The sequence below is a fragment of the Ctenopharyngodon idella genome, chromosome 18 (genome assembly GCF_019924925.1).
Source record: "Ctenopharyngodon idella isolate HZGC_01 chromosome 18, HZGC01, whole genome shotgun sequence".
NCBI classification, from domain to species: Eukaryota; Metazoa; Chordata; class Actinopteri; order Cypriniformes; family Xenocyprididae; genus Ctenopharyngodon; species Ctenopharyngodon idella.
In genome coordinates, this window is record NC_067237.1 from 24,583,413 (window position 1) to 24,871,770 (window position 288,358).

The 288,358-nt window shown below is 37.2% G+C and overlaps 5 protein-coding genes across 9 annotated transcripts in view; 2 read left to right on the forward strand and 3 right to left on the reverse strand.

The window, feature by feature from the left end:
* Nucleotides 1-54,577: 54,577 nt before the first annotated feature.
* mgat4c (mgat4 family member C) lies at nt 54,578-178,531 on the forward strand. Of its 4 annotated transcripts, none has more exons than XM_051871158.1 (6): nt 54,578-55,040; nt 105,333-105,422; nt 145,233-145,280; nt 171,843-171,994; nt 172,808-172,955; nt 175,151-178,531. In XM_051871158.1, exons 4-6 carry the CDS (start codon nt 171,866-171,868, stop codon nt 176,305-176,307), a joined length of 1,434 nt encoding a protein of 477 aa, XP_051727118.1. In that variant the 5' UTR covers nt 54,578-55,040; nt 105,333-105,422; nt 145,233-145,280; nt 171,843-171,865; the 3' UTR covers nt 176,308-178,531. The 4 variants fall into 4 exon arrangements, with proteins under 4 accessions (XP_051727118.1, XP_051727117.1, XP_051727120.1 ...); XM_051871160.1 differs by lacking the exon at nt 54,578-55,040 and adding an exon at nt 59,498-59,845; XM_051871157.1 differs by lacking the exon at nt 145,233-145,280 and having other exon boundaries at nt 54,579-55,040.
* Nucleotides 178,532-194,418: 15,887 nt separating this feature from the next.
* Nucleotides 194,419-199,010, reverse strand: nts (neurotensin). Its single transcript, XM_051871333.1, has 4 exons — nt 198,619-199,010; nt 197,981-198,042; nt 196,451-196,669; nt 194,419-194,825 (listed from the first exon to the last, which is right to left on the reverse strand). The coding sequence occupies exons 1-4, from the start codon at nt 198,707-198,709 to the stop codon at nt 194,682-194,684; spliced, it is 516 nt and encodes a 171-aa protein (XP_051727293.1). The 5' UTR covers nt 198,710-199,010; the 3' UTR covers nt 194,419-194,681.
* Nucleotides 199,011-200,351: 1,341 nt separating this feature from the next.
* rassf9 (Ras association domain family member 9) lies at nt 200,352-208,443 on the forward strand. Its single transcript, XM_051871135.1, has 2 exons — nt 200,352-200,546; nt 204,733-208,443. The coding sequence occupies exons 1-2, from the start codon at nt 200,500-200,502 to the stop codon at nt 206,003-206,005; spliced, it is 1,320 nt and encodes a 439-aa protein (XP_051727095.1). The 5' UTR covers nt 200,352-200,499; the 3' UTR covers nt 206,006-208,443.
* Nucleotides 208,444-255,101: 46,658 nt separating this feature from the next.
* On the reverse strand, nt 255,102-262,182 carry alx1 (ALX homeobox 1). The gene is made up of 4 exons (XM_051870978.1): nt 259,673-262,182; nt 258,248-258,540; nt 257,196-257,324; nt 255,102-255,893 (listed from the first exon to the last, which is right to left on the reverse strand). Exons 1-4 carry the CDS (start codon nt 259,875-259,877, stop codon nt 255,555-255,557), a joined length of 966 nt encoding a protein of 321 aa, XP_051726938.1. The 5' UTR covers nt 259,878-262,182; the 3' UTR covers nt 255,102-255,554.
* A 2,225-nt stretch (nt 262,183-264,407) lies between these two features.
* lrriq1 (leucine-rich repeats and IQ motif containing 1) overlaps nt 264,408-288,358 on the reverse strand; it is a 30,031-nt gene continuing 6,080 nt past the window's right edge. The window contains exons 7-26 of one of the 2 annotated variants that reach the window (XM_051870975.1): nt 288,070-288,358; nt 287,825-287,977; nt 287,139-287,289; nt 286,530-286,723; nt 285,907-286,034; nt 285,560-285,633; nt 284,803-284,896; nt 281,871-282,041; nt 277,604-277,930; nt 277,142-277,310; nt 276,458-276,577; nt 275,732-275,821; nt 275,186-275,313; nt 275,024-275,080; nt 274,800-274,888; nt 273,516-273,614; nt 269,491-269,590; nt 269,289-269,349; nt 268,912-269,029; nt 264,408-264,956 (exon numbers count right to left, since the gene is read on the reverse strand). The exon at nt 288,070-288,358 is cut by the window's right edge and continues 1,037 nt beyond it. In XM_051870975.1, coding sequence (XP_051726935.1) covers nt 264,823-264,956; nt 268,912-269,029; nt 269,289-269,349; nt 269,491-269,590; nt 273,516-273,614; nt 274,800-274,888; nt 275,024-275,080; nt 275,186-275,313; nt 275,732-275,821; nt 276,458-276,577; nt 277,142-277,310; nt 277,604-277,930; nt 281,871-282,041; nt 284,803-284,896; nt 285,560-285,633; nt 285,907-286,034; nt 286,530-286,723; nt 287,139-287,289; nt 287,825-287,977; nt 288,070-288,358 — 2,746 coding nt within the window. In that variant the 3' untranslated portion in view covers nt 264,408-264,822. The remainder of the gene's footprint in view (nt 264,957-268,911; nt 269,030-269,288; nt 269,350-269,490; nt 269,591-273,515; nt 273,615-274,799; nt 274,889-275,023; nt 275,081-275,185; nt 275,314-275,731; nt 275,822-276,457; nt 276,578-277,141; nt 277,311-277,603; nt 277,931-281,870; nt 282,042-284,802; nt 284,897-285,559; nt 285,634-285,906; nt 286,035-286,529; nt 286,724-287,138; nt 287,290-287,824; nt 287,978-288,069) is intronic. The other variant, XM_051870976.1, reaches the window with a different exon arrangement.

The window sequence follows — 288,358 nt, forward strand, 5'->3', positions numbered from 1 at the left end:
CAGCTGATGGAAAGCAATCTGGGACTCAGACAGAAATCGTGTTTGTGGATGAGCTAATGTATTAAAGTTTTATGTGAGTGGCAACAATGATCAACACTTCAAAAACATGTTGTAAATAGACATCTTTGACGCTCTTCACCGAGCGCTTACTCAGATACACATGGGAGTGTTTGAAAGCAGGCATCTATCAGCGGATCCGTCTTAGGGTCTATTTACAACATGTTTTTGAAGCGTTGATCATTGTAGCCAATCACAGACATATTTGTTGAGCGCATGAACACACTGGCCAATCAGAGGTGTTTAAGAATCCAGTCAACAGCACTCAAAATGCTAGGGTGAAATGCTGGTATAGTCACATTTTTAAAATTTCAGTACTGACTTGGTACCGAAGTCGGTACTTTTGACAACACTATTACTCACGATAAATCAAGAAAACAAGAGATTCAAACAATAAGACCAACCGTGTTGACTTACACTATATTGCCAAAAGTTTTGGGACACCTGCCTTTACGTGCACATGAACTTTAATGACATCCCATTCTTAATCCGTAGGGTTTAATATGGAGTTGGCCCACCCTTTGCAGCTATAACAGCCTCAACTCTTCTGGGAAGGCTTTCCACAAGGTTTAGGAGTGTGTTTATGGGACTTTTTGACCATTCTGTGCATTTGTGAGGTCAGGCACTGATGTTAGATGAGAAGGCCTGGCTCGCAGTCTCCGCTCTAATTCATCCCAAATTTGTTCTGTCGGGTTGAGGTCAGGAATCTGTGCAGGCCAGTCAAGTTCCTCCACACAAAACTCGCTCATCCATGTCTTTATGGACCTTGCTTTGTGCACTGGTGCGCAGTCATGTTGGAACAGGAAGGGGCCATCCCCAAACTGTTCCCACAAAGTTGGGAGCATGAAATTGTCCAAAATGTCTTGGTATGCTGAAGCATTAAGAGTTCCTTTCACTGGAACTAAGGGGCCAAGCCCAACCCCTGAAAAACAACCCCACACCATAATCCCCCCTCCACCAAACTATACACTTGGCACAATGCAGTCAGGGGCCATTACAATGGTTAAAATAACTAATTTCTCTGGATTTAAACTTTTGGGATAATGTAATAACAAAAGTCAACAAAATATATAACATTGTTAAGGTTTTTTGGATATTTTAACTCAAAAATCTTACATATTGTGCCCTTAAATGATGTACAATGTAAACAAAATACCAGGCATTTATGGTTTTGTTGTTACTATTGATTCTTACAATATTGAGTTGATTTATATGTAATACTTTGAACATTCCCCTGAAGCATTTTAAGGGCAAGTTAATGCCATTCCATAAAGCAGGTTTTTCTAAAGGCTGAACAACAAGCTGAACATCATGTCTGTTGTTCTGTCTGATGTACATTTCCAATTCTCAGCAGCCCTCCAGCAATCGCAAAACAGACCTGAAAGTGTGCAGGAAAATTATATTAGAGCATAGAGAATATATCATATCATCTTATCTTTGTGATGACCCTGACTGACAATCACTCATAAAAACTCATAAAAACCTGTGACTTTTGAATTTCAATATTTACACAATATTGTTTGCCATTATTTCCAATTGTGAAAACTGAAACAGGCAAATTGCATAATCTCATATTCTGATAAATCATCCTCTGCAACGTCTCAATCATTACAGTGTTATTCTCTGAAGATTGTGCATTGTTATTCATTGTTGTATTAAAATAAAGTCATCTGCTTGATAGAGCTTGGAGGGCATTATCAAAAGGAATGATGGGTTTGTAAATGAGTATGTATATATGCGAAGAGAGAGCCCTGAGGGATCCCGCGAAAGCCTCCAGCCTGGCAGTTCATAGAATCCAAAAGAAGGCCAACCGCTCTTCTCTCTGCACAGAGGAGACAGTGAGAAAAGAGAGACATTTACAGGCAATATCCAGATGCGCTGCAAAGATATATCTCTTTGTCATTACAGAAAACTTCAGTGTATCGGGCAATATTCCAAACACACCCTTGACATTTCATATCTACTGTGAGGATCTCAGAACAGACGTATGCGGGAGAAAATATCATGACATCGTACTCTGCTATATTATCCACCATGCATGGTTGATTCGTGTTAACCGAAGACAATTGGGCTGATATAAAATATGCATGTGGGAAAAGGTCAGAGGTTTGATAGTTAGACATTTGCTTCAAGGGTCACTTCCGCAAAGTTCTTTCTGTGATTGGCTCCATCCCACACACTTGGTATCCGAATCAATAAGGACAGTTACAACTGATAAAGGAGCTTGACACACTCTGAGGCCATATCACATGACCCCAATCAATAGTCTGGAATGCGTAATTCACCACTGAACCACCCACCATGTTTTTCAGTGATGTGAGAGATACTAGAGACTGAGATGTATTTAGCCAAGTGGAAACAGAGGAAAGGAGAAAATGAATCATGTTAATAATTAACCATTATTAAATGGTACAAATTACTGCAATTATTGAAGAATGAATGCACAAGACAAACAAGCTCACCAGCAGGAGCCCCAGTTTTACAGAGGTACACACTGAATCCCAAAGACAGAGCCCTGTGAATTCAGGCTAAAATTTGCATTTCAACAAGGCCCTTGATAAACCTGAAGAATAAAACTGATTTATTTATTTTGATGATTTTTCAGGTTGTATTCATAAACTGTTTGTTCACTGCATAGTGAAACACTTTCAGTGTTATGCATTATGCATGTATACATTCTCACTGCAAGCTTGTGCTTGTATGTTTTCCTTAACAGTGAACAATCAAGAAAAAAATCTTATTATTACTACATTCTCTAAACTCCTTTGTAATAGGTATATTGTTCTTTTTTCTCTTATTAAAATAAACAAAGTACCCATTAATCTTAGTTCATGTTCATTAGTTAGTGCTGTCAAGGGCCATTTATAAAACAAAAAAATTGTGGTTACAGTAATGCACTTACTACAAAATCATATTGGCAAAACTTATTTGAAATTTCAGCTTATAAGGTCTGTTGTCTGTTATCAATAAAAAATTAGGTTTTGTTAGTCCATTACCACTAGTATAAAGATTGGATGTTTAGCTTTAACGCACCCTCTGATATAGAAATGGCACCCTGCAATAAACCCCTCCGCTCATTCAACTAACAGTGCTTTGTTTCCGTTGTATTGTGACTTGTTTCTTTTGTGTTGTGGTTTGTTTCCATTGTATTGTGACTTATTTCTGTTGTGTTGTGACTTGTTTCTTTTGTGTTGTGGTTTGTTTCCGTTGTGTTGTGGCTTGATTCTGCTGTTTTGTTAACTTATATTTGCTGTTTAAATATAGTTGTGCTGTGCACTATTAGGCCACCAGCCAGGAAGTCCAATCAATTGTGCGTCTGCTGTTTCTACCTGACATCAGGTGCGTAACATCACATCTTCGTTGATACTGGCAACAGCCACTGATATTACATTCATTACAAAAAATTAGAAGTTAATCCAAATAAAACAGTAGTGCAACCACAAAAAGTCAAATAATGTACTTTTTCCAGAATTTTGGGAATTATACAAGTTCTTTATCTTCCATCTTAAGTGCTTTATGTTACCCAGATTTTTGCTGTGTGAAGTCAAAAAAAAAATCTTTGTGTAATAAACATTATGCAAAATGCTGTCTGTAATCTTATTGACCCAGAACATTTAATATAGCAGGGGCAGTCACAGGTGTATAGTGATGTATTCATGGATTACATGTATGGTAATTTTACAGTGACTTTAAAGTTTAGTCAAATCAGAGATTATAGTGGGAAATAGCGATTAAAATGAGGTTTTAAATTGGATAATGTTAGATCTAGTTTTCAGTGCCAGTTTTGTTCCATTACGAGATTTCAATGACTGTCTGTTTTTGTTTCTTTGTTCTTTTACGAGATTTCAAAGACAGCCGGTTTTGTTTCGTTACGAGACTTCAATTATGGTCGGTTTTGTTACGTTAGGAGATCTCAATGACTGTCTCACTTAAACATGCATGCAAAAATAAAGCCTGAAAAATCATAATAAACATTTCACACATGCTCATGAATTATGCTTTAGAGTAAATAAAAAGTTTTTACCCCAAAGGGTGAACAACACTTCAAAAAAAGAAGTGTTATGAATTATATATAAGTGTCAAGAAGTGTACTTAGCCCTAAAGTCTGGAAAAGAAGCAAACAGACTTGTGTACATGTCAATGAGTCTAACATCTGGAATGAAAGCAGTGATGGCCTCACCCTAGGACTAGTAAAAAAAAAAAAAATGGTGTTTTTGTTGCTTTGAATTATTTATGAGTTTTATGGCAATCTTGTCTTTTGAATGTAATCAAAGCAGGCTGCAATTATCTCCTGGAGAGGACCTTTCAACATAGATTCAGGGCTCTTACTGGGAATTTGCATTTATAATACTTTTCCCCATGCTTTAGTTGTCCTGAAGAGTAGTGATTGGGTCTTACCTGCCAGATATCCTGGAGCGCAAGGATACAGAAAAATCTAATCAACTCATCATCAAATCATCTAGCCAATATATTTACTGGACGTCTGCTGTGAACAACTTAACAGTGAGCAAAATCAGATATTGTGCTACAACTTTCATTTAGAAAATGACTTATATTGCATTTTCAATTGTTTTTAGATATTTATGTATAGGACAATAGGGATATGCAGGAAAATAGGTGATAGATCATCTCAATCAAGACATGACCCAGGCCAGACTCAGACCTTGGTCCCAGTGAGTCTTATTTGAGTCTAACAAGTGCACTACTTTTAGTTGCATCTTTTGTTTCACGCAGTGTATTTAGATTTGAATATATGAAGATTCTATAATCCATACGTGTATGAACAATTTCCATTGGTGTTAATGCATTGTTGAAACCAGGAAGGTAATTTTCATTTCCCAGCATGCTTTAGATGTGTAAATATTGAAAATAAGTGCTATTTTTGATTAAGATGGGAAAAGGATTAGAAGAGTGTCCGTTATTTTGGAGGTTTGGGTTTTACCCTTTTGGTGAAGAGTAGAGCTTGCTGTGCTTAGATTGAGAATAGGTGTATGTTATAATCAAAAAGCAATTACTGTTGAATTGTCATTGTGGCCAGTCTCTTCTTCCTTGTGCTTCTTGTTAATGCTACACTTTGCGTTTGTTAAAATATTATTGCTTGCAAATAATAAACTACAAGAGATTCCGTTGGGTTACTTTGACGTGTCTAATTGTAAGTATTTGAGTAGACTTTATGTGCAATGTAGTTTGCGGGATTCCAAAGTTTGTCCACATCTGGATTAGGTTTTAAAGGGGACCTATTATGTCCCATTTTACAAGATGTAAAATAAGTCTCTGATGTCCCCTGAGTTTGTATGTGAAGTTTTAGCTCAAAACACTGGCAACAACAAAACAGGACAATCTCACGCACTGAAAATGTCAGAAACTGTCAGTAACAGTGTTTAGCTTTATATGTTTGAAACAGATTTGTTGAAAAGACCCACATTTGAAAAGCAGTCCAGTGCAAAATGATTGGCACCAATGTATAAGACTTTACAGATTTTCTTTGGGACATTTCCTTCGAAAATGAAATTTAATCATGATGTCCTTAGTGACTCAGATGGCGGGAGTCTAAGGAGACTCTTATGTGCATTGGTACACCCTAAAACACACCATTTGTAATGCCTCTTTGGCGCAGACATTGTACAATTCAAGCTGCTACAGTGAGGATACAAAAATGGCGGACTCTGTGGTTCTCACTCAGGGCTGTCTATGCTAATAGGGCAGATCGTCACTGTCTGTGGGCGGGGCTTCTCCCTACAATGACGTCATTGTAGGGGGGAATCTGAATCAGCCCGTTTGAAGAGACTGCTTTTGATTTATGGGAATTATAAAAAACGAGTGAGTGGATTTTTACCATTTTAGGCTGGTTGTTCTCACACACTGCCGACACACATTAGTGTTCAAACACCTTATAAAAGTGATCTTTACATAATAGGTCCCCTTTAAGTTTATTAAATTTAAGTATAATAAATCAACATATGTAAGTACTTGTTTAAGCTGTACATTAGGGAAAAAAACAAAAACGTACTGAAAAAAGGAATGGTCACACTTGACAGTACTTTTTAATACTGGAATATGAAACTTTGTTGTGCTTGGGGAGTAATTCAGAAACTTCTCAGACAGATAAATATTTTTCATAAGCGGCGGAGCCATTTCTAATGCCTTTTTCTCCCCATGAGGGCAGTCAGTCTGTCTAAGAGTGTTAAACAGAGTTTGCACCTCGCTGGTGCTAAACAATGAAACATAATGGGAAATCACACTGTCTCTGAGAGATTTCTCAAGCCTCTGAGATAAGCCTCCTCCATAACAACAGATGCCGTCCAATTGTCCTTAAGTTATTACACAGAGCCTTGGAGCTCATCATTAAAACATAAATTGTCTGTGCCAAATGTCATTATGTATGGCATTATAGCCTATTGAAATAGACAATTCTCGCTTGTTTTCAGTCAAGCTTTTGTCAGTAGTGAAATCATGGCTTCTTTAATTACATGTAGTATTTCTTCTTCCAAAGACAGTTGCTTATTGAGTACCTCAGAGATGACGTGTTTTTGTATACAAAACCCGGAAGCGAGTTAGCATTTTAGGACTTCCGGTTCCATCGCCCTAAAGTCTATGGGTTTTTTTGAATGGGTTTTGGCTAAATCGCCTGAAATAAGGTCTGTGGTTAACAAAGCCTCTAAATATTTTCACGTTTTGATCTATGACATAAAACACACCAGTTATAACCCGCTTGTGATTTTTTAAACCTTTATTGTGTCTTAAAACGACGGTTGCTAACAAGTTGCTAAAAGGGACTACTTCCTTTGGTGGGGACTTTAGACGCCATCATGACAAACAGGAAATTTGGACAGAATTTCTCATGAAAAAGTGGATAAGTATTCATACACAGCGCAGATCATAATCAGCGAGCATGTTTTTTAAATAAAGTTGTTTTTTAATAAAGTTTGAGGAAGCTTGGTGGTGGTGACGTTGATCCGCGACCATGGTGTGCTGCAGTCCATTTATAGCTTACTGTTAGCTTTTTATATCTGACGACTTTATTTAGGCTTCAAAATGTATAAATTTTGTGTTCACTTGTAAAGATTATCTTGATAGACAAAACGTGTAAGTGTCATAACCCTTTGTTAAACACAGAGCTTATTTTTTGCAATTTTCCAAAAGTCTATGGGACAAACGCATAGGCTTTCGATCGAGGGAACCCGTGCGCCGCTAACTACCGGGTTGGCCTACAAAAGCACGTCATCTCTGAGGTACTCTATATGTTGGTACACTTCTGAAATCTGTCAAAATATCATGCAAAAATTCTCTTGGTATGTCAACATCAGCAGCTTGTGCTGTAATTTAGACTATATTTGAATTAGTTCCAGTAGATAAAAACATCTAATTGGATTATCATTACCTAAACTTCTCACTTTAACAAGGTTATCCATCAAATGCAGTTTAATTACCTCAAAAGCAAACACTAAGAGGGCTGACTTGCAGCAACGTGATCAGAATGGTTGGGGTGGCTAGCCGGTGTGTAACAGCAGAGACGTGAATGACACAGCTGACTTCAATGTTTTATGGATGAGTTCCTCGGGGCTCCTTGGGAATATCTGTCTAAGCACAGCTCCTCAAGGATTGAATTAGTCTTTTGATCTACTAATTGATTTGGAAAGCTAAGAAAAAGAAACACTGGAGTTTTCAACTAGCAAGCATGTAAGAAATAAATCACTTGTGGCTGCTGGCCGTAAGAAGCTTTGGGGAAAATGTGATTCTTTTCACCTGTTTTTCAAACTGGTGTACGGATACTTCACAGCCTTATTCATTATGATGAATATTCAGAGTTTGTCATGATGATGTATGAATGTAATTTCCAGCGTTCACTTTGGAAAAGTTGTATATTTGATTTATGTACTGTTTGATTACAATGTTTGGAATAACAGAACCCAAACTGACCTTACTCTTACGATACTGCTATCTCCATATTTATTTACTCTCCATATGCACAGGTCCATATTAAGTAATATTAATCATTTTACAGGGCAGACTTTAGAAATTTGCATGCAAGTGACGGCATATTGAAATGTGGATGGATGGAGCAGGTGAGTGTGTAATGATGACACAAAGCCCTAAGAGAACCAGAAGTGATTAATGAGGACTGAACGCAACCCGCACCAACCTTACACACCACATAGACCTGCAAACTGGGTCAGACTCAAATGTTCACATAATACTGGTTAGGAACAGAAGTTGAGTAGAATCCTTAAAGAGACATTTCACCCAAAAATGATAATTCTGTCATCATTTACTCACCCTCATGTCATTCAAACCTAGGCATTAATTCTGCTTAGCATGCCTGTAAGTTGTGTATATAGTTTTGTGAAACTGCTCCATTTATGCATTTTCTCTATAAAGCTGCTTTGGTTTTCTCTGTAAAGCTGCTTTGATTTCTTAGTAAACCTGCTTTGGCATATTGTGAAAAGCACTATACAATTAACCAAATTGAATATTTTACCCTATGTACATCTTTTTGCAAAATTTGGTTATAGAACGAAAGATGCTTATGCATCTAAAATCATTTAAACTTCACTCCCTGGAAGGACATCCTGGTAGGAAACATGCAGTGCTATCAGGAGTAGAATGACCTAGTCGACGCAAAGCTGCATATTTTATGCATTAAGCCCAAATTGCTAATTTTGGATGTCACAGCTCAGTGAGTTCATGGTTTTGAAACTGTATTTAAATTCTGATCACATCAGGGATGCAATTAATCATTGCATGGTTTTAGGGTCAAACTGATGAATATTTAGTTATCTATATAAAATTGCCTTGACCTCTCTTGCCATAACTTTCATTTAATTATTCTAACCAGAGCAGAGGCTTACCTGATATCCCAGGCCACCACCTTAAAAGGCATCTCCCTCTCCACAGATTCATAAATTAGATACATTGCGCATAAAACTTTATCAGAGTTCGGCCAAATTGCTTGATATGAATTCATCTTAATCTTATTTATAGTTAAAGGGTTTTTTTCTTCTCCTAGTCTAAACATTTAAAAGGATGATCTTTCTATTTTTGGGGAATTGATTCTGTTGTAATTTGAACCTACTTCCAAGATTTTGTTAATATAGAATGAAAAAAAAGAGAAAAATCTTTGCCTGGACAAAACTCACTTCTTTACCCGAGAGACAAAACAGTGCTGTAGCGCTGCTTCTATTTTACAAGTCTCAGTAGGACTTGTCTACACATAGTCTCCTTGCAACTATGCTAATAATCTACACTGCGTTGTGTTTAGAACTCTGAAATGGCAACCAACTGTGTGCATATATTCTTTTTATTCTTAAGATATGTCAACCAAACAAATTTTATAATGCAATTCATGCTGAGGTGCTAAAAAACATTGTTAATGCCATTAGACTAGCTTATCTGTAGAAATTCTCAATGACTTACATCCATGATAAGGCCAGATGCCACCTACATTACTACTGTGGAAATATTATAATTAATATGGCATATTTTGAAAAGAGATTAAGATCCAAAATATGTCTATAAATTATACAACAGCAATGTATATAATTGATGAACCAGGTCCAAAAACCCGTTCACACCAAGAACAATAGCTGTAAAGATAACAATAATGCTAACTATATTAGCATCCACACCAATGGACAATAAAGTTGGGTTTATTATGAGTGTGTGCTGCCGTTATGTTGTCTGTCGCTTTAATTGCTGGAGCACTTTAAAGCTGAGTTTATTCTGATTGGCTCTCAAATTTTTTTATCGTTCATCAGCTGTAAAAAATTGTTCTGAAAGTGATTCCAATACATCGTTCCTCTGTCGTTAATGTTATAGAATAGATTGATTATTAAAACTTTATAGTTATCGTCCTTGGTGTGAATGGGCTTTAAGTGGCAGCTTTGAATGAACATTTTATGTTTTATCATTTTTTGATAGCCTGACATTTTCTGTTTCAAAATTGAGCTTTCTGTGCTTCTTATCTTTCACTTTTTCATAGCTGAAATGGATCTTTTCCCTTGGCACTTTGGTAAACCCATTTTTGCTGCAGCTTCATTGTTCTGAAATGATGTATTTTTAAAGAGGCTGTCTTTAAAAACCTTTTCTTACTATCAGTTTCTGAATAATAGTAAACCACATGATGGCCCCAACATAGCGTCACTAGACCCTTTAAATGAAAATATGCATAGTAAGAGAGATTCAGCTCATATAGGCTATGTTAGATGGTTATTGATCGGCGATTGGCAATATAGAGCAATTACTCGCCACTGGACAAGCTGAAGCTTGATCTATAGCTCTGGTTTAACTGTGCCCGATCAATGCCTGTGCACAGCAGACACATACATCATAATATTCTGACATTCAAAAGTCACAGGGCAAGAATGGAGTGCCAGTCTCTGAGACTGATGATAAAGCAAATATTCACAAGCAAATATGTTGTGACAGCAGTTTGACAAACACTTTTCAAAAATTGATCCTGCATGTCTGCCTATTTCTCCAGGGTATATATATGCAGAGGAGGCAAAAAAGGAGACCTGGGAATATAATATTTATGCAGTTGCAATGTTGTTTAATAGAGAATGAATATATAAGCATGCTGCTACTGAATGTATGACTATATATCTCTTATTTCTTCTTAAAGAGGCTCAAGGATGTAAATTGACCCAGTAATGCTATTCAAAGTAAGGTTCAGAGTAGTCAAATAGGAAATTTCATGCAGTGGCAATCATTTAGATGACTAGACATTTGATGTCCACTGCATGAAATTTCCTATTTGACTACTTTGAACCTTTGTGACCTGATTAGATGGTCCTAAAAGCCCCAGCAGCTTTGTATTTAGATGCTCAAACGCTACCAACCCAATGATATGGAACAGGCATCTCAGTAAGACATTGATCGCAAGCAACAGCTATCGGAAGCATCCTGTGTTCCCTCCCCCTCTATTGTTCTTATCTTCTCTTAATTGCCAACAGGCTTCCCAAATCATTATTCAGCCTACTATTAAAAGAGCAGAGCAGACATGGATCAGATATGGTATCCTACGCACTCTGCCAGCCGCCATTCTATGTCATCACTTCCTGTGTATGCCCTGCTCTCATTAGAGCTCAATCCTGCTATTGTCTCCTGCTGCTGATCCACCACTTGCCCATCAACTGCACACAGCAAAATCAATACACTTCCTGGAAAAGCTTGAAGGGTCCATTCTATATCTAACCCTTATTAGTGCAGCTACTGCCCATGACATTTACCATATAAGACCTGTGTCCATGTCAACGACCCTCATCCTCGTCTCAACCCTCTGAAAACAGCCCACTTCTCACAGTATCGCTCCAAAAGTGTCAGTGTTGCTATGGCAATGCCTGTTTCAAGATAATTGTTGTGTTGTGGAAACCAAAAGCACCCAAATAGTCTACATGGGAAATGATACTAACACCTTTAGCAGCTGTAAATTTTGAAGTGATTTCATTGAAGTGTTTTTTTACCACTAAAATTACATATATTATTATGGATCTAACAAAAATGATAGTTTCAACAAACTATTGGCTTGGAAAACCTTTAAAAAATTACTGTCTTTGACAACCTCCTCATGAGTAGCTTGAATCTCAGTTGGCATTATAGAGAGCTGTTAAAGTAATCATTGTTAAAAATTACTCTTTTGAAGACTCTCCCTTGCATCTTCCAATTCCCAATGCAATATTTTTAAATTTTAAATTCACATGAAAAGATCTCAAAACAGAGATCAGCCCAAATGTAGAGAGATGTGAAAAGCAAAATCGATCAAGGAAGCACAAAAAATACAAACAAGAGAGATGTGCCTTAATAGTTGCTCAGCTTAGTCAAATCGAGTTCTTTTTAAGATCACACACTATAGTTAGTTTCATACATTGGAAAAAGAAACTTATTTTTAGAGCCCTGGCTGGTGTCTGATTATCTGAAAGTTATAGAATATAGCACCCTCATGGTTTTGACCTTTCCAGCCTTTGATTGCTATAATACTTTTGACTTTGAGAGCCCTATTTTAACGTTCTAAGCACATGGTCTAAAGCGCACAGTGCAAGTGTGCTTAGGGCATGTCCGAATCCACTTTTGCTAGTTTAAGGACGGAAAAATGGTCGGCGCACCCGGCACTGGGTCTAAAAGGGTTGTCCCTATTCTCTTAATGAGTAATGGGTGTGTTTTGGGAGTAACATGCAATAATCCAATCAGAGTCTCATCCCCCATTCCCTTCAAAAGCCAGGTGCGCTCACCATAGCGAATCCATGGCGGATTCGCTATTTACATGACGGAATTTGCAAGCGGAAAAACTGAACTCTTCTCTAGTGAGGAAACGGATCTGCTCGTGCGCGAGGTTAAAGCGTGCAAGCAGACCATGTATGGGAAAAGCCGGATTCCACCGAAGCATTTTTATCTTTATGTATCTTTCTCTTTAAATAACAAAACAAATATTGCGCCATTGACCAACTGAAACCTGGTCTAAAGTCAATGGCGCAATATTTGTTTTAGTCTATTTCAGTTGCCTCAAAATAATAACGCGCCAACAATGCGCCTGAACACACCTCGTTTTCAGACCAGCACGCCCATGGGTGCACAAATGGGCGCAAATGCATTTGCTATTTAAACAATGTGGCACAGGACGTGAAAATGATAACTGCGTCGAAACACTTGATAACAATGATAACAATGAAACACTTGCGTCGCGCCCGGCGCTGCATTGCACCAGATGTGTGATAGGGCCCTGAGTCTTTATATCTGCTATTTTCTGATAGCATATTGGTCATTTGAATTCTGCACATTGTCACTGTTCACTTCTGAGCTCTGTGAGCAGATACTAATGATTTCCAACAATCAGAGTGGCAAGAACATTTATATTTTTCTGAGATAAAGCTTGAATTGACCTGTTTGATTGTTTGAGAATCTGCCTGCATGCTTTCTCTGATAGGGATCCTAAAAGGGCAGAACGCTGCTGATTTGATCACCAGTCCCTATGTGAGTTTTTAAATAGATGTTCCGCTATTTTTTTAAACTCACTGTGATTATTTTCAAACCTAATATGGTAGCTATTTGGATGCCCCTGTAGGGTCTTGAAATTGGTTGCAACAAACCCCTTAAAGGGATAGTTCACCCCAAAATGAAAATTCTGTCATCAATTACTCATGTAGTTCCAAACGTATAAGACTTTTGTTCATCATTCATCATAAAGTGTTTGTATCTGTTCACAAGACTTGGATTAAAACATTTATAATCCGCCTTCTCCATTGCCCTGTACATAAGTCTCTGAGCCTTTTATTCCACCTAGATCTCCATCATGAATGAATCTGTATGCAGCTCATATATTGTCTCCCATGTAGTCGAACTTTCCCCAACACTGATACCTACTACGGCATACCTCGGGCACACCTGCGCGTCTCCTTCAGACAATGAAGGTGATGAGGTCTAATGCAGGAGCCATTTTAAGCACGGGCGCTCCATGTGACATCATAGTATTGCCATCTGCAAATGAAAATTGCCATGTTTTTACACATGCTTCAGACACCGGTCACGCCTGGACGCGTTCCCATAGTGTCAACACCATGACGCAGCGTCTCGTTCCCTTCTCAGGGAACCAGGGTTACATACGTAATCCCAAGATGGGTGAATAGACTTTCCATGCAGGGACTAAAATCTCTCAGATTTCATTAAAAATATCTTCGTTTGTGTTCCGAAGATGAACAAAAGTCTTATGGGTTTGGAACGACATGAAGGTAAGTAACATTTTTTTTTTTACTTAAGGGATTTCTTGCAACCAGGTACTGGTTTTCATTATATATTTATTTTAAATAGGTTCATCCCTTAATGAAGTCTTTTAATATTTGACAGAAAGCTGGAAGCAGTTTCAGATGAATGTAGGTTTCAGTTCAAGAATTTCTGCGGCCTAGGTGGACATTTTCTAACACTCAGGGCAAGGGGGATTGCAGTCATATTCTATTGAATACAGCCTCAGCATAACGCCATATTCAGCCTGCAGTTTGAGAAATTTGTAGTTTCTGGGTTACGCGGTATCCAGTTACACACAAATACATGTACAAATGCATTTCTATTAGACATTGTTAAACAATTAGCATGTTTGATCATGTTACATTAATGATAATTGTACCATCAACAATTAAATGTTACAATTTGCATGACACAGTGAAGTATTAACCTGTTTTGTGTAGTGTGTCTGCAAAAAATGAGACTTTGTATTGCCTCGGATAATGTGATAGTGGACACTAAATTAGTTTAAATCTTTGTGTGACACAGCAAATGCTGGCACATTTTCCCCAAAAGGATTCATAATCTCACTGTGTGCTCTCTGGACAGAGTTTTTTTGTGCTCTGTGAAAGTGAAAACTGAAGTGGTAAGAAAATAAAAGAGATGTAAACGGCTAGTTGTTCATTGCTGTCAGTTTCATGGCTTTCTCATCTTGTGCACTGTTTGTGAGCAATTCCCATTGAGCAGAATTCATAAAACAACAGTTTTATGTTGACTGTTTTTTTTTTTTTTCAAGGTTCCCCTGTAGTTGATCGATCTGTTCAAGCACATTGCAGTTATTATGCTTAAATTGCATTTTATTTGAGTCGGCTCTGAACAAGTCCCCTGTCGGTGAATAAATAGTGACTTTTCTTTAAAAAAAAAACACATTTAACTTAACAGGTAGGCCTATGGATGTTGAGATTTCTGTGGCTCAGTGAATTTACATCAAACCATATTTTAGATAGGTTTATTCCCTCCATTCATGCAACATAAAAAGTATTTGTTAAATAAATGCATGCAGACAGTATTAAGATCAGCCCTTATAAGACACCTTTTCTGAACCTCTTAAATGTTTTTTTTTTTTTTTAATTATAGTGTAGTAGTGTACAGATTAATTGCAACAGAAGTCATCAAAAATATGAAATTTACAATAGAACAAAATTTTAAGCCCACAGTGAGACCAATGAACAGTCTTGTTTGTAACCTCTGTCCTACATATTTGCCCTTCTTTGAAAACTTTAAAGTGTCCCTCAGAAAGCTGTCCTTTGAAGGCTGTTTAGAGGAAGAACATTGATTGACTGGGAACTTTCAGAGTCTGTGAAGTAGAGCATGCAATGAGGCCTCAGATAATGTTTAGTTCATATATTCAGGCATACTTTAAAGCCAGTTTTGCAATCTTCGGACAGCTCTTGTTGAGTGGCTATCAGCTCACTGCAGGCGGATGGATGCAAGCATTTTTACATAATATATCGAAATCCATCAATGCAAATATAGATAGGACTATAAATGTTCCAAATAACCGGGTAACCATTATCAAAAGATAAATGTAAGCATATGTTGCACTCAATTTTAGCTTTCTTTTATTTGTGTCTTTCTGTGCGAATGTTCTGATATTGCATTGCAGCACTTCTTATGCTGTCTCAATTAGGACGAATTGCTTGTGTTGTAGCGTTCCATATTTGTCAGTCTGAATAAAAGCATCTGTTAAATTATTAACTGTAAATGTTGTTACTTTTTATAGCACTTTTTACATCTTGTATCTCTCTTTTTCCGAAAATATGTGTTATTATAATTATGATTTATTGATTCAAGTGTAGGTATGAGGTTCCCTCACCATAATTGCTCAATTTTCTCTATTGATCACTCCTTGTGGTGCAAGAAAAAGACTGAAAATACTTTTTTTCTCAGAAAGATTTGTTCTTTGTTTGTAGTTTTTGTTTGTCATTTACAATCAAATAAAATATTATAAATGTGTATAAATATGTAATTTGTATGTTATATAAATGTAAATTAAAAATAAGATAAAATGATTACTATTATTTTTATTATACAAATATCTTTATGTGATATGTGACATTGAATTATCACATTATTAATGAAGTTTTTGATCTTTTGAGTTGACTGGATAATTCAGATCAGCTGTTTCCCTGCATTTTTTTGTATTTCTCAGATGCGGTTCCACCTCTAAAGAGCTGCACTTTAAAATGATTATAAACAAGATTATAATTTAATACAGTACTTTTATATTAGCCAGTTGTATGGATTCATTATTTACATGTGTCCTTAACATAAATTAAATGCAAACAGTGTAGTACTTGATGGGCACCACATCACTTGTCATTCTTAAAGGACAATACGATTTTCTGTGCTCCTCTGAGCCCTTTTCTGTTCCTATGGTACCTATGTTCACAAGAAACCTATAGCATATGCCAATCTACTTTTGTAGGCACACCAGAAACACTAATCGATTCTAACTTACACTGAGATAGAAATTCTCTTGGGTACTTGAAAATATATAAGAGGTTTGAATAGAGATGTATTTACCTAGAAGAGATCTCATACGGCCTAAAATATTAATATCAGCTACTATATCCTGTAGGTAATTTCCATTTGCTTTAAAGAGGCATCTGCTGTCATCAGTCATATAGCCTAGGGATCTTCAGTCATATAGCCTACTGTAGGGCTCTTTCTTCTGTACTATATGTCTGATCTAGTGCAACAGGGAACCTTGGAACAAGGAATTAGACAAATATTAAAAATGCACTTAGTATTTTTTTTTTTTTACATGCCCACTAAGTTTTCGTTTGAAAGTATTGCTAATTTCAAGTTTTTCCAAAACTTGTAATGGTAACACTTAATACCATTAATAATAATATTTTATACATTAATGACCCATTTTAATAGATTAGGAAATTGAGTGTGCCTTTAATATTATTTGCACGATTGTTTTTTTTTATTGAATTAGTGTTGAAAAATAACAAATAATAAGAATAATGACTTGAAATGCATTAAAACGCACATTATTCTGTTCATTACAAACATCTGTACCTATTGTCAGATAGCTACAATTTATGAGCTGAATTGTGAAGAAAGCTGTAAACACACATACACACCCTCGAGCCTGTTTGCTTGGGAAAAATGAAATACGAGGCACCTCTGTGAGTCATGGTAGTTTGGTTGGCGTGAGCTGAAGCTGTGAGGTATTTACAGGGGGGTCCACTGCAGTGATACAGAAAGCTATGACCTTTCCTTTAAGAACAGCCACTAAATCATTGTCTCTGTTGCAGAGTTTCTTAGCTGGCTAAGACAGAGTGGATGGCTATATCAAGGGATCTGCCTCGGTGCCTTTTGAAATCTTTTCGATTAATTGCAGGGGTGGTGGATGAAAGGCCAGTCACCTCTGTCTAAATAATCCTGGATAATGAAAATTCCCTGACAAAAGCAGTAGGAAGGGATGATGATCCAGTGCCCTAGACTCCATGTACAGAGGTAAAAATACATATAAGCACAGTAAATTTGTATTACTTTGATATTTATATTTTATTTATTTTTTTCTCACCCAGTGTTAAAAAAAAATTCTGTCATGACAACTCTCGGAGTGTTTGGCATGGTAATGGGTATCTCAGTATTGTTTGGTCTTGGTGGAATAGATCTGCTACGCTGCTGCTGTTATTGCTGCTGCAGAGCAAGTACGGGACTTGTTACAGCCAATACATACACGACACGCTGCTGTGAGCAAGTACGACATGCTGCTGCTGTACAATATCGCATAAATGAATTACCCGTAGCAGATCTATACAGGTGGAGCTGGGAAGGTGGAGGGTTTCTGAAGCGCGCTGCACTGCTAAGCCAAAAGCTACCCAAGTATTTTGAAGGTTTAGCATGCAAGCTTATTGGCTACTGATTGGCTACAGCAGGAATCAATCAGCTGTGCCCTATATAGATAACGATGTGATTACGAGCGGGTTGAGTTAAAGGGCCTGTTAGCCTGCGCCATCTAGAGTTTCATGACAGAACTTTGTATTTCTTCCATCCCTGCCTAATGTGACATTGACTAAATAAATTGCATGCATTTGAGCTAGGACTTTTGGTTTATCCCAATAACATAAGGGAGGGGTAAAGTGTTTGAGAAACCCATTTGGAAAAAGAAATCTTTTTTGTGATGTTCATTTGATGATGCTAATGACACAGAATATACACACCTTTAAAAAGAATGGCAATAGTTGAACTGACAGTTTCAGTGTAGCACTATAAAAAAATCCTGTTAAATTTACTATTAAAAATTGGCACCTGTGGTTGAAATTTACTGTAAAAAAAACGGTGACCATGTTTCAGGTGTTGTGGGATGGCATATTGGTTCCTACATATTTTACAACTTATTACCACATATTTAATTAAGTGATTTTTGTCAACCAAAATCTGCTTTTTACCCTTAAAACACGCTGAACTACACCATCAGAGTAACACACGGCACTAAAAAACACAATCAGAGTAACACACAACACTAAAGTAATCTAATAAACATTAACTAAATAACATAAAATGTAACACAAAAACACCCTAATGTACATTACAAATAACAAAAATGAGAAGAAACAAAATTATTTCAATAAAACAAAAATGATGTGTCAAGCAGGGACTTATGGGAATTTATTTTTACTGTAATGCATAGGGTATTTTACAGTGAATCAATTAACAGGTTTTAACTGTAGTTCTTTTACAGTCTTTTTCTGATAAATGATAAAAATGATAAAACATGCTTTACAGTGTGGGAATATAACATGTCATTAATTTTCTTGTAAATCATTCTAAAGTCTATGTGCACCAAAAACGATAACTATATAGATAATTAAGAGTCCACTCCGCACTAATGCACAATAACGTTCAGTTTTCTCTGTAATCAGTGACCCTTATTAAATATGTGCTGCTTTATCATTAGCTGCATTTGCTTGAAAGCAGGTGAAGTCAACTGGCGAGCACTTCTCATCAGAGCTGGATTCTCGGCTCACAGGGCTGTGGGGAGGTCTCTGACACACACCTTCCCCAGTCATGCCCTGTTAGTTCTACCGTGAGGCGAAATAGAGGGAGACACATTGCATCGTCCAGGGGCCCCATATCCTCTCTGGCAGCAGGCGATTTTTTTCTTTTGGAACTGTCAGGTTGGTTGAGCTGGGCAGCAGCAGTACCTGTCTCCCGCTCAGTTTCGTCCCTCTCCACCCTCATTGAGAATTCTGGTGCTCACCTGACAGGGCCTCAGCAGGGGCCTCCTGCCATCTGGCCTCATCTGCATGCTGGTACACCGGCAGCCAATGAGATGCTCTGGAAGAGCTGGGCTTTAATGTTGGTGTCTCCAGCGACTGACTCCAGTTATATCTCAGACAGCGGGGCTATAAGAGCTAAAGCGCTAAATTGCTGTCTGGAGATCCTCGACAGTTTTAAAAGGGAAAACCGCTAAGACGCTCTGCAGAGACCTGCCATCTTGGTAAAAATTAATTCCTGTCTAATCAAGCCAGCCAATAAAGCATATAAGCAGCTTAGCCAAGCCCTTTTCATTTTTTGGCTCTTAATGTAGCGTAGATATTATGTACATAAATATTTCTAGTTTTTGTTCAGGGAGCGGGCAAGTATATGACTGCTTTGTTCTTTTCAGCTGTTTCAAAAAGTTTCTAGAAGTTTGAAAAGTGCAAGATATGTATATGTAGCAAGTTGTGCTTGTATCTAGGATGTATTTTAAGACATTTGACATTTTAAGATGTTTTGTCAGAGTTTCCCGACACCTTCACCGTTTGGCAGAGACCCTAGTAATGAGTTGGTAGTGTTGTAAATGGATAAAATTCCATGACAATTCCAGAAAAGAAAAAAAGTAGGTGTGCTTTTTTGAGTGAAGTTTAAGCAAGCAAAGTTTTCAGTTTCGAAAGTTAGGCTACAGTATGTTTTTTTAGACATGGTTCTATGGTAATACCATGTTTTAGACATAGCACCATGGTATATTCTTTGAAGAAACTTGGAGTACCATGTAAATACCATGGTACATGAATATGGTAGTCATTCAGTTCTATGACATATAAATAGTACTATAGTACCATGGTATTAATCATCTGATAACATCACCATGGCAACACCAAAACATTTTTGTAAATTCGGTTTAACACGATGTTATGGAAGCCTTTTTACATCCTTAAAGTAAAAAATGAGATGGGTAAATGTGAAATAAGTCATATTATGAGAAATACAGTTGTAAATGTGAAAAATAAAGCCGCAATTGTAACAAGGCCCATTCACATCAAGAACGATAACTATAAAGATATCTAGTTCTAAAAATCGTTTTAATAAAAGAATAGCACTGTCCACACCACAGCTATAACGATAACGATATAGAGAAACAATACCGTTGGGATCACTACAAATCAAAAATACATAAGTATTTTTTTTTTTCCAGCTGTTGAAGATAAAACACTGACAGCCAATCAGAATCCATTCTAATTGAAAGGCTCGCGCATTTAAAGTCCCCGTGAACCGGAAGTTGCAAACGACTTTTCTCCAGTGTTGTGACGTATTTCCAAGTGAAACGGAATATTGAATAGAGGGCAGGGTTTTATTTTAGCGCTCCTCCTCTCCATCTCTTCCTCATAGCAGACTAACGGTCGGAGGGGAGTGGTTTAAGCGTTTCCAACCCAAGCCATCAAACTGATGTCATTAGAGAAGGGGCACCGTTGCAGAGGGGAGGAGCATTTTCAGATTTTGATTAAATATTACGAAGCCAAACAATTTTTTTGTGTGGATTGACTTGCACGGATGAATTGTTCACCACAAAACTAGCAATTTGAGCTAACAAAATAAATAAGGTAAATTTTGATTTCATGTGTACTTTAAAATGGCAGACAACATTGCGGAAAAGGTCCACGAAAAAGACTAGCTGTGTTCAAAATCGCTCCCTATACCCTCATTCACTATTCCCTACATTACTCCACTAATATAGTCCACTTGAAGGAGTGAATGAAACGAGTGAATTCGGACACTGAGTGCGCCCGAAGGGCTGCCGATTTCGCATAGTTTGTGCTTGCTGTTTAATAATCATTTGAAATGTAGCAAACTGGCAGCTCCAGAATATTTATCTTAAACTCTGCCATGAAAACTAGCATGTACAAACCTAAATTAAACGATTTAATGATCAATTAAAAAGGAAATTATACCTGTATGATATTATACTGGACCAGCGCGGTTTGGAAAATGAATGGATGATTGATTCAGCTGCGGGCGCCATCTCCTGGCGAGACGCGGGAATTCATTCAGCACAGTGCATTATGGGTAGGCTATTCTCTAGCCGTTGAGCATGCATCGGTTGCACACTCGTTATTGCAGTGCATTGTGGGATTGAATGAGTGCACTCAACATCGTCCACTATGGTTTCGGACACAACTACAAATGGCTGTCCCCTCAAATTGTGCCCTATTTAAGGGTATAAGGGGCGATTTCGAACACAGCATCAGACTTCGTCAGCTAAAGCTATTCACTCGAAACAGCACACCGAGGACATCTGCTGGTTAAAGCCGTGTAAATGCAACAAGAACAGCAAAACCATGTACACACTTTGAAACCGCAGCGCGTGGGCTTAGAATAAACAGACCGGTAAATTATCAAATCAGCATAGAATAAGTTCTGAATGATAATGTGGGACTAAAGCCTGGAGTATTGATGCTGACAATTATTACATTTTAAAGTAAATTAAAACAGGACACATTTATTTTAAATTGTAATGATATGTCACAGTATTACAGTTTTTACTGTATTTTTGTTCAAACAAATTCAGCCTTGGGTGATCATAAGAGACTTCTTTCAAAAACATTAAAATAATCTTTAGTGCAGTTAGCTTATTTTTTTTAATTGACAAAAATGTTGTTTTCAGTGTCGTTTTTTCACATTGTTTTTACTCTCGCCTGCACAGTTTCCTCCTTTTGATCTTCCATCTTTCTTCTCTATTTTTTTTTTCTTCATTTTTGCACTCAGTAGACATCGATTGATGCCATTATCGTCGTTCACTTGTGGAACGTGTAGACCGCAGAAGTCTCATCTCTGCTGCTTGACTGAGCGTTAACCTGTGAGTTGACCCAGTTTTCTGGCCTGTGCGCGTAAGGTTGGCGTGAGTTGCGTTCAGTCCTCATTAATCACTTCTGTTCCTCGCAGGGCTTTGTGTCATCATTACACACTCACCTGCTCCATCTACGAGTGCTCTGGCACATTTGAATATTCCATTACCTATATGCAAATGCTCTGACTCTGCCCTAGGTTATGATTTATATGGGCTTGCAACAGACCTCCACACACATATTTCTACTTGTGAACAAATCCTCCAGGCTGAGCGAGATCACCTGCCACATTAAGGTCTCCTGAAGTTATAGATTATTCATCTTACAGCTTGTGTTACGAGCATATTGTGTGGCAGCGCAGATCAAAAGCACGGATGTACCATAAGTGTGCAGAAGCAAATTAATGTTCTCACTGACACCCAATTGCCCACAACCAACTTGACTGATTTTCTTTGAGTATAAAAATAGAATTCTGCTACTTATTCTTCACTTTCAAAAATGATTAAGAGATCAAAAAGACTAATTCAATCTTCAAGGAGCTGTTTTTTCATATTACACTGGAGGAGCATACAGCTCACAAGTCTGTTGTTGTATTTACGACCTATTATAGAAAGGTAATGCTGACTGTTCAAATCATGTTATAAACCTGAATGGCCAGATTAGAGCTTTAGAAAATTTAACGTGCCCCTATTATGCTATTTTAAAGGCCCCTAATATTGTTTTGGAGGTCTCCTACAATAGGTTTACATGCATCCAAGGTCAAAAATATACATTGCAGCATCACCTTTTTTTCACAGTGTCTGAAACGGTTCGATAAAGGATTCAGTCTCTCTAAAACCCTCCCTTTCAAGGGTCTGCTCTGATTTGTCAGTTAGAAACGAAATGGCCATTACCATATCTGAATTTCAGCTCCGGAGGCTTCCTCAGCACTTGTATACACAGTGATATGAACAGTAATGAGAGAGTCGATTTTACCATATCAGTTCGAGTCTTCATCCTTGTGGAACTGCTTTCACAGCTCAAAAAAAACCCCAGCATCTTCTCGACATGTCAACAACATGAACCAAACACTTCCAGGCCTCAGCAACTACAAGTGTTTGAGGGCGAGTCAAAGTATAGATGTTGTTCATGGGCAGCCAATGAAGACCATAGGCTGGCATTATGCCAATTTGTTACAAACCTACGCAGGTTTGCGCATGCAGACAGTAGGGGCCCGTTTACATGACACCGTTTTCAACTAAAAACTTTTTATGCGTTTTGGCCTTTCATTTACATGACAATGGCATTTTGAGGGCAACACAAACATTTGAAAACGGGTTTCAAAGTGCAAGTTTTTGAAACCGATACCATTATTGTCTCTGTGTAAATTCCAAAAAAACCCTGAATTTGTTAAAAAATGGTGACGTCATACGTATTTGCGTAGTGTTTGTTTAGAAAGTGACATCGCCATCTACTGGCCTGTTGTGCATCCATATGAACGGGGATGGTTTTGACAACATTGTCATCTGTATGCGGAAAAAAAAAAGCTCAAAGGAAAAACTTTTCCATTTTTTGTACTGGTTTTAATGACGAATAATTCCAGGCAGTTCAAAATCGGTTCTTTCTTTAGGGAGACAATACCTTCTTAGACTTTTACATTCCCATGAAGCTATATTACACACTACATGAAAGTTAATATCTGAAAAAGCATAATGGGAGCAATTTAAATTGTGTGTAACTTGGATGGGATGACATATTGGGTATAGCATGGCACCATTTAGACCACAGTGTTTAATCCAGTTAAGCGATTTGAAGTAAAGGAAGTTACTGAGAGGTGAACAGAACTCGCTTTTGAACACAGTGAAACACTGCTCTCATTATGTATTCTGGCCTTTTATCTCTTTAACAGAGAAAGCGGAGAAATCAATATGGAATTAGAAGAGAGCAGAGTCCTGAATTATTGAGAATTTTAAGCTCTGGATGCTTTGAATAATATTGTTCATTATTGTAAATTAACATTCATTTGTCTCTTTCTTTCACTCATGTTTTGTCGCCTTTTAATAATTTCAGTGAACATTTTCTCAAAGAATTGCAATATTCTATCCCCTCCCCCACATGCTCCCACATAAACACACTCTCAGACATGAACTTGCTTGCAATGTTTATTTGAAACATTGTAATTAGTACAGTACTACAATTGCTCAACTTCAATGGGCTTCTCTCTGTGTTCATGATGTGAAGTCTTTAAGTGGCATCTTAACTTGTTCTGCTTTGAGGCATGGAACACACTGTGGTCTCTTTTCATTACCCACCGTTGTACTGATGAATCCATGGGCGATATACTGTATGTCTCGTCATATTTTCTTGTCTACACCGGATGCCACGGCCACACCGCAACAGTGAATGTTGCAAATATATTAATTTTTTTGTGTCAGAAGTTGCGTGAGCTCAAACAGGGCATCAGTCTATACTGTCAGGGATTTGTCGTGTCGTGTCGCGCCACATCCAGTGTAGACAGCATCACCCATTTTATAATGGGTTGTATTTGCTTTTGTCGCATCCCTTGTGTCTGTTGTAGACATTGTTTTGTATTCATTGTTTGCTTTACGTTTACTTGGCTCTGGCAATCCTTTCACAAACTTGTCCATTATTAGTGTAGAACCATTCTTCATTCATATATATATATAAATATGAAGACGTTGATAAGCTTATTCAGGTGAGCTAAACTCTACAAGACAGTGGGTGCTTCTCAATCAGCTCCCTAGTTCAGTACCAGGGCACTGATCAGGGAGTCGGCCATTTTAAGGGATGTCTCAATCACAAAATCCTTCCAGTGCACTGAAATATTTGCCGTCTTACCGTCCTTACCAGTGCCCAAATTCGTGTATACGATATATGGATTCATGACCTAGGGATCCCTCTAGGTCTGACGTTGCCCATCCTTGCTGTACACTATTCATTAGCTTTGCCATACCCCCCTTTTTTTTAATAACTTTGGGCCTCCCCCCAGTTTGGGAGCCACTGAATGTAGGAACCAATGCTTCTACAAGGTGATTCATTTTGTAAAGTAAATGCATTATGTGATAAATTAAACAGTGAGAAGTAGACAGAATCCTATGTGTTTTTTCAAGGCCAATATGCTGTTGAGTTTAACTGATTGTAGCTGCAAGTATTTATAGTTTTACCAAGCAGGTGGTGCCTTTGTTTTTCTTGTCATAGTAAACTGAAAACAGATCCTGCAAACGAAGTCAGAACAATTAGAAAAATTCAATTTTCTTATGAGAATAAAAAGAGAAAGATACTAACAATGACAAATGCAAATGACCAGTCTAATACATTTGATTAAAATTTTTCAAACTATTCTCTTAGAGATAATGACAGGCTGCTTTGAAACCATTAAATTGAGAATATAAAAAAATCTAAATAATTAATGTAAACAAAAGCAGGAAACTGTGGAAGAGAGATCTTGCTTGCAGTTGATGTTTTAACTTAGAGATAAATTGTACAAAAAGAGAGCTTTCAGTTAATCTGCAGTTTTTATTTGACCTTTTTAATCTTTAATTAGATTTCATCTAATGCATACACATCTGCAGTTTTAAAACAGATGTTTGTTAACATCTTATTCCAAGGTTACAGTCAAACAAGGCCTTAATCATAAAACTTGAGACAAACAAATTTCTGTGTAAATCATTGATAAGTTGCAAATTTAATGGGAAACTTTACACTGTATTTACGAACCATTTACAGAAAATCATTGTGCTTGTGTTTGGTGAATAACACCCTTTGACTTTGATATTTGCAATGTGACTGAATTCATCATTGACTTTTTAAAAGGAAGATCTGTTTTCTGTCTGCTCAGACTGAACCAACAATTATGATGCCATTTTTTTTCTCAATGTTTTGTGTTTTTCAGATGTGGTGTTCTTTAGTTCTTAAAATGCATGTCTTCAGTTGGCTATTAATGCTTTCAACAACACAAAAGGGTAAGAAACAAGCATTCATTTCTGAGACATCAGGCTAACCTCCCAGATAATAAAAGATTTTTGAAGAGAACACAATGTATGGTTTTAAGTGTAGCATTTGATTTGTTTTGTGTCATCGCTTTTGCAGGTAAAAGTGATTTATACACAACAGAAGTCAAAAGGCAATTTTTCCATTGCTAAAGTAAAGGTAACAGGTTTGGTGATTAAAAGAAGCTTCTGTTTTTCCATGTATTACATGAGTTGTTGTTGTCTTTTCTGTCAATATCATCCATCATCATTTACATTTACATTAGTTGTAATTAAACCCAGATCATTTAATATACATGTAATGTTTTACAGTTTTTGTTCATGTTTTGAAGATTTTAATGACAATTAATGCCATTTTGGTGCAAAAATGGCTGAAATTTCAGTGCATTCCTAGTTACTTCATATGCTTATGGTTATTTCATTCTCTGTTACTGTTGATAATATGAAATAGTGAATTTCTTTTTTTGCCCTCAAGGGAATCCATTACGGCTGCATATAAAGAGATGCTTTCAGCTATCAGTAAGGCATAGTCTCAAAGAGACAGAAAGAGAGATGCTTTTAATGCATTTACTTTTGTAGGCCACTACAAAAGATGCCTCAATGGTTGACAACAAAGTAGAGAGATTAATGTAGACGATTTAGTGACCCACCAGAGCGGTGTGTCAGTCTGGTGGAATCCGCCTGACCTTTTGCATTATCATGGGGATTCAGATAATGATTCTCAGCGGGGAGTCTGAAGTGTGCATTATGTGTGCCTCTCACTTTGTTAAAGAATATAATCAGTCCTTAGCACTAGGACACAAGATGAAAAACAGATGGATGAGGGAGCGAACTGTGAAGGGCAGAGGTAAATGTCTTTGACACACATTAACTGACAGAAGGTGCTCTCATCCATGCACTCAGACATAACCACTAGGGCTGGCCAGCATGGCCGCGTATAACATGCGGTCAATGTGTCATGAAATGTGTAAAGATTCTGCTGTATGGCTTCAAAAGCTGCTCATCTAGTCATATTTATAATGTGTTACTGTTTTAAGGCTTGTTTTAAACCTTTAGAGTCACATAATGTCAAGTCATTTTTGTAGCTTTGCTTGACTGATTCATTTGTTTTCATTTTTGGGTTGACTTTCTTACAAAAATAACTATATCATGATATAAAACTGTGATACTAATGGTCAAAATTTTGAATAATTATTTTTTAATGTTTTTGAAAGAAATATCTTATGCTCCAAAGCTGCTTTTATTTGATGAAAAATACAGTAAAAATAGTAATATTATGAAATTACAATTTTATATATATATTTTAAAATGTAATTTATTCCTATAATGGCAAGGCTTACTTTTCAGCAGCCATTACTCCAGTCTTGAGTGTCACATGATTCTTCATCAATTATTATTGGTGCTGAATTGTTAGGAATGGTGAGCATAAGAGACTTCATTAAAAAACATCTATATTTTTCCAAACTTTTGACTGATGGTGTATGAGATTTTAGTCAAACCGCCCATCCCTAACCACACTCCCTCACACACATCACTTGCATTAAGATATGCAGTTAAAAGTCTCTTACTGCCGTTTTTGGAAGGGGCACTCCCACTAATTGTGAAGTATTAGTTTCATGGCTGGATGCCTGTGCCCTTTGGTGAGGCTGATCACACCCACTCATAATGATGAGATGTAGAACACCCGGCAGTTGACCTGGAGCAATGCGTAATGTGGCGTGCTGTTGTTGTTCTCTTTGCTCTGAGCTTGAGGCAGTGGCACTGCGTCAGAAAACCAGCTTTCTCAGAATTTCAACACATCAACTTTCGTTGACATTGCTTTTGGCTACATAAAACAACCAGAACAAAAGCAATTTTTCCATTTGCTACCTTGCCATTCTTATTAGAATCTCATTTGCATTTTTCTTTTCCTTTTTGTGGAGTTGCACACACACTTTACTGCAGAGCAAAGTCTCAGTCACCTCTGAAGTACGCATGAGTGTAACATTCTGTAACAGCTTATTTTGATGTACAAGCCCCATTTTCCACAGTTCAGTAGCCAATGTCCATACTCTCCATTCTAAAGTATATCAGTGACCCTGAACTGGTAATTTCTAGACCAAATGGTCTGCTTTGGCATTTGGTATTGGGACACGCCCCATATTCTGGCTCTATATAAGAGATATTCTAAATCTGAAAAATTGATGAAATTTGTTATTCGCTGATAATATTCCCTATATATGTGACCCTGGACCACAAAACCAGTCAAAAGTCGTACGGGTATATTTGTAGCAATAGCCAGCAATACATTGTAGGCCTATAGGTCAAAATTATCGATTTTTCTTTTATGCCAAAAATCATTAGGATATTAAGTAAAGATCATGTTCCATGAAGATATTTTGTAAATTTCCTGCCATAAATATATCAAATTTATTTTTGTAAATTAATTTTGTAAGTAATATGCGTTGCTAAGGACTTCATTTGGAAAACTTTAAAGGCGATTTCTCAATATTTTGATTTTTTTTGCACCCTCAGATTCCAGATTTTCAAATAGTTGTATCTCTGCCTAATATTGTATCATCATAACAAACCATAGAAAGCTTATTTATACAGCTCAGGTTCAAAAAAATTGACCCTTATGACTAGTTTTGTGGTCCAGGGTCACATATCTTAATTGTTGGCACCGGATCATTGAGTCAGTAGCTATGTTTCCATCCAAAGTTGTGAATTTATGCACGAAATTGGAATGTAGTATAAACCAGTTGCAAATAAAGCACCGTTTCCACTCCAGGTGTTCAAGAGAACAAAATCGTTACTTTCTGGGAAATTGGTGCAAAATGGAAGTTGCTGCAATTGAGGAAGCCACTGTGGCTTTTATGATGTGTTTTTCCTACATCATAAATGACCCTAACGCAATAAATGCTCTCCTTTTATCTTGCATTCGGATGCCTGCATGGTGTTTGGGAATTCAATCATGTGAGATGCTTCTGGGAGGGAATTAAACCATATAATTTTAATGACATACATTGGCTCATGCATTTTAGACTGATCAAACCAACATTTTGAGATGCTGTGCCATGCAATTGGTCTGCTAGTTAGTCCAGTTATCCAATCACATCCTCTGTTGAGACAAAGTCACGTGTTTTCTGTTGCACATTGAGGGATTTATTCTGTAAATGTGTTTCCATCGTAGCTTATGCACATCCCTTCTTAACAGATTAAAAATGTATCCACCTCAATTGAGCGCATATGTTTTTTATGCATATTTTTTGAATTTATGCGCATCTTGGCGTTTCCATCTAGCGTATTTTTATGCAATATCCCAAAATGCACTTAAAAATGGGTGGAATGAAACCGTTGAACTTGAGAAAAAAACAGTCTGATTCATGAATCATTTGAGCATTTTAGCTGATTTTGTGAACCAAATCAACAGATTCATTGAAAAAATCCCACTAAATCCCACTTAAAATATGAGTCAGATATAGTGTTTTTTTTTTTTAAAGAAAAAAGTTCATTCCTTTTCTCACTCAGCTGTCATGGCTTCAGAAGACATATAGCAAAAGAGCTAAATGGACCACTTTGAAGATACTTTCATGAAGCTTTTATGTCCTTTTTCAAGCTTTAAAGCTTCAGCCTGTTCATTGTGATTGTAAGAAAAGAGTCTTTTTACAGTCAATATGTTTCCTTTTGCATTCTGAAGTGGAAAGAAAGACATACAGGTTTACACACTTGAAACTTGAAAATGTGATTCATGTGATGTGTAACATCAAAAATAACTGACTCTATTCAAGTCAAGATATATATTACTGAATTACAGATAAATTACAGATAAATATTACTGAATCAACCTAACTTCATTAGGTGACAGCAACAAAAGTCATTTTTATGGGCCACATCAGGTGAAAATATCCCTCTGGGTAACAACAGCATGTTTCACTTTGTACAGAGCGTGAAAACTGTTTTGAATTAAGATGCCTTACTTTACCTTATATAAAAATCTGTTTGTTTTAAATGTAGTCATGATTGGTAAGGTAGGTGCAATATCTTGAAGTATGGTTTTATCATTTAACTACAGTATAGCCGCAATACAAGTTTCAGTATGTTCTGGTTGACTTTACATTGTGCAGCTAATGTTAGCTCATTTACCCCTATTAAAGACACCAATAGGCATGGTAATGCAAGTTGCATTAGTACCCTTTGCCTGCAAATAATATTTTATTGAGACATGTCAAATTACATTTGCACTAATTACAGTAACTGTTCATTAATATGTGCAGGAAATCAGAAAGGCTACAACCTGACAGACTGCCAAGGTTTCTTTCAGCGAATATTCATCCAATCTATCTATCATCTCATAATGTAATGCCATCCAATAGTGCACAGTATTGAGTAGAGAATCATGTAGTGATTTGCATTCAACCATTTAACTACACACCAACATTCATCCTCCTTTAAATTGCTTTTCCTCATTATCATAGGAAGGAGAGAGATAATGTAAACACCTTGGCTCCTTTAATTAAATGCCAGTTTAATTAAGATGCTGATTCACAGATAATACTTTTTGAGTCCAAATCAGAGTACAGGGCAAAGCAAATGAACCATCAGGAGGTCTAGACCTCGACACACTTCAAGTTGGGAAACATGCGCAGCATAACAATGATGAAACCTGGTCATTTTTATGTTTAACATGAGTAAAAATAAGAATGACTTAGCTGTAGTATATAATTATACAAGAAAGTCTAATAGAGAACCATCACATAAATACAAAGTATTATTATAGGGCTCTCTGAAATATTTATTCAGATTTTTTATAAATAATGGATAAATTGTTTATTTAACCACTGTCCTCGGCAAACAATCTCTTTTTTTGTGTTTGTCTGTAAATATTTGTTCAAAATACAGTCAAAAACAGTAATATCATGGAATTATTACAATTTGATATAACTGTTTTCCATTTTAATATACACTGCTCAAAAAAATTAAAGAAACACTTTGAAAACACATCAGATCTCAATGGGGAAAATATCATGCTGGATATCTATACTGATATGGACTGGGTAATGTGTTAGGAATGAAATGATGCCACATTGTTTGATGGAAAGGAAAATGATCAACTTACAGAGGACTGAATTCAAAGACACCCCGAAAATCAAAGTGAAAAAATTATGCAGCAGGCTAGTCCATTTTGCTGGACTTTCATTGCAGCAACTCAAAATGGTACTCAGTAGTTTGTATGGCCCCCATGTGCTTGTATGCATGCCTGACAACATCGGGGTGTGCTCCTAATGAGACGACAGATGGTTTCCTGGGGTATTTTCTCCCAGACCTGGATCAGGGCATCACTGAGCTCCTGGACAGTCTGAGGTGCAACCTGGTGGCGTCGGATGGACCGAAACATAATGTCCCAGAGGTGTTCTATTGGATTTAGGTCAGGCGAGCGTGGGGGCCATGGTATCAATTCCTTCATCCTCCAGAAACTGCCTGCATACTCTCGCCACATGAGGCCGGTCATTGTCGTGCGCCAGGAGGAACCCAGGACCCACTGCACCACCGTAGGGTCTGACAGTGGGTCCAAGGATTTCATCCCGATACCTAATGGTAGTCAGGGTGCCATTGTCTAGCCTGTAGAGGTCTGTGCATCCATCCATGGATATGCCTCCCCAGACCATCACTGACCCACCACCAAACCGGTCATGCTGAACGATGTTACAGGCAGCATAACGTTCTCCACAACTTCTCCAGACCCTTTCACGTCTGTCACATGCTCAGGGTGAACCTGCTCTCATCTGTGAAAAGCACAGGGCGCCAGTGGTGGACCTGCCAATTCTGGTGTTCAATGGCAAATGCCAATCGAGCTCCACGGTGCCAGGCAGTGAGCACGGGCCCACTAGAGGACGTCGGGCCCTCAGGCCACCCTCATGAAGTCTGTTTCATTCACACCAGTGGCCTGCTGGAGGTGATTTTGTAGGGCTCTGGCAGTGCTCATCCTGTTCCTCCTTGCACAAAGGATCAGATACCGGTCCTGCTGATGGGTTAAGGACATTCTATGTCCCTGTCCAGCTCTCCTAGAGTAACTGCCTGTCTCCTGGAAGCTCCTCCATGCTCTTGAGACTGTGTTGGGAGACACAGCAAACCTTCTGTCAATGGCACGCATTGATGTGCCCTCCTGGAGTAGTTGGACTGCCTGTGCAACCTCTGTAGGGTCCAGGTATCACCTCATGCTACCAGTAGTGACACTGACCCTAGCCAAATGCAAAACTAGTAAAAAACAGTTAGAAAAATATGAGTAGGGAAAAAAATGTCAATGGCCTCCACTTGTAAAACCATTCCTGTTTTGGGGGTTGTTTCATTGTTGCCCATCTAGTGCACCTGTTGTTAATTTCATTAACAACAAAGCAGCTGAAACTGATTAACAACCCCCTCTGCTACTTAACTAACCAGATCAATATCCCAGGAGTTTAACTGACTTGATGCTATTCTCTGATTAAAAAGTGTTCCTTTAATTTTTTGGGCAGTGTATTTTAAAATGTAATTTATTCCTGAATTTTCAGCTAATATGCTGATTTGGTGTTCAAGAAACATTTCTTGTTATCATAGTTGAAAATGGTTGTGCTGCTTAATATTATTGATACAATGTCTTTTTTCAGGATTCTCTGAGGAACAAAAAGTACATTTATTTGAAATCTAAATCATTTGTAATGTTATAAGTGTCTTTAAAGAGTTAGTTCACCCAAAAATTAAAAACTTGTCATCATTTACTCACCCTCATGTCGTTCCAAACCCGTAAGACTTTTGTTCATCTTCGAAAACTCAAATGAAGATATTTTAAATGAAATCTAAAAGATTTCTGTTCCTCCATTGACAGCTACGCAACTACCACTTTATCGCTCTCAAAAAGTTCATAAAGAGATTGTGGTCACACTTTAGAATAATGTTCTGGGAACCAAAAACTAACATTCTGGGAATGTTAGATTAATGTTAGAATAACGTTCTAGGAATGTTAGATTAAAATTACAATAACATTATACAAACCAAAAACTAAAGTTCTGGGAACATTAGATTAATGTTAGAATAATGTTATACAAACCAAAAACTAACGTTCTGGGAACGTTAGATTAACATTAGAATAATGTTCTGGGAACCAAAAACTAACATTCTGGGAATGTTAGATTAACGTTATAATAATGTTCTGGGAATGTTAGATTAATGTTAGAATAATGTTATACAAACCAAAAACTAACGTTCTGGGAACGTGAGATTAACGTTAGAATAACATTCTGGGAACGTTAGATTAACATTCTGGAAAACGTTAGATTAACGTTATGAGAATGTTAGATTAACATTAGAATAACGTTATTCAAACCAAAAACTAACGATCTGGAAAGCTAAATTAACGTTAGAATAACGTTAGATTAACGTTATGAGAATGTTAGATTAACATTAGAATAACGTTATTCAAACCAAAAACTAACGATCTGGGAACGCTAGATTAACGTTAGAATAACGTTCTGGGAACGTTAGATAAATGTTAGAATAACGTTATACAAACCAAAAACTAACGTTTTGGGAACGTTAGATTAACGTTAGAATAACGTTAGAATAACGTTATGAGAATGTTAGATTAACGTTATGAGAATGTTAGATTAACTTTAGAATTACGTTATACAAACCAAAAACTAACGTTTTGGGAATGTTAAATTAACGTTAGAGTAATGTTCTGGGAATCAAAAACTAACGTTCTGGGAACATTAGATTAACGTTAGAATAATGTTCTGGGAACGTTAGATTAATGTTAGAATAACATTATACAAACCAAAAACTAACGTTCTGGGAACGTTAGATTAACGTTAGAATAAAGTTATACAAACAAAAAAACTAACGTTCTGGGAATGTTAGATTAACGTTAGAATAATGTTCTGGGAATCAAAAACTAACGTTCTGGGAATGTTAGATTAATGTTAGAATAATGTTCTGGGAACGTTAGATTAATGTTAGAATAATGTTATACAAACCAAAAACTAACGTTCTGGGAATGTTAGATTAACGTTAAAATAATGTTCTGGGAATGTTAGATTAACATTAGAATAACGTTATACAAACCAAACACTGATGTTCTAGGAATGTTAGATTAACGTTATGAGAACGATAGATTAACTTTAGAATAACGTTATGCAAACCAAAGACTAACGTTTTGGGACCGTTAGATTAACGTTAGAATAACGCTCTGGGAACGTTAGATTAATGTTAGAATAATGTTAGACAAACCAAAAACTAACATTCTGGGAACGTTAGATTAACGTTAGAATAATGTTCTGGGAACCAAAAACTAACGTTCTGAGAATGTTAGATTAACGTTAGAATAATGTTCTGGGAACGTTAGATTAATGTTAGAATAATGTTATACAAACCAAAAACTAACGTTCTGGGAATGTGAGATTAACGTTAGAATAACATTCTGTGAACGTTAGATTAACATTCTGGGAACTTTAGATTAACGTTATGAGAATGTTAGATTAACATTAGAATAACGTTATTGAAACCAAAAACTAACGATCTGGGAATGCTAGATTAACATTAGAATAACGTTCTGTGAATGTTAGATTAATGTTAGAATAACGTTATACAAACCAAAAACTAACGTTCTGGGAACGTTAGATTAACGTTAGATTAATGTTAGAATAACGTTAGAATAATGTTAGAATAACGTTATGAGAATGTTAGATAAACTTTAGAATTATGTTATACAAACCAAAAACTAACGTTTTGGGAACGTTAGATTAACGTTAGAATAATAATCTGGGAATCAAAAACTAACGTTCTGGGAACGTTAGATTAACGTTAGAATAATGTTCTGGGAACCAAAAAGTAACGTTCCTGGAACGTTAGATTAACTAGAATAACGCTCTGGGAACGTTAGAATAACGTTCTGGGAATGTTAGATTAACTTTAGAATAACGTTATACAAACCAAACACTAACGTTCTGGGAACGTTAGATTAACATTAGAATAACGTTATGAGAATGTTAGATTAACTTTAGAATAACGTTATACAAACCAAAAACTAACATTTTGGTAACGTTGGATTAACATTAGAATAACGTTCTGTGAGCCAAAAACTAACGTTCTGGGAACATTAAAGCTGCAGTCCGTAACTTTTTTTTGGTTAAAAATGATCCAAAATCAATTTTAGAGCGAGTACATAACCAGCCAGTGATCAAAACTCCTTACCTTAAATCTTACCTTTAAATCTCCTTACCTTAGCCCGATTCACAACAGTAAGCTTGTAATAATGTTTTAAAATAAAATCGGTACTGGTGGGTTTCATTCGAGCATGCAGCCATTCGTCTTTGCGCCATTACGTCACATCTATAAACAGAAAGGAAGGAGTCCCAGCTACTAGACTATGCATATAGGATGCTGCTGGTAGCGGATCATTTATAGCCTTTTCTCACAGCAGTTGAAATAATTAAACTTATCATTTTGATGGCGGATTGTAATCCAGAAAGGTCCAAATGACAATCATCAGTGACAACTGGAGATTCACCCGTAGACAAAAGCAAAAGACTTCAGACTGCGGAGTATCTACAGAAATTGGAATCTACGGGTAACGCTAATGCACACTAAATACACAGTCACGCAATGCTTATGTTGTTACATTAACAATTTGAGAACAAAGTATAACAACAATAATAATTTGCACAGTTTGATGTGATATGAGCTAAGCGATCGTTATATTTAATTACCATTGGCAGCGCGATTATTGTAGGCTAATGCTTTTTTCCTCAGTTGGTCAGAACAAAAGTGGCAGACATGTTACTTACTTGTTCAGACACTTTCCAGTGAAAATTTTTATTTTGATCATACTTCCAAGACGTTGAATCTGTGATTCCAAAGTACAGTATCCACTGATGTGTTGACTGACAGCAAACATTAGATTCCTCCGCGCTGAGGAGCCGTGCTGAAGCACAACCCACGTAAGGATGATAATTCCGCATATAACTGCAATTGCAGGTTTCAAACACAGATGGCGACAAAGAGGCAAAACTGACGGACAGAAAACTTTCCTGGCTAACGAAAAAACAAACCATAAATTAAAGCTGTAAGCAGCGATGAAAGGGCCCTTGCACCCGGGCTTACTGCCACCTGGTGGCCTTAGGAAAACTGAACAGTGGGCGATATTCATTTAAGCAGATAAATAGAGGAGAAATATGGCAAAGTCATTTTGATGCACCACAGTTCCTGTTGCCAGCAGGTGGCGCTTTGACTATTACTGAATATTGCCAAGTAGATGTCTCCAGGCCAGGACTATTATCAAACATGTGAAGTTTGGAGCAGATCGAACATTGTATGCCTGAGTTACAACAACTTCCTGTTTCGTGGCGTTAATCGCATACATTAGCACTTAGCCAAGTTTTGCATGATTTAACGTGTTTCTAGTATGTTTGGTACTTCATGGCATATACAAATGTGTTTCTGGGAATGAATTACAGTGCAAAGCAGGTCATTTCCTGTTGCCAGCAGGTAGCGCTATGACGAACTAAATATTGGCATATAGATGTCTTTAGGCCAGGGCTCTTATCACACATGTGAAGTTTGGGGCAGATCGGACACTGTATGCCTGAGTTACAACAGCTTCCTCTTTCATGGTGAAACACTGAACTTTGTCAGGCCACCACGGACACGCCCTTCAATGAAAACTCAAGACCTTCGCAATTTAACATTGCTAAGACCTTAAGATTAGACTGACCAAATATGATTTTTATATGGTTAAATCTCTATAAGGAGTTAATCACAGTGTAAAACATGACATTTCCTCTTGCCAGCAGGTGGTGCTATGACTGTAACTGAATATTGGCATGTAGATGTCTTCAGGTCAGGACTCTAATAAAACATGTGAAGTTTGGGGCAGATTGGACACTGCATGCCTGAGTTACAATAACTTCCTGTTTCATGGCAAAACATAGAAATTTGTCAGGCCACCACAGACACGCCCTTCAGCAAAAACTCAAGATCTTCGCAACTTAACGTACCAAAGGCCTTTAGATTAGACTGACCAAATATGACGTTTTTCTGATTAAAGCTCTAGGAGGAGTTCGTTAAATAACAACGTCTGGAAATGGCAAAAACTGCAAAAATTTTACAGAGAAAATTCAAAATATCTCACTTCCTGTTTGGTTTTCAGATTTTGTACCCAGGGACTTTTTTGTAGGTATTCGGCTGTTACATCTGTCTACCGAATTTCATACCTGTACATATGTAATGTGAAATGTATTTATTTGAAATTTTGTAGGTGGAGCTATCGAGCCATTTTGCCACACCTAATTCTGAAACCCATATCTGACGTAAATTTTCAACACTTCTGACGCGTGTGCAAAGTTTCATGAGTTTTCAAGCATGTTTAGGCCCTCAAAAATGCGATTCATTTCGGAGAAGAAGAATAATTGACTGAGCAATTACAATAGGGTCCTCACACCACCGGTGCTCGGGCCCTCATGAACCAAGCAGTTTAGTCCAAATTTTCTGAAGAGACACAATCGCTTTATATGATGAACATATTGAATTTAGCCATTTATTCACATATAAACAGTCACCTGTAGTCTTTGTGGTGTGTTCTAGCACAGCTTTTTGGCCGAGACGCAGCTGACATGAGGCGACAAGATAGTCAGCTTTTTTCACTACTAGGCTTGGTGTGACACAGCCTTAAGAATTAAAACTTTTTTATGGTCATGTTTGGTGTAATTTTATAATTTAATGCTTATCTTCTAATGATATTTCTACATTACTTCAACCACTTAGTACAGGGGTAATTATTTATCTTACTCTTTTTGCACTGGTGTCACTAATCACTGATGTTTCTAAAGCCGTTAGCAAGAGTTTCATTGCCTCTTTATGCGATACGTAGGATCTTCTACAAAATCTAAACTTTCTACAAGGTAGTTAAACAAAGAACATTTCCCCTCTCTCCATATGATTACTGGTAATAGTAGTAATTGTAACTTCAATATGGAGTCAAATTATCAGTTAAAACGTAGTGAACTGCGTTTCATGCTTAAGTAATAGTTTGAAAGTGCAAGAAGTCATTAAAAGCCTGCCATTACAATTAGACAAGGTATGTTCTGATTCAAGAGAGCCATTACATTACTGGGCTACCATGACAACTTATCTCCTTTTCTCTGTTATTGGCACCCATATGGCCTCCACCTTCTTTGATTAGGCTCATCTAGGCCCGGTGGTAGGGTGCAGTACTGCTGATTCGGAGAAAAGTCCAGTAAATGATAGATGATGGGTGCAATGGTGCCAGTGCCGGAAGTCAGCACGTACAGAGACGTGATCGGCCGTGTCAGGGTTGGAACAGCTCCCTGCTGAGAGACGTGTTAACTGATGTGTCAGGTATTTGCGTCCTGTCTACGAGCTCACATTAGTTCAGCCCCGTCACCCCCCAGAGCCATCCTAAGTCCAACAAGACAACCCCCTCTGCAGTGCTTTTATGACATTAGCGATTGTGCCAGCATGCTGTCGGGTCTTTGCGGGCTGCTGCTAGCATTTTGTGAGGAGACTTTAATAAAAATAAAAATGAAAACTGCGACAGAATGCCGCCAGGAGCAAACAAATAATGAGAGAGATTTTTTTTCTGGGGTGGTGGTGAAGTGTATGTTTACTGGAAGATTAGACTGTCCGCTGTGATCTTGTATATCTCCGCATCTCGCATCAGTGCTGGGAATGCACTCTGAATTCAAGCAGTTGTAGCATGCTAAAAAAAATACTAAGCTTTAAATACTATTATTATTCCTAGAATAGAAGTTGTATTCATAGAAGTCTATTCAGCCAGAACTCTGATGGTTAAAAATGTTCATAAAAAGATAAATCCAAGTCTTCTGAATAGACACGATCACCTTATGTGATGAATATAGATTTAAAGGGTTAGTTCACCCAAAAATGAAAATTCTGTCATTAATTACTCACCCTCATGTCGTTACACACCCGTAAGACCTTAATTCATCTTCGGAACACAAATTAAGATATTTTTCATAAAATCCGATGACTCAGTGAGGCCTCTATTGCCAGCAAGACAATTAACATTTCCAATGCCCAGAAAGCTACTAAAGACGTATTTAAAACAGTTCATGTGACTACAGTGGTTCAAACTTAATGTTATGAAGCAACGAGAATACTTTTTGCGTGCCAAAAAAACAAAATAACGACTTTATTCAACAATATGATGGCCGATTTCAACACACTGCTTCATTAAGCTTCGAAGCTTTACGAATCTTTTTTTTCGAATCAGAGCACGTATCAAACTGCCAAAGTCATGCCCCCTAGTGGTGAACCACTGAAATTTCAAAACACTTATGATGTAACGAAGCCTCGTTTACTGAAATCACATGACTTTGGCAGTTTGATACGCGCTCCGAACCACTGATTCGAAACAAAGGATTCGTAAAGCTTCGAAACTTCATGAAGCAGTGTTTTGAAATTGCCCATCACTAGATATTGTTGAATAAAGTCATTATTTTGTTTTTTGGCGCAGAAAAAGTATTCTCGTAGCTTCATAACATTAAGGTTGAACAACTGTAGTCACATGAACTGTTTTAAATACATCTTTAGTAGCTTTCTGGGCTTTTAAAGTGTTAATTATCTTGCTGTCAATGGAGGCCTCACTGAGCCATTGGATTTTATGAAAAATATCTTAATTTGTGTTCCGAAGATGAACAAAGGTCTTATGTGTTTGGAACGACACTAGGGTGAGTAATAAATGACAGAATTTTCATTTTTGGGTGAACTAACCCTTTAATTTAGGCTTTTATTTACATATAAACATTGATCAGCGAATGAACATAGAGCACTCAAATATTGTAAATGGAAGCTCAACCGCAATTGCTTATTACATGAGAACAAACACGAGAGAATGAACCTCACTGGTTCTTGTGCATAAAGCAAGCCATTACCAAATTTAGATGCGGTTAACATTGTTTGCTGATCAATGTTTATATGTGAATAAAAGCCTATAATCTATTCATCATATAAAGTGATCTTGTCTCTTCAGAGGACTTGGATTAAACTGCTTGATTCATATGGATTTATATCTCTTTATGAACATTTTGAACCATCAGAGTTTTGGGTGAATAGACTTTTAATGAAGGGGACAGAAATCTCTCAGATTTCATTAAAAATATGTTCAGTTCTGAATATGAACAAAAGTCTTATAGGTTTGGAATGACATGAGGGTGAGTAAATGATGACAGAATTTTCATTTTTGTGTGAATTAGCCCTTTAATTTTTGCATAAAATTTCACTGAGAAAATATATTAAGACATTTCTTGGTATTACCCATTGATTTTCCTTGAAATGCCTTTGTTCTTTCAGTCAATTTACCACTTAAGTGTAGTTTTCCATTGATGGAGACATACTGTTAAATGAATCTGGAGGAAATTGTCCTAAACCTTATCGCAATGAGGAGAGAGAAGTAATTACTGAGCAAAGCCAGAATAAAATCGCTATCTTACACCATGCGCAAACACATTCTTATTCACAAAAAGACACAGTTCGTACTGTAGCTGCCGTGAAAGACTTACTTCCTGTGATTTTATGACAACAACACTAAATGCTGCCATATGCAGGTATAGGCTCCCACTGTCTGGAATGTCAGGCCTTGAGTAGGTCTGGGTATTAATATTGATTTTTCAATTAATTGCGATCTTCATTTGATCGATCCCATACCATTTTGTAAAATTACAAGGCTGATCTTTTACTCTATGCTTTTTTTAGTGGCTTTGTGTCACTGCGTTCTGTTGAATTAACTTATGCAACAGCATAGTTTAGGCCCTGTTTTTTATGTACCATGTTAAAAGTTTCCCTGTATTTCCTGAGTTTGCAGTTTGCATTGAGTGTGATGTAATAAAATCCCATCAAAACAATTTTACACCAAAAGTGTTTTCATATTGCCAATCATCATGGCACTGAAAGTCAACTTAAAACTTCAATTCAAAAAGGTCACAGGGTTTGATTAAACACTCTACATCTATGTTTGTTGACATTTAGGCAAGCCTCCTTTAGAAAAGCCTATAATCTGATGTGAATTGATGCACTATGGTGACTGAATATCTAACTAACTCATGTATTGCTTTTTTTCTAGGATTTGAAGTTTAGCTGAAAACCAATATCTGTTATACCACCACATCATGACCACACTGTACAGTAGCAAATAAGTTTGTTGTTGTTTATGGTACTTTTTCATCATATCACACAAGGGCAGTTGAGCTAAGAGACTTGAACAGCAGTGGCATTAAAAGGAATTCCAATGGCAAAGTAATATGCAAATCAGGCCTCAAAGATCAGGGGAAATTACAGTAGCCAATGACACAAATAGAACAAAAGCCTACCAATGCCATTGTTTTGAACCGCAATCTATGCAAGCAGTGAAGTAAGTAAATGTTTTTTTACATTCTTCAAGCAAAACCCCAAGGCAAGAATTATTTAAAGCAGAGCTCATAAGATAGCCAGCAAAGACGATGAGACAGCTTCAAGGACATCTACTAACACTGAATATTGCTAACACCATCGTTGCTAACGCTGATTTTCCGACTACAGATGTCTTCTCTCCGACAAACTCGAATCTGTTCACAGCTCCTCCCTGTTCAGAAAATGTGTCTGAGTAAAGCTAAATTGAGGTTTGGAGAAGATAAGTCCACCCTCAAGTAAAACAGCTCCCTTTCCTTTGTAACCTCATCACAGCAGTGACAGAAAAAATGCACACTGGATGGGTAAGTGAACATCATGATTGTTCCTATAGAGTGTTTCACATGGCTGCCTACCAAAGCTAATGCTTACTTGACCACCACAGGCATAGCACAGTGCAATATCGCATTCATCATGTGGATATTTAATGCCAAGTTATGCTATAAATTAGAGATGCACCGATGTATCGGCCAACAATCGGCATCGGCCGATAAAAGCTATTATTATCACTATCAGCCATCGGCCGATTGTTTAAAAACTGCCGATGATCAGGGCCGATTATATCCTGTCAATCAAAAGGATGCGGAAACGTGTTCAGACTGCAACTCATACATACTGTGTGTGAAATCACTCTTGTGTTGAATTTTAACGCATTAACAGTTTAAAAATAGTGACGTTAAAGCAGGCTCTTTTTGACCCTATGAATCACCCGTAGTTCAAGCCAGGGTTGCCAGGTCTCCGTTTTTTTTCCCTACATCAAATATTATTTGTATCGCCTCCCATCCAATAATCGCAAAAAGCTTTGTGCTTTATTACTTCTGATAAGAATAAAAGTTTCAGTTTTCAAATTCTGTCGATTTTATAATGAAATTCAAACAATAAATGGCGTTTTGGCGCTCTTAAACGTGACGTGTCAGATCGCTGTAATGCCTCAGTTCAGGCGGCAGCGCGGAGCACAAGTCTTTCCTTCCTCTTCAATACAAGTTATATCTCGAAAAACATGAATGAACATCAAAGGCATGTAGAAAGATACCGTACAACTTACCAGAATGCATCACGTCTCATGTAATCACTTTATTTGTGTTTCAACCGCGGAAAGACGTCAATAAAACAGCTTGTGAACAAAATGTCACATCATGTCACTTTTACCTCAGGAATGTTTTCTAATGTTCGCAGTTCCTTAGCTATCTAACGTTATATATAAAAAACACTAGAGAGGAGCTTATTTACTGTTAATTATATGTTTGTGTAAATTTGCCATGAAGACAACAAGTGCTTATGAAAACTACCTTATGTGATACTAAGTTTTATACATTTCAGTTTTTATTTGAGTGTAATCATTATATCTGAAAATAAACAGCAGCTGAATATAATACCTCTGTTGTTAATTGTAACCCCTAATATTGTAGTGTACCAAATGAGAGGGTTCCCTGTATAGTTTGCAACATTATTTGGAAGAGAACCAAACTATCGGTATCGGCATCGGCCGATATCATTGTGAATAATCGGCTATCGGTATCGGCAGAGAAATTTAGTATCAGTGCATCTGTACTATAAATTACTAGATATGCTTAATCTATTCGTATATAATAATTTAACAATGCCGGTTAATGAAACCAGAACAGAAAACCAGGGAACAGAATGAACAGCACTGAACGTACTACATCCATGTAGGACAAGACTCGACCAGAAACACAAGAAACACAGGGGTTTAAAAGGACAGTTGGGAGAATTAAGGCCAATTTTCCATTTTGGACTATAAAAAAAAAAATTCAGCAAATGTTTCTTTTTTTTATTAACTTTAAATAATATATTGGATAGTCCTAAATCATTTTTAAATATGCAGTTTAGCAGTAAATGCACTGTACTTGAAGGGGCATCTCCCCCACCTTACCCTACATATTAAAATGGGACCAATTTTACAGTCAATTGCAGTAATAATGTCAAATTATACTCCCTAATTTCTGTGAAAGAGAGAATATTTTGTCAGTCTTCATTAAAAATACAAAAATTTGACACAAATATTCAATCAGGCTTTGAACACTATACACAGTCTTTGTGTGTGTCATGTCTCACAAAGCTCTCAAAGCTGTTCATAGCTGATAGAGGGATTTTAATTGCTTTCCGTGTGTTTAATTAGGTCTGTTTGTTTGGATTCAGCTTTGAGAAGACGAAACAAAAGATAGTGCTGGAATTCATCAGAAAGAAATGCCATTTCTCATGTTTGGGGGGGAAATGGGTACTGGATTTGGAATAATATGAAGGAAATTTCTATCAGACTTTCTGTCTATCGCTATCAACCTTTCAAGGGCAAAACTCCCATCGTCAGAGCTGCTGTGTTGTCTTGCTTTCCAACTCTGCATGGAAGAAAACAATAGAGTTCAAAGTCAGCTATCATCCTGGGTGAGTCCCATCCATCATGCAAGAGCACATGTGACGTCCACTTTACTCCATTTCCTCATGACTGAGCCCTGTCTGTCTACCGGTTTATATTATTGCTAGAGATGTGGTTCTCAACTGGTTTTGTTTACATCAAGTGGCGACCAAACATACTACATTTATTTAGCATACATAAGAACATAAAGTCTTATTAAAATCAAACACTAAAATTTATTTCCATGAACACATAGGCCCAATAATATGCAAAATTACTACCATTTTGGCCATTATTAATGCATAAACAACAGCAGAAGTGTGATTTTTACCAGCCTAGCACATAGAACAAACACTGCATTAGTATTAGCCATATTACCAAGTGACAGATGAATTTGACGTCAACAACAAAAGATACTGGAAGTTGATAAGCCTATAAATGTTGGTAGTTTCACTATGGACATTTATATGGTTACTTGCATTTTGTTATTTGCATTTAGCATTGTTTTTCCCACCACTACCAGAAGAGAATCACAGCAGTCCATATATATACATAGGCTATATCAAAGGAGATTTTAAAATATCCTATAACAAAGCACAGAATAATCTTGAAAGGGACCTGAAAAATCAGCTTAATAATATCCCATTCTGTTGGATATGACAGAAGGACATAAATGTGAATCACAGAAAAATATACCCAGCTTCCCATGTCTGTTTGTCTCCTCACTATCCCTTTAGCAGGCCACATACACAGCAGGCAGAGCTAACACTGTCTCTTCCTTTTAACTTCAAAACACCTTACTTCAAAAAGAGAAAGTGAAAAGAAAAAAATGGCATTTCAGGTTATTTCTTTAAAGATGCTGATACGCATCTCTTTTCTGAGTCTCAGTGAGTCTGTCATGTGAAAAATAGAGAGAAGCAGGGGAAGTTTTGCTTTGATATCTGTAATATTCTTTGAAATTTGAGGAAGATAGCAAAAGAGCTTGAGATGGTGCATAATGTTATGTAAATAATGGCCAATCCTTAGAACAGCCACACTAATGTTGTGTACATTTAACTTCATCACAAGTGAGAAAAAACAAGAACATGCTAAAAATTATTAAGGACTCAAAACAGCACGATTGTGAGTATGACATTGCTTATAGCAGCAGTTGAAGATCTAAGACATTTTTTGATACAACATTGCAGTTACTTTATCTGTTTTTGCTTCGTCAAAGCAAAAAGTTCTTAACAAAAAAGCAGCAGATCCTTCATGCTTCACCAAGCAACACAACGTACAGTATACTGTTTCATTCCTGACAGAATCAGTGTTTCTGATTCAATGATTCACACACTTGATTAGTTCGGTCTTTTTAAATGAATTGGTTGAAGGAGTGATGCAATGACTCATTTATTGGTTTCCTTGTACTGTTTTTGACTGAAACAGTTGAATGACTTATTCACTAGCTGCGTCCCAATTCAGAGGCAGCATCCTTCAAAGGATGCAGACTTCAAAGGCCATGCCTTTGAAGGCCACAAAGGTCGGAAAGAGCGTTGGTAAGTGGGATGGTCTAGCCTACAGAGAATTGTTCTTGTCACCTAGCAACTGTGACAGATGCCTTGATGAGTAACGTTTGTACTGCTCTGTTGTCCTGTCATCACCGGTGCGCAATGAATTCTGGGTTAGGCAAGGCCGTAAAGGATCCATCTGTTGTATCCTTCATTTCATGGGAAACAAATTAAGATATTTTTGATGAAATCCGAGAGGTATATGACTCGTCCATAGACAGCAATATAACCACCGCTTTCAAGGTCCAGAAAGGTAAAGACATTGTTAAAACAGTCAACGTGACTGCAGTGGTTCAACCTTAATTTTATGAAGCGGTAAAAATACTTTTTGTGCGCAAAAACAAACAAAATAACGGCTTTATTCAACAATATCTTCTCTACTGTGTCATTCTCATACGTTGTTTACATCCAGCAGTTATACGTCAGAACGCCGACTCATTATTGGCCGGCTCCTGCGTCAGCATCACGCGCATGCGTCGAGCTGCTCACGTGATCAGCTTTGGCCGATACTGAGCCAGCATTCTGATGTATAACCAAGCGCTGGACGTAAACACGGAAGCCTTCACTGTGCTTACTGCATTACCTGCGTAAGGATAATGACAAGAAGACGAGATTGCTGAATAAAGTCGTTATTTTTTATTTGTTTTTGCGCACAAAAAGTATTCTTGTCGCTTCATAAAATTAAGGTTGAACCACTGCAGTCACGTTGACTGTTTTAATGATGTTGTCTTTAGTATCTTTCTGGACCTTGAAAGTGGTGGTTATATTTCCATCAAAAATATCTTAATTTGTGTTCCGAAGATGAACGAAGTTCTTATGGGTGTGGAATGACATGCATGAGGATGAGTAATTAATAACAGAATTTTCAATTTTGGGTGAACTAACCCTTTAATGAATCTGTCAAATTACACACTCATAATGTAATTTGTATGTAACTTGCAGAAAGAATAAAAATGTAACTGTAAAACTGTAGAAGTTCTCACAAAACACACAATTAGGGATGCACCGACACCATGTTTTAAAGACAGAGTACGAGTACCGATACTTTTTTTCTAGTACTCGCCGATACCGATACCTATACATTTATTAATTTCTCTCTCTCTCTCTCTCTTTTTTTTTTTTTTTTTGGTGATGTTGCAGTTTTCCAAGCAAAACACAGTGAGACTAATAAATGTAGGACAGCTTCTTTATTATTACTCTAATGAAAAAAAGTAATAATTTTTATGTGCTTGTCACAAACTTTAAAGAACAAAAATTTCACAGTGTCCAATAACCTTCAAAGGGCATAATTACCAATTGTTGTTATATAAAAAAGAAATTTACAAACAAATTACAAACAATACAACAAATACTATAGAGATACAAATGAAATAAACTTGTTTTTCAGATACAGTAGATTTATTTACCATGTATACATTTATTTAACATATTTTGTTGTTAATGACAAATATAAGCTACGGTCCCTTTAAGACCGAATCCATGGATACTGACACATATCCTATTTTCACCCAAATGTTTATGTCCACTTAAGCCATAACCGACTGTATTTACGTGAGATACTCCACACGATGGACATTTTGACAACTATGTGTGCATTTGACCATTCAGGCGCAAGGAGAACTGATCGCGCGCTGTCTGAGAGAACTGGAATCGCGCGCGCAAGAGAGAGAGAGCGCGTGCGAGAGAGAGCGCTTCTGGTCTGTGTCATTCAGCGCGATTCCGCCTATCCCGCCTTCACTAATCAATAAAGAATTGTGATTGAAAGCATGCAGTTCGCAATGTGTGAGTTGTCATCAATAATTCTGAAGTATTTCCACACCCCTGAGGCTGTCATTGTTTCTGCTGCTGCCGTCGGTGTCTCTGTGCACGGAAAATTGTCAGTTACGTCACGTGAGGTATCGGTCTTTGGTATCGGGGGTATTTTTATGAGTACGAGTACAAGTACATGAGCTTGGTATCGGTATCGGTGCATCTCTACACAGAATTATATAATATACTGACATTCTGTGTTAAACTATAAAAATAGTGATGTGTGAGAAAAATTCAGAATGCTGAATTCAGCACGCCAATCAGTTAGGCAGATAAAATTGCAAAGGGTTTAACCAAGAGAGTAGAAACTTAATGACAACAGAGATTTCTGGCAATTAAGGCAATTAGTTCTTTTGATTTACATTGCTGCACAGTGTGGATTACTGCAGAGCACAGATGGGCATGCTGAATTGGCTTGGGCAACATGGAGTTGAGTCAAGGAACTCTGACAAACAAATATCTGGCATGAAATCGTCCCTGTTGGCAGGAGAGATAAAGTGAGACAAAATAATTTTGATAGTTAGCTTGTTGTTCTAAGTGAGAATGTTATGTGAGTTCACTTCAAAATGAAAAAAAGCAGCAGTCTATCCCATTAGAGACAAATGTGCAACCAGCAAGATAAGCGTTTGGCTTATTTGTTAGGTTCTGTTGTCATTAAACTGTATTTACAGATGTTTCACCTTCATCATTCTCACCATATAGAATCTCTTAAATCTGAACTTCTCATTGCAAACACATCTACGGATTTTCCCACATTGCATCCCTATTTAATTAATGCTAGAGAATAAAACTCTAAGCATGCATACTTGGCACTTAGCACGCGTTTGAACTCGGGTTGGGACTGATCCATATAATGACAAGCAAATGATGGTTCCAAGTCTCTCCACCACGATTCAATGCAAATGCATTCAGAGAGCATATCAACCTCAAAGGACAAGCGTAAACACTTTAAGAGCGTATCGATCTCCCTGTGTCACTGGATTTAATAGGCTTTGTGTTTCTGACCAAATCCTGAAAATTTCTACCTTCGTCTTCAAGCCCACCGAGAACAGGGTTAGATAAACCCGAATCGATGTGACCTAGCACGCTTTGATTTTTTAGACCTAAATAACGATGATGGTTCTGCAAAGTCTGTGGTGTAATACCAAGCAGAAGTGATCAGCAGTAAAAACTATAACCTCTTTAAAGCAGTTAAGTGCCTATAAATGTACTGCGGTTGTTCACAAGCTAAAACATCCAATAAGGCTGTGTTACAACTCCACCAATTAAATCCAGCATGAGATCTGTTTCACACTCTGTGACATTTTTAGAGAACACACACTGACAGACAATAACATCAGTGAGGTGTCTTGATTGCTGTATAACTATGATTAGAAAACAAGATTTTGCTTGTAAAGTTGGTGAAAACACTCTCTCTCACTCCCTAAAAAGTGTGTTTTGTGTGCATGACTAATTTAAAGCCTCACAGCTTCCCTTGACTGGGTGAAAATGAAGATCCGTATCACTTATCTGCTTGTCAAATGAACAACCCCACTTGTCAGAAAATAATGTGTTATTTTGCATGTCTCTGTGTTACAATTTACATGTTTTTAAAGTAATTATATTGCACATTGTAACATGATTCTTCCTCTATCCAGCTGTACTTCTGTGCAAAGCGATGGCTGTGAAGAATCAATACGAGCTGCATAGCTCAAATAAAATTGCCCTCTAGTGGGATACACGCTCACCACTGTAGATTTTACGTTCGTAGAGATTTATAATGTATTCATTAGCTTTCTAAATATGCTGGGAAATCCTGCCCAGACAGGCGTATATACACACACATACCCTTGGGAACATGAGCTCATTGGGTTTGTTGTCAGGGAATGTTGTGGACTACAGAGCATCAATGACAATCTTAAAGATGAACTACAGTAGAATGCTAAAACCTCTTGGATTCTACTATTATAGCACATATTCACACTCCTTTCAATGGCTTCCCTCTGGGATCAATTCTTTCTGGTTCCTTTACTCTGTCAAGGTTGTGGGTGATGTGTTGAAAGGGCTTTTCAACCTCTGCATCTTGTTAATTTTAGTAACAGTTTGTATTTTCTTTTTGAGCTGCCGACATATCTGTACCTGAAATTTATAGCTACTGTCTCAGAACATTCTGGAGTATAAACTGAATCTTGTTCTATTTAACAATACATAAACTATCAGCTGATGAGAAAATAAAGCAGTGTCGTTCTTCAGGGAGTGTACATATTTCTAAGCTGTATTAGAGGACAAAAGGACTAAATTGAATTAATTTCACACTGACATTGTACTAGAGTGTTTTGCTATTGAGAGATGTGCTTTTGAAGCCACACATTATGTTAGACAGATAATGTAAACTTCCCATTTAATATGTAAATATGAGTTGTCATGATTATGATGTACAGCTGTACTCACTATTGTTTAGTTAACCTGTGACCAAGTGAACAATTAGGAGACACCAAATCAACATATTAGATTTCTGAAGGATCGTGTAACATTGAAGACTATAGTAATGACTGCTGAAAATTCAGCTTTGCCATCATGCTCTGAAGTCCCGTCCCCTCCTACACTATAAACAGACGCTGAAGCTGCGCCTGAAATCGGTCATTTGTTCACACATGTACTAGTTTCTATATGTTGAATGGCACACTATAGAGGATAGGGAACGATTCAGACAGTGTAAATATGCTTTCCATTGATGTGAATGAAGTCCGTTTCCACGTTAGTGTCACATGAACCGCTGCAGCATGAGCACAGTCTGCTCCGGTCCAGAGACACGAGAGCACAGAGCGGATCATACGTGCAAGTCCGCACAGACTACAAAATGTTCGGACACATTTGAATTCTACAAACATGCTGTATTTTAAAGCATTGTGGATGAGAAACGGTTAGAGATTATGGGGAAAATTGGGTTTTAGTAGCTCAACTAGAGCTGTGATCTAGGTGAAACGCTAGTGGCTATTTTGTAAAAAGGGGAGGAACTTCTAGATATATCCCGCTCTGTCTGCCTGTTTCATTGGAAATTATGTCAACACATGTTCCAGTGCACTTCAGTAGGCCTTTAACATTGAAGACCATGATCATGAACCATGAACTGAGGGCTTAATTACAGACGGAATGATCAACGGAACAAGAAACAGGTGCGTTACTCAATTAGAAACCATGGTAACCAACTATGATCAAGAACTCAGGCAAATGGTGACATGGAAAATGATTCAAACTAAACTAAAATTACAATGAATCAGTTAACTAAAGACATGAATGTGACAGTTACACAAACTATATAGTATATAAATAGTGCTGCTTTTATATATATATATATATATATATATATACATACATACAACAGTTAGTTCCTGTCCTTGATTCTAATTGGTCAATAGCTGTGTTTTATTCACGGTAAAACACGGCTATGACCGCTTCACCCAACAGTTCTGTGTATCACTACACAACACCCTTAACAACCACTCTTAGCAACGTAAACTGTTTGTTCTCAATTTATATTGTTCATTGAAGCTTACTGTATTATGTAGAAGAGTATTGTAAGAAAGAGATCGAGTGAGTGAGTTTATTACCTGCATTCAGATTTAGCATTTTCCTTTAGGTCCTATGTTCATAATAAAAAAATCTGTTTAAATGTGTCCAATGTATTATCTTGTCCTTTTAACAGTTGACTGACAGCGCTAGTCAAAGCATTTGTCAGTTGCGTCTTGTTCCGTGTTCACAACAATTCAGTCTTTTCAATGTAAAAGTCTTCGCTATTGACTGACACATAATATAATGTGTGTATATATATATATATATGTTTTCCGTATAGCAAATTGGTCTTAAGGTACATTTCCAAAGCAGTTTTGCACGGGTTGAGTTTGTTTTGACAGCAGCATGGTTATCGGATGCCAAAGGGTTTGTCCTTTGCCTTCCCCTACTCTGTAATTTGTAGGCATTGCACAAATAGGCCAATTATCTTCATACCCATGATTCCAGCACAACCTTCGACCCCATCCTTCCCAACACCTATTCCCTGCTGTGGGTGACGCACACAAGGACACGGGGTGGCAAGGGAGCAGTATGACCTGCTAGCTCTGTGGTAACAGTCATTAAAAATGTTGTCTTCATCAACATTAGACTAATTTGAAGTGCATGGAGTAATTGAAGGATACAATCTGCACAAGCAGATGATGGATGTGCTTTTCCAAATTAAACTTCAGTTCTTGCAAAAGTTTGAGTCCTTGGTTTACATAATTGGAAAGCAAATTGCAAATTCAGTAGAATGGCAATGGAAAAGACAATATCCAGACAGTGGTTACAGATCATTAAATATTTAGATTGAAATCGCAAAACTGAACAAAACATAGGCTTACCTGTGTAAAAAAAAAAAAAGAGGCCGTGATCAAAACATCCCTACTAATAGCACATTGTTTTCAAGTAGATAAAGAAAATGTTTCAAAAATAAATCGGCAATCTTCTTTTCTAGTTAAAACCCCACTGGGATTAATATGAATTGGGTTTATATACTCATGGGACAAAGATACTTTGAACATGGCCTCATGGGAGAATACATGCCATTTTTACTTCCCTGATTGTTCTGAAGCAAGTTGAGGTTCAAACAGATTATTTCCATAGCTTTCTGGACAAATATAAACCAAATCAAGACAACATCAAACAAACAAACAGCAACGTTTTGCTGAAAAACTCTTAGAAAGGGAACATGGTGTTGGAAAGTGGCTTTGAAGCTGATAAAAGATTGTCATAAAAAGATTTATTTATGAACTGATAAAAGGTAACTCAAATCATTTACTGCAAAGCATACTTGCCATATTAAAATGACCAAAAGTGCCCTACGTTCAGATTATGTACTTGAACTTTCATTGTTGTAGTACATTCTTTAGGCGTAGTATTTGCTCTGGTTTTGTTAAATAAGTACAATTTAGCCACAAGGCACAACTTGTATGTTACCTAAAGTGCTTAGACTTGAAAAGAGCTGCTCGGTTTACAGTTCTCTGGCTTTTTTTATTATTTATTTTAGAATCTGACAGCTTCTCTGCACCTGTGGCCTTATGGGATAGCAAACTGTCCAGTGGTTGCACACTTCAGAATCTCAAAAGATGTTGTATGTCTCGTCAACCAGGTATTGTTTGTCTGTTTCATGAATACTGCATATACTATATTTTTTCCATGTTATAAGAAGGAAATAAGTCTTTTGAACAAAATTAACCTATGACCCCTGTATGTTTAAGAGGGCAAGCTATTTTGGGTCGATAGCACTTTAAACTCATTAGATCTATGGAGGTTGAATCACGCACACATACAGTACATTCTTCATGTAGTCGACTGTCCTTGATGTGCCCAGACTGTTGAGACATTCACTTCAGTTGAACTATTGTGTCTTAGGTTTGAGGGAGCATGATTAAAGTTCCTCATTTAAAGAGGTCTCTGATTCACACTGATGACAATGTGATAGCCTGTGGAAATGAATAGTTCTGGCCAAGAATAAAACTGATCTGTTGATTAGATATTTTGGTGGATGCATTCCAAATGAGGCTGTAGGGGGAAAAAGGACAGGACTTTGCAAGGGTGGCCAATACATTTCGTGATTCACCTGTTGAGAAACAATGGTCCAGAAGGAGAGGATGAGACAGAGAGTACATCAAACCTCAGTCTTTGCAAACAATTTTGAGTTTTTAGTCTCTTTAAAAAAATGTCTGTGATTTCAGAGCATAATGTTTGTTATATATAATAGAAGATTATTAAGCACTGAGAACGTACTACATTATCACAATGAGGTTATTATGCAAATACATTGTCAAACTGTACTGTAATATTTTAAAATGAGCTATAAGTTGACAAAAACCCAGTCTGAAGCTTATTCTGACCAAAAACTGCACACTTAGGAAAAGTGGTTTGAATTGATGTTACATGTTATTTCAAGACAGGACTCTTGGTAGCCATTTCAACTGCTAACTCATCCTAGGCCTATTATGTAAAAAACATAGCAAGAATTAGGTGCTTTGTATTCAAACAAGACTGAGAAAAATGTACACAATCATAACCAGCAGGGTGGACTACTGCAACGGACTCCTTACCTGCTTTCCCAAAAAGACCATTAGACATCTGCAGTTCACAAAATGCTGCTGGCAGCCAGGATTCTGACCGGAAGTTTTTTTTTTAATACTATTTTTATATAACTATATATAACTATAATAAACTATTATAGTTTATTCACTATAGTTAAAAAAAATGGTAATAAAATATGACAAGATCTCAGAGTTAAACTGTGTCAGAAAAAAATTATCTTAATTATGTCAGATAACACTTAAGCAAAACATGGTCAGGTCAAAGTGTCTGAATAACTTTTGATCCCAAATTTTTATAAATTTTACTGGTAGTCCACTGTATGAAGAATTTTTGGGTATAATATGTCACAGTTTACTTTATTTTGCTATCCTCACGTCACTTACATAAATGAACTATAGTGTCCTTCACCCACTAGTAAAAATATATTAAAAATATCAAAAATAAAATGTCTGAATAATTTTTGGTTTGACTGTATATATATATATATATATATATATATATATATACACACACACACACACACACACACATGCAAGGCTGTACATTAATCTTTTTTTTTTTTTTTTGTACATAACACTGCTGCTATGATTTAGGCTTACACCCAAGGTTAGGTTATCCTAATCCATATGAATTGAGCAGTTTAGTCCAAATTTTCTGAAGAGACACGATCACTTTATATAATGAACAGATTTAATTTAGACTTTTATATATAAACGGTTATCAACGCACACATAAGTTATGGTAAAAAAAAAAATATGATGTGTGATGTGCGAGACGCGAGAGAACCAAGGTTCATTCTCATGTTACGCACGGCTATGGTTTGAGCTTCCGGTTTGCCCTCACACGTCAAGCAAGTACGGTTGAGCTTCTGTTTATGTTCGCTGATCAGTGTTTATATGTGAATCAGAAAATTAAAAAAAAAAAAAACTGGACTAAACCGCCAGATTATGGATTAGTTTTACGATATATTTACGAACTTTTTGAAGTGTTAAAGTGGTAGTTGCGTAGGCTGTCGATAGAAAGACAAAAATCTCTCAGATCTCATTAAAAATATCGTAATTTGTGTTCCGAAGATGAACGACATGAGGGTAAGCAAACAATGACATAATTTTCATTTTTTGTTTTATATATATATATATATATATATATATATACGCAACTACAACTTTAACACTTCAAAAAGTTCGTAAATATATGTAGCCTATATATAGCCTATATATATAACGTTTTATATATAAAATGATTTATTATCTTACTAAGTATTTTCTGTTTTTATTCCTTTAAATGATTTCTCTAAATTATTAAAAATCTTTTACGTTTAATTTTTTTTCTTACTCCTTATGTGTAAATCACTTTGAGTAAATGTGCTCGCCGTTGCCTCACCTTTGTAATTAACAACAAGCATGCTGTCATGTCAATGGGTGAAACGATCTAACAGCCTGTTGTTTTCATTATTTCGCTCTCTTTCTAGTAGGCTCATCACATTGGGTGACTGCTCTAAGCTGCCTCGGGTCGCACCACGATCGAGCATCTCGGCGGCTGCGCTCACATCCTCAGTCGGCATGAGAGGAAGGACACGGCGGCTGCAGAGAACCGACTGCGCCGCGATAATTACAACCCGCACCAGATTTCTACCAATGTAGGCAACAGCACCGGGATCCGAGTTTTTTGTTTCAATTAACACGGGGCAGGCAACGTGGCTGGAAAGGGAGTCTGCAAGACGTCAGACTATCTAGTGAGCTGCCTACCTAGACAGCTTTTTTAGGCACCATACCGCGTTCGTGCGCGCTCCGGGCAGCATTCATTCACTGTCGCTGTCCACACACACATGTACAGTATGTGTGAACGTGCGGAGAAGTTGAAGATGCCACTCTGAATCATCTGTTCGCTTGGGTCGACGGTAAGAACACGTATTTATTATGATATAATTCAAATACTGTTACCAACTTGATTTTCATATAGGTAGGCTACTCATACCTGTGTATGTAACCTCTTCCTATCAAAACAATCTACCACATTCTCCGTCGTTTGCACAAGTCTGTGTTGTGTTTCATGCCTAAAGCCTCAAAGTTGTCAGATGTCTTTTCCTCTGCACGCTGTTGACTTCTGGGATATTTTAAGAGAAATAATAGGCGACTCAACTGGCATAAAGTAAGGACAGATATAACCTACATGTGTCATATTGCCCTTAAGGCACTGGAAGCTTGATATGGCTATAATGGGTGAGATTTATTTAGAGAATGTGAACTTTATGGAACGTTGTGGTGGCTCTGTATACTGTTTATTTGTATCTAATTCTACGTATTTTCTTCAGTTTCTTTGTGAAAACTCAATGTAGTGTCAGAGAAGTGCTTGCTTAATGGATGTTTTAGAAGATTTCAGACAAACATCTGTCTGGGAATGATGTGAATGTGACTTAAAAGGGGCTTAACTTTAATGTTGTTAGTTTAAGATTTCACTAAATAGATCAGAAGTTAAAATAACTGTAGTTTGGGTAGTTCATTTGTCACACTGCAGGACCATTTAAATGAACAAATGAAAGCAAGACACTGATTTTAAATGTAAACAGGGAATATATACTTTCTCTTATACTTATGTATATTTTATCCTAAAATATTGATTTTGAATAAAAATAAATTCATGGAGATGTTTTATGTGAGCAACCCAATTACAGTCTTAAATGTAGTTTATAATAAACCCGGCTTTCACAGTATCTTATATGTAGGTAATGCCCTGTCATAACCTCAGATCAGCGTCTGTAATACTTTGAGCCTTTTGGACCTACTAGTTCCTCCCCTAGTGGGGTAAATCATTCATTGCAACAGATACAACCATACTGTGAAGGCTTTCTATATTTGATCAAATTCAACAGATCTCGTATCAGGTGTCAGGTATTCTTTTTATTAAAAGTTCAGTCTTTTTCAATAGTCTACATTCAATACTTTTATATTCGATTACGCTACAAGATGTAAGGTAAGCTGCTATTGCCAAATGAATGGTTACATTTTGACCTTTACATCTTATCATAACAAGCGTGATTAAGATATTATGATTTGTTAGTGAACAGCAGCACTGTGATAAATTATATCATTAAGGGAACAGATGGGGTTCGCAAGACATGTCTTCTGCGGACTCCCTATTCTGTCCTCAGTACTTTTGACCTGTGGGCAGTATTACCAATTCAGACATAAAGAAGCACTCCGTGCACTTTAGATTGGGAACTGGTGCCCATGTTTAATGCATTTCTACCCTCCTCGACTGTTGAATGTGGAGAAGTGGCTCAGAGAGAACATTTCTAATGAGAATAGTATTTTAGATGCAGTAAAGCCCTTTTGTGAGAGGAAAAGTCTCAGAGAGACTGAGATTAAATAAAAGAAGGGTTTACAGAGGGAGCGAATCCCTCCGTATATTTTACTTTCATTTCAGACAGAAATATAGCTCACTTTTGGGCTATCAAAGCTACAAAGCCTTCATTAATAGTATACAGTGATGTTCAGTCATGAATTTTATTTTCTTTTTTTTTCAGATTTGTAACATTTTGAAGGATGACATTATTAGCAAATGATTTTTAGATGTGTAACTGTTATGATGTTCAGTATGTGGCATACTAGAAGTGTGTGGCTGGAACTTATAGGTTATTAATGCCACTGTAACATCCAAAGCCTTTTGAGGAAAAATAGACCATGTATATTTCAGATGCACTTCTGTGTTAAACTCAGGGCCTGTGCTGTGTTTTTTGGATTTAAACCTTTAATCATAGCGAATCAGCACATTAAGCTTTACCATTATGCTCTTATATATGACAGATTTTCTTTTGCTAAGAGGAAAAGTTGTTTTACGAAAGTCTAGAAAACAAATATGATTACCTTATTGCAAAGTTCAACACTAATTGTACCGGTGGGAGTCCTGAGGGAGTTTTAATAAACTGCTTTTCACACGGTATGGGAGACCCACACCAGCACTTGGCATTAGTGTTTCTCGAAAGGCTTAAGCTGCAGCATCCCGCTTATCAACTCATGAGTGTCTTTTCATGAGTGAGCGAGCCAAGTCAGATATAAAGAGCGTGGGTCGGCATTATTCAACAGACAATTACACGCATTACGAAAGCTAGAATCCCAACATCCAGCCATGATCCTGCTGAGGTAAATGGTAATTAGCTGTCCTATTTTAATCCACTATAGATGTGCTCTGACATGAGGATGCCAGGCTTTGACTGCGGTAGAGGATTAAGGTGCCTGTGAATAAGTGTAGCAGGTGGAAAAGGTGTGTCAGTGTTTTCTCACCCTGCTCTTGTGTGTATCCACGGTTTTCATTGCTGTTCTAGTACTGACCTCTGATTGGGCACTTCAGTGCTAAGAATGCTCACCTCAAGCAGCTGTTGTCCTGCGACTAAAGGTGCGGTGACTGCGGTCACACTGTGCTTTAGGCATGCAAATTTATTTGGATCTGAATATCGGCAACATGATATGATGTCAAATTATAGGGCTTCTGTTTAAAATAAATTGCAAATCACAAATAAATTATATAATTATTAATGCTACTACTAATAATTAGTCATAATTTGAATTAATTATAATTATCAGCAACAGACTATGATGTCATGCTAGGGCTTTAAAAGAATAATAAATCACATAATAATAATCATAATTTCTAATTTAAGTTAATGATAATTAAAAACGGAAAAATATAGCATCTGCTTTCCTGCAACAATTATTAGCAGAACTTGATTTTAGGACTTCTGTTTTAAATAAATAATAAATCACAAATAATTATATAACTGTCTATTATTATTAGTAGTATATATTTTAGATTAATAATAAATTAATATTAATAATATTTAATAGTAATACATTTTAAAAAATACTAGTAATGTTAAATTATTATTATTAATTTATATTACTACTAACAGTTCATATATTAGTAGTAATACTACTACTAATAGTTCATAATAATATAAATTCACAATTTAGATTATTGATACTTAAAAATGGTAAAATACAGCATCTGTGACTTTAAGTCATTAAGCTTTTTTTTGTCATATTTTTTATGTCTTCATTAGATACTATAAATAGTATAGTATAGTGTAGTGTTGTCAAAAGTACTGACCGCGATACCAAGTCGGTACTGAAATTTTAATAATGTGATTTGAGCACTGTTGAGCAGATTTGTAAACACCTCTGATTGGCAATTGTGTTCACGCGCTCATCAGATAAGTCTGTGATCGGCTACAATGATCAGCGCCTTAAAAACATGTTGTAAACAGACATCAATGACGCTTTTCACAGAGTGCTTACACAGATACACACAGGAGAGTTTGAAAGTAGGCGTCTATCAGCGGACCGGTCCCCTGATAGACGCCTGCTTTCAAACGTTCCCTCTCCCACTTTCAAATTCAAACACTTCCGTGTGCTTTCAAACGCTCCATGCGTTGATCATTGTAGCCAATCACAGACATCTCTGATGAGCGCGTGAACACAAAGGCCAATCAGAGTTGTTTACAAATCTGCTCAACAGCGCTCAAAGCGTCACATTTTTAAAATTTCAGTACCGACTTCGTATTACGGTCAGTACTTTTGACAACACTAGTATAGTGTATATGAGACAGGAAGCAATGAGGAGGAGAGAAAGGTGAATAAGACAGGTAAATTACCTCAAGCCGTGATTCGAACTGGGGTCAGCGCTGCCCACAAGGCTATTGCTCAGACACTTTATTTTTTATAATCTTTGTACTGAGCCAAGAGGTCATTGTGTGACGTTTCCATCCTCTCGTGGTCAAATTCATATCATAGTTCACCAAACACAGCAAAATACTAGACTTCTTCGCATGAGCTTGTGTTTCCATTCTCCAGCATTTGCATGCAGATAAATGAGTCCAGTTTGACCTCAGCTTTACTTTTACAGATCACAAATGCTGGTTATTACTCAATGAGGCCTTTCTTAAACCTGGATTTGAACTGTTTTCTGTTTAAGAGTGTGATTTAACAAGGTTAAGGTGTTGCTTGGGTGCACTGAGTTCAGTTGAAAGACTACTGATGTGATGCATGTGCAGGCGTTAATTGTGTCTGTCTTCCACTCTGTGAAAGGTGAAATTACTCTCAGGACAGGTGAATTTAATTTTCCTCGCACGGGGAGGAAGCAGCAAGGTTTTGGCTCGGTGGTTTTGATAAATGCAGACTGAGAGAGCGTGAGGAAGAAGCAGAGTCACTGTATAGTCATAAGAGGAGGAAAGTGGGAGGAATCTGGGCCATCTGTTAGACTTAGCAAGTAATATTTTGTGGGCAATGATGACGTCGTTCAAGCGCTCAAACAGGCTTTGTTGTGAAACTTGAAGCCAAAGCCTGATTTGTTAGTGTCAGAGAGGTGCTCTGGCTTCACAATCTGTCTCCGCTTTTTAAGACAAAGTTCATATTTAATCCAAGTAACCTGCTCTCTCTGTTTGATTTGCAAACATACTGATGATGATATTGAAATTCTGGCTTATAAGATAATAGGCCTAAATTCAATCTGTTCATAATAAAAAGCGATCGAGTCCTTCAGAAAATTTGGACTAAACCGCTCAATTCATATGGATTAGTTTTGCAATCTCTTTATGAACTTTTTGAAGTGTCAAAATGTCAGTTGCGTAGCTGTCAATGGAGGGACAGTAAGCTCTCATATTTCATCAAAAAGATCTTCATTTGTGTTCCAAAGATGATCGACATGAGGGTGAGTAATTAATGACAAAATTTTCATTTTTGTATGTAACATGAATAAAACAGAAACCGTGAATCACAATTATTTGTATGACAATTAATCGTCAGCACACAATTCATGATCATGACAGGCCTACATACAGGATTTGATAATGTAAACATTTATTCTGGTTTACATTTAATGAGTGATGAATGATGATACGAATCTAAACTGTCCACTTTCTCCTCCTAAATAAATGTCAGTTTTACCAGTTTGTTCAGTATTTATTTCGTGCCCCTGATTCATTTTAGATACAGCTCCTGAATATTTATTATTTACATATTTAACTGCATCAATATTTATCAGACTTTGCAACACTACTTTTGTTTGCAGATTTGAAGGCTGCTTATTGGATAAATAAAGGTAAACATCATATTATGTGACTACATGTTACTATTCTTAAAGCTTATGACCTACTAACTAGGCCTTGCTGTAGGAACAAATGGTGCTAACAAACTGGGTATAAGGTTAACTGCAAATTAGCTAGCTGCTTCTGCTTCTTTATGTCGGAATTTAAGCAAGACTTTGAATAGCTGGTTAGTTACGCTGTCCTTGATAACTCTGGTTAGAGAGTTAAAAACAATGGATCTTAATGATAAGTTGGGTATTATACAAAAATGTACTATGAACATTTGTAGCATTGAGAAAAGCACATAAACTAATTTTAACACATGGGCTGAAAGGCAAGAGAGAGGATAGGTTAAATCATCCACAGTTAAATATTTCAGGCGATGAAATATGCAGTACAGTAGTAGTTATGTTGTCTTAACCAGTGCAGTTCTTCAGTTTTTTTGGTATAGTCTGAAAAAACTGTGCTTTGTGATGTTTTACATTGTTATTGCTTCTTGAGCATGGGTAATAATTAAGACCTTGATTATTTTGTTAATCATGATTATCTTGTTTTCAGTGTTGAATGCCAACACGAGGGGCAATTATTAAGTGATGATAATGTTTATTTTATTAGCGTAAGGGAATTAATCGTTTTGCACATTAAGGGCTCTTGATTAGATGAAATTAGATCTGAGTTAGATTAGAAGTCAGATACTCTTGGCTGTCCTAAAGTTAGACAATGGAGAATTGAGGTGGGTGGTAGAATTTTAACCTGGTTTCTGAGAGCTCATGCTCACTGACACAAATCATGGTAATAAATTATAATATTTTACACAAGGCTCAGTGCCTTGTGTAAAGAAAATGGTGCCAGAAAATGGACAGAAATGTGTTTTATTAAAGGTACACTATGTAACTCTAGCGGTCAAGAAACAAAATTGCATGCATCTTGCGAAAGAACATTGTAGCTGGAGCTACTTCTCTCTGTTTATGTTTATGACGACGAATCACACAGGTACTGGGATAACACAGCGGTTGTCATCCCGCCTGGTCTAAAATAGTCTGACTACAAACACTTATTATAGGTGTACTGTAGTGATCAGGATAAGACAAAAACACGGTTTGAAAGATGGATTCATGATGTACTCGCTCATTATATAAATTTGTAAATTTTGAACAAAAAAAAGTTACATAATGTACCTATAAACAATGGAACCATTTTATTTTTCAGTGGCTCTTTCATATGTGGTTTGTAGTAAGTGCTGCAAAAGGAAAAAGACAGCCAGTTGTTTTGGTCAAACACTGTAGTGTCCTGCTTTAGGTGACTCATTGTATCTGACTCATCAGTGTGACTTATTTCTGCTGCTCATTTGAGTGACAAGACATGACATCCCTCTGTTATTGGCTCGTTTGCTACAGCAGCATAATATCAAATCAACAATCCTTGGTTAGCTGGTTGTATTCCTACGCATGCAACTATTTGGTGGCAAATATTTTTTTTTTTATTTACTAGCGTATGGGTCAGGGGATAAATAAGCAATTTTGGTAACACTTTACAATATGGTTACATTTATTAGCATTAGTTAAAGGGATAGTTCACCCAAAAATGAAAATTCTGTCATCATTTACTCCCCTTCAAGTTTTTTCCAAACCTGTATAAATTTTGTTATTCTGCTGAACACAAAGGAAGATATTTGGAAGAATGTTTGTAACCATGCAGATCTCGCCCCCAATTGACTACTATAGTAGGGGGTTAAATAGTATGGTAGTCAATGGGGGCGAGATCTGCTTGGTTACAAACATTCTTCCAATTATCTTCCTTTGTGTTGAGGGGGAGGAAATGATGACAGAATTTTCATTTTTGGGTGAACTATCCCTTTAACTACATTGGTTAATATTGGTTAACTAACAATGAGCAATGCATCTACAGCTAATATTAGTTTCTTCATTTACTACTACATTTTACAAAAGTTGTATCTGGCATTAGTTAACATGAACAAACAATAAAACATTGTACTTTTACTAACTAACATGAACAAAGGTTGTGCTGTTAAAATATATTGCTCATAACTAATGAGACCTTATTGTAAAGTGTTACTGTAATTTTTAAAAATTTGGTTAGAGTAATGTCTTAATCAGATTCATCTTGAATATTTACTCAATTGTTTCATTGAAATGACAAAAAAACATTTTGTTTATAGTGTCATATGGCACATGAACTTGTAACTCTTAAAAATGTAAGGCAAAATTTTTACTTTAAAATTTCATCTATAGACCTCTTGTTTTCATCTCAAACATATCCAAAACTTACAATAATCCTCTCATTTTGTGTTGCTCATTTATACTGCATGCTAATGTACAGTATGTTTATGTAGTTCCATTTTCAAAATGATTTTGCTTTTAATACAGTCTGCATCATGTGAAAGGCTTTTATTTGCATGATCAGGAAAAATGTATTCAGACTACAAAAGGTAGCCCATTACGGAGCACATTAATTCCATGCATTACTCTATCCAGCCTTCAGGGGTTTTGGGTATTGGCACTTACATGAAAGGAAGAGGTGAGCATGCTCAGAAGAGCTGTCTTGTTTCCAACCCTCCTGCATCCCAACATGTGTGCCTTTAGGTAACAGTCAGCAGAAGAGACACAACATATCCCCAAGATGTGCTTGCTTTTTCAGTAAAACTCCTCATCTTGTCAGTACTAAATCAGTAGCCACATTATTTAGGCTAATGTAATGAAAAACGCTAGTATCTCATTTGTCGCACAGAGACATTTCATTACTATTTCATTGCTATTTCATTACCTTCACAAAAACAAGTTAATGCATGCCTATTTGGAGCAGAGAGATGTTCCGAGCGATGGGGACAGTGGAGATTGTAATGTCTGGTAATAGGCAGCCTGTCAGCTCGGAGCTGTCTTCTCAACTCAAAGGAAGCACGTAAAAGTTCTCCATGAAATATGCATCAATCGAAGTGAAAGAAAGAACAAAGGCAAAACTGTGTGTTTGTTGTGGGGGGGTGGGATATTGGAAACGGTTATTTATTGAAGAGCCAACTCTCCGGCAACAGCTGTTTAGATTGCAGCACCGTAGACACCGATTCGGAAATAAACGCATCATCATCGACAGATGAGAGGCAGGATGTAAGTTACCTGAAATGGCGGAGATCCATGTGTCTCCTTCAAGACAGATTTTGTTTGTTTGTTCATTTGTTCTAAAAAATGTACAGAATATAGAGTTTATATACACACTACCGTTCAAAATCAGTAAGATTTTTTTTTAAAGAAATTAATACTTTTATTCAGCAGTGATGAGTTATATTGATCAAAAGTGACAGTAAAGACATTTAAAATGTTACAAAAGTGACAGTAAAGACATTTAAAATGTTACAAAAAGATTTCGGTTTCAAATAAATGCAGAACTCTCTTTTCATCAAAAAAAATTCTGAAAGATCTATCAAAAAATATTAAGCAGCACAACATTGATAATAATAAGAAATGTTTCTTGAGCACCAAATCAACATATTAGAATGATTTCTAAAGGATCATGTGACACTGAGGACTGGAGTAATATTAAATATACAGTATGTGACCTGTGCTGGCAAAATGAGTCACAATGAGCACATTTTCAAAAATGAGTGATTGTTATTCTTGCATTCTCTAATAATAATAAAAAAAAACTTCAAAATGATGTATGATTTCGACAAAAAATGACTGAGCTGCACCTGTTTGAAGTCGATAGAGTCAGCAAAGTAAATTTTGAGAAAAATCGAGTTAAAGTTTTCTGAAGGTTCCAAAACAAAATCATCTAGCAACCATACCTTAAAATCCATGGTAATACCACCATATTTGGCAAAAAACCAAGCCAAAACCCATATCTATAGGAAAAATATATATATTCAACTTTTTTCCATGATTCCACAATTGTTTCACTTAAGACATAACAGATAATGTTTGCGTGAATACTTACCAAGACAGATTTTTTTAAATAATGCAATTGTGTATGTGTATATCCGGATCGTGTGCTGTCTGAGGCATCTTTATGCGCGTGCTTCGGATCTGTCAGTCAGTGTGAGTAAGATCGTTTTCTTTACATCAGCATGAGTTTGAAAATCACATTTCAGTAGTTCAGACTCACGCCATCGAGAATTCGCTATGAATATTCACAAAGTTGGAATGCTGCGCTTTAAAACGATACCAAACTTGAGCTGAGGGGAAGTGCCAGTTGTCGAAAAGCGAGTAGAGAAAAACGGCATATTTCATGGACAAAAGAAAGGTACTCCTCTCAGAAAACGTACAAATAAAGATACTTTTAAGGTACGTTTACATGACAACGATGTACTAAAAACAGAAATGTTTTTTCTTTGTACAGATGACAACATTATCAAAACTATTCCCGTTCACATGGATTCGCGAAAATGACTAAAACGCTGTATTACGCATGCCAGACAAGTAGTTGGCAATGTCATTTGTTAAAGAAAGATTACGCGCCTGCGCATACGCATTCTTTTACGGAGAACTCGTGCCAAACGCGCATGCCTATCCACCTTATTTTCAGTTTACTGCACTTCGATATTCTTCTTGTTATTTCCCTATAGTGGCTAATAAATTGGAAGTCTCGAACATTCACAGAAAACACATTACCTTCATGTTGAAAAATAAGGTGGATAGACTAAACGACACCATTTTCACAGATGGTATTGTTTTCATAAACTTGCATTTTGAAACCCGTTTTCAGAATGCAAAATGTTTACTTGCTATCTGGAGCATTGGGATTGCTAGATGAGGGCTTAATAAACTAATTTTTGTGAAAATCAAAACAATTTTCGATCAAAATTGACATTTTTCACTTGTTTTGCCTGTAGCTCGAAATTAGCCTGTGCACATTCCAACTCATTTTGCCAGCACGGGTCACATATATATCAACTAAATTTTAAGATGCTACTACTATATCAGCTATATTTTACCAATTTAACCATTTCATTTGGCTTTAGCAAAATGACAATATGAAAAGACTATTCTTTTTTATCATCACTCTTAACATTTTTCTCACTCTGTATAAATGGCTCTTTTATACTTAAAAATATGAAGCTTTCTTTCTGTTTGAGGGTCCTTGGCATTAAAATCAACCACAATCAAAAGACAACCGCAGTTCTAAATCAGGAGTCAGCAACCTTTAGATATGCGTCCCACCAAGAGAGATTTATTGATTGATTGATTGTAGTTTACATGCCTAACTATCTTAGAATAGAAACATTCAGTGGAAAAATAAACTTTGCACAAGTAAATCGCTTATCTACTTGATGTAGTTTAATGGTTAAAAGCTGCAATATTTCTTGTTCAAATTGGCCCTTCATCTCAAAAAGGTTGCTGACCCCAGTTATAGACACTCATTTGTCAGTGCTTAAATGAATCCTGTGAATTATTGATACCAATTAAGCACATAGTGTTCAGAGTCCCATCAGGGTTAATTCTAAAATCCGCAGGGGCCAGATGAGCACTGTGTCTTTAAGACCACATGAAGTGCTATAGGAGGAAAGCCAGTGAAGAGCAGAGTTTACACACATGTCAGAGAGACAGAAAGAGTGCATATTAGAGAGAAAGTCGGGAGAGAGAGAGACCGAGAGAAGAGTGTCTGCTCGCTTCAGCAGGCCATTGCCATTATGATGAATGTTTGCTGCACTTTTTTGTGAGCCAATTATCTGCTCCTGTGTGAGTCATGGAGATCATTTAGGCAGGTGGGGAGCTACACACACACACACACACACACACACACACACATACATACAGAAGAGAATATAGACTATAAGCATTCCTGTTCTTGCATTCTGACCATTTCTCACATATTACCCCCACTCTTTTACTCCATCACTCTTTTTGATACACAAACCACAGTTCTTGGAATCACTTCTCTCTCTCTTGTTCTGTGTGATGGAATAAATGTTATGGGTTTCCTGTGTGTTCACAGTTTAGGCTGTGATGCTGTTAAGCTCTGAATGGAAATCTCCCCCTCTCACTCACACCCCTTTCACAGACTTTCTTCAGCTTTCTTTTTCTGTACTGTTTGCTTAAAGGAACAGTTCAGCCCAAAATTGTTCTAAAATTGTTTAAATTTACTCTCCATGATGTCATTTCTGATTTATTATTTTTCTGTTGGACACAAAAGGACCTTTTTGAAGAATCAACATGCAGTTCTTTTTCATATAACAACATTGTGACAACATCTGTCAAGCACCAAAAAGGACAAACCCACCATAAAAGTAGAACATATGACTTAAATCAAAGTCCCTTTAAGACAAGTCATTTCACTCGGCGGCCATCTTTGAAACGCCTCTCGGGCATCCAAGTGCAGGTCCTATCTCTTTGAATGGGGAAACATCAAATTCTCTAAAGCTGTTTTCCAAGCTTTCGATTAAATTTCACATTTGAAATCACCAATGAAATCTGACAACAACTGTCTCATAAGTTTTGTTTCTAAACGCTCGAATCATGACAAAAAAAACAGTATTTTTCAGGCTGGATCAACCTAATGTGCATGCGCAGTCCTAAATGCGTGTCTCTTGTGCCTCATTTCGGAGGCACACGTCTGACTGTTTCTATAGAAACCGGAGCTTCTAACGGCCGCTGCAGTGACGCGATGACTTTACCAATCGACGATTGGCTCTTATTTAGAAGGCGGGACTTATTCCGCCATATTGCGCGTTGCACTTTCTCCCATTCATAATAATACGAGTGACGCGTCTTGTGTTATTCTATAGTCTTTGCTTAAATGCACTATATTCTGAGTCTTCAGAAGATATTCGGTGAATAACTGAAAATTTGACCCCTTTTCACATGTAAAGAGTGAATGCATATGAGTATTCATGTACGTTTTAACTATACATTTAGATGTGCGGTGTAACACATGGAATAGTCCTTATTTTGATCATTATCTTTGCCAAGTTTGAGCTTTACTCACTGATAGGCACTGTTAGGTAGCTTTAGGTTGGATGTTTTTAGGTGTGTGGTGGTCCGATGCTGGATCAGGGTGTTGCTGATGGCTGTTATCGGAAATCTGGAGAGATTGATGACACCCAGGGCAAAGCGCTGTCTGCGGGGCAGGCCACCGCCATAAATCAGTGAGAAGTGGGTTACGCCAGGTCAGCTTTTCTCCACCTGCCACAATTTTCACACATCTCTATTTTACACACAATCCTTTAACATACTGTATGCAGTGAATGCTTAAGAGTGGGGCTGGACGATAAAGCTAAAACCTGTGAATTTTATTTCAGTGTTTTGATAATGTTCAGTATCTAAATGTAGCAAAATGTAAAAACTGCTTTAAATATAATCAAGGCATGTTTTCCTATGAAGACTTTTTTTCACTAGATGAACACAAAGAAGTATAATATTTGTATAACACTAAACGGCAAAGCATTTTTTTTTCTAAAATAGAATAAAGCATTGCTTTTTTCAAATATTAAACTATTCATTAAATGGGTCATTTAAACTAATACATGAAAATATATTTGGTTTAAACCAAACCAAAAATACAATAAAATCATCTCAATATTCAAAATGTTTCATATCACTAGGAAAAATTGTAAAATTCTTGTGAATATTTAAAATATTGCCACCCTTTATCACTTTTGAAATGGGTTTTATACATCATTTTTTGGCCATAGGTATTTATATTCTTGAACATCTCTATACACATTAACTATAAGTTGCCGTTTTTCCCCATACAAAGACATATATTTGCAGAAGGGAGTGCAGGGAGTCTTGTTTTCTCCTAATTGGACAGCTGGCAGAATGTCTTTGCTAGATATGTGAGGAATAGTGCTGATCCCCAGGGTTTGTGAGGTCTAGTGCAGCCTATAGTTTGCTTTCTCTAGTGCTGCTAGTTAAGCAATAAAGGACTTCACATTCATTATATATTAAAGGCACAGGAAATTTTGCTAACATGCTCTTAAGTAGCTGTCCTGATAGTGGTCCTGGGAATCCTAAATTTGGTACAAAACTTCATCTCTTAAAATATGCAGTATGCCACGATGTACTCTGCCACTCTGTACTAATGTGGATTATAATTACAGTAACTTGTCTGTTATTGAACTTCATAGATTTAGAATTCTTCGTACTAACTGTATCTACAGCTTTCAGGGAAATGACTAAACTACAATTTCATGCACCATTGACCATCCATCACGTCTAATTTTAATGGACACACTTTTCTATACGCTCCTGTGCAAATGGCTTTTCTGAGTTGAGTGCTAACTAATGTGTATTTTTCAAGCTGTATACATCTGATGTAAAATGCAGCTGTTGTGTGGGTGGGTGGGTGTGGGGTATATAGAGGTCTAAGACATCTCATAGACAGGTTGATATTTGTCTTTCTGTATAACGGAAAACAGCACAGAGAGTGAAAAGAGCAATGACCTTTAAGAGTGAAATGCTAATTTATCTGCGGTATAAAAAGCTTGTACGGTTGCTGAATGCTGAACATGTAAATGTTAGTGGTTCCCACTGACTGGGGCTGTTTACATGTGGATTAGGTACAGTTCAGTGGCCACTAAGCGCATATTTGCCTCAGCCTCTGGTGTTATTTTTCATTTATTGGTGGGTACAGAATATAAATTGCACATAAACTCCTTGGGTCAGGATATATGCTTTCTGAAAATCTTTTTATCCACCAATTTTCCATATAGCCTTTATAAACATGCACTTTCTATACACTATGGTGGTCTATTTTTGCTTGTATCTTGCATCGATGGTCTGTTTTCTTTCTTTCTTTCTTTCTTTCTTTCTTTCTTTCTTTCTTTCTTTCTTTCTTTCTTTCTCTCTATAATGACAAATGTTGCTTTTATAGATTTAAAATAGATATACATTAAAGGATTAGTTCATTTCAGAATTAAAATTTACTCACCCCCATGTCATCCAGGATGTTTATGTCTTTCTTTCTTCAGTCGAAAAGAAATTCCAGGATTTTTCTCCATATAGTGGGCTTCAACAGGGACCAACGGGTAGAAGGTCCAAACTGCAGTTTCAATGCAGCTTCAAAGGGCTCTACATGATCCCAGCCAAGGAATAAGGGTCTGAAAGTGAAATGATCGGTCATTTTTTTTTTTTTAAATGTAAATTTATATACTTTTTTAACAACAAATGCTCATCTTGCAGTGCTCTGCGATGTGCCACACATTACGTAATAATGTTGGAAAGGTCACGCGTGACATAGGCGGAAATCTCCTCCAACTTCAAAATCATCCAACATCATTGTTTTACCTTTTTTTGTAAAGGCCGTTTGACTTAGTCTTTGCACATTCGCTTTGTAAACACTGGATTGGTACTTTCGCCTACGTCATGCGTGACCTTTCCAGCGTTATTATGTAATGCGTGGCGCATCACAGAGTTAGTGCAAGATGAGCATTTGTGGTTAAAAAGTATATAAATTTTATTTTATTTATTTTATTTAAAAATGACAGATCATTTCGCTAGACAAGACCCTTATTTCTCGCCTGGGATCATGTAGAGCCCTTTGAAGCTGCATTGAAACTGCAATTGGACCTTCAACCTGTTGGTCCCCATTGAAGTCCACTTTATGGAGAAAAATCCTGGAATGTTTTCCTCAAAAACCTTAATTTCTTTTCGATTTCTATTGTGAATACAACACTGGAGGTTGAGTAGAGGATGAAAGTATTTTCATTTTTGTATGTTTTCAGCTGTTTCTTTGCAACCATGTTTTTGCTTCTCTTTACTTGAATGAAACAATGCGCTATAATAATTTTTTTGTAATAATTTTTTGTAATTTTAAGTTTGCTGTATATGGATAAAGGTTAGATCAGCATGGTGCGCTGATTAAAATCAAAACGTAACTCATTGAAACTCACCATTGCATGAATTTAATCATTGTATCATCAGCCATTCTACAGCTTTATTTTATGCATGGATAAGGCTCAGTTTCTCTGAAACAAGTCTTGTTGTGTTTGTCAGGTGGTTCTTTTGGGGCAAGTACATAGTATCAGTGTAACTCCCTGCTGGATAACCTCAGTTCACCCTGACAACACAATTTATCACAGAGGTGCGTGTGTGTGCGTGTGTAAATGCTTTGTAAGTGTCTATTGAATTGCACTTGTGACTTAAAAGTGGTAGGAAATGACAAATTGTGTGTTTTTAAGCTTTAATATTCACATAAATTGCAGATCAATAGACCTGGATTTTTATCAGGTTGTACTATGCATTTGCTGATGTGTAATATATATCAGCTGAAACAACCAGCTAATTTCATTCTCTGCAAACACAGTCTTTATGAGAAGAATATTACACCTGTGAGATATTGATCCCACTTTCTTGGCCATTTGCAAAATAAAATTTTAATATATAGATCTGTTTAATGACTGGAAGAAGTTTAAGATTCACACCAAGAGTCCCACTCTGGGTATCTAGTGTTGTGAAAAATCTTTGCTTAAATTTTTTTTACAACAATTGTGTATTCTTAAAAGGATAGTCCACCCAAACAATGAATTATTTACTCACTCTCATGTCATTCTAAATCTGTATAACTTCCTTTCTTCTATGGAACATAAAAGAAGATATTTTGAAGAATGTTGGGAACCAAAGATTTTCTGTTTTGACTTCCATTATTTGGACAAAAAATACAGTCAATGGGAATTGAAAATGTTTGGTTACCAACATTCTTCAAAATATCTGCTTTTGTTTAAAAGAAAAAAGGAAGCAATACAGTTTTGGAACGACATGAGGGTGAGTAAATCATGATAGAATTTTCATTTTAAGGTAAACTATTCCTTTCATTTTACCTTTTGGAATGGTTTTGGGAGGTTGCAGTGTCACAAACCACACAACTCCACTAAACTTTGGCTACAAACTTGTCTAGAGAAAGCGTAGCAGTTTCTCTCGCTCTGTTTCATCTACTATCTGGTGTACAAGGCTACAGAATTAATGGGCGGGGAATGGGAGGGCCTAGGTGGACCAGAGAGATTAGCTGTAAAATTGACACTGACAAATCTCATACATTATGGCTTCATGGGAGGCAGCCATCGCCACAGGAAGTGTTGGAGAAATAGAGGGGAAAAGCGAATCACTATATAAAAGGCCTAAAATGTCCTTTATTAAAATCCAGTTTTGTGGTGGAGTTCACCGAGCCTCACCACTCCAAATATACTGTACCACAATCACATAAGGTCACTTTTTCTCTTTTATCAGTTACTTTCAACTCACTTTCAACTTACTGAGTCACATTCTTGGCATATAATGTTATGGTTTCACAGGTAACATGTATACACATCTTTATGAAAACAAGGCAGAATAATTCAAATGAGTCATGGCTGCTAAATAAAGCAAATGGGCAAAAGTGTTTTGTTTCTCCATGGATTTGGCTTCTGTTTTTTCCCTGTTTGTGCTTATTATTTTAAACCAGGCTGTTAGGGATTTCAAATCTTCTTATTGCGTTCTCTAAATTGGTCTTTGGTGTTTGATGTTTACAGAGGGTGATTTAAAACCCAAATTATTTAATTATTGAAATTAATGAAGAAAATAGGGTAGATTACTAAACTGCAGAGCAATAGCCTTATGTGATTGCACTCATTTCAGCATTCAGGGTTTTGTTTAAACTTGATTGCTTTCAAGCCCATGAAATTCATAAAAGCTACATGCATTTGAATAATCAAGTAAATAAAAACACTTATGAAAGTGGTTCAACTTGTGAGGTCACGGTTAGATTCAGAAGGTTATTCACACGTGGCATATAATACAAGTCACCTTGACATTTATATAGTTTGTTTTGTGTCCTGAGAGTGTAATAGGGATTGGTGATATAGCTAAGAAAATATATTTCAATATTTTTTAGGCTTTCAATGATATTCAGTATACAGTATGATAAATTACATATATATACATATATATTAAAAGCTTATTTTTTCCCATTCATTTCCAGATTTAATGATATTTTTAATGTATGTGCACTAATCACATACAATTTGTTTAATAATAAAAAAACGAATGTGTTTTCAATCATTTCATTTCACAGACCTTTTGAAATGATTCACAAAATGTATCATCGTTTTTGTTACTGAAATTTAGACATTTTGATACTTGTGAAGCAAAGAAGGGTCATGAAACTATGTCTTATGACATGCTCTTTAGAATACTGAGTAATAAGTGCATTAAAATCATCACAGTATTCACCATGTTTTTCCTTTTTGATCATGAATATTCAATTTATCAACCAGCCCTATTGACCTGCATAGCATTTTGCTGGCTTATGCTGGCATTCCAGTAAGAATCTGTCTGTAATGAATGGGGATATATTGCATTTCTTTCATTTCTGAAGTCCTAGCTACAGGGTATTACCTCGCAGGCTTAAAAAAAATGCTTATAATTATCTGCTTATTGATCTGAACCCTGTTGCTGAAGCTTTGATAGATACAGCACGTAGACTATATGAAACTTAATTGATGCGGCACATAATTATTGCCATTTCATGAGCAGGAGATGGATTAGTTGCAGAAGGATCTTGAATTTACCCAATGAAATAAACTCGGTTAATGGTTGCCGCTCTCATCTCCGTGTGTGTTTTTCGTGCCTAGGGCTCCTTATGCTCAGCTGATGAGAAAAAGATGTATGATTGTCCCATCTGATGAGAATTTTACATAATTGCAGTTCAGATGTGTTCCTGCCCAGCCCCCATATTCATCTACATTGCTAATTTGATTGAAAGCTTGTGTTTTCTTATGATGCACCCAATTAAGGAGTGTGGGTTCACCATTACTCGTTAGCTTGTGTATCTTCCTGTCTAGTAAATGATGGTACATTCCTGTTCTGAAGTATTTGTGAAAATGATGGATAACGCTCTTTTCCATGGACCATTAATAGGATAAAGCTCTTGATGGTTCATCAACAACATGTGCTGTTGAATATTCTTGACAAATGTAGTGCTCTTAAAATATAACTCATTATCACTCTTGGCATCTCCAGAGTTTCTCAGCTCCATTTCGCACCCTTCAGAGGTTCGTGAAGTAGGATCTTTGCCATGTTAACTATTTAGTGTCACAATGCACTGTGGTGGAATTGGGAGTTTATTCAGTAGTACATTTAGCCTTTTTAATGGGGGAATTTATGCTGTTTTTAGTATACTGTAGATTTCTTAAATTCTTTAATTTATCATATGTAAAATGTAGATGTTTACATTTCCTTAAAAGAAACATCATATGAATTTTTATTACATTTTTGTCTTCTGTATTTATGTCCATAGAGTTAACACACTTAAGCTCCACTTTAATTAATATCTTGATTTTCCCTCACATTAGATTTAACCACATCTACAGGTATTATATATTTCTGTGTATGACATCTGAAATTCACTACTGTTCAAAAGTTTGGGGTCAGTAAGATAAAAAAAAATCTTTTCTGCGTTCTGACGTAGAACCTGGAAGCGCTGAACATAAACAACGTATGGGAATGACATGGAAATTAAGATATTGTTTAATAAAGTCGTTTTTTTTGTTTTGTTTTGGAACACAAAAAATATTCTCGTTGTTTCATAACATTAAGGTTGAACCACTGCAGTCACGTCGAAAGTGTCGGTTATATTACTGTCTATGGATGAGTCATATACCTCTCAGATTTCATCAAAAAGATCTTAATTTATGTTCTGAAGATGAATGAGGGTCTTACAGGTTTAGAACGACATGAGGGTGAGTAATTAATGACAGAATTTTAATTTTTGGGTGAACTAACCCTTAAAGTTCTACTAACCATGACTTCCTTTAATTCAAACCTATACGCTAAAACACTGAGCGACTGCATATGCTATATGTAATTCCTATAAAACTTATAAAATAACATAAATATTCCTATAAAATTTGAAGAAGCGGACAGAGTGAAGCTGTCATTTATTATTGATGACACAGATGATGGAAAAATGAAAGATATATTTAAGTAAATGTTAATGGGATTAGGGTCAACAAATCACTGGAATTCCCACACGCTTTAGGCACTGTGGTGTGTGTGTGTGTGTTTATGATTTATGAGGACACAAATTTGTCAAATGACATGGGTATTACACTGGTATTACGACGTAAACATGAAAAATGAGGACATTACATATTTAAAATAGCTTTAAAAACATACTAAACAATGTTTTATTAAAAATGTAAAAATGCAGAATGTTTTCTGTGATGGGTAGGTTTAGGGGTAGTATAGGGGGATAGAATGTACAGATTGTACAGTATAAAAACCATTACACCTATGTAATGTCCTCACTTTGATAGCAAAACAAATCTGTGTGCGCGTCTGTGCGTGTGTGTGCGTGTGTGTGCGGTCATGGTCAAACCATGTTGTTGGGACCAAATCTCCCCACAAAGATAGTAATACCAGTCATTTTTGACATTGTGGGGACATTTTCGTCCCCATGAGGAAAACAGCCTATACTGTATATCAATTATGTTTTTTGAAAACGTAAAAATACAGAAAGTTTTCTGTGATGGGTAGGTTTAGGAGTACGGTTAGGGTTAGGGGATAGAATATTCAGTTTACAATAAAAAAATCATTATGTCTATGGAAAGTCCCCATAAAATGTGTGTGTGTGTGTGAGAGAGAGAGAGAGAGAGAGAGAGAGAGAGAGAGAGCAGGCAGTGGCTCTGTGAGAGGCCGGGGTGAATGTGAAATCTGGCTGTAGCCTGGCAGGCTGAATGAGGTCTGATATGAGGAGACTGCAGCCTGGAATCTTGCTATAAGTCTGGCACTGGATGAAATAACCACCGGTCAGAGAGAGAGAGAGTTCATTTGGAAGCTTCCTATCTTTGCTGTAACATCAAATGTAAAAACTACTGTTTATTACTTCCTCTTGTACAGTATAACTGGGTCCAGAACTCTGTGGCCACAAGTGAAATGCCTAAATTTAGCAGTTTTCTAATTCAATACATTTTTTTATATGATAAGTATAGTAATTTGAGTGAACAGTTGAACTGAAAATGTCGTGGTTTTAGGATGACAGGAGCATTTGAGCTGAACTCCACAAGTTAAACCTAATGATCCATGATATCCAGCATTATTTGAGAATGTTACAAAGAGCATCTTTTGCCTCAGTGGAATAAGGAAATTGCTTCTACACTCCTTTTGTACAAAAACATTTACATGGTCATTGTGACAAATTTACCCATTTAATTAGTGACCCAGAAATAGCCCAGAATATAAAAAATTGAATTAATTTTACCTCATAACATTTCTTTGTTTTACATTTTCAGCTTTTACAGGTTTAAATAGGATTTTAATCCCAGAATTTCAATATGGTCTCCACCTTGTTTTTTTTTTTGTTTTTGTTTTTGTTTTTTTGAAAGAGAGCAATTAATACTTTTATTCAGCAAGGACACATTAAAGGTTTAATTCACCCAAAAATGAAAATAATGTCATTTATTACTCACCCTCATGTCGTTCCACACCCGTAAGGCCTTCGTTCATCTTGGGAACACAAATTAAGATATTTTTGATGAAATCCGATGGCTCGGTGAGGCCTGCATTGCCAGCAATGTTACTGCACCTCTCAAGATCCATAAAGGTACTAAAAACATATTTGAAACAGTTCATGTGAGTTCAGTGGATCTTAATATTATAAAGCGATAATCATCAACAATATCTTAATTTGTGTTCCGAAGATGAACAAAGGTCTTATGGGTGTGGAACGACATGAGAGTGAGTAATTAATGACATTATTTTCATTTTTGGGTGAACTAACCCTTTAAATAGTTTAAAAGTGACATTAAATGAAGACTGGAGTAATGGCTGCTGAAAGTTCAGCTTTGCTGATATATTAAACCCATACATATTTGATAATATATTAAAATTGTACAAATTTTTCACATTTATTGTTTTTAATGTATTTTTAATCAAATAATTGCAGTCCTGGTGTGACTAAGAGACTTTTGAGTTTGTGGTCAAAAGATTTTGTAGAGTTTTTTTTAGTGTACAGTATTTTTAAATCTATTGTGCTTTTAGTGATTACAAGAACGTCCTCTGCATGTCTGTCTGTTATAAATTGAATTTGCACTTCTCAGATTGACATGCAGAGTATTAGGAGCTTTTAAATAAATGACTGTTGGAGAAAAATTAGGTGGGATTAATGTAGGGAAAAGTAGAGAGTACCTAGAGGAATGGCTGTTAAATGATGGCCTCTTTTTAGACAAACGGCTGCTCAGTCATCCAGGACAGTGGGCCCTCAGGGGAATAAAGAAATGTGATGCATATTATAGCCGCATGGGAATGCAGCGTCCACACTGGCACTGGCTGGTTTAACACTTCGCCCAGCTCGAGAGACCTCTGCTGATGGATATACCCTCAGCCCAGAGAATATGCACACGCTCTAAAGCACCAGGAGGGCTTAGATGGCTCTCGGTCTCTGCGTGCACGAGACAGTCTGCTCAATCGCAGTGGCACCAGCAGTTCCTGGCTGGTGACATGAAAACATTGTCCCCAGGCAATGCCTGAGACAGAATACATTAACAAGGTCTGTTATTTCCACCGTAATATGGCAGATATCACAAACCTTCTGTAGCTCGCGCTGCATAAATTATTGTCGTGATACTTTGTGTTGTCAGTCAGTTTTCTTGACACAACAACCTCTTTTTCTTTGTCTTCCTGACAGTGTGGCGCTTCTCTGTGCTGTTGGTATAATTTATCAACCCACCAGGGCTTCCTGTAAATCATTTGTGGTTTTTATCAGCTCACTTTCTGAAGGGGCTTATTGAGTGCTCAGACGACGAGCACCTCGACGGTGTGATTGTTAATTACACACTGGGGTGCGTTCAAAAGCATTTCACAGGAAGGTCAGGAATTGTTGGGCAATGTAAATTCTTTCTTAACATCAGTAGCAGTGAATTGGTATTGTTTTTTATTGTTTATTTTAATATTAAAATATTAAATCTTTCTTTCTTTGCACATTAAATCAGTGTTTTTTGTTTTAATTTTTTTTTTAAAAACCCGTGTCTTTAATGCTGTTCATAAATCATTACTACTACAGTGCTAAATAAGTTGTGCACTATTGCCTTTTAAATGTCAATTCAATACCTTAAAGGGATAGTTCACCCAAAAATGAAAGTTCTGTCATCATTTACTCCCCCTTAAGTTGTTCCAAACCTGTATGAATTTCTTTCTTCTGTTGAACACAAAAGAAGATATTTTGAAGAATGTTGGAAACCAAACAGTTGACAGGCCCCATTGACTTCTTTAGTATTCATACTATACTTTTAAAGGTAGGCTACACTGTTTAATTTTTTTGTCCAAATTTTAAATAATGGGTCAATACATCATCACTCCTTCTTCCAAAATGTGTTTTTGTCTTACCCTGATTCACTATGGTAAGCCTATTATACGTGTTTATATTTTAGAGCTAGCAGGATGTTTCTTTTGCGGGAAATTTTGTACATACTTTACATCACTCGCCCGTGCGTGTCCCGTCATATCCGTAAATAGAGAAAAGTTGCTCTGGCTACTTTGACATGTGTATGGTTTGGGAGTGAGATCTCGAACCTCTGGGAATTCACCCTTTAAAAAAAAAAATTAAAATTAAAGCTGCAAGCAGCATTTGTCGGGGTTCAAGCGCTTTAAGCACTTGCGCAAAAAGATATTATGTTTTATTTAGCAAGCCTGTAATCACTTAAATCATCGAAGGAAAATACCATTTACCACCAATACAGGCCATTTACCATTGGAAATATATGGGTTTTAAAGCTTTTTAACAGTTATAGCGCCACCTATGGTCCGATCTCCATAAAAGTTTCCATGCTTGTTTGGAATCATATGTCACATGTGCTCACCTATTTTCGTGAAGTTTCGAGTTTTCGTTTAGGAGTTATAGGCTTTTATGGTCACTTGGCCACACCCCTTTTTATAGCTACCCAAATAGTCGACGTGACTACAGTGGTTCAACCTGAAGCGACAAGAATACTTGTGCGCAAAAACAAAACAAAAATAACGACTTTATTCAACAAATTCTTCTCTCCCCTGTTGACTCGACAAAGTTTTGAGAAATTTAAAGTCTTGAAGTTTGAAAGTTTTAGATCTTATGGACAGAGGAATATGAGCCCTTGGTTTTTCATTTCACATGAAAAAGTGGGTGTTTATACTGAAGACTCAAATACACAATAGAAAGAAAAGGGGGTGGATAATAATCATATAAACAAATTATTAAAGTATGATTGTTGATGTTTTTGGCACAGAATACTTTTCTAACTTTATTAATGGACCTCAGCTAGAAAAGTTAAATAACAAACAAAAAGTAAAAAATGTTTTGAAGAGAATATACTTCTCTAAACTTACATATTCTTGCTAGATACAGCTACAGTAGACTTATGGCACAGGTTATAATCAGAGCTTGAACTTGCAGCAAAATCTGTCTCACTTCCTTCTGTCTCACCTCCCCCTCCACCCCCTAGAAACCAGCAGTATCCAAACAGTGGGCAGTCAGTCAATCAGTACTGTATAACCTCATACACAAACTGTTATTGGCACATAGCTGAGTTTCTATACAGCTCTCCCACACAAAACTCCTGTCATTTTTCAGTTTAGTCATCACATTGCTCCCTCTCCGCACTTCACACATAAGTTATTTAAGATGTTTATGTGTATATTAACATGATGTACTTTAGAAATTGCTCATTATTCTTGTGGTTCCATCAGTCACTGTTGTGGTAATGCCATTAACCTGCAGCTCCAGAGGGATTACATGGCTCAGGTGGTTTATTTGTTTGTTTGTTTATTTAGTTAGCTGTTTGTTTACATTTTATTGTAAATAATAATAATAATAATAATAATAAGTCATTCATTTAATTATTATTAATAATAATGGTTATTTATATTTATATATTTATTTAGTTTTTATTGATTTATCTGTTTTGTTTGTTTACATTTAATCTTTTTTTATAAATAATAATAATGATTATTCATTTTTCATTCAATTATTTAATAGTAATGTTTATTCTTTATTTATTTGTATTAAAATAAATTTGTATTTTTTTGTTATTTTACAATGATTGAACAATGAAGAACAGTGCTAATTCATTTAAATTATTTTTTTATTTATTTATTTTTTTAAATGTAAATAATAATAATAATGTTTTTTTCTTTTTATTTGTATTAAAAAAACAAATGTGTATTTTTTGTTATTTTATTGTAAGTAATAACAATGATTGAACAATGAAGAACAACGATAATTAATTTATTTAATATGTAAATACATTTAAATAATATTTAATATTTAAAAAAATATTTATTTAATTATTTTAAAAATTTAAATAATAATAATAATAATGGTCATTTTATTTATTTTAATTTATATTTATTTTTTTAAATAAAATATTAATTAATTAATTACTTATTAATTTTTATTCAATTATTTATTGTTAATAATAATGTTTATTCTTTATTTATTTGTATTAAACATTTGTATTTTTTGATATTTTATTGTAAGTAATAATGATTGAACAATAATTTATTTGTGTAAATGTGTAAATACATTTAAATAATATTTAATATTTAAATTATTTATTTAATTATTTTTAAAATGTAAATAATAATAATACTAATAATAATGGTAATTTTATTTATTTTAATATATGTTTATTTTTTTTTTTATAAAATATTAATTATTTAATTTATTTTTGTTTGTTTGCTTTTTGTTTGTTTGTTTGTTTTCTAGCCTATATTAATGTAAACCATTTTGGAGCCAATTTTCTCCCACTTGTGCGTTCCATGTTCTCATACAAAGCATCAAGGATCAGTATCTCTCCGTCCCGGTCCCAGTGGGCCTGTTGGTGTCACTGCATGGCTCATTGGCCGCTCCGTGCACAGACGCACACGTAACACAGCCTCCCCTGCACCTTTTTATATCTGACTGTGGGGTGATTGAAACAGAAGCGGGGCCGTGTCAAGGCCCCAGTCACCATGTAATTGAATTCTTCCGAGTGTCTGGGAGCTGACCAAAGTGGTAGAAAGAAGGTAAATAGACAAAGCTTTGGTCTTCCATACACACAACAAATCGAGACTTGCAGCTGTTTGCGGAAAGCTAAGCAAAGATTTGTGGGGAAGCACTTGTCTGGACAGACGTTTTTTGTTGGTGCAGGTTGTGGAGATAACAGCATTTCCTTTTTCAGTGTGTGTTTGTGTACATAAATGCGATTCCAAACTAAAGGGTTTGCGTTCACATAAGGAGAAGCGCAGGCAAACAGAAGTCAGGGCTCCTGTTTAGCAGAACTCTGACTGTCTGGCTTCAGAAAGCACACTGTAGGAATGCGTTCTGACTTCCTCCCACCCACCACGTCTCTACATGTTCAATTTGGCGACCGTTGCTTAGTGACAGTGTGCCGCTGGCCCCCTGCTATGTGGTTTTTGTGTCTTCACCGAGGTGAGTCTACAGATCTCCAGACTGAAGATAGGGTGCTGAAAAAGTAGCCGTCTGTAATTTATCTAAGGTTATTTTGTGATTCAGATATACTGCTCTGGAAGCAGTCGAGCGTTAAATTGCTTTCCTCTGGGAGCAGGTCGCATTGAGGGGTCGACAAAGCAGAGAGATTTCTCTCTCTATCACTTCTCTATTGCCCTTTCTCTAGTCCTCTTCCTCTTTGTCTCTCTGTCTTTCTGTCTCGCTCTCTCCTGCCATGTTTAGGAGCGAGAGAACATTTCTTTGAAAACTCATCGCTATGGCAGATATGCTGTAATTAGGACAGATAATTGCAGGTGTAGTGCGGCGGGTCGCGGGGGACACTTTGAGCTCTCAAAGGTCATAATAAGGGAGGGGGATGGGGTCATTACAGGGAGATGGGAACCACTCTCGCTTCTCAAAATGAGACTCGTGGAGGAGTAATGGTGTGTGAGCCCGATGAGAGAAAATGACATAAATACAGATAGCTACCTGCATTCAAAAAACATGCTCACACGCTGCCTATCTAGTAAGAGGTAATAGGAATGTAAAAGTGGTAGAGCAGAAGCGAGAGTGAACAAGTGAGAGAGTTTCCAATTCCTGCAGGATCAGAGAACAGCCCGTCAGTAAAATATATAGTGTCGGTGCTAATTTGGTGGTATACGCAGACTGAATCAAGAAACCGAACCTTTCGTTTTGTAACAGTTACTTTGAAATTGCTTGTCAAAGTATTAAAGCTTTAAATAATAATGGAATGCTACAGTCAAGCAACATTAGTTACCTATACAAGCTAAAAAACACTTAAGATCGTAATATCTAAGTACAACTATCCAATTATACTGTATAAATTCAATCAACCATATCTTTATGGCTGGTTTTTGAATGAAAGATCAGTTTAAATGTATATGTTTCGTTTTTTTTTTTTTAAATTTATGAATGTTTAATATATATATATATATATATATATATATATATATATATATATATATATATATATTAAAAAGTATGAATATATATATGTATATATATATATATATATATATGTATATATACACAAATACAATTATATACACTACCATTCAAATGTTTGGCGTCAGTAAGATGTTTTAGTGTTTTATGGTCACCAAGGCTGCATTTATTTAAACAAAAATACAGTAAAAATAGTAATATTGTGAAATATTATTACAATTTAAAATAACTATTTTCTATTTTAATATATTTCAAAATGTAATTTATTCCTGTGATGTTAAAGCTGAATTACTCAGTCAGTGTCACATGATCTTTCGGAAATCATTCTAATATGCTAATTTGTTCAAGAAACATTTGTTATTATTATCAATATATAATAATACGTTTTTTGAAATAATGTTTTTGTGGAAACTTTGATAACTGATGATATAAAGTTTAGTCATTTTCTCCTCTACACTACTTTTTTTTTTCATTCATCCATTTATTGTAATGTTGAGTGGTCTGATTGCTTTGGGAGCCCCATATTAATATGCATGGATCAATACACATGTATCAACTTAATTGAATAGGATAATCGAATACAAGATTAGAGAATATACTGATATTACAGCAATGATCAACAACAGAAATGTCTCTGTATTAAATTCAGTCTCATTGTTATTTCCAAATTAAACCTTCAACATTTGTGCAGAGACTATCGAAACCACCAGCATTGACAATGAGAGGAAGGACCGAAAATAAAGAAGAGAAAGGGCTAGAGAAGATGAAATAGTCAGCTAGACTTGTCTTAGGCATGCAGAGGCAGACTATAGTTGATACCTCTGGGGTTTTTAGGCTAAGCTGCTCCCCCTTTCCTCTACATAGCCTGTAGTGTTTTCATAGTGCTGCAGTGTAGCATGTGTTCTTCCCCTAAGAGCTCTCGAAACTCTCCAAGAAAAGCACGAGCTGAGTGTGAAGAACTGTAAATATCAAGCTTACTAGGCGATCCTACTGATTCACCATCAGAATGTGTGCGGCTGGAATAACAGCAAAATAGTGTCAGAAAAGAGAAAAAAGTCTCCGGTGGTGCGCTGCAGTACTCAAGCTAGGTATCTGAAATGATCCAGCGAAATGAAAGGCAATTGAAAAAGACTTGCTTGGTAATTTAAGACTTTATTTAGGCCACGGGAGTGATTGACTATATTTTCAGACCGTGAGTGTAATGGAAAGTTTAATTGTCTTGGCATTAGGGTTAAAGCCAAGACATTAGAGTGTATCATATGTCACATAAAGTAGCCAGTATTCATTCGGGAGTGACCTTCAGCTGGGCCGAATGATGGCAGGCAGATAAAAGATTGATTTATACTAGTGATGGGAACAACATCATGTACTTCTGTGTAAACAACACAATTCAGTGCTAAAACAGCACAAACCATAGTGAAACAGCAAATTCATTCAGGACTGAAGTGGTTAGGAGGATGTTTTCTACTGTGTTATATGCTTTACACATTTACAGATGAGATACAAGAGAGTATATTATAGGAAAAAATGCATTTAAATACATTTGTTTATTTAGAATTATAGAAGTGAATCAATACATGAGACAAACCACAGAACTTGATTTTATTTTGTTGGCTTAATCTTTATTTCCCAGTGGGAATGTTTGTTATATCCAGAACATTTCTTTTTGTATTGGGTAACATTAGGGCTAAAGGTGGAACGTCCATGTATTGACTTTGTGGTAAATTAAGATGAATCCATAAGAAAGAAAGCACCTTTTCTCTGGGTAAGAGAAACATCCCATTCCTTAATGGTTTCTCAATCCTATTGATATGCAAACAACATGGCTTTTTCAACTACCCTGGTAAATAGTGAGAGTTTTTCATCCCTAAGGCTCAAACACCTAACCGTACATGTCCATTAGCGCCAAGATGAGCAGGCGTTTTCTATTCATTCAGACTATATAGGGAGCTAAGCGGTAGAGGATTGTGGGAGTGAAGGAGACAATGAACGCATCAAAAAGTGCAAACTTTGTGTTTCAAAATTTGCCATTAGTGATTTTGTGATGGATGTAACAGTGATGGATGAATTATATATACTACAATATCCTAGAGGCTGGTTTGGGAAGATTTTTTTTTTTTAATGTTTTTGAAAGAAGTGCCTTATGCTTACCAAGAATTAAAAAAAACTTATTATTATATTACTTATTATTAATACATTTTAAATAACCACACCACCAAAGCATTTTGAGTGAATTAAAGGGTTAGTTTATTTCAGAATTAAAATTTACTCACCCCCATGTCATCCAAGATGTTTATGTCTTTCTTTGTTCAGTCGAAAAGAAATATAGTGGGCATATAGTGGACTTCACTGGGGTACAACGGGTTGAAGGTCCAAAATGACAGTTTCAGTGCAGCTTCAAAGGCCTCTACACAATCCCAGCCGAGGAATAAGGGTCTTGTCTACTGAAAAAATCGTTCATTTAAAAAAAAAAAAAAAAAAGTATATACTTTTTAACCACTGCGATCCACCACGCATTTACGTAATCATGTTGGAAAGGTCATGCGTGACATAGGCGGAAGTACCGCGGTAGGGCAGGAAACTCCATCTAATTTTCTCCTTTAAAATCGCCTGACATGTAAAGGGCGTTTGGCTTAATCTTTGCACCTTAACTTTGTAGACACTGGATCAGTAGTTTCGCCTACGTCTCACGTGACCTTGCCAACGTGATTGCGTAATGCGTGCCGCATGGCAGAGCTAGTGCAAGATGAGCATTTGTGGTTAAAAAGTATACATTGTTTTTTTTTTTGTTTTTTTGTTTTTAAAATAACCAATCGTTTCGCTAGACAAGACCCTCATTCCTGCAGTTTGGACCTTCAACCCATTGTACACCAGTGAAGTCCACTATAAAAAATCCTGGAATGTTTTCCTCAAAAACCTTAATTTCTTTTTTGACTAAAGAAAGAAAGACATAAACATCTTGGATGACATGGGGGTAAGTAAATTATCAGGAAATTTTAATTCTGAAGTGAACTAATGCTTTAACCAGATTTCCAGTACACATAGAGTAATTCTTTTCTCAAATGTATCATTTGAACAGTAATTATTAATTTAGCTTTTAGCTGAAAATTATTCATTCCAAGTGCACATCAAAGACAGTTCTGTTGTGCTTTTTCTAGGGTATCCTGTTTTGCCCACCGCTCATCACAATAGATCAGGTTTTCACGCTGTGAATGGACACCTAATGGATTGGCGACTGGAATAAGGGCAGTCTGGGATCCCTGGGCTTTTCCTTTTCCCAGCATGACCAGTCTGAATATGGTTCAATTGAGAAAACACAAGACATTTTTTTTATGTATCTCCTCCATTTTAATGAGGGGACCCTTAAGAAACAGATGGTGCATTAGTTGAGACAAACTCTTGCTGACATTGGTGCAATTCAAACAAACAATACAACATGGCTGGAGCAGTGCAGTGTTCTCTCTGCAGATTATATATAGTCCACATTGTTTCATGAGCAACACTGGAATTTCCCCCTTTTTTTATTAAATGGACACAGTGTTTTGTGGCTCCCAAGGAGGAGTGGAATATGAATCCAAAGTAGAGAATTTACAGCTGGCTCTGAGTCTTTGTAGTGCCAGCAGTAAAGATGCTGACTTGTTCGCTTTGAGCCCCACTTTACGTAAACCCTCAAAGGTGCATCCAAAATATGCACATGCATGGTTTCTTTCACACAAACTTTCTGCAATTGCAAAAGCATTTTTATGTCAACAATATTTATATGCCTACTCACCATTTTGACCAATTAGAGTCTTATCATACATTTAGTTTGAACTCCACTTTTAAAGGGTTAGTCATTAATTACTCACCCTCATGTCGTTCCAAACCTGTAAGACCTTTGTTCATCTTTGTTCAAAATAGTCAACGTTACTACAGTGGTTCAACCTTATTGTTATGAAGCAACGAGAATACTCTTTGTGAGTAAAAAAAAAAAAAAAAAAAAGACTTTATTCCACAATTTCTTCTTTACCCTGTCAGACTCATACGCAGTTGACGCAGTGAACGCAGTTCAGTGCTTCTGTGTTTGTGTCTGAATGCCGGCTCAGTATTGGCCGAGGCTGTTCACGTGAGCACCACGACGCATGGGTGTGATGCTGACGCAGGAGCCGGCCAATACTGAGCCGGCATTCTGAAGGTAGAACCTGGAAGCGCTGAACATAAACAGCAAATGAGAATGACAGGGGAGAGACGAATTTGTTGAATAAAGTCATTATTTTTGTTTTGCGCACAAAAAGTATTCTCGTCACTTCATAACATTAAAGTTGAACCACTGTTGTCATGTGGACTATTTTAACAATTTCTTTAGTATTTTTTCTGGACCTTGAATGACAAAAATGACATTGCTTTCTATTGGTGATAAAAAATTTTAATCAAAAATATCTTAATTTGTGTTCCGAAGATGAACAAAGGATTTTGAACGACATGAAGGTGAGTACTTAATGACAGAAATTTCATTTTTGGGTGAACTAACCCTTTAGTTTGGCTTATAATGACTTGTAATTCATGATTAAGTCATGATAAGTCAAGTAATTTTTTTCATGACAATGTTCACTTAGAATTCAACATGCCATTTTTTACTGCTGTGTCTTTAAGGCTCCAGTGTAAACACCCTCTTTGCATGTAAAATAACTTTTTTGCTGCTCTACACTGACTACAGGTTTGCTGTTGAGTCTTACAAGGTTTGCACCGCCCATCCCAAATGCCATGGAAACTGTTAACGTAAGCCTTAAAAGATAAGGGACCTTGTTAAAAACAAAATACTGCTCGTTTCTAATGTTGGGATCCTTCAGGATGACATGCAGAGCAGCTAAGTACACACAGCCAGGAACAGCGCAAGTTTAGTTAGTTTGGGAATAATTACATTTTTGATGTTTAGGAATAATACCTTGTATTACTTCACTATGACTGGGTGGGCCAATTTCGTAAGCAACTCACAGACTTGCTGACATGTAGTACAAGTTGCAAAAGTTTGTAATGAGTCATTTTCACAGCTTAGTTTCAAAGATCTAAAAGAGTATATTTTTATAGTAGAGAACACTTTTATTTCAATAGATGAAAGAAAATGAGTGTTATGACCCTTTAAAGTTGTTCAATTTCTTACATACAACTGTAGTATGAACAAATTTAAATAGTTAAAGCATCTTTTGTTATACAATGCATGATACCATTTCAGCTTAAACCTGCATTGTTTCCTTCCCTTCACACCTAAATGGAGGTTGACAGCTGTGTGCGGTTAGTCAGGCAAGAGCGCAGTTCGAGTTGGTGCGTAATGACGGTAATTAGCAAGATGAGCAGTGACATGTTTAGCGGATGCTCTGCGGTAGGTGTGCGCACACTTGAATGTGGAGTACAGTGAGCTGCCCCCAGCTGCGGCAGGGGAGCTCAATCAGCGAAATCGCTCTTGGCCCTATTGTACTATTTCATCCATTTCCAATGAGTCAGCCACATTTACTAATGCCATCCTATATATAAATCCCCCACCTGCTTGCACAATGCACCCTATTATGACCTCATGATGTTAATCTGACCCCTTCAAGAGGACGTTTCCCATAAGAAATTGAATTAGTATTTATGTTTTTAAAAGCTACTAACTGTCATGATGGTGTAGCCGTTAAGGACGAGGATTGGAAATATTGATGTAGCTGAGTCTGGTTGTACATATGTGCTCACTTGATAAATGGGTCAAAAGAATTGTGCTGAACTGTAACAAACTGAACCGTAATTGTTATTCCGCGCAGCATCTGTTATGCGCTCTGCTGATCGTAGCAATATGTGATGGAGTAACTGGACGCTTTGGTCGTAAAGCACCCCTCACAGGTGCACGTCCCGCATCAGGAGCCATGTGAAATAGATCAACCGCAGACCAACACAGCTGTGGCATCCTGTAGTTTCCTTAGAGCATCCAGAGCCGGTTTAGTCAAGAACAACTTTCTCTCTGAGCAGCGTGAGTGAAAACTTACTTGTGAAGAGCATGGATCCGAATGTTTTATGGGAAGAGCTGCTTGGGGCCTGAATACTAAATTTAAGTGCATTAGGTCAGTGGAATAGCCACATAAAACAATGAACAAATAAATTTAAGGTTATGGTGATACTGCTTTTTCATGCTCTGCTGAGACCCTATTGATTTTCAAAGAGCATTTTTTATGGGTCTCCAGCAGTCTTGCAGGCAGGCGGCAATACTACAACTTGTGCATCTGAAAGCACAGAAATGTTATGCAGAAAACTGAATGTTAGTCATTTTAGATGTAGCACTTGGTTCTTAACTGGTAGGTCAGGGCTTTGTTGCGATAGGGTTGCAAATTGTAGAGAAAGAAACCATGCTAAATATAACGTCAAAGTCCCTTTCAAGGGAAGTCTGTTCACTCAGCGGCCATATTTGCAACGCCTCCAGGCAACTATTTCAGGCATCCAAGACTAAGTCCTGTCTATTTGAATGGGGGAATCCTGACATCTCAAAAACTGCTTTTCAATAACATATTTCAAATCAGCAACAAAATCTGACATGAACTGTCCCATAAATGTTGTTTCTTATGCTCAAATAGCATTAAAAAGCTTATTTTTCAGGCTAGACGAGCCAATGCGCATGTGCAGTCCTAAGCGCGAGTCTCAGGTTTCTATGGGAGCCGGATATTCTAGCAGCAGCTGCAGTGACGCAATGACTTCATCAATCAGCGATTGGCTCTTTTACTTAGAAGGCGGGACATATTCCACCATATTGCGCATAGTTTCTCTAATAGGAGTGAACTGTCTTTCTATAACATGCAGCTGGTCATAAAATCTTGCACTGTTTGAATAGCAAAATACAGATATTATATGAAATTATTTAGCTTTCATCCAAAGGTCCTTTCGAATGCTCAAGGACCCTTTGGCATGAAGTTGCTACATTTTAATCGTGTCCATTCCTATCTGTATACACAGCCCCACACTCTGTGTTTCAGATCCAACCCTCATGCCAAGGTAAAGTTCCGTTCTGATATGAGAGGGACTCAGACGCTGTATGATTATTAAGATACAGAGATAGGCTCATTCGGCCTCTGCCGTAGTGCATGAGGGATGTGAGGACGAGTTGGCTATACTGGATTAAAGATCGTATCGCCATCAGAGGCAAAGCATAAGAAATGATTGGCCAGATAGCCAATGATGCCTTTCCCGCCAGAGATAGGGAGTCTGGGACAGTTTATAATGGAGCAAAAGAACATGTGTGAGCACAGGAACAAGGTGGGTAACTGATATGTCCCTGCAATCAGGAATGTCATTCATGCCCCACAGATTTTTGAGTCGAATAGATTTTTGGAGCGCTTCTAGTGTGTGTTTTTTTTTTTTTTTTTTTTCAAAGCTGCTTTTTTTGATAAAACAAAAATGCATGGGGTTCAGTGGCTGGCATGTCAGTTTTGTTTCATTTCATTTCATTTATTATTTTTATTTATTTATTTTTTGACAGCCAGGACTGTCACTGCTACCTGGTAAAAGAAAAAAAAAAAAAGCATGACATCCGTTTCTTTGTTTTTAATGTGTTTTCAGATGGAAGATTTTTCTTTCATGGTAATCTTTATCTTTGAAAATATTTTTAACCTTAAATTTTTCATGGTACTTCCAATGAGGCAATTTTTCAGGCATTTTTCAGCCATTGGAAAGTGCTAATTGATTGTGCCTTTCACTGTTTGACACAGTGAGATGTCAAGGACTGGACATTATCATATGCACTCACTCTCAGAAAGATTAGATGTAAGAGGGAAATAAGGGTTGAAATGGCATGTCTGCACGGAGAAGGCCTGCCAGAACCTTTTAGCCTGGCACTCGTCCCTCTCACACTACGCTGATATAGTTGTCACCGGAGGAAACAGTGCCGTAAGGCATGCATGCTTGTGTGTATTCTCTCAGAGCAGTTTTCAGCGAGTGGCTGTACGAGTTGAACGGCTTCGGTGAAGTGCCGTTCACAGTAGTTCCCATGCTGATCCATTGTTGTTGTCAATTAGGCATTGATCTGTCTTTTCACTCCTCAAAAATCAAAGCCATTTCAGGAAGAGGCTCATCTGCTCTAATAGTTAGCTTTATGATTAGCAATTTTATCACCCAGCAATTTTCTCTCTCGTTCTATGTGCTTGCAGAGTGGAAACTGGCCATTAAAAAGAGCCCCAGTCATTGTGGCTTAGAGATGTTAGGAATAACAGTGGAAATTAATCCACAAGTCATCGCAGTCTTGTAATCCACTCACTATGTTAATTACTTGCCTGGAAAGGGGGTTTATGGGGGAAGGGTCATTAAATGGCTCAGAGCGATTGACCGGTTTTAGGATGGTGTGTTTGTGGGCCATCACTGACACTGTCGGTTTCACCTCAGTTCATACCGATCAAAGCAATCTTCACAGATGTATGTGAGTGTTTATGTAGCCATTTGATTTTCCCATTATTCGTAGTCGTTGTAGCACACAATTGTTAACCTTTTGTTTTAAACCTCAAAAAATACAAAGTTCTGTCATGAAACTCTAGATGGCGCAGGCTGATAGGTCCTTTACTCAACCTGCTTGCAATCACATCATTCTCTACAGGGCACAGCTAATTGGTTCCTGCTGTATCAGTAGCCAATGAGCTCGCTACTCAACCTTCAGATACTCGTCAGCATTTGCATCATTGGGGAAACTAACCAACTAGTCATCATTGTTTCCTGAAACCGTAGTAACATGGTCGCACCTCTGTCATTTGAACCATACTGGTTCAGCAATATAGAACTGTTGTTAATGATGTCACGCACAGGTGGAGGAGTAATAACTTATTCAAATTAATCTATTCAAGATCTCTGAGATGCTGCTGTAATGAACATGCCACCTGATGACTACTTCACTGTTTTTTGTTCCATGTTATTTTGCTTAATTTAATGTTTGATTCATTGCAGGCTTCTTCTTAAGTCATACGTCATAAGTTCCCTTACACATTTACACACTTGCACACTCTTCAAAAACAGCATTGATTGTGCCCAAAGAGCATGATCTATTAAAGTCCACATGTTATTCTAAAAAAAAAACTATGCTTCTAACCACAGGTCGAGGGCTGTAGTTCCAACCATGTAAAGGTGCGATGCTGTTTGCGAATGTTTGCTGGAACTTTGGTTTCGGGAAACACCGAATTGATAAACTATGTTGGCAACTTGCGACCAGTTGGCTAATAATGCTTTTGGGAAATTCACCCATGTTTAGTTGCAGTCTCAATGGAGCCCCACCTTCTGAAAAGTGCTCTGATTAGTCAGCTGGAATGAGGAATGTGGCGTGCATTTCTGGAAGAAAACTCAAAACTAATTGAGATGTTTCAAGGAATTCAGAAACAGTGCTTACTGATATACAGTAGAGAATAACTCCCCTTGGAGTGGACTTTGTGCTGTGTAACTTTGCAGATCTTTTCTACATTACTAAAGAAAGCTAAAAATGTTAAAAAGCAAAATAGGTCCTCTTTAGGTCCTCCAAAATAAGTCCTATTCTTGTCAGAATACTCAAATATTAAACCTACTAACATTTCCTATCCCCATGCAATTTAGAACAAGTTCCATTTTGAGTTTATTTAATTGGAAATCATTTTGATTTATTCTAGTTATTTTTTCCCCTTGTCAATAAAAGAACATTTGTTGGATGAACGTTTAAGTGCAAAAGTGCAGTTCTGCTTTGCCAAATAACAGCCTTTAAAAAGACAGCATTTTGGAAATATGTCCTCAATATGTGACTGCAGTGGATTGGTAGTAAGTGCCAAATCAAATGCAAATCATGGTGCATTTGCAATTACACATAAGCTGAAAGTTCAAAAAGTTGTAATGAATATTTGAATAGACAGGAAACAACCTCTGAAATTAAATGATGTAAGTTATATTTCCATATATACTACCGGTCAAAAGTTTAGAATAAATAAGATTTTTACATTTTTGAAAGAAGCCTCTTATGCTCACCAAGGCTGCATTTAGTTGAACAAAAATACAGGAAAACAGTAATATTGGGAAATATTATTACAGTTTAAAATAACTGTTTTCTGTTTTAAAATGTAATTTATTCCTGTGATGGCAAAGCAAAGAAGTATTATTATTATTATTATTATTATTATTATTTAAATCTTATTTACTCCAATCCTTTGAATGGTAGTGTATCACAGTTTCCACAAAAATATTAAGCACAAAGAACTGTTTTCAACATTGATAATAATAAGAAATGTTTCATGAGCACCAAATCATCATATTAGAATGATTTCTGAAGTGACACTGAAGACTGGAGTAATGGCAAAATTCTTTGCCATCACAGAAAGAAATTACACTTTTAAATATTATAAAATGGAAAACTGTTTTTTTCTTTTAAATTGTAAAAATATTTTACAATATTACTGTTTTTACTCTATTTTTGATCAAATAAATGCAGCCTTGGATAGTATAAGAATTATTTTGTTTTTTTTTGTTTTTTCAAAAAAAATTGAAAGGTATAGTTTTATAGCAAGCAAGTATAAAAAAGAGCCATGTCATTTTGTAAGCTTTTCAGAGAGCTTTTCTCTCCATATATCTATGTGTCTGTACTGTATGTGCTGCTATTGTATTTCAAGGCCAAGCGCTATGTAATATTACAGTCTGAGGTCACTCCTTACTTTATAGTAACAGTTACAAGGGATTCCCGGAGCTTTCCTGGGGAGCAAAGATGTGATAGATGTGAATACCACTGTCTGTTCTTTACACTAAAAACAGTTCTTTCAAAACAAGTAGTTGGGCTACAGATACACATTCACTCACACACAGGCACGCAAACAGCAACTCTCTCATGATTGGGGCATTTCATACCCGTATTAGATGTTTGCTACGCACAGAGGGAATCGAGAAGGCTCACATTTGCTCATGCAGGCATGAGGCCCGACAGTAAATGGAGCTCATAATGGCCAGAACATGTTTGGAAGGGCATCTAATGAGGAAGCCCATTAGGTATTAATAGTATTTTAAAGGCCCGGGGAGAGGGATCAGGAGGGATAGGAAAGCTTTGCCTATTGGATACCAGACAGGAACTGAGGCACATTTTGGGGGTTTATTTAAAATTATGAAAGGGTATGAAGTGTAATTAGAGTAAAAGTTAATATTAGATGTAGCTTTTGTCCATTCCGGATTAAATGTTGTTTGATTTGACCAGATTATCTTAATACCACAGAACACACAAAATCAAATTGCTCCATTATCATTCTGAGATAAAAACCACCTTTTAAGGTTGATTCATCTAAATCCAGATTAATCAGACAGCAGATCCCGTGTTTTTCTCAGATAGGTGTCACAGCCAGTGGTCCTCTTTAGTCTTCCATACTGCCTACATCCTTTGAAGCTGCATTAGTTTCTACCCAAGATACTGAAGGTTTTTTTTTAGCAGTTGGAGCGGTGGGTCGAGGTCACAGGTTCGGCTCTTTCTTTGCTGTAGAAGGGGAAAGAGAGGTTTCTGGATACATCCCCCTCTTTTACTTCCCACCAGGCTCAAAGGATGCTGGGAAATGATTAAAGACAGGATTCAGATGAAAGTGCCCACTGAAGGTAATAGACTGTACACTCTGCACTGCGGGATGTCCTTTAGAACGGTTTTTGGTTTTGCTTGCCTTTAATGGAATGTATTACGAAGGTTGAATGTATAGCAGGGTTGTAGCATACGGAATGCAGAAATGCAATTTGAATTTGAATGCAAGGAAGTAAAATGAATTGAAATCCAAAGAAAACATTTTTTTAATATAAAAGCGAAGTTTTCAAAACTTTGTTGCCTTGATGAAGTTGGTAGATAAACACCTTGTGCACAATTGCTATCAATTTTAAAAAGTTTTGCTGCTTAATATTTTTGTGCAAACATTTTTTTCAGGATTCTGAAAGAACAGCATTTATTTGAAATAGAAATCTTTTGTACCATTATATATGTCTTCACTTTTGATCAGTTGCATCCTTGCTGAATAAAAGTGTTAATTTCATATTTTATATATATGTATATATATATATATATATATATATATAATATGAGCAATATCACACCCGTAGCTCTGCGATATGGCTGTATATCAGCACGGCTGTGACTGGGCCGTAGACACGGTGCCGCAAGCCGAGTGCCGTAGGCAATCACGGCGTGCTGATATACAGCCATATCGCACGGCTACAAGTGTGATATTGCATTTATACAACAGTTCGACGGCACAAGTGTGTAAATAAATAATAACAACAACAGAGTGTCTTTAAAACCCCTCTTTTGTGAAGAACTACTTCCTTCTGCCACGGATTCAAATCTCAAGTTGACAGTTTTACAGTTGAGCCCAAGCCTCCGTTACTAATTCTAAAACGCCACTTTAGAACTAGTAACGAAGGAACGTTGAGTCGCTTCATTGAAACACACTGTAATATATAGAGTATTATGAGAGAGTGTATTACCTGCATCTATCTGATATTCAAACAGGTAAATTCATAATCACAAAATCAGTTTGAATGTCTGCTGATGTCTTTGTCCTTTTAACATTCAAGACATTCCCATGACAGCGCTAGCCAATGCATTTGTCAGTTGCATCTCGTGAGATGTTTAAAGTAAAAACAACGTCCTTGTTTCAGTCCATTTCAATATAAAAGTCTTTGCGACTGACTGACTCACTCATAAAGACAGTCTTTGCCACAATCTCGTATGGCGTAAAATTACTAACGGACTCTTTCTCAATAACAAAAAAAAAAAAAGTATGGCATGTTTTTTATATAAAATATTATTTATTAAACAATAATATTCATAACAACAAGTAATAGATTAATAAGACCAAAGATTGCCCGTTTGATATACCTAAAACAAATTATACCTCATGTTTAAACACTATCTACATAAGAGTCAGCGGCAAATTAATGAAGTATTGGCCGAGATGAAGCTGTTCTATGAGTGTACATGAGCGCTTAACGGTCGCTGGCGGCCTGGAGCTCGCATCTCCGAAAGCATCTACATAAATTTTCAAATAGGTGCTATGTTTACATATAAATTGCATATCTGAGGTCTAAACAACTATAGCGGACAGCGGAGTGATTCAAACGGTGAAACGGTTCCCGTGGCGATATTGGTAAAATCGAGATTCGAGAACCAGAAAGAACTGTTGTTGTATATATATATATATATATATATCTGATCCCAAACTTTTGTGTATATATGGTAGTTCCTTACAGGAAGTTATTTTGTCATGTCAAGAATACAAACATGATCCTGGATTTAGGTTTTCAAATCTGATGTAATTTATTTAAAATTGAATTTTAAATAATTTTTCATGCACCCAACAACTATCAGAATTAAATATTTCTTTCACATTTATATACTTTCATGCCCCTTTCTCTTCATCTGGGCATTCCTCATTTTTCAGATGTGTGGCAAGGGGTTGAATTTATCATGGCGACCAGCTTTGAAACGAACAAAATCACAAACAAATGAAAGGAGGGATCGATCGCAAGTGTCTCCCAGAATGATGAACTGGCACTTCTGTGAAAAATCAATGGCTTCTCTCTCCACAGGTCTGACGTTGTGCTTGTGACTGTGCTAGCTCTTGTTGGCCTTAATTCTCCCACCATCTTTTCTCAAATTATGAATTTTAACCACATTGTTCGTCTTTTCTTCTATTTCTCTTTCAGTCTTAAATGCATGCCAATTTGATTTGTGCAGAAAGCCCTCAGCACTAATAGCACATAGGATAAGCCATATAAGTGAGTGCAGCTGGATGTATTTACGGTCGTATTGACTTTTGCCTGCCTTTATCTGTCTTGCTTTGTGTGGCACTTGCTTATTGGCTGCATGTCTTAGAACTCTATTGATCTGCTATATATGTTGCATCTCTGTGGGCAAGCCTTTATTAACAGAATCCATAAAACAGACACATGGCATTCCCACAGTGTGCTCAGATCTCCAGAATCTCTTTTCATATCATTCATAATTCATGTGTAACCCTCTAACCTCAACCTCAGCGTATCACGAATACAATATTGACTTTGCATCTTCATCATAGATTAACATGTTTGCTACTTCTGTGTACAAATATACTGTAATTGCACCTGAAATGAAAGTCATTTTTTTGTAGCTTGTCTGGTAAACTGTTTGAAAACAACTTGACAGCATGTGCATTGAGTTTATCGGTGGGATGTTTTTGTGAGAGACAAAAGAAAGGGTCAGTATGGTTTGAAGCTGACAAATAAATGGTTCTGAGAAGATAGCAGATAACATTATGCACCTTTTTTTTTGTATGGCACTTTAGTAAAGTTCAGCTTTCAGTAAAGCGTTTTTCTTTTCTTCCCTCTAAAGGAAATCAGCCTTAGTCCCAATTTGACAGCAGACCTATCTCTGATTTTAGTATTTGTGTGTGTGTGTGTGCGTGTACGCGAGAGAACTGAAAGAGAGAGAGTGAGAGTCTGTAATGACGGTTAGCCTGTCAGTTATGTGAGATAGAGGGAAATCTTTGACAGCTTGAGAAAGTTCCTTCAGTTTCATCAGTGGTGGGAGAGCATGCTGTCACAAGGAAATCTACAGGCTGAAACAGGTATCCATCACAGAGAGAGAGAAAAAGTAGAGCTAAAATGCTATTTCCCCGTCTAAAACAAAAGCAGTGGACACCAGAAAGGATTCTCTATTCATCTGTAATATACCATTATTTCAAACAGCCTTCCATTATTGTTAGAGTTTGTAGGTAGCAAAAAAAAAAAAAGGAAACAAACATGATTATTAGAAATAGCTGGCTTATTCTGAAGCAGTATTGAGGAGTACCAATGCATTAGCGCTACTAGCTTAACTACATTTTTCAGTAGGGTGACAGTATCTCAGTTATTTTCAAAATAGTCAAGCTTTTACAGTAACAAGCTACCTTTTCCATTAAGTAGCAGTGTAGCGTGACCAAATGCTAAATTGCTGTTTTTGTTTTGTTTTTACTGTGACTTACTGTCACAATGTACTGTAGGCTATATAGCAGTGGCGTGCAGTGGTGTTCTAAAATGAGGAGGCAAACAATGACCTCAGTTTTTTATTTATTTTTTATTTTTTATAAATCAAATGTAAATTCATGCCCATTACTTTTAATGTTGTCACGTTTTCCTTGTTAAATGAACATTACATTACATCAAAAAAGAAAAAAGAAACCAAATACAGTTATTTTTTGTATTTTTACATTAACAGTGTAATTAATGTTCTATTTATTAAAACCAAGTCAATCTCATCAAGTTAGTGTTTTAAGCATTTTACATTTATTCCAAAATAATAACTAAAGGCAGTAACAATTTAACCCTCTATGGTACGCAATATGATATCAATGAGGAAAAAATGATTTGCTGTGTTTTTTTTTCCTGCTTAAAATTGGACACTATAATAATATAAATAAACATTTTCATTAATTTAATTAAAAGTTAATTTAAAAGTCTTATTAAAAACAAACTAAAATAGACTATGTTGCCTGGAGGGTTAAACCATAGAGGGTTAAACAATATATTTTATTTGTGTATTGATTTTCAGCTGTTCTTTTTAGTCAACTTATTGCAGATCCTCAGTCATGCTTGGTAAACACTGTCACAGACATGAAGATGTATCTTTAATTTTACCAAGCTGATTGCTCATTAAACCCCTGCAGTCATCATGTTTTCAGGTCTTTTCATGTTTGATTTTGACTTGACATTGACACCGTCATTTTGTTCATTCAGACTGATGTGCGGAATGCGCACATAAACAAGAGGTGGGATTTAGCGCACAAACCAATCATAACCGATCATATTCAATCCAATCATATCTCACGTGACTTTCCCCTATTCATTCTCTATTACCCCCCACAAAACCCACCGCACGCTTTAGGGGCTCTGTTCATTCTCTATAAGCTCAAGGGAGGCACGAGAGACGCAGACTCCTGTTGTAACTTTACCTGAGGGTGTCGCTGTTGGACAGTGTTCCTTTAGAAAAACGAGAGACTTATACACTTTTTATTGTCACATTTTGTAATATTTGCATGTTTTATTTCTGTAATATGGATTATTTTCTCATCCTAATTTTTTGAGGAGGCACTGCCTCCCTTGCCTCTTTAGAGGAAACGCCCCTGATATATATACCTGTTAAATGTGTAGTCCTAAAACACAGAAGAGAGTTTTTTCAGCTCTGGTAACATTTACAAACGATATTGCTCTCTTAAAGGGATAGTTCATCCAAAAATGAAACCTGTCAATTTATTCACCCTGTCCATGCAACGAAAGACCCCATTGACTTTCATTTTATGGACAAAAACAATTGGAACAATTGATGACCGGATTTCGTTTTTGGTTGAACTATTTCTTTAGGTAGCTTAATGTTGTTAGTTACTTGTTGTGTTGCCATCATCATTTTAGAGTAGCTTGGGTGTTGTTACACTTTTAGCTTGGTTGTTGTTTGCCACTGGTCTGTAGATGCAGTCATGTTTTACATTGAATAAAACTGGGTGAAATATACACATGGATTTACAAATTCCCTGAAGCAAGGTCCAAAGCTAATTAAAGCCATACAGTGTGAAAACAAATCAGGGGAAGATGAGTGTGTAAACAGAGGTCAGTGCTGCTTTATCAAACAAAGACAGATAATTGGGTCAGAACTGTTCTGCTAACAAGTCACAAAAGTTTTTTGTCTTTTTGAACTGATTGTGAGACTTTATACAGTGTAAAGAGAAATGAAAACATTTATTACTGCAGAATGATCTAAAAATAGACTACACTGTACTTGAACCTTCTGTGGAAATATCCTGAAGCCAGTGACTATCAAGAACACCTTCTCTTTTTAGGCATTTTAAGGCATCGTGCAGTAGGTGCGCTTCTGACACATAGCCTGTTCCAAAAAGTGCTGTAGCCAAATTCTGTAACAACCATCTTTCATGGAGAAGACAATACCAGAATGCATTATAACATGTTCAGTGAAAAGAAATGGGTGAGTCAACAGAAAGGCAGATCATAAATAAACATGCACTACCGTTCAAAAGGTTGGAGATTGTTAAAAATGTTTTCTATTGATGTTTCTATTTGAATACATTTTAAAATTTAGAATTAATTCAGCATCATTACTCCAGTCTTCAGTGTCACATGATCCTTCAGAAATCATTCTAATATGCTGATTTGGTGCTTAAGAAACACTTCTTATTACTATCAATGTTGAAAATACAATTTTACTGGCTTTTTATTGGCTATATTGAACAGTAGTGTATTTCATTCTGAAAAGTAAAAAAAAAAACAGCTCAGTGCAAATGCAAATGGATTATTCCACACAATATTTGTGTGTGCTCTATTTTCAAGTTGCTTAGAGTATCACAGCACTAACTTGGCAACATGCTAACATCAAACTTTATTAAAATCAATTGTGAGTCGAGTCTTCTGTGCAGAATCATTCCCAATTGCTCTCTTATGAGGTCCCATGATGGTTAGGATGTTGTTGTGTGATTAGACAGCAGCTCGCTGTGTTCTGAAACAGAGCCATTGTGTTCAAATCATAATATTAATTTCAGTGGTTAAGAGTAAAATGAATGTCTCTTCATACCCACTTGCATTCAAATCAGTCATTAATTTCTATATTTCTGTGTCTTTTAATAATCACTTAGAAAGCAATAGACTAATTCAGAACATAGTTAATGAGACATAAATTGTAGCTTAATAATCAGCACCATGGACAGCTCCCTCCATCGTCACAGACTCTCTTATATTTATTGTCTTACATTATAGTAGGTTTTACTGATATAATAAATCATTACAAGCTCACACACAATATTAAAAATGCATTAAAGGATAAATATCCATAGTATCCACCAATTCCCTTAGGAAAAAAACAACAAGCAACATTTTCATTTGTCTTAAACAAACGTTTTACTCTCTGTACATCGTTATCGCATTCCTTAAGTTCAGCTATATATCCTAGCTAGTGGGAGGGTGCTGTACGTTTACCTGGATGAGCTCTCATTGTTTAAAATCACCGCTCACTCCTTGCTCTCTTATTCACAGTTCGGCTCATCTGCGGAGCCAACAGTAGCACGTAAATGAGGAAGTCTGACCGTGCAGCTCAGGGTTATCTGTGCCTTTAGTAATCAGCTCCGCGACCTTATTTCCCAGTGCTGGCACACATTTACTCTCGCCGTCACTATTGTATAGGCTTCCTCAATCTCTATTATAGGCCGACATATGTTGTTATTCTGCTAACATGTACACATATTGCTTTTTCAGATCAAAGCCTGAAGGTCATGTTAGGCATGTTTCTGTTCTGATTGGCATGTAGGAATACAGGGTTTGATGTTTATATACTTTATATAGAGATTTGTTGTTTAGAAATGTATATAGATATCAAAAGGCCATGAATGGATTGTTTTTTTATTTTGTTTTTTCACAGGTACTGGTATATATACATTATCTCACAAAAGTGAGTACATCCCTCACATTTCAGAAACCATTTTAGTATATCTTCTTAAGGGACAATACTATAGAAATGAAACTTCAATGTGCTGCTTGTATAGCTGTATACAAGCTGCACATTGACTACTCTAAAGTATATACAATTTTCATTTCTATAGTATTGTCCCTTGAGAACATATAATAAAATGGTTGCTGAAATGTAAGGGGTGTACTCACTTTTGTGAGATACTGTATATATACAGGTGCTGGTCATATAATTAGAATATCATCAAAAAGTTGATTTATTTCACTAATTCCATTCAAAAAGTGAAACTTGTATATTATATTCATTCATTACACACAGACTGATATATTTCAAATGTTTATTTCTTTTAATTTTGATGATTATAACTGACAACTAAGGAAAATACCAAATTCAGTATCTCAGAAAATTAGAATATTGTGAAAAGGTTCAATATTGAAGACACCTGGTGCCACACTCTAATCAGCTAATTAACTCAAAACACCTGCAAAGGCCTTTAAATGGTCTCTCAGTCTAGTTCTGTAGGCTACACAATCATGGGGAAGACTGCTGACTTGACAGTTGTCCAAAAGACGACCTTGCACAAGGAGGGCAAGACACAAAAGGTCATTGCAAAAGAGGCTGGCTGTTCACAGAGCTCTGTGTCCAAGCACAGTAATAGAGAGGCGAAGGGAAGGAAAAGATGTGGTAGAAAAAAGTGTACAAGCAATAAGGATAACCAACAGGACTTGGCACCTGCACACAGTGCCAAAGCTACCAGTACCTGGTTTAAGGACCATGGTATCCCTGTTCTTAATTGGCCAGCAAACTCGCCTGACCTTAACCCATAGATTTTCTATGGGGTATTGTGAAGAGGAAGATGCGATATGCCAGACCCAACAATGCAGAAGAGCTGAAGGCCACTATCAGAGCAACCTGGGCTCTTATAACACCTGAGCAGTGCCACAGACTGATCAACTCCATGCCACGCCGCATTGCTGCAGTAATTCAGGCAAAAGGAGCCCCAACTAAGTATTGAGTGCTGTACATGCTCATACTTTTCATGTTCATACTTTTCAGTTGGCCAGGATTTCTAAAAATCCTTTCTTTGTATTGGTCTTAAGTAATATTATAATTTTCTGAGATACTGAATTTGGGATTTTCCTTAGTTGTCAGTTATAATCATCAAAATTAAAAGAAATAAACATTTGAAATATATCAGTCTGTGTGTAATGAATGAATATAATATACAAGTTTCACTTTTTGAATGGAATTAGTGAAATAAATCAACTTTTTGATGATATTCTAATTATATGACCAGCACCTGTGTGTATATATATATATATATATAGTTATGTTGTATGTTATTGTTAAAGTCCCCCTGAAATCAAAATTTAAGTTTTTTAGCTTTTAGTATGAATATGTTAGCCTTAAGGTTTTGAATAAGCTGGTGTGTTCCAAAACAATGAAGAAATTCACATTTAGGAGATATAAGCATTCAAAACGTACAGTCTCTCACTTCCGCTAAAATGGATCATGGATTTTCATGACATCACCACGGATTTCAGCTTCTCATCAGCGTCCCGCCTCTCCTACACTATAAACAGACGCTGAAGCTGCGGCTGAAATTGGTCATTTGTTCACAGTTACTAGTTTCTATATGGTGAATGGCACATAGTGCACTATGTAGAGGATAGGGAACGATTCAGATAGTGTAAATATGCTTTCCATTGACGCGAAAGAAGTCCTTTTTCGCATTAGTGTCACGTGAACCGCCGTCGCATGAGCACAGTCTGCTCAGATAGAGTCGGCACAGACCAAAACCATTTAGACACATTTGTCAGATAACAGATGTTCTGAAAATGTCTAACAAATAACTACTCACAAGTGGCTATAACCCTGGACTCTGTCATTGCTGTCCCAATATTGATCCATGACTGTCATCCTGATTACTGTGATTGTGTAACCTCATATATTTTCCATATGAGACTGTGTTTTGCTAATGATCTCTCCGTATGGTAGCTAGGATTATAAAAATGTAATCCCTCAATGTATTTGTCAATATAGATGCATAATCCACTGGAATCTTTGCATTGCATTCTAGTCCATGCATGCAAATGGACAAGTTCCCGTCACTGGTGTAGTAATATATGTACATAATGATGGCCGGTCCACTTTCATCTCAGCACATGAAGCCCAACAGTGGAGTCACAGCTGCTCAGCTTATTAGCTCATTGAATTAGACCAATCATGAGCCAAATGGAGGAAAGACCGGACACAGTACCACGCAACGCTTATAAATCAGTCTTCCACTCTAATGGCTGTTTCAGCTCTTCTTATTACACAGCTGATCCTATGCCACAGCAAAAAGTTTTCACATATATTTTGGCTAGAAAGGGAGGAAATTGGCGATGGTCTCCAAGGCAGGAAGCTCATTTAGTTCCAATGGAGGAATGCATTCCCTACAAAAAGAGGCCAGCTTTCTTTAAGGTGCTTTATCTGAAATGCTAGCTTTCCTTCGCGGGCGGTCGATGACCAACAGAGCAAGCGGCCATTGGAAAGGGTCGTAGTGCTTATTCTGACTCTCTACATTCCTGGTGCCGGCTAAAGCCCCCCCTTTTGTCTCACCACTGACTGAGAACACACCATTAACAGAGCCACAGCTTGACAAGAAAAATGAAGAGAGCTATTTTCTGTGGCCTCGAGTGCCAGGCTGAATAATGAGCAGACATTCTTTCTCTCTTCCCCCTCCATGGATTCACTCCTCCTTGTGAAGACCCAGTCAGAGAAGAGTGTTTCTGTCTCTTCCCTTTTTTTTTCCCGTCTCGCTCTCTCTTCCTGTGCCCTGATCTGTGGCTTCTTTTCCTAGGAAACCAGGGCAGGAACAGACTGTGTGTGCACATCACATTCAAGATCTCTGAGTGGTGAATTAGAAAAATGTCTAGTGTTGTCTGATTTATGAGTTTGAGGATCAGATATTTTGCATCCAGTATGTCACAGACACAAACATTCATACTGGAATCAAAGTAGGTGTCTGATGAAATAAGAGTCTTGTTTAGTGCATTGTTTTGTTCGGATCAGGGATGTGTGGGCCTGCCCATAGGAAAGAAACATCACAAAAGAGATATCTATGTAATTATTTCTCATAGACAGCAATGACATTCAATTGAGAACAGCTAGAGTTGAAGTCAGGTTCAAAGTAATCCTATTCTAGTGTGTCTCGGCATCTCAAATTCATCTCAAATTGTGTTCAAATTGGCTAATCCACCAAATCAAATTATTACAAATCTAAATTATGTGCACTATGCTATGCACATTTTATCAGTACAATTTAGAAATCTATATTATGGTTGATTGGTACCATATTGGTACCAAGCTTTTTTTTTCTTTTCTTTTTTTTTTTTTTACAATTTTATCCATATTTCCTGTATTGGATGGATTGTGTGTGTATGTGTGTATAACACATACACACAGTGTTTTTTTTTTCTTTTTTTTAACAGTACAATTTTATTATCAGCCATTTATCGTTATTTATGGAAGCTTGTTTCCGCCACTGAATAAAAAATATAAAATGTAATCGCGACATTTTATCTCAAAGTTCTGACTTTCTTGCAATTGCGAGTTTACATCTCGCAATTCTAATTTTTTTTTCTCAGGATTGTGATATAAACTCGCAATTGTGAGTTATAAAGTCAGAATTGCGAGATATAAAGTCAGAATTGCATGATATAAAGTCACAGTTGCGAGTTTATATCTCGTAATTCTGACTTCTTTTCTCAGAACTGTGAGATGTTTTTTTGTTTATTGATGTTTCATGTATTTTATGCACCCTATATGGTTTGTTTTTGTAGTATATTATTATTATTATTATTATTATTATTTTATATATACATGTTGTAATTAACTTGTTGCAGTTATATACATTTATATATTTATAATTTTGTTTTGTTTTTTGTTGTTGTTTAGGTGGAGGCTTTAAATAAGCCCTTTGGGTTTTCTGCCTCTCCCTGCACAGTATATGGATTGTACTTTTGTTTTTATTATATATATTTTATATTTGTGCAAATAAATAAAACTCAAACTAAAAAACTAAAAACAATTTTGAGTTATACAGTCCAATTCTGAGGGAAAAATGTCTTTTTTTCTCAGAATTGCGAGTTTATATCTCACAATTCTGACTTTGTAACTCGCAATTCTGAGAAAAAAGTCAGAATTGCGAGATGTAAGCTCAACTGTGAGAAAAAAAGTCAGAATTGTGAGATAAAAAGCAAAACAGGCGAAATATAAACAATTTATATAAACTTGCAATTCTGACTTTATAACTCAAAATTGCGAGTTTATATCATGCTATTCTGAGAAAAAAAAGTCAGAATCATGAGAGAAGTCGCAGTTACCTTTTTTTAGTTTTATATTCTGTGGCGGAAACAAGCTTCCATAGTTATTAGCCATAACATGACAATATTTTGACTTTTTAGATCAGAATTTTCATATCAGTGAATCCTTATTTTGCATCCATAATGCATGTCAACAATGAAATCATTCTCCTAAGAAATATGAGGAGAAACATCAGAGACAAAGTTGATCATTCAAATGAAAGGAAAGATATCCATCAAGTGAATGAGCAATATTTTTTGCTTCTGGGTGTATTGATAGAGTCTAGTGAGTATATAAGCACCACAAAGGTTACAACACACAAGTTCACGCACACAAACACGAAGAAGAGGGCATTAGTCAGATCCTATATTCTCAAAGTGGCTGTGTTCTCTGCAGATACCTCTTCCCCAACCCTTGAGTGCTAATAAAATGACGAGAGGACCCGTCTGCTGTGCAGGCAGCGTGAATTCACAGCCAGAGAGCAACCGATGAATCGCCATGGGTGTTTTTTCCTCTCTGTGTTCATATTAGACGCATGTACAGATGTCTGAGTGTGTTCAAATGTGAATTTGCTTTTGCGTCTGTGAATCATGAATGCAGCTGTTCATCTCCTTCTCCTGTGTAAACATGTTGTTTGTGTTAATATTTGTCTCTGAATGAGTTGGGATAAGTGCGCGCTCACACGAGGGAAAGGCAACTGCGGCAGTAATAGTTCAGCTGACTGTTAGCTTGGGCATTGGGTTTGTGATATATGGTTATGGCCATTCATTGAGAGCCAATTAGGCCTCCTCTGTGTGTGAGAACTATGGAATCCCATAATGCACTACTCTCCAGAGCACCCACGGCTACCTCCTTCAATGAACAAGAACAGGAAATAGAATTCTCAACAAGAAGATTCATGTTTACTCACTCATCACACTCACACAAGCTGCAGAAAATGAGCAATGTTCTTCTCTTCTGTTTGTTTCACATAGATAACAAGCCATTTTCTATGGATCCATTGATCATCGTCTTCTCAAACCACAAGGCTCGTTCATACAAGCACATCTGAGTCCTGCAAGCAGGTAACTTGTTTAATTTTTATTTTTGTCCTTGCTTTATCATTCTTTTGGAGTCCAAAACTTGTTAAAACTGCTTTTGCTTTTAATTGCACCACAAGCTTCCTGCTTTATCTGCCATTGTGATTTACAAAAGGAGGGGTGAGAAGAGCAAAGGATCTGCTGTAATGCAGAATCAAGCACAGGCTTTTATCCTTTCAAATGCGTGCAACAATTGTAATACATTCTGACCTCTTTTCTGATGCTGATTAGCGTGGTATTTGAGCTGACATTAAACATGGTGCTGTAATTATGCTAAAAGGTAACAGAGAGGTAAATGCAGGGAAAAGAGTCTTTTCGTTCTGATAGACTTTATAAACTCCACCTTTGGGTTAAGTGGTGGACTCTACAGATATGCAGCGGTTTCGGGATAAAGTATTAGAGGTAAAGTAAGAAATCTCTATCTATAGCAGCCATTAACTTTTCCATAAAAGCAGTTTTGTAAGATCTTGTCTAACAGCATTATTTCAAAACTTTGCATCAAGTGCAACGGTGCAGTAAATGGCTCAATATCCAGAACAATTCATTAGCAGTAAATGTGCAGTTATAGCCAGCGTTTTAAAAGAAGTTGCTGAAATAATCTAGTGTAAGCTGTGCACTTAAAGATGAAATATTAAGTTTAGTTTTACAATGACTCATAGTTTTGCTTTTTGTGGCAGTCCCGGCTCAGATAAGACATAAAAATCAAAGAACGGAAGAGATAAAGAGTGCTTTAACAGCTTAGTAGTTCCTTAGTGGTAAATAAGTAGTGGTACTACTAATACTACTACTAACTAGTTGCTTATTAGCATGCATATTACTAGAATATTGGCTATTTATTAGTACTTATTAAGCACATATTAATGCCTTATTCTGCATGACCTTATTCTACATTTACTCAATACCTAAACTTAACAACCACCTTACTAACTGTTAATAAGCAGTAAATTACGAGTTTATTGAGGAAAAAATTAATTTAATAGTCAATAGTTTATATGTGTTCCCTATACTAAAATGTTACCAATAATATATTTTATGTATATATGTATAAAAATATATACAATGTAAACCTAAATAAGTTGGGCTAACTCAATTTTTATCAAGTTTTGAGTTTGTTGTCCTCATGCATGATATCAATTAACATAAAATATTTAATTAACTTTATTAGTTTGAGTTCTTGCAAATCAAAAAAACCCTATAAGTTGTCAGAGCTCAAAAAAGTTGAATGAGAATTTTTTTAAGTTAAAATTTTTATTTTGCACTCACATTTTTATTGTTCTTAACTTATATTTGAGTACACTAATTTATACATTTAACTTAAAATGACCAGGTTCTCTCAACATAAATATTTTGCTAGCTATAACAAACTAATTCAGAAAATGCCAACTAGCTAATTTGCTAAAATGTTAACAATAGCATGGTATAGCACTTACTGAATGAGTACAGCAACTTAAAAAATGTAACTTACCTGCTCTCAAACCAAGCAGCATACGCCACTTTTCACCATGATGGTAACTCTCCAAAAACTCACATTAACAGAAATTAGCAAAACATTAATCACTACTAAATCTGTCTTACCATTAATCTTGCAGGAAAAAAAGCATTATATAACACTTAATTTTAGCATTTGCTCTCCCTTTCGAGTGCCATGGCCTAAGCATGCTGGGAAATAAAAAATCCCAGCCCAGTTTCTGTTAAACTTAAGTTAGTCTAAATTAAAATAAATGAGTTCATACAACTCAAAGCAATGAAAAAGTTCAGTTTACTTGAAATATGTCAGTGCTGTGAACTCAAAAGTAAAAGAAAGTTCTAAATACTCATAACAGTTCATTTAACTGAACTAATTGGTTTAATTTAAGTTTGTCCTACTCAAACCAATTAAGTATTTTACATAATACATAATAAAAACTGAGAAATATATGTCATTAATAGCCATAAAATAAGTAAATTAACCAATTTTGTTTAAATTAAGGATTGCAGAAATGAGTACACTCTAGATTTAATTCAAGAAATGTATAATATTCTAGCACTTAGTATGCCCTCCATAATTTTGAATATACTGCTCTGACCCTTCTTGGCATGGAGTGTACAAGTTCATGACAAATTGTCACATTGTCACAACTCCTGGATGATGAGCTCCTTAAATGCCCTGATCTTTAATGGGGAGTGTTGCTCAACTCGTCTCTACAGAATCCCCCACAGGCGCTCAAGAGTGTTAAGACTGAGTGCAATACATGTCCACAGAAGGTTTTTTACCTTTGGAGAATGCATATCCTCATTGTCATGTTGAAAAAATGCCCAACAATGCAGGGAATGAGGAAAGGGTAACTTCTGTCAGGACCACTATCGTCAAATATGATTGATAATTGCATAGTTTGTATTGGCGGTATGGTTCTGTTCTGGGCAAGAACTCCCTGCGCATCCATGCAGCCTAGCATGGATAAGAGCAGGGAGAGCAGCAATACCCCCCCCCTATTGTAAACAGAACAGAACCAACATATGCAGATATAATTAATGTCAATAATTTAACATGTACACATATTTCAAGAATTAGTCTGATTCAGGGGAATCATAAGACCAATCTTGACTGAAGAAAGGAAGAGCTGGGGATGGAGGAGGGTAATTAGCTCCTAAGAAATGCAATAGCTGCTGATAATACTGAGGAGCTTATATATGAATGCCGTGATAGGCGTCGTATTCCTATAGGTAGACGTAAGTCACCTGGGAGTCAGCTGATGCGAGCTTGACTGACGTGACCTGCCAGAACTGACGCTAACGCTGGATATCTTCAAGTTTGTGTATTAAATTACACAGTGGCGTGGGAATTCATGACAGCATTGATATAGCACAGCTCCCTCACACCTTCAGCACTCATTCATCCCTATATAAGAGCTTTACTACCACTGAACTTTACTGTGGGAACCAGGCACTTCTCATTGTACTCCTCCTCTAGCAACACTATAACATTTTGGATGCTGTTAGATCCAAAATGATTGATTTGGTCTCATGAGACCAGAGGATTGATTCCCAGAATCTATATTTTGTAAATATGTGCTTTGGAAATGGCTAACTGACTTTATTGTGCTTTGGCTACAGTAGGTAGTTGCATTGAGAACAACAACCATGCATGTCATTTCTACAGGCTGCATCTTACTTTGTGAGATAAACAGTCACTCTTTTCACAGCTTTTGCAGGCTCTGAGACACTTGCTTGGTATTTCTCCTGCTCTTTGTATAGCAAAAAAATCCCTCATCACTAAATGAAAGCTTAAAATGAAGGCCTGATTATTTCAGGGGCCTTGTCACAAGTCCATTGTTTTTGGTAATCCTCTTGTACCACTGTCCTCTTTTGTGCTAAGAAATAAGTCTCCTGACAGTTCTCTCCCAAGTGGTTCCATTGTTGTCAGCATTAAGTCTGAGAATGATTCAGTGGGCTATAACACTTTTAATTGTCAAGAAATTACTTCTCTTTGAATGTTTTGGTTCAACATACTTACCTGTTGATCAAACATTGCCTTAAACTTACACCAGAAAATTTTTATTTCATTTTATTTAGTAACTTTTAGGAGGGTGTACTCATTTTTGCTACACAACATTTTATCACCTTGATATGAAAATCATATTTTCCTGAATAATTTTGACATGCTTTTTTGGTAATTGATTAAGCAGACTTGCTGGAACATTATATCTCTAAAGAACCCTAACATGTCTTCTAAGTAATTGAGTAATTGCTGACTTTCAGAAGTTTCAGAGGGGGTGTACTCATTTATGCTGTGCACTGTAACATGAATAATTTGAATGTAATATATTATTATTATTATTATTATTAGCTGAATAAACCATAATATATTGTGATTTCTCAACCCATTATTTTTTCAACACTTTTCAACACAACTATCATACAATTACTGTTATTACATATTAAACGCCTGATACTAGCAATGCTAATGTCAAGGGTTTGATTAGAAGGGCACACACATACTTGCTATATGTATAACTTCAATGTAAAATTGCGTTAGATAAAAGCATATGCCAAATGCATAATGCATGTAATTGTAAGTGCTCTAGACTCAAAAATCTCAAAAACCTCCAGTTTCTATAGGCCTTACACTTCTAAACATTAACAGTCTATTTTCCTGAGATGCATAATTCCACTGTATTTTTAGCGAACAAAGACAGATTTCAAAACATCCATGCATGCATATAGAATGCTGCAAATGAGAGAATGCTGTGATGGGCTAATGAATGATAGGCACTTGAAACTGTGAAGAACGATGGTACAGATGTACAGCTGGCAGAGGCAAACACCGATGTGAGTGAACATTAAAGATTCATTCAAACAGCTGTTCCTTATCCAGGACAGCACGATCCACCACCATGTGCTCTGATTCTGAAGCAGAAGAGTGCGGGAAGCAAGAGTGAAAGTTTTTACTAAAGCTCAGGGTATTACACAAGCAGTGGAGTCAGCCGAGATATCTGTCTGTGCACTGACTTCAGTGATTGAAGGGTTTACCTCATACTGAAAACATGAAATCCATGGACTGAAAGTTGAAAACTATGACAGCAGCATTTCAAGATTTTGTGCTTGAATTTGACACATAGTAAAGTTCAAGTTCAAAAACGAAAGTCGGACTGAACTGAGAATGAACAGATCATATGCATTTCTATTTATATCTCTGTACAGTTTTTCCTCTATATTCTTTGGAGTTTGATTACTTAGCCAGATATCTGCTTTGAAGGCTCAGTGAGGCCTGCATTGACAGCAAGTTAATTTACACTTTCAAACGCCCAGAAAGGTACTAAAAATATATTTAAAACAGTTTATGTGACTACAGTGATTCAACCTTAATGTTATGACGTGACGAGAATACTTTTTGTGCGCCAAAAACAAAAACAAAATAACGACTTTATTCAACAATATCTAGTGATTTCAAAACACTGCTTCATGAAGCTTCGAAGCTTTATGAATCTTTTGTTTTGAATCAGTGGTTCGGAGCGCCAAAGTTAGATGATTTCAGTAAACGAGGCTTTGTTACGTCATAAGTGTTATGAAATTTTAATGGTTCACGTGACTTTGGTAGTTTGATACGCGCTCCGAACCACTGATTCGTAAAGCCTCGAAGCTTCATGAAGCAGTGTTTTGAAATCATTTTTGGGTGAACTAACCCTTTAATTATCATTGTGTAATGCTGACAACTTCAAAATGACTCTTAGGACTAATACTCTGATGTCTATTATTGTAAATGATCAAGAGTGTTATTATTCAGTTTGTACTTATATTATTATGATTACCTTCATGTAAATACATCTGTAATTAATTTCTGTAAGTACATCTATAATTACACCGTTGACCCTTCACTTACTTTTTAACCCACTCTTAAACCTAATCATACCACTAAAGCTGTCCCTAACCTTACCCGTATCCCACCTCGATAGCACCAGAAGTGTTTTTCAATACAACATTAACACATTAAGTACATTGTACTTATTTTTTGTAAGTACATAGTAGTTAAAGACACCTAATATAAAGTGTGGCTGGATGTTTTACATGCTACACTGTAACCACAAGTTCTCAGTTCATTGTCAGTGGGAGAAATACAGCAGAACAGAAGCGGCACTGAAAGCTTGCCAAACTAGCAAACATATAGAAAGATAGGAAAAGTATATTCAGAAGTGAATTTATTCATAAGAAATAAAACGACATTTAGCTTTCATGTGGTTAAAGAAGATATTTTAAATTTCTCAGTGTTTTTTTTCCATTCAGTGTTGTTTTGAACCACTTTGACTTTCATTAAATGGACAAAAACTGTTCCTCAAAATATCTTCTTTTTCCATCAAAGAAAGAAAGTCATACAGGTTTGTAATGAAAGGTGAGTAAATGATGACAGAATTTCCCTTTAATAGCATGAATGGAAATATGTAATCTGTTGTGAATACAAATTTTTGACATATCAGAACATTCTAGCTGGAAATGCTACTTTCAACCATGCATTATCAGCTATACTAATTTCATTTCCTTTAGAGTGGTGAAAGTATGAGCTAACTTGATAGAATTAGCTAACAGTCGACAGTGAAGTTTGCTCTTCTCTATAATTGTATTCATATCAAATCAAACAGCATTTAGCCGTTATGTGGTTACTTCCTTTCAGAGTAGTCTATCGCTCTCGATTCCCTTTACAGTTCAAGGTATTCATTATAATGTACGAGTTAGTAATTTTGGACAAATGTATTAATTTGGTTAGTTTTATTAGCTATCACTTACATCCAATACAGAACACATTATTTAAAGTAACTGTCTCATTCAGAGCAGCATGTTTTCGCTTGCTAACTGTTTGCTAAAGCAATTAGTGTAAGGAAAATGCTTGCACACAAGAGAGGTGGAAAGATCGCTAGCAGAGATTGCCTTGTTGTGAAATGTGAATCTTCTCATCATCAACATCATCTTCTCAGAATCAAGTAATCTGAAATATGCGTTTTTCTTTGAAACACAAACACTTAGCACAGTGGACTGGTTTGCAAAGAACAAAAGCTCCAAATTCTCAAATCGAATGTTAGTCATAGAGCGTTGTTATTCACAGAAAATCTTGCCTTTTGCCCTTTTAAACATCGTGAGGGTGAGTAGAGGATGACATTTTCATTTTTGGGTGATCTATTCGTTTAATGGTCTTGCAGAGTTCACATTTACCCTCACAAAATAACAAAATGATAAATTCAGCATTGAGCGTCATCTAAAACAATATGCCCCTTTTTGCCAACATAAAACTCACTCACTGATGGCTTTTCCCAGACTTTAGCGGATATAATAATTTCTGGGATTAAATATTTTGTGCTTTGTCCCTAGACCTTGGTGAAAGGAAAAGGCTGTTATCTGTCAGTAACACAAAACACGTACCTCCCTTGCAGAATCTCAGCCACGCAAAATAATCAGCCAAACAGGAGAGCTACTCCCGCTGGAAATCACGGTAATAAGCCCACCATCCCCTTTCGAAATAACAGCTGGTTATGTTTTTCTAATGGAGAAGCACCATCACAAGCCGTCGCTTCTCGTTCATCAGCAGCTGTTAGCTGTGACTGGAGGTGTGGAGAGAAATCGGCATAATAATATTTGTGTGCTGTGTGCAGAACCGGATCTTCCAGAGACGAGAGCTGTATAGAGTTAAGGCCATGACCCTGCAGAATTTATGCTCCTGTCTCGTCACCCTCACACCTGGATGCTGAGACGGGGGCAAGGGGTCCAGGTCGGCTTAATAGTGACAACTCTCATGCTGATGATTCTAGGGTGATACATGTGATACGCACCATCTGCCGAAGGGTCAGTCTGCCCTGACAGGGCCTGTTTGAAACATGAACGTGTGTCTGCATGTGTCAGAACGAGCACTTGCATCCCTCAGGCTAATTTGGAACTGATGGAAGAGAATCAGACATGTTCTCTTCTGCCATTTCACCTCTATGCAGCTCAGGCAATAATATATGTTGTTGTTTGTGTCTTCAGGAGAGACGATTTTCCTACAGTACATGTAGATATTTCAGCCAAAAATAAAAATTCTGTCATCACCCTCATGTAGTACCAAACAGAGGTCTGCTACCCTACCTGGGTTCGGGTTTGTAACTAAGAAAAACTATGGTAACACTTTACTTTACAGTGTCGTAGTTACTACATGTACTTACTATAGTAATAAAAGTAAATTATGCGTAATTACAAGTAACTAACCCTAAACCAAACCCTAACTAACCCTAAAGTTAATTAATATTACTCAGTACTTATTTGAGTAATTACAATGTAACGTAACTGTAAAATAAAGTGTAAGCAAAACTATATATGGCCTATATAGCCTATATGTAGTGAAGGTTTGAGTGCCGACTGTTGTGTTGTGGCCGAAAGAGCGCATGAGAGCGGGAGCACATTTATATATAATAAATGCGTGTGTGCGCCCGCTCTCGCACACTCTTTCGGTCACAACACAGCAGACAGCACTCAAACCTTAACTATGAGTGCGATAAGGCAAGCAATTAGGGAAAAACTTGTTAAGGTAGGAACACACCAAGCTGACCCCGACGAACTAGTGCCGACAAAAGCAGACTGCGGGGTTGGCTCAAGTCGGCAGCATCTGGGTCCAAAGTTGCCCTGACACCAAACTGACGCTCGACAGCCGACGGCCAAATAGCACGTCTGTTCTGTGCCTGCGTAAGATGAAATGCCTTTCCGTACCAGCAGGTGGCAGTAGCTGAAGAGCCAGTCAGAATGATCAGATGGCCCGACGGACCGACGAGCTCCGACGCCGATTCAACATGTCGAATCGGCCGAAAAAAGACAACAAGGACCAACTTTAGCCGATGGTGCGGAACACACTGAGAAAACTTAGTTGGCCGACGAACAAAAACTGCCCAACGGCCGACCGTCGGCTTGGTGTGTTCCTGCCTTTACAGTGCCAAATGATGCAGGGAAATCTGCACTGCAACGATTTCTACCGAATAATAGGACAAATATTCGTCAGTCATAGTCACTCCTCATATTTGATGGATAACAGGTGAGCCGGTGGATAGCACAAAATTATAGGCAACATAAACCTGTAAAATTACTACTCAATAATGTGTGTGAAGTGAATGAGTGTAAACAGAGCACAGCGCAAATCAAATAGCCACGCTGCTGTAGCCTACTATCAATAAAATATTGTATCATAAACATCTAATATTTGATATATATATTTAAATGTTTTAAACCTTGAGAGACGATATGATAGATGATATGATACACAAATGAGTGAAAACTGTATGAATGAAAGGAGCACAAATCTCAGAAATCAGCTGTCAAAAGTAGGCTGCTATCAACTAAAACACTACATCATACACATTTTCTACTGTTTGATGTGTATTTAAATGTTTAAAACATTGTACGATATGATAAATTAATGAGTGCAAACTATATGAATGAAATGAAGCGAAGCGCGATAGCAAGTCAGATAGCCGTGTTGCTGTCTCTGTGCGTCTCTTTGAATCATTCATATTTTGTAACACTTTATGTAATCTATCTATTTAAATGTTTTAAACCTTGTACGATATGGTCTTGTCGTTTCAACCAATAAATAGCTCAGTAACATGAAGTGTAGGTGGTTTATGGTAGCAAGAATACAGGTAGGCTACGTCTCTATACGGTTTTCAGGTTCGGGCTTAAACTTTAACAGTACAGGGCCGGATTTTGGCTTCAGTTTAAATCCCATGCAGACGTCTAGTACCAAACATGTATGATTTTCTTTCTTCTGTGGAGCACAAAATATTATATTTTGAAGAATGTGTTTTTGTCCATTCAGTGTTGTTTTGGACCCCATTGACTTTTATTGTATTTGCAAAAACATTCTTCGAAATATCTTCTTTTGTGTTCCACAGAAGAAATAAAGTCATAGAGGTTTGGAACAACATGAAGGTGAATAAATCATTATAGAATTTTCCTTTAAAATCATGAATGGCAATATTTAATGCTAATTTTTGTTCTAAAAAATGTTGACAGAATTGCTTCAAGAGCTTTTCTCATCCTCGTTTATAGTACTTTATAGCAGCTACATACCAATCTCATTTTCTTCAGTGTTTGAAAGTATAAGCCAACTTGAAAGTACTAGCTAACACTCCACAATGAAGCTTGCTTTATATAATCAAGCTTCTTGCTTTAGATAATTTGGGAAGCTGCAGGGTGTCTGTCTTCACAATTAAAACGTGGACAAAAGTTAATAAGCAAATTTGTTTTAGTGTTTTATCGATGGGTTATTCATGATGAAGTCAAGCCAGAGCAGCTTCATTCTCATAAATGATTAAATTGTTTAGCATTTCGCAAGGTTTAATGAATTAAAACGCAAGGATCCAAACGGTGCTCTTTCGGCTTGCATGCAACCGCACAGGCCAGTGCTAAAACAACCTCCATTCCACTATAGGCCAGTTTTAACATTCAAAAACATTCTACATTCTAACAAGAGCTTTGTCTGACCTCGTCCCCCTGTTGTTTTGCAGCAAGTTTGACTCAGCTCTGCTGATGTCATCGAGTTTTCCTCTAACAACAAGGCACAGAGAAGACAGGAGGAGACAGCGGAGAAAATAAGAAACAAAGAAATCCCACGTGGCTTCATTTCACTTTTCAAACCAATGAGCCTTGCTCGCTGCCCTCTGCTTGGAAAGAGTCACAGAAAGAGCGAGATTAATGCAGATCATCTGTCATCACCTGGCAGCTGATCAAAAGATCTCATTGGCAGACAGCATTCGAAAATCCACTGGAGCTTCTTTTTTCTCACTTGGAGCTGTAGAGGCAGTTTCTCAGACACTCATGCACTGGGTATTGGCTTTAGGCATGTAGGGAGAAGGGAGGGAGGTGTGAAATGGCACTAGCATTCCTTGGAAAATTAAAAGCAAAAAGAGAAGTGATGTTGAGACACACTTATGTTTTGAGACATAAGGGAATACGGTTTGTGGCATGCCGAATGTAGATCCCAGAGCAGGGGATTTGGGCAGAATGTGAGTGGGGTACAAGTATACGGAGAAGAAGTAGAGAAAATCGTGTTCTTCAGCAGAGCGAGAGAGACTCTTGTTCTTTGTTGCAAGAGCTGCACCCCAAGGCTTGTTGGTGTGCTGATGGGGAGGAAGCAAGTCCCTGTGTTGTTGTTGTGCTGCTGTGCTTTCACTCCTTCTTTGTCTTGTTATGCATTTATTTTCAATTTTCTTCTCTTTTTTTTCCTACCTTGTGATGAAAATTGCTTAAGCATTTTCCAGGTCACAATTAAAAGTGCGTTTCACAGTTCAGTGAATCTTTTCAAAGGCAGGTATTTAACATAATTGCCAATTCAGAGATCAGCGCTGGCATCCGTAAATGTTTGATTTTGAGAATTAACGCTATGGCACATTCAAATATAGTAGCATTATGAATACAACTGTTACAGTAAACTGTTTCTGTTTGCATATGGCAAGAAATTCCCAGTGCACGTACATATTTTTGAATAGAATATGAGATGAAATCTTATAGGAATAGTTCCCCCAGAAATAATAATTCTGTCATCATGTTATTCCAAACCAACATGGAACACAAAAAAAAAAAAAAGAAAGAAAAAGAAAGAGAAATGAATAAAAACAACATTAAAAAAGTGGTCCATACAACTCTATGGCAGCTTTGTGTGAGGAAATTAATTAAATTTAAGTCATTATTCACTGAAAATCACCATTTCTGTGATTCAGAATTCAAATTTGGAACAGGTTTACAAATGTGACATTTGGTTATGAACTTCCAACCTGCTCCACAGGCAACATATTTGGTTTGAGACTTTGATTTGAGGTAATTTTACTAGTGATTAATGACTTAAAGGGTTAGTTCACCCGAAAATGAAAATTCTGTCATTAATTACTCACCCTCATGTCGTTCCACACCTGTTAGACCTTTGTTCATCTTCGGAACACAAATTAAGATATTTTTCATAAAATCCGATGGCTCAGTGAGGCCTCCACTGCCAGCAAGACAATTAACACTTTCAATGCCCAGAAAGCTACTAAAGACGTATTTAAAACAGTTCATGTGACTACAGTGGTTCAACCTTAACGTTATGAAGCGACGAGAATACTTTTTGTGCACCAAAAAAAAACAAATAACGACTTTATTCAACAATATCTAGTGATGACCGATTTCAAAACAGTGCTTCATGAAGCTTCGAAGCTTTACGAATCTTTTGTTTCGAATCAGTGGTTTGGAGCATGTATCAAACTGCCAAAGTCACCTGATTTCAGTAAACAAGGCTTACCACTGGAGGCATGACTTTGGCAGTTTGATACATGCTCCGAACCACTGATTCAAAAGAAATGATTTGTTAAGCTTTGAAGCTTCATGAAGCAGTGTGTTGAAATCGGCCTTCACTAGATATTGTTGAATAAAGTCGTTATTTGTTTTTTTGGCGCAGAAAAAGTATTCTCATCACTTCATAACATTAAGGTTGAACCACTGTAGTCACATGAACTGTTTTAAATACGTCTTTAGTAGCTTTCTGGGCATTGAAAGTGGTAATTGTCTTGCTTGCAATGCAGGCCTCTCTGAGCCATCGGATTTTATGAAAAATATCTTAATTTGTGTTCTGAAGATGAACGAAGGTCTTACGGATGTGGAACAACATAATGGCAAAAATATAAATAAATAAGGAAATAAAGAGTTTTTTTTTAATGACATGAACGTCAGTAAATAATGACAATTTTGGGGGTGGGGGGGGGGTGAACTGTTTCTTTATCTCATTTTGACAGGGTTAAAATATTTTCTCTTTAGTTTCTTTTGCACATATTTGCCTAATGCCTTTTTTTTTAAATTGAGGCATCTCAGAGGAAATACTGTTTGAAGTCATTTGGCCTAACCTTACACTGACATTCAAATCTGTATGCTGGAAAATGCAGACACCTGACCATTGAGAGTGCCGCGTATGATGCGACTGCTGCACCCTGTCTCACCTCTATCTGCAAAAGTAATTATGGCAAACCACTGAGCGACTGCACACTGGATTGGAGTGAAGGCAGCCAATAAAGGTCATGAAAATAAACACATCTCTCTTGTAATGGAGGAGAGGGTACAGTTTCTAGTGGAGGGCTGATGCTCAAGGCCAAGAATTCTCCTTTACCTTGCTGGTCCTCCAGCTGTTCCTCTGCGCAAAGCCCTAAAATTCCCCTGAGATAAGACATGACATAGAAAGAGAGACCGAGCTTCAGCAAGGATCACGGGGTGAGAGGAAAGTTGCCGAGACTTTGTGGAAAGAGCATGGAAGCAAGTGGGAGGTGAGAAAGGGAGAGGGTGAAAGTGTGAGAGAGACTGTGTGTATTTTTGTGTGTGTTAGAGGTGAGAAAAAAGACAAACTGTCAGGTTTGGTGGAACAAAAGCTGTATGGGTATGTGCAGTGATGACACAAGTAGCCCTGCAAATCTTAATAATGATTGTTTAATCAGAATAGTGATTTAATTTAGATGAGCTATTATGGAGTTTCCTACATTCATTTTATTACTTGATTAAAGCAGTGTTTCTCAACCCTGGAAGGCCCATGGACACTTTGGGCCAGATTTACTAAACAGGGCAAATTAGTATGAGAGCACAATTCCAAAAAAGCAGAAAGTTCTGCGCATAAAATTAAACGCAGCCAGATTATTTCTGAAATGACCAATGCAATCTACAAGTTAGCATCTGGTTAAAGACGTGCTTTTTTCGGGCGGTGAATAAAGGCACAAACACCAGTAAATTGAGGAGTGCAAATCTTAGTAAATCACCTTGCATGATTCATTTAAATGCTCTTCTACCATTAATTTTGCGTCTGAAAGGAAAACTCCTACAAATGCATATGCAATAAGGTCAGTCACAAAATTAACTCTGTCCACGCCTTTTCAGCGCTAATTTCTCACTGTGTGTCTTTAGTACAGTAAATCCTGACAGCAGTTTTTTAACGCCAAATGAAGGTTTGTGCTGGCGCAAGCTGTTAGTAAATCTGGCCCCTAGTGTTCTGTGGCATAATTGCAAGGGGTCTGTAGAATTTTTTTTTTTATGTGTAAAATATCTGATACCATAAATGCCATGAAAATATTAGTACAGTGGTTCTCAACCTGGGCCTCAGCAAACATCCAAAGGAGCCACAAGAAGACTTATATTAATATAAATTATTGTAAATATTAACTTTAAATAATAACAAAACCCCCCAACAATTAAGTTGTACACCATGACAACTGACATTATATTTATTACTTTATTTTGTCCCCTCAATTACTTTTTTTTTTTATTGAAGAACATAGATCTTGAAACTTCTGGAATCATGAAATTAATTGCAGTTAAGTGATCCTAATGGTCTGTGTTGTAACTGCAAGGGGTCATTTAAAAAATGTATAAAATAACAGATAAAATACTTTAATATCATCAGGTATGATTTAAATGTACACACACACACACACACACACACACACATATATATATATATATATATATATATATATATATATATATGAGAACACTTTAGTATGGGGAACACATATTCAATATTTTCCCTCATTAAACTCATAATTTACTGCTTATTAATAGTTAGTAAGCTAGTTGTTAAGTTTAGGTATTGGGTAGGATTAAGATTATTAATTAAGATATTAATGTAGAATAAGGTCATGTAGAGTGAGGCATTCAAATGTGCTTAATATGTACTAAAAAACAGCCAATATTCTAGTAATATGCAAGCTAATAAGCAACTAGTTAAAAGACCCTAAAATAAAGTGTTACCATATATATATTATTATGGCACATATCAGATATGTTATACATTTTTACATACAAATTTGCATGTGTTTTAGTTTTGTTTTCAAGGACTTTTAGTTTGCTTCTCTTTGTTTCCTGTTTCTTTTGTTCCTATGTTCCTGCTTGTCATTGCTTGTCATGGTAATTCATTATGTTATTGATTAGAGCACACCTGTTCAATATTGAGTTTGTTATCTTGTGTATTTTAGACATTCAGTTACCTCAGTTCATTGTCTGGTGTTGTTTGTGCATAGCACACTGTTACGTTGTGTTTTCTCATTGGAGTTATTGCTTTTGTTTTGCTTATTGAAGTTGCTTAAACACTGCTATTTGATCAGCTATGCTTCTCTTTGCCATTTTTGTGGTATTTACACATGCATTTAGCAGACACTTTTATCCAAAGCGATTTAGAGTTGTGATGGTCTCAGCAGATTGGCTGTTTGGCAGCTCACTCTACCAGAGAGGACTAGAGAGGGTGAAGGTTTTGGAAAGTGACTTGGTGCCTTGTTGTGAAGAGTCAGCAAGTCAACACTCGTTCAATAAACATAACTGGTAGGAGGGAGAATACACTCGTAGGAATGTATTGAGGTAGTCAAAGCCTTAAAGCCAGCAACTGGGAGCCAGTGGAGTGAAATCAGGAAGGGGAATGTGGGTGTCCATCAATGTCATATGTCATTATATTATATTACATTATATTATTTTATTCTTTTTTTGCAGTGGATTGATGATGGTTTGACACATGATGGGAGTGCATAATTTTTAAAAAAAATGGAGAGAGAGAGAGAGAGAGAGAGAGAGAGAGAGAGAGAGAGAATAATTTGATTAAGGTACACTTGAATAGATTTATCTGTAGTATGAAAGAGCACAAAAAATATCTTTGAATAATAACATGAACTTTGTACAATTTATTAGGCTGTTGAAAACTTTTCTTCATTGTGTTGATCATTTTAGAAGCAGATTCTGGTCTTGCTAGGCACATAGTCACAGCGAGTCTGTCTCTGCTCTGACCTCTGGAATCTACTGGATGTTGACCTCCAGAGTGTGGGGATTGACCGGGCGGGCTGCCCAAAACCATCCGGCTGCTGGCTGGCCCTTACTGAAGGAGACTCGATCCAACGGATTATCCACCCCAGCTTCAGCGCTGGCCAGCCCTTCAGACGCACTGACTGGAAAAAAAACAGCCTTTTCTTGCTGTGGGCCTGTCTTAGGGGATTGATTGTTTAAATGAAGTGCTCCCGGGGGTGAGACTTTGGAAAGTAGGGCTCATGGACTGATGGAAGACACAAATTTAGCCAACTGCTTAAAAATGGTTATTAACAACTGAAGGTTCTGGAATACGTCAATCAAACTAAGTTTTCCACCAACTAATAAAGGCATAGTTCGCCCAAAAATGGAAATTCTGTCATAGTTTACTGACCTTCATGTTGTTTCAAACCTGTATGACTTTATTTATTCTGTGGAACACAAAGAAAGATGTGTTTATATGTCTTTTATATGTTTTTGTATGTCAGTGTTGTTTTAGACCACTCTGACTTTGGTTGTGTGAACAAAAACTGTTTAAATATCCACCAGAATATGTCTTTTTTGTCCTGCAGAAGACATAAAATCCGACAGGTTTGGAACAAAATGAGTAAATTATGACAGAATATTCATTTTTGGATAAAAAAATCTCTTTAAAGATACTCTCAATATTTGTGGGGAATAAATAAACCCCAGTACTAGTTATGTCTAGATAGGTTTGCTGGTTAAGAGTGATGAGTTTATTCAGATTGTGAGTGAAAATGTATTTTAATTGATTTTGAACAAAATATTAATATTTAATTTAGATTAAATAGGTTTGCAGTAAGGTAAAAAAAAAGGACCCTCCAGAAAGTATTAGCTCGAGACTCATTAGGGATTATTAATGAGCTACCGAGACCACACTAAAATACTAAAGCCTATCAATCTATAAATTATATCAATTAAAGCCTCAAAATTTGCATTTCAAAATCTGTTTTCAATAGCACATTTAGAAACTTCCTCAGATGTGCAAAGCAGCTGATGCTAATAGATTCTGAAGTATATCTAATTAAGATAATGAGAGCTTTGATGTCCCATGTCAGAAAGTACAACTCCGCAGCTGAGCAACTATATACATGAAAGAGTGGACGATCCATTTCCCTATGAAAACAAGTCCTTGTGCAGCTCTTTTCTGTTCTTTTCTTTTCTTCAGGGAAAACGAGAAAGGTTTGTTTCCGAGAAAGAGGTCACGACTACAGCTCCTCTCCATATTCATTTGACCTCTCTTTCTTTATAGCCGACTAGGAGAGCGCTGCTACTGTACAATGAATATGCAACAGCCCTCTCTCACACTCGGCACTGTCCTTCATGGATGATAAACAGACTGCAGAAATTCATTTACATTTGTATTGACAAGAGATTTCTCCAATTTAATCACCTTATTTTCTCATTTGTAGCTTTCCTCAAAGTCAACCTTCTCTCCACTGTTTTTTTCATCTTCTTCCAGGCTGCCCCATTTCCATTTAAATTGAATAGGACACACGTCTTAATGTAACAGATTTTTTTTTTTTTTTTTTAAATGGCCTTGATGACTTGAACAAATCTCAGCATCATTGGGAGCTCAGAGGAAATGCTGGCGCCACATCTATTTGCTTTGTAATCCAGACGAGTTAATGTGTTTTCAATGAGCTGAATTGGAATTTCTTGTCTATGTAATGATATATTTGCGTCAAAGTGTCTAGCACTCAAGTGTGGCAGTTTTGACTGTCATGTGCATCATTACCTTTAAAGCTGAAGTTTGTAATTTCTGCATCACTAGCATAGCCAAGGGATTGTTTTCAAACAGGTTTCCCTTGAGCACATCCTATCTACCATTGGTCAAGCCAAACAGATAGCCCCGCCCCAAACTCACTACATTGGTTGAGCCACTGGCTGCGTCCGAAAGCTGAAAAATGCTGCCTTCGGAGGATGCCTTCCAAGGTAGTAAGGCACCAAGGCACATCTGAATCCAATGTTAGTTTCACTTCCTGTCTCCTGAGATACCTTCATCTGATCGATTTTTGAAAGCAGCATAGATGTATCTTTTGCTGAATTTGATATCCTACAATCATGTGCACATGTAAATATGGTGTCTGAAACTTGCGGTTGGTGGTCATTTTGTGTGTAAATGTGCATTTTTGACCAACTTTTTCCACTTTTGATGTCATTTCTAGCGAGAAATTACTATTTTAATTATTAAATATTTGCTTGGTTACCACCAAAGCTCTCTCCATTTAGTTGTAGATCATTAAACCGTAACGCTGCCTCAGAAGCCTGTCCAAAATCAGTTTCATGAGGTACCTTTGTGTGCAAATGCTGCCTGTGAAGTCATTGACTGATAGGGCAGAGAGGCAACAAGTTTGCTGTCTAAGCTTTCGGATCCAGCCACTGTTGCTATGTTGCCACAGATCCTGCAGTGTTTGCACTTTTCATGGGAAATGAAACTACGAGTGACTTACTTACAGTTGTCTACAAATTAAACTGGGACAGGAGAAAGTATTTTGGAAAAAAAATTACACACACTTTAGCTTTAACTTTTCTGAAATTACAACATTTTTTTAAACCGTTTAGAAAAGTGTTTTTCACAGCACTCCCAGTAGAAAACCTGGAATGCCATAGACACCTTGGTGTTTAATGTAACTTTCATGTTTGGCCATGAATATATTAATACACAGGCTGGCATATGCATGTTAGTTTCATCAGCCAAGCCATTAGTCGCATAACGTTCAAATGTCGTCTGTAAGATTTTATACATTTTTTGAAAGAAGTCTTTTCTTACAATTTAAAAATTTCTATTTTAATATATATTAAAATGTTATTTATTCCTGTGATGGCAAAGCTACATTTTTAGCAGCCATTACTCCATCCTTCAATGGTTGTGCAGCTTAATTTTTTTTTTTATTAAGTTTTTTTTTGTGGAACATTTTGTTTCAAAATTCTTTTATGAATATAAAGTTCAAAAGAACAGCTTTTATTTGAAATAGAAATATTTTGTAACAAAGTAAAAGTCTTTTCTGTCACTTTTAATCAAAATGTGTCCTTGCCCAAGCTTTTGAAAGATAGATAGATAGATAGATAGATAGATAGATAGATAGATAGATAGATAGATAGATTGATTGATTGATTGATTGATTGATTGATTGATTGATTGATTGATTGATTGATGGATGGATGGATGGATAAAAATAGATAAAAAAAGAAAGAAAAGGCAGTCATGACACCCTGTTTTAGATGTTCCAGTTGTACAAACGCAAATAGACAGCATTCACTAGAGTGGACCTCCAAGAACAACCAAGAACATCCGCATGTGTTTTTGAGGGTAACAAAGCTTTTATCGTTCCTAAATGTGCCAAAATTAGGGGGGGGGGGGGAGCTGCCTAGCTTTTGAAGAATTAATAAGGCTGTCTCATTTAAATGTGCACAGCGTCTGAGACAGCCTCTGAAAGTCCCAGTTTTACATTTTCTTGACAGTGCCTTTGATGAGCGCTGATAACGTACAGCAGCTCCCAGGGAGCCCACATCTCATAATAAAGAGTTTGGTGGCAGAGACGAACTCCGCTGATCCAAGCTATGCATTATTATGTATCTTCCTAGTAGAAAAGCAGCTCTCATTTATGCCTCCCACTATTTTTACATTGTTATTATGGCTTAACATTATCCAATTGTTCATATGCCAGCCTATACGCACATGCTGCTTTTGTTCTGCAGGAATGGTTTATGCGAGCAATAGTATTTAATGCCTGTTTGGAATCTGGCTTATTATACGTTTAAGATTCACCATATTAGCACCATCTCCTGTGCAATGGTTTTAGAAAAACATCCTAAGTGCCTTGCTTTATGTGAGTCTTAATGCAAGTTTTTTTTTTTTTTTTTTTTTTAAGAGAGATAAGCAATCGTCTCTTTTTAAGAGCAGCAGGTCAATAAAGATGGAGTTTCCTGCCTTTTGTGATTGGCTTATCCTGCATTCTGTCCACTCAAACTGCAGACCAGCTCATGTATCAGATGGCTGGATATGAACTAGATAGGCAGAGATACCCTGTGACCCATTTTTAAAACACAGCCTTAGGCCACGCTATGCATAGATAACATGTATGTTCCCTGAGAAGGGGAACGAGACACTGCATCCCCATAGCATCAACACTATGACGCAGTGAGAGTGAGAGTGCAGTGAGAAGCATGTGTTTTGACTAGTTTTTTTTTTTTTTCATGTATTTCATTATATTATAGTAGATTTTTACCTGTGACTGATTTAAGGGCTCTTAAAGAAATAGTAACTTAGTCAAATAGGTGGCCAGTCAAATAAATGTTCACCTGCTTCTTCTGGTGTTTCTGGAATATGAAGAACTGGGCTGCTGCAATTTTATTGATAAAATTGCTTATTTTTATTATTATTTTTAAATCTAAACTTAGTGGAGCTTGAACTGCATTTACTTTTTTTGCTGATACACTTAAGTACTTTATTAACCCTCTAGTATTTCTGACTTAGGGGTCACACTTGTGATTCTTGGCAGTCCAAACAGACCAAAAAAAAAGAGTGAAATGAATATACTATATGTGACCCTGGACCACAAAACCAGTCATAAGGGTAAATTTTTTGAAATTGAGATTTATACATCATCTGAAAGCTGAATAAATAAGCTTTCCATTGATTCCAATATTTGGCAAAGATACAACTATTTGAAAATCTGGAATCTGAGGGTGCAAAAAAATCAAAATATTAAGAAAATCGCCTTTAAAGTTGTCCAAATAAAGTCCTTAGCGATGCATATCCGCTCACGAAAATAATTTTTTGATATATTTACGGTTGGAAATTTACAAAATATCTTCATGGAACATGATCTCCTATATGATTTTTGGCATAAAAGAAAAATCTATTATTTTGACCCATACAATGTATTGTTGGCTATTGCTACAAATATATCCGTGCTACTTATGACTGGTTTTGTGGTCCAGGGTCACATTTTTTGTTTCAATATTTATTCTTTAATAGGGCTGAGTATTCCCTAGTTGATTATAGATGAGTATTTTCAGACATAATTACTTACGTTTATTAGGTTTTGTATGTGGATATATATTTAGACATTATCAAAGACTAATTCATTGTGGCTGATTTGTCAATTGAGCCCCAAAAGTATTTTCATATTTTTCATATTTCCCATTCATTTTCAAATATCACAAGTGTGACTATTTTTTAAAACCATTTAACCTTTTCCTAATCATGTTCAGATTTTTTTGTGTGTGTGCTCATATAGCAAGGTGCCACAAAGTCACCAAGTTTCTCCACATATTGACCTCCTTGATCACAGGTCTTTTAAGGAGGCTGCAGTGGAGGCGATAGGGCAAGAAACCGCCCGCAGCTCAGTCAGCAGAACGCAATCAAGTGTATAACAGCAAGCACCACGTTAAATGTGAGAGCTGCCCATAGTGATCTATGTTAAATTACCCCGGACATAAAGAAAAGCCTCCCTTTTTACAGAACCTCAACTATCATGCTGAAGTATTAGGCTGTTTGGATTATTGGGATAGGATATTTGTCCTCAACACAAGCTGGGATAAGGAGCTAAATGATAAACCTAACGATATCAGTGTTGTACAGGAGTAAGCATATTCAGAGGAATAGGTTTTTACCACTATTGGGGGTTGAAATGAATTTTCATTCAACGTTCTTCTTATGCTTCCCAGGCAAAGAACTAAAAATAAATGTGAGACTGTGGAGAGGGGGAGTTGGAAATGAATTTCAAATGCAGCAGTAGTGGGAAAGAGTTTATGTCTGAGTGTGTGTGTGTGTGTGTGTGTGTGTGTGCGCGTGCGTGCGTGTGCGTGTGTGTGTGTATATATCTCACATTTCTCTTTCAGACAGTGCTGTAGACCATGAGCTTTGGATCCATCCGTTGGATCCAGTGTTTGGCTACAGACAGCTAGCTAGCATTTCATAGAGTCTGCAGTTTCAGTCTTGCTAAGGTTGTGTCTTTTATTTTGCAACCCCTACATTTTTCATCTATAGCATTCCAGGCTTTTCTGGGTGGTGTCGGGTTATATTACACTGATGTTGTTTTCCTGAAGTCCTTGACAAACATTGGTTTATTTCCCAACAGATGCTGCAGTTCATACCCCTTCCCATTGCCAAAGTACCATCATTGCTTCAACCTCTCTCCCAGGGCTTTTGAAATATAAAAATTGGCATTTAAAGCAAAAAATCTCTTGGATTGCAGATATTGTACTGTACAGATGGCCATTACTCCAATTAGCATGCTAAATGCTTGCGCGAACAGACAACTTCTCTCAGCGCTAAGAGTGCCCAGTGTGGCATTCAATCTCCCCATGCAATCATCACAACTGCTCTTTGATGTAGCTAAAAGGATCAACAGTGTGACGCAAGGCCTCTTTTTGAACCAGCACTTCCCTGGAGTGCTAATGAAACAGCAGGTCTGCTCCACCCCGCCGAACCCTCCGTGGGAGCTCTTTTTGTTCGGTTCTAGGGCTGTGGTGGAATCTAAACCGAAGTGACACTTATAGTCAGGGCCAAATGGAGAGATGGAGGAACAGGCTCTCACAGGGAGAGGCAAACCTTTGAATAGGTAGATTGACAGGTAGTGAGCTCTGCGGAGATGGAAAGCGCGTGTACTTCTTTTGTGGTACCGAGGGTCAGGAGTAGAGCGTTGCAGCGTCGGCAGAATGGCAGTGGTTAGATGTGACACACTGTCAAGCATTTCGTTGCACCTCTGTGGCAACAGCAAACACAGCTGGCACCTCGCTCAGGATGCTAATTCCTGGAAGCACAGGGCCTTTGTTCCCTATGTTTGTTTTTATTTGGATGGCATGTTTGACTTGAACACTAAATGGCAGGGTGGAATTGCAACCACTTTTACTACTGCATTCACAAACAGACATTGTAGAAAACACATATGGCTTTCTACATTCTTTTCATATAATGGATCATTCGCAGTACCTTTTGAGCTATGTAAATACCTAGTTCTGGCATGAATCTCTAGACGGTGCAGGCTGATAGGTCTTTAACTCTTTTGCAATCACATAATTATCTACACAGAACAGCTGATTGGTTGCTGTTGCATCAGCGGCCAATGAGCTTGCTGCTCAAACATTAAAATACTTGGCATTGTTTGCTGTTGAAGAACCCTTCTTCTTCCCCAGCTCCACCTGTGTAGATTTGCTACGGGGGTTAATTCATGTATGTTACATGTGCAGCAGCATGCACTCAAAAAAATTATACGCTGGATTTACTTAACTTTTTTATGTCAACAGGTTCCATGTAACTGGGTTATGTTGCATTTAATTAACATTGTTTATTGCAGTAAACTTAAGTGTATTACATAAGGTTAATTCAATGCCATTTAGTTGAGTCAGGTTAACATTCTTAATTTTGTCCAAAACTATTAAGCTTAATTATCCTAAAATTAATATTAAATTAAATATATACATAAAAGAACAAACAACATTAACAATCTCCCAGTTTTTTCATCTTGATGAAAAAACGCATAAAATAACATTTTATTTCAACATTTACTCTGCCTATCCAGCCCTATGCAAAGCATGATGGGAAGGGGAAATCCTGTTCCTAGTTTCTGTAATGCTATTTCAACACAACTGAAATAATTTATCTCAACTCAAATGGATTAAATAAAGTGGTTGAAAAGAATCATGTTTGATTAACTTAATTAACTTTTTTTTTGGCATACTTAACTGAAACATGTTTTTTTCAAAATAAGAATATTGAGTTGAGCCAAAACGCAACTGTTTCAAGTCAGTTAAACCAAAGACCCTTTAAGACAAGTCATTTCACTTGGCGGCCATTTTGAAATGCTTCTTGGGCATGCAAGTGCAGCTCCTATCTCTTTGAATGGGAAAACATCAAATTCTCCAAAGCTGTTTTCCAAGCTTTCGATTAAATGTAATATTTGAAATCACCAATGAAATCTGACAACAACTGTCTCATACATTTTGTTTCTAAACGCTCGATTCATGACAAAAAATGGTATTTTCCAAGCTGGATCAAGCTAATGCGCATGCGCAGTCCTAAATGCGCGTCTCTTGTGTCTCATTTCGGAGGCGCGCATCTGATTGTTTCTATAGGAGCTTCTAACGGCTGCTGCAGTGATGCGATGACTTTACCAATCGGTGATTGGCTCTTATTTAGAAGGCGGGACTTATTCCGCCATATTGCCCGTTGCACTTTCTCCCATTCATAATAATACGAGTGACGCGTCTTGTGTTATTCTATAGTCTTTGGTTAAACACAATGCATTTGTGTTTGAATGAGAAACCTAATACAATGGTGTTAAATGAAAATGTGTTTTTAAATAAACTGAACAGTATCGTACTGTTTTTTTTTTTGAGTGTGTCTTACATGCTCACAGCATGTCTGTGAATGTATTAGCAGTAGCAAGTCTCTGTATTTGCTCTGCAGCAGCAGCAGTGTAGCAGATCTATTCCGCCAAGACGAAATACATTAACATTGCCATATCCATTACCATACCAATCTCCCAAGAGTTGTCATGACAGAACTTAAAAAATTCACGAGTTCACGCTTACAAATATTCAGATAGAATAAAAGAATATGCTTATTTGGCATGCTGTCCAAGGAGAGGGCTCCGAGCTCGGAATTTGGCCCGCACCCAGAAAACTACCCCCATATTCCTGGCTGGGATAGAAACCAGCCGAGAGTGAGGAGTCGGGGTGGTGGATTGATGCAGAAAAGTTGTTGAGGAACATAGGTGAATCGGCTATATATATAGGCCTCCTCTCATGCTGATTGGGTAGATCATTTGAATGTGTTCCTTCCGAACTTTGTTAATAAAATAAGATGAATATGCTTGTGTTGTAGCTAAAGGATTGTTTGATTGTCCATTCTCATTTTCACCCTTTTTCCATTTATGTAGATTCATTAAATCATTAAAAGTATTAATTAATAATTAATTGTTAAATATAATTTTAACAAATATCAAAATTAATATTTTTATAATGTGCATTGTAATGATCAGTATGAAATGAAATATATATATTTATATAATAAAATCAGGGGTTTTTTTTGTACTTTTTGTATTTTTTTGCATTTTGAGTGATTTAGTTTTTAGTGTTATTTTTTTAATTTATTCTGACAAATCAGTATAGAATTTTATATCAGTCATTTATCGCTTTTTGGCCATAACACTTCGGCTGATCAGTTTGGGATAAGAGACTAATATTAAAGGGTTAGTTCATCCAAAAATGAAATTTCTGTCATTAAGTACTCTCCCTCATGTCGTCCCAAACCCGTAAGACCTTTGTTTATCTATGGAACACAAATAAAGATATTTTTGATGAAATCTGAGGGTTTCTGAACCACACATAGGCAGCAACGTCATTGCACCTTTTGAGGTCCAGAAAGGTATTAAAGACATCCTTAAAATAGTCAAAATTCAAGTTAAATTGTTAAATAAAGTTGTTATTTTTGTTTTGTTTTTACGCACAAAAAGTATTCTCGTCACTTCATAACATTAAGGTTGAACCATTGTAGTCACGTTGACAATTTTAACAATGTTTTTAGTACCTTTCTGGAATTGAAAATGTGCAATGACGTTGCTGCGTATGTGTGGTTCAGAAACCCTTGGATTTCATCAAAAATATCTTAATTTGTGTTCCGAAGATGAATGAAGGTCTTATGGGTGTGGAACGACATGAGGGTGAGTGATTAATGACAGAAATCTCATTTTTGGGTGAACTAACCCTTTATATAATGGCTATATGATGAGGACATAAAAATACTTCATATCAGGAATCACCCCTATAGACTCCACTTTTGCCTGAAGGAATGACCACAGTTTTTAACTTGCATATAATAAAAACATCATGCAGTTATTCATTTATCTAGAAAGCTTTATTTGTCCGGGACCTCAGCCAAAGCCATTAGGAATCATGAAAGCGTTGTTTTTTTGCATTTCCACTCATTTAACATTTGGTTATTGATGCCCACAGAGCGGTGTAATACAAACCCATCGCTTTATGCCACATAATCAGTTCTCCTCTGAGATTAATTACTGTGGATGTCCTGATTAATTAAGCATGGAAGAGAAGAATGGTTGTTTGGAAGAAACAATTCAAGGTCAATTATTTGAAATAATTGTGCTGAGGATGACCCAGTGATCGTTAAAGAAGATGCTGGTAAAAAATGAGAGCGATATTGTTGGCACAACAGTGCTTCTTGCAGGTTTGTGTTCCTGTAGCTCAATGGGGGTAAAACATGGTGGTGGCAACAGCCCAGTCACAGGTTTAGTTCCCAGAAATGTGCATACTGAAACAAAATAGGTTTGGTAATGTATATTCTGTAAGGCTAAACGCACAAAAAACGCATATATGACACTGAATTTTTCTATAAAGTGACAGGATAATACTGAAAAGTAAAGCTCAGATAATCTTTCTTTTTCTTTTTACATTTTTGGTCGCTTTTTTTCATGCCAGAATTGTGCACCATTCAGAATTGATTTGTGAATGCCTTTTCAATTCCTGATTTTGAGGGAGCAAATAGGATTCAGAATTGCAATTCAGATTCAAATGTACAGTGTAAGGACGTAGGTTTAAAGGGTTAGTTCACCCAAAAATTAAAATTCTGTCATTAATTACTCACCTTCATGTCGTTTCACACTGGTAAGACCTTTGTTCATCTTCGGAACACAAATTATGATATTTTTGATAAAATCCAATGGCTCAGTGAGGCCTCCATTGACAGCAAGTTAATTTACACTTTCAATGCCCAGAAAGCTACTAAAGACATATTTAAAACAGTTCATGTGACTACAGTGGTTCAATCTTAATGTTATGAAGTGATGAGAATACTTTTTGTGCGCCAAAAAATAAATAACGATTTTATTCAACAATATCTAGTGATGGGTGATTTCAAAACACTGCTTCATGAAGCTTCGAAGCTTTACGAATCTTTTGTTTTCAAATCAGTGGTTTGAACCGTGAAAGTCATGTGATTTCAGTAAACGAGGCTTTGTTGCGTCATAAGTGTTTCGAAATTTCAATGGTTCACGTGACTTTGGCAGTTTGATACGTGCTCCGAACCACTGATTTGAAACAAAAAAATTTGTAAAGCTTCAAAGCTTCATGAAGCAGTGTTTTGAAATCACAAAAAGTATTCTTGTCGCTTCATAACATTAAGGTTGAACCACTGTAGTCACATGAACTGTTTTGAATATGTCTTTAGTACCTTTCTGGGCATTTAAAAGTGTAAATTAACTTGCTGTCAATGGAGGCCTCACTGAGCCATCGGATTTTATCAAAAATATCTTAATTTGTGTTCCGAAGATGAACGAAGGTCTTACGGGTGTTAAACAACATGAGGGTGAGTAATAAATGCTAGAATTTTCATTTTTAGGTGAACTAACCCTTTAAATTCTAATACATTTAAATTCAAATCAAGTAAGTTAACTAATTTTTTTTAACAATTTCTGTCAAGACACAATTTCACTGTTGACAAAGATAACTTCTGGGGACCAGCGTGGAGAAACACTTTGTTTCCCAAAATTCCTTACTTGTGTTGAATTTCTTTGAATTGCAATTCAGTAAATTCCTCTTCCTGTCATTCCAATTCAACTTCCTGTCAGGCAAGGCCACTTTAATTCAAATTCACACTCATGAACTGAAAGGGAGCCAGTTCAATTTTGAATTTTGCCCAACCGTGGCTCATGCAATTTCCTCATCCTATTTTGATGTGTTACACCCTAATGGCAGACGCAGATGCATTCATAAAATCCGGCCCAGAAAGGCAATTCTGCCACAGTGAAGAATGAGTCATTTATATTTACAAAGCATAGCTAAATATCGTCACTGTTTGCAGCGAGCATGTGTACTCATGCACTTCTGTGTATTTTCCCTGTGTGACAGACACTGTGTGAGAGGGCATGGACCTGTCTATGCTCAACACTGTTATCAGTCCAGCTGCCACCAAATAATATTTTCTTTCAAATGACAAAATCCATTACCTGAACCTGGGGCTCTAGCGAGAGCATTTAATGGCACAATTAAACTCCAACAGCCTAGTATCTATTGAGCAATTAACCTTTGATAAACCAATTAATGTTTAGCGTTTGATGACAGAAGTTGGGCCTGGAGGAATCATATTTGAGTTTAATGGAACGACTCCCAGTCCAAGATTAGCTTAGCGCAGCTATAAAATTGTCAGAAATCCTTGTTTTCTGCTGTATTGATTCTTTTGTGCTGAGCCATCGCTCACTTTTGCAGATGAAAAAAGGAAAATTACCGGAAAGCATGCGAGAGAACAGAGGAGCTGTCAGTTATTATAAAGCCAAGTTCGAAGAATTATTGATAGCAGTGTGAACATGTCTCCAGACACTGCTTGATTATTTCCTACATGATGTGCAAATGCTAGTTTCCTTTGATGTTTGATGCTTCATTTTCTCTGGCAACTTCTCTTCTAAAAGATGCTGCTTCTCAGGTCACTATGGAGACCGTCATCACACAAACATAGGCAGACCTGCTGAAATACTGGCTCTCCAGCTGCCATCCTTTAATGTGGTTGTTGTAGCTATAAAATAAGTATAAACACGTCAAGAGGATTTACCACCTGTCTGGAGGGCTGGTTAATGTGCGTTTCCTGAGATCCCAGGGGATCTCGACAGAGAAAACAGTTTGGTATCTGTCCATGCTATCATGCTACCGTTGAATGTTGTCACGTTGTCATCAGAGGCGCACTGCGGGTCATCGTCGGCCTGTCATTCATCATCAGTAATGTGACTCAGACAAACCGGACAGTGCCTGATCCCATTCGCCATTAGCAAAGCTCCACGCGTGAATTTATCTTCTCTTAGTCTCCAGCAATATAATTTTCCCAGCTTGACAGCCCTCAAGCCTCCCGAATGCAATAATAAAGAATTGATTATATTCTTTATGGAGCGCAGAGAGCCCAAATGTGTTTTGTGTTCCTTCTCCTATCAGCTGTAATGAAAAAGGAAAAAAAAGACAAGAGGTGAGTTGATGAATGTGTGGAAGTGATTGCGAATAGTTTTCGAAAGGTTTACATTACCACCGAATACCATCAGTCTTCTTGCTGAAATATCCTCACTGACAGACTCCAAGACACTAGGCCTGCGGACGGTGGATTTTGTCCCTGGTTCATCGATAAAAACATTCAGTCGTCCATGTTTTGCACTGTAGCATATAATGAATTGAAAGTCTGGCTGAAAATGTGTTATTGTGGAAGGCCTCTCACGTATTGATGTAGGTTTTAATTTCCTGCTCTCCCCACGTTTGCCATTAGCATCTGAGACGATACAAGCGTTTAATGAAAAACACCCCCCTCCCTCCTCCAGACTAAACTGTCACGGCGAAATAATGAAGCACACAAAGCACCAGGAAACTAATAAACCTCATATTTCTTTTGACATCAACATGAAATCATATGAAAATAATACTTGCGAGAAAAGACTCTCGCCGTAATGCCACCTCCGTATTGTATTTCTAAACGAGATGGCGAAAAACGAAAGCTCCAATATGGTGAGGCAGTGATGGACCTGTATTATCCTTGAAATGAGCTTGATTTTACCTTAGTGTTGGACATTTTATCAGACCTAATGAACAAGGAAACCTCAGTGGTTTAAGATGACATATCATCACTTGATCATTAGTGATGAGATTTGAAGAGGTGGTGTGAATTATGATATTTTGTCAGTTCGTCATGATCATCATGCGCTAGAACATTTGTCATCAAAACCCATCCCTTGAAAATCCATGAACCATTTTTATAATTTATGCCAGTTCATTTTTAATAATCCGCCAGCTTTGAGAACAAATTGAGAAACCTGATTTGGATTTAGTGAGGTGTGATAAATTCAAACGGACTGGAGTATGATATATGTTTTGAGATCTTGTTAATTTGACGGTAGTCCTTCGTGCAGCACAGACGTTGTGCAGAATCAATAATCGGTGTATGTCAGGTTGTTGAGTAATGTGCATTTGAAGTGAATTCGATTATGGAATGATTTCAGAGAGACAACAATACAGTTGTACGTTGTCTTAGCAACTAAAATTAATGAGCATTCAATCGCCGTCATCACAATCATGTTCTGTCAAATGATTACCTCACATTTACGTAAATACCACTTACAGTGCCAAATGCAAATTCAGTGTGAGAAAGCTGCATAAAAACATGTTAGGGGATATTAAATAAGCTCCTATAAAAAAAGAATAACAACACAAGTATAAGATGGATGTTGCTGTCAGCGATATTTGATATTTACACAATTAGATTATGTTTTTGTGACAAAATGCAAATTCTTGGTGTGCCAACATGCAACGGCTAAAAGCTCCCACTCAACATCTTTGCAATCTGGCAGGCTGTCCTGCTTGGGGAACGCTTTTCTGAGCTGTTTAAATCTACCATGTCCTGTTTGGCCAGAAACTCATTATGGGCCACCATCTGCAAGTGATGAACAAAATCCAGATTCTCATCTCCTGGCACCCTCCGTTAGTCCTCTGGGATAGGGAAAGAGTTTAGGCAGACCAAGCTGTGTCTTTTCAGTGTGGATTCAGATCTGTTGTACCAAAGATATGGCATGTTTGCATTATGCATTTTGAAACCAGTAGCGGCTGACACCATAAATTACAAATTCTGCTCATGTAAGGTTTTTTTAAGGAGCTCTTGTGGAACAAGCTGGTAGTTGACACTTATATGGGCCTGTTATGCATGCATCATCATCTGTTTCATACAGGAACTTACAGAAGAGTCAAATCCAAAGATAATTTCCCAAACATGTATTTTCCATTGGTCGGTTTTGGCAACTGTGTGATATAATTCTCTGCTTTTTGTCCCCTTGGTTGGTTGCGCTTAGCTGGTGGAACTCGTGGGATTGGACCGCAGAGAGGGACTGGAGGGGAGGATACCCCTCGGCAGATAAGCAGGATTTGTGTCTGGGAAACTGGAGATTGCGGGCCTGTCTCTCTGAGAATTACAACAGCCACTCAATGCAGCCCTTACTCAAACCTTTGTACGGATCTGAGGGACTTGCGGCAGTGACGCATTCCAATGCTGTTATCACAGACATTGGCTTGGGTCAACCATGTTTTTTCAGAGTATTCTTGCTTTTCTTCTAGAAGGGACAAAATAATCTGAATTAGACATTCAGAATATAGAAGATTTATAACCATGAACAAAATAGAAAGTGTAAATACTGTTCTTGTTGTGGAAAGCAGCACTACTGAAGTGTACTGATGCATTGGCTTTACTTACAGTGAAGATTTCATGGTTTGAAGACTGTTTTTATTTTTAAATGTTTTAGACTAGCATAGAACTTGTTTCTGTGTTAGATCATTGTTGAATCACAGTAACTTTTAATATACAATTATAGCATGTCTAATTAAAGGGATAGTTCACCCAAAATGAAAATTCTGTCATTTACTCTCCCTCAAGTTGTTCTAAACCTGTATGAATTTCTTTCTTCTGTTAAACACAAAAGAAGATATTTTGAAGAATATGGGTAACCAAACAGCTGATGGGCCCCATTGACTTCCATAGTATGGAAAACATAATATAAACAATATTATGTATAATAATATAATATATACACAATATAAAAAGTATATATACACAATATAAACCTATTCACTCAGGCTCTCACACATATTAAAGGATTATTTCACTTCAAAATGAAAATGGCCCCAAGCTTTACTCACCCTCAAGCTATCCTAGGTATATATGACTTTCTTCTTTCTGATGAACACAATCGGAGTTATATTAATAAATATCCTGTTGCATCCAAGCTTTATAATGGCAGTGAATGGGACCACCAAGTATGAAGCTCAAGAAAGTGCATCCATCCATCATAAACATACTCCACACGGCTCTGGGGGGTTAATAAAGACCTTCTGAAGCGGAGCGAAGCGATGCGTTTGTGTAAGAAAAATATCCATATTTAACAAGTTATAAAGTAAAATATCTAGCTTCCGCCAGACTGCCTTCCATATTCAATGTACGAAGAAAGTGTAACACCTCTCTCAGTTCAAAATGTTTACGCTACTTCCTACACCTTCCGTATTCAACTTACTGTTTTTTTCATAAGTTGAATACGGAAAACAGTCTGGCGGAAGCTAGATATTTTACTTTATAACTTGTTTAAATATGGATATTTTTCTTACACAAACGCATCACTTCAGTTCAGAAGGCCTTTATTTACCCCCCGGAGCCGTGTGGAGTATGTTTATGATGGATGGATGTGGATGGAGGCACTTTCTTGAGATTCATACACGTTGGTTCCGTTCACTGCCATTATAAAGCTCGGATGCGTCAGGATATTTATTAATATATCACCGATTATGTTCATCAGAAAGAAGAAAGTCATATACACCTAAGATGGCTTGAGGGTGAGTAAAGCTTGGGGTAATTTATATTTTAAAGTGAAATAATGATGAATATTTTTTTAGTACATTTTTCTTCTTCTAAAACGATTGTTAATGTCTTTTAATCTTCATTTCCATCAGCTTCAATTTAATGATTTAACAATCATTTTCATCATGCTTTTTTGCATTTTGTCCTTGCTGTTGACGAAATCAAGAAAAAAACTTTGTTATCAAACATTTTGATAAGAGATTTTAATAAAGACGAGATTGCAACTGTTTGGAAGCACATATGAACTGGCCACTGAGCAATAGAGGGCCGGCAGTCTCTTGATATAATCTAACCAGCTGAATGGAGTTTGCTGAGGGCCTTTTTTACATTGAGCAGAGTTGTCTTGAGGCAGAGAGGATGTGACAGGGTGCATTAACTTGATCTGTCTCTGTTCTGAAGGATTAAATGGCTATCCTTATACATTAGCCTTGAGCTAAATGGCCATCAACCCGCTCACATATTGTTCAGTCCTCACTGTCAGTGTTACACACGCACTTGGACTCCACGCCCGGTAACCGTTCATGGTTTGTTTCTCGACGGATTAAAAAAGAAACAGCTTTCCACACTGTAAATCGATCGTGCCGTGCGAGCGGTAAAACCCTCTCAGATGCTGAGGGGGGCGACCGGATCGATCCCTCTCCCTCCGCTCAGCGAAAACAGGGACACACAAATCTAAATTGAAGTCCAGGGTGATTTACAAAAGGGGGAAAGAAAATGAATCACTGCAGATGTCAGGGAGAACACAGAGATATAATTCAATTACCTAAGTGTGGAATGACATTTGATTTAATCTGAACTATTAATGCCAGTGAGGTCAAGCCAAAAGAAAGGGCACTTGTCTAGTTAGTCGCAATTAGAGTGTAAATCTCAAATGTCTGTAAGGCGGGGGAAAATGTCATTTGCAGAATAACTGGCTAATAACGTGGTTCCCCTCACCTTTGAGTAACCAGGCGGTGCGGAGTGAATCTAAATCATGCAAGACTAACAGTAGAGTCATTCGAGAAAATTTGTCCGCCTTTTGTCATGGTTGGATAAGAATTAGTGGGAGCACTCGATGAGTCGGTACTGAGCGCCGAGCACCCACTAATCCTTGTGAACAAACACAGGGAATTAGGAATCTTGGCAAGGGCTTAGGGAGATGCTATATGCACATTGTCATGTCGTTCCCTTTTCGCTTAATCATCCGTGTCACTTCAGGTGTCTTAAAGTGGCAGATCGCTTATAACATCTCAGGTTAGATTAAGATTTATGTTGTGGATGATGCGCTACAGCTAAATTACATCACCATATCAACCTACTAAATCCCAGAGGATGTTTGGATAAGTATGCATTACATATGCAGTTCGATAGGTTATTGATTATGCAGCCGTATGCTTTGCAAAACAGGACCCGCATTAGACGGCTTTTATCTGCAGGCATCAGACTCCATCAGGCACGCTTGTTCTGCCACCTCAAAGGGGCCCCATGCATGTTATTGTCTTCTATTTTAAGTGACTGCCCACTGGGTGGTGCAGAGAATGAAACGAGAAGAAGTTTGGAGTCGTCGGTCTCCTGCAGCGCTGACAGCGCGGGTGTGACTGATATTGTGCATTTAGTTGTCTCTCCAGAAAAACTTTCCTCCCCCATGCACACACACACATACACAAACCAGCATACCCCCAAATGTCAGATCTGTCACATGTTGTGGCAGTTCTCTCCACCGGGGTGAAATACCAAGCTAATTGTGACAACAACTTTCATGTTAGTTAGTTATAATTGGCCATAAATGAACAGATCTGGACTGTGTTTGCTTTATTTATTTTTTTCTTAGTGTTTTTTCATCTCATAAATTATGCATGATTAGATTCATGGCATCTGAGTTAGTCATCTAAGGGCTTGTTATTGCCATCTTCTCTACTGGTTGGTGTTGTAAATGACTTCAAGTAGACAGAAATTGGAATTCACTTCAGCCAGTGATGTGTTGAGTCTTTGTCAGTGGCCATTTTGTGTCTGATTTCTGCATTTTGCATTAGTCACAGCTCATCTGGTTATGGGTAGGGATGGGATTGTAAAGAATGATTCATTTCATTAATGAATGTTTTTAATTTGATGTTGATATTATTATATGTTGATATTAATAATAGGAAAAATAATATATGAATATACAATGTAACAGTAACAAATAATAAAGTAGTATTAAAATAAGGTGCTAAATAAGATTTCAAAAAATTGTGTGTGTGTGTGTGTGTGTGTGTGTGTGTGTGTGTGTGTGTGTGTGTGTGTGTGTGTGCGCGTGCACCTACTTAACCTAATTTTGGAGACAAATTTGTACCCAAATGTGAGCTAAATCTGACAAAACCTCCAAAAACCTCCTTTTGGGGACGTCCTCATTTGTAAAAATGCAAAAGGTTTTGTATTAGGCTGGAATACACTACATGACTTCTCTTAACAGGTTTTGGTCACACTTTAGATTAGGCTCCAATTCTCATTATTAACTACGACTTTTGCCTCAATAAACTCCTAATTACTGCTTATTAATAGTTAGTAAGGTAGTTTTTAAGTTTAGGTATTGGGTAGGTTTAAGGAATATAGAATATGGTCATGCAGAACAAGACATTAATATGTTTTATAAGTACTAATAAGCAACTAGTTAATAGTAAGAATTGGACTCTAAACTAAAGTGTTACCCATGATTTTAACTAAACAAGTGAGGATCATACACTACCAGACTTTAAAGCACAAATTACACTGGTCTTGCTATATGTTTTTATTCACTAAAAAAAAAAAATGGCTCATAAGGATCATTAGCTCAAGAATCAGACTTTACTGATAACACTGTATGTTTCGCCTGGATAGAAATGCAGGGAACACTTTCAGAGTAGTTTATTGTGGTGTTTCTTCAGCAGAAGAATGTACATGTGAGAACCATTGGTGGAAACAAATGTTTTGATTTTTGAATATACAGTTTGTACAGTATAAAAATCATTATGTCAGTGGAAACCCATAAATCACGGAAAACCAACGTGTGTGTGTGTGTGTGTGTGTGCAGGTTTGGCTATATTTGTGAGAGCCAAATGTCCTCACTTATATAGTGAAATATTATGACAGCCGACTAGTAAGAACATTTTACTGGTTATGTTTAGGGATGGGGTTGGGTTAGGCGATAGAAAATATAATTAATCTGATATAAAATCAATGGAAGTCTATGCAATGCCCTCACTAATAGAGTGAAACAAACGTACGTGTGTGTGTGTGTGTATGTGTGTTAGAATAAATACATAGTTCTGCCATGAAACTCTAGATGGCACAGGCTGATGGGTCTTAACGCAAGTTGATGATAATTACAGCATTAAATACTTGGCACAAGCTGATTGGTCAATGTCACATTCACTATAGCAGTTTGCAGCGTGCTTTAGAGTTCCTCTAAAACCATCCATCTTCCCCAGCTCCACCTGTCTAGATCTGCTATAGGTTATTGTTATATGCTATTTGTGCAGCAGCACTATGTCTTACTCGCAGCAGCATATCGGCGTATGTATTGGCAGTAGCAAGTTCCTGTACTTGCTCTGCAGCAGCAGCAATAATGTACAACAACAGCAATAATCTACAGCAGCAGCAATTCAGCAGCAGTGTAGCAGATCTATTCCACCAAGACCAAATACATTAACATTGTCATATCTATTACTCTACATGAACTGTGGTTCATTCCTTTTTAACCAAATACTGAAGTTGCTATGTGAAATGTAATATCACTACTCTTTGTATTGTATTTAATTTTCTTTGTAACCTATTTGAGACAGTTTTATTTTTCATATCTCTTCAGCCTGATACCACAATCCCTGGCATATAGAAGATAGCCTATAGAAAATTCTCTCAAAAATGGTAGATATCCTCAATGTGAATAACAATAGTTCGACTGCACTGCAAATCTCTGTCTTTTCTTTGATGTTCCTCTCTGTAAATCCCATCATTAGGCATTGATTCATTCCATGAATCATAGTGACAATACGCAGTCACATCCACCCTCTCTTAAGACTGGGAGGCGTTTTGACAGTGCATACAAAGGGAGAGATGGAGGTCATTCTCACTCATCCTGAACACAGCACAATACTCGCTGATGCGTTCACAATCTATTCCAGAAATAAAGCAACAAGACAAACTCAAAGCCACTGTTATGTGCCCCCCGTGAGGGCAAGTAGCAAAGCTGTCAGTCAGTGAGGCGGTTAGAGATTCAGCCTTATGGTTTTCACAGGGCTGAAAGGGGGCTTTATAGACAACACTGGGTAAGAAGAGCACCAGGAATTTGCTCTGTGAAAAGCAATAGTACAATGACGCTTGGCACTTATGAAATCAATGCATATGCAGTACGCAATTTATGTAAACATGATTTAAATCAATTACAGAAGTACAGACATACTTATTTGCCCATGGGCTTGCATAGTTTGTTTATTGGTTAATTTTTGTTGTTTAATGACAAAAGATATTTTCAGACTCATAATTCAAAGGTGCAGATAGTGTACAAAGAATGTTTCACAATACATCTGTGAGCTCTTATGTATCTTATTATGAAGTATGATAGTCTCTACTAATCATAAACATGAATAAACATGATCTGATTTGCGTTAATGAAGTGTGAAGCATGAGTGTACTAAAGAATTGAAAAAATAAATAACAACACAATGTTTAAAATTAATATTCAAGTAGTCATTTAGCTGAATTAAGTAGATGATAATAGATTACAATCCTTCACTGCATTACTAAATACCATTTTATTTTTTATTCACCATTTATTATTTATGCAGGGACTTGTTTAATATGTTAGATTAAAGAAATAGTTTATCCTAAAATGAAAATTAATCAATGTCATTATTTACTCACCCTCAGAAGCAATGACATTTGATGAGAAGCTAGAAAGGAGGGCAGTGAATAATGACTTAAACTTGACAGACGTGACCATTATTTGCATTTCATAAAAAAAAAAAAAAAGCTATGTGAAGGGTCCACACACTGTAAAAAGTAATACGCTCTCTCTACTCAATAAAATTGTGGCAACAGATTACACGCAATATTATTAATTAAATTCAACATATAAGTTGATAAGTATAATTGAGTTATAATTAATCAAATTAATTTCTTAAAAGTCAACCATTTAAAATGTGTAAAATTAGCAAACAACATTACAAAAACCACAAACTGACATAAAAAGCAAAGAGTCAAACTGCCCAACTAAATGAAACACTGATCACCATAACAGTGATCAAACATTTTCAATAAAACCAACATCAACATCTAAACCTCTGTTAATTCTTGTGTTCCTCTTTCCTTCTGTGATTCTGCTTGTTATCATCAGGTGTCTTCAATTTTGGCAATAAAAAATAAAGAGTTCTTAATTCATCTTTGACGTCTGTCTGTTATTCAGATATTTTTTTGTTTAAATTTTACTTGTTTTAAATGGTTGACATTTAAGGAATTAATTTGATTAATTCTAACTCAATTCTATTTGTTAACTAACTAAATTTTATGGAGTAGATATAGCGTATTACTTTTTACGGTGCATACAAATTGAGGTTTAATAAATAATGCCAGGATTTTCTTTTTTCTTGGGTGAACTATCCCTTTAACAGCACCAATCATAAGTCAATGCCTGCTATCAAAATCATTTTCATCTCTATAAATGGAGGTTAAAGACTTCACTCTCAATGCATTCATGTTCATCAGTTTAAGCACTAGCATTAAGCACTACATTGTATGGGTCATAAAGGAAATGGGCTGGACTGGGCTTCAGTAATGATTGGAGTTGTTTAGTCCATCTGTTCTGAATTCCTCTGGGTGGCTGTTGATTGTAGGGTGAACAAGAGTACTGAAGAAAATGTGATGAAATAAGGCCATGAGTGACGGCCTGATTGACTGTAATCAGTCCCAGGTTGAGCCTTCTACCTCCTGTTGTCGTCGCCTCATGATCTCCTGTAGCTCTGTATCCCCACGACCCCTCTGTGAGAAAGAAAGACTTTCATGCTCCATTTTGCACTGCATATGAAAGTTTAATCTACTCAAATTCAGATTACCATAAGTGATATTGCTCTGTGACAGACCTCTAATTGAGCTTTCTGCACACTGATCTGACTGAAGACACGGGAACCCTCGTCCCCACACACGGCTTTCAGCTCATCCTTACTGAGAGAAAATAGTTGAGCCCCGTTCAGAATACCCAGACATTCCACCACCCTGGAATGTAGAGAGAATATTACATCATATTCATCATATTTTTTTTTAAAAAAGCAGTCATATCACAAGGAATCAAATTTTATTTGATCTTTTGAGATAAACTGATACATATACTATGAAAATAAACTGGGGCAAATTCACTAAAGTTGCACAACATGTTTGTTACAGTTTCCAGACACTAAATGAGCTGAAATAGTGGCTGGAATATTTAAAGGGTTAGTTCACCCAAAAATGAAAATTCTGTCATTAATTACTCACCCTCATGTTATTCCACATCCGTAAGACCTTCGTTCATCTTCGAACAAAAATTAAGATATTTTTGATAAAATCCGATGGCTCAGTGAAGCCTCCATTGCTGGCAAGATAATTAACACTTTCAAATGCCCAAAAAGGTACTAAGTACGTATTTAAAACAGTTCATGTGACTACAGTGGTTCAACCTTAATGTTATGAAGCGATGAGAATACTTTTTGTGCGCCAAAAAAACAAAATAACGACTTTATTCAACAATATCTAGTGATGGGCGAATTCAAAACAGCGCTTCATGAAGCTTCGAAGCTTTATGAATCTTTTGTTTCGAATCAGTGGTTTGGAGCGCGTATCACATGAACTGTTTTAAATATGTCTTTAGTACCTTTCTGGGCATTAAAAGTGTTAATTAGCTTGCTGGCAATGGAGGCCTCACTGAGCCATCGGATTTTATCAAAAATATCTTAATTTGTGTCCTGAAGATGAACGAAGGTCTTACGGGTGTGGAACGACATGAGGGTGAGTAATTAATGACAGAATTTGCATTTTTGGGTGAACTAACCCTTTAAATTAAGACACTGGCATTCTTTTCTGCACAAACATGCCACCATCTATGTAAATTAGGCTCATTATAGACTGCACCTTATTCACTGAACTATTGCCAGTCATAGTTTTCGTTAAGGCCGTGATAAAAAAATATTTTTATTTAAAATAGATGTTTGCCAGATTTTAGTATGATCCCCTATAACATTTTTAATAAGGTTTACAAATTATTATCACTCTAAAAAAACAACTGTAAAAAAACAAAACAAATTTACACAGTAAAATACCGTTTTCCATTGAAACAGTAATATACCATAAAAACAATGTATTCTGGGTAATATTTGTCATTTTAAGAAAAGAGGCCTATAGGCTACTTTCTCGAAAATGACAAATAATATTACCCAGAATGTATTGTAATATACAGAATGCATTGTAATATACAGAAGTAATATACTGTAAAAACAATGCATTCTGGGTAATATTTGTCATTTTCGAGAAAGTAGCCTATAGGTTACTTTCACGAAAACGACAAATAATATTACCTAGAATTCATTTTTTTACAGTTATTTTTTAGAGTATATCTTTATCATAGTCCCCCTGGAGCAACCTGGGGGTAAGTACCTTGCTCAAGGGTACATAGTTTGAACTTGCAACCTCAGTTAACAGCCCATATGTTTAACCACTAGGTTACACAACCCATATGTCATCTGAAGTGTCACATGTCGCAGCTCACGTGTCACTCACGGTCTGGAGAATCCCTTTGCACTGAGCCAAGCATGGACCTCAAAGGGCTGGGATTCATACGTGATGGCCATGGATGTACTTGAGCGCTCCACCCGAAAGTTTCGAGCTGGTTGCTGGGCCTTGTTGTCAGTTATCCTCTTCAGCAGTTCATCATTTACCTCTTTCTGTTGGTTGCGGTCTAGAGAGATAGTGAAGAAGTGAGAGAGAAAGAAACAAGCACTGGGACAGAGACATAGTGAATAAGATTGCCCAAGACAGGAGCAATGAGCTCTGGAGAGAATCTGCAATCTGTGTACATAAGAGCACTCTCACACCAAATTCATTTCCCACTTCTCTGCATTTTTATTTTTTGGCAGACTCTCCCCACTCTCCATCTCACAGCAAATACAGCAAGCAGATAAGAGGTACGTACTATCTTTATCCCGGGAGGGTTTATTCATCTCCAAAACCTCTGTGTGATTTACAGGGCCAGCAGAGGTACCTTTGTAAGGATTCACAGCCTGTAGAGATGGCAAAAAAACAGAGGGGCAGAAAAAGAAAAAAGTCAATGCCTGCCATGTAAAGTAGGAGAATATATGTGTGCACTTTCCACAAACAAGGTACCAAAAAAAAAAAAAAAAAAAGAAGAAGAAGCATTTTTCTCTTTTTCCACAAGTGGTTGGTAAAAGGAAGTGCTTAACCTTCAGGAAATGGTCTGATATATTATAATATATACATTTTCTATGAGGAGTGCAATTTTTTTCAAACCTGTTAGCACATTTTGGGACTTCGGAATACCGTTGAAAACTTCAATGTAATATTCTAACAGTAAACATATAAAAATTAAATAAATATAAAAATGTTATACTTTTTTTTTTTTCTTTTAAATGGGACAGGTCAAAATCACCTGACGTCAGTTTATCAAACATATCTTATAGTTTTCGTGGTAACACTTTACAATACAGTTTCATTTGTTAGCATTAACTACATTAGTTAACATGAACTAACAATGAACAATACTTCTACAGCATTTAATGATCTTAGTTAATGTTAATTTAAACATTTAATTCATTTTTAAAATCAAAATATCTCTTTGTCATGTCGTTCCACACCCGTAAGACCTTAGTTCATCTACGGAACACAAATTAAGATATTTTTGATGAAATCTGATGGCTCAGTGAGGCCTGCATTGCCAGCAAGATAATTAACACTTTCAAATGCCCAGAAAGGTAATAAAAAGATATTTAAAACAGTTCATTTGACAACAGTGGTTCAACCTTAATGTTATGAAGCGACGAGAATACTTTTTGTTCATGAAGCTTTGAAGCTTTACAAATCTTTTGTTTTGAATCAGTGGTTTGGAGCGTGTATCAAACTGCCAAAGTCATGCCCCCCAGTGGTGAACCATTGAAATTTCGAAACACTTCTCGAAGACGAAGCCTCGCTTAATGAAATCATGTGACTTTGGCAGTTTGATACATGCTCTGAACCACTGATTCGAAACAAAAGATTCGTAAAGCTTTGATGCTTCATGAAGCAGTGTTTTAAAATCACCCATCACTAGATATTGTTGAATAAAGTCGTTATTTAGTTTTTTTGGCACACAAAAAGTATTCTCGTCGCTTCATAACATTAAGATGAACGAAGGTCTTACGGACGTGGAACGACATGAGGGTGAGTAATTAATGACAGAACTTTCATTTTTGGGTGAACTAACCCTTCATACAAAAACTACCTTAACTAACTATCAGTAAGCAGTAAATTGGGAGTTTATTGAGGCAATAGTTGTAGTTAATAGTGAATATGTGTTCCCCATACTTAGTGAATATGTGTGCCCCATAATTGCTCACTGATAGTTCATGTTAGCTAATGTATTAACTAATGTTAACAAATGAGACCTTATTATAAAGCATTACCGTTTTCACCGCAAAAAAAACATAGGATTTAATCCTCTAAAAGTAATAAGACACTAAAGTTTTATGTATTCATGAATTGTGCCTTGCAGAATTCAAATTATAAACCAGACTGGTGGGTGAACAGTGTGATAATGAAGTAGCTTAGACTGCAAGCTAACCTGGCTGTTGAAGAGAGCAGCACGGTTGTACTGCTGCTCTCCTGGTTTGACCTCTTCTAGCACATTACACGGCACATAGCCTGACTGACCGCTGCGGTTCCTCAGCAGCCGCCACTGTTTATTGTTTTCCAAGACCTAGAAGAATGTGAGAGTCTAATATTAGTACAGTAAATTGCATGAGTGTGGTTGGATTTTTTTCTGTGACAAATCTATTTTTGATACTCTTCCTAATTTATTCAAGATGTTGTCTAATTTTCGCAGCGGTTGTGTCATACTGTGCCCCAATGATGCATCCTACCATTGGGATCCTAGAATTAAATCCCAGTGATACTAGGCTCAGGCCGGGCATGTCTAGAAACACGATTATCCGTGTTTCCAGATGGATTAGCCAATCGGGGGTAATCCCTCTTGATCACTTCAGTAGTTCTCATGTAAATAGAGTTCCTCAGGGTTGGAGGCTGTTCTGAGGGAAACGGCAGACATCTGAAAGTGACAGGTTGAAAGAACGCCTTCCTACATGCTTGACTTCAGCTCCCTGGATAGTTGTGGGTATTGTGCATTTGCAAGGGTTTACTTGTGTTCCAATAATGTGGAATTGCAGAGTCTCATTTTATGCACTATAAAGTAGACAGAACTAGATTTTATGTATTTTTATCTTATCGTATGTTATGTTCAATGTAGTTTCCCTCAGGTTTCCCACAAACTTTTGATGTTTTTGTTTTTTATCATTTATGTTCAAACATCGGCCTACAGAATCTTCTAGACCTGAGCTCTGCATGAGCTGTAGTCGTGTTTTCTTTCCTTCTACCTCCCACACGCTGTACCTCAGACCTGTTCTGCCCTGTTCCCCATCCTCCTCCACCCCCTCACAGAGGGTCATCCGTACCTCCAGCACCTCACCCTGCTGCACAGAGAGCTCGTTGGCATTGCGTGCCACGAAGTGATAACGGATCCTGACATGTTGGAGGTCGCTGTTAGACCTGTGCGGTAGAAATAGCAACACAGCATAATATTTGGAAGCTCATAGGTGAGGCAACAGCTGACTGCAGTTACGTAATTAACACTTGACAGATTTAGTATTTTTAGCCTTAGATTTGTTAATGTGGTCTCTGCACCTCCTCAAGAGCTGACTTTTGCTTTTGCAGTTGTTGTATATACTTAAAAGTCAACATGAAGCCCTGTTTGCCATCCATTCTACTTCTGTAATATGGAGTGTTTCAAAGCGAAACTGGATATTCAATATAAAAAAAAGCATGAATTTTATCCATTTGCAATAGATTGGATAAAAAGTAGGTATTTTATGCCAGTATGGAGCCATGTTTGTGCTAGTTTGTTAAAGCAATGTGTAAATAGCTCTTTGACTGTTGATTAACATTGGTTACACTTTAATTTGATGGTCACTTTTAAACATTCTGTTGACTATAAGTAATGTTGTAACCTACATGTCAATTAACTCTCAATATTGAAGTATTGGTTGAGTATTAGTAGACTGTAAGGGGTAGGGTTAGTAGAATAAGTTGACATGTACTTGTGAAATTAGAATGTCTAATGGGGACCATCACAATAAAGTCTTAGCAGATATTAAGCAGACAGTCTACTAATACTCTACTGATACTCTAATGAGAGTTAGTTGACATGTAGGTGCAACATTACTTATAGTCAACCAAATATCTAAAGGGGAAAAATCAAAATAAAGTGTTACCACTTTATCTAATAGCCCGCACAACCTGTCAGTGATAACCCAGCAAACATTTGGACGTTTAATGACTGTTGAAAGACGTCCTTCCGACACGTCTCGTCATGGTTGAAAAATAGTTCCAAAATGAAATTTGATCTGATGTCTTGACTTAGACGTTATCTTATGAATTAATTAATTAATTAATTATTATATATTGAACTACACATAGCTAAAAGTCAAAGTAACAATTATACATGTAACCCTAGAGAATTGTAGACATGTACAAACATAACTGAATGCATTTTTAGGAAATGTTATGTGATACATATTTTTACCGATTTATGCCGTCCTACCGTGACTATTTTTGGCCAGGGACACGATGTTGCCGGCGGACTAATGTTTGCTGGGAACGTAGTCGTTTAAAGGGAAGAGTTATTTCATTTTAAATTTATTTGGAAAACCATGAAGCAATGAATCGTTAAAAATAAGGCAATGCAAAAAGAAAGTAAACGGGGTCAATTTGGATTTCATGTTGACTTTTAAGGAAATCCAGCAGACCAAACAACTTTGTCTAGAGGCCAGTCAATGAACAAACAACTCATTATAACTAACAAGCCAGCATAACAAGCGACTTTGTTTTTTTTTCTTTAAATCTGTTAGAAATAAAGCAAACTTTTTGTTTTAATGATATGTTGACAAATTCTAACGCTTCTATTAAAGTTGCAAAATCATCAGAAAGCAATGTCTATGTGGACAGAACATACATCATTATAAACACCTCTCAACAGGGTCCATTTTACTGTAAAAAGTATTATTTCTTAACTTATAAATCTACTTTATGACAAAAACAAGCTATAAAACACACATGATTAACACATACATGCAGAACCGGTCTATTATAATGGACAACTTACGACTCAAGCATCCTTTCAGAAGAGCCTGCGGTTGCTTTGCTGCAAGCGTGCCGTGAGCCGCTGTACCTTTCGCCAAGGTGGAAAGTAACTTGACGTGCTGCAGCCTGCACATGCGGTGTAGCTCATGCATATTTCAGTGGGCCTGCACAGAGCATGGAGAACTTTAAACTGAACGTACTGGTCCCCATGCATCATTAATGTGCTGGCCTACCTCTCTCCTCCTCGTCCAGTGGTAGAGCGTTGAGGATAACCGCAGTGGCCCAGTGTCCACCCTGTGCCAAGACCTTCTTTCTTGAAGCCCATAAATAAATAAACATGCTGAACGCTGGAAACTGGCACTCCACTACACAACAGGCAGATTTGTTTTCGCCTGCAATCGCAGTTTGTTTTACACGCTCCAGATAACTGACCATATATTTTAACAGTCTCATAATTGTAGCCATTCAGCATGTCACTCTTAATAAATTGCCTCAGTAAAAATGTAATTATCAACTTTATATATTTATATACTTACTTATTAAAGGGTGAAAAATCATAATCCATGGCGGTTTAGATGAAACATCACAGTTTGCATACTTAAAAATGGCTATTGAAGTTTTATCCATTCTAGTGAACACAATCTGAGGGTTAATATGACAATGAAATATACATAGAAATATTCAGGGTCAATACATGTTGTCAGCATGACAGTATTTGTGGCATAATGTTGGTTACCACAAAAAAATAAACAACTAAACTGTCATATGGTTTAAAGCTGTTTAAATGACTGGTTTTATTGACTTGAAATGTGACAGTTGACAGTCTAGGAAAGGCACTAACAGTACATCGAGCATTTCTGTAGCACAGAACAGTTCACATCTTAGCCTGAAGAAACAGTAACCTTTTCTGCAATCCTTAGTTGTCGACCCAGTCTGTGACCTGTAATAGTATAATAACGTTGGAAGATGTTATCAGCCCAGAGCCGGTCGTGGGAGGACCCTGTTTTCACCTACAATTGGATAACACAAACATGATGACACCATGCTTCTAGAACATATACTGATGTTTCTATTGGTGATGTGTTTGGTTTATTCTGCAGGCTCAGTGTAATCCTTTGCCAAAAGCGTCTACTCCCACAAATCCATGTTCATCTTGCTGTACACCATTGCCTGAATGCCAAACATGTGAATCCATTTTCACATTTAAAATGCAATGCATTTATATCTTTATTTACACTTGTTTTTGTTTTCCTGAATGCATATCTCATCTGTTTGACAGTGTTAATCATGTGTTGTTGCTAGCAATTTGTCCCATTTTGTGTGAGTTTTAGCATGTGCAGTACTTTTCTAGAGGGTTTATTTCAGATAAATAAGGGATTGGTTATATTCCAGTAAACAAAATCTGTTTACTTTTGCTTTTATGTCATCAAACAAATGAACAATGGTGTTTACCACCTTTGCTAAACTGTCTTTCTTGTACAACATACGCAGTTATTAAAATGGCATCTAATTAGAGGCATTGAGCAGGCGTTTTACATAAGATTAATTGCATTTTTGAGAGCACTTTTTCTTCATTATTATTCTGCCGTGCAAATGGATTCACTGCAACTGTAATGCATATTCATTTTCAGGAAGCTTGGAAATTGTGGGAAATTAGCCAAAGGTGGATTTGGGCTGCTGTGAGGGTACAAGCAGAATGTTTAATACAGGAGCTCTGCTTCTGCTCCCTGAAGTCTGGGCCTCCTTAACTTCAATCTTGAACTATGGTGGGCTTTGCCTCAGGACAGAACCAGTGCAGGTTGTTATTCTGGGATATGTAAAGGGGACATATCTTCAAAGAATATTTCCTTGCTCTTATGAAGAGTTAAGAGTTAGAATAGCATGCGTTCACAGGGTCTTTCTTTGTCCATCAATCAATTAGTGAACAACCTACGATTTCCAAAATGCTCTTTAAGCATATTTAATAAAATAAGTTAAAAATATTCTAAAGCACAGTATAACAAACTTGTAAGACATTTAAAAAAAGAACTCTAATCAAAATTGGAGAACACTTTCGGATACCTCCAAGTTATTGGTGTTAATCTGGGACATGATGCTAATTTCCTTAATTATCTGACAAACCCTATTTAACTGGCAGCATTCCTGTTAGGACAACTTTCCAATTCTCTTTGCAAGATGGCGAGATGCTTTAAGGTGATTGAAACCCTGCGACAGTAGGTTGTCCAGATGAAGGCCAAAAGATTGCCATTGCAAGAGAAGTTGGTCATTCCAAATCTGATTTCTATATCACAACTTTAGAATGACATTAATTTATTCAAGTCCCCCAAAAAGACTGGACATCCACACAAGACAAATGCACAAGAGGACAGGATAATTTAGAGACTCTCAATGGGAAATTGGTTCAACACTGTAGCTGGAATTGCTCGCCAGTTCAGCGCCGAACAGGGTAAGGATCTGTCTCTGCATACAGTGTCTCACCGTTTAAGAGAATTCAGACTGAAAGCTCACTTTGCAGTGACCAAGCCTCTCATCAGCAGAAAGAATAAAAAGGCTAGGCTAACTTTCGCTGAGGAGCACGCTGTGTGGACAAAGGAGAACTAGTCCAAAGTTCACTTTAGTGATGAGAGCAAGTTTAATTTAATTTTGTCCGATGGGAAACATTATGCTCGGCATCAAACTGGGGAAAGACTGAACCCAAAGTGCGCAAAGAATTCTGTGAAAGGTGGATGAGGAGGTGTCATCATTTGGCGATGGTTTCTGCAGCAGGAGTTGGGCCTCCTAAACATCTTCACGGCAGGGTGAATGCAAATGTTAATCAGAACCTCCGGCAACATGCGGTTCCTTCCTTGTGAGCATCTCCCAATCAGCCTGCAATTTTAATGCAAGACTATGCCCCTTGTCACACTGCAAAATGGGTGAAGCAGTTCTTTGAAGCTAAGAACATTGAAATAGCCAGTCCAGAGTCCTTATCTAAATCCGATTGAAAATCTCTGCAAAATCCTTGGCGACAAAGTTACAGCTAAGAAACCCACTACAGTTGCTGAAATGTGGAAGAGACTGGAAGAAAGTGGACCAAGATTAAAGCAGAGCAATGTGAGAAACATCTAGGTTATGTATGTAACCCCGGTTCCCTTTCGAGGGAACTCCACACTGCATCGAATGATGCTATGGGGACGTGTCCCACGGAACACAGTATCTGAGACATGTATGAAACTAAGCCACTGGCCAGTGCAGTGCAATGACATCACAAGGTCCACCCAAGCATATAAAGAGGGCGCCTGTAAACACGTCATCAGGTTCGTATTGTCTGAAGGAAGACGCGCAGGCAAGCCACAAAGCATGGTAACCTGACGCAGCGTCTCGTTCCCCCTCAGGGAACCGGGGTTACATCTGCCACCTCCTGTGGAGAGGCACCTAATAATGTCCAGTTAGCAACCAACCTCAGCTTGTTCTTTTGTTCTTGTACTTTTTTTTCCTTTTTTTTCAGCGAGTGGCGGAAAGTTCAGAGGTTGAGACAGGGGCATCAAGGAGGATGGTCTTGTCACACTCTTAGCTGGCCACCTGCTTGGTGGCACGGAGGGCTAGATCTGTGGCCATACGCAGCTCTGCCACCACTTCGGGGGATAATCCCTTGCCCTGATCCAGGTCTTTCAATAGGTCTGGCCGATAGGCTTGCAATACAGCCATCGTATGTAAAGCATCTGTCCTTCCACTGCATATGCTCTGCCAACTAGCCTCAATGTCGTTTGACATGCCACCGATGGCAAAATTGAAGCCTTTAATAATGAGGATGTCCCCGGGGAGATATAGCTTGCTAAATTTCCTTCAAGCTGAGGCATCCTCCCAGACCCCTGCTCACACAGCCTCTCTACATTTGAATAACTCAAGGCCATATTCGCCACCCAAGCAGAATATGGGTGTCTCCACAAGACTGCCACCTCAGTGTGCAGATCCGAGAGAAAAGGAAGGCTCATCGGAGCTGGACACTTATGACCTTGTAGGTATCATCAGGGTTGAACGTGCGTGGTCCGCTCCAAGGCAAATCACACAGAGCTTGTGTTCATTGCCAGGCATTATAAAACGTGGGCATGGAGGAACACTGTTTGAATTGCCCTTTACTTGCCATTATTTTCTTTATCTTTTTCCCCTTTTTTCTTATATCTCTATTTAACACACTACTTCTAGTTCTTTCTCTCACACGGCACACACAAAAACGGCTTCCTGAAGACAAAGAAGGTGATGACGTGTTTACAGGCACCTTGTGACGTCATCGCACTGCGTCGGCGAATAGCATTGGCAGAATCCAAAATCACCCCCTATACCCTCATTCACTATTCCCTACATTAGTTCACTTGAAGGAGTGACTGAAAACAAGTGAGTGAATTTGGACACTGAGTGCACCGGAAAGGCTGCCACTTTTGCATAGTTTGTGCTTGCTATTTAATAATCATTTGAAACTTAGCAAACTGGCAGCTCCAGTAGTAAGATGAAAGGATTTATCTTGAATTCTGTCATGGAAATTGTGTATAAACCTTACAAACAATTTAATAATCAATTAAAAATTAATTCATACTGTATTTGTAAAATGAATAAATGGAAGGATGGATTATTCAGCTGCAGGCGCCATCTTCTGGAGAGACACGGGAAATCATTAGGCACGACTCTCACAGAGCATTATGGGTCTTCTCTAACCATTAAGCGTACATCAGTTGTAAACTCGTTATTGCAGTGCATTGTGGGATTGAATGAGTGCACTCGATAATGACCACTAAGGTTTCAGACACCACTAAAAATGGCTGTTACCTCAAAAAAGGTGCCCTATTTAAGGGTATAGGGGGCGATTTCTGACACAAGGTTAGTTTCACACATGCCTCAGACACCGGGTTCCACGGGACGCGTCCCCATAGTGTCATTCGACGCAGCGTGGAGTTACCTCGAAAGGGAACTAGTGATGTTCTGCGGCCACCGATGTGCTGAAGTCATTCAAAGCAAGGGCCTCTACACTTCCTGCTAATTTTTGACAACTATAACCCTTAAAAATTTTAGCTGAAATCTTCTTTCGTGCTACAATGATTACTGTTCTTTAATTTTGATCATTGTGTCTTCCACAAAATGAAGGTTTTTTTGCAAACTAATAATGAACAGTTATATTTTTAAGCAATGTTAAAAAAAAAACTATTTATACTGTATTTTATACTGCATACAAATAAACAAATGTATTGCTCATTGTTAGTTAATGCAACTAATGGGCTTTATTCTAAAGCGTTACCATATATATATATAATAAAAATAATATAAAATATCCTGCTTAATTCTAATAATCATGGTTGAAAATGGTCACATAAAACCAAACTACCTCAGAAACCTTGACTAACATTGAAAGTGAATGAAAATAAAATGCTACAAGAGTCAAGACTATGGCAGCTTAAAGGCTATGAACATATACAAAAGGACAGTGAAATGGGAGCTACAGAGGAAGAATCATAATGAAAAGAGTGAATGTGTATTGTGTGCATAAGAGTGTCTACATACAACAAGCAGTTCCAATTCCTTTCTGTTATCATCAATAATGAAAGAACCTTTGGTTTTACAGCTATCTGATTCAATATTCTGTTGTGCTCACAATAGAACAGGCCATTGTTCTTCTATTCCATCATGTGGAAGAGCAGTTCTGAAAGGCTGGAAGACTATGCACCAAAATTGATTCTTAGAGCAACCGAGGAACATGTGCTGCCTGTGCTAAACATCAGAAAACTGCCAAGCGTGAGCTCTTCCTGTGGTTTGAAACTCTGCTGAAAGTTTACCTTTGTTAGGTAAGAAAAAAAGTTTGGCATTTTATTTTACCTCAGGCTTGCTGGGAAACTTCAAAGCCGACAGAGAGACTGCAAGCCAAAAGAAGAAGAAGCAGCAGCAGCAGGTTTATTCTGAAATGTTTATTTATTCTTTTCTTTTTTATTTTCAAGAAACTTGCAATGTGTTACAATTCACCAGAGAATCACTGACAATACATCCATTTCAACCTCTCCGCAATATATGCATATCAAACATTGATTGATCAATTTCAATCATTAGGATGAGCAAATTTAAAGCCAAAATTGTAAGGTTCAATTTGTGTTTTACTTACTTTTCTGGTTAGATAGTTCCCTGCAAATGCACAAGCCATCCTGAAGTTTTGTTACATTTATTTTAGCCTTCCCCTGCAGAAAAAAAAAATAAAAAATCTAGTTAAAAAATAGCTGCCGTATTGTTTTGGACTATTTATGCTGCTGTCGAAAAGTTGTTTTAAGACTAGACTAGCGATTAATGATGGTATTGTCTTGTATTGATCGTGACTTTTTGTGTAAGGTTGTGATGTGACAGCGTTCATTTTAAAAGTGTGATTGGGGAATTTAACTGTAAATGGCTGAACTATTGTGTGGAAGTCAGAAAGTTATTCCACGCAGCTACAAGCATAAATGTCAGTGAACAGAGTTGTGCTCGTTAATTAAGGACTGATTGCGTTACAAATGGCTTAGAGCCTCATTTGACTCCATATGAACATCTCCCTAAGCTGAAGGCGATAAGACTTATATTTCTACAGCAGTGGGAAAAAATTTATATTGCAGTTTGTTTCCCCCCAATCTTCCTAGTTAGTTTCGCTAAAAGGCACAAATCAAGTTTGTAAGTCATTCTGTATCATTTCTAATTTCCTCATATTTCCATCACTCACACAATTAAAATGAAATTAAATGAAAACCATCAATGTTGGTAATTTAAATAAGTAATAGAGAAAAATGTTATGTAAATAGTGAAAAGTAATGGATTAGTATGAATAATTATGTTAGGTCATATTTCAGATACATATTATTGGAGAATGAATACTAAATGAATTCCCACTGTGATGTGAAGATGTTTTTCTTACCAGTTCAGCAGCTGAAAAAGCTTCCCGATCTAATAAGAACTTTACCTATCCATTTGTGTCCAGATTTATGTTAATTTAATTCTAATTAGTCACTTTATGCTAATGACTCCAGCCTTCATAGATTTTACCTGCAAGCAACATAACACATAATGGTAGTTATGCAATACAGTAAAAACACAGCTCTTTTATACGGTTAAACTATGGAGCATTCACACAGCAGCAGAATATGATTGTGTGTCCTTTATTGATTTATGCTTACAATCACACACAGTTATTTACAAGAATTCTGCATTCTAAAACGATTCTGATTGGTCAAATACAGGACCCAGTAGTCTGATATTTCCAAATATTCACCGTTGAATCAAACTGACAGTTCTGATAGCATACATATACATCTCAGTCATTGATTTTATTGAAATCACCTCAGAGAACATCACTATTAATATTACTGTAATATTGCTGTATTCATCTTTTGCTAGGCTGATTGTTTTGTATGTTGTAATGGACTTTTTTTTTTATACTGGGCGATTTTTTTCACATACTGTACAGGTAGTGCAGCCATTATAAATTGTCCACATATTTATTTATATGGTAACCCCGCTCCATGTCTGGGGTCAATACTCACCTGCCTGTGTTTATCCTGTTGTCAGTTCAGTAAACTTACCATTGTTGCAGTACTGTGCTATATCCTGACAGTGTCAGGGTTTATTTTACAATAACTGTTTATTAACTGTACATTATTAATGTTACAGTTCCATTTGATGTTTCCACAGTTTCCAGATTAATGGTCATATTTTTTACCCTGATGTTTATTACATCTGTAAATGTCAGAAACACATTTTATTTTTGTTTTCTTCACATTAATGTTTTTTGTATGAGAACGTTGGCTGGTTACACATGGCACATGATTGCTTTTGACATTTTTTGGGAGTTTGTAAATTAAAAATTTCAAGAGGGTCAACTTAGACCTTCCTTTTTGCAAATCAGCAGAACAGCGTGAGCAGAAACAGCATTGTTGATCCCCTTTAGAGTATTTCTCTTGACTTTGATGCACAGTATATATTGTAATAGATAAACAATGAACTGTCCATCATTTCAGAGAGAGAGACAGAGAGGAAGAAACAGTCTCTGTTTCGAATGCATTGGATTTTCTTCCTCACAAAAATGTGCTGAGAGGAGATAGTGCTTTCTCATGTTATCTGCTACTGGACGCACACCCCACAGCCATTTTCCCATTTCTCACTTGTGACCCAGCGGTCACCTTGGCTTTTTACAGAGCTTTTAGGAAAGAGTGCTGTCCCACCACTCCTCTCTCATAAATGGAGAGGGAGGGAAGTTTTGCACAATGGTATGGCTTTCACAGTCATTCTCCCCATAGAGCCAATGTATCAAGCAACTTGTGATGTCAAGATGTATCTGCCTGGAAAAAAAAAAGCAGAAAAGTAAGTATGTAGGTTTAAATGATAACTTATGTTGGATTTTTTTATTATTTACCATGACCAAAATCATGGTTGTTTTCTGAAGAAGCAAAGGAGGCAATGGCTCCTCGAAAGAATTTGTTGAGAAAAAATTAACAGTACAGAAAGTTTTCATCATTATTTTATTCACTTTTTTTATAAATATGAAATCATAGAGCATAGAATACATTCATGTGAGAAATCAGCCTGAATGGATGAAAAAAGTAGAAATGGATTAATGTCACAACTTTTGTTCATATCTGAATTTAACTAAACTTGAAATAATGATATACAAAGTTCTGTCATGAAACTCTAGATGACGCAGGCTAATAGTTCCTTAAAGGATTAGTTCACTTTCAAATGAAAATTACCCCAAGCTTTACTCACCCTCAAGCCATCCTAGGTGTATATGACTTTCTTCTTTCTGATGAACACAATCGTAGAAATACTAATAAATATCCTGACGCATCTGAGCGTTATAATGGCACTATGCGTTACCAAACAAGTATGAGCTGAAGAAAGTGTCTCCATCCACATCCAAACATCATAAACACTCCACACGGGTTAATAAAGGCCTTCTGAAGCGAAGCGATGCGTTTGTGTAAAAAAAAAAAAAATCCATATTTAACAAGTTATGAAGTAAAATACTGTATCTAGCTTCCGCCAGACCGCCTTCCGTATTTAAATTACGGAAAAAACGGAACTGGTGTCGCGTCACTTCAGTAAGTTGAATAGGGAAGGCGTAGGACGTACAGCGTAAGCTTTTTGAAGAATATGGAAGCCGGTCAGCTCATACTCGTTTGGTAACGCACACTGCCATTATAAAGCTCGGATGGATCAGGATATTTATTAATATTTCTACGATTGTGTTCGTCAGAAACAAGAAAGTCATATACACCTAGGATGGCTTGAGGGTGAGTAAAGCTTGGGCTAATTTTCATTTGAAAGTGAACTAATCCTTTAATTCAATTCTGCTTGCAATCACATCATTCTCTATAGGGCGTAGCTGATTGGTTTCTTCTGTATCAGTAGCCAGTGAGCTCGCTGCTCAACCTTCAAATACTTGGTCAGCATTTGCGTAGCAGTGCAGCGTGCTTTCAGAAACCCTCCACCTTCCCCAGCTCCACCTGTATAAACATATCAACCAAGAACAAACATATCAACATTGTCATATCCATTACCAGGCCAAACACTCAGAGAGTTGTCATGACAGAACCATAATCGAGCTGGTTTTTACCGAGCACTCAGCAAAATTAAAGGCTCATCTCCATGTCTGCAACCTGTGATGCTTATTCAGGATTTGTTGTCTAATGGTCCAAAAAAAAGGTGAGCTAAACATCAAACGGAATTGGAACATGAATTTATACTGGACTAAAAACTCCAATTCACAGATGGGACTTCTTATTTCAGAAGTCCAAATGGCACTACCACACACATTCTGTTTTTAGTGGCCAGGATATTTTATATTTAAGGGAAAGGAGAAGCCGTGCAGTTTTGTTGGAGTGTGCTTGAGGAAAATGGAAGCGAATCGAGAAAGACAAGGAAGAAAGTGGAAGCTGGTGAAAGAAAATGATAATATTGAACAAAAGAATAAGAAAGATTGTACTGTGTATTTGTGCTTTTTATAGTGGTAACGGTGAAGTCATATCGCTGAGGTCCATCTCCAGAGCTCCCCTTTGAGGTTTGGGTTGGTGCTATAATCTGGGTCAAAGTGCTAACTGCTAAGAGGCACCTGTGAGAGGCTCGCTCGCACATGAATCATTTCTCATGCCTCTCTTCCTCATTACACTCTCTGCTGATAGAATTTCAAAGGCCTCCGTGTCTTCGACTGACCTTAAAGGTAAAATTCTGCCTTACGGCAATGACAGAGCCTCGCTCAACAGGCTAACCTTGTAAGATGCACCACATAACTAAAGGCACAGGGAGGTAGAGATTTGAGTAAGCATTAGTCACTCGTATTAAGCAAGAAGCCATACTGTGATTTTAAAAATGTGTGAATGTCAAACAGCATAGACCAGAACGGTTCGCACATATTGCAAGGTCAGTGGCTCAGTTCCAAAATTTACTGCATTTTAAGGCATCACAGTTATGCTCTCAATGCAAAAGCTGCTCCACAAGCATAATTATGCTGCCTTTTCCACCTTGTTTTTCAACACGGAAGTAAGCTGTGAATGTGTATTTTTGATTCATTAGTCACACAATATTAAAATAATATTGTAACAAATTCCAGTTTGAAATGTCAAGAATAACGGACTGTTTTTGCACAGCTAAAATAACTGAAAGTGGCTTACACCAGAAGCCTTGCACATTCAAGTTAAAAATGCCCTTGTACGCTCTTACGTTAAAAATATGGCCCAAAATCTGAGGTAGAATCACATGTATTTTCTGCAGATAAGGCAATTCCATAATACATTGTGCCAAGCTTAGTGGAAAAAAAAAATCCATTCAGAATTATGGACAATATGAGACAAATGTGAACATGTATCGTACTTTTTTAGGATTTGTTCACTTTAAAATGAAAATTACCCCAAGCTTTAATGCCTTCCATATTCAACTTACGAAGAAAGTGTGAAACTCTTGCAGTTCAAACGCTACGTCCTATGCCGTCCATATTCAAATGACGAAAAAAGTGTAACTGATGCAACGGCAGTTACACTTTTTTCATAATTTGAGTATGGAAGGCGGTCTGGCGGAAGCTAAATATTTTACTTTATAACTTGTTAAATATAGATATTTTTCTTACACAAATGCATCGCTTCGCTTCAGAAGGCCTTTATTAACCCCCCGGAGCCGTGTGGAGTATGTTTATGATGGATGGATGTGGATGGAGGCACTTTCTTGAGATTCATACTCGTTGATCCCGCTCACTGCCATTATAAAGCTTGGATGCGTCAGGATATTTAATATAACTCCAATTGTGTTTATCAGAAAGAAGAAAGTCATATACTAGGATGGCTTGAGGGTGAGTAAAGCTTGGGGTAATTTTCATTTTAAAGTGAACTAATCCTTTAATGACTTTTTATACTTGCATAGGTTTGAAGTCATTAATAGAACTTTAACATTAACTAGAAAGTGATTGATGCATTGATTCATTTTATTTCTATTCTTTGAGAGCCAAAAAGCTTGTAATGTAATGCAATGGAAAGGGAATAATGAATCATGCAATCTCTCCCTTTTGCTCAGTAATGCAATTCTATTCTATTCTAGCATGTTTGGCTCCCTTATTGTTACAATCACGGAAACTGGCATGTGTAAGCCATTATAGAATATGCTTTGTATTCAGCATCAATCCAGCTCTACACACAGCTTCCAACCTGAAGCTAAGCCACCTGTACAGCTGGTGCCTGCTGCAGTCTGGACTGCGCCCAAATCCAAGCGGGGCGCTGGATTTATTCATACATCAAAACATAGAGACATTCGGCAGATCCTCACAGTAAAGCACCACCATGGCTTCTGTGCAGGAGAGTCACTAAAAATAGGCTGCCACCAAGACTTGGGACGAGGATATAAACAAATATCTTCTTTTATCTCACAGAAAGGTTTAAGTATGAAACTTCATGCAACGCTGAGAGATGTCACGTGGTTTAGAGGAAAGTTTGAGACCCAGATGTGAGGAAAGAGATCCTTCTTTGTGTTGTCATCAGGTTCTAGACAACAAGTGTCCCCACTGAGTTTGTGAATTGTCACAGCATTGTAACAGAAACAGAAATCCTACCTTAGCTTTCCTAGTTTTCTGTGAGGGAACAAACTAGAATTATTTTAACTAGGTGAAAACTATGACTTGATACTTCTTGTCTACCAGAAAGAAAAGGGGGAAATGTGCATGTGTGTGGCTCTCAGAGTGTGTTTTTTGTCTGACAGTGTCAGCAATAGTTGAACAATGTTTTTCATGTGCTTTAGTGAAGATTCTGAAGTTACAAGCTTGCAGCCTCTCCAGTGAACCATCTTATTATGCCTTAAGAATGCGTTGATGAGCAAAACCAATGTCAAGGAGGTGCCGTTTCAGCAGCCTGTATAAAACACTGGCATACGCAGAGGCACAACCTTAAGAGATTTACCAGCAGTCAGATACTGAGAAACAAAGATGTGCTGTGTTAGTGCTACATAATAAAAGCATGCTGACATACTGCTAAATAAGATGGGATTTTTTTCTATTTCAGCCATTTAGGTTTAGTCTATTTTATTTTTTTAAGTTATAAAGTTATTTTTTAACAAATTAGTTGGTAGCACTTTATTTTACACTGTAAAAAAAATAGTTGAGCTAACTTAAAATAATAAGGCAAATTATCGCATTCAACTTTTTAGGTTAACTCAACTAATCCACTCCAGTTAAAATCAACTTAAATGCTTAAGTTCATCTAATGAGTACCAGGTAATCTTAAAACTTAAAACTTCTTTTCAAGACAACTAAAACAAACAAGTTGAGCCAACTTGAAAAAAATGGCAACCTATCGCACTCAACTTTTTAAGTTAACTCAACTACATCAGTTAACATCTACAAGTTAACTCAACTACACAGTCTCTGCTCCTTATCTTCATCCAGACGGCGTGAAGAATGTGACGGCAGCGTAGGCAAACCCAGCATTGCGATGTTCATCACGCCGCCAAATAATATCCAGTACGTCCATAAAAATGTATTTTGAATTTGTTGTGAGTAGATTAAAACAATGGCCAGTAACATGCATACTGTAAGTCTGTCTGAGTCTGGTATAACCATACTTATTAGCAAATAATCAGAGTAATGAAAATTGCATGTAAATTGGAGTGAAGAGTTCTGCTCGTGTCATGTAAACATCTTACTGAGATTAAGACCTTACTCTAATTATGAGAAATAATCGCATTATTGGTGCACATGTAAACGTAGTGATTGGTAAAATCAGTTTGCTTTGTAAATGAAAAAAAAATCAGATATTCAGATATTTAGTCAACTTTTGAAGGTCGGCTCAGTGGGTAGCACTGTCGCCAACAGCGAGAAGTCCTTGCTCACAGGTTTGAGTCCCGGCTGAGCCAGAAGTCTTTTCTGTGTGGAGTTTGCATGTCTCTGCGTGGGTTTCCTCCGGGTGCTCCGGTTTCCCCCACAATCCAAAAACATGCAGTATAGGTGAATCGGAGACCCTATAATTGTTCATAGGTGTAAATGCGTGTCTGAGTCCCAAGCCATGGGTTGGGAAAAGACCTGGCAACCTACCAAGGAAAAATCATTGCCAAGAAAATTCATGGACAGTCTCTCGCGTAAGGCAAGAGATGGCCATAGAATCACCAAGAGTCGGATCTGATTAAAATGGTTAATGAGAGAGAAGTTAATTTTGAATAGGCAGAAAATCTCATCACAGCCTTCACACATTCCACTACTTTTTGGGGTTTTTCTATAAAACTGTTGGCATTATTAAACTTTTTATATACATAATTGTCACAGGCTGGTGGATATATTAAACGCACGATGATGGAGATATATTTATATATATTACATTTCAGATAAACCTGTTCTAAACAGCACATTAGAAGAAAACAAACTATCATTTGTCACTTTATATGTAGTTCCAAACGTAGGTTCGGGAGGAGCCTAAACATTCAGTCCTGTCAATCATCATTACGAGCGTATATAAGTAGCAGTCACTGCGTCATCCCAGCGACAATTCTTCCAGCATCCCTCCTCCTCCCCATCTCCTCCTCTATTTCTCTTATTCTCCCTCTATGCAGTACTGTTACAGGGGGGGTTTAACTCGGAGCTCGAGCCGAGCCTCGGGTTCGAGCCTCCTTCGAGGACAGCAAGCCAAGTTTGTTTTACCATTAACCATTCAGACTGAATGGGCAGGCGAACTTGTGAAATGTTGGTCAGATGGTCTTAATACACAGTTCATAGCCAGAATCAACTTTATTAAGCAAACTACTTTTGCCTTTTTACTCTGATTAACCATGTGAGATTAATTTGACCTGCAATTTTACCATGTTGTGTGAACGTGTATGGTGTGTATGGTCAGTCAATAAATTATAATTTATTCAGTTCTTCACACATCTCGGCACTGTAATAATTTACAGAATAAATTTAGATCAGTTTGCAAATTTTCATTATCAAAATACAATTTTGGGCTTGTACTACTACACTATGCTCTGGATTTATTTGTACATTTATTTAGTTATCTTTATTTTAATTTTAGTAATTTGTGGTCAGAAGGTGTTAACAGTGAACTGTAGAGAATCATAATTATAGCTTTTAATTGCACTCCATTTGTTCATTAATCAATGCTTTCATATAAGCATAGTCAATTGCATTAGTCATAAATCATAACCTTTTATTTTCTACCATCACAAACATGATGAACCAGGCTTTTTTTTTTCTTTTCTCATGCGTTTTGTGGATTGCACATTTTCACTTTATTATTTTATTTTATTTTATTTTTATTTTATTTTATTTTATACAATCCTAACGGCAAATTTAAATCAACAAGGCTGCAATGCACAAATTGATTAACACAAAGAAATTCATTTAATTAACAAAAGTTCATTCACAGAGCTGAGGCCCACAGTGTTCATCTAGAGGCAGTGTTTCTTATCATCTGAAGCCGGTACTCTTTTTCTGCTTTTCAGCCCTTTTGTTGAGGAGAAAAATCTATTTAAGTGGCTGAAGCTCTGACACAAAGCAAGAGCAGAAAGCTGTAGAATCTGCTGGCTTAATTGATTATTTGCGCAGAGCTGTATATCAGCGAGGTGCAGCATACCCTTGGGAAATAATGTAAAACAGATAACAAGATCAAATGTGGAAGAATTGCTTTCTACTGCCAGCTTTATTAATCTGTTTCTCTCTTAGTCAAAATGGCTTTTTTTCCCTCTCCGCTATGCAGGTTTTCGCATTAAGGCAAGGTACGCCTCTGCGTCCCAAGTAGCATAAAAGCTACAGCTGACGGAGGTTTTATGAAGCTGTTTTGATTTCAAAGAATATGGGTGGCTTACGATTTCAACATTAGCTTAGCATTCGAGCTGTGTGTGGCAGAGAACTTGAAAGGGTGGCTTGCTTTTTTAAGAATTAGAATTGGTATTATTCAGTGACGATGCTTTAGAGACTTAAAAACTGGGCTGTAAGGAAATTTGACGACTCACATGTGTTTGTATTTTGGCCTTAAAGGATCTGGCTTTTAGAAAATACACAAGACTTGCTTGCTTACTTCAGTAAATCTTTGATTGCAGATTTACACCAGTGAAACAGCCACAATACCCTCATGTATGGTCTTGTAGGTTCACCCTTTATAGTCGAGATGCTGGGAGTGTTTGTATTAAATCCAAATCAAACCGAGTGTTCTCTAATTCCACATTCTCTCATAGTGCATTTACATAATAAAAATTGCATAGCAGTCTCCCAATCTACTAGACATCCTTCCTCAAACATCTCTCTAAGCCATTTCCAACTCTGTAAACTGATTTGTTTTTCTTATTCATGGGGTCTTGCGGCACATCAGACATGACTGTAATTGCCTTCTTCTCACCAGGGAGCTTCTTGTTTCTCATTCTGAAGTTTATTCTCTATTTCATGTCACCAAGACAGAGAGAGAGACGGCACCCTGGGAGAAATGACACTCCCTCCGTCACCAAGAGGAGAGTGAAAAGATAAGAACGTTAGATAAATATCTGCAAATGCGCAGCTCAAAATGATGCTAGCACAATGTCCTCGCTTTGAAATGAATGGGTGTTTATGAGTATACTTCCTATGAGAGAGGCAGTTCGCATTAGCGTACGCAAAGTAATGCACAAACAAGCTGATGTTAGACAGAGAGACCATCTGGATTTTCTGTGTTTTTATGAAATCAACTCTTTGGATTACTTCTCTCGTTCTCTAATTGAGCCGTTTCGTTTAGTACGGCAGTAACGCTCTAAATGCCCAGTTTATATTGACTGCTAAAAAGGCTGCTCGCCCCAGGAGGTGATGATCTACAGAGCGACAGGAAGTGGGAATGAACCTCAGGTTATTTACGTCAGCACTCCCTCAAATGAGACCTCTGCAAAAGCAAGATCCCTGGCAGCTCTACACGGCTCTGCCGTCTGCCTGTAATTTCAGCTCTTCCAGAATCAGACCCTGTCAGGTGTAATTACGCAACATATGAAGGTACCAGGCTGGTTGTTTTCCCTTTTACAAACTAAATCTGTGGCTTTAGTCTGGGAAGAAATGCGGTCATTATTAAATCTTTGTTTTTCTACCATTTTTGAGGAGTTTTAGGTTTCAAAGCTCAGAATTGATCTTGTGTGTATGTCAACAAGCGCCACTCTCTGCATCCATGAAAGGAGGAGGGATAATGCCAGCTCAGCTTAATACATTTCTAATGGATGTTTTATTTTCAGCCTGAGGGTGCGTCTGAAGTGTTTGGACACTTGGAGATTTGAGGGGGTGGAAGAATACCTGGCAAATGCAGCCTGTTTGCAACAAGATATTTGAAAACATTTATAATGCCATTTTAACTTTCTCTCTGCTTCATTCTTTCTTTTTATATGAGCTAGTTTTTCTATTCTTCCGAGGCTCTAAATGGTAGTGCAAGTTATGCTACTGAAAATCAAAGGAAAAAAATTCACCCAAAAATTAAACGATTCTGTTATCATTAAAGGGTTAGTTCACCCAAAAATGAAAATTCTGTCATTAATTACTCACCCTCATGTCGTTCCACACCCGTAAGACATTCATTCATCTTCTGAGATATTTTTGATGAAATCTGAGAGGTATATAACTCCTCCATAGACAGCAATTTAACCACCACTTTCAATGTCCAGAAAGGTACTAAAGACATCGTTAAAACAGTCAATGTGATTGCAGTTGTTTAACCTTAATTTTATGAAGCGACAAATACTTTTTTGTGTACAAAAACAAAACAAATATAACTTTATTCAACAATTTCCTTTCTGGACCTTGAAAGTGGTGGTTAAATGGCTGTCTATGGACGAGTCATATACCCGGATTTCATCAAAAATATCTTAAAGGGTTAGTTATTAATTACTCACCGTCATGTCGTTCCAAACCTGTAAGACCTTCTTTCATCTTCGGAACACAAATTAAGATATTTTTGATGAAATCCGATGGCTCAGTGAGGCCTCCATTGCCAGCAAGACAGTTAACACTTTCAATGCCCAGAAAGCTAATAAAAATGTATTTAAAACAGTTCATGTGACTACAGTGGTTCAACCTTAATGTTATGAAGCGATGAGAATACTTTTTGTGTGCCAAAAAAAACAAAATAACGACATTATTCAACAATATCTAGTGATGGGTGATTTCAAAACACTGCTTCATGAAGCTTTGAAGCTTTACGAATCTTTTGTTTCAAATCAGTGGTTCGGAGCGTGTATCAAACTGCCAAAGTCACGCACCCTAGTGGTGAACCACTGAAATTTGAAACACTTATCACGTAACGAAGCTTTGTTTACTGAAATCACGTGACTTTCACGCTCTGAACCACTGATTCAAAACAAAAGATTCGTAAAGCTTCAAGGCCTCACTGAGCCATCGGATTTTATAAAAAATATCTTAATTTGTGTTCCGAAGATGAACGAAGGTCTTATGGGTTTGGAACGACATGAGGGTGAGTAATTAATGACAGAATTTTCATTTTTGGGTGAACTAACCCTTTAACTCTTGTCATTCCAAAATCTGTATGACTTTCTTTGTTATGTGGAACACAAAAGAACATATTTTGAAAAATGTCCGTACAGTGAAAGTCAATAGGGTCTACAGTCGTTTAGCCCCCAACATTCTTCAAAATATCTTCTTTTGTGTTCTGCAGAAGAAGGAAAGTCATGAGGGTAAGTAAATGACAGAATTTTCATTTTTGGGTCAACAATCCTTTTAATTCACCTCCAGCTACTCTCAGTACAATTTAATTTTAAGAGGTTATTGCAGTAGTTTTTGACTCAGCCTTGCTGTGTTTCAGCATTGTCATTCATAACATTTTTATTAAAAAGCCTTTGAGTAAATTCTGAAATTTCTTATATGATTATATCCAGTCAGTTTGCAAGTTTTAGAATTAGGTACCATGTGATGTAATGCAAAACCATCAGTGGTCTCCTCACTTCACTGCCAGTGAAGGATGAAGCAAGTTTTCAGGCTGAATCAATCCAGCATTGCTATTACACTGCATTAACATTACATGAATCCACCTGCATGTATCAAAATGCAAAATGGTTTGAACTGGAAAATTTAAAAGCCAGCCACTTGTGTAATTAAATGCACAAGAAAATTTAATGTGCAATACAGATATCAGCTTGGCAATATGATTTTTTGGTTGTCTACATTCTGTTGTCTTATGATAATAATTGGTTTAAAAAGGGTTTTTCTGAATGATAAGTACATATTATATATGTATGAACTGACATTTTCTGCAATCGATAGTTACGGTATTTTTACAAGCACCAAGAATACAATGTGTGAATGCATAGCCATTTTACAGGAAAGACACTAGGCAATGAAATATATTATTTATTATATATTATTATTTAAAAAGAACCGCTGCCATTCAAAAGTTTTGAGTCTGTAAAAAATGTTTAATGTTTTTTAAAGAAGTCTCTTAAGCTCACCAAGGCTGCATTTATTTGATCAAAAATTCAGTAAAAACAGTCATATTGTAAAATATTATTACAATTTAAAAGAAGTGTTTTCTAATTTCATTTATTTTAAAATGTAATTTATTCCTGAGATGGCACAGCTGAATCTTCAGTGTCACATGATCCCTCAGAAACCATCCTAATGACTGATGTGGTGCTCAAGAAACATTTATTATTATTATCAGTGTTGAAAACAGTTGTGCTGTCATAACAATAAATGTATGCATCCTTGCTGAATATTAATTAGTATTCATTTATTTTGAACTGTAGTGTATAAAACCCCATATGCGTGGTCTCAATGTGTTCACTACTTTTTAAGTACAAGCAAGAGCTCACAGAATATCGACCTGACAATCCCCAGTTGAAACAGGTTGGCAGTGGGCAGAATCAATACACATCTTGTCATGGGATCCGCTGTAAAGTTATTTTGTATTCCATTAGTGGTCTAAGGTGCTTAACAGGAGCCATCAAAAAGGCTGATACCACATAGGTACTCCAAAACACTTGCGTCCTTCTTTCTATTCTTGGATAACTCTGTGTAATTTGAGGTCAAAAATAAAAGAACGCCTAAGGCCTATTTCATGCACATAGCTGATTTTTTTTTTTTTCTATTTCAAAGACAGTCACTCCAGCTATGCATCATCAGATGAAGATAGCTGAAATTGAAATGCCATTTTGCAGTATTGCTTTTAAGAACCATACTTTGTACTTGACTCACAGACCTCAAAAAAGGGCAAAACAAAAGGACTTAAAGGCCCAGAGTTCTGTACATACTTTGCTAATGCCTAGTGAGTAGGGTCGGGATATTAACCTCACAGCGTGTTCTTCAGCTGAAGTCTGTATTATACCTACATCGTTGTCAAGTTAATTACTGGGCTTAGAGGCACACAAGGCTTCCACTTATTTTTAGTATGACCTTATAGTGAATGTCCTGTCTTATATACAAAAAGAAGTGCTTCCCTGATGGCTGCACAGCCAGAAATTGGTGGCAGTTTCTCCTGAATAATAAAGACATGATAATTTTAGTGAGCTCTTTCTGTGCTCTATCTAACTATCTCAATCACCAGCTGGAGTGCCCATGCCCATGATCTCCACCAGAGGGCACTCCTGCCATCTCCTTTACCATTTCATGAACTACATTTCCCATAACCCATTGCGTGGACTCATCATGTTATGATTACTGCCACCTGTTCGTCTCTATCTCATTTATGTTTGCCTATATAAACCCTGTGTGTTCATTCACTCGTTGCGAAGTCTTGTAAGTGTCGTGCTGCATTTCTGATCGCTCTCCCTGATGTTCTGCATTTCCGTGTTTGCCTATGTTTTTCGTAGTGATGTATGGAGCCCTGCACATGACATGCAAGAAAACAAAGTAAATTGTGCGCACAATTTACTAATTTGTTCCCTTGATTTACTAAATTGTGTGCACGATTTACTATTTCGTTCTAGTGATGCAAAGTCCGATTCATTTCCGCGAACCGGCTCTTTTCGGACAGTTCGGCTCAATGAACCAGTTCAAAAAGCCGATTCATAGGTTCATCATGCTATGATGTCACTATGCATTTCTTTTCTAACAACTCAATGTCATGTTATATCAATGAAACGTTTAAATAAAGTCATTTGTGTCAACACATATTGAAACATTCAAATAAAAAGTTATGATTATTGCCTTTCATTCACTTGTGAATAGTTTCATTGGATCGCAGATCCTTTATGTCGGACTAATATTGATTAGCCTACATCTTGGATAAGATTCGCAACTACAACACACACATATTTATGCACAAACGCAGATATGTTCTAATGTCTAAAGCATATAGAAAGAATAAACTCATTGATTTCACTTTACAACTTATAATCTGCATGTATAATAAACCATAGTAAAATTTATTTACATCTCTCGACAAAAAGGTTTTTGCAGGTTTTAATTAAATAGTCACAATAAGCATATTTCCATTACGTGCCTCAGGCTTGCATGGTATCGTCAACTCACTCATCAGACTCCTTGGTAATCCTCGGCAAACCTCGACATCTGGTTGAACCGGCTCATTCGGTTCTTTTTGAGTCCTCGGTAATCCTCGGCAAACTTCGACAGTTGGTTGAACGGGCTCAATCGGTTCTTTTTGAGTCGGACGTGCTACTTCGGCTTGTGCGTCTTGCGTCATCAACCCGGAACTAAAGTTCGATTCAGTTCGATTAGTGAACCGGCTCGACCGGTTACTTCCTATGAACCGGTTTCAACTGGCTCAAAAGAACGATTCGTTCAAGAACCGAACATCACTATTTCGTTCCCTCAATTTGCTAAATCATGCGCACAATTTATAAATCGAGGGAACGACTTAGTAAAGCGTGCGCACGATTTAGCCTACTATTTTTTTCATGCGCGGGGCTCCGTAGTGATGGGAGAAACAAAGCTGAAACGCCACACGCTGGTGACGCCTGCTGGTCAAAGTAGTGTAAATGCAAAACTCAAGCCAAACATGAATAAAAACACCTTTTACAAACATATTGAAAATGTTTTATTGGAAGTAAAATCTATCAAATGCAACTAACTTATCATCATAAATATTAAGTTTCTGTGTAATGTGCTCTTTTATAAATATTCAGGTCTTGTTTTGTTTGTTCCATGGATGGCTTAGCTAAACAGGCCAATAAAAGACTATTAACTACTATTATTCCTTTTAATTATACTAATATGTAATTGAAATGTCTACAAATGTTTAAAACTGATCAGAGATCAGGTAAAAACCATAATAGACACTTGTTTAATGGTTCACCGCTGGGGAGCGAATCTCAGTAAATCTGCATGATTCATGGGTTCAGAGAGACCACACACTCTGAACCACTGATTCAAAACAAAAGATTCGTAAAGGTTTTGAAGCTTCATGAAGCAGTGTTTCGAAATTGTTTATCACTAGTTTTTACTGCCCTGGTGTCTTATTGGATTATCTGCCCTGTGTTTTGACCTATTGCCTGTTTTATGGATTATGATTCTGAATTACCTTAATAAAGCTGCATTTGGATCCTCAACCGTGTCAGAAACAGTTTGTAACACTATCTAAACTTCAAGGCTCTTTATGTGAATTTCAGTTCATTTTAAATCCACAAAATCCTCCTTACATTGCAATTATGCATCCTCAGTTCAAATTTAGGAGTTTAAATGGAATTTAAAATGAATTCCTAATTCAGATTTGAAAGGTGCAACCCTGACATCACTGCTTTTAACCCAGTGGTTTTCATTTTCATGTTTTATTTATGCTTTGTATAAGACGATTATGACTATTAAGCTTCAAAAAGCACAATAAATTAACAGTACGTATTCCATGCTCCACCTTTTGCCCTTCATCTATCAAATTTAGCATATTAATGATACATCCTGATGCAGTATTTTCTCTGTTTTCTATCAGATCACACCAGTAGTATTTCCATCATGAGGCTGGTGTTAAAGTGCCTGGACAAGATGAGGTGTTTCCGGAAACGTTCCACCATTCCTTTTCTGGTGGCTCTCATTACCTTCCTGCTCTTCATAAACCTCTACATCGAGGATGGCTATGTGCTGGTGAGTTTGTTTACCTGTTGAAATCCAGCAGGTAAATTACAGAGGTCAATTTATTTACAACATCAGTGGAGCAGATAACAAGACAATAGTGGGCTTCACAACAACTTGACTACTGTTGTTGCATGTGATTTAGCATTAATTATCTCCTTGCTGAAAAGTTATTTTGTTTATATGCTTTAATTACCAAATGTTGCGTGTAAGGCTGCCGGTGCTGTGTTGTGCATGTATAATTATCAGAGCTCACGATGCAGCCTATTTAAAATTTCATGATGTAGAGGCAGTCCAAATGCAAGAGACACATTTATTATTCATGAGGCCAACTTTATGATCAAAACTTTGTGATCATAACATGTCGTGTGTTTGTCTGTTGAATTATTCAAAAGTTGTACCCATTTTGACTAAGTCACTTTTCTAAATAACCCCCATTTAATTGAAATACAAACACCATCACAGCCAGCAAAGATTTAGTAAAGTGTGAACAGTTCATGTGTGGTAAAGAGACATTGAAGTATAGCAACAATGCTATATTTTAATACTAGATTATAAAAGTTGAGCGAGTAATATTGTGTTTACAATTAATTTTTCAAAGGCCATCATTTACAATTTAATGAGATTATACAAGAGTGTGCAGGCAAATTACCAAATCTAAAAATAATGACCTGCAGCGTTTTCACTTAAATATGCAAAAGACATCTTAGCATCTCATGTACATATAATCCTGTCTTGGAGACATTCTAGCCTTAAGGCTTATAGTGAATGCTGTGACAAACTTGGACTTATAGACTTGTCTGTCTTGGATGTCATGTGTTTCAGGAGGAAGATAAACGTCAGTTGCGAGAAACCTCAATGCATCCGCTGAACTCGGAGCGATATGTTCATACCTTTAAAGATATCACCAATTTTTCTGGAACAATCAATGTGACTTATCGCTACCTTGCTGGAACACCTTTACCTCGAAAGAGTAAGACTGCTTTCCTTTGTACACTTAGTATTAGCAGTATGAACCGGTGTAAAAGATTTCTAAACAAATAAGTAAACAATGTATGTATATATATATATATATATATATATATATATATATATATAGATCCTACCTCAATCCCAATTCTACACATCCTTTAATCAATTCTTTTTAGAAAATGCCAATTAGCAAATTTGATCAAATTTAGCAAATAGCTTGTTCTTGCTTTAAAGGGTTAGTTCACCCAACAATTGAAAATGATCCCATAATTTACTCACCCTCAAGCCATTCTAGGTGTATATGACTTTCTTCTTTCAGACGAACACAATCGGAGTTATATTAAAAAATATCCTGGCTCTTCCAAGCTTTATAATGGGAGTGAATGGTACCCTAGATATTGAAGCCCAAAAAACACATCCATCCATCCATCATAAAAGTAATCCATACAGCTCCAGGGGGTTAATAAAGGCCTTTTGAAGCGAAGCAATGCGTTTTTGTTAGAATAATATCCATATTTATAACTCAAGCTCCTCTTCTCTTATATTGAAATCCTCCGACATTTCTCTTTAAAAACAATTTTCGTTTTAGACTTCTAATTTGTGACCGGTGTTTTGATTTGCTCTATCCTCTGTGCTTTCACTTTCGTCAGTACGTCATGCGTCGGGTCAGAGGTCAGTCTTCCGCCGTGTACGGCCGTTACCGGAAGCCATTGATTATAGTTTATAAAGTTAAAAATATGGATATTTTTCTTACAAAAACACATTGATTCGCTTCAGAAGGCCTTTATTAACACCGAGCTGTATGGATTACTTTTATGATGGATGGATGTGCTTTTTTGGGCTTCAAAATCTAGGGCACTACTTACTTCCATTATAAAGCTTGAAAGAGAATATTTTTTAATATAACTCCAATTATGTTTGACTGAAAGAAGAAAGTCAAATACACCTAGGATGACTTGAGGGTGAGTAAATTATGGATACATCTAATAAGGTCTAATGAGGGTTATTCCTGAAAAAATGATTTGCCAGTGAGGTAAGAACTTAATTTGAGATAACAACTAAATATTTTTAAAATAATTTTGCTTTAAGTAAATGTATCTTGTTTTACTGGAAAACATATTGATTAAAGGGTTAGTTCACACAAAAATGAAAATTATCCCATGATTACTCACTCTCAAGCCACCCTAGGTGTATATGACTATCTTCTTTCAGACGAACACAATTGGAGATATATTCAAAAATATCCTTGCTCCTCAAAGATTTATAATGGTAGTGAATGGGGGGCCTGTTTTGAAGCCCAAAATAAATGCATCCATTCATCATAAAAAGTAATCCATATGGCTCCAGGGGGTTAATAAAGGCCTTCTGAAGTGAAGCGATGGGTTTTTGTAAGAAAAATATCTGTATTTAAAAATTTATAAAGTAAAATAACTAGCTTCCGACAGACGGCCGTACGTATTGATTTGCGGCGGAAGAGTGACCTCTGACCTGACGCATGCGCAATGATGAACGTGGACGCACAGAGGAAAACAAAACACCGATCACGAATTAGAAGTATTAAACGAGAAATTTTAAAGAGAAATGTCGGAGGATTTCGATATAAGAGAAGAGGAGCTTCAGTTACACAGCCATATTTGTTTGAACCGCGAGAGGCGTCTAAGCTTACGATACTCCTACATCCTGAGTCATGCATCGCTTCACCCGGTTACTCTTGTGGCACAAGTCGACTTGTGCAGTATGCGTAAGGTCGTCTGGCGGAAGGTAGTTATTTTAGATTATAAAGTTTTAAATATGGATATTTTTCTTACAAAACCCACTTCAGAAGGCCTTTATTAACCCCCTCGAGCAATATGGATTATATTTATGATGGATGGATGCATTTATTTTTGGCTTCTATTTTTGGCCCTCCATTCACTACCATTATAAATCTTTAGAGAGCAAGGATATTTTTGAATATATCTCTGATTGTGTTCGTCTGAAAGAAGATAGTCATATACACCTAGGATGGCTTGAGGGTGAGTAAATCATGCGATAATTTTCATTTTTGGGTGAACTATCCCTTTAAGAACCTTTTTTCAGTGTAGTTCTTTCACATATTTTAACAGACTATACTATAGTATTCACTTTATACAATGTAACAAATACATTCAGATATTTTAATTCACTTACTTCATGATTTTCCATGTTATTTTGTAGAGTATCTCACTATTGGATTGTCATCTGTCAAAAGAAAACGAGGAAACTACCTGTTGGAGACCATCAAGTCCATTTTTGACCAATCAAGTTATGAGGAGCTCAAGGAGATTGTTGTGGTTGTCCACTTGGCAGATTTCGACCTGGCATGGTGCGAGAGCCTAGTTCAGGAAATCTCAAGGAAATTCGGCCACCATATCATTGCAGGACGGCTGCTAGTTATCCATGCACCTGAGGAGTACTACCCGTCCCTGGATGGATTGAAGAGAAATTACAATGATCCGGAGGATAGAGTACGATTCCGTTCCAAACAGAATGTAGATTATGCTTTTCTGCTCAACTTCTGCACCAACCTGTCAGACTTCTACATGATGTTGGAGGATGATGTGCGCTGCTCCCGAAACTTCCTCACTGCCTTGAAGAAAGTGGTGTCATCTAGGGAGGGATCGTACTGGGTGATGCTGGAATTCTCCAAACTGGGCTACATTGGGAAGCTGTACCACTCACGAGACCTTCCCAGACTTGCCCATTTCCTGCTCATGTTCTATCAGGAGATGCCTTGCGATTGGCTTCTTATCCATTTCCGAGGCCTACTGGCCCAGAAGGATGCGATTCGCTTCAAGCCTTCTCTTTTCCAACACATGGGCTACTATTCCTCTTACAAGGGTGCAGAAAACAAACTTAAGGATGATGACTTTGAGGAAGACTCCCTTGATATCCCAGACAATCCACCTGCCAGTTTGTACACAAACATAAATGTGTTTGAGAGCTATGATGCTGCCAAAGCTTACAGTAGCGTGGACGAGTACTTTTGGGGCAAGGCCCCTTCCACTGGGGACTTTTATGTTATAGTATTCAACAAGGCAACAAAAATCAGCAAAATCAAGATCATAACGGGAACAGATGATCGCCAGAATGATATTTTGCATCATGGAGCTCTGGAAGTGGGAGAGAAATCAATAGGAACCAAAAAGGGAAGGCAGTGCTCCTCCTATATAACTTTAGGGGAGTTTAAAAATGGAAACATTGAGGTTTATGATGTGGACCACAAGATAGCATTTGATATTGAGTGTGTTCGCATTGTGGTGACGGCAAGTCAGAAAGAATGGCTTATCATTAGAAGCATAAGCCTCTGGACTACACAAGGTGCCAGTCAATGAGAACTTTTTTGAACCGTAGCTCAAGGCACAAATATCTGTTTATTTATCTATTTATTTATTATTTATTCACTCTCACCTGAGAAATCTTTATTTATTCATCAGACTAATTTAAAGGAAAATTTAAAGGCAGTACAAGATTTCACACATCAGAGGGAGGTGTACTCCCTTTTTCCATTTTTACTCCATAATGTCAAAAAGCTTTGTCTCAGTTGTTTTTGCCTTATTTTCCAGTGAAGATTCCTAAGCATCTTTAAAATCAGATTAATTTATGTGAGAAACAAAATCAATATATTTTTTAATTAACTTTTTCTTACTTGAATCATAAATCTATTAAGATATGGTGAGGTTTATGCTTAAAATAAGAAGAAAAAAATGCCAGTGGAGTAAGAAAGATGTTCCAAAACAACTCTTAGTACTTTGCATCATTGTGCTTTTAGTAAATGTGTCCTGTTTATAAGAATGTTTATACATTTTAACTGGAAAACAAGACAAAAATACAGTTTAAGGAAGTGATTTTTTGCAGTGTAGCTCTTTCCCATATTTTATCAGACACATTATCCTATTGTAGTCATTGAAAAAGTTGACTGAAGCTGAACTTTCAGCATTTCATTTCGGTAAAGTTTTTTGGTTTGTTCTTTTCTTCAATACATATAAAAAAAAAAAAAATGTGCTTATCCCTCTCTCCTTTCCGCCAACACAGGGTCAATATTGCCTTGAATATACAATATATTGTGGCATGAATCTACTCAGCAACATTTCGTACTATCTTCCCACTGAATGATAACAGAAATGTTATTCAATCAACCTTAGGCCAAAATAGAGTCCTTGGTATAGTTTTGGTTTGTTTGTGCATTTCTTCAGAGGCATGGACTGGAAAAGTGTGGGTATTCGCCCATCTTCTGAAGTGTTGTGATTGGACAGTACAGTGACAAATGAGGTAAACCTCCTTCCCCTTTTCAGTATTTTCCTCCTATCTTTTGCTCAGTGCAATTTTACCAGGGTAAATAGGATTTTGTTTGGCTCATTCCCCCATAAAATTACACCAGCAACAACCACCCCAGTGAAGGCCGTTCTCATAGCAAACCCCTGGCTGGAATTGTTGGACGCACCATCTAAATGCAGTTTTGTGTCATTGTGTGAGTCTATATGCACTATAGACCATATCTATCACTATGAGAATTTGTTTACTTTTTGTTTACCCAAATGACTTTGTCACAAGGCGTTTTGAGAGACATCACAACCATCTAATTACGCCGCTACACTGAACATGTCACATAAAAAATGCAATAATAAGACAACTGTTTACATGACTCTGTAATGTTGCAGAATGTGTTTATCTTTCTTTAATTTAAGACATGCCATCTTTTTCATATCATAAAAATACTCTGTAATTTGCATGATTTTTGAAGTGGTCTTTGCCAACATCCAAGATACAGTACAAAATTGACGTTAAGAAGTGCTTTGCACCAACATATGTCAAAAATTAACTTTGCCATGATTATGAAGAAGCCATTACTAGCACTATTTCTCAGGCTAGAAATGTATTAAATTGCTGTATACATTTATTTTCATCCCAGGTCAGAACTGCATTGTTTCCTTGTCAGTTTTTCATTCAGTTTATTGGAAAGTAAATACCTCTTGCCCAATTGTATTTGTGAATGGTCTTTTGGATGCATTTCAGACTTCTATGGCTATTTAATGTCACAGTATGTTTTCAATAGTTTTGTAATGCTTTCTTGTGAGCAAAGCACAGGTCCTTTTTTTAAACAGCCAGCAAAATTTTAGGGCTGGGTGTGTAATAAAATGTTACAAATGAAAATATTGGAAGGTTTTGTCTTCCTAATAAAACAACTGAATACATAATTGTTCATGCATGAGCTAAGAAAGAATGCCGCCGTGTTAGTACGCCTGTCGGTTTTAGGCTTTGACTTATTTCCAAGTGTCTACTCTGAACTTGACTGGCATTGTACTGTACTTGATTTGTAATTTAACTGTACTAATACTACATTGCAACAACGGACATCTCGCGTATTGTGCTGCATAGGTGAAGAGAATGTGTTATGATGTAGAGTTATGTTGTATTTCTCCCACACTGTTTGTCACATGGTACTGTATCTATATTGTAAAATTACATATATTTTTTTACATTTATCATTAGAACTGTTTGCCTTGTATATTGTACCTAAATATACTTTGACTCAAGTGCTGAGTTGACAAAAATGAATGCCATTTCATCATTGGAAATCCAGAGATTGTAAAGTAAAACACAGTTGGGGGAAAAATCTTTTTAAATACTATTCCAAATACACACACTGGCTGGACACACAGTATTAACCATGGATCCAACTGAATGTTCATAAGCCTGCTTTTGTGGGTATACAAGTGTATACAAGTTCAAACAAGCCACACTATTCAGATATTCTTCACTGTTGTGGAAATAAACATTAGCTTCTGTGATAAAGTATATAGAGTAATTTTAGAGTCTTGAAATGATCACAGATGTCATTGGATTCTATCTAACCATGGCCCAAAGCAGTAGCTGCCTCATGCATTATTTATTTGTTTATTCATATGCATTGTGTCATGTTAATACATTCATAATGAATTTACAGTGCAGGCTATTTGTGTGGATTTTCCATTTCTAGCTTACAGTATTTTGTGAAAAAACACAGTATATTATTTTCTCTTGAAATGATTCTGGTTGTTGCTAAAGTTAAAAAAAAGAATGGCAAACATTATCAAATATAAATTACACACACATTGCAACATATATTTCCTCGAGGCAGTGCAATTGCTGTGTTTTCCCTCTATGTCTTAAAGTGATGCTGTAAGGATTCACTGAGAATGCGTGTCAAGGATTTTGCATCACAATTGCTGATAAATTTCAGATTTTTGATAGTTGTGATTGTGCGGTTCTTAACTGGTAGGTTGCAGAAATTGGGTTGCTGGTCTGTTTGGAGGACAGTGAAAAAAAATACTACAATAAATTTAAATAATATAATGCAACTAACCATATAATTCTGCACAGGAAACTTAGGATAACAACATAAATGGCACATATTTTAAAAAGGAGAAAATACTTTTCTGGTATCTGTTTTTGACATCAAAGGGTAGAAATCAAAAGTTTAAAAAATAAAACATGTATTAGGCCTAGTTGCATGGCATTTTCGAAAACCAACACAATTACAAAAGTACACAAGGTAAACTTAAACTTATTTTCCTAATCTTATGGAGTCAACAGAGTCATTACTATCATAAAATAATATACTTCATTCTTGTATTAAAAAAAAAAAAACGCCTGAGAGGAGCAGACAAACCACATGGCTACGTCCACAATTTTGGGGACTGACAACCGCATTTACTTACAGGTGTGAGTCTCAAAATGTCCCGTTCACACAAGCAACTTACAGTAGTGTCTCGAATACTGTCTGTATACTGTCCGTGCAGCGAGAGTCAAACCCTTATTCTCTTGCCAGTAACCATAGCGACAGTGACCAAAGTAATATCAAAGATGGCGACGTCCATAAATTTTAAAAGTCTTATCACTTTTTGACACGACAAGAGTCCAATTGAGCCACGAGTTCATCCGACAAATCCTTATTAACCGACAGAAGCTTCGATGTAAACACGCACCAGCCGGACACAACCGTTGCACTGGCGTCTCACGTCCTTTGCAGCGTCTCGCGCATGACGCGGCATTTGAGTCGCGCATAGAACACAAAACTGACGGGAGCCGCTCCGGTGGAGCACAGTGACTGGATCTAAAAACCTTCAGATGACACACAGCTCATATCTCTGGCGCTGTAAGTTACCGAAAGTGAAACCACACACACGAAAACCCTTGGCATAGCGGCTCTCTCATACTGTATGATATGACAGACAACTAGTTGTCCAGTCCTGTTCCGTTCACACAGTACGGGTTTTCCGTGAATGTTGGGAGTCCTGAAAATTTACGGGCTTGAGTTCGGTTATAGAATATGGTTGTCACTCCTGTAATTAACTGTACTGTGTGTGAATGTAACCGAATTAAGGACTCAAATACAGGACTGAGAACCGTATTCTCCTGCTGTGTGAACGTGGCCATATTGTCTTCATTGTTCTATCTATTTATTTGCTTTTATTTATTTAGGCCTATTGGCTTCAGTATATTCTGTTTCACCAGTCAAAACGTCTCTGGGTTATCCATATTTATCTGTATGAATATAAACATCCTGCTACCCATAAATGGCACTTGGAGGGCTGTGTCCAAAAGCTGAAAAATGCTGCCTTCAGAGGATGCATTTCAAGGAAGGCATCAAGACACGTCCAAATCCAATGTTAGCATCACTTCCTGTCTTCTGAGATACCTTCATCTGATCGATATTTGAAGGCAGCATAGATGTATCCTTCGCTGCCTTTGATATCCCACAATCCTGTGCTTTCCATTCTGTGACAGTTGAGCTAAAACATAAAGATGGCATCTGAAAGCTGCGGTTGTTGGTGAGTTTGTGTGTACATTTTTGACCAACGTTTTCCATTTCTAGCTAGAAATTACTAATGTACTAATTAAATATTTGCTTAGTTCTCACCAAAGCTCTCTTTATTCTGCTGTAGATCATTAAACTGTTACTCTGCCTCAGAAGTCCGCCCGAAATCATTTTCCTAAAATACCTTCATGTGCAAATGCTGTCTGCAAAATCATTGCCTAATAGGGCAGCGAGGCAACAAGTCAGCTGCCTAAGGGTGCTTCTCAACACTCAAATTGATGCTTCCTCGTTTCCTTGCTCCTCCGTCCTCCAGCCCGTGACCCGGAAACTGATCATATACTAGTTCTCTAATTGCACCATGAGGAGGCGAAGAATGAGAAGTAAGGAAGCTTTCTGAGTCATGAGCGAGGATACACTGTGTATCTTTCCCTCGCATCCTAAAAGGGTTGGAGCTAGGATGTGAGGAAAGGAAACAAGGATGCACAAATAAGAAATTAGAAGCACCCAACATTTTTGGGCGCAGCCATCATATCTATCTTCTTTGTTGGTCATGACAGCTCAAGAGCGCCCTCTGGTATTGCGGATGAATGTAACACACCATTCGAGAGAGTTTGGTCAGATCCGCATAATTTAGAAAAATAAACATGAGTTATCATTTTATCAAGTGAAATGTGAAGTAAACATATGATAATCCATCAACATTTCTTTAAATTGTTACACTTTTGGACTAAAAGCGCTAATGACAAATTCACCAATTCACCACCTTGCATGAATTTTTTTATTTATTTTTTCATATTATATTATAATTTGATTTGATGATGTCGAGGTTTGGGATCATGTGTGTCAGCAGGTTCACTTTCCATATGACTGTAAACACACTTTAAAGGGTTAGTTCACCCAAAAATTAAATTTCTGTCATTAAGTACTCACCCTTATGTCGTTCTAAACGCGTAAGACCTTCGTTCATCTTCAGAACACAAATTAAGATATATTTGATGAAATCCAAGTTTTTTTTTTTATCCCCCATAGATAGCAACGTAATTACTGTCATTCAATCGGCTCAGTATTGGCTGGCTCCTGCATCAGCATCACGCGCATGCGTCGTGGTGCTCACGTGAACAGCATCGGCCAATACTGAGCCACCATTCAGGTGTAGACACGGAAGCGTTGAACTGCGCACTGTGTCAATGACGTACGAGTCTGACAGGGTAGAGAAGAAATTGTTGAATGGAGTCGTTATTTTTGTTTTGTTTTTGTGCATAAAAAGTATTCTTGTCGATGATTCATTGAAATGACAGACCACTTTGTAAAGTCTGGGTCTTGATACAAAACCAGTTGAGATTCGTTTTGTGCACTTCATAGATAATGGTGGAAACTTCTTCTTCAGTAATTCTTTTTCTCCCTTCTCTTTCATTTTCCCCCTCCACAAAACATTTGAAAAAGCATAAGCTTGGTAAAATGCCAGTCACTCTAATAAATGCTACTCTGAATCACCCTACCTGCGAAGCAGTCTCTCAATAAGTAATGCACATTTCATAGAGATTTTACCAACGTTATTACTTGGCTCTATCATTTTGATCAAGTACTACAATGTATTTTACAGACAAGGGTTTTTGAAAGACATAAAGGAAGGTGAAACAGTTTTTACAGCTCTTAGCAAATTCTTTTCTTGTATAATGAAATTAATTTTACCATGATAAATGGAGACTGCAGGCAATTGTAATACGCTTAACTCCTTCAATCACAAATAAACCAGAGTGATAAAACGTATTCAGCACATAATCTGTAAAATTCTCTTTCTCAAACATTTTCAGATATGTTTTGCTAATAACTTTTTCAATGTCCAATATTTTTGGATGCTGTTGAAATGACTCTTTCACATTCAATGTTATGATCAAATCAATCCCTTTTTAAGCCTTGTGAGCCTGTTTTTTTTTTTTTTCTCACTTTGAAACATAAATGTTTCTTATAGCAAAAGATGACAGGTACATTAGAGGTGCAATAATCTCTGCTTTAAGAGAGACAACATTACAGTTAATTCATCTTTCCATACAGCAAAGCAAAGGTCATACTGAACCTTGCAATGGGCATTACAGTTAACACATACTCAGGTTATTAACATGTCCAGTATGAAGGGCTTTTAATTATGTATACCTGAAATTGCCAGATCATTACATTTATTAGGTAAACAAACATATACAGAGTGTACTGGAAAGACATTTTTATTGCAGACCCAGCAATTTCCACATTTTCAGTGCAGGTAGAGAAAAGCTGAGGCCACAGCAGCACTGCCCTTCAAAGTGGAGTGGAACTAATGCTGAGGTGAGTCCATATGGCAGGCGAGATATGTGGGAAACCGTAGCTAATGTGCATTTTAAAAGGTGTCAGAATGGTCCAGAAAAACCAATATGCTATAATAACTCCTGGCCCCGCACAGAGCATCACCCAATCGATTCGAGTTTCCATGGCAGCCGGTCTCCGTAAATAAGGGAGCAAACCATACAATCAGATGATGTGAATCTGAGGTGGAGAGGCTTCTCTTATCCTATTCCCAAATGATCCGCCGCCCTCAGGATCTCTCACACCATCTGATTCCCAAGAAAAATCATTATGGATGTTAATACCTTCAGAGAGGCAGGCAGAAGATAATAGGGGAGTGGGAACCAATCGATTGTTTTTTACTCAAAAAGTTCACCCAAGTTTCATATGAAAGTAATTCCACTTCGATTTGTCTCAAACTGCAAGCTGATTAAGCCCGAGAGCAATACAGTGAAACTATAGATTTATCAGTACCTCAATATTACACCGTTAATTTGACAGCATGGGGGTTGAATTTGCAACAAAAGGCGTCTCCCGGCAGAACTTTAGCCTGAAAGAAAAATATGTCACTTTAAGATAGAAATAATACTGCATTTGCCTCAGGAACATCACAGTAGAGGAGTTAATAAAAGCTTTAAATAGTTGACCCCTTTAGGGATTATAAAAGCATGTAAGTCAAAGCACCTAAACATTTGTGATTGAGCTATAAGGAGGACAGTAACTCTGCAACGTTGTCAGACATGGATAACCAAACATTTCTGTGAAATGAAAGCATGAAATCATTAAATAAATTCCTAGTGTGTTACTGCAATTGCACATTTTAGATGGGTTTTATGTAATATGCTGCAATATAAAACCGTGAATGACAACAAAAAGAGTATTAAACAGTTTGGCTGCATTGAAAACATTTCCAAGGAAAATGCCTGCAGTGTTTGAGGTTTAGTTTTGGTTGCCAGCCAGTTGTTTTTCAAATTCTGTGCTTAGATAAAACAAAAGGTATGATGGAAAAAGTAGATTGAGACATGTGTGAATTATGTGTTTCTATTGAATATTATCTAGTACCTCATATCTCTCCAGTGGCTTGGATTACCACCAATCTATGAATATTTTCAGTTATTTATTATACAATGCAGGGCAGTTGCAGTAAATCAGAGCTTTCACTGCCAATTGAATGAACACTTACTATATCCTGAAAATTAAAAAATAAATAAATAAATAAATCTGGTGGCCATTAACTTTAATATAGCAAGTCTGCAAATATATATAGCTGTCCTGCCTCCATAAGAGCAATCAAGACATGATTGTAATTGTATTTGATCTGTTTTGTGGAACAACATCCAAAACCAACAAAGGAACATACTGGCATGTGGGTTTTTGAATGGTTTAAGGGCCTAGTGATATGGATGTCAGGGAAAGACGTGATGAAGAGGATGGAAAAGAAAAGCATGAACAGATTGATGGGTAAACAAAGGGCCGTGAAAAGCTGTTCCCCAAGGAGCAGAGGAGCTCAAAACAGAGATGTGGGTGATGAATGGCTTGTAATAAGCCGGCGACTGTCTGACGGCCACTGATCTAAGGTCCCTTTGCGATTAGACGCTCTTACGCTCACGGGGAGGCTGCGATGACAAGGATGTGATCTGTGTGTTGATGTGTTTGGAGGCGGGTGTGTCATTGTGAAACAAACAGTCACTGAGACATAAGGGCCATGTTTCGTCAAACCACCTCTGCACTCCTGTTTTAAAGAACAAACCTGTTGTGCTACATAAACTTGATGGAACGATAAAGACATCTGGGCCTTTCAGAAACAGTTGAAGTCGGCATGAAATGAAAATTCACCATGTCTATTTTCTAAATGCGTGTTATAGAACTTATTGTAAACAATCCGTTTCGGTGCAGGACTAATTATTTAATCCACTTAGACTTTACCCCCACATCTCAAAATCCAATCAACAACCGATGCATAGAACCAAGTCCAAGTATGCATTTTTTTTTTAAATAAGCCATTACACTTGGATAAACATCATAATATGGAAGAAAAGATCTGTCGCTATTTCAAGATCCATTGTGACTTTAAGTCTAGTGTAGAGGAACACCTTAAGTTTGTCTGTGCTGTGTGCTAAAAGAAATGTTATCAAACGGATAGTTCCGGCCCTTGATTCTGATTGATTGGTTCGTTCAAAGCCGTTGTAAAATTCCCGAAAACATACAGCTGAGATTTAGCATTTTCCTTCAGGTCAGTCCTATGTTCATTATAAAAAATCAGTTTGAATATCCGCTGCGATCTTGTCCTTTTAACAGTTAATGGGTTTTCCCGTGCCCTGCTGACACTGACAGCGCTAGTCAAAACATTTGTCATTTGCGTCTTATTCCGTGTTCACAACAAGTTTCAATATAAAAGTCTTTGCGACTGAGTGACTGTCTCATAAAGACAATCTTTGCCGCCATCTAATGGCGTAAATCACGAGTTTGTTTCCTAATATAATCTTTAAGCTAATAAGGTTAAGCGTATTTGGCTTGCTGTCCGCTGTGGAGGGGCTCGAGCTTGGATAGATGGGTTCACTCCTCCCTAAATTATGTTGTGAACTTCACTAAATGATGTAACTTCTGTTGCTGTTAACGGTCAGGGACTATTTTTTCCAGTGGAAGGAAGGCTTTTAATGATATTACTTCATGAAAGTTGCATTGATACCAGTGTTGCCAAGTCCGCGGTTTTCCCGCAGATTTGGGCTACTTTATCACTGTTGCCGCGGGTTGTTTTTAACATATTGACATTTTAACTAATAATTTATTAGACAGAACTGTTAAACAGAGACTAGTAAACTAATAAAGATGGAGAATGGGAGCTCAGGTGCTGAGTGTTATAGCACTGTTGAAATAAAAGCTCCACGCAATGTCAAAACACATCAGTCAAACAACCAGAAAATGTTTAAGACCGATGCCAATAGTTAAAAATATATTGGTTTCCCACTACATTTTACTCACCTTGATGTCATTCTAAACCTGTGTGACTTATTTTTTTTTCTGTGAAACAAAAAAGAAGATATTCTGAAGAACTTTTTTTTTCCCAAAATAAGTTTGTAGCGACATGAATGTTCATTTTTTGGTGTATTATCCCTTTAAAATGTAGCTGCAGCATTACGTTTTTATGTATCACTGACAAAGCACTACAACAGAGCTGTGCCATTTTTTACTTAGACAATCCTGAGTCAATTACAGCATGGATGCAAGTGGTTTAGATGAATCCAGAGGGGAGGAGGATAAACCTGGAATAAAATAAGACCTGTAGTCCCTGTCCGATAAGAACAAAGGATCCGTTTCATGGCAATCATTAGCTGGTTAGCACACTCCTTACACTGATAAGCAGGTGTTTATCTGTGGACCCAGAGACACAATGCCACAGGTGTTGGAATAGACGATTTCTGGCTATGCTTACTGTCCCCTGGGCCACGGTGGTTTAATATCCCATCACTGCAATGCACCAAGGTGGAGACACACATCTGGCTTTTCTCAGCTGCTGTCACATATCATGCTAGGGGCGCTGGAACCGGATCTACCCTCATCCAATAATTAGTCTCATTTATCCTGCTGTTCCCCTCGGAGTGTTGCTCTGGGCTCCTGCCTGCTCCTCTACGCAGCTTTCATCAGTAAACCATTAAAGTTTCATAAGTATTAACTACTGTCTGATGACACTCTCCCTCAATGGAGCAGCTTTATGAAACTGATGGTGCCCATCACTTTGCAGCAGTTGATAGATCCCTCTCCTGCCGGTGCCAGAGAGAGATACTTTGACACGAGACGGAGTGGAAAGATACGTGATAGTTGAACTGATTGCATATGGACACTTCAAAATTAAAGGCTCCGAAAAGGGTTTTGCAGTTTGATGTGTTAGGAGAAACTTCTATATTCTATAGTATCCATGTAAATTTTAAACCATGTTTTTATTGTAACATCAAAAACTTGTTTTATTCTCCAAAAATCATATATATCAAGAGCTTTATAAAATAGGAAAAAAATTACTTGGTTGAATATAAAATCTTGCGAAGATGCTTTGAAGAACCTTTATTTTTAGGTGTGTGGAGATATATAGATGTATTTGTTTTAAAGGTTGATTGAACTGAAGTTGAGAATATAAAAAACCTAATTCATTTCGAACTTACAATGTCAAGTTTAGGGGTTAATGACTGTCTAGGTGTTAATGAAAATGATGTTCAGAACTGTGGATGCCATTTGAAGCGGTGCTATATTGACCTCATTTATTAAATAAAGGTTTTTTTTTTTTTTTTTTTTTTTTTTTTACAAAAACCTAGGCTGTCCTTTTTGAAGATTTTGTGCGAAAACTTTTTGTGAATGCCTATGAAGTGGAAACTTTGAGTTTGCATATTGTTGCATCCATTACTGAGCAAGTCCATTGGAGGAGCATTGTGGCTGGGGGAATACCCATAATCCTTTTCACTTGAATAGTGTGTTTTGGTCAATATAAGTATATGCAGCCTATACATAAGTTATTTAGAATTAATAGATATTTAAGCCCTATTTAGTGTTTTTGATGTTATTTTGTTTTCAAAGTTACGGCCTCTAGCAGCGAGGTTGCGAATTGCTCAGTCCATCGCTCACCCCTCCCTTTCGAAGCACATAGAGAAGCTACGGTGGCCGACACAGGACAAAGATGTTGTCGTCTGAGACAGCAGAGAGTAGCCAGTCAAGCAATGAGGTTTACTTCTAACAAAGAACGGTCTCTGCATCTATAAACCAGACAACTACTACTACTTCTTCTTTTTGCGTATTCAACATGGTGACGATGCAAGCTACCTCTAAAAACATCAACGAAGTAGAAGAAGAAAAACATAGTGACGAAACACGCTCCGTAGGGCAGTTTGTCCATTTAGGGCTACTGTAGAAACATGCCGGCGCAAAATGGCGACTTCACATGTAAGGGGACCCGCGGTGTATGTACATAGAAATGGCTCATTCTAAGGTAATAAAAACATAACGGTTCATTAAGTAAGGTCTTAATACACCACTGAAAACATAGTTATGGATATTATATTGCATTTATGTCAATAGATTCTCCTAAAATTTACACATTGCACCTTTAAAATACCAACTTTAAGTTGATGTAACTAATATGCCCTTAGTTTAGTAAACTCTGTGTGCCATTTAATTTTAAGTTGAGATAACTATTTCTTTCTTTCATTAAAGTGTTGCTTATGATGTTAGTCTGTTCTTTTACATGCAACTTTAAGCCAGAATAGAGTGTTAAGGATCAATTTGCAAGCAATGAGCCATTAGGCAAGATATTAATCCATGTTCTCCTGTGAGGGTGTAATCAATACACCAAACACAGTTTGCCCTCGCTATCATGGAAATATTATACATCCATTACAAATGCAACCCTGTACATCAGTATTTGGGAAAGTTCAATACGCTGTATAACAATAGTAAAATGATCTTTCTATTTGCTGAAGAGACATGGGTCTTCTTCAAAGTCTGTTAGATGATGAGAGGACGTGCTTTTGATGATGGTTGAATGAGCTGGTACTAATGTACTCATACGCTGTCTGTCTCCTGTTGTTATAGCGGACCCCTTTGCTCTCTCTCTCTCCTATTACTGCAGTGTCCCTCTCCATTGTAACAGCCTTAATTAAAGATTAATGGCAGGGTTTTCCCTGCATGTAGAGTGGAGATAGCTCATTTCCCAAGGCTCTCCTTTAAAAGCACCACACTGTTGGGAGCACTAAAAACAGGAGAGATTGCGGTGCTGTGGAGAACAAAGGCACTCTGGCCTATCCCCTCTCCCTCTTTCCCATTGCAGGCCATGTAATAACCGAGCGAGGCTATGAAAATAGAGGTGCGACGTTGAGGGTAGTCATTTCAATTTTGGCAACCAAAGAGATGCAATCAGCTCATTTAAAAGCCTGCGCAGTGGCTACCTTTCTTTCCTCCCGTGTGACAATTACTGCCGCTGTCTCCATCAGGCTCTTTAATGGCTCTGCTTGGAGCCTGTCGAAGACCATCAGGCTTCTTTCTTCCTTTTCTAGTGGGAACTTTAAAAAGAGCCAGCACAGGAGAGGAACAAATTGGATAAGGTTGCTTTTTGCTGTGAAAATGTTGCTTTTTTTCTCTGCCATTCAATGGCATTGGGCTTATTTATTGACATTTTTGTTTCTTTGCTTTTAGGGTAATGTGGAAGGGATGGTTTTAATATTTCTCTGTAGAATACGTCATTACTTTAAAGTATTATCCATGTGAAAGTTAGAAGCATCCTACACATAATACATACTTTTGACAAGACCGTTTCTTATTGTGGCCAACAGCCTACTTAGATTAAAGAGACAGACCAAAGAAAAAAAATTGAAATGTGTGTAGACTTTGTAATCAGAATAAAATATTAGTTCTTTATTGAGATATGGCTTCATAAAGAACCTTTAACATCCATGGAATCTTTCCATTGCACAAAGGGTTCTTTATATTGGGAAAAGATTATTAAAATGCTCTTCAAACTAAGAATAAATGGTTCTTATAAGCCCTGGTTTTTCTGGGGCATTGCAGTAAAAAAAAAACTCTTTGGAACCTTAATTTTTAAGAGTGTACTAAGCACCCAAACAAAACTCTGAATATATTTTAAATGTTTGATGAAAAACTCCAGTGATTAATTCTTCCTCAAGAGCTTATAATAATACTGGCACCTCCCTAAACTCCGGAAGTTGTGTGTCACTGGCCAATCAGACTGAAAGTGGCGATCTTTGGGGTGCCATACACTCTTAACACTGTTTATCCCGAGGTTAACCGTAATCAGCCGGATCCGGGCCGTATCCAGATCAGATGGAGGACCTGCGCCTAGACACGACCACAACGCATCCCTGAAGTGTCAGCAGAGATTGTGTCAACTAGATCATCCCCTGTGAAGGCCTCACCGACACAACAGCCAGTGGCACAGATTCCCAACAAACCGTCTCATTACGCCGGTGCGTAATGAATACGATCTTCAACTGGATGGAACTGGATTAAATATTTTGACTGTTGCGATCCCAATCGGACTTATGACCTGTAACGCTGCCTGAATCATAATCATGCACTGTTCACTTTTGGCCGAAGGAGAAACGGCTATAACCATAGCAAACGGTTTTGCTATGGTTATGCCTGTCATTTACACTACGCCGGCATTTTCGAACCTCGAAAATGGAGACTTTCGAAAACGCTGCAGACCCCGTTTTAGTTTGAAAATGCTATCTCAGTGTGGATGGACAGACAAAAATGGAGAGAAAAATATGCGTTTTCAAATGAAAACGTATTAGTGTGGACATGGAGTAAGAAAAAATGGTTCTTTTTTTAGAATTGTTCACTAATAAGTACTTTGGGTGAAACAATAATGGTTCACCTATGGCATCACTGCAAAAAAAAAAAAAAAACTTTTTGGAATCCTTTGTGAGTGTACGTATGCATCAGGGGGTCAGTGAACTGATCGTGGGTGGTGGCCGTGCTGTATGAGGTTGAAACTACTCAACACCTAACTCAACAACACCTCATGATATTTCTAGATGTGGCAACATGTAATAATCACATGCCCTGTGTCGTCAAATGCCCAGGTGTCCTGTGGTTTGTTAGCCCACCAGGCCATTAATTTTGAAGTAATAAGTGTTGCTTGTTTTCATGAGAACTCTTGATGAGGATCTGTTTTTGCTTTGGAGGAGGTCACTTCAATTTGGTTCATTTCAAGAAGACAGTAAGTTCGATTAGTTCAGTTTCTCCTGTTAGAGGCTGTCACTTCTGAGCTGGGTAATACTGCCCATATGCAGGCCCTAATTATTTACTCTGCAGGCAGAGAACAAGGTCATGCTTGTTATACCATCATCCAATTCACACAATCAGATTCAATCCACACAATCAGAGATCTCACAAAGAGAACTAATCTCATTCTTTCACAAGCAATTATCTTGATGTAACCGGCTGGTAGGAGATGCACCGCCCAGCCCAGATGAAGGCAATGACTTTCATTTTGCATCAGACCCAGGATGCGGCAGAGATCCGTGGCTAAGTTAAACTGTCAATCTGTGCTTCTATTGGAAAATTTGAGCTAAATTAAAGAGAGCTCCAGCACTGGATTGTGGCCAAAACAATTAAGGAGCACTAGCATGGACACAACAGATGATGCTTAGGAGGACTGCATTTCCCCAGTGTCCATTCACAATCCATGACCTTTTTCAAAGAATTGTGACATTTTTTGCATGAGTAGTCTTTACTGAAACGGACGGCAACAGAATTCATTGTGTAACATATTTAAAATAATGTATACATTACAGCTTACATTCAATATTTAGTATTGTTGCTACTGAGCAAAATTCTCCATATTATTGACTAAAACTCTTAATATTTTCTATTATAATATTATGAATTATGGTAAATGGGTCAATGATGTGACAGGTCATTTTTCTGTCCAAAGGCCTTGATAATAATAAAAAACAAAGATATGACATCCAAAGTATGTAAGGTGGTACAACTAGATCTCTTTTATTGAATCAAAAAAAGTTTTAATTATATTTCGCTACATATAAAGGTATTTTAAAGATTTTGAAGTGTCAAAAGGTCATTCGGTTTAACCGCCCAAAGGCCAATTCATCCATTTAATTTGTGATTAAAATATCTTAAAATGAAATAAATGTATATATTTTTTATTCTGGTGTGATTTTATAACATCATATATCAACAGTGCAAAATGGTATTAAAATTGTGTGTAGAAGTCGTTGCTTTGTTATGAGAAAGAATGTCTGGAAAAATTAATTTCATTGATGTCATTTGGAGTAACCATTATAAAGGGACCATTTTGGATCAAGTCATGCGGTCAATATCATGTGACAGGATGTGACATCATTCAGACACCTGCAGAGGATCACATGGTCATGAAGCAAAGTCACTAACTCTCTTTTAACTATTTGAAAAATTTTCACTTGCTCATACGCATGTCCCGAAACATCAGGTCATTTGGTACAACCGCTATAAAACATGGAAAATGTTGTAATATTTTAAAAACTTGTTTGAAAAAATGTTTGATTGTCCTTTGCCAGCTAGCTAGCAAGCTAAATAGCTAGCTAGCTAGATATCAGCCTGTTATCATTGTTTGAAAATATTGTCATTCGGTATAACAAAAAGTGTAATTTGGTAAAACTGAAATTTTGGTTAAACCAAATGACTTTTTCAGTGACAAATTTTGTCCATCTTGTAAAAAATGACAAAAGCATTGTTAAGTGATTATGAAAACCACATAATCTCATTGTTAACACTTAATAAAACTTCAAAATGAATTTTGTCTCAATTTATGTTTTTTTTTTTACACTTTTAAAAACCTTATTTGTCAATGACCCATATATAGTATGTATATATATACATATATGTGTGTGTGTCTATATATAAAAATGACTATATATATATATATATATATATATATATATATATATGTAACTGATTAATTATAAATAGTTGATTAATTATAAAATTTAGTATATAGTAATGTTGGATAGTTGCCGCTTGCATGGCTCAAATATCAAGCACATTGCAGCAACCATCAAATAATCAGTGTTCTGTAAATACAGAGATATGTGGCTGTCTTCCTGTCTGTATTGTGTGGGACCTTGTTGAAGGACACGGCTGTTTTTCCCTAGACTTCAGCAGCAGGCAATAAAGTGAGTGACAAACAAGACAAGCAGCCATATGCGATCAATGCCTGCAGAAATGGTAAAAAAAAAAAAAAAAAGAAAGAAAGAAAAAAAAAGAGAAAAGCACTCCCTAAACAGGACTGCACACATGTGCATCAATAAAAAACATTCCAAGTTCCACAAAGCCTGACAGTGATGTTTGTGATGTCCACTAACTGAAAACTTCCACAGATATAACCTCATAGATGTCTTATTTGGGAAAAAAATATTGAGATAATTTAGGTTGAAAGAGCCAACTTTATTTGCTTTCTACAGAATGACAAATTATTATTCCTCTCTATATAAATGGCATATTACTCTCAGTGCTTAAATGCTTGTAAGATTAACATAACCGAAAGATTTATTTTGCACTACTGGATCAAAGAATTTATAGTAGCCTAATGATTCTTAGTCTCTTCTTCTTTATTTGACATTTCTTGTATAGAATTCCCCCAATGAACTACACAAGTGCACTTCTATATAAAATAAAAAGGACATCTATATGTTGTTTGACATTTGAAATGAAAAATCACTTCTAAGGTAGCATAACTTGATGCCTTTTGAGGGCCTGTATTTCATTAGACTCTACTGCCATCTACTGGTGAACAGACTCTTGTTACTTAATGGATTATCTGTGATATGCAAACACCTTGTACACAACCATTTTTGCTTTTGTTTATATTTGTCATTTTTTGTTGATATATATCTACTATACCATATATAGTAAATTTGAGGTTTGAATTATTAATTGTAACAGGATCATTAACACTGCAGCCTATAGTGTCAAAACGCCATAGAGAAATATATTTGGTCTATTTGAGTTGTTCAGCACTTTTTGAAGCCAATTACTTAGCTGCATTAGTATTTTTAATTAGCAGTGGCCAATTAGAGAAATGAAAACCAACAAGCTCTCTCTTTTCCATTTCATTAATGAAAGTGATGTGCATATAGCTCTGGGTTTGACAAATTATTGAGCATTCATCAGAGAGATACGGTTTTGTTAATCATAAAATAAGTCAAATATCCTTAATGGAGTTTAATGTAATATATTTCCCTGTTATTTTCTTAATTGCTTTGTCATGTCAGCTAGAGTCCAGAAGGGTGTTTTATATGACATTCTATTACAGACCACTTTTTTGATTGATTATGTAATCTTTGTAGGGCAGATTCATCAAAACGTAGCTATTGTCTTAAGGATATTGGACTAGTAGGGAATTGCAAATTATGTGTTATTGGTCAGCTACTCGTCATTTAAATATAAAAGTAGATGCCACATAATTTCCTTAAACTGAAAGTCCAAGCACAATTAATAGCTTCATTTGGTTCCCACTCTGCAGTTTTGAAAAACTAACATAACTTTTAAAAGTCTTGTGATCCATTTTTTTATTCCTCTTCTCCTCATATCATGTGGTTGGTTAAAATCTGTTTATGTAGTAATTATTTGTTTCGTGACAAGAATTAGAAGGCCCCAAATCTGGAATAAATCTTTCAACCTATATTATATTTACTGTGTATACAGAAGTTACACACTTTAGTATTTCAGTTAATATACTGTAGCAACTCAAAATCCTTCATAAATGTTCTTTATATCATGAAGAATGCTTTCATCTGTGAAATAATAATAGATGTATCATAAATAGTTTTAATAAGTATGATTTAATTACATTGGAAGAAAAATACATTAAATAAATAAATAAATATAATAAACTCTTGAATAGACTGCTGTTTTATTTACATCGTCCATCCCATAATGAAGAAGAAGGGATTGACTTCTGAATTACATAAAGGTTTAGCTAAAACAGAACATACAATTACTATTGCTACTGTAATACTATGACAGTCAAAACAGACACATATTCACAAAATGTAAAAATGTCTTTCCATCTGTGGGTCTTGAGCATCAGTAATACACACTTCTCTTCAGAATGTACGGCCGTCTTGATTTATTGGTGCGCAGTTGCCTTTTTAGTATATAGGGAGATTTCCTCTTCAGTGGACTGTCGCTGTTTTTGTCCAGCTCCAGATATTCTTGGTCTTCTTGAAGCTGAAATGAAAGACAGAATGTTTGAGCTGTTTCCCTCAGCGCCGTTCAGATTATTACAAGGCTGAAAATCACAGCAATTGAGTGGACAATGCTGTCAATCAACTGCCACGTCCGGACTGATGCTCAGTTTGTCGCCTGGCTGTTACTAATAATTTCTCCTCAGAGCTCCAGTCAAGTGTGCTTGAATAAGATGTATAACTGATGGAGTCTACTTCTCAAAATGATAGAGGCTGCACTTTAAAGGCAGGGGTAATTTTTGTGATTTTTAATGATCCATGAATTGACCCATGAACTGGAGAATCTCCTGTCACTTTTAAGCAAGGCAATTCACTCCAGATTTGTCAAGAAAATGGTCAAACAATTGGTGCTGTAGCGCTATAGAATAAAAATCATCAGCTAAATGACAAGAATTAATCGCTTTATATGATGAACAGATTGAATTTTATTCACATATAAACATTGATCAGCGAACATAAACAGGAGCTCAACCGAACCTGCTTGACGCACGAGAACAAACCTCTTCCAGAAGCTCAAACACACGTCAAGCGAACATGCTTGAGCTTCCGTTTACCACAACTGATGTGTGTGTCGATGAATGTTTATATGTGAATAAAAGCATAAATTAAATCTGTTCATCATATAAAGCGGTCGAGTCTCTTCAGAAAATTTTAACTAAACCGCTCAATTCATGTGGATTATTTTTACGATCTCTTTATGAACTTTTTGAAGCGTCAAAGTGTCAGTTGCGTAGCTGTCAATGGAGGGACAGAAATCGCTCAGATTTCATCAAAAATATCTTCGTTTGTGTTCTGAAGATGAACGAAAGTCTTACGGGTTTGGAATGACATGAGGGTGAGTAATTAATGACAGAATTTTAATTTTGGGGTGAACTAACCCTTTAATGCACTGTGAACACGAACAATTACGTTTTTTACTCTAAAAAATAACTTAAAAAAAACGAAACAAATACCGTTTTCCACTGAAACAGTAAAATACCATAAAAACAATGCATTCTGGGTAATATTTGTCATTTTAAGAAAAGAGGCCTATAGGCTACTTTCTCGAAAATGACAAATAATATTACCCAGAATGCATTGTAATAAACAGAAGTAATATACTGTAAAAACAATGCATTCTGGGTAATATTTGTCATTTTCAAGAAAGTAGCCTATAGGTTACTTTCTCGAAAATGACTAATAATATTACCCAGAATGCATTGTTTTTATGGTATTTTACTGTTCTTGGTTTTTTGGTATTTTAATGGAAAACAGTATTTTACTGTGTATTTTTGTTTCATTTTTTTTTTGTAATTTTTTTTTACAGTGTAATAATGCTTTAAAAATATATTGCTCATTGTTAGTTCATGTTAGTTAATGTTAACAAATGAGACCTTATTGTAAAGTGATATTTGTTCTTCAATACAATATTTCTTCTTTTCATGCTGCTTTTTTATGTAAATCCACATCATTTATGTTTCAAATATAGAATATTAGCCCTTGTTATGAATTGTTAAGTGACTGAAGAATAAATCTGCATTTACAAAAGAACTCACTGCAAAGCATTTGCCTTGTGTTAGATCATGTCAATTGTTTATTGTCTCAATGCCCATGTGTGTCAGTTCTCACCTCTCTAGGCTGCAGGACCCTGCAGAGGTTCCGAAGGTCATGCATTTCCTCAAGTGTTTGTGCGAGGGTACCTGAGACCCTCTGCTCATAGTCAGCCTGAACCTCTGCGTCCTCCTGCTCCTCCTCGCTGCCCCACGACTCCCCGAGACTGTTCATCAACCTGCACACATCCTGCAGAGGCAGCTGCCACAGGGGGGCGATATGCTTGCTCTGCTTTACCTGCACACACGGTGAGAGAGCAAACAGGTTTACAATAATTCACTCTCAGTATCAGCTTTGTTTCACCTTATATAAAAGTCAAGCTGTCTCCAACCATTACTATTTTCTCAGTCCACTTACAGGGTGCCAATACTGGATAAGCACATTTTGAGTTTCTCTAGTCACTTTACTGGCCTTCACAGGATGAATCTAACAAGATCAAGGCCCGCCATGATATCTGGAAATCGGTTTTCAACCTGTTGGCTGTAAGTTTGGGTAAGACTTATATTACACTGTTCTTAATAACACAATCTCCTTTCAGTTCATGGATCTGATATTAAAAACAAGTGTAAATATTCTCACTAATTCAAACATATCAAACTGAAAAATTTTTCCTTATTAAATAACAGAGGAAAATGGCACCTGTATAAGACCCGCAGGCTGTCAAGCTGCTATTAAAGTAACTCTATTTCACTACATTTAATTAGACTTGGCCAGCTGACATTTTAAAAGCATTAGCCTTAAAGACATAATATTTAATGTCTGTATTTAAAGACATAATTATTCATTAACTTTGCAGTGGAGAGGATTTCTTCTTCTATGTCTTGCCAGAAATTGTGGTCAAGGTTAAAAATAAAATCGGAAGAAAATTACAAACACCATGATGCTATGCGATTCTCTATTGATAATGGATAATAGTCAGATGTGCTGATGATAGATAATGGATGTTGATGCTCAATAAATGAAGGCAGCTGAGCATCATTTTGGCAATGGCACATCATTTGGTCCACCAATAGAGCGTACAAGCTTCATCCATTTTGCCTTTTGAGTACACTGCTCCTGATTTGCTGCCTGAATCAATATTTAACAAAATTGTGTCATTTCGTGTTACATTTAACATCAATAGCATCTACATTTATGGACCGCTGTACAGCATGGCATTCATCAAGACGATTGCCGTTTTATGAATCATTAAGTGACTGGAGCACAAACCTAAATTTACTATAAATCCCAAAGCCATGTGCTGTTCTGTGAAAGTGCCTCTCTAGATGTCTTCTGATGGTAATGTTAGCTGGTAAAGAATATTCTTTGTTTAATATAATCTGCTGTATTTTAGTAGTTATGTAAACTTATCACAGAAATAAATTTCATCTTTTTCTGTACTGGTACCATGCTGTATTCAAAAAACCAGAAGCCATGAAATAGCCATGACTTTCATTTAAAATTCAGCTGCCCTACAGTCAAAGGGCATATCTATATTAAGGCCCTGTATAAGGCCAGTATTGCCTCTGTTGCTTCACGCTCAACAGGTGTTTAAAAGCTAGACTGTACCTTTGAAGTGAGGAGACTTCTCAGTACTTCTTCCTCTATTGCCCTTTTCCCCTGGTCTATATCTGAAGAGGGAGAAAACACACAGTGTTGACATGTTTTAAATGTAGGACTGAGAATTTACACATCAAAGTACAGGCAAATTTCTTGTCGGCAGTAGTGAGTGTGGTTTAATTCAATCAGATCCAAAGAAAAAGTGGTTTTCAAGAACCTATAGATTTGCTCAGTTGCCCAGCAACATGTTTAAATCTATAAGTTTTTAACATAAATGTCTGTAAGACTTTTAGAGGTTTAAGTGAGTGACTTTCTTTTTTATTTTAGAGGGAAATTGTGATTATGCCATATATAAAAGCAAAAACATGTTCTCAAGCAAATGTAGACACATCTGTCTTATACACCCAATTCTATAAATTTAAGTTGTATTTTTGAGTTTTATCTTTATTCAATTTCTAATTCAATTACATTATCAAATCTAATGATGCATACTATTGATGAAAAGGCTGATAATTCTTAATATCAGTAAGACTAAGTGAGACCATAAAATACATCATATTTTTAATGTTTATAAGATCATCATCATAAAATATTTATATTGCAATATATTAATCATTGTCTGCATAAAGTGATAAAAGTGAACCTACCTGAACATAGTCCATTACACAATAAAAAAAGGAGCATAACGGAGGTCAGCTGCATCTGCATTTTGTTGGTAGTTCCACAGTTTCTGCACATTCAAGCTGGGCCCAAGTCCATAGGGTTAAGGGTCATAAAATTTTATAAAAACGGATGGAAGAATAAGAGAGATAAGTTGTAAGAGAGTTACAGACAGAGAAAATCACAGCACGTCCTGCAGAAGTCACGATGCTCTCTTCTTGGTTTCTTATCCAACCCGTTTGCTGTGTCTTCTCTTGGCTTTCTCAGAAGTGAAGTGAGGAATGGCGGGCTCCATTCCACCCGGTATATAAGAGCATCTATGATGTCAGAGGAGCCGCACTATCGTTCCTACCCCTCCCGTAGCCATCTCCATCTCCATCTCTCTCTCCCTCTCCCTCCATGCCCCCTTGTCCTGTGTCATGATGACATCAGCAAACACCTCAGAAACCACTTTGAATGTTGACGTCAAAACTTCCATAAATGCTCATTTGATGTTCCTCTCTTCATTCTAGAGGAGGAAATTGGGGGTGTAGAATTTATGATTAGTTGTTAGAAGCATGGTGATGAAAGATAAGATGTGATGCTGGATGCCTTCATCTGAAGTCATTGATATTGAAAAGTCCTCAAGAATTACCAATCTTAGCCTTATTGTCCGTCATACTTTCCACGTTGCTCATGCTTTGCTGAGATAAAATGTAAACTGTTTTGATAGTCCAAAGTGTGATGTTCAACCTTGAAAGATTCTCTCAGTACATTCTGTAATGAAAAAGGCTTTACTTTTGATTGCTTCCAAAAACAAAATATTCCATCCAGATGCATGATAGCCAATGATATGGTTGACATTTTATTTATATTTATGATGCATTATAATTCATCAATTTAGTAGAGACCAGGGAGTGTTGTAACACCTTTTGATTTGTAACACTATCAGTTTAAACAATCGAAATGAGCTACAGGAGTGAAATCACACATGGCCACCAACCTGCTGTGGTTACAGTACAAGTTTGTAAGACCTTTTACAGGACAAATAGAAAAAATAAAATAAAATATCCATGTTTGCTATTGGTGTTACAACCCATTCCAGTAGTGGGGTACGTTGTAACGTCAACACACTTTTGTGTTTATTTTACTGTTTGCAATTTATTTAAACAGATTTGAGATGTAGAGATGTAGAGCGCACTCCTAAAAATAAATTTTAAAATGAATCAAGATGTAAAATATCTGTTTACACGATTGGTGTTACAAACCATTCCAGTAGTGGGGTATGTTGTAACCTGAACACAATTGTATTTTATTGTAACAGTTTCTAATTAATTTAAACATATTTGAGCTTAGTTTTAGATGTCTGACTAATTCAAATTGTAGCAGATCAGTTTGAGAGACATAAAAAAGGTTTGCAGCGATCCTGTTGAAGAACCATTTTGTCAAAAAACCCTTTTAGTAAACAGTTCTTAAAAGAAACGTTATTTTAGTGTAGGCTAAATAAAATATTAATAATCTAAAAGAGCCTTTTTCACTATAAAGAACCTGGAAAGTTTCCACCATAGATGTAAGGTTCTTCAGGGCACCGTCGATGCTAATAAAGAAACTTTAGCGTAGCGTAGAAGTATAGACATTGAAACAAAACTCTCAGTTCACCAGTGGTACGGAACACTATCTAGAGATGCTATCTTCAGCTCCACACAGTTCTCCGAAAGGCGAGTTTTGTCGCCTCCCTCCGTGTGAAGTGGGACGGCCTTGTTTGAAACTCGCAAGTTGTTCAACTTTTTCCACGACCAGCACTTCAGTGGTACTTTCTTGATTAGGTTTATGCGCTCCGTTCTGTTACAAGATGCCTTGGAACTGACCTGAGATCATATTGACACACGATGGCTCCTTTTGGAAGAAACTTTCTGAAGGCGCGCTTGAAGAACAGGTATGATTCAAACCATCCATTTCATTAGAGATTGCACCACAGACCTTTAATAGAATATGTAATTTTATTTATTAGGTCGAAATGAGCGTAAAAGGTAGAAAGCTTGAGAAGCAATTAAATATTTGTCTTTTCCCCCCTCAGAACCGTTCGCAATGAAACGCGTATAGTAGTGATTGTTATGGACTGTAAACTCGTCACTGTAACAACAGCACTTGCTCTCACTCAAGTGTTTCGCTGCATGGTCGCAGAGAGTCGAGTTACACTAATGCTGTTGTTCTGCTTGCTCTGGTGCCTCTCTAGGATGCAGGTAGCTGGCGTTAAGTAACGTCAAATGAGTGTCATTTTTTCTAAATATTCAATCCCGCATGACGACGGATGTGCGTATTAGTGCGTGAGTGTTTGATGAAATGAACTGGAAAGGCTTGATGTAATGTGGTGTGTTTTTGCAAGGGTGTTTAACGTTTTTATTTTGTTTTGTCTATATAATTATGACATGTAGCATTCTTTTTGTTTTAACTTGCTTGTTTAGAGAAAAGCTTATTTTGGTGAGATTGTTTGAAGGATTTTTGACATAATTAACCCCCCAAAAGAGGTCCAATAAAAGGGATGGGAGGTTTAAAAAGTAGCCTATATGTTCTTTTTAATAACAAGTATACGCATTTTAAACAATATTTCAGTAAACAAAAGTTAGTTGAGTGTGTACACTCAAGAACGGTGTAAACGTAAGCAGGTAACCATAGCAGCCATTAGCCTACACAATTGCTGTCAGTATTGAGGGGTACAGGATGACAAAATTTAAGTATATTGTCATTATTTATAATGTCATAAGTGACGTACAAATCATAAATATTATGACAAAAATCATTAGTTCTTGTTTAAAAGACGTTAAGTATAGTTGAGGGGTAGACACTAGTGGCGTCAAAGGTTGCGTGAGATGAACTTAAATTCCGCCCATAAATTAGGCTACTGACAGAAACTCTTTTTTTTTTTTTTGCACACTTTCAAGTTTGTCATCAACACCATTTTTAATTTTATTTTAAGTGCTTTAATTTACTTTTGATGTCTCAGTGTTTCCATGTAGTCTAAATGGTTAATTATTCAATAGTGTTTGTTGTAGTGCTGATTAAAGAGAGGACTCTCTTAGATGGCTATCCCACAGTAGTTTACATCAGGGTTTATGTTATGTTTTGCCAGATTTTTTTTCTCAATTTTTATTTATGTATGTTCTGTGCAGGAAATTTATTGCACAGCAAGACATTTTAGTTGTCCTTACCAGTCTATTTACAGTTTAAGCTCGAGACTCTCTGATGGAAGCATTATACTTTTATGATGTTGTAAAAATCACCATTAATACATAAGCCATCTGTAATTATCTCAAATGTTCAGAGAGAAATCTAATCAAAGGTAATCTAACTCTGCGTCTGCTTTATTTAATGTGGTCCATACAGAATGTCATTCTAACAGTTGATTTATACATGTTTTAATTAACAGACATGCTTTGTTTTGTGAACGAATGCTCTAACAGTGACAGTTTAAAACTGGAGGTGGTTATTACACTTAACTAAACTACCTCAGCTGCCATAATTGTGTGTGTATTTTAGTGCACCAAACATAATGTCACTCTGTTAAGGCCTAAATAAGAACCTTCTAGAGCAGCATTGTTATTTTTAACCTGTACTTTGCTTTACAAGAGCTATTGAGACAAACTGCTCTACCTAAAATGCAATTAAAATGTTTAGGCTTTTCAATTATGCTTATCAGGTAAAGAGGTCTTTCTGAAAAGCAGCAAACCACAGTGTTTTGTTTGTTTGTTTGTTTGTTTTCATAAAAATCTCTCATGCTTTTAAGAAAGGGCTCAGGAAGAATTTATACTTGCCTCTACTTTAGTGTGGATAGATATGTTTCCTTAATATAATACAGTGAAAATTCACTTTTGCCTCTCTCTAGTTCACATGTGCTCACTAAAATCTCTCTGCCCTCTCAGATACCTGTTAATGAATCATTTGACACAGACAGTACCAATATAATATGATCTCACAGCTGCTCTTAACTTAGATGGTCATAAATGTTACAACCGCCGATTTAGTGAGGATTTATTATTTTATCAATATCTACAACTTTGACTAAATGTTTTAATATAAAGATAATGAATTGTGTTAATGAGATCTATCATTGAATGACCCACACATCTTTATTAAATTGAGGTTTAATTTCCCAAGCATAATTTTGTACAGCTTAATAAACCTTGATAGACTGACTCTCAAGGAGATTATGTTCCTTGTCCAGACACTGTGTTGAGTCTGTAGAATGATACAGCGTGTTCTCTGTAGTCCAGTGATCATGTCTGGTGTTAACACGTGTTTGTTTTTGCTCCATGAGTTGAGAAGCAGAGTGTTCTGTTCTTTTCACCTTCAGTGGTTCTCTGACAATGTTTCTTGTGATTATTAGGGTACAACAGATACATCTAATCTACATTTCAAAACAAGCTTTTATTTTATGCAGTGTGGACTAACTTAACTATCATGTTCACTGATCTATAGTTATGTTTCTGTAAATACAAAAAACAGACAGTTTGTACATTTGTTGTACAGCTTTACCCCATTCTTTGCAATGTCCATGAAATGGACATTTATAATTTTCCATTATCTCAAAATACAAACTTGTTGGCAGGATGTATGTAACAGGATGCTGCTGGTCACCATTGATTTTCCCACAAGACAAACACAGGTGCTTCCATTCCCCCTCATTTGTTTCCTGTACTCATGACAATTTTGGAAAAGACTAAATAAAATAGACCATTTCATGAAAACAATACTGAATTCCCAGTGTAGACTATTCTGACATTTCATGTTGCTCAGATTCATTCAACAAGGTCTTTAAATGGATCAAAATTGTATAGCAAGCCAAGAAAGCACATTGTTAAGCAGCTGAGTGTAAATGCTTGCATTGTATTGTAGCATACATGTGTGACATGTGTGAACAAGCCACTGTATACTTTTACTTGGTTGTTATGTAAATGCTAGGATTTCACACTTCTATTATGATGTCATGGGGATGATGTCATATTACTAGCACAGGTGTGAATGTGGGATTAACTTTTAAAATAGCATTGTATACAGTAAATTTAATTTATGTCATACAATGTTAAACAAATGGCAGTCTTGCATTTAGTTTTGTATACTGTTTCGGTCTAAGATAAAGGCCTTTAACCCAATATAAGCATTGCATCAGTTTGTCTCTCTGTACACAAGCAGTGTATTAGGTGGTCTGCTATGTGAATAGCTCAACTATTTACTTTTGTGTGGAGTAGCAGCACGGTCTTCTAAATATTAACTGACCACCTGCATTCTTGCATATATATTGCATTCTTCTGAGGTCATTCATTAAGAAAAAATACATCACTTGCATTTTTGTCACCCTTTACAAATCAAAATGTCAGTAATCTATGTAGCTAGCTAACTAGCCAGCTAGCTAGCTAATAAATAAACATTACCTCTGTATTTAAAATGTGCTTTTATTAGCTTTTAATTAGCCTCTACAATATTCTGATCTAAGAGAGATAATTAGTCATACCTGATGTTATGACCTGAACAGAATGAAAAATTATGAAACAACCATTTCAGATAATTGAGAGTATGCATACATTTGTCATGAAGCCTTTTGCTCATCTGAATAATGTCAGCCATTTAGTGTGTCATTAACATCTGAGCTATGGATGTGAATCTGTCATCAGCAGTGTCAAGTACAGTTATGGCTGTTGAAACAGAGATAAATGTGAGCTTTATGTATTTCACCCCATTCCAGATTGTAATAATGAAGAAACAAGCCACTCAAGTCTGTCCATTACAGTGATTTACCATGGGTGTTTTTAGGCATGATTGTCTAAAATACCATTTATGGAATCACTATAACGCACATAATTTTTTACGCTAACCCTACATAGTATTGCTTTTATGTTGGCTAGCTACTGATGTATGATAGTCAAGTCAAACTTTATTTATAGAGCACAATTTTACACAACCGTAGTTGATCCAAAGTGCTTTACAGTGAGAAATATAATGAGAATTTAAAAGTAAGAGAAAAAAAAAAAGGGGAAAAAAAACATGACCATAGTAGTCATTTAAAGGTTAATTATGCTTGTGATTGTGGTTGTTTATAATACACACTTGTTATATCTCTTCACCAGGTCTAAAGTTGTAGAGGAGACACCAGGAAAGGAAATCCAGGTGCTTGTGTGTCATGAAGAAAAAGTAGTCTGTGGTGTGACCAAGCACACAACCTGTGCAGATGTAGTTAAGGCCTTATTGGAGGACCACAAGACTATACCAGAAAGTAAGAGGCTCTTACATGGGGAACCTAAAGACTTCTGCATCCTGGAACGGTGGAAGGGTTTTGAGAGAGCACTGCCACCTCTCACTCGAATCCTTCGCCTATGGAATGCTTGGGGCGATGAGAGACCTTTCATACAGTTTGTCCTCATGAAGACCAGTGATTTTGTGCCATCATCCAAGGGAGCCAAGAGGGCCACGAAGTCTCGGGGAGCGAGGTCCAAGAGATGGGACCAAGGACCTGCACAGTACGCCAAAACTGTATCTGTGGAGAAGCAGAAGCGCATGGTGAAGAAGGCCTTCCGTAAATTGGAGAAGATCCAAAAAGGAGAGACATCCGAGGGCTCAGAAGAGATCAGTAAGCTTGTATGGTTGATCATCTCCCAGGATCAGACCATCCGGCAGCAGATTCACCAGATGCGTGAGCTAGACGTGGAGATTGAACGAGCAGAGGAACAACAGAGGAGCAGCCCCACGCCTCGCTCCAGCATCACCGAGAGTGATGACAGCCAATCGCTGTCCATGTCCCAATTTGACAGCCAGCTTCAGGAGTACCTGTACACCAGTGATGGAATCGAGCAACTAGACCTACATATTTGCAGGCACCAAGAACTCATTGACCAGCTCTCTCGAGATATTGACTTAGAGCTGAGGAACTGGACTTCAGAATTAGAAGATTTAAAAGGAGCAGCAGCTGCTAGTCCAGAACTAGAGCTGGAACACAAACTCTCGTTGTCCTCCTCAGATCTCGTAGAGCTGGAAAGCTTACGCAACGAATTTGAGACAAGTATGAGAGCTGGGCTTTCCCTCCATGTCCAAATGCAGGAAATGGAGAAGGAACTACAGCGGAACAAAACAGCCCTGCAGTCCCAGAACCAGGAATACCAGCATCTAGTTGCCCAACTCACTGCGCTTGAGCTGGAGGCCTGTCCGGACCAGCCGAGCCCTGTATCTCTGAAGAGCCAGATCAGGGCCACTGTCTCTCAGCAGACAACAGGCAAGGTCAGACAGACATGCTCCCCTACAGATGCAACAGACACAGACTCAGACACTGGAATAAGCTCTACTCACAGTCAGGACTCACTGTCGCCCTGTGTGGACAGGTCACCTCCTTTGGACACTGATGTTTGAAGCTAAGGATTACTTGTGTTTTTACCTACATATGCTTAATGACTCCAACAATGAAACACATAGCTTGAAGGGATATTTCACCGCTATCTCACGACCAATTCGTATGTATTTTACGAGGTGGCTAATTAATACGACGTCACTCATACGAATTCATACGATTTGTCTAAACCCCAGTGATGGGTAGGTTTAGGGGCGAAGTTAGGGGTAGGTCATTCCTACGAATTCATACGAATTTGACAACTCGTAAAATACGTACGATTTAGCAAAAAACTTCAATTTCATACAAGTGAGCTCATACGAATTCGTACAATTAGCATAAATACATACGAATTGCTGTGAGATCAGATTGGATATTTTACCCAAAAATGACAATTCTGTCATCACCACAAAAGATATTTTGGAAGGATCTTAGTTACCATTGACTTACACTATATGTACAAAAAACATTGAGACATTTCTCAAAATATCTTCTTATGTGTTCCACAGAAGTAAGAAAATCGTATAATTTTGAAAAAATATGAGGGGGAGTAAAAGATGACAGAACTGTCCCTTTAACATTTGTTATGCTGTTACAGTTATAGATATTGATGTGAATTCATTTTTAGTCACCTCAAGTTTTCTCTCCCTATTAGAATTCATATGCACTTAAAGCTCACATTAAATATATAAAAGAACAAAAAAACCTAACAATAAGCTGAAAAAAAATTAATTGTTGGGTTTCATTCATCTTTAAAATTAACCTTCATTCTGTGTTTATTTTTTGAATCCTGCTGATATTTATTAAGCCTATATTTTCCACAATTTTAAATTTTTTTGTTCACAGTTTAGTTTTTACAAAAATGTTTCAAATGCAGTATAAAATATTTTAACGTAATCTGTGTAAATGGCAATAGCAAAATATAAAAGAAATGTTTATAGCTATATGAACAAGATTCTTCATATAAAGAACATGCACTTGTTTTATATTAAAACAAGCTTTTAGACTTTGTATATAAGCTCTACTTTTTAACATGTTTCTTTTTTTTAAATGTACAGTATAAACAGCTAACTGCACAGATTGCAAAATATAGAGATAAAAGTTATCACATATGCATAATTTATTTGTTTTTCTGTTTATTTCAAAATAAATTGATCAATATTCAAATTCATTTGAAACTTTAAGCCTTTTGAGCATGGCTAAAAGCATAGTGCTTTTGCAATGCAAGATGTGTTGTCAACTATAGTCACAGTACACTGCGTACACTCATGCTCCCTTCAAATAGACAATCCATTCTGACACTAATACAAACACAAGTAAGGAAAATTTGAATTCTAATAAGAAAACTCTTCTGCATTTTTTCAGTCAGTGCCAGTAAAAAGACATTTGAGTCCTTTTGCTTCAAGTAATTGCCTCATTCTTTCTTTAAAACCTGCAAACAGCAGAGACTTAGCAGTACTATTAGACTGCGGTCTCATTGCTTCATTGAATTAATGCAGGGTCTTTAATGCCAAGTTCCTGAAGGGTAACAACGTGTTACGCTGCTGTCATTCAGCGTGACTCATAACAAATGGGATTTTAAAGAAGGCTCCATTTTGTAATGCAAAACAAATGGGTTTTAAACAGTTGCATTATGCAGCAGGCCGTGGTATTCAGAGGGTGTTAATGAAGCCTTGCTTCATTGGATCCTTCTGAGTGCCGGCTTCGCACTGAGATAATAACCAAATTCCCCTTCATTGGCTCTGATCCCACACAGCACCCCATGTAGGGTGTTGCCAATACAAAGTCCGAGGGCTCTTTAATGTCTTCACTACCAACGTCGTGACTTGTTTACCTCCACTGTCAGTTCAGGAGGAACCAGAGGGCTGCCAGGACTCTGTCGCGGCCGTAATTTCCTGTGCGAAAATGGCAATTACTGACTTTTATCTCTCGCTATTGCTGTGGTAGTATTTCCAGAACTAACAATTACACTAGTCAATTCTTGAAAACAGTCCTTTTAGATTGTGTCAGGGCAGCTCCCCCCATGTTGAACTTTCAATTACGAATACTGTGGCATCCTCACATTTGGCTAAAAAGTAAGTTAGGTGGCATAAAAGGAGAAGAGGAATGGACTTTTGCATGGCAAGTCATTTTACCACCAAGACCATCATGTAACAAGACACTTGTATTTTCTTTAACTAGATCAAGGAACCCATTCTACTCAACTTCATAAACACATGTGGTTTCTGATCCAACAAGTGACTGAATCATCTTAAGACAAAATAGTCCTGCCGCCTGCATGCTGCAATCTTCAAAAAAAACAGTCACATTATCTTGTCAGTTTGCCTTGACATTTCCTGAATGTTTGGGGGCTTTTTTCCACTTAAGTCAGTGATTTGTATGTTAATGTTTCTCTCATACAAACCAATGAGTTTTGAACTTGTACCAAAGAGCAAATAAACTAATTTTAGGATCTCTTTTAGACTGAGTCACTGTATTTTTTGCCATTGTTCAGAAGAAACTGTGTGGGTGATGGTGTATGTTAACAGGATTAAGGAAACCGCAGAATTGCCTGCTTGACAGCAAAACGCTGTTCTTTTTTTTTAATCTTATAATTACAGGTTGAAAGCTGTAATATCTTGTATTAAAGGGTACCATTTTAAGTGCATAAGAGCATGTTGTACACAAACCTATACTTACTAGCAAATTTTAGTTATCTCAGTTAAAACAACTGAAATGCTTAAAATGTCAAATAGAAACAAGCACTGGTCTTTTACTTGGCATGCTGAAGTTAACTTTGCAATTTTAACATTATGCAAACATGTTTTATAGAGTTTTTCAGCCTTGTGGCAAGAGCACTGTATGTTCAAAGCGTTCAGGCGAAACTGTGCACTTGCAGAATCGTGTCTGGGAACAGGTTCATCTTTTTTTTTGAATCTCATAAAAATGACTGCAACTGAAAAGAGCTTGCTGTGTCTGTACTTCACATACACTCAGCATGTCTGAACCTCTCCCACAGTCAAAGGTAATTAGTGGATAAAAGCAGTTCAAAAGGGTGATGCCATCTGACCAAACAATTTGAATTAAAATAACATTAGTTAAATAATCACCCAAAACAATACTTCATGAATGAGACAATTTTTCGGTCTTGCTTCAATTTTGTAAGGTATATAATAAAGAGTGGTAAATTTTAGTGTCAACTCTCAATATTTTACTTGTTAATTTAAAGGGATAGTTAAAAAAATTTAAATTATCCAATGGTTTACTCACCCTCAAGCCATCCTAGGTGTATATGACTATCTTCTTTCAGATGAACACAATTGGAGTTATATTAAAAAATATCCTTGCTCCTCCAAGGTTTATAATAGTAGTGAATGGCGCTCCTGATTTTGAAGTCCAAAAAAGTGCATCCATCCACCATAAAAGTAATCCACAAAATTTCCATATTTAAAACTTTATAAACTAAAATAACTAGCTTCTGACAGATGGCCTAAACAAGTTGACTTGCGTCAAAAGAGTAACTTCTGACACGATGTATGACATAGATGTAGGAGTAGCGTAAGCTTAGACGCCTCTTGTGGTTCAAACATATAGGGCTGGGCAACAAACTCAAGCTCCTCTTATATCGGAATCCTCCCATATTTCGCTTTAAAAATTCTCGTTTTAGACTTCTAATTCGTGATCGGTGTTTTGTTTTGCTCTATCCTCTGCTCTTCCGCGTTTGTCAATGCATCATGCGTCAGGTCAGAGATATACTCTTTTGGTGCAAGTCGATTTGCGCTTTTACAAAAACCCATTGCTTTGCTTCAGAAGGCCTTTATTAACCCCCTGGAGCCGTGTGAATATCTTTTATGAGAGATGGATGCGCTTTTTTGGACTTCAAAATCAGGCGTGCCATTCACTACCATTATAAAGCTTGAAAAGAGACAGGATATTTTATAATATAACTCAGATTGTGTTCGTCTGAAAGAAGATCATATACAAGTCATATACACCTAGGATGGCTTTAGGGTGAGTAAATCATGGGATAATTTTCATTTTTGGGTTAAAAGGCACTTTGAAATCACGTAACAAATGCATTTTTCTGTCCTGTGTTGATGTATTTACTATTAACACTGCAAATTGTGGTGGGAAATAAATGCCCATCACTTTTCTAATAGCCAATTCATGAGTTCATATCCTAAAGCGTATTATTAAACAAAAACAAAAACAATCCTACTATATAGTCATTGTTTGCCAGTGGTATTGGGGGAGGGACGTTCTTATTCTAGATGGCAGCTGATTGGACAAAAGGCTGCGACGCAGCAAGTCATCTCCCTTTTTTTGTCCATGTTCCCAGAAATGAAACTTTTAAATGTATGTATGACTGTAACTTTTAAGTTTATTTTATCAACTTTCAAACACAGTCTCATGGCAATTTGTAACGTTTTAGCAAATTTGTGGCCAATTCGTACGATCCGCTTACGCCCCAGTGGCGGTTAGGTTTAGGGGTGGGGTTAGGAGAGGAACTTCATGCTTTCTCTTGCTTTTTCTAAAAAAAAAAAAACTGTACAGTTTTGTATGATTCACATCATACGAATTCATATGAAACCATCAACCGTCAAAATAGATATGTTTTTCTGTGAGATTGGGTTGAACTTTCAGGAGCATATTGATGGCTTCAGACCAAATGGACATGGACTAAAAGCCACAAAACTCCAATTCAAGCTGTTGAAAGGTGAGAAGATGAATGTATAAAGTGCAGTGATTTTACTTGATCACAAAGCCAAGCCTTCAGGGTTGTCATACATTGGCAATCAATCTTGCTTCCCCAGACATAGAGGCACAGCAGTATTTTTATTGCAGTGCTGTAAATGAATTTGTATGAAGGTTCCGAAAACGCCTGCAGAAGCTTCTGGTATGAAACAATTGGCAAACACACACACACATGCATAGACCTCTCTTGGGTGGTCTTTTGAGATCATTCCCAGAAGGTGATGGTGGGTCTGAAACACCTTTACTGTGCGTCTATATTTTTCTCAGACGTTAATGTAGTCTTATTACGGCTGTTGTTTCTCAGAGCATTTGCTTTTCCACAGGTGTTCGCTAAGACTCATCAGCAAACCTCTTATTATAGCACCACGGAGAGAGAGAGGCGAGGGGGTTGCATGTTTAGATACAAGAGAGGAAGGAAACAGATTAGGACATTTACTAGATAGAAACAAGTGCCTCTGAGAGAATTTAACTTGATAGGCAGCTACTCTCTTGGCGGAACAAGCGTTCAGACATAACCATTCAAAAATGCCGGTTAACCAGAAGGATTAATGCAGTTTTTGGATTGTTGCCATGAGTTTTTTAATGCCAATCTAGCAAGTAGGACGTATTCTGAATATTCTATGTTGGTTCATAAGAAGGATTTGATGTTTTTACATGTGTTTGCATGAAGGCGAGACGTTTTCCTGTTCCTCTTCTCCACCAGCCCTCATAACCCTGGTGTGTCTCTCTGATTAGCTGCTTATATAAACATTGCTTTTGCCACCTCACCCTCTGTGCTTGAGTCTTCCTCGAAGCCTGGTCCTCATCTACCAATCTCTTCCTCCAAGGCCCTCTCTGCGCATATGCACTCTGATTGCCTACAGCACAGAGAGTTTATCCATTACAGCTAATCAGCTTAAAGCCATGACCCCATCTTGTTTCTGCTGATTCGTATGGGCGGAAGAGACATTGGTGGTGCTCATCTACAATTGAAAATTATAATGAACTGAATTTTTTAAAAATAAAATCAACACTTCTCATGAATATTATTTGTGTGAGTGAATATATTAACATTACTTCAGATTCCAGTTATATTCAAAGCTAAATATTCTCATATTGGCTTGTTTTTAAGTCCCATTGGTTTTACAAGCTTTGAAATCTCATCAAGGCAGTTTATTCCACCTCAATAACAAATTCATATTATCCTCACTGATGAATGCATCTTCAAGATGAGCATTTCTTCATTTGCTTTTAATCTTTTGAGTCACCTGAGATCAAAACACGAGGGGCTACGCCACTGAGTGAACGCACAAACACAGATGCTGCAGGTATATTCAGAAGTGTCTGTGAAGACTTTGAACTGAGACCTTCACTCTCACCACTTGTAGGGTTTGAAGTACCAATTACGGAGAACTCATCCTTGCCTGGTTGAGATCTTGTACGGCAGGCCTTTGATCACATGCCCTGTCTCGCTCGCTCTCGCTCCTTCTGGCTTCCTCTAGAATGTGCTGGGCATAACACTAGTCTTGATGAACTTCGTCCTCAGTTCTCTGTTCTCTCCTCCTCGGTTTGTTGTATATATGATATAGAGAAGTTGATGTTCATTTCCTAAAAGCATGTCTAGCTCTCATCCTACAAACCAAACCCCACACTTTGAAAATCACTATGGCAACTAAGTGCTTTGTCTTGATAGTATACTACGGTACACAGTGCAAATGTTCATTGCATGCTTGGTGGTTGGACAGAATATTAAAACTAACCTTCTACTAACATTAACCCTTTGATATATGGTGTCCACTACAATGAACAGATTTTTTAAAGCCATTTTAACCATTCAGGGTGTGACATTACATCCAAACCATCAGGGGCCATTGCATCAGCTGTGTGTAAGCTCAAAGACTATAGATATAGAAAGACGGTTCACTCCTATTTCTTAGAAGGCGGGACGTATTTCGCCATATTGTGCGTTGCAGTTTCTCCCGTTCATAAGTAAAAGAGCCAATCGCTAATTGGTAAAGTAATAACCTAGTTACTTAACTTAACTTACGCACTACTAAATATTTTTGCGTTGCACCATTAAACTTAGTTGAAACATAACTCTATATAAACTAAATATTTACTGAAGCCTCCGATCAGGAGTAACGGTTGGAATACCTGGAGGAGCGGTTTTACCCGACAGACTTGAATCCTTCAGACATATATGATAATGCTGACATTTACACTCGCTTACATTTTAAGAGAGAAAACACTATGTGAAAAAATAACGTTGAAGCCTCTCTTTAAAGGGTTAGTTCACCCCAAAATGAAAATTCTGTTATTGGCGCTCCGAACCACTGTTTTGATTCATAAAGCTCCGAAGCTTCATGAATCAAATCAGTGGTTCGGAGCGCCAAAGTCATGTTTGGCAGTTTGATACGCTATCCGAATCACTGATCACTCGACTCAAAAGATTCATAATGCTCCGAAGCAGTGTTTTGAAATCAGTCATCACTAGATATTGTTAAAAAGTCATTCTTTTGTTTTTTTGGCGCACAAAAAATATTTTCGTCGCTTTATAATATTAAGGTAGAACCACTGAACTCACATGAACTGATTTAAATATGTTTTTAGTACCTTTATGGATCTTGAGAGAGGAAGTACCATTGCTGTCTATGCAGGCCTCACTGAGCCGTCGGATTTGATCAAAGACATCTTAATTTGTGTTCCGAAGATGAACGAAGGTCTTACAGGTGTAGAACGACATGAGGGTGAGTAATAAACGACATTATTTTCATTTTTGGGTGAACTAACCCTTTAACACAAACCCTTCCTTAACAATGTACATCGGTCTATGTTGTGCACGTCAAATAATTCAGTCATAATACATAAATGTAATTTATTTAGTTTTTTGTATCAGTATTTATTTGAAGGCTGCTATTGGATGATTGAAGGTAATTGTCATATTATGCGACTACGCATTACTTTACAGAGAGCTTACAACCAGCTACATTTTGCCTTTGGTGCAACGAGTGAAGTACAGAGTTACGAACTAGCAAGTACTTAAGCCTCTAGTGTGGACTTTATGTTCCATTTTAAGTAAGAACTTCTGAATGACTGGTGCAACCCTACACTGTAAACCCAAACAGTACTATTAACGTATAAAGATAGAGTACACTGCAATTAAAGTCTGTTAAATCAGTGATGCAACCTAAAACAATTACATTTTCTGAATGAGGAGTTTAGTTTTATTTTTGTGTTGCTCAACATTTTTGATTAAAACCTTCTACTTAAATTATTATTTTTAAGTTTACTGAGCGACACTGTAAGATAAACAGAACCTCAGATACTTTGATCTCCTGAGATATGGACAGTACAAACACAGCCTACAGTCATTTGTCTCCACACCCCACAGAATGAAGTTAAATGACATCATCCATGTCACGTCCTTGCTCTAACCGATGTTATCAGAAGAATCCATTCAACATTAAACTGAGTTGCAGCAGATTTCAAGTTCCCAGCACGCTTTCCCCACACTGTGAAAAGAGAATAAATGTTGAAAATGAGTGTTATTTTGTGTGTTTTTGCACAAGATTAATACAGGGGAAGATGTGTTATTGTTTAATGTTCTGTTATTTTAATATTTAAAGGTGTTTCTGTGATGTTGAAGTTTTTAGGGTTACTATCATGGTAAAGAGTAGTGCCTGTGGTTATGTCGAGAATGAGCAGCTAAGCTTCAAGGTTATATATACTGCATGTTGATTAACAGTTCATGCAAGTAAATAGTGATAGTCTCTTAGATGGTTATATTAGCGTGTGCTGTTGCTAACCCTTAACTATAAATATTAGGTGTTAGTTTATTCAATATTTCAATTAAGTTGTAATTAGTGAGTTCGTGTAGTACAAAATAATTTTTTTAAGTTCTACTAAAATAATCTTTGAGCTGTTTACTTAAATGTTTTGAGTATTCTGAACTTATCGGGCTTTACAACCACCGTATAAAAATTATTGAAAAATTAGAAATATTACTTATAAAGTACAGTGGACTTAAACATTAAATAAAATTAAAATTAACATTTTACAGTTCAACATAATTGTTATTTATAATTATTGTTTACTTCAAAAATCTGAGGGTTTTTTTTCTTTTTTCTTTATTTAAATTTTTTAAGGTAATCGGTGTCTACAAAAGTTTTGAGTATTCTGAACTTATTGGGTTTTAAAGTGTACCCAGGTGATCAGATGATGACATTTGACCTCATCCATAATTCTATATATAACTGTCCTATTTATGTCATTGTGTTTTTGTTTCATTTTTGTTGTCGATTACAACATAAATTCAGTATTTTTGAGCCTATTTTAAGAATTCAAAATCCAAAAAACATATATAATTTTTAGCGGCCTTTACTTTAGTATTTAGTGTCACATGATCCTTCAGAAATCATTATAATATGCTAATTTGTGCTCAAGAAATATTTCTTATTATTATCAATGTTGAAAACCACTGTAAACCCCAATAAGTTAAGGTAACTCAAACCTTTTGAGGCAACTGGGAACTAGAAATCTGCTGTAACTCATTCCGTTCGAGTTTTGCTTAATATAATCAGTTATTGAATTCACATATTTGTTTTCTGTTCAGTACAATGAACTTTAAGTAACATTTGAGTAAAAAAGTTTCATTTGGTAAATTTGACTATGAGGTTTTTGTGCAGCTTAATATTTTTGTGGAAACCATGAAAGTTTGTTTTTTTCAGGATTCTTTGAAAAAAAAAAAAAAAAAATCTTATTTTCTTATTTACCCCAAAGAGTTTGCTCTGGGTTTGACAGTGGGCAACAAATCAATGTCCCACCAGGTCTGTGAAGGCCTTCATATCTCTGAGATATGCTGATAATATACTGACGTTTAAGGGTCTCTTTCCTCTTGCTTTTGTACATTGTATGGGAGTGGTTTCCTCTGGAGTCAATGGTCAACATTTCCTGTTGAAGTCCAGAGTGAGAGCTTAGAAACATTTCACACAGTTCAACCAACCTGGCTATCACCAACAACGAAACTGCACAGTTAAATAACTCAAGAATTTATTAAAATTTCTTGCTAATTCACCAATTTGGTGTAAAATAAAAATCTAGAAGCCAATTTTGCAAAACAACATGTTGCAAGATACTTCTTTTATCCAGTAATGGTATGGATACTGTACATTATACCCTCTTGCCTTACAGTGTTTTAACAAACAGTTGTCTATATTAATATATTTATTTTTTAAAAAATGTAATTTATTCCTGTGATAGCGAAGCTGAATTTTCAGCAGCTATTACTCCAGTCTTCAGTGTCACATAATCCTTCAGAAATCATTCTAAATTATTCCAAACCTTTGGCTGGTAGTGTATGTTATAATTTAATTATAAATTTTTTAATCTTTTTAAAAATAAATATAAATGTCTTAATAGAAATGTCTAGAAATGCAAGAATACAGGCATAAATTATGTTTTATTAACAAATTTCGAGAGGAGCACGTTCAGATAATCTACCCACTCAATGCAAGAGAGGAAGCTTATATATAGAGCCGAGTTCCCTCAGTTCCACAACAGTTTTTCAAGTATCCCTCCTCAATTCCAACTCTTCACTCTCGATTGTTCCTATCCCAGCCAGGGATGGGGGAGTGCTCTGGGTTCGGCCCAGATTCCGAGCTCAGAGCTCTCTCCTCGGACAGCATGCCAAATACTCATATTTTATACTATATCTGATTATAAGTAAGTGTTAACTCGTGAATACAGACCAAATAAGAAACAGCATGAGTGTTCTTGACGAGTTCTTGAGGAGTAATACAGTACTTCAGATGGTTTGCAGTTCAGGAGTCTCTTTATCTCAACAGACAGCTTCACAGAAATGAATCATGTAGCCTAGTTTTGAAGAGGAACAATATTAAAGTGTGACATTTTGATTAGCTCTAAAGCTTCTACAATATATATGGCAAATGAATTCTTAATCAAATCAAATTTTAGTAAGACTGCTCTAGATGTGTTTTTGCAATGTTAGCCTGTAAGCAATCTAATGTTATTTTATTAGCATGACTGTTTTTGTTCTGTATGTCATGGTGTTCATGAATCAACACATGCGGATTGTTCTTTTGAATACAGTGCCAACTTTTCTGCTTTCTTTTATATACACTATGGCCAAAAGTACATGGACACCCCCCTGCAAACAAGCCTGCATTGGCCTTTTACAGGCCCACATAGGGCTGCCAGCGCAGGGCCCCTGAGAATTTGCTCATTGGCAAAACATTGGCCCCTTAGCGCTGACCCTGCATGAGCAGCCCTCCCTTAGCCTCCAAGAAGCCTTAGCGCTGTTTTATTGAAAATATAAAAGTTTGGAGTCACCGTTATGGAGGTAAGCGCTTGCTTTAGTTGGGCTCTTGAGCCTTCTTAACTTTAATGTTTTTTGGCTGCTGTACCTGTGTGTTTCTGAAGCAATTATAGCAAAAGTTACAAGATGAAAAACTGATCAGATGATTTAATCATCATTTAATGGTCTTTGAGGACATTGCTTAGATTTAATAATTTCACATTATAGTAGCTCTAAAATACCACTGCATGAGATTTAGTTCTGCTTTAATATTTCAAATGTTTTTAAATCATTATGCAGAAATTATTTAGACTAGATTATGTAGACTCACACAGACATCAAGAGTCAGTGTATGAACCTCAACAATGGTGACAATCAACAAAATATTCAGATCAACTCTGAACATCAAAAAAAAAAAGCTTTTTGTTGATTGTCACCATTGTTGAGGTTCATACGCTGATTCTTGATGTCTGTTTGAGTCTACATAACCATGTCTAATAACTTAAAAATGCAGTGGTATTCTAGGGCTGCTATAATGTGAAATTATTAAATCTAAATGTTCTCAGAGATCAGGCTCTGTTATTTTCATGACCCACTTAATTCTATTGATAACAACAGAACTTGCAACCATAGTTCGCTTTGGGAAACGCACTCCAGATCAGTTTTTCTTCTTGCAATTTTTGCTATAACAAACATGCTTCAGGAACACACAGTTACAACAGCCAGAGAAACATTAAAGTTAAAAGGTTAAGAATCAAGAGCCCAACTAAAGCAAGCGCTTACCTCCATAATGGTGACTTCCAACTTTATTATTTTCATTAAAACCGCGCTAAGGCTACCTGGAGGCTAAGGCCCCATTTACACTAGTGCCTTTTTGTTTTAAAACGGCGTTTTAAAATGAAAACGATCCTCATCTACACTGGAGTTTCCACAGCATTTCAGAAACAATCTCCGTCTACACTACACGGCCGAAAACGCATGTCACATGACTGTTCGAGCACACTGGGCATGCGCGTACAAGTGTAAACAGTTGCCTCTTGCACATGTAGGCAGCTGCAGTATTAAAAATATGCTGAGTTTAAATGCACAATGGCCGCTAAAAATGACAACAAAGCCAGCAAAGATTGCAGTTCAGTCTCCATGTTATTGTTTACACGGTCAAAAGTCTCCGTTTTGGTATGTTTACACTGAAATGCAACCCTGGCGTTTTCAAACTAAAACAGGCTCTGCAGCATTTTTGGAAGTCTCCGTTTTCGAGGTTCATAACCATAGCAAAACTTATGCGTTTTAAAACAAAAACGCACTAGTGTAAACGGGGCCTAAGCGAGGGCTGCCGGTGCAGGGCCAGCACTAAGGTGCCAATGAGCAAATTCTCAGGGGCCCTGCGCTGACAGCCCTAAGTGGCCAATACCTCACTCATATGTAAGTGCTGAGCATTTAGGATTTCAGGCCAACAGAAAAATATTGCTGTATACAACAGTCAAACATCAAGTTAATACTGAATAACTTTTTTCAACAAACAAGGCTGAATTAGGGTTAGGCTACGCATCTCTGAACAACATAGTAGTATTTCATTCCTGAATAAATCAGCGTTTTTGAACAAATCAATTCGGTTGAGTGATTCAATAGTTCATTACAAATAGGAAATGTGTAATGAAATTGGTGTCCTAGTGAATGGCTGCTATGATTCTATTGCACTTAATATGTGTAGGCGGGGGGAAAATACATCATTTGTCTCCCTGTGATTTTATCTTCAGATATTACAGTGATTTTCACTTTTTACAAAACACCAAAGTAGATAAGTGGGAAACACCCTAAAGACACTACATTTTAAAAATGTAATCCAATTTCATAACCAGATTCTTTCAACATTACCCGCCCCAAACTGGCTCAGGAAATGTTCCTGGAGGCGACCGGAACATGTATTTTTTAGGACTGAACGAGATATGTTCCATAATTCCCTATAATCAATTGGACCACTATCAGGGAAATGAAACAAAGTCTAATGACAATGTTCATGGACCATTTCCTGGGTTATTGTAAGCAGGTCACAGGAGTTAGACTGTCTCCAGAGATACACAGATTCCCCCTGTAAAAAAAAAAGGGAACTGATGTAACCCTGAGGGACTGTAAAGATAGGATATCACTGGGAATGGAATGTGTATTGTAAGCACACTTGCAGAAGTGAAACATAACAAACTTGTAGACATTAGACCGTGAGCATTATGTAGTATTTACTTGACAATTTGAAATGAAGTGATTTTTTTGATATATAATTTTGTAAAAACCAAACTCTAATCCTTTTCCATTAACTCTTAAGTTTGTGCAAATATGAATATAATTAAATATAAATGTAATTAAATGTGAACAATTATATTATATTATATTATATAAAGGTAGGTTTAGGTACATAAATATATAAATATATATTTAATTGTATTTAAATGTATATAATTATATTTTATATTAATTATATTGATGTTGTATCATTATATAATTATATTTACATATAATTATATATAAACATCTAAAACCTAATTCCATTTAATTATATTTAAATATAAAGATATATGTAAATATATATTTCAATGCAATTACTTATATAATTATATTTTTATATTATTTATATTTACATTTGTTATGAACTTCTAAAAACAAACCTAATTCCATAATTACGTAATTATACGTAAGTACATATTTCCTCTTAGAGAATGGTAACAGTAGACATTGTGCATCTGGTAAAACTGGTTGTCCAAGGAGGATTGTGGTAGTAGAAGTATGACCTGTAAAAAGTATTTTTGTATTCTGACCTTTCTTTCTGTGCTGCCTCTAGTTTTGCTTTCATTGGCAGGCGATAGGTTTGATGTGCCTTTGTGTTGGAGGATGATGTCAGCTGAGTTATTGGGAACACCTGCTGAATTACGCACAACGCTGCCACACGAGGGGAAAAAGGTTGAGACCTATCCCTTCTGTGAGTGCATCTAAGTACCACTGTGTGTGTTCATTTGAACACATGTGCAACCCTGGAAACAGACACCCAGCATGGGTTCCAGCTTATTGTCAAAGCGGCAGTGTGCTTCCTCTGCTTTCTGAACCATCCTTGTACCTCATTTCTCTTCCATCGCCTTTAATGCCTCTAATCAGAGTGTTTGAACTAGAGAGTGAAAGCCTTCATTTTACAAGGACAACACCCTCCATTGTGCCCTTTATGGCCTGGCATTTTTATTAGACCAAATACTCACATGGTGATCAGTCTTTGACTTAAAAGGAATAGTTCACCCAAAAAATTATAATGTTGTTCCTTCATGATTTTCTTTCTTGGAGCACAAAAGAGTAAATCTTGATAAATGTACTGGCTACTCATTTCTAATGAAAGTAAATAGGGATCTAGGCTGTAGAGCTCCACTATGACAAAAACACCATAACAAGAAAAAAAAATATGCCTTTTCTTATATATTCCATTTCTTCTGAAGTCATAGAATATCTTTGAATGTGGAACTTGAAGCCTTTATTTATCAATAATCTTCCCTTCTGCTGTGACAATTGAGGAGAGAGCAGCCTAAATCCCTATTCACTTTTTTATTAAAGGGCACCTATTATGCAAAATCCACTTTTACATGGTGTTTGGACATAAATGTGTGTTGGCAGTGTGTGAACACAACCACCCTACAATGATAAAAATCCACCCACTCCTTTTTTTTTTTTTTAAACCCCCATTAAACCAGTCTCATTAGACATTAGTATAATTACATTAATATAATTATATAATGACCAAATACAACCAGAAACAAATGTTCAGTCTTACATGTGATAGGTCATTCTCCGAGACCTGTTTTCAATTGTGCAGCGATTTGTACAGCCCCAAGCAGCACACGAAGCAGGCATTTTTCTCAATTCCAGTTATGAGCGTAATGGGAACGTTGCCCCGCACAATATGGCGGCGCCGTTGACGTACGGTCCAGAGGCCAATAGGGCGTCTAGTGTTTATTATAATGTCTATGGTTAAAACTCCGCCCTCTTCTGGAAAGGGGGCTGGGAGCAGCAGCTCATTTGCATTTAAAGAGACACACACAAAAACTACTTGTTTTTGCTCACACCGAAATAGGGGCAAATTTGACAAGCTATAATAAATGATCTGTGGGGTATTTTGAGCTGAAACTTCACAGACACATTCTGGGGACGCCAGAGACTATATTACATCTTGTGAAAAGGGCATAATTGGTGCCCTTTACATGGAAAGGAAACTTGGAACTGTTTCAGTGTCTACTTTTATGAAACGTATATTGCTTTTTGGCCATTTGACAGCTTGACAATACAATATTTTCATGATTTTGGCAATTTTGTTAATTGAATAAAAGTGTAAATACTTTATATTGATGTTTGCTTAGGTTTTCAAAAGTAATTTACTGCCTGAATTTACTCCTTCACTAACACTGCCATCCCCAACACCCTGCCCAAACTGATCCAAAACAAAATCCATAACACTAGAGAAAAATAAAACAATCCAACGAATAGTTATGTCTAGAGTGTGTTCTAATTCCTCAGCCTCTTTCAGACTGTATAGTCTCCCTTGTAGCGTTCAAGGCGGCTGAGCCTGAGGGTAAAGTGGGAAGACTTTGTTTTGACACTGTGGGAAAGCAAGCTTTGTTCTTCCTTATCTTATTCCTCAGGGTTCCACTGTGCTCTCTCTCTTTCTCTCTCTCACCACCCTGAGCGCAAAGCTGCAGACATTCACTCAGAAGTGGAAGCTTTCATGTGGCTGAATCTGCACACATGCACAGACCTCCCATCTCCAGCGAAGACCTGTAGCAATGGAGGCTTTTTCAAAATAGTGTCTGGCTTTTGTTTTAGTATAAGTTAGGAAAGTGTTAGATAATGGGTCTTTCATGTGGCATATGTTAAGACTGACCCACATACTATATGGTGTAAAATACCTGTGAGAATGTTTAATGATAAACTCCAAGAAGAGGGTAAAGCAAAATCTTTGTTTTTTTTGTTGGGTTTTTTTTTTTTTTTTTTCATTTTGTTTTGTTTCGTTTCGTTTCATGAGGACACTGGGGATAGTTGTCACATTTTATTCAGAATAGGTTTATTATTTAGGCTACTGGAAAAATAAGTTACTTTAAACACAAATTGACCTATTTGTGCTATTTTGAGGCATGTTGTCACAAACCTGACAATAAAACAGCCTTTTACAGCTTTTCCAGAATTTAAAATGAAAATTAACTAAATTTGAATTTAATTTTAGCTGAAAAGACTATAAATTAAATTTTACAATTAACATTGTAAAACAATATATATATATATATATATATATATATATAAAACAATTATATATCAAACTGTTGTTTTGACCAAGAAATATTGTAACTGATAAATTCTATAAATATTTAATTTAAATTTTGCATGTTGATATTTTCTTCAATGTTGTTATTCCATGCAGTTTGCCATTCGCATAGACACATAATGTGCTCTGTCCTAAGGCAAAATATACAGTGTCACATGTCCATAGCAGGAGAGAAATGACTCCATAGGAAACGTTGTGACACGTAACCCAGACCGGTTTTCATCTAATCCTATCGGATTTCTGAGAGAGGTGTGAAACATGAAGGGAGGGTAAAAAGAGGCCAGTATAAGCTCAAGGCTATACCAAGAAGAGGTTAAAAACTGCCAGTCATATCCATTTTAGGTCAATGAGTTTTGCAAACCTCATGGATTTGGTACATAAATGAACCACCCTATTAAAGTTTTTCTCCCCACCCTATGAACATCAGTGATAAATGGCACATAGACACACCCACAAGCTTCCACTGACATAAGAGTTTTTTTCATATATATTGAGCATCACATGGTCACATTTTTTTCCTGAACATTTACAATGTGCACCAATGTCTCTTCACATTAAAAGGGAAGGTGTGCCACGACATCCCCTGGGGTCCATTTCCCAATTACTTTTGCTCCCCAAGCCAAGATGTGTTAACAAATATAACATGCCCGACTGTAAAGTGCATAAACCTGATACTAAATTGTGTTTAAATGCTTGACTGGAGTGCTGAAATGGTTCCAGGGGCTTATTACTTACACCTTATTAGGAAAAAAAGCATTGAAGTTTTCAATGGGTAAAGTGATCTTAAGCGGAAAGATCAAGCTGCCTGCATTACAAGCAGCCAACAAAGCAAAAAAAAAAAATCATACATGATGATCTTCTTAAGCTGCAGATTTCATCCACCCAAAAAGAGATTAAGGATCCTTTGATGGATTACATTATACAGAAATGTTATGTGAAATAGCCTATGTCTGTCTTTTGTGATGACTCATACCATAGGATGACTATGACCAGTTGCTGAATCTTAGGCATGTGCTTGATTTACATTCTTTTGTATATTCTTTTGTATAACCTTTGTTCATTGATGTCAAATAATGAGCTACTATGCAAAATTCACTTTCAAACCACTCCAACTCTGTTAAAATGTTTTTTTATATATATAAAAATCTGTACCTGACCAAACATAGAATTCAGTTGATTTTATGTGGTGCTCTATATATTTTAAATTACATGATAAAATATTTCAACTGTAAAGAAATACTAAAGTCCAAAATATAGTTCACTTTTTACACATACTTGAGGGTCAGCGTACGTACAGTGCGTGTGATGCGAATTTTGTCATCAGACGAAATGTACGCACACCACTGGATTTTTGTAACTGTGCGTACATTGGACGCGCAGATCGTTAATGTGCTTTTTTTTTCTTCTTCTTTTTTTTTTTTTTGCAGTAATTAGTTTATCCACAAGGTGGCAACCTTGCCCTGGGGGCATCGATTCACAAGGTAGTCAAAGAAAACCTGCATAAACAGAACAGACCAGAACCCATGCAAGCTACAGGGACAATGGCGGCCTATATAGATGACAGATTGTGCAAAGAGGTTAGAAAGTACCCTCATTTGTACAACTTTAGCATGAAAGAATACAAATATATTTACATGGGTTGTAACTCGTGGCAAGAGATTCCTCAAAACTGTGCATGCGTCGGACGCCTGTGTACGCGTACGAGTCAAGTGAAGTATACTTTGCAAGGCTGTGCGTTCAACTGTAAAAAACAAAGTATACCCAGGGCTATACTGTCAACTACAAACATCCATAAATAAAGTTGTACTCTAATGAGATTGCTCAGCCCAGCATCAAAGATGTTCATTCAGTGTGTTCCTTTAACACCTAAAAGTCATGCAGAGTTTAGGAAAGCACAGTGAGCAAAATACATTTAAAACCAACTTAAAAATTACATTTAGATTGAGTGTGATTAGACATTCTGTCACTTGTGATTTTTGGCAAATTATTTACCGTTTTAAACCAACCCCTAAACAACCATCACTGGGGCATATTACAGTTCATATGAAAATGTACAAATGAGATAGTATGAATTCACCAATTAGCCACTAATTTGTAAAATGTGCAACAGTTACGAATTGCCTTGAGATTTTGTTTCAACCAAGACTAATAAATCAGTGTATTTAACAGATTTTAAGCAAATTATCAAACCAAATCTCAGGTCTGTGCATTACGTTCATTTAAGTGTGAGGCCTTTATTTGAACCCATATAAAGTAGCAATGGTAGGTTTTTGTTGTTGTTGTTGTTCTAATATGGAGCAATATGGAAAGACTGACTTGTCATGTTTGAAGACAGGCCTGGGTTTTTGGCCCCAGACATACTAATGGTCCAGACAAGAAGATGTGACATTAGAGAATATTTCCATTAATTATTATAATGTTGCTCTGTTATTTACAGAGGTTGATGAGCTAAACCAAATGCCTGTTTCTTTAATATAATATAACTGTCTGGTATGTTTTAGACTCTTTAAAGGGCACAGACAGTTCAGAAGCATTTCTTATTAGAAAACTGCCAAACATTAATCCAATATATAAAACCTAAAGTACATCATGCGATTTCTAATCAGCATTTAGTCTAAGGGCCTCTCTGCAGCAAAGACGGAGGATGTTTTTTCTTGGTTTCCTACCAACGAATAAATAAACATTGTCCTTTATGAAATTGTGGACATCTCTGGACAAGTACAATATTCATACTAGAGTTCGCCATGAGGTTTTGGCATATACTCCAAAGCTAATGTGATTTCAACACCTGTTTCTTTCTTCTTTCAGATCCTCTTGTAAGTATTTCCAGCCCGAAACCTGGCAATAAAAACGTTTACTTGCAAGACATTGTCCATTTTAAGCAGAGAGCGGTGTTAGGATTTTAATAGCAATTAGTGAGTGTGTGGCTGAGGAAATTATGTTAATTAAACAGCACAGCTGTGCGCTACGAGGGACATTTTAACTAACTAATGCTAATATTGTCAGCATACAAAAGCGTGCGGAGTGAGGCACACAGCATGTTCACTTTAATTTTCTGGTATAGTGAAGAAGAAAATGGTTTTGATTAGCAATTCTACAAATGCACAAAGGAGTCTTTTTATTGTTAGCGCAAACTGAAGAAAGTGACCACTTATTATTGACATCTGTTGAAATTCCTTTCTAGTAGAGTCAGGGAAAACAGTGTATATCTGATGGGAAGAATTGTGTACTGTAATGTTGCTAGAAGCAACAATACTCTCCTCCATTGTTCAGCATGTAAACACATGTATTTGTGGACTATTTGTTTTGTTTCGGCGGTTGGTTTGCATCTATTTCTTCTAGTTTTTTGGATCTTCATGCCTTTATTTCTGCAGGTCTTGGAATGAAACATTGGTGTATGCAAGTGTGTGTTTGTGAGATTTCAAAATGCCATCACAGTGTCTTAGTAATGAGGAAGGCCAGGAACGGTGCCAACAAAAAGTGCCGGCCTGTTTTATATTTCCCTTCATTATCAGCCTCAATAAGACCTGAGTGATTTCTAACAGGCCAATAAAAACACTCTATAAATCTGTCCAACTTTACCTTCAGCCGTTTCCCTCTGTCATTTCAGGGAGGGTATAAGCAATGCATTTCTCTTTGATGCGCCAATTCAAATCACCCGCATTGGCCTCTGTTTATTGCTTGGCATTAAAGCTGTCACGGGCAGATACGTTCTGTATGGGTGAATAAAGCATTGTTTTGAAAAAAGGTCATTAAAATGTGTCAAAATAAATATTTATTTGTTCTCACAGTTAAAAGTTTTTAGGACATGATATTGTGTTACAGTACGTTTAACCTGGCTGAAGTATATGTACAGTGGTGTCCAAAAGTCTGAGACCAGTAGTGAAATTCTACTACAAATTATGGTAACACTTTACAATAAGGTTTAACTACTTTAGTTAACGTGAACTAACAATGAACAATACTTCTACAGCATGTATTAATCGTAGTTAATGTTATTTCAACATCCCCGCTAGAATCTCGCAGAATTACGCAGAAATTATTCAGACAGGATCATGTAGACACACAGGCTGCGTTCACACTGGCACAAAAAATCCGATCTTTTGTTCACATCTGATACAGATCGGAATTAGTTGCATACGTGTAAACACAAAAATCCACACGAGATCCGATTTTTTCGCATCCGATCTGAGCTACTTCCAAATGTGGTTTTAAATCCAATACATATCCGATCTCTGGACATGCGACCTACGTCTAAACACGCATATCCGATTCCCATTGGAATTCCAAGCCACCATAAGGCGAGGGCGACACATTTGCTCACTAAAAGGTAGCTTCAATGTTGTATTATGAAGCAGACGTGCTTGTATGCACTCGCACTAAAAATTCGCAGCTTTTTTTTAACAGCAGTTCGCAGCAATTTCAACCTTTGCCCGGTTAATTTAAAAGACCGCCGCGTTGTTGTTTTTCTTATAAGCCAAAAGCTTCACTGTAGCTATTTTTCTCTCGCGCGTGCGCGCTCTCTCTCTCTCCTTAGCTCGCTCGAAAAAAAAATGGAATTCTAAAACTAATAACTGTAAATAAAATATCAAACGCAAATTGCCTTTTTATCCGGTCTGTACCCGTTCAGTCAGATTTTGCGCTGCAATTCATCCATGACACTGACAGCTGTTAACTTATCCATTCTGACAGGTAATCATGGCCACTCGACATGAAATATATAAATAATTTTTATTCAAAACTCGAGGATCTACCATGCGCATGTAAAACTATCAATGACAATCATTTTGGAGCAGGAAGTAATGTAAACACAGATATCGGATACCACTCGCGTCTAAAGTGAATGTAAACACACTGGCCAAAAAATCGGATATGGTCAAAAGATCGGATCTGTGCATTAAGACTTGCAGTGTAAATGCAGCCACAGACATCAAGATTCTGCGTATGAACCTCAACAATGGTGACAAAATTTTCAGATAAACAGATCAGTTCTGAGCATCACAAAACAAGCTACTAAAGTCACAAAAAAGATTTTTGTTTATTGTCACCATTGTTGAGGTCCATATCCAGATACATGATGTCTGTGTGAGTCTAAAAGACAACGCTCAAAGCTCTGTATAATGAATTAAAAAAAAAAAAAAAAAGCTAATCGTTAACTACTGCAAAACTGTTAATACACTCAAAGATTAGACTCTGGAGAGATTTAGGACACTCTATGATGATTGAATCACTATCATTAAATAACCAAATTCATCTGATCAGAATTTCTCTTGCATTTTTTGGCTGTAACAAGCATGCTTTGGAAACACAGTTAAAGCAGCCAGAAAAAATCTGACATTAAAATGTCAAGACTCAAGAGCCCATCTAAAGCAAACGCTCACCTCCATAACGGTGACTTCAAACTTTATTATTTTCTATAAAACGCCCACGTAGAAGGCGACGTTCTCGTGACCTTGCACAAATTTGCCTAAAAGTTATCTAAAGGTGATGAAAATTCTGAACATTTACAGAACATTAGGGACATTCCTAAAATGTCCTCTTTTGGGAATGAAAGTGCTGCAGTTCAAGGTTCCTTATATGACTATAGGAAGGCATTCCAATTTGGTTAATTTTATGGTTACATTAAGAACATTACAAAGAGGATATTTGGGATATTAACTGAACGTACTGGGAACATTACTAGACAACGTCCTTAACACCAGTGGGGACGTTCTGAGAATGTTCTGGGAACGTAAAATATCTAGCGGGGTAACCTGTCACCTAGTAACATTCCCAGAACGTTCAGAAACTGTCATGATGTGTTCTTTTAAAGGTTGGGGGACGTTATTTGGTGGACCTTCAGGGAACATTCAGGACGTTCTGGGAATGTTTAGGGGACTATTACTATAGGACGTTCTGTTAACTTCCCAAATGTCCTCTTTGTAACGTTCTCGCGCGACCATAAAATAACCATAATAGAATGTCCCCCTAAACTCATATCGGGAACATTAATAAATGACCAACAGAGGACCGTGTGGGAACGTTCTGTTAATGTCCCAAATGTCCTCTTTGTAACTTTCTTATGTGACCATAAAATAACCAAATTGGAAAGTAATATAAGGAACCTTAAACTGCAGCACTTTCATTACCAAAAGTGGACGTTTTAGGAACGTCCCAAATGTTCTGTAAAGGTTCGGAATCTTCGTCACCTTTAGAAAACTTTTAGGGAACGTTGCGTAAGGTCCTGAGAATGTCACCTTCTACGTGGGATTTACTAATACATTATTAACAAATCAAAAGTTGTATTTGTTAACATTAGTTCATGCACTGTGAACTAACATGGTAAATCCATGTGAAAACAAAATCTCTCCACAAAGATGGCAATTCCAGAAATCTTTGACATTGTAGGGACATTTCTCGGTCCCCATGAAGAAAACAGCTAATAAATCCAACTAAGGGTTGTTTTTTGAAAATGTAATAAACATATCATAGCTTGCAAAGAAAGTAGACAATGACAATAAGGATAACACATAATAAAAGAACATGGAATTACACCAATGACAGCCAGCAAATCATTTCACCATCCTCAAATGCTGTATTGCCTTCCCTCACACCATAAGTTCAAGTGGCTTTTATAACCTTGTCTTCTTCTAATCCAGCTGCCTATAATTGGTAGCAATAATTAAATAGGCACTCTCATTGGTATATGAGGCAGGGTGTGCCCAGGGCAACAATGGGATGATCAACTCCTTCATTACCCATGGGAAACACTTACATCTCTCTCTCCAGTATAGGAAAGCATCCATTTAGGCTTCTCACTCCTTCTGGAGACCAATTCCTAATATTCTAGGAACATTCTTTTCAGGTTTTCATTTTACAACCATAAATTAATGTTCCCAGAACGTTCTGAGAACCAAAAAAATTAGTTTATCTTTAAATGATAACCAAAAATTGTAATCTTTAAGTGCGGAGAAAAAGAGAAAGCCCTGCTGAAGTAGTTGAATCTTTAAAGAATGAAAACGCTAGTCTGACTGCATGAGGCTAATGAGGGAAAAAATGATAGTGTCTGAATGCATACAACAGAATGATAGAAAAGCATGCAGAGGTGACTGATGCGGTAGTCAGGAGTCTATTATCAGCATCGTGGATAAGGTTAATGCTGTGACAGTGAATAGGGGCACTCATTAAATCAACCAAGCTCAACATATATATCTCTGCTGGGAGATTCATAAGCTATTTCGAGCAGGAGCAATTATGTGAATAGTGTGCACTCTGACTTCCCTGTCTCACTGTTCTTAAATTGATTTGGTTCATTATGGAACCTACGTAAACATCCAGCATATTTAGATGAAACGGCATGCTGAGTGTTTAGTCACTCTTGGACTGGCCTATGTTAATTGGTTGTGGGCTGTGGGGGATTTTTTTGGAGGGGGAATGCTGAGTCATCCACAGGTAAATTGCAGAGGTATTGGTCAGTTCATAGGGTAAAATAAGTCTGTTCTTGTGGATTAATCATGAACAAACGTCAGGCAAAAATCATCTCTTTATTTCAAGATGGTCTTAATGCTCTATTTATCTTTAAAATGGCAAACACCTAGTACCAATAAATGGTTAATCATTAGTGAAAAGAGCTATCATTTAGGAAGTTGAGTAAATACTATAGGCTTGAAAGGCTTCCCGGAATGTGAGGAATGTTTAAGTTCCTGTACACAAAGAATTAAAGTGTTGGGAGGCTGGAATTACAGCCTCTGGAGTAGGCTATTATTACATTGAAGTCAAGCATTATAAAAAAGTTAGATCCAATCCGAGCCTTGTTTTTAATTGGCTGAGCTGCGTTCCAATTGTGTTGTGTTTTTAATTTTGTTGTTGTTGTTTTTCTCTCTGTATGTATCTCTTATCCATGTCAGTCTGTATATCATTGGTGGGTATTTTCAGCAACTCTTTATGTAGATTACATCATTGTGACAGTAGGTGGCGACAAGTGAATGACACAATCTGTATGAATGAGTCATTGAATAGATTCTTTCAACAACCCTGATTCATTTAGGAATGAAACAACTGATCGCCTTTGTGAATGAATCATTGACTCGCAAGATTTGCAACGGTGAAGTCAGGTTTGTTTATTTGGGACTATTTTCTTTGATGGCAAAGTAGCCTAATTAGTGTAGGCTACTGTGTCTAAAATATAAGTTAATTAACTTTTTGCTTAATAAACTGTTGTATAAAAGCAGTACAGCTTACATAAACCCTATTAACCTTAAAACAACGATAACAGCAGTATGATAACAGTCATAGCTGATGACAGTCATAACTTTTAAGTTTGTGTTTTTGTATTGAACCTAGAGATCATCATCTATTCACTTACTTTTTTCAATATATAAATTTGCAGGTCAAAGTTCACTAAACTTTTGTAAACTTAAAAACTTCTTGCAATGTAAGAGATACAATCTTTAGTTGAAGCACAACATCAGTGTTTATATCCGGACTATAGCCAAAACTTTTATCCCAATGCTTTGGTTATTATTTGATGTTTGCAACACAGAAATAGCAATACGATGTAGTTGAAAAGCTGTTTCTCGAAGCAAGCTGGAGAGGCATAAGCTTACATGATCACTGCTCTCTCTGGGTCAGCAGCAGCGCAAAAGGAAGTCGGCCATTTTAAGGGTCTCAGTCGCGAAATCCTTCCAGTGCACTGAAACATTTGCTTCCTAAAAAGTCCCACAGTGCACAGTAAAAACCATGGCGCATCAATTCTCACTATGTTCCTTTAACGGAAGTTCTAAAGCGTGAAATATGAATCACTTGAGCCAACTCAATACACATATAGAGTGCTTCTCAAATGGATGGCAGCAGGCTGCATATCTCTGCTGTCAAGCGCCACTAAAGGCCATCTCATTTTGAAGGATTCTTGGAAGGCTGCCTTCATTTTGTGTCCCTAATTCACCTAATTTTGAAGGATGGATCAAGTGTATTCTTTGCACCCTTAAATCAGCCACAATCCTTTGTGCATGCGTTTCAATTCACGAAAAAAAAGAGGAAGGTAGCCTGAACGTGTGACATTGCCATGCCAGACAGTCTCACTAGGATGAGCTTTCTGTCTGAGAAGGACCCAATGACATGCGATAGATGTTTTTTTTTAAATACAAAGCATTATTAACATTATATGTCAGCATAATGAACAATCTAGCTAACATTTATAATTTATTTACGGCTGAAATGTTGCACATATGTAACAAACAAAGTATTTATCATAACATACTTTAAATAACATTAAAAATAATATAATACAGATATCAGTCTTGCTGTTGTTCATAAGTACCAGTGATGTAGAATGAGGACGTTGTCAAATAGAGTCATCAGTGTCCCAATATGAGAACCAGGGTTCCTACTGTCCTCACCAGTGCCCAGAATCATGTATGATATACTGGTTTACTACCTAGAAAGCTAGGGAGCTGATTGAGACGCGCTCAAATCCTCTCCCGTGGCCTCATGGGATAGTAAATTGTCCATCGTATGCACACATCAGACTCTTACCGGAAATAGTAGGTCATCCGGGTATTTTTTGCCTACTCTTTTATGAGTATTGTGAATTCGGGCATACTTCTTTTGTCACACACTCTTTTTCGCCTACTATATAGTAGGGAAGTATGCAGTTTTGGATGCAGTCATCGAGCTGTCAAAAGTTTTGCTGACAAATTCCTGAATCTATCTATCTATCTGTTCTTTTGAACTTTGTTTATCATTGAATCCTGAAAAAAATTGTATCATGATTTCCACAAAAATATTAAGCAGAAATGTTTTCAACACTTAAAATAATGATAAATGTTTCTTGAGCACCAAATCAGCATATTAGAATGATTTCAAAAGGATCATGTGACACTGAAGACTGGAGTAATGACTGCTAAAATTCAGCTTTAACATCACAGAAATAAATTGCATATATATATATATATATATACATACACACACACACACACACACACAATTATATAAAATTGTAATAATATTTTACAGTATCACTATTCTTACTGTATTTTTGCATTAATTTTTTTTTTTAAATCTTACAAACTTTTGAATGGTAAGTATATTTCTTCATAATAATAAATAATATATTTAAATGTGTTTCAAGACTTAATGGATTTTCAGGTTGAGGCATTGTCAGGGTTAACATATACCAAACTAATGAATGAAATTATTATTTACTTACAGGCTATAGACTTTGCGCCAAGAGATTACGGTTGTCAGTGAAGCCACACATACTGAGTTGATTGACCACTATGGCAGATTGGCAGCTGAATACTGATGAACTGATATTTGAAAAACGCAATCACCCCTGGGACCCCCCTCTCCACGCAAAGCAGAAGAGGTTGGCAGAGAGTGTGGCCTCTCATTTCCAATCACTAGGGAGGCTTTAATGAGACAAACACCAGGCGCTCCCTCAGGACGATGAGGGATAAATTCATGCTTAGTGATTAGAATGGCAGACAGCACAGGTGCTGAGTATGCTGAATGTCAGGGGCATCACAACTTTCTTGTGCTAAGTTGAAGAGTTTCATTTTGAGTTTAGTTTCAGGCTCTTTATGTCTTCAGGCTAAACATGTGTTAGACTGCCATCTGCTGGTAGGTGCATAAAAAACTGCTTAGTTTGAGTTTGTATGTTGTCACAAATTAGTCTACGCAAAACAGAATTTAGTTAATATAGTTATAACAAATTTAGGTGTCCGTGTGCAGTGATAAATGTGGTAAAAAGACAGAAAATGTCTGTATTTTTAAAAACGTATTTAAAAAAGACATTTCTTTTTCTCTTTTTGTCTGTTTAGTGAACTTTGAAAGTATTTTGAAAGTACTATTTTTTGCCAGGCGTGAATCAGAGGACTGCTCATTCAGGGAGAACTAACAGAAATGATGAATCACCGCATGAGGCCTGAATGTATATATCATGAAATTACTCAGACAAACACACACACACACACACACACACACACACACACCAATGAAATATGTTCACAGAATATGAACATCTTCACAACCATCCAATTTCAATTAGTCTTATCCAGGCGTAAAAAAAAAAAAGACGAATGACAGAGAATGTGGTTATTACAGTGATGCCGAAGACAAAGGCTTTGTTCATTATGGCAGAATGGATAATATTTCAGTCCATTGACTTTCAGAGATCATCCAAGGATAGTATTCATCTTTCTCACAATGCTGTCTTTACTCTACTTGGGTGGAAAACGTTGAAGGAGAAAACCCAGCGTGAAACATAGGTCTTCTATGTTCATATGTGAAGACAAATCCACTATCATACCAAGCAGATAATAAGATATATACAAGTGTGAAACTGCAGCATTGGTTTTTGCCATTCTGTAGATTAGAGCCACACTCACAAAAGCACTTGTGTGCGTGTGTTTTTTTTAACATCCCACTGGTGATTCAATTCTCACACTGTTCTGCTCAGTGAATGAGTCTTTTTCTATTATAGCCACTTATTGGAAAAGGAGTGTTTCTTTTGATTTAGCCTCAGTTGTGCTGTCACTGCATCGTGAAGAGAAATGGTAAAAGTACCTTGAACCTGGTTACCGTACAAGTGGGTGATATTTTGAAGATTTCAAGTAGCTTTTCTAATATAATTTCAGCTTCTCTTCAAAGATGAAATTGTTTTTCATTTACCAGTGCAATTCCCCAACCTCCGATTGCCGCGTCTTATCCTCACACTCGAGGCTAGATTTCTCAAAGGGTTTATTAAAATATATCACAAGATATTTTGCTCAAGAAAGTCGTGACAAGTGAGTAAAAAAATATAAATCCTCCCACCAACCTCCATTCCGCTTCTTTTACAGCTACATATTATGACCTATTTGCTATTTCGAATTATTATTATTTTTAAATTCAGATAATGTCATTTTTATATTCATCATTATATGCTCATTTTAATGGCATATATGTATAGAATAATTTGCAGAACTTCAGCAGTTCAGTAAATTCCTTTTCTTGTCATTCTAATTCCATTTCAACACCCTGTGTGGAGTGGCCGACTGAATTCAGATTCCATATCATCAGTTGATTAGCCAATTCTTAAATGCAATTTTAATAACCTGTTTAATCATAACATCAGTTTGTAGGCCAACCCAGAAGTCTAATTATGCTGCGTTTGATGTTATTTCCAAAGAGACAGTGACTAAAGCTACATTCCATTGATTATTTTCAAGTGGTTGGAGAGTTTCAAGTTGTCTGGAACATTCGCGTGACTGGAACACTTTGAAATCAGAAGTGGGAAGTTTTAATGTGAATATTCTCACCTCAGACCCGCCTTCCTGCCTTAACATTGCCAACAAATTGCTACATAGCAAGTTGCAATGAACTCTGTGACACGACACCTGTCTACATGTTTCGCTAAAATGCTACGCAAGCTTCCGGTATAGTATCCTTCCATAGCAAACTGTGGTAGTAACAAACTCTTTATGTTATTTCTAATAACTGTTGATCACAACTAATTTTATTATTTTATAATGTAGTGTATAGGGATTTAGTATCAAAAGTAGCAGTCAGTATCTGGTGTGACCTGCCAACCCGATCTCACGGCAATTCGTATTTTACGAGGTGGCTAATTCTCGTAAAAATTCTACTCGTAAAATACGTACGATTTAGCAAAAAACTTACAAATTTGTACAAGTAAGGTTATACAAATTTGTACGTTTTTTGCTAAATTGTACATATTTTACAAGTTGCCAAAATCGCATGAATTTGTAACCCCGCCACTAAATCCCCTAACCCCGCCACTAAATCTATCCGTCAGTGGGGTTTAGACAAATCGTATGAATTCGTACAAATTAGCCACCTCGTAAAATATGTATGAATTGGTCGTAAGATAGCGTTGGACTATGCTCGCGTAGCCAGACCTTCAGACTGATGGCAGAAGGTCTAGACTTTCATTGGCCAAGGACCGCCCAAGGGGACGTTTGACTGACATGTAATGCAACCACTCACAGTTCGTTTTGTTCCATCATGTTTAGGGGCGTGAAAATTTAAAGTCGATGTCCTTACAATAACAGACCGGCGTGTATCAAATAAATTATTGATTTAAGAATGTTGTGCAAGTTTACTGCAACAATGGAGCCGCAAACTTGAGAAAATTCAGCGTTTAGTTGGTCCTGGAAAACGCTCATTGTCACAGTTGTAAACACAACGGCGTTCTTCTTCCATGAGGGAGTTTTGCGATGCAGCATTTGTTTCCAGGCGGACCATTAAAGAACGCGACACGCACGTCTCCCGGACATCCTGTAGAATTCAACCAACCAAATAACTTAAGTGTTTCCAGTTACGTGTGCCATATGCATCAGATGTTCAGCCAACGATCTGTGGGCGTGACATCTGAGGCTGAGACTAGCGTTGGACCTGCAGTGCCTCTCATCCTCATAGACTGCACTAGATTTGCCAGTTCTTGCTGTTCTTCCATCAAGGCACTTGCAAGTTCCTGGGCATGTCTGGAGAATGGCCCTAGCCCTCAACTTCTGATTCAACAGGTCCCAGACATGCTCATTGGTATTGAGTCCTGGGCTCTTTGATGGTCATGGTAGAACCCTGACAATCCTGTCTTGAAGGAAATCATACACAGAACAAGCAGTCTGGCTGGTGGCATTGTCATTCTAAAGGGTCATGTCAGGACGAGCCTGCAGGAAGGGTATCACATGGGGGAGGAGGATGGTGCGATTGCCTGCAATGACAACAAGCTCAGTCAAATAATGCTGTGACACACCGCCCCAGACCATGACGAATCCTTCACCTCTAAATCGATCCCATCCAGGCCTCAGTTTCACACTCATTCTTAGTCCAACCATCACCTCTGGTGAGACAAAATCACGACTCACTAGTGAAGAGCACTTTTCACCTGTCCTGGCTTGTCCAGCGATTGTGGGTTTGTGCCCATAGGCGATATTGTTGCTGGTGATGTCTCGACTCTGCCTTACAACAGGCATACAAGCCCTCAATCCAGCCTCTCTCCGCCTATTAGAAACAGTCTGAGCACTGATGGAGGGATTGTGGGTTCCTGGTGTAACTCTTGGAAGTTGTTGTTACCATCCTGTACCTGTCCTGCAGGTATGATATTCGGATGTAGGTCGATCCTTTGCAGGTGTTTTTACACATTGTTTAGTACTGCAAGGACGATCAGCTGTCCTTCCTGTCTCACTGTTAGCTGTCTTAAAGCATGTAAATACACATCCTTGTGACAGCTGTTGTCCTTTTTTTTATTATTATTATTTTACTCATAAATCAAAAACCACCATTGTAAAAACCCATTGAAAATTCCAAAGGGAAGCAGACTTGAAAATGCAGATTTCATGTTATGCATTACCAAGTCTGCACCAGCAGGTGGCAGGATTGAACACTTTTTTTTTCTTTTCTTTTTTTAAAAAAAGGCTTGACCTATTCTGTTCAGAGCAGTCCACCTCACAGAGCAGTTGGCTACTGCTATATATTTGTTTAAAAGTATCAAATGAGGCTTTTAGGTAAAGCGCAACGTGACCTTCAGTTTCCCAGAGTATAATCACAATAAAAACAGCACTACCACTAAGGCCATCAGGCTCTTGATTCAGTGCACCCCATGAGGTGAAATCCCAAAGGGACTTCGGTGGGATTGGACTTTAGCTACTTAGCCCATCACCCTGGCCCAATAAAGAGAGCAACAGGAGGGTGTTAAAGCTCTTTCCTTAGACCTGATTAAAAGAACTCATTGGTTATCAAAAGAAGCAAAGCTGTGTTTACAGTACAGTGCTCTGCCAGGCTCTGTTACAAACCCCCTTCAGAGTAAATCTGTAGGATCAGCAGCGTCACCTGAGAGGGATCTAGCACGAGGCGAGAACCTACTGTCAGTCAACAGGTGATTATGTTCCTCATTAGGGAACAAGGACAGCAGGGAATTCTTATCACCTGCCACAGCAGCCTTCACAAATAAACAACGGCATCATTTCCAAAACGTGCAAAAAGTTTTCAGATAGCCAAAAGCTAAAAAGAAGCTCCTGACAAAAACAGTAAAACACATGAGGTAATGATATTGTAATTGAAGCTTTTATTTATATAGCGCGTTATTATACCAGATTGTTTCAAAGCAGCTTTATGGTGAAAAGGAAAATAATGATCAGTTCTGCTGTAAAGGCACTAAAAAGGACAATAGTGTCATTTTTCAGCTGAAGTCAGTTGTCAGTGTTGATTCCATTCAGTTCAATAATTGTAAAGTTAATCAATTATGAAATGAGTTCAATTTAGTTATAAGTAGCTCTATAGAAGACAGTAGTGTCGTTATTACTTTGAGTCAGTTCAATGTTGATTCAGTTCAGTTCAGTAACGGTATCAATGTTGCAAAGATTGTCAATTGTGACCCTGGACCACAAAACCAGTCATAAGGGTCAATTTTTTGAAATTGAGATTTATACATCATCTGAAAGCTGAATAAACAAGCTTTCCATTGATGTATGTTAGGACAGGACAATATTTGGCCGAGATACAACTATTTAAAAATCTGGAATCTGAGGGTGCAAAGAAAATTGCCTTTAAAGTTCTTAGCAATGCATATCCACTCACAAAAATAAATTTTTGATATATTTATGGTAGGAAATTTATAAAATATCTTCATGGAACATGATCTTACATACTTAATATCCTAATGATTTTTGTCATAAAGGAAAAATGTATCATTTTGACCCATACAATGTATTGTTGGCTATTTCTACAAATATACCCGTGCGACTTATGACTGGTTTTGTGGTCCAGGGTCACAATTATGAAATGAAGTCAAGTCAGCTATAAAGCAGCTCTGCAGAAAACAGTGGTGTCATCATCCAGCTCAATTCACTTCAGGTTTTGTTCTTATCCGATAGTGTCAGTGCAGTCAAATCAGTAATATTACTGAATATTAAAGGGTTAGTTCACCCAAAAATGAAATTTCTGTCATTTATTACTTACCCTCATGTCGTTCCAAACCCATAAGACCTTCGTTCATCTTCGGAATACAAATTAAGATATTTTTGATGAAATCCAAGAGGTTTCTTCATAACAATGTTATGAAGCAACAAGAATACTTTTTGTACGCAAAAACAAAACAAAAATAATGACTTTATTCAACAATTTCTTCTCTTCCCTGTTAGGCTCCTACGCTGTTGATCTAGTGAACACAGTGCAGCACTTCCAGGTTCTATGTCAGAACGCCGGCTCAGTATCGGCCGACGCTATTTACGTGAGCATCACGACGCATGCATAGGAGCTGGCCAAAAATGAGTCAGCGTTCTGACATAGAACCCGAAGCGCTGTGTATAGGAAGATCAGAAACCTCTTCTTGGATTTCATCAAAAATATCTTAATTTGTGTTCCAAAGATGAACAAAGGTCTTACGGGTTTGAAACGACATGAGGGTGTGTAATTAATGACAGAAATTTCATTTTTGGGTGAACTAACCCTTTAAGTGTCCCCGACTAAAGGTGACAGTGTCCCCAACTAAAGAACCCAAACTCCATCAGTTGACAGAAATGGAGAGAACCAGGTTTATTCGGGGGACCAGTCCTCCTCTGGCCAAATGAACGAACATAGTGTGATTTATGATTCCAGACTGCATCACAAGTCAGATTGTGTATTGATATCATTCAGAATATGTCATCCAGCTCCTTCTGCTTGAAGATCGGGATACATCACACTGGCATTTGGTGCATAAGTCCAGTATAAAACAGTATATTGCAAAAAATAAAAAATGCACTATATGCTTTATGAAGTCCTATCTTTAATATTTCAGTTAATCTTTGAGGTGACTTGGTCCTGAGATTTTTCAGCTTGCAGAGAATTAACTTCAAAGCCAGTAGGAGAAGGGAAGAACCGTGTGGGAGGACTTGGCTTGACATTGGAGATGTGGCTTCAAATGCCCACAGGGTCAGCAGATCACATCAATATACATGATAAGAAACGAACATTTCTACCATTAGTTCATGAGATTGTGACAAGGTGATATGTCACTGTCCGCGATTCAGAGATTACTTCTGGAGGGGTTTGAGATCCATGTGTTTTATCATCAAAGGATGACTTACTTTCTCTTTCAAGACACCACGTTTATCTTTAAACTAAAGTCTAACTTTAAGAATAAAACCTTTGATATTTAGCTGCTGCCATTACTTTGAGTGACCGTGATGGATCTGGGCTATATTCAAAACACCACAGGTATGGTCATTTATTTAATGTAAGTTGCATTTAAAGTCCAATATCATGACAAACAGAAGTTAACAAAAATGTTATATAGAAGGAAAAATAACAAATAACATTTTCACTCCACTATTAGCTTCTTTTGCAGTAGTCCTTCAGATCTGTTAGTTTCTTGTAGGGTTTAATGTAGTGAAGCTGATGGAAAAGTGCCTCTCGTGATTCAGTAGATGTTTAGGCAGATAGAAATCCAGTGCAGATGATGGAGATTGAGGGTTTTAGATGGTTCTCTCTCTTCCTGCTGGGAACACAGTGAGAGTCCAGTCACTGGAGGAGAGGCCACTTGTTTGTCATGTGATACATGATTGTGGTTTTAGCGCTTAAAATGATTGCTTAATATGATGAATAGATTTAATTTATTTTCATTTGTGTTTTGAAGATGAACGAAAGTCTTATGGGTTTCAAACGACATGAGGGTGAATAAACGATGAAAGAATTTTCCTTTTTGGGTGAACTATTGCTTTAAAAGCCAAAGCAGAAAGCTGAACTGAACAACAATATTTTTTAAATGATTCTGTAATTTTTCAACTAAAAAGTAATTTGGTTCCCGTTTGTCTTTTTTTTTTTCTTGTGGGGAGCTTTGTATTAAGTGTTCATTTAATGTGCTATTTAAAGATAAATAGGTTTAATCTAACAAAAAAAACTTTTATTGGATATTTAACATGCTGGAAGAGAGCTGAACAATACATTTGGGCTTTGTCCAACTTGTATTAACCTATATAAGCTTTCCACATTATTTCTAATTTAATCAAGAGGGTATATATATTACATTTCATTTTGATTAAATCCATTTAACATATAAAATCTGTTAAACAATCTGAATATTCTGAATATCGCAAGGGCAGTATTGTTTAATATACTGAAGTAATTTAATGTTAAATACTCAAATCTAGACGTCACAGGTAATTTGGTCCTGTATTGAGTTTGTTTGTCTCTGATGGTTAATTGTCCTGTTTATTGCCTCTGTTTGTCTTGGCATCAGTAAACATTGTTATCTCAACGGGGTGCCACCACATCTGACTATTCATGAGCACGTTACACGTCAAGCCTGACACTCTCACAATGACTCACCAGCCACAACAAATTAAGGTAAAGGCTTTCTGCCCACTGACTGAATAGACTACTTTGCAGCATTTTTTATGCTCCTTAAAAGACAAAAAGACTCCCATGCCTAATTTCTTAATCTGATGTTAAATCATGGGTGAGTTTCATATAAAACTCAACACTTAAAATAGTTTTACTTGCATTTCTATCACCTGATCATTCTTTCTGTCCTCTTTGTTTTCAGGCCTCAGGTATAACATTACTATTTGTTAGCGTTTACATCAATCTTAGACGCCAACATTGCGGCTTCTCCTCCTGATCTATAGGACTTTATGTTTCTCTCTGAAACAGCCCAGCTCTGTGTGAAAAGGTAATAAAAAAATCACTTCGCACACAATAACTCACAGGGCTTCTTTTGCGCAGGAGACTGGGTTCGGGGAATGCTTTCATTAATCATGAAGCTCAGTACCGACTCTAGCACCGCTGCTCCTACTGAACATACATAACTGTCCTGGCAGGAAGAGCGATCGCTGGCCCCTCGCTCGGCACAGGGCTAAAAACATCACGAAGTGCTGCATGCTGGGAGTTTTTGTGAATGATGGGACCCGGCTGAAATGTCCATCAGAGATTGTATGTGGCATTTGAATAGAAAGAAAATAAGAAGTGTGATGTACTTAAGCAAAGAGCGGTGTATTCTTGTCTAGCAGGTCTTCAACTTGTAGCACACAGGCCGTAAGTGTCCCAGAGGTCCTTAATGTTGCATTATCCAATATTTCACAATAACCCATGTTTTTTTTGTGTGTGTGTGTTTTGATGATTCATATTAAGTCCAAGAACATTCTATGTTGTAAAGAGAATGAGTTTCGCAGTGATCTGAGCTTATGCTGTTGTTTGCTTTATGAGCTCATTATTTGTACATTGTTTCTGACAGTTGTTAGAGATGGGTCTTATAGTGGTAATATATGTAAAGTAATATTATAAGAGATAAGTAGAGAATATGATGACCAACACTCATCATCATCTAACAATACAACAGTTCTAATCTAGACATTTATTTCCTTTTTTAATCTCAAACTAACCCATACACATTCTGTGTAGTGTAATATGTGATGGCAAAGCTGAATTTTCAACAGCCATTACTCCAGTCTTCACTGTCACATGATCCTTCAAAAATCATTCTAATATGCTGATTTGGTGCTCAAGAAACATTTATTATTATTATTAATGTTGAAAACAATTGTGCTCATATTTTTGTGGAAGCCGTGTTCTAAAAGAACAGCATTTATTTGAAATTGAAATCTTTTGTAACATTATAAATCTCTTTAGTCTCACTTTTGATCAATTTAATGAATCCTTGCTGAATAAAAGTATTAATTTTCTCTTTCAAAAAATCTTACTGATTTCAAACTATATCATCATATTTTTGCTATAGGTGTTGGGCAAACAAGTGAACACAATAAAACCACACTGGCCTACGTTCAAGCAAGAGTCAACTATATAATGAAAGTAGATTTTAAATATAAGGTTCAGTTGTGTTCTCGGGACCAGGGCAAGTTTGTATTAAAAAAGTTTGTTATGCATTTATACAGTTTATTAATTATAATGCTTGTTAGTAAGAACAATGTTTTGATATTGTACATTACCTTTCACATTTTTGTTTCATTAATAGTTTTGTGTTTCATAATTGTTTTACTGTTAATAGGCGGTGAGTGAGTGAGTGAGTGACTGACTGAGTGAGTGAGTGAGTGAGTGACTGACTGACTGACTGACTGAGCGAGTGACTGACTGACTGACTGAGTGAGTGAGTGACTGACTGACTGATTGAGTGAGTGACTGACTGACTGATTGAGTGAGTGAGTGACTGACTGACTGACTGACTGACTGAGTGACTGACTGACTGACTGACTGACTGACTGAGTGACTGACTGACTGACTGACTGAGTGAGTGAGTGAGTGACTGAGTGAGTGAGTGAGTGACTGACTGACTGATTGAGTGAGTGAGTGACTGACTGACTGATTGAGTGAGTGAGTGAGTGACTGAGTGACTGACTGACTGAGTGAGTGACTGACTGAGTGACTGAGTGACTGAGTGAGTGAGTGAGTGAGTGACTGACTGACTGACTGAGCGAGTGACTGACTGACTGACTGAGTGACTGAGTGAGTGAGTGAGTGAGTGACTGACTGAGTGACTGAGTGAGTGAGTGAGTGAGTGACTGACTGACTGACTGACTGAGCGAGTGACTGACTGACTGACTGAGTGACTGACTGACTGACTGACTGACTCAGTGACTGACTGACTGACTTACTGAGTGACTGACTAAGTGAGTGACTGACTGAGTGAGTGAGTGAGTGAGTGACTGACTGACTGACTGACTGAGTGAGTGACTGACTGACGAAGTGAGTGAGTGAGTGAGTGACTGACTGACTGAGTGACTGACTGACTGAGTGAGTGACTAAGTGAGTGAGTGAGTGACTGACTGACTGACTGAGTGACTGAGCGAGTGACTGAGTGACTGAGTGAGTGAGTGAGTGACTGACTGACTGAGTGAGTGACTGACTGAGCGAGTGACTGACTGAGTGACTGAGTGAGTGACTGACTGACTGACTGAGTGACTGAGTGACTGAGTGAGTAAGTGAGTGAGTGACTGAGTGAGTGACTGACTGACTGACTGAGTGAGTGAGTGAGTGACTGACTGAGTGAGTGACTGACTGACTGACTGAGTGAGTAAGTGAGTGAGTGACTGAGTGACTGACTGACTGACTGACTGAGTGACTGAGTGACTGACTGACTGACTGAGTGAGTGACTGAGTGAGTGACTGAGTGAGTAAGTGAGTGAGTGACTGACTGACTGACTGACTGACTGACTGAGTGATTGAGTGAGTGAGTGACTGACTGACTGATTGAGTGAGTGAGTGAGTGACTGACTGATTGAGTGAGTGAGTGACTGACTGACTGACTGAGTGACTGAGTGAGTGAGTGACTGACTGACTGACTGAGCGAGTGACTGACTGACTGACTGACTGACTGAGTGAGTGACTGACTGACTGATTGAGTGAGTGAGTGACTGACTGATTGAGTGAGTGAGTGAGTGACTGACTGACTGACTGACTGACTGACTGACTGAGTGAGTGAGTGAGTGAGTGAGTGACTGAGTGAGTGAGTGAGTGACTGACTGACTGATTGAGTGAGTGAGTGAGTGACTGACTGACTGATTGAGTGAGTGAGTGAGTGACTGACTGACTGACTGACTGAGTGAGTGACTGACTGACTGACTGACTGACTGACTGAGCGAGTGACTGACTGACTGACTGAGTGACTGAGTGAGTGAGTGAGTGAGTGAGTGACTGACTGAGTGAGTGAGTGAGTGACTGACTGACTGACTGACTGACTGAGCGAGTGACTGACTGACTGAGTGACTGACTGACTGACTGACTGACTCAGTGACTGACTGACTGACTGAGTGACTGACTGAGTGAGTGAGTGACTGACTGACTGACTGAGTGACTGACTGACGAAGTGAGTGAGTGAGTGAGTGACTGACTGACTGACTGACTGACTGAGTGAGTGACTGAGTGAGTGAGTGACTGACTGACTGACTGACTGAGTGACTGACTGAGTGACTGAGTGACTGAGTGAGTGAGTGAGTGACTGACTGACTGAGTGAGTGACTGACTGACTGAGCGAGTGACTGACTGAGTGACTGAGTGAGTGAGTGACTGACTGACTGACTGAGTGACTGAGTGACTGAGTGAGTAAGTGAGTGAGTGACTGAATGAGTGACTGACTGACTGACTGACTGAGTGAGTGAGTGACTGAGTGAGTGAGTGAGTGACTGACTGACTGAGTGACTGAGTGAGTAAGTGAGTGAGTGACTGAGTGAGTGAGTGACTGACTGACTGACTGACTGACTGAGTGAGTGACAGTGACTGAGTGACTGAGTGACTGACTGAGTGACTGACTGACTGAGTGAGTGAGTGACTGACTGACTGACTGACTGAGTGACTGACTGACTGACTGAGTGAGTGACTGACTGAGTGACTGAGTGAGTAAGTGAGTGAGTGAGTGACTGACTGAGTGAGTGAGTGAGTGACTGACTGACTGACTGACTGACTGAGTGACTGACTGACTGACTGAGTGAGTGACTGACTGACTGACTGAGTGAGTGAGTGAGTGACTGACTGACTGATTGAGTGAGTGACTGACTGACTGACTGACTGACTGAGTGAGTGAGTGAGTGACTGAGTGAGTGAGTGATTGAGTGAGTGAGTGACTGACTGACTGATTGAGTGAGTGAGTGAGTGAGTGAGTGAGTGAGTGACTGACTGACTGAGTGACTGAGTGAGTGAGTGACTGACTGACTGACTGACTGAGCGAGTGACTGACTGACTGACTGACTGACTGAGTGAGTGAGTGACTGACTGATTGAGTGAGTGACTGACTGATTGAGTGAGTGAGTGAGTGAGTGACTGACTGAGTGACTGAGTGACTGAGTGACTGAGTGACTGAGTGAGTGAGTGACTGACTGACTGACTGACTGAGCGAGTGACTGACTGACTGACTGACTGACTGACTGAGTGAGTGACTGACTGACTGATTGAGTGAGTGACTGACTGACTGACTGATTGAGTGAGTGAGTGACTGACTGACTGACTGACTGACTGAGTGACTGACTGACTGACTGACTGACTGACTGAGTGAGTGAGTGAGTGAGTGACTGAGTGAGTGAGTGAGTGACTGACTGACTGATTGAGTGAGTGACTGACTGACTGACTGACTGACTGAGTGAGTGAGTGAGTGAGTGACTGAGTGAGTGAGTGAGTGACTGACTGACTGATTGAGTGAGTGAGTGACTGACTGACTGATTGAGTGAGTGAGTGAGTGACTGAGTGACTGACTGAGTGAGTGACTGACTGACTGACTGAGTGACTGAGTGAGTGAGTGAGTGAGTGACTGACTGACTGACTGAGCGAGTGACTGACTGACTGACTGAGTGACTGAGTGAGTGAGTGAGTGAGTGACTGACTGAGTGACTGAGTGAGTGAGTGAGTGAGTGACTGACTGACTGACTGACTGACTGAGCGAGTGACTGACTGACTGACTGAGTGACTGACTGACTGACTGACTGACTGACTCAGTGACTGACTGACTGACTGACTGAGTGACTGACTAAGTGAGTGACTGACTGAGTGAGTGAGTGACTGACTGACTGACTGACTGACTGAGTGAGTGACTGACTGACGAAGTGAGTGAGTGAGTGAGTGACTGACTGACTGAGTGACTGACTGACTGAGTGAGTGACTAAGTGAGTGACTGAGTGACTGACTGACTGACTGAGTGACTGAGCGAGTGACTGACTGAGTGACTGAGTGACTGAGTGAGTGAGTGAGTGACTGACTGACTGAGTGAGTGACTGACTGAGCGAGTGACTGACTGAGTGACTGAGTGAGTGACTGACTGACTGACTGAGTGACTGAGTGACTGAGTGAGTAAGTGAGTGAGTGACTGAGTGAGTGACTGACTGACTGACTGAGTGAGTGAGTGAGTGACTGACTGAGTGAGTGACTGACTGACTGAGTGACTGAGTGAGTAAGTGAGTGAGTGACTGAGTGAGTGAGTGACTGACTGACTGAGTGAGTGACTGAGTGACTGAGTGACTGACTGAGTGACTGACTGAGTGACTGACTGACTGAGTGAGTGACTGAGTGACTGAGTGACTGACTGACTGACTGACTGAGTGACTGAGTGACTGACTGACTGACTGAGTGAGTGACTGAGTGAGTGACTGAGTGAGTAAGTGAGTGAGTGACTGACTGACTGACTGACTGACTGACTGAGTGATTGAGTGAGTGAGTGACTGACTGACTGATTGAGTGAGTGAGTGAGTGACTGACTGATTGAGTGAGTGAGTGACTGACTGACTGACTGAGTGACTGAGTGACTGAGTGAGTGAGTGACTGACTGACTGACTGAGCGAGTGACTGACTGACTGACTGACTGACTGAGTGAGTGACTGACTGACTAATTGAGTGAGTGAGTGAGTGACTGACTGATTGAGTGAGTGAGTGACTGACTGACTGACTGACTGACTGACTGAGTGACTGACTGACTGACTGAGTGAGTGAGTGAGTGAGTGACTGAGTGAGTGAGTGAGTGACTGACTGATTGAGTGAGTGAGTGACTGACTGACTGATTGAGTGAGTGAGTGAGTGAGTGACTGACTGACTGACTGAGTGACTGACTGACTGACTGAGTGACTGAGTGAGTGAGTGACTGACTGACTGACTGACTGACTGAGCGAGTGACTGACTGACTGACTGAGTGACTGAGTGAGTGAGTGAGTGAGTGAGTGACTGACTGAGTGAGTGAGTGACTGACTGACTGACTGACTGAGCGAGTGACTGACTGACTGAGTGACTGACTGACTGACTGACTGACTCAGTGACTGACTGACTGACTGAGTGACTGACTAAGTGAGTGACTGACTGAGTGAGTGAGTGACTGACTGACTGACTGAGTGAGTGACTGACTGACGAAGTGAGTGAGTGAGTGAGTGACTGACTGACTGACTGACTGACTGAGTGAGTGACTGAGTGAGTGAGTGACTGACTGACTGACTGACTGAGTGACTGACTGAGTGACTGAGTGACTGAGTGAGTGAGTGAGTGACTGACTGACTGAGTGAGTGACTGACTGACTGAGCGAGTGACTGACTGAGTGACTGAGTGAGTGAGTGACTGACTGACTGACTGAGTGACTGAGTGACTGAGTGAGTAAGTGAGTAAGTGAGTGAGTGACTGAATGAGTGACTGACTGACTGACTGAGTGAGTGAGTGAGTGACTGAGTGAGTGAGTGAGTGACTGACTGACTGAGTGACTGAGTGAGTAAGTGAGTGAGTGACTGAGTGAGTGAGTGACTGACTGACTGACTGACTGACTGAGTGAGTGACTGAGTGACTGAGTGACTGACTGAGTGACTGACTGACTGAGTGAGTGAGTGACTGACTGACTGACTGACTGAGTGACTGACTGACTGACTGAGTGAGTGACTGACTGAGTGACTGAGTGAGTAAGTGAGTGAGTGAGTGACTGACTGAGTGAGTGAGTGAGTGACTGACTGACTGACTGACTGACTGACTGAGTGACTGACTGACTGACTGAGTGAGTGACTGACTGACTGACTGAGTGAGTGAGTGAGTGACTGACTGACTGATTGAGTGAGTGACTGACTGACTGACTGACTGACTGAGTGAGTGAGTGAGTGACTGAGTGAGTGAGTGATTGAGTGAGTGAGTGACTGACTGACTGATTGAGTGAGTGAGTGAGTGAGTGACTGACTGATTGAGTGAGTGAGTGAGTGACTGACTGACTGACTGAGTGACTGAGTGAGTGAGTGACTGACTGACTGACTGACTGAGCGAGTGACTGACTGACTGACTGACTGACTGACTGAGTGAGTGAGTGACTGACTGATTGAGTGAGTGACTGACTGATTGAGTGAGTGAGTGAGTGAGTGACTGACTGACTGACTGAGTGACTGAGTGACTGAGTGAGTGAGTGACTGACTGACTGACTGACTGAGCGAGTGACTGACTGACTGACTGACTGACTGAGTGAGTGACTGACTGACTGACTGACTGATTGAGTGAGTGACTGACTGACTGACTGATTGAGTGAGTGACTGACTGACTGACTGACTGAGTGACTGACTGACTGACTGAGTGACTGACTGAGTGACTGAGTGAGTGAGTGAGTGACTGACTGACTGAGTGAGTGACTGACTGACTGAGCGAGTGACTGACTGAGTGACTGAGTGAGTGAGTGACTGACTGACTGACTGAGTGACTGAGTGACTGAGTGAGTAAGTGAGTGAGTGACTGAGTGAGTGACTGACTGACTGAGTGAGTGAGTGACTGAGTGAGTGAGTGAGTGACTGACTGACTGAGTGACTGAGTGAGTAAGTGAGTGAGTGACTGAGTGAGTGAGTGACTGACTGACTGACTGACTGACTGAGTGACTGAGTGACTGACTGAGTGACTGACTGACTGAGTGAGTGACTGAGTGAGTGAGTGAGTGACTGACTGACTGACTGAGTGACTGACTGACTGACTGACTGAGTGAGTGACTGAGTGAGTAAGTGAGTGAGTGAGTGACTGACTGACTGATTGAGTGAGTGAGTGACTGACTGACTGATTGAGTGAGTGAGTGAGTGACTGAGTGACTGACTGAGTGACTGACTGACTGACTGAGTGAGTGACTGACTGAGTGACTGAGTGAGTGAGTGACTGAGTGACTGACTGAGTGACTGACTGAGTGACTGAGTGAGTGAGTGAGTGAGTGACTGACTGACTGAGTGTGTGAGTGACTGACTGACTGAGCGAGTGACTGACTGAGTGAGTGAGTGACTGACTGACTGACTGAGTGACTGACTGAGTGACTGAGTGAGTAAGTGAGTGAGTGACTGAGTGAGTGACTGACTGACTGAGTGACTGACTGACTGAGCGAGTGACTGACTGACTGAGTGAGTGAGTGAGTGACTGACTGAGTGACTGAGTGAGTGAGTGACTGACTGACTGACTGAGTGAGTGAGTGACTGACTGAGTGACTGAGTGAGTAAGTGAGTGAGTGACTGAGTGAGTGACTGACTGACTAAGTGAGTGAGTGACTGACTGACTGACTGAGTGACTGACTGAGTGAGTGAGTGACTGACTGAGTGAGTGACTGAGTGAGTGAGTGAGTGACTGAGTGACTGACTGACTGACTGAGTGAGTGACTGAGTGAGTGAGTGAGTGACTGACTGAGTGACTGAGTGAGTGAGTGACTGAGTGAGTAAGTGAGTGACTGACTGACTGACTGACTGAGTGACTGACTGAGTGAGTGAGTGAGTGACTGACTGACTGAGTGAGTGAGTGACTGAGTGAGTGAGTGACTGACTGACTGACTGACTGAGTGACTGACTGACTGAGTGAGTGACTGACTGAGTGAGTAAGTGAGTGAGTGACTGAGTGAGTGACTGACTGACTGACTGACTGAGTGACTGACTGAGTGAGTGAGTGACTGACTGAGTGAGTGAGTGACTGACTGACTGAGTGACTGACTGAGTGAGTGAGTGACTGAGTGAGTGAGTGAGTGAGTGAGTGAGTGACTGACTGACTGACTGACTGACTGAGTGACTGACTGACTGACTGAGTGACTGAGTGAGTGAGTGACTGAGTGAGTGAGTGAGTGAGTGAGTGAGTGAGCAACTGACTGACTGACTGAGTAACTGAGTGAGTGCCTGACTGAGTGAGTGAGTGAGTGACCTGACAGTCAATCTGTACAAAACCAGAGTCATGGTGTTCCAGAAGAAGGCCAGATCTCAGGGAAACAAACACCAGTTCACTTATAAAGGCCAGGTCCTACAGCATAGCACCAGCTACAGTTATCTGGGCATCGACATCAGCGCTTTGGGAAGCTTCGGTCTGGCTGTCAAAACACTAAGCGAAAAGGCTCGGAGGGCTTTCTATGCTATAAAGTCACGATGCGGTCACTTGAAAATACCCATTAACACTTGGATAAAATTATATAATTCAATAATAAAACCAGTTGTTTTATATGGATGTGAAATTTGGGGACCAGTACTAAATTTTAAAAATTGGGATAAAACTTCAGTAGAAAAACTACATTTGGAAATTGGCAAAAACATTTTAGGGGTTCACAGAAGCACGTCCACCTGCAGGGCTGAATTAGGCTTGTACCTGCTGAACATACATCAGTCTGATCCTGATTCAGTACAATATAAAGCCCTCCTCTCCAATGAACCCTCAGCAGAATCTCATCCTCTAAACACACTCGCTCTTCAACTTGTCCATGAAACTCAATTCCCAATTGACCACAGCTACAACCCCAAAACTATTATTAAAGCTGCAAGCAGCGTTGAAAGGGCCCTCGCACCCGGGGCCATCACCACCCGGTGGCTTTAGGAAAACAGTGAATAGTGGGTAACATGCATGTAAGTGAGTACATACAGTTGAAATATGGCAAAGTCATTGCCACGTCGTGCCACACTTCCTGCTGCCAACAGGTGGCACTTTGACTATTTCTGAATATTGCCATGTAGATGTCTTCAGGCTAAGACTCTTATCAATCATGTGAAGTTTGGAGCAGATCAGACATTGTTTGCCTGAGTTACAACAACTTCCTGTTTAGTGGCATTAATCACAAACATGAGCACTTAGCCAAGTGTTGCATGATTTAACGTGTTTATGTTTGGTACTTCATGGCATATTTAAATTTGTTTCTGGGAGTGAATTATTGTGCAAAGCATGCCATTTCCTGTTGTCAGCAGGTGGCACTATGACTAACCGAATATTGGCATAGAGATGTCTTCAGGCCAGGACTCTTATCAAACATGTGAAGTTTGGGGCAGATCGGACACTGTATGCCTGACTTACAACAGCTTTCTCCTTCATGGTGAAACATCCGACTTTGTCAGGCCGCCACAGACACGCCCTTTAGTGGAAAGGCAAGATCTTCGCAATTTAACGTCACAAAGGCCTGTAGATTAGACTGACCAAATATGACCTTGATCTGATTAAAGCTCTAGGAGGAGTTTGTTAAAGTACAACGTCTGGAAATGGCAAAAACTGCAAAAATTTTGCAAAGAAAATTCAAAGTATCTCACTTCCTGTTGGGTTTTCAGATTTTGCACCCAAGGACTTTTTTGTAGGTACTGGGCTTTTACATCTGTCTACCAAATTTCATACCTGTACGTGAAACGTAGCTCGAATGGCGCTTAACTGAAATTTTGTAGGTGGCACTATCGAGCCATTTTGCCACACTAATTCTGAAACCCATATCTGACATAAATTTTCACCACTTCTGATGCGTGTGCAAAGTTTCATGAGTTTTCGAGCATGTTTAAACCCTCAAAAATGCGAGTCATTTCAGAGAAGAAGAATAATTGACTGAGCAATTACAATAGGGTCCTCCTCACACCATCGGTGCTCGGGCCCTAAAAATAACCTTCTGGGAACCAAAAACTAATGTTCTGGAAATGTTAAAATAACATTATAAGAACATTAGATTAACGTTAGAATAACTTTATACAAACCAAAAACTAACGTTACATTAACGTTGGAATAATGTTCTGGGAACGTTAGATTAATGTTAGAATAACGTTATACAAACCAAAAACTAACGTTCTGGGAATGTTAGATTAACATTAGAATAACGTTAGAATAACGTTCTAGGAATGTTAGATTAACGTTAGAATAACATTCTGGGAAGGACTCTTACCACACATGTGAAGTTTGGGGCAGATCGGACACTGTATGCCTGAGTTACAACAGCTTCCTTTTTCATGGCAAAACATCCGAATTTTATCAGGCCGCTACAGACATGCCCTTTAGTGAAAACTCAAGACCTTCACAAGTTAACATTGCTAAGGCCTTAAGATTAGACTGACCAAATATGACGTTTTTCTGATTAAAGCTCTACGAGGAGTTTGTATAAGTATTGGGCTGTTACATATATCTACAGCAAATAGAGGATGAGAAACACTTTCTGCTCATCTGTCCTAAATATCACAATGTAAGAGAAACATTTCTCTCCATAATTGAAACACTGATTCCATCATTCGTTGAACTGATACTGAGAAAATGCCCTTCATACTAAGTGAAGATGATAGCATCTTCACTAAGATGCTTCACTAAGTGAGTGAGTGAGAGAGTGAGTGTGTGAGTCACTTCTCCAGTTGTTGTACTCTACTGGACTTCATTATTATTGTGAGTTTAGTGTAATGTGGGTGATTGATTGTACTGGCTTGCAAACTTTATGGCACAAAACTGACCATTGGAATATAATTGCCCCTGATACTTTTTAAATCATATATACAAATAAAAAAATTAAAGTCAAGAATTACAGTTAGAGATTACATCTGACAGTGACGTGACATGTCTGACGTGTGCTATTTCCTTTGGTACAGCACCAGTTGGACCTCTTGGTAGGGACGACTGAATAAACTATCCACAAGAAATACATCCTAAGTATGTTTACATGCATACTGTAATTATAAAGACCATGTTGTGCTTGATTGCAGAGTTGGGCCAAAAATGTCCATCAAGGATACAGTGCACGGAAAATATATGAGTCGTCTAGAGGAGAGCTATTCAAAGTCAGGGCATAAACTTCTGGACAAGAGGCATCACATCATTTTCCACACAAAGTCCCGTGTGACTTGTTTTTGTTTTTGCCGTTGCACTTGCCAGCTTATCTTTGAAATGTCTTTCACAAAATCCATGCCTGCATGTACAAAGCCAGATTGTTTTTATTCTTTATGTGTTCACTGGTTAGTGAGTTACGAAGCATCCTTTCAGTGAATTTTCAGTATGTTACTAAACTGTGAGCACAAATGTATATACGGCCAAATCAATTTTGATTACAGTCTAATCACAATAACGGAAATCTATTTTAATTTTATTTGTTTAAAGGGGAAATAATTAATGCATGGGTACATTTTTGTAATCCATAGTGTTTTAAAATGTTTTGTTTTTTCCCCCCTCCCAACTGCAGGTCTGGAGTGTTGGGCAGCAGAGAGATCTATCTCTTTTGCGTGTTTCACTCCCCCAAGCACGTGAGGGTCTTTATTAATGAGCGTGGCTCACCCCGGAGGGTCAAACCCATTCGACCTGCTGATGGAGCTCATCTGCAGCAGACTGTGGTGGGATCTTCTGCCTCACATGTGCTACACCATCAGTCTTACAGTGAAAGCAGTGTTACACTGAAGCTGTGGAGTCAGAGAAATATAGACCAGTGACCAAGAGATGGATACAGAGATACACTCAAAGGGGCCGTTTACACAATACCGTTTTGGAAAACTTTTTATGCGTTTTAGTCGTTAATTTACAATATTATTTTGGGGGCCTGAAAACACAAACTTTTGAAAACTGTTTCAAAGTGCACCTTTTTGAAAACATTACCATTACTGTCTCCATGTAATTACAAAAACGTGATTTTGTGAACTTGAACGGTGATGTCATGCGTGTTATGCGTTCAGTCTATAGGCACGTAGCATTTCTTTACAAAGTGACATCGCCAACTACTGGCCTGGCATGCATAATACAGCATTTTTAGTTGAGGATCCGTTTGAACAGGGATCATTGTGACAATGCTGTCGCATTGTCAATCTTTGCCATTTTTAGTACATCGATGTTTTGTAAATGTGCCCTTAGTCAGTGCTTCTCAACCTGGGGGCCGGGGCCCTCTAGCAGGCCTCAAGATGACTTAAAATGATTTAAAATAAAACAAAACAAACATAAAAATAGGCTAAAACAACTAAATCTTGAAGTCAAAAAGATTGAGATTCACTGGTCTAAGTACAAAAATATTAACAAAGGTTCACTCCACAACAGTCAATACAAAATACTAATAGTTTGTATCAAGCAAGTCATAAAACTGAAAAAAATAAAATAAAATAAAAAAATTTTTAAAGTATAATCTTAAATCTCATTAAATAAACGTGTAACACGGAAATGATTATTTTGCTTCTAATTTACATAAGATACTCTTCCAGTGACTTTTTTTTTTTTTAAACTAGGCATCCCTGTTAACTCTATTTATACATAACATACAAAAGTATATCATTTCTGCAAAGTGTAAAACACCTCAGTGCTACTTAAAAACTTGTGGATGAAAAACAGGAGAACATTTTTTGGTTGTTTATTTGGCAAAAGCCACAAACAGTTGACTAACTTGATAAAGTTGTGTTAGTCTCAAAAGGAGAAATAGAGCAACAGAGTAGCTGAAAAAGGATCAGTACTAAACCAGAAAATTATTTAGTACGGCTTATTTTGTCAGTTTACTCAGAAACACAAATATAATATCATAACTGTACTAAAAACGTACACAAATGTTATTCAGCATTAAATTAATCAAAGGTCAGTTAAGACTTTTACATTGTTACAAAAATAACCTATTTCAAATAAATGCAGTTGTTTTGAACTTTCTGTTCATCAAAGAACCCTAAAAAAAAAAAAAAAAAAAAACATATCACGCTTTCCATGTGAAAAATAAAAATAAAAATTAAGATTAACATTAATTAACATTGATAATAATAAGAAATGTTTCTTGATCAGCAGATCAGGATATTAGAATGATTTCTGAAGGATCGTGTGACACTGAAGACTGGAGTAATGATGCTGAAAATTTGGTTGCACTTTATGTGTACTTACAGTCTACTTACCTATGAAAGTACCTTAATATAAGGTAACTACATGGGTTAAGGTTAGGTTCAGGGTTAGTACCTAGTTATTACCCAGTTATTGTAATTACTATAATAATTTTAAAATATATTAAAACAGAAAAAATAGATATTTTAAATTGGACCTAATTCATAAAACAGGTAGCTTATATGATTAAAAAAAAAAAAAAAAAAAAAAATCTAATGGTGAATCAATATGTTCTATCAAAAGAGAGCAGAAGCTAAGAGAATGAAAAAAAGGAAACACATTGATTATTTAAATGAACTTTTATTCCCATAAAATAAAAAATGTGCTCCTCTGCATGTGGCACTGCAGACTAGCCACAGCTAGAGAGCGTTAAACAGCTTTGCTGCAAAGCACACAGACATAGTGTTAGTATGTCAGCCATAACATCTCTGTTAACGTTATGAGAGTGTAAAACTGTTGAGTTCTCTGCCCTTCATATTCATAACTACAAGAGATGCTAAGACAAAAGAAGAAAAAACACTGTTCAGTTAAGAGGTTTTTTAATTAAATTATTTTTAAAAGACTTTTCCAGAATTTTTAAACAGTCTATAATCACGGGCTGATATCTTTGTCGTTCCAATAAAAATATAAAAAGTAATATTAAAAATTGGGCAGCCACTTGAAAGTAACTGGTTGTATTGTTATTACTAGGCAAAAACTGTTCAGAACACAACTATTAGAATAAGTTCAGAGTTCACATGGCCCAAGATATGTTGGCTGCATGTTCTTTAGCCTTCATGCGCAGTACAGCAATGCTGGAGGACCGCCGTTCAAACTCGGGTTTGGTTTCAAACGCGGCGTGACTGTTCGGTGAAGGAGCCAGAAGTGAATCGGCGAAGAAGTTATTGAGAGATACGTGATTAACTCCAAACTGATTTTGCTGGTGATTGGGGAAGCCCACGTAACCGTGCTCAGCGGCTCTCGGCGAGTGAGGGTAGGGAGATGTCACGCAGGGAGGGGAACCTCGCGGGATCATGCAGGACGACACTACGGAGCTGCCTGGAGCGGGACCTGTCCATAAGTTGTTGGGAATCTGTGTGGTCAGAGAAATCATTAACACTTAAATATGCGAATGAATGTGAGACAAAAAACACTGTGTTTGGTACATGTCTAGATGAAGTGGAGATGGAAAAAAACAGGCTTGAATAATAATCAAAATAAAGAAATCTAAATGTTTGAAAAATCAACATAGATTCTGATTTGGAAAGTTAATTCAATTTTAAATTATAAATCTATGCATTTTAGTATGCCTGGGAAAAGTTTCTGATAAACCGATGACATCATATCAGATACACCCTCAATCTGCATTAAAATACAGTGACGATTATGTCCAAGACTTTAAATGAATCCAGACCAGGCTTTTAAAAACAAACCCTGCAGTCCACAAAAATGCATCTGTGTTCACCACAAAAATCTGACCGTACACATGTCATGGGCATAAGACAAACACAAGCCCTGCAGTCTGGTTTACAACATGCCTGGTGCAATAAGGACCTGCTGTAATGTCAAATTAAGGCTTTTTTTTATATATATGACTATAGAAAACGCATGAGAGAGGAATCTGCTCTCGGATGAAGGAAATTGAGGTCCTGCGGTGCCATGTAAATTTTCCTCTCCTATCCTCCCAGCAGCTTTTGTCAGTTACCGTGCGGCGGCTCTGACTGACCGCCCACACCCGTCTCAAGATTCAAGCTCTAAAGGTTAATGCTTGCTGTCAACAATTCATGCACTGTGTTTGGGTAAGGACTATATGCTATTTGCTGAAATTAGGTCAAATGTTATGTGACTTTTCAGTAATCAGATCAATAAATACTGTCACCTTGAATAATTTTTTTGGTTTCACTTTATTTTGATGGTCCCTTTAACACATTCTATTGACTATAAGGAACGTTGCACCTACATGTCAAGAGTTTTAGTAGAGTATTAGTAGACTGTAAGCACTGTAAGTAGAATGATATGTACTTGCAAAGTTACTTATAGTCAGTAGAATGTCTGTTAGGGGACCATCACAATAAAGAGATGGCAGATATTAAGCAGACAGTCTACTAATATTGTTTTAGCAGTTAGTTGACATATAGTTGCGATGTTACTGTTCAAAAGGGACCATCAAAATAAAGTGTCACCATTTTTTTTTTTTTTAATAAAATGATCATGAAATCTACTTCTACAATGTATGACAAATATGATTACTTCTGAGACGTATTATAAATATATGGGTTAAAGACATTCAAACAGTGCAGAACAACAATATAGGGTTGCCAATACAGGTAAATATGCCTGTTTATTTTTTTTTATATTTTAGTTTTTGTAAAAATGATGCAAATAAGTGAATCACCTGTGAGTAGCTGTCTGTCCGGGGCAGCATTGATATGTCATAGGTCGCTGCAAAGTGGCTTTTGGCCTGCTGGATCTGTCCATATCTTTCCCTCTTCCTCCACTTCGCTCTTCTGTTCTGGAACCATACCTTAAAAAGGAAGAGAAAAGTTGAGTTATTTTTCCATGATGAATGAATGTTGAGGTAACATTTTATGTAGGCACAATTTTAAAAAAGAAATCAGAATTTATTTTTTGTTGTTTTACTTTATTTGTTTATTTTTATTTAAATATATTTGATTAAATGTGAAGTCAATTATAGGGCTGTGACATTAAATCCATGAATTGTGACATAGGAAGGGTTGCTACGTTTAGACTGAAAACAATACAGATCTATAACTAAATGATGGTAATAAATGCCAGGTATTTTAGTGAGCATTGTAAACATGTTTTCATCACGACAGCATCTTAATTTCTGTCCTTTAATATTTTTCATGAGTTTTCAGGCGCAATGAACCAACACATTCTCACCAAACTCGTCACATATTGACGCCTGCAGGACCCCTCGAGGTCACTTTTTATAACCCAATATATAATTTCATCGTTGCGATAGCATTTGTCGAACGCGTCTGTGTGTGTGTTTCTCACTGAAAGCAATGGAGTACCCTGCATGTCGAAAAATGACGCTAAAGAGGTACCTCGTGAGTTAAAAAGTGACGCCGAGGTGTCCAGACCAAGCGACAATAGAGGCCTGTGTGACGAGTTGGGAGTGAGAATGTGTTGAATGAACGTACAAGTGCAGGTTATTGCACCACTTTCATTTTAACTTCAACATTTAATACGGAAATTCAAGTTAAGATGTCAATTATAGTTTGTTTTTATTTTTACGCCGAGGAATGCGTGTAAGTATGGCGAATCAAAGGTGATTTTAGTGTTTTAAAGTGAGCAAATTGTTGTCCTCAAACATAATGGCGTTTTTCTCCGACAAGGCCTAAATGCACTGAGAGCCTATACATAAGTCTAAAAAAAGCGAAAGAGTTTTAGAGAATTATCCAAATGAAACTGAGCAGTTACCTGAACTCTAGCCTCCGTTAGCTCTGTTCTCATGGCCAGCTGTTCTCTCACATACACATCTGGGTAATGGGTTTTCTGGAAGACTTTCTCGAGTTCCTCTAGTTGAGCGCTCGTGAAGGTTGTGCGATGGCGTCTCTTCTTGCTGCTCGACACGTTGCTGTCGCATTTTTCGCCGATGTCGTCCAGCTCTGTTTTGTCTGGTCCGGTTGTAGCCGGTGAGACTCTGATACTGCAGCAGTTCTCCATCGCGTGCAGGCTGCTGTCCTCGGTTTTTGGAGCGCAGTAATTCACGCCTATAATCATTATTAAAATATGGGTATAGTTGACATAAAACTGCAGACATTTTCAGCAGCATCTAAAACTAAATGTAAAACTTTATTTAAACATTTTTTTTTTTTTTCAACACAAAGAAACTGCACGGAATAAAGTTGTAGTAGGCTACTTTTTCAAATATTTTTGCTACACCGTAGGCTGATGATCTCAAAATTATGACCCTAAATATACACTTTATTCATATCTATATAAATAAAAAACAGCTCATGGACATGTTATATGTCAACTGTTCATGTAACTTTACAGCGAAAAGAAAGCGGATGGAATGTAGGTACACATGTATAGGCCTATTATTTGTCCATTTAGTCCATGATCAATCGGGGAATAAAATGACATTCATTTATTTTAATAATGATCTTTTAATGAAAATGAATCACTTATCTGCAGCATTATGTTTTCGAATTACTTTTTAATGAAAAGTGTTACCAAAAGTAGCCTGTTAACTGATTAGCGGATAATAGAAAATGCGCTTAGAAGAATATTATTTTAAAGGCCAAAAAAAGTTTATTTAGAATTATATAAGGAATTAGACAAGGGACATATTTCTTAAAAATATATATAAAAACAAAAGTAACCATTTTTTTTAGCTGTTTTTGTTCATAACATTTTTAAATACTAATATTACACATTGTAACTCAAGGCTAATTGTTGAAAAGTTGTAACCTTTCAAAAACCTATTTAAATATTGGTTAAATCTGCATATATATTTTTCACATTCAATTCTTACATTAGCTTTTTTCACTATAAACGTAGCCATAACAATAAATAAAATAGAACTTCATCTTCTAAATAATGTATCTTTTGTCACATAAAAATAAAGGTTATTATAAAAATTGGTTTTATAGCAATTCCACAGAACAATCTGACAAATAATTTTTCACTTTTCACTATAAATCGTTGCTTTAAATTATCTGAACTTCAACGCACTGACCTGAAGAAACTCTTAAGAACTTCATTAGAGAACCACACAGCAACTTCTTTACTGAACCAATGTGTTGCAAACAACCACTGAATAATCTTTAAGGATTTTACTAAATGTTTTGTTACATTTTACAAAGTTGGGGAGGGGAAAATTCTCAAAGCCAGACTTACTGTTTTGGTTGTCACACGGAGACGATCTGTCCATCGTGCTGTGTTGATCATTGCTCTGCATCGAGAAGGCTTGAACGCATTTAGGTGATGTCTTGTTGTAGTACGGCACATTGTCTAAAGTCTCCATGACTTGGTCCATGTAGTAATCGCTGCCTTTAATCGCTTGACTTTTCAAGGAGAACTTGTCGCTCAAGTACTCCATCATGGTCCTCTGGCCTCGTCTCAAGCATGAAGCGCGTCAATGGACACCATAAATGTTTTAGTGATGTCAAAAATGAAGCAATGCAGCCAATTATTTGTACAAGTCGTTAATTTGTCTTGTCTTAAAGAGACCGAGGGCCTCTCTTTATACGGCAAAGAGTGGGAGATTCAAGAAACCACCCAACTTCTGAATATGGAGATGGTGAAACTCCACCCACGCGCACAAGCACTAAATAAGATTTATGAAACTCTGTGATGACCCGAAATGAAACAATTACACTTGCTTTCGCTTTCAGTGTGTTTGGATATCCATAATGATTATTTAACTGATAAATCCGACAAGAGTAGCCTATATAGCCTATCGCGCGATATTTAAAGTGTTAAACCATTTGTAAACAATTAAGCATTTCATCCTAAACATATTAAAGTTGGTGAATGTTTAAAGAACAGTATAAAGTATAGTCGTCTTTATAAAGCATAGATGCTTTAGATTTTTTTTTTTTTTTTTTACGTTATTTAATAAAATTAATAAAGTTATTCATAAATAACATCACGAGGAAAACATCAAAACGCTCGGCTACACTAAAGTAAATTTTGTAGAAAAACTGTATTTCATTTTTATTACTGCAAATAAGTAACTAAAGCATATTTAATTTTCTTAATATTAATTTCAGTAAGCGTATGTTCCAGCGAATATTCTTATAGGCTATTGCCAGAAAAATATAGTGAGGCGTTACGATATGGCACTTGATAAAAACATTTATTTTACACTTCTGTAAATGTCATTAAATTATTTAAACATCTTATTTGCTTTATATTATAATTATATGAATGATAAGGTGATTTATACGTTTTACTTACTAAAAATAATCTTAGCAATACTTTTAAATAAAGTATGTATATTGGCTTGTTAAATATAATATACATTTTCGATTAAATTATAACGTACTTCTTACTTTTTACTTCTATCAAACGTTTTTACAATCCAGTAAAATTGCAAGTACGGTCTTTTTTTATTACATTTTTAAGGTACAGATACAAGTTTCAGTGAACCAAACAGGTATTTGCTGCAGCATTTTATAAATATTATTTTTCTTCTTATAGCCTAACTTTCTATTCTAATGGTTATTCATGAAATGTCAATCTGAATCTTCCGATCAAGAGACGAATAATATCACGACGGCGCGCGCTTGTGATGATGACCAGTCACACTCATAAAACTCAACTGTTACTGTGACCTAAATAAAAAAATAAAAGTTAACACTTTTTCACGCCTTTCGACAAGCTATATCCTCATAAATACCAATTGTCATCCATTATCGAGTCTGATAAGAGTTTGTTTTTTGTGGAAAATAGAATGAATCTGTAAGAAAAACGGAGAAACAGTTCAACAAAAGTGTGATATTTAAAACTGTCCTTTTTATATCCTATTAGAGTAGTTTGTTCTGTTATACATTTATCAGAAGTTTAGCTCAATTGGCACACTTGACTTTATCCAAAATCCACTGATAATGCCAACAACGAAGAGCTTCACATTCCCGTCAGCAACAGTTGTGACACGCGCAGTAAGCGTGAGGCCGTTTAAGCATTTGCAAGAGTCATTTTTGGATGCGAGATTATAAAGCTCGGCACCAAAATGATTTTGCGACCACCTAAATGTTTGTATTTCAAACAGGAAAGGCGTCATCCGATACCACCCTCACTCCAAAGTGTGTGTAAGAGATCACCGTCTTCTCTCTGCCAGCAAACCTTACCACCTGCTAGGCTAGCCATATCTAAGGGTCACTTACAATGCTTGGGGTTTGATGGTGCCACTCCGAGAAAAAAATGAAAATAAATAGGGTGCTCTTAAGTAGCAGGGGGGTTTCTTATTAAGGCTCTGAAATAACCTTCTATTTGGACCTCTTGCTGAGGGGAAAATGTGAGAAATTCTGTGTGGTTTGTTGAAATTTTGTCTGCGCATTAGAAGACAAGCACATGAAAGCGCAGATGAAGCTATATGGCTTACGGCCTAATTTCACTCAATTAAGCGCGCAAATACATACAATACTGCAAAATCAACTCAAATAAGTGAACATTAAAGCAATGAGATATTTAAAACACTTGATCTGCCATTTAATCCTTTCAATACCAAAATAAATAATAAAAAAAACTTTGCAACATTATGGGTAAATGTCCTCCAAATCGACACTTTATTAAATTATTAATTCAAACGTGTTAACATGATATATTAAGTCTTAATAACATAGGCCTACAATATTCATACTTTCACATAAACTGAGGATCCTTGTCCTTGGTATAATATAATAAATATAATATAATATATTATAATATAATATATAACATGAAGAGCAAATATATAATGACATTGAAATACTATTATAGTTTTTATTAATATTATTAATATTATAATAATATTATTAATAGTTTATTAATAATTGAATGACCTTTCATATATGTGTGTGTGTGTGTGTGTGTGTGTGTGTGTTTTAATTAAAATTTTAGATAAAGTTTAATAATTTTGTTTTGGTCATTTTTATACATTTTTTAAATATGTCTATATAGCATTTATTAATTTTATTTAAGTTTTAGTTTTAGTTATTTTATGAAGTTGAACTAAATGAAAATGGAAAATGTTTTTTTTATGGTTTTAGTTTTAGTTTCAGTTATAATAATAACCCTGAATGACAGAGGGATCTCTTTAATCTGATCAAATTGGTACAGAGAGAAGTTAGTGATTTTCTCCATTATACATTCTTAATTCATTTTAATGGTTTTGTACAGGCCACATGAGGCTTTCAGGCCAATGACATGTTTGCCATTGTTTATTGCCTCTCTCTTTTTCTCTCTCTCACTTTCTTATGTACTATAGACAGAACGAATCTCTGGTGAAAGTCAGAGGTCAGTACGAGCGTGTCAGCTGGGTTTGTGTATATACGCCTTTGCAGTCACTTAAGTAATTAAAATGATAATAAACATTTTTTGGCCACAACCACTTCTTCCAGCTGCTGTGATTGAGCTGCTCAGGTCAGGCCAGATGCACTGAGCTTGCAACGTGAAATTTGGTTTGAAAGGCCTTTTCATTTTAGTGTGAAGAATTATTCAATGAGTATTTATTTTCCCCATAATGCGTTCCTGGGTAGTTAAATACAACGTAGTCTATTAGAAACCCAAACAAACCAATAGGTTTTATATGGCTCAGGAGGGTTTTACTAACCCTGTACAGATCTGCTCTCACTGGCAGTTGAAAAGATTATCTGTCAGGGTTTGCCTATGTTTTCTGTGGGTAACAACTGGCATGAATTACCCACTGGCATCAGTGTGCAAATTCAGTCTGTTATTCTGAGATTCAGCAAAAGTGGAAACTTGGAAATGTACTGTCTTTGGAGTCATACTGAAATCTTTTTGCATTCAGTCAGTCAGTTTGTCTGTCTATAAGTGTGTGTGCACATACATAGTCACACACACACACACACATATATATATATATTGCCATATACGGAGTGTCTATTTACACTAAGTGCAAATAGCGTTCCTTTTTGGCAAACGCTATTTACACTAGCCCGCCCACCAATGTCTGGTTGGGCCACTCAAGTTTTAAAAAAGATGCGCGTAATTCAACGTATTCAGTGGCATAGCAGTAGCGAGGCTCGCAGACCTGGCTTTTAACACGATCGACGTGGGTTTGAATCCACCTTTTGCCGAGCTTGCATTTATTTTCAATAAAAATGAAAATAATGTTCTACAAGCAGAAATAAACTGCAAATGAGCGTTTAATAATATTAAAAGTGTTTACTGGGTAGGGTTAGGGGAAGGTATAGGGAGGGTTTTTATTCTCCCAATAGGGCAGCATCCATTTAATAATTTTAATAAATATAATCATTTACACTCTATGATATTATTGCATCCTGTTAATGTACAAAAATACTGAGGTGCAAATAGTATCTGCCAATATAAAGTATAGATAGCATCTTTACTCTTATTGCGAAGAACTGATACTTTTACATGGTGTAAATACAATCTATTGCTATTTTCCCCTAGTGAAAATAGCATATCGCTAAGAAAATGCTGCTATTGTCACTTAGTGTAAATAGTATCTATTGCTATATATATATATATATATATATATATATATATGGGCTGCTTATCCAAACACAATGCCGAAACTCCCGCTAATAAGTACCATTTTTCAAGATTTATTTGATCATTTCTAGACGTTAAAAGATGCGCCAGAAAGTTCAAATACAAAAAGAAGGATATTTTCTGTTATCTGACACTAACACTTAAGAAAGCACATCTAACTCTGATGTATGCATTTTTTTTTTTTTTATTTTTTTTTTACCTATTTTTGGACTTTTTGCCATAGATGCATGTTATCAGAGATTAAAAAATAGGTGTTTGAGGCAGAGCTACAAACCAAATACTTTATTGACAGTAATCTTTGATATATTACTTTCATTAAATGTGCAACATTTTATTTTTAGCTTTATGAACAACACAAAATCCCAGTATAAGGAAAGAAAAAAAACTCAAGTAAATTGAAACAGGAACAAGCTGGTTTTTATTGCCTGTCATTGTCTGCATATTAAGCATGTCATTTGTAAATGGTTTCCACCCATTCCATGGCTCGCAGTGCTCATGTTAAATGGAGTGATACATGAAAGCAATACGTATCTTGTGACCGCCTGCAGATATTTGGGCTATATCTCATCCATTGCTTCTAATTCATTTGCAGGAGAGGAAGCTGGATTTTAGTAAAAACAGCAGCTGCAAGGAATTTCAGCGGAGATCAAATGTGCATTGTAAGTCTTGTTAAGGGCTTACATCAACAAGACATCCATCACACTCTGAATATATACACGGCCGCAAATATGAAGGGTGAAAACAAAAGAACAAACTGAATCAATATTATCTCAGTGCAACAAACACAAGCTGATGTGGTTATCTTTTTACTTGTTCAATTTGGACCTCTTCTTTCCTCCACCCCAGCCTCCACTGTGTCGCACTGGGTTGTCCCGGAACGAGATGCGTTCCTTTCGGGTCGGAGCTGAATTGACTCTGGTGGGTGATGGCACTTCTGTTTCTGTGAAGACAAAGATAATTTTATAAAAATACACCTTCAATAATGCTAATACATTTTCAATTACCTGTTAAGACTTTGACATTTCTGGTGTTTCTTACAAGCACAGTTCTTGTAAACATTGAACAAAGCGAGCTTTTTTCTGTAGCTGATGCGTTCCACGTGTAGAAACCATTGCTGTGCTCAGCCAGAAGTCATACATGGTAAAACGAAACACCAGGTAAAACTTCATAGATTCGAGAGGCTACTGTGTACCACATCTTACTACCCTGAATTCTCCAACAAAATATGTTATTCAAAAAATTGGCTCTTAATAAATTCAATACATTTTACCTAAACACTTTATTTTAAGGTGACAGTTTTACATTACATGTACTGTAAATTATGCATAATTTCAAGTAACTAACCCTAAACCAAATCCTAACCTTAACCACAAAATATTGCTCAGTACTTATTTGTGTAATTACACTGTTACAATGTTACCTTAAAATAAACCCATTTTACAAATGTAGTAATTGTTTAGCTAATACATATTATAATATTTTTCTTTTTACTACATTTGTCTTCATTTGTCCCTTGTCTGTGTTGATTAAAATGGAAAAACTAGACGTCAGCCCTCGATGGATATTAATTGCACCTCAAACCCTGGACGTTTATATTCAAAGAGACAAATGTTGTTACCCGGATTCTGTGGGCTGATATTTAATAAAACAGCCACACACTCACTTAACCGCTGTGACCAAACAAATTGTTTTCAGCCATTTTGCTCCCATTACCTTTGAAAGAGGGCAAAAAATGAGGCACCGGGAGATTTCCTCTACACACATAATGAAAACGTTTATGGCTCCCTAAACTGTTCTTTATGGCTCGGCCCCAGTAAGTAGAGGGTATCTTGTTGCATTAAAGCTAAGTAGTATTTATAGAGTCCTTACTGTAATTGAACATAGTACTAAGCATGTCAACTTTGTGCCCATGACCTAATCGCTCACGCTGATCCAATTCAAATCACAAGAGGCCTATGAGGGGCTGAGAAAATTTGTATTATGTTAGCAGATAAACAGGCTAACACGCAACGGGAATAAAACATTCTCTTTCAGAAAAAGCGTACTGATATTTGTGGATTATAGAGGAATAGCTTTTGCATACAAACTGTAAAATTAATCTATAAAGAAATCTTGCATTTAAATTTTCTTTGATCTACAGAATCAGCCGTCATACTGCTAAACTCTCTCCATTAATTCACCTATAAATACCTCTATGTGAAAGTCTTGATTCAGTCAGTCATTCAGACAGCTAGTCAGTCATTCAGTCGGTCAGGCTGTCAGCATCCTCGTGGATTTCATTTTCAAATCATCAGCGGAATCCAATTTGGCTTCATTAGGACAGACAGTGAAAAGCCTTCACAGTCCGACATCACTATGTTAAATACGCTGAGCTTTGCTTGTGTCACTCAGAGGGATCTTTGTCAGGGTGAGTCCTGAGTTGCACAGAGTGTGTGACAGAGCTCGCACTTAATCAGTGAGGTGTCAGGGGTCTCTCGCTGACCGTTTCCTGCTGAACGAGAGATTATTCCCCCCCGTCCCCTCATCGACCCTGGCATCTGTCTGCTAAGCTGACACATGTGCACATAGACAATTATACACTCACACACATATACATATATATGTGTATATATATACATTATATATACACAGTACTGTGCAACAGTCTTAGGCCACCATCAGATGTTGTTTTAGCAATAATATAATGACTATATATAATTACTTCTTAGTCTCTTTTTAGAATATAAGCAGAAAATACAATAAATTTGTATGCAGTATTAAAAAACAGAAAAAATCAGAAAAAAACAGCTTTTATAGGCTAAAGTGGAAAGTATTTATTGACCTCCCATTACAGTTGAGCAATAGCAGGAACCGGCTCTCTTAAACCTAAATGGAACGGAAAAGAACTGGACGGCCAAGAAAACTTTCAAAATCTGACGATAAGTTTCTCAGAGTTTTTTTTTTTTGAGAAAATGGAAGGAGGTCACACTAAATACTGATTTTTGCTAAATGAAGCCATTTTGTTCAGATTTTTTTTTTTTTTTTTTTTTTTACATTTTGTGTACATATTTCCTGTATTTTATATATTTATATATTCCTGTTTGTAATGTAATAAAGAGACTGAAAAATAAATATGGATGGTCATTAAAACAACAAAGCTGGTGGTGGCCTAAGACTTTACATGTATATATATATATATATATATATATATATATATGTTACCACTCAAAAGTTTATGGTCGGTAAGATTTTTTTTTGGAAGTAGTGTCTTATGCTCACCAAAGCTGCATTTATTTGATCATAAATACTGTATAACAGTAATATTGTGAAATAATATTATATATATATATATATATACACACAGTCAAACCAAAATTTATTCAGACACCTTGAACATTTAATTCATTATTACAGTTTATTCACTATAGCTTAAAAAATGGTAATAAAATATGACAAGATCTCAGAGTTAAACTGTGTCAGAAAAAAATAATCTTAATTATGTCAGATAACACTTAAGCAAAACATGGTCAGGTCAAAGTGTCTGAATAATTTTTGGTTCAAAATTTTTATCAATTTTACTGGTAGTCCACTGTATGAAGAATATTTGGGTATAATATGTCACAGTTTACTTTATTTTGCTATCCTCACTTACATAAATGAACTATAGTGTCCTGCACCCACTAGTAAAAATATATAAAAAATGTCTGAATAATTTTTGGTTTGACCGTATATATATATATATATATATATATATATATATATATATATATATATATATATATATATTAAAATATACATTATATATACATTATTAAAAATGTGGTAACACTTTAGTATAGGGAACACATATTCACTATTAACTACGACTTTTCCCTCAATAAACTCCTAATTTACTTCTTATTAATTGTTAGTAAGGTAGTTGTTAAGTTTAGGTATTGGGTAGGATTAAGAATGTAGAATAAGGTCATGCAGAATAAGGCATTAATATGTGCTTAATAAGTACTAATAAACAGCCAATATTCTAGTAATATGCATGCTAATAAGCAACTAGTTAAAAGACCCTAAAATAAAGTGTAAAAATGTTTGTCTAAAAGTTATCACACATTCATTTGTCTATATTTGGTCAGTGGAAAAAAATTCTCCGGTGGGAAAAAATATCAAACTTGCTTTTTCCATTTAACAAAAGTGCATGGTGATGTCAAGTGGTTTTCAATTGTTGTAAAATCAGATTTGTGTGATGTTGTAATAGGTTATCAAGTGAGCCAGATGATGTGTACATTCATGTCAGTTTCCATCGAGCGCTTCATGCCACACCCACTGCACTCTGTGTGCAGTATTTGATTTGGCACCTGACTGACATGATTTAACCTCACATCATTGTGTGAAGTCCGCAGTGTTTTAAAATTCTTCCTTAATTATTCCCATCCCTTAACATTTCATAAATTATTACTGAGATACATCATATGGCGATGATGTTCTGAGTACAACCTAAACCTGGAGCATAAAAAGAAATAAAGTAAAGAAATGTATTTAATAGTGTGTTGTATGTACTCATAACAGAAGTGGAGAAGGGAGTTTCTCTGCTTTCCAAAAACGTTCTTTTTTGGCTTGTGTGATACTATCAACAATGAGGGCACAGATGTTTCTAATGTTAATGGGAATTTACATACTTCATAATCTTTTTTTTTATCAGCAAAAAGCATTTAAAATGCAAATGGTCTGCTCAAGCAATATTTTTACGCAACACTTAATTAAAGAAATAAATAAAATGTTCACTGCATGAATATGCAGTTGGTCTCTTGATAATTATTAGTATTACCAAATATAAACAGACCTGGCACAGATATTCTCATTAAGAAAAAAATGTGTTTTTTATATTTATTTTTTATGTTAATTCACTTAAGTAAAAGACTCACTTTTGTTTTCAGCAGAGTATCTCCGAGCTCGAGTATGTGTTTTAAGAGGTGGAGAGACATCAGTGGAGTCAGCCCAAAATCTTGATCCCGAATCTGCACCGTCTCTGTCCCCAGTGGCCTAAGAAAAAAAAAGGTTAATTAAAGTATAGACAACCACTAACACACTCAAACATGCATAAATTCACTCTCCTATAAGTATTTACGGGGCTGAGAACAGCAATTGTTAGTAAGTTTTTTAATTTGTATGAGTACCACTTTAAATGTAACTTCACAGTTATTTAGCATAGGATCCAATAGTACTTGTGAAAAAAGTGAACAGTGTCAGGTTAGTGAACTGGTTTAAGCAAGAAAAGCCAAAAAAAAAAAAAGGCTCTTACCACAAGCTGCACTCTCCCACCATTAAGAATATCATGGCCAATATCAGGGAGGAAATGTTCCCTAAAAAAGTAATTAAATAGATTATCTCTAACACAATTTACACCACAGCACATTCACAACATGTGAGATGGTGTACGTTTACAAGTCACCACTATAATTGATTATCGTGATTAACTACTAGTTCAGAGCAGTGTTTCTCACCTTCCTGTGCCCGTAGAGTCTGCGTCGGAATGAAGCCACTGGTAAGTTTGTTTTTCCTCTGCTTTCGGTGATTTGTTAACTTCATTTGCTGCTTTGTGAACTGCATTTGACATAAAACAAGAAGAAAAGTATCCAAAAGTTTTTTTTTAGACACATCCAACTAAGTATTTACAGAAATAAACATTACATTTTGTTTGCCAGACAATTCCTGATGGGAACCAAGTGAATCAAAAAAGAATAGTTTTGGACTGGAGCTAAGAAGCAGAAGAAACAAGTCTTTGAGTTTGGATAGCTCATGCAAAAAAAAAAAAAACGTTTGTTTCGGGAACTTCTGTGGTGTATATTTAAGTCTACTGAGAAATAAAAAAACCAAATGAGTATGTAGGAAGTAGGGAAATTTATGGACAGTCTCGATACACGTCACTAAAAAGCCTTAATTCAGAATAAACATGTTCTCGGTGGAGACTAGCGTGAATTGATAACAACTTCTGACGGCCAAGTGCTGGAACTAATGAGCCATTTATTTAAGTCATTTTCATGGTTTTGGCAAAAAGTAAAGAGCAGACAAGGTTTATGGGTTACAGTTGTCATGGGTTAATTGAAAATCCACTAAAAATGTCAAGTGATTAACTCCTCCCTTAGGGCTGATCAAGAAAACGGGGGGGGAAAAGCAATCCACATTTATTGGTGCTGAAAAGTCTTAAAATGAAACCATTATCCAGAATTAGCAGTGAGTTTGCACTTTCAAGAGCTTTCATATGACTTTGATGCTTTTCATACACAGTAGATTAATGAACAATAAAAAACATTTAAACACAATCATTTTGCAATGACTTTTAACCATTTGGCCCTAAAGTAATTTTTACTTAATAATGGTGCTTGTGTTATTTTTCTTTAAAATAAATGTCAACTGGTTTGATATAGTTTAGTGTATCTAATGCATTGATATTCATACATTTTGAAGTGTGACTTAACTGTCCAAATACTTTTGGGGCCACTGTATTTAAAATAAGTATTAGAATAGAGTAGAATAGAGTAGAATAGAATAGAATAGAATATTTCAGTTAAGGTATATGATTATTTAACATATTTATAATATATATTAATATTTAATTTATAGCATTTAGCTGATTATAGATTCAATATCTGTTATCATTTACTCACCCTTATGTTGTTCCAAACCTGTATGAGTTTCTTTCTTCTGTTGAACACAAAAGAAGATATTTTAAAGAATGGTGATAACCAGACAGCTGATGGTAGCCATTGACTTCCATAGTCTTTTTTTTCTACTATGGAAGTCAATGGCTACTGTTTGATTACCAACATTATTTAAAATATCTTCCTTTGTGTTCAACTGAAGAAAGAAAGTCATACAGATTTGGAACAACTTGAGGGTGAGTAAGTGTTTTATTTAAGTAATTTTAATTTTTGGGTAAACTATCCCTTTAAGATAGTTCATAATAAGTATTATTATTTACTGAAAAGTTACAAAACTACAAGAAAAAAGGGGGTAGAAGTTGCGTGTATCATATTAGTGAACAAACAGATTTAAGGGAAAGACCTCCAGAGTTAACCACAGATATTATATGATAGAAATACATGCACATGTAGCATCCAGTAGCTCTCAAACTCGCATCCCCCTATCTATCCCACCCTCAGGACATTAGGAGGCCCAGGAGTCACGGCTGTTAGAAGGGCTCTTAAGTACATTAGGCAGTGTGGTGCTGCTATGGCGGTGGCAGGAGTCAGAGAATCAGCTCTTTCACGGAGGGTCAGGATTACAGAACCGAACTGCTAGGGGTGGGTTCAGAGAAGCGGTTCAAAGTGATTCCCTTAAGGTCACTGTGCAGGTATTTTCAGAATTTTCAGAAATCCTGCTCTTCCTTCATAGCAATACTGAGGCATTGACACATGGTCAGTCCTGACAAAATCAAGATAACAACTGCACTGATAACCCTACAATGACATTAAATACACAAAGACGTATTTAATCTACAATAGATCTTTTTTTATAGATCTACAAAGCATCATTTTTGATGCTTATATATATTTCATTACTAACTAATTATCTTGTGTCTATCAAAAATGCTTCCATAGATGTTCTAGTTATTTTTGGATCTGACTTACTAAACTGGAATTTGGTGTCCAAAATGACTAAATTGTTTCACTGCAGTGAAGTCACCCCATGCACACACGCATAGGCTATCCACTATCCACAAGACACACTTTGCATGTGGGGGATTCTTGAGTGTGTGTGTGCGTGTGTTTGTGTGACTACGAGACATACCCAAGGGGCTTTGATTGTTTGGGAGTTCTCCGAGTAGCCTCAAAGAGGGAGGTCAGGTCTTTTATCGTGAGGTTCTGTCTCCCACTTTCCTTTACCCTGGGTCAAACCTTCACCTCCAGAGAGCAGACCACAGGCGGTCAACCGGCGGTCAACACACACATACGCACACATTGTCAATCACATCAATCTGAAGCGATCAAAAAAGTACGCCAAAATTGAGGGAATCTGATCAATCTTAATGTGAGATTTAAATCCTTGGTTTATCTGAACTTTTCTTAAATTTAAGAACTGATGTTTTCAGTTCTTAAATAATGCTTTCTGATTATTTTTATTTATTTTACTAAAGTGCAAAACACCCAAAAATGGAATAATTAGTCATTTGTTAAGGTGGATGGCTATATATGACCCAAGTAAGACATTATATGTCAGTTAAACGGATCTAAAGTATTATTTTCCACAAAAAATTTTTCTTTGCAAAGGAATCCATCCAAACCAAAAGCATCATCTACTTGAGAAGTGATACAGTGCCAAGCCCAGCAGATACAGAAGACTGGAAATACAGGACACATGGTGCAAATCAAACACAGGAGAGCCGCAAAAACTTGCAGGTTAACGCAAAGCAACTACGCTGCATTTAACGGAAAAAAAAGGTGACTGCATTTCTTAAGATTAAAGACGCTGAAACCAACATGAGCAGGGCATCATGGGACTGTGTCCTGGCTTTGGGGTTGGGTAAGGCTACCTGCTCTTCCCCTCTGCTGACCTGCGGAAGGCACCAGCAATACAACCCCAACCCCACCAGGGACGGCCCCAAGCCTCAGGCTACAGGCTGGCCGCCGCTCCCCTGCTCTCCCCCAGCAGGGGCTTACATTTCAGCCGAGCGCTCCAAGCCCCCTTCTGGAGGTGATTAGCCCCCCGAAGCCGTGACAGATTCTTTCCGAGATATCCGCCTCACTCGTGTTTATTTTATCCAAGCTCTCTTTTGTGGATGTGCTGGACATGAAGTAACCCACTTGAAAATCGGTATCGGCTTACATACGCCATGGGACTGGCGGAGGAGTCGGAACAACAACAAAAAAGTAAAGAAAAAAGCAACCGTTAGCATGTAAAGAGGATATCTTTTCATTTATTTGCCCTGCTCTTTAACATGACCCTTCATCTATCCCTTATCTCTTACGCTCGACCCCCCTGAGTAGTGTCGCGCTGAAAGCCCCACCCCCCTAGGGTGTCACTAGGGCTGCAGACAGCACTCTCTCTCAGTCTGGAACCCCTAAGTGCCCTACCTCCTCTGTACTTAACTCAATTTCACACTTCAGGTCCGCTACAAAGTCTCCTGAAATACAATCATCTTGTTTATTCTCCACCATACCAAACAACGTAATAGCTAGCTATTTACGATCCCATCATGTGCATTCAATTTGATCGGGCAATGTGTATGTTTTTGTGTATTACACACAAGGTAGATCCAAGCGTGTCCCAAATGACTGTATGGATCCAGCCCATGGGGAATAATAAAAATGGATCAGTTCTCTCAGAATTCAGGAAATTGTGCAAACTCAATCAACTGATTCATATAGTAAATCAGTTCAACCAATTGATTCATATAGTGAATCAGTTCATTTATATAGAGAAAAAAACGTATATATAAATACATATATATAGTAATTCATTTGAAATGTGATTTATTTTAGAATTTATATAGTGATTTATTTGGTTTGTAGTGTATATACAGGCCTACCTTTAAAGTTGTCCTTGAAACCAGAACGTGTTCTTTGAGTTTCTGTGGAAACAAACTGGTTACTGTGCCTCCTGAACAGGGCCAGACGTGGATTTGGGTCTAGAACACATAACACAGAAAGGAATGCAGCCACAAATGAGCTCATACGAATGCAGGATTCATCGAGCAGACAAGCGCAAACAGAAAACTGACAGAAACCAAACCTTCACTTTCCATTATGAGACCAAAGGCCCATGGAGAAGTGGCTCTGAGAGCTTGACACAGGCCCTCATTTCATGGGGCCATGATTGGATTTGTGGCATTAGAGTCACGCACTCCTGACCTTGATCAAAGCCAGCTTTAGGCCAACCCTGGAGGATCCAGACCAGGGCCAGAACTACCGTGTCTGGGATTCTTCTTAGACTCACGGCCCATTGAACTTATGAGCGCTGATGTTTCCTAGCTGCTAGTAATGAAGCTGAATCTGGGCCCTTGGAACTCAAAACAAGATGGAATATATGTAAGAATGTTTGCAGACAGGCCAATCGAACATGACAAGGCATGGAGCAGGGTGGAGCTGCTTGCTGTTATGGCAGATTAAGCTTCTCATGGAATCACAAGCTCCATGCTAAGTGTGGCACGACTGCTCACCAAAGATGTAGAAGTTTCTGAGTGTCAGTACAGATTGATTGATAGCAGCCTTTTTAGTGGTAGTGATTTTAATTTGACTAAATATGCAATATTATAACATAATGTAACTTTACTGATAGGAATGTACTTGCACTGGCTATGCCGGATGCTAATACTGTATATGGAATCTACAGTGGTTCTCAACCTTTCTGAAAACCCCATTGTCCACAACAATATTCAAAGGTCCCGTCACTTTTTCAGCTGTTTGTGATTCACTGGACAAGGATTAAGGATAAGGATATTTAAAAATATTTTATACTTCATAATATTTTGTAGCTTTGCCTAACTAAAAATGTATATTCATAAAATAAAAATGCACATGGAATTATACGATTTTATTGATTTAAATGACTTTCCCAGGTCTAGAAATCATTTTTAAATCATTTTAATTCATGTTAAGGCCCCCTATGTTGCTTTCGGAGGCTCTTGTGGGCTTTTAGGATTTAGGATCCAATATACGATCTATTGAATTAAAAGTAGAATTGTTTTAAGTATAGTTCATTGGATGGATGGATAGATGGATGGATGATTTCTAGACCTTTGACCTGCATTTTAATACAGTTTATGAATATACATTTTGGATGGATGTATGGATGGATGGATGGATGTGCCTACCCAATAATCTTTTCTCCTGCTGTTTCCTGCCTTTCAATTTTTTGGCTCTCTTTAGCATGAGAAGAGCAGTGGCGTCATTAGTGATGCCCCTGAAATAGAAGTTAGCAAGAGTAACTAAAGTGGCCATTTTTGAAAATGTAGAATTAAAAAATGATTTATTATTATTCATTTCAGTAATATTTTTTATTATTGGAAGGACTGCACAAAGTAGCATAGAAACATACCATTCTTTGAGGATTTTTTCTGATTTTTCGGACAGGTTGTTCATTTTGAGGATTGATCTGGAAATGAATGTTTGTTTAGAAAACCATAAACATTTCAAGAAAAAATGAGCAAAATGTTCATTTAAATAATAATCAGCATTAGAAACAAAGCCAAATGATCACCTGCTACTAAGGTGAGGCGACACGCTTTGCTCCAAGCAGGCTGCATCTTCACTATCTGACCACGCATGTTTCGGTTGCCGTGGAGAAACGGATAGGGTCTTTGGCGCCATCGGAAGAGGGAGTTGAGACTGTAAGTACCACAAAGATGATCAAAGAAAGCATCAGTATGCCATTTCTAACACAAAGACTTGCTTGATGTGCACTTTCAGTTCTTTTATTTAAGGATAGATAGTATTCCTGCTGCTCAGTTTTCATCTTGGTTAAGAACACTGAAGTGCATTCGACAATCTCTACATCTCCACAGCAGCAGCTGCATCACATCACAGCGCCGCTACCGTGATAGAAAAGGCGGGCTCTTGCTAAAGAAAAGAAACCGCAGGAGACAAAGCACCGTGCTGAAAAATGACATCTGCTGACGAGAAGGAAGTTTGAGGCGGCCCAGAAAGTAATTGTGTTTTTGGAGGCAATAAATTCGGCACTTAATCACCCAGAGAGACTCTGATTGTGCCGGCCCACAGACAGAAGGAGGGTTCGCAGGACTGTTACCTTTGGCAATGGCAGTTGTTCCGAAAATGGCATCATTCTGGCCGGTGAAGCATAGGAATGTGGGGTTATCCAGTCCTTCTCCAGCACTTTCTATTTACAACAGGACACAAACAAAATTAAAAAGAGCCAGACAGCGCCATTCTAAAATGGCATCTGATTGGATTTGCATAGTTGATAAAGTGCATCTTGATGTTTTTATTATGCCTTCAAAGCAAGTGGCAGATCACATTAAGTTAAAAGCACTGAACTAGTTTCCTGTGTGCGACAAACACTTGAGAATGTATCTACTTCAAAACAGATTTTTTTCCCCCCTGAAGTCGTGACAGGCAGAAATTGGAGACCCAACACATGAAAAACTCCAGAATATTCAGATGTAGACCAATAACACAGATCAATTTAACATGACATCGTAATACACTATAATAAATCGCCTAATAAGCTACACAGATGAGCTCACTTAGTGTAATTCATAGGTTAAGCCAATGTTAAGTTGAGTAAACGTGATGCAAATGGGCAGAAAATAGCAGGTGACATAAGAAAAAGAAACAACGTTTTCCTTTCCCTCTTTCCCGCTCATTGACTGCTCTTTTTCAATACCTAATCACTGCTGACAGCCTCCCGCCTCACGGCTACGAGCGCTAGTTAAAGGACTGTCAGCGCAGTGGTCCAGGCTATCTGTCTGCCGACTTCACCGTAATGGCAGGAGCACCACGCATCTGCTCATACCTCATCAAAAATGAATTTGTCCATGTCCACCTCTTCAAAGTCCTCATCGCTTTCTGTGATCTGAGCGGCAGCTAGAGCACGGGCCAGTCTTTTCCGCAGAACGCAGCCCCTCCACACAGCCTGCAGGGGCAATACACACAGCCATGAATCACATGCAAGCATAAATATTGTGTGTTATCCCATTAGGAAGATAAAACATGTTAACCTCTGTTTAATTGCCCCGCGGTCTGCAGTTTGAACTTTTGGTGACTTTGGCTTTGTAAGACAAATGTAACACCGGGATGCCTTTAAATCTGCGTATTCCCCGCGGGAAAAAAAAAAGACTTAACAGATCAGAACCCTAGTGCTCCCACTCCAGCGACACGTTGGAATCTGATTAATCATTTTTTTCTCTCAGTTCGAGTCCTTAGAGACTCATTAAACACAAAGAGAGAGAGAAAATATCCCTTAGAAGTTACATGTGAAAGGAATAGCCTGTTTTCAAAAGCACTACCTACTGACTCAAAGCAAGCCCTTGGCAGTAATAGGTGTAATGAAGATGATTTAATTTTATTCAAGTTATTTATTGCATTCATAAAAGGAGGTATGGAAAACACGTTTCCAGAGATATGATGCTGTAAATCAAACAATCCTTGATCCAAACAGGATTTTTTTTGTGAAGAGTTGTTAAAAAACGAGTCCCACCTGAATAACAACAGCAGCACGTTCCCTCTCAGGCCTCTCAATGCAGGTATCTTCCACCTTATGAAGACTTGATTTTCTGTTAGTTTTTTCAATTAAGCCTGGGAGGCCCTCACGTCTCCGCAATATGCATCTCCTCCGCCAGCGTCGTTGGATCACCACAGCTGCCTCTCTGAGTGATAGTGCAGAAGACAATTTTATCTGATGACTCACCAAGGTCATGAGAGACTAAATGAATGTCGCTGAACTCAAGACTCGGATGATTCATCTCCGCTAAAACATCTGGAGAGAGACCCAGCAGGGTTCCAATGTCATCTGAATGATTTAGAGATGAGCTTTATTTTGATTACCTTTAGCTAAAATTAAATGTACCTTCAAATCATGGGAAATGTTTTCTACAAACAGATATTAAACGTTGTAAACGTTAATGTGACAGAGTAAGAGAAATGTGTGTGAGAGTCATACGTTTTAGGATTCAGTGCCTGAACAGGTTCCTTCTCGCTTTGTGTCTCCATGCAGTCAGCAGAGTGAAGCTCAAGGTCAGATTGAGAAAGTTGAGTCTTCTGTGGGTTCTGCCAATCTGCTGTATGTCGAGGTTGCTTCTCTGGACTTTGTCCATGTGATAAAGATGCTTCAGAAAAACTACTACAAGCAGCTGCCGCCAGTGCAAAATCTTCAGTGACACAGCTGTCACCATATTCATGGGCGTAACGCTGGTCCACTGCTAATCTGAACAGGCCTGCTTGGTGACAAATGGCAAGAAGATGGGCATCATGTTGTGAGGGGGCAGAACTGTTTGAAAAACATGAGAAAAATACACAAAATGCACACAAATTTCATGTATTAGGAACCATTCACACAGAACATTTTTGCATTCTACTGCACTGCTTTTTCATTGTTTTTCTCTGTAAACATGCATTGGACGGATGTGTTTGACTGTAGTGTTTACATCTTGTGTTTTTGCAGCATCTTGCACATGACACAGCATTTTAAATGCAAAATTTCATATGTGTAAATGGCCCCTTTGAAGTCTTTTATGGAAAAAATACATCTTGGTAACACTTTACAAAAAGGTCCTATTAGATAACATTAGTTCATGCATTAACTAATATTAGCAATACATTTATTACAGTATTTATTCATCTTTGTTAAAGCTTCAGTCCGTAACTTTTTTTGGTTAAAAATTATCCAAAATAAATTTTTGAGCAAGTACATAACCAGCCAGTGTTCAAAACTATCTCCAATTCACAACGGTAAGCTTGTAATAATATTTTATAATTCGGGTGGTACCGGTGGGTTTCCGTGGGAAATTCGAGCATGCCGCCATTCGTCTTTGCGTTACTACGTCACGTCTGTTTACATAAATAAGGAGTCCTAGCTAGTAAGCTGTATGGCATGTGAGGATGCCGCCGGCCTTTTCTCACAGCAGCTGCAATAATTAAACTTACCATTTTGATGGCGGATTGTAATCCAGAAAGGTCCAAATGATAATCATCAGTGGCTACAGAAATTAAAATCTACAGGTAACACTAATACACACTAAATACACATAGTCACGCAATAATGATGTTGTTAACATTAACAATTTGAGAACAAAGTATAAAAATAATAATAATTTGCATGGTTTGACATGATCAGAGCTAAGCGATTGTTAGATTTAATTACCATTGGCAGTGCAATTTATTGTAATGCTTTTTTTCTCAGTTGGTCTGAACAAAAGTGGCAGACATGTTACTCACTTGTTCAGATCACATTTTCTGGTAAAAATCCTTATTTTGGTCATACTTCCAAGACGTAGAATCTGTGATTCCGAAGTACAGTATCCACACCGATGTGTTGACTGACAGCAAACATTAGATTCATCCGCGCTAAGGAGTCATGCCGATGCACAATCCACGTAAAGTAATAATTCCGCAAATAACTGCAATTTCAGGTTTCAAACAGAGATGGCGACAAAGAGGCAAAACTTACGGACTGCAGCTTTTATGTCAGTTAATAAAAATACAACTGTTCGGTAATCAGTTGCACTTTTGATTTTAATATTAGCAAATGTAGAAATTAACATTCGACTAAGATTAATAAAAGCTTTAGAAGTACTTTTCATTGTTAGTTCATATTAACAAATGTATTTGAGTAATGTTAACAAACGAAACCTTATTGTAAAGTGTTACCATCATCTTGATGAGAATTTAAACTAGCCTCTACCACATGAATCAGACATTTGTAAAACTATAATGAAGTGTTTCAGGAAGTCTCTACAAAGGTGTCTCAATACCACTTTAATCACTCTTTTAGCCGTGGCTAGTTCGACCCCTCCTGCCCCTGACCCCTGACTCTGTCTGCTGTCAACATCAGAAACCAGCTCTGTCACTATAGAGTCCCTGCTATTCTAATCCTCTGACACGGTTAAGGGGGCATCCGCACCCCTCCAACACACACTTCAGTCCAGAATAGAGTCGTTAAAAAGGTCCATGCAAGAGTTCAATGCAATGTACATTTGTACTGGGAAACAAAACTACTGTCGAAACATGTTCAAATACAGCACAAGCACAGAGATGTATAACAAAATGGCTAATTTGATTACCTCATTAAAACAAATTAATGTCAAATTGTATATACAGTCAGCAATGGACATTCTGAAATCCAAACATTATTACAAGCTGTAAAAAGCATGCCAAGGAAAATAAATACAATCCTAGACCTTACACAGTTCGCCTACTTACTGACAACTGAAATTACCTCAGCGAAAAACCGGGAAATGTTTTTTTTTTTTTTTTTGTATTAGCCTATTTTGAAGGACTAACAAAGCTTTTGCAGTAACACAACATGCCTATTTATGATTCAGTGTCTTAAATTCCATTTTATTACTGTGGTTTGATGACATTAATAAATCCCTCAGTTCAGTCTGTCACTCTAATCAACACGGGCATTGGTTTACCATTGTATCGCAGTCAGACGGCAGAGTCTTCACCTTGCCAAAGCTGGGGACTGACACTGGGTCGGGTCAGATGTTAAACGGCTGCAGCGGTCCCCACGGGTGTGCAAAAGACCCTTTGTGCAGAGCGTGCGGCGGAAGGGTTTGGGGGGGGTGGGGGTATCTCTAAAGTCCTCCAAGCTATAAGAGACCTCAGCTTGAACCACAGGACACACAGACTTCTGCCAATCATGCTTTATGAAACATGGCGAGTGTTCTGCTTTATTTGCTGGTGGTCTGCAGCAGCGTCTGAGGCGGCTTTTGTACCGACAGAAGTGAAAATGTAATTTTTTGTTGATATTCAGCATGTATAAGCTCAAAGAACTAATTAGCACTGATGCCAAAATTAACAAATGCTAGATTTCTACAGCAACACCCCAAGATTTCAAAAATAATGAAATGAAGTTTTCTCTGCCATACTGCATATTTAATAAATTATTTATTTTAGCCCTATTTTAGGTTGTTTAGGCCTGGATTTCAGATTTTCTACAAAGACCCTCTGCATAAACTATTATTGGTTTTACCTACAATTAAAATATTATTATAAAATATAAACTATTATATGCATTTTTCACAGCTGAAATGGATTTCACTAAAGTCTTTTTTTAAGCCCCCCTGTGGTGAAAATCAAGTTTTTAATGTTGTTTATATGTCTATGTGGTGTTTTTAATATGCTTTAAGATGTGCAAATTCATATGCCAACACCATTGCTGGGTATTTTCTCCTTAAAACTGCAGTGAAAAAAAAGACCCGTGGTTTGAAATCGCTGATGTCTTGTGGTGTCACAAACTACCTTGTAACCAATCACGTCAACATGCCGGCGGGCTTTGGCATATCATTAACAGCGAACTAACAGAGTTTTGAGAGAAACCAGATTATCCCGGTATATTTTTCTGTTGATATGAAAATCGTGTAGATTTAACAATATGGTGGGTGTTTGATGTATATTATGATGTTATGATGAACTATATGCCTTTCTCTACCGACGTTCTGAGTTGTTCAAAGCGTTTGTAAGGATACTGATTGTTAGAAGGCAGCTGTCTGACTCTGACATGACAAATGGGAACATGGTTTGTGTAACATTAGCAACACATTATTAACTGTTTGATAACATAGTCAAGCAAAATGCTAATCTTATTAATTACCGTTATGTGTTCGATGTTGTAAAGAGCGATACCATTGTGCAGCGTTTACCTCGGTAAGTTGACCGAGTGGATCTCTGAGCTGGCGTGAGCTAGTGGAGGCGGGGCTAATTTGCATATTCATTGATCCGTGTATACTAAATGAGGCAAGGGTTTAGAGTTACATTCAAGCTATTTTAAGGCATGAAGAAATTTAAATATGTCATTTTGGTGATCAAAGATGAGTTTTAAAGGATAAAATTATTGACTACAGGGGGACTTTAAAATAGTCCTGGTTCATACTTCACCTTATACAATTTGGGATTAGCAGTCAGGGCTAAAAGCAATTAATTTTTTTAATTTGTAAAAAGTATTAAGTGGAGCTGGGAGCACCTCATTCAAACTGGTAGATGAAAGCATAGACAAATTACCCAAAATATTTAATAAACACAAGGGACGGGGGATGGAAAGAACTATGTGGAAGTCATACTGTGGGCACAGAATTTGTGTGGGCCTGCTGATATATTGTATCAGTCATTTTACAAATAATAGCACTATATACTATAATATTCTACAGGATATTTTGACCAAATTGATCTTTATTAGTACTTTCCAGAGACTGAAACTGGTTGTCTACCTGATCTCCATTTTTTGCTTCTGGAGGAGTGAATCTCGTTGTTTCTGCTGTGCCAGACAGAGGGCCTGGAAACTCCACTTCTGTTCTGGACCATTCGGGGACGCTGCTGCTGCAGCGATCTGCTCATTATTCAACTTAATCAAACCAGGCACTGTCTCCAGAAGCAAAGACCTGAGAGAAAAAAAGGCATTTAAGACATTTACCTGATGAAAATGTAAGGAGAAACGACCACACAATGTGCTCAAAGCTCTTTGAAATGATTGGTTTAACTGTTAGAGATTGTTTGTTTTATAATATATAACAAAGCTAGACAGTCTTAAAGCAAGGGTTATAATTAAGAAACAAAAAAACGGGTATGTTTTTACTTAATGTTTCTGTTAAAAAAAAAAAAAAAAATCTAGATTAAATATAAAGAGGGTGCCACAAAAAAGGCCAATCAGTTTCTTTTTTAACAATTATGATTTAAACAGCTTATTTTGCAAAACAACTAGCAGTCCAGTGCAATATGTAAGGTTACTACATTGACTGTCCACTGCAATCATAAAAAAGTAACAGGGAAATTTTAGTTCCAGCCCCTCCATCTCTCCATCTTCATGGGCTTTCTATCGGAGAATATTTACATTGAGCAGATGAAATCAGTTAGTAAATGGGGATAAAACGTTTAATGAGTTTGACATTGTGCACCCAAGAGAATCAACAGAGAGTCTGTGCATCGAGTAAGAGGTTTAGTCAGAGTCTGCCTTTTTTCTCAGTAAGAAACTGCATGATGACACTCAGCTTGGATTAGAAGTGAAAAAAGGTTGGCTGGCCTCATTCCAGAGATGTGACAGCCATTCAAGTGAGCCCATATTGCTTTTTTGGTCTGAGTTTTAAAGTGCGAGAGTGTATGAGAAAACACGGGTGTAGCCTATTCTTTGCTGAACCCTGCTGAGAGAAGTAAAATGATTTTTAAGAACCAAGGGTTGATTAATGAGTTTTATAAATATATATATATATATATATATATATATATATATATATTCAATAACACTGAAATTACAGTAGAATTATTGTTGTCACTTATTTTATTTAATTATTTATTTGTTAATTTATTATTAATTATATAATACATTTTATATTAGATTTATCTCTTTATTTTTGTTATCATACTGAATAATATTGATTTAAAATATTAAAGAAAAATATATAACTTTTCTGTTGTTTTTTTACTTTAAAGAGATTTGTTTAAAAGATTTTTTCAGGTGTGGTATATTAAAGTTACTGTTAATTAAATTAATCAGTAAAGATAAACTTTCTTTTTTTCTTCTTTTTTTTTTTTTTGCCTTTATTGACAGTGAAGGAGAGATGGGAAGTTATGTAACGATGGTTTATCACTACTACCTAATAATGGGAAATAAAACCAAACAATATATTTTTCAAATGAGATGAAGTGAAGAAGAAGAAATTCTATCCAAGCTGATATTTCCATTAAAGAGGATCAAATAGGTCAAAACAAAGCCAACATATCCTAAAATCAGGGCTACGAAAACCAAACCAAAGCATTTACCAGGTAGTTACTATATATCTAAGAAGTCATAAAAGTTTAAGCATTTGTTATGTCTCTAAAAGATGGACACGTTCAGCTGCTTTACTTATACAAATGCTCCTTTTGGCCATCTCGTGTCCAGTCGTCAGGCTCCTATGCTACCAAGAAAAGGACTCTATTCATTACTCGTGAAAACTTCCCTGTAAACAAAGAAACTTACAGCAGTTCGATTAATCTTGCTAAAGTCTGCTCTCCCAGACTCTGAGTGCTCGTGCGCTGTGTACTTCTTTGAAATATCCTTTGGTGCTTTAATTTAGGCTGTGTTATCACTGGACGGGGATGAAAGGACCAGTGGAGAGCGAGAAAAACACTGGGTCTAATTCGGTTGTTGGCATTGAGGGTTAGACAAAGTTCAGCAGAATACTGAGCTTGACTTGAGTGAACTTCCTATAAGTCATTACGGAATAAAACAGATGTAAAGACACAACAGATATATTTAAACTCAGACTTCTCCTTGGAAGCCACATGCAAAATGTGGAAAATATAGTTTAAAACACAATGAACTGCTACGGCTAAATATTATACTGCTGACTAAGGAGAAAATGTCACACCATATTTCATTTTGTCCAAGTCAATTTAGTAAAAAAGATTCTGTCAGGAAAATAAATGTGTTGCCAACATTAAACCCTTTGGGCCTTGAACTATAAAGTCATGATAGTCAACAAACCTCTTTGGTATGTATGATGTTATTTTTTTTCCATCTTGACTGAATGAACTGGACTGGTACTTGAGAAATAAATTCCAACATGCTTCTATACTTCCCTGATCTCCTTGTTCTGTCTCTCACACATTTTTTTTCTACCACATAAGAACATTTAATTTGCTAATTAAAAACTCTCGAAAAACTGCTGGCACTTTAGGAGCACATTTGCTTAAAAAATATTCCCCCACTGAGCAAATATTTTCAGAATTACGAGCACTTAAGTCCACGTGCGTACAGATGTAACTGGGTAATCCAATAGCGGACACAGATACAATGGCTGGTGCAGTGATATGAGCCGGAAGCTCAGCGGTAAAGAGGAATGTTTATTCTACTTTAAACGCTTGGTGCACTTCCAGCCAATGTCCCTGTTCACATTAGTTTCACATTCTCGGACAATTATGAAATGCTTAGTGACTTTTGCTGGAATGCACACATGACAGCTTCTGCCCAATCCAAGATAAATCTCTCCATTATAAAAGGAGGAACCACGTTTCAATTCCTAGAGTATATACTAATATTCTCTCTCAACAGCAAATATACTCCTGAACTTTGCCTTAGTAGCTCCAAGTACCATTAAGAATCTGAGGAACTAATCTAACTGTCAATGTAAAAGGTCCTAAACTAGGTCCTTGGATCACACCTACCTCCAGTTGTTTTCCTGCTGTAGTGGGTTACCAGTCAGGTTAAGTTCTTGGAGACTGGTGCATTCCTGAAGATTCAGACAAACGTTCTGCAAGTCTAAAAAAGAGTCAGAACAGTGTCCCCCTTAGAAATACTCTATGAATGGTTATAATTTTACTGCTGAGGATGCAATCCAAATGTTAGCCATTCTGGCCTGAATAAAAAACACCTAAAAAACACCTATAATTAAACATTTCTGTGAATTAGTATATACAGAACAGCTTTCCTCAATGATACTTAAAGGTACAGTTAACTAAATGTATGTCATTATTGACTCACCCTCATGTGTTATATATTTGTGCAACACAAAAGGACAATTTTGAAAAATATGTATTCTTCAAAAGAGTCGCATGCAGTATCTGTGCAGCTCTATTTCATCTAACAACAATTTATAGTGACCGGCACTACAAGAGCACAATAAAAGTGTTCCATGTGACTTGTGCTATATTCCAAGTAGTCTATTCCAAGTTTAATAATACTGTAATGTGTGAAAAAAAGACTTCAAGTCATGGAAAAAAAATAACAGCATACATGTTATAAAGGTGAGTAAATGACAGAATTTTCCTTTTTGGGTGAACTGTCCCTTTAAAGATAAATAAGATTTGAGTAGAGAAGTTCCCTTATGAAAGCATTATTTGTTTGTTACATAGGTTATCCACCCATCTTCAAGAATAAAGACCCTTTAACAGATAGCACAGTCACCCTACTTCATAAGCTCACCTGACAGACAGTTATTACTGGCATCCAGTGTCCTCAGAGACACCAAGTCCAGGAGTGGAATTAAATTTGTTACACTAAAGAAAGAGAAAAGTGAGCCATTACTTTAAATAATAAAACATCTTGGCACTGTACATTTGTAGATTTTTATATTACATTTTACATAAGAATGCATTTAAACATTGTAAAGACTTCACCTTTAAGTAGGATTTAACTGTGAAAACTGTGTGTTATGTTCGAAAAATGAAGAAATTCAAATCCTGTGAGCCACCAACCTAGACATCACCTATGAAGCCTAGGTAGGCAGCTTACTAGGTTTTGAGACACAGCCATTCTCCACTGAGGCCTACCTGTTCTGGGCCACAGAGAGGTTTTGGAGCAAAGGCAGCCAATAAGATTCCAGATCATGAATAGAAGATATAAGATTGTCATCCAGGTAAAGGTCCCTCAAAAGAACGTGGTTCTGCAGGACAGGCAGCTATGCCATTGGCCAGAAAAAACAAACAAACAAAAAACAACAATTCCTTTTTGACCACTTGATCACACAGAAATACATTTTTTCTTTTCCAACAATGAACACGGTCCCATCAGCAGAGATGGGTGGATCAAGCCTCATCCTGAACATGACTAATATCCACACATTAAGCAAAACAGATAACGATAATTAAATTAAAGTGATGGCAGCATAGGATTGCAGTCTAACGTATGCTGGTTTCGTGTAATGAACACTTGTCAAATAACACATTTCCTGGACATTGGGTTTGAAATATGTTTCTTTATAAATTGTATGTGGTGAACGTCTATGATTTCAGTTGGGCTAATTAGAATAAGAACATTAAACAGTTCACAATTACTAACAAAACAACAGTAATGGAAAATTGTGATTATCAATATGATCTTCATATTACTTTCTGAAGACATCTTACTACTCATCGTTTAAATTGGTTTGTTTCTTCGGTTGCGTAAGATTTACCTCAGTCAGACTGTTTCCCCTGAGGTCCAATGTGTTAAGGAGTGCGCAATTCTCCAAACCCTCAATGTGGCTTAGGTGGTTGTACGAACAGTCCAGATGCAGAAGGGTATAAATTTCCTTCAAACCTCTCATGCTGAGCAGCTGGTTATGGTCCACTGATAATCGCAGAAGCATTTTCAGGGGTCCTAAACCACCTAAGAAAGCAAAGATATATCATTCAGTCAGTGCTGGTGTGGGAGTGTACGAGGATAATTCTTGGCCATGGTGACAATATCTAATACCAGCCGAAAGATAATTTAATATAAAAAGGCAGCATTGGCAGGACATCATCTAATACTGACAGCAAATACCTTTAAACTGCATTTATCCTCTTCTTTATGATACATTTATTCATATTTATTCAATATGAGGCCATTTTCTTAGAAATGAGACATCAAGATTTATTTTGCAAGCAGAGTGAGGGCAAAGGGCCATTTGAAGTCACCAAACTGGAACAATGATGCCCTCTACTGGACAATGACAACAGTCAGCTTCTCTTTCTTAAGTGCTTGCAATGAAAAATAAATAGAATACATAAAACACAGAGGCAGTTCTAGTGAATATACTCACTGATGCGAGATATGTTGTTATGTGAGAGCTGAAGAATTTGCAGATTTTCAGCTCCATCGAAACCTTGGATGTTCATTAGCTGGTTCCTGCCCAGCAGGAGGACCCTAAGGTTGACCAGACCTCCACAATCCACATGGGTAATTGAGTTTTCCTAAATGTGAGAAAGAATGGTAGATACACTGTTCAAAAGTTTGGGGTCAGTACATGTTTTTTAAAAAGAAATTAATACTTTTATTAAGCAAGGACACGTTAAATGAATCAAAAGCGACAATTAAGACATTTATAATGTTACAAAAGATTCCTATTTTAAATAGAAATGCTGTTCTTTTGAACTTTCTATTCATCAAAGAATCCACAAACATATTAAGCAGCACAGATTTTTTCTACAATAACAATAATAATAAATGTTCTTGAGCGCCAAAGCAGCATATTAGAATGATTTCTGAATGATCATGTGACACTGAAGACTGGAGTAATAATTCACAATATTACTGTTTTTACTGTATTTTAGATCAAATAAATGCAGCCTTGGTTGGCATACGAGAAAAAAAAAACATTAAAAAAAATCTTACCGACCCCAAACTTAATGTATACTGTATAGAATGCATGACTGATTATCAAAGAAACATTAAAATAATAATGCAGACTGCACTGGATAGTTCTTATAACTACTGGATAATTCTTACTTGTACATCAATGTATCTGATCTGAGCGCACTGGTTCAATCCATCCAAGGATTTGAGTCCGCAGCGTCTAAGTGTCAAAGTCTGCAGGTTGTTACACTCGGACAGCGTAGACAGGCTACAACCCGGCAGGTCTTCCAGCATCACTGTCGTAACCTGATTTTTTACCAGAACAAGGACAATAAAGTCAGCAGGAACATATAAGACATTTATCAGCCAAGAAATGGGCTTTAAAGTTTAATTTCTACCTGTTTGAGAGAGCTCCAAGTTCCTGTTTTGAGAATATTGTCCACAGACAGAGGGGGTAAACTGGGTACTCTTTTTCTTCTAGGCCCTCTTTTTTGGGACTGTTGTTGTGCAGAAGACACTTTCCTTTTATTCTGCAATGATAGTTTGGACCAGGGAGTGCAGCTCATCATCCAGGCCAGTCGCTTCTGCTCAGTGCTGTCAGGCAGACATACTGAAATTGATTCTTGGCTTTCTGATTCATGGTCCTTAAGCTCAATAGCTGTAGTATTGTGATGTCCTCTAGTGTTC

Bases quoted from the DNA above. Each gene is read 5' to 3' on its own strand.
- mgat4c (XM_051871158.1), top strand. From the start codon at position 171,866: ATGAGGCTGGTGTTAAAGTGCCTGGACAAGATGAGGTGTTTCCGGAAA. The intron at 171,995-172,807 runs GTGAGTTTGTTT...CATGTGTTTCAG, and splicing joins TCGAGGATGGCTATGTGCTG to GAGGAAGATAAACGTCAGTT. The intron at 172,956-175,150 runs GTAAGACTGCTT...GTTATTTTGTAG, and splicing joins AACACCTTTACCTCGAAAGA to AGTATCTCACTATTGGATTG.
- nts (XM_051871333.1), bottom strand. From the start codon at position 198,709: ATGTGCAGAAACTGTGGAACTACCAACAAAATGCAGATGCAGCTGACC. The intron at 198,043-198,618 runs GTAGGTTCACTT...CTCCCTCTTCAG, and splicing joins GTGTAATGGACTATGTTCAG to ATATAGACCAGGGGAAAAGG. The intron at 196,670-197,980 runs GTACAGTCTAGC...CCGTGTGTGCAG, and splicing joins GAAGTCTCCTCACTTCAAAG to GTAAAGCAGAGCAAGCATAT.
- rassf9 (XM_051871135.1), top strand. From the start codon at position 200,500: ATGGCTCCTTTTGGAAGAAACTTTCTGAAGGCGCGCTTGAAGAACAG. The intron at 200,547-204,732 runs GTATGATTCAAA...TCTCTTCACCAG, and splicing joins AAGGCGCGCTTGAAGAACAG to GTCTAAAGTTGTAGAGGAGA.
- alx1 (XM_051870978.1), bottom strand. From the start codon at position 259,877: ATGATGGAGTACTTGAGCGACAAGTTCTCCTTGAAAAGTCAAGCGATT. The intron at 258,541-259,672 runs GTAAGTCTGGCT...TAATGATTATAG, and splicing joins TCCGTGTGACAACCAAAACA to GCGTGAATTACTGCGCTCCA. The intron at 255,894-257,195 runs GTGATTCACTTA...CTGACCACACAG, and splicing joins GGACAGACAGCTACTCACAG to ATTCCCAACAACTTATGGAC.